Below are 288,358 nucleotides of genomic sequence, written 5' to 3'. Positions count from 1 at the left end.
ACTAGACTATGGATCTTTGGTATTGGTCCAATGACTTTGATAATAAACCAATTAATAGTAACAAAATGAACCCTTATAGATAGTGCTTATCTAGAGGCAAGTTTTTCAAGAAAAAAGATGTACGAAGAATCTGAACGTATTCCTAAAAAAAGGAACACATTCAAAAGTGATTAAAAAATGAATTGGATCAATGAATGAAGCCACCTGGGACGACGCAAGACGTCGAGGTAAGCGGAACCAGACGTAATGTAAGAGCGAGTGTATGAACGTGCACTTTTTGCAAAATGGTTTAAAAGGTGATGCTGGAAGAGACTGCTGGTGTGCGCCGTAGTCTGAGGCCTACAGAAAGCAGCGTAACCTTTAGGTTCAAACCAGGCCTTGAGAGGTCAGAAGACTCCGGACTGAAGCCTGGAACCAAAGAGGCTCCACCCTGAGAGGTAAACCTGAGACCGGCTGGACTGTTCTCAGTGAGCTCGTCGGTTTTTATGAAGGCAGTCACACGGAACGACGCATTAAAGGCTATTTTACGTAATTATCCGGCAGTATTCTGTACAACGTTCTGTTCAGGGCCTTGGTGTGAAGCTTCCCATCATGCATTCATATATTCACATACATTTTTTCCCCTTCAAAAACTTTGTCATTCTGTAGCAATATTATAATCAAATATGAATTGTGCAGTGATGTAACTAATACATATTTCACTTCTTTTTTCTGCAGATATCACAGTATTAGAAATAGAGCTATTTTGGTAATGCGTCAGAATGAGCATTAACATTAACATTACCAGTCATTTAAAAACATCATCAGGGCTTTGATGGTTGTTTCTAGCGTCCTCTTTCCCTTTCTAAATCTCGATTTAACCTCTTCCTAACAGTGCTCAGCAGGCTAAACTGTACGGACCAAAACCTTTACCCTAATCTGAACCATTAAAGGACTTTGTCCCCAAATGTAAAAACTTCAGGTTCAGAAACATCAGGAGTGAATTCTGATTACATTTTGTTGTGACATTTCTTGGGGGTTTTCTTGTAATGTTATCATCAATAAATACCTAAAAAATACGAGTTAAACATTTTTGAGCTGTCTGCTAATGTGGCGCTGTACAAGAGCTTATCTTAAATTACTCATTTATAAATTACTATGTACAACTGCTCTTTATAAAGCACGGCCACATCTTTTTTTTTACATTCTTATTATCCCAATGGAATAAATGTAAAGAACAGAACAGAGCAGAATAGAACAGAATAGAACGTCTTTATTCACCCCATGGGTAAATTCGTTCTCTGCATCCGGCCCATCCTAACTACCGCGTGGAGCAGTGGGCAGCTCCAGCCAACAGCCAACACGTGGTTATGTAAAATATATGAACATGACCATAGAGGCACGTGTGATTATAGAATAAAAAGATGCGTCCATGTTCATATAAGCCTGCATTTAAAGGGTTTCTAAGGGCTTTCTGCGGTGGGCCGTGATGGTGACGTCACGTCCAATTAGGTTGACAGGCCACCTGTTGGACGAATGGGGGATTTAAAGGAACAAGTGCCGCCGCACGGGAGGCTGGTTCGCTTCCATCCTCGGCAGTCTGGACGCGAGACGTTCCGCCTGTCTCTAAGGGGAGACAGACGTCTCTGACAGGTACGTTGGCTATTATTTGGTCTTGTCTTTTTATTGTTATTATTATTTTTGATCCCGTAAATTCTGGTTTTGGGGTTTGTTTGTTGTTGTTGTTGTTTTTTTGGGGGGGTTTTTGGTTTTTGTTTTTTTTTAGAATCGAATAGATCCGCAATGAGGAGTGAACGGAGAGGGAAAGGGATTATTACGCGCGATCCGGACGCGCTCTCCAAAACACCCCCCATAAGGGCTGCGAATGTCCTCTAAACCAAAGGCTCGTTTTTCTGCTTCCCATCGGGGAGATAAACAAAGAGAGATCACCGAAATACCTCTAGCAGCGCTAATACTATTCATACCTAGGGTCTTGAAATCTGCCAACACACTGGACTCCCGAGAAGACGCGTATGATTAAAAAAAAAACCCGTTAGTAGGTTAATCAACACTTCAATGAAAATGGCTCCGCTTTGAGTTTGTGTCCCAACTTTTTTTTTTTTCAATGTCCCTCTTAATGACTTTCCTTACATCTAGCCCCATGGTCAGACGTCCAGCCCGGTCACCGCGGACGGCGCCGCGGACGTGTCGGCGGGCTAACACCGTCCACGCCAACAGGTACGTGGAAAGCACAACCTGCCCCTACGGGCGAAAACATGAAGACCATAGTCGTGTCTGGTGCAGCACTTTCGTGGAAAACATGGCCCGATTTTTCGTCTCGATATTTACTTCCGAGGCGCTGTACACATTTAATCTGGTACGAATTCTTACGTTCTGGTACAAATTCTTACGTTAATACAGTAATTTTAAACAATTTAGAGGAAAAATTAAGAAAAAAAAATTTCAAAGAAAGAGTCGAGGCCCAGTTCTATTTGCCTCCTCGAATGGCGCGAATGTGCCGGTGTGAATGTCAGGACGATGATTTCCAAATCTACATAAAAAGCTGCATAATTGTTTTGTTTTTTGTTTTTTTTAAAAGAGGCATTTACCCGAGATCCCCTGCAGATATAACAGCCGCATCGTTACATCGTTACCCTCTGATAGATAATCAACACACCGTATGCCTCCTGTTTTGGCTACCTGGGGTAAAATTACAACAGCTCGATGTTGAAACTCTGCAATTTAATCAATAGCTGGCGTATCCCCTGTAGTTTACTGAATGTTTGTATAGGGTTCCATTCATCTGGAGCGAGAACAGACGGAGGAGAGAGGGGGAGCAGGAGAAAGAGATTAAAAACTGGGTAACTGAAAAAAAACCAAACAACTGAAACCTTGGTATCGGAGTTCTCAAGGTGAGAAAAAGTATTGTGACCAATCACTTAATTCACCAGAAAATCGATTTAAGTAGCACTCTACTTTATTTGGAGTCAATAGGCCAAGCTGTCCATTAAATTTGGGTATTTTGAGATGTTATGAATTCAGAAACATCAGTAAATGTGTAATTAGCTAAGAGATAGAAATGAATATAGTTTTCAGCACCACAGCGGCTGACAGCTCTGAGTTCTGTATATGGGGACACACACAGAACTCATGTCTATAGGCTGCTGGTAAATTGATCGTTGTTGAAACGACTAACTTCAAAATCACTCTGCTACCAGTTTAACAACTAAAGAAAATGCATGGACAAAAAAAAAAGGCCTCTGCACAAAATGGTTATGCTTTTACCCCACAATGTTGCATTATATCATTAGAGATCTTTTTTTTTTTGTTCTTGTAGGTAAATCTTTTCACATTTATCCTTTGTTTAATTCTTGCACAATGTGTCTTTTCAAGACTATTCTATTGTGTTCAGCATACCAAGGTGGTCATATTATCTGAAATAAGGTGATACAGGCTTCAAAAACAAGTCTTTGTGAGTAGATGGACATACACAAGGACACCAGTGGTGCAAGAGTAAGAGGAATTAAAGCGAAAATGCATCATGCATATTATTCATAATATTTGTCCCATATAAATCCTGAATTATTGAGGGTGGCTTGACACGGGATGTGTCACTGACAGGCAGTCTCCTTTTGGCAAAGTCTGAGGTAACAAAATAGAGACTGGAGTGTTGCCAGGATTTCCTATTTACAAAACCCCCTACACATGCTCTCTCTTTGACACACACACACACACACCAAATGGTGCGGTACAGCACATGCAATCTGTAGCTGTGAGAGAAATTCAGTGCTAACAGGTGTTCAAACAGGCCGCTCAGTACATTCTCCCAATTATTGCAATTAGATGCTGCCTGGTTACCACAGCATAATGTACAACTGCTGCAACTGCTGTTGAGGAGGTGTGTGTGTGTGTGTGTGAAGGGGGGGGTGCAGAGAGAGAGATAAAGAGACGGAGTAAGAGAAAAACAGGGCAGAGAAAGCAGTAGGAGAGAAGGAGAGAGCGAGGGAGAGAGAGACAGAGGCCACGATACATTTGTGTTGATTCGGTGGTATCTGTGGACAATGAAAAGAACAAGCTGTGAGAATAATACACTACAGAGTGAACGTGGTCTGAATATAAAACTAATCCCTTTTTGCCCCAAGTCATTATCAGCTTTAGCAGATTGTTTAGCAATGCCAGGCTTTTGCCTCCACTGCAGACAACTGTGTTTGATGTCAAATAAAGCAGGTACGGTACGGTGGGGACCGTGGCAGTCATTCAGTCCTATAGATAAAACTTAGGATCTCACACATTGTAGGTTGTGTTTGCGGGCCTGCGTCATACAGACTCTTAACAAGTCTTGGTATGGGGGTGGAGTTGGTTGCATGAACGTGTAAGCATTGCCTGGACTCGCTTTTATAAACTGTGAATCAATTCAATCACTTTTTCAAAAACAAAAAAAAAGACCGCGCTATACAGAAATGTCTGCTCCCTCAGTCAGCACTACTGCAGCCACTGTGGCTAAGAGAGGTAAAGACAGAAAAATATAGAGAGAGACACACACACACACACACACACACACACACACACACACACACACGCACACACAGGTCAGAAAGATAAGAGATAGATAGAGAGAGAGAGAGATAGACAAAAAGACAGAGAGCAAGAGAGAGAGATAGGTAGAGAGAAAGATAGACAGACAAAGATAGCGATAGACAGAATAGAGAGATAGACACAGAGAGATAGAGATAGACAGAGCTACACAGAGAGCGAGAGAGAGATAGATAGATAGATGGATAGATAGATAGATAGATAGATAGATAGATGATATCATAATCGTTGTTGTTGCTGTTATAATCATTGTTGTGTTGTTGTTTTACATGCTTTGGCAATATGTACACAAAAGTATGTCAGGCCAATAAAGCACATACTGAATTGAATTGAATAGAGATGGACAGAGAGAAAGATAGCGATAGAATAGAGATAGACACACAGAGAGAAAGAGATAGGATAGCGATACAGAGAGAGAGCTACACAGAGAGAGAGAGCAAGAGATAGACAGAGAGAGAAAGATAAGAGATAGAATAGAGAGATAGACACACAGTGAGAAAGCGATAGAATAGAGATACAGAGAGAGAGCTACACACAGAGAGAGAGAGCAAGAGATGCAGAGAGAGATAGACAGAGAGAGAAAGATAAGAGATAGACACACAGTGAGAAAGAGAATAGAGATACAGAGAGAGCTATACACAGAGAGAGCAAGAGATAGACACACATAGAGAGAGATAGGATAGAGATACAGAGAGAGACCTACACAGAGAGAGAGAGAGCAAGAGATAGACACACATAGAGATACAGAGAGAGAGCTACACAGAGAGAGAGAGAGAGCAAGAGATAGACACATAGAGAGAGAGATAGGCAGAGAGAGAGATCGATAGATAGATAGAGAGAGAGAGAGAGCGAGGGGTAATTATGTGCAGTTGTGGCGCTTGTTCGTTCACTCGCTCTACTTTAATAGAGGACATATGTACTCCATCGTAAGTAGGGAACATCTTGATTTGGTGAGTGATTGGACTGTCACACCAAAAAAACAGCAGAGGGCAATCATAGCAGGCTGAGCCTCATCAAAGGCAGGGCAAGCAAGAGAGAAAGATAACAGCTTGCCATGAATTGAGACAGCAAAGAGTGACATTTCCACAGCGTGTGCGTGTGTGTCTGTGCGCACATGTTGCCCATGCATGTTTGCTTGCCTATACATAAGCTTGCACTTGCATGCACAGTTTTGTGTGTGCATACTACTATGCAAGTTTCTGTGTGTGCGTGTGTGTGTGTGGTGTAAAGCCGGAGATGTTTGTGGCAGCTGCGGGGCTTGTTTGAACAGCAATCACAATCATTGGCGACATCACGGAGCGTGTGGTTGTGACAGCGCCGGAGCAAAGACTCTCCCCATCAGCGCCACACTCCCTGTCTCTCAGCACCTCCTCTCACTCCTCCCGTCGTAGGTGGAGGGGAGATTTTCGGGCCGTTGTCGCATTCTTACACACTCCCCCAACAGAAAAAAAAAGGAAACGGGACCATAATGACTCCCCCATTCGCCTTTACACTATAGGTGTCTTCACAATTTAATTCCAGAGCCGTTGTTGTTTGCCAGTGGAAGCAAGGTGTATACTCTCACATATGTTTTCTTCACATCTAGTTTTTTTTCCATTTTTTCTTCACGCATTCATTCCTCACAACCAAACATCCTGTTTCACCGCTAGACTACCTGTGATAATGAGCGTATACAGGTTCCTCCAGCTAACATGATTTATTAATTAACTTCTCCAACGCAATTGTTCCTCTAGAGAGCTCAAGAAACACCCCCCCCCCCCAAGGCTCATTAAGGGCGCTACAGGGCCTCATCCATCCATCCATTATCCAAACCGCTTATCCTGCTCCTAGGGTCACGGGGATGCTGGAGCCTATCCCAGCAGTCATTGGGCGGCAGGCGGGGAGACACCCTGGACAGGCCATCAGGCCATCACAGGGCCAGAACAGGGCCTCCAATTTAACATTTTCGTGCGGCACATCCACCAACTTGAGTCAAGGTGCACGTGACTCCTCTCGTCTCTGGACGGTTTTGTATAAACTTTTTTTTTGTTTGTTATTTGAACAATACAGAGAAATACCACCACGAATGAAAATAATCCAAGTTAAAGAACTGACTTGTATAAAAAGAACAACTGCTCTAATCCTAGTTTTCATTCATCGCTTGTTTTGTCCATCGCACGAGGGGCCGCACTCCTTGTATCATTCTTTCCGCACATCATATCCACCCGACATGTCTTCCTACACCTGGTCCTCATTTTCACATCCACCCTTCCTTTCCATTCTCACTCCTTTTTCCTCCTTTTCCATTGCAATAAACACTTTCAAGCCACTACTGCGCCACCTTGCCTCCATTTTTCTGAGACTGTCCTCCACCAAGAAACGACCCCGTAGGTCGTTTGTACAAGCAGCTTGTTACGACCTACAGTTACGTTTTAAGCTACTTCCTCGTGGTCCTCCGTAATTATAATACGTTACTTTCCCTCTAACAAGAAGCGCTCTCCTTCCATAAGCTATCGCGAGAACGAATATTAATAAAAGCAAAGATTAATGTCACATAGTGTTATAAAAGTTACAAGTTAGCTGACTTGCTAACTTTTGGCTAACGTTAAGTTAGCTCTTATAACGTTGTTCACAGGTAAACATACTGCCAATAGCAATCTTAGTTACTACACTAGACGGCGAGTGGTTCGGCCTGGATTCACCTTGTCACGAAAGTGGCGAGGCGTCTCCTTCAAGACTGCCGGCCGGAGGGCATATGGCTCGATTGGCCATTAAATTGGGAGAAAAAGGGAAAAATCAGAAATAAATTTAGAAAAAAAAATTAGGAAACACTCCTGTGGGTCGTATTAGAGGACAAACGACCTCTGTGGTCGTATGTGTTGGAGGACTGGTTGGTTTTCCTCCTCCCCTTTTCCTTCCGCCACACACTCATCCATCCATCCATCCGTCCCTCCCTCCGTCAGTCGCGGATGGGTGAGAGAGAGAGGAGGAAGATGAGAGCGGCGTGTTTGGGGAGAGGAAGAGCAGCGACAGGCTGACCAGTACACCCGCATTTACACTGATTTGACACTACATCACAAATGTGTACCTTTTTCCTTTTTTTTTTGGAGTCAAAACTACAACAGATTTATTTTCACAAGGGAAAAATGGCGATACCAATCTGCTATGATCGATCACCATTTTCAAGATTTTTTTTTCAGTTCTTTTTACCTCGGTAGATGTTTTCCTAATTTGAATATGTAGATTAGATTAGATAACTTTATTGATCGCCAAACGGGGAACTTTAGGTGCTACAGGAGCAGAAAGAATAGATGCAACATAATTAAAACAAACGTACAAGTAGTAAAGCCAACAGCACCATAACACGCAGCAGTCATATAATAATGGTATTGTGTATGTGATAATGCATGTGAACGGTGTAAATCGATGGTAGTCACACTTGATTTGTGGTTGCAGATGAATTGAAAAATCCAGTGGGTGCAAATGAGATTTCCTATTTGGAAAACATGGGAGGACCCAAGTAGAACCACTGGCAATGAGTGTTGGCATTGGCAAGGCTGAGATCAAATGATGTGTTTGATTGACATGTAGACCTCCAGTCATCCTCCAGACCGACAACACAGCGGGACAAAAACAGTTGTAAACCCGTGTATGAATCTAGCCGGGTTCTTCTCCGGTTTACAACTGTTTTTGTCTTGCTGTGTTGTCGGTCTCCATGATGACTGGAGATCTACATGTCAACCAAACACATCATTTGAGCTCAGCATTGCCAGTGCCAACACTCATTGCCAGTGGTTCTACTTCGGTACTCCCAAGTTTTCCAAATAGGAAATCTCATTTGCACCCATTAGATTTTGCCAGCAGTTGCACTCCAAATATGGTTAACCCCCGTCTGTGGTCCTTTGCTCGCTCAGAACAAAAACGTATATCAGGGTCGTACGGGTGGTGTGGCGGTCTATTCCGTTACCTACCAACACGGGGATCGCCAGTTCGAATCCCCGTGTTACCGCCGGCTTGGTTGGGCGTTCCTACAGACACAATTGGCTGTGTCTGCAGTTTGGAAGCCGGATGTGGGTATGTGTCCTGGTCGCTGCACTAACGCCTCCTCTGGTTGGTAGGTCAGGGGTGCCTGTTTGGGGGGGGGGGGCTGGGGGGATCCTCTCACACGGTACGCCCCCCTGGTGAAACTCCTCACTGCCAGGTGAAAAGAAGCGGCTGGCGGAGGAGGCATGTGGTAGTCTGCAGCCCTCCCCAGACGGGCAGAGGGGGTGGAGCAGGGACCGGGACAGCTCGGAAGAGTGGGGTAATTGGACGGGTACAATTGGGGAGAAAAAGAGGGGAAAATCCATCATCCAAACCACTTATCCTGCTCTCGGGGTCACAGGCATGCTGGAGCCTATCCCAGCAGTCATTGGGCAGCAGGCGGGGAGACACCCTGGACAGGCCGCCAGGCCATCACACAGGGCCAAGGGAAAAAATCCAAAGAAAATGTTGCATCTTCTCATTAATCTCTGAGACCAGGCCACCATGCCATGAGAAACGTGTCTAACCAATCTGAATGGAGGTTACGCTGAACTTCCCTCAAGCTGCTTTCCTCTTGGCATGCAGGTTGTGAGTCACGACCGACTTGTCAGGAAAGTGAAATATAAAAGCTTCGGAAATCTGTTTTCTGACAGCCTGTGACATCCGAGCTGTCAGACTCTCTCCCACTTGTATGTGCAATCATAAATTATTCTATTCAATAATAGATGATTAATCGATGTTTGTTTTTTCAATAGCTCTTTTGCAAGGCTGTCAAAGAAAAGGGTAATGAAATAAGCGTAACAAGCTAAAAAAAAATCATTTTTGAAGAGAATTATCGGAGATGAGATATGTCTTCATGCTTGGGTATGCTCATTCAAGACGTTGTCTGTCTTGGGAGAGAGGTCCCTCCTCTGTTGCTCACCCTGAGGTTCCTTCCTATTTTTCCTCCTTGTTAAATGGGGTTTTTTTTAGGGAGTTGTTCCTTATCTGATCCGAGGGTCTAAGGACAGGATGTTGTGTTGCTGTAAAGCCTCTTGAGGCAAATGTGTAATTTGTGATATTGGGCTATACTAATAAAATTGACATGACCTGACTAATGTTCATCTAAATGTTGTGTACTATTGCTCTGCTGCAAACAGAGCGTTTATCATATCTATAAAGTCTCTCCTGCATGATTTATTTCAAGGACCACGGCGTAACAACGGTACCCACGTACAGTTAAATGAATTCGAAAAATTCGTGAGCTTGTTTTTTTTTTCTTCCCCCTTTTGTAATTTCAGAAGGATGATTAAAGCGTGAGAACAAGAAATCATCCAGTCATCAATCATTCATTAATCTCGTGCTTACAGATGTGCCCTATCTGGTGTAAAATTCACTCTTGGACTTGAGTGAGGAATATCCACAAGAATACAGAGACACAGACACAGATACATTATGTGTTATTGATCTAAAAATGTACACGCATGTATCGCCAGCATGGTCGGGTATTGACCGGTTCAGGTGCGGCGTTTGGCAGGTACAGCACAGAGAAAACTGTACTGGTAACCTCTTTAAAAAATGTCATGAAAAAAACATAATGGGCTTTTCTTTTCTCTGCAACACACTCCTTTGTTCGGCCATTAACTGTATGTGGGGGGAAAATGACCGAAAACAAAAAAATTATACCATACTAAAATATCCTATAAAATGGTGCATTGCAGTTAATTGGTGCATTGCACACAGTTCATTTGCAAGAATATACAGTTGTGTTAGTATCTTTTAGTTAACGCCTAAAACTGCTCCTGCGTGCAAGACCAACCACCGAATGTGCAGAAAACGGCATTTAGAAGCTGTGTGTTGCGAGGTGAAGGCATATATATGTAGCTTTGTTCTTCTGAGGTGGTGTGTTATGATGGTCATGACTCATTTTTATCTTTCATTTAGATTAAATGATGAGAGGGAAAATTATGCCAACATACTATACTACATATACTGTATATTAAATGTGCATACACAGTGAGTTGTAAGTATTTTTTTTGTGTTTGTCGTGTTTTTCTCCAGTTAACCATTCATATCTCTCGCTCCAAGGTCGGAGTCGGCGTCGACAGTGAAAGGCACGGTGTTCCTCGTCTACCTGTCCACCGTGAGTAACATCATTAGCCAGTCAGCCTGCTGAGCCTTTTTCTAATTAAACCTGCAGTGTGTGTGTCTGTACGGATCCGTTCACCTGCGAGTGTCTGAGTCCACCTGTGTTTTTACGTGTGCATATTTGTGAATATGAGAAGCTTTCAGCACGATCCACACGTGACGTGAGCTGCAAGTCAATATGCAAGTGTGAAGCAGGTGGGGCTCTATGTGGTGCTGCACAGCTGTGTGCCTCGTTGTGAGTTCAACTCGTGCCTGTGATTTTTGTGTTGGGTCTGTCAGGTATGATTTTCTGTGTTTCAGTGCATCTTTATGACTTTTGTTTTCGATTGTGTAGGGCAGCGGGTGTTTTTCTGGCCCCTAATGTGTGAGAGTGTGTGTGTGTATATGTGTGTGTATGTGTGTGTGTGTGTATGTATGAGTGTGTGTGTTCGTATGTTTGTGTGTGTGTATAAACTAAGGCCATTCAATAATGCCTCATAGAGCCATCCCGTGTCCTGGTTGCCGTGGTTACCTAGGCCACTTATCACAGAGGGTCCCGGCAGATCAAACAGGTGTGCATCCTGACGATACCTCTCCTCGACGACCGTTGCTAGGAACCTTTGTTCCACACAACACACAGGAGCTTGTCACTGGCCGCAAAGCCAGCAGGAGCACAGAAAATTGAGTCCTCACTGATGCCCCAGACTGAAAAGTGGTGTGTGTGTGTGTGTGTGTGTGTGTGTGTGTGTGTGAGAGCTGATGTGCAAGAGTTTGAGGTGAGGAAATCAAGTCCCAGGCTTGTCAGCGACACAGAAAGGCAGAGACGGACAACAAGCTAGGTGCAGATACGAGAGGAAATGAAAGACAGAATAGGGAAAGGAAGACAGGAAAGTGAACGGTAACGGGGTGTAGTGGAGGGTAAACGCACCCAAACACAATTCACCCATCCTTTTATAGTCAACCCAGCTTTTCCAGCCGCTGACATAACTCCTCATTACATAAATTCTTAGTGTATTGTCCCTGGTGTCAGACTGATGCAAGTTATTGAGAATAGTGAATTTCCACATTAAAATACATTTTTAATGCCTTTCTGACAATATCGCCTGTATTTACAGTTGGCTGCTTAAAGATGGTGATCATGACCCTGGATCACAGTTAACCCATATTTGTGTTAATCGCTAGTATGGAAATAGGAAAAAGAAAAGGAGGGGACAGAAGAGGTTTAAACTAGAAAAAAAGAGAGAGGGGGGGTCACAGTGGACATGCCTTTTAAGTGTATATGATGTATATTTAGGGCTGATGCAATGCCCTGTCCTGTTTCTTCTATCACTTTCTACTTTTCTATCCAATTAAAAACAATTAAATAATGTAAATAAAAAAATAAAGGGAGGGAAGGGAGATGGGGAGAGGATGAGAAAAAAGGGGGCAGAGGGTTCGGTTCGGAGGTGGTGATGAAAGAAAAGTCAAGAAAACCCAACAAGGGAGAGGAAAGTAGGAGTGAGATGGGGGAGTGCAGGAGGGGGAAGATGAGGAGGAGATAAAGACGGAGGACAAGCGGTTAGGTCTGGAAAATGACAAAAAAGAAATGAAGGGATTGCATGTGAGACAGTGAACCCAGCCAGGGCTCTTTGACTCATAAAAGCCTGCCAAGCACACACCTCGGCTCCTTGCCAGGCCCCCCTCTGACTCCTCTCTATACATCTCTCATCTCTCTCTCTCTCTAGCACCCAGCCACCCCCACTTTAACCCCCGTACCCGCTGTTCTCCACAGCTTCTTCCCTTTCCCGCCCACCTCCTCCTCCTCAACCTCCGCACCCTCCCACACAGCACACCTGTTACTCCATCCATCTCTCCCCCACCTAGCCCAGTTTTAACGTCCCTTCATGTGGTGTCCTGGTGGCCCAGCGAGCCCAAGTGTGCGCTGTATGTGTGTGTGTGTGATCTCAGTCTTTGATACATCACACACACACACACATCTTCACTTTTCCCTGCACTCTCTGCCATCTTCCATCTACCGGAGCAGAGAGGCTATAAATATAAATATGAGCTGCAAAGTTTCGGGGAGAGGGGCAAACCATTTGTCTACAGCTGGACTCTTTCTGCGTTTCCATCATGTTTTTTTTTCCTCCCTTCGTTTTTAAAACGCATGCGTGTCTTTGTCTCTCGCCTGATCTTTCTCTATTCTTGACCTCCTATTCAATCTCTTAACGCCTCGTCTTTTTTGTTTTTTGTTTTTTTGCACTTCAAACATGCAAAACTTAAAATTGCGACAATATTTCGCACGTTCAAGTTAAGAAAATCCCCCTAAACATGCGATATAATCCGCCCGGTACGGTTAGACATTAAGGCGGGAAGGGGGGCAGGAGCTCCCCCTAGTGGTGGGTGCAGCCCCCATTAGTGGCAGGTGGCCCTAACGTACAAATGCAAAAAAAAAAAAAAAACAAATAAATAAAACATACCTTTATTTTAAACAGTGGGCTAGGGCTGCGTAGAAGGTACATTTCTAATAATAAAGCAATTAATAAAGTGAGTAAACACTCCACTCCAAATCTGCTACACACGCGCCTTACAAACAAAACAATGACGTCATACTGTAGCGACCAGGGAGGCGGGGCTCTCTGACTGTCGGCGGTTCTGAGTTCGGACAGCGCAATGGCTGATGGGACTGTTAATCACTGCTGCAACTAACGACTATGATGATAGTCAACCAGTCATCGATTATCGAAACGATTAATCGACTAGTCAGATAATGAATCGCACAAAACAGTAGCTCATGTCATTGACCATCATGTTTAGTACTGACTTGGTGAGGGCAGCCGCTTGCTGCAGCGTACACGGCTGCTTCTTTTGCATAAAGCCATCCATCCATGGTACCTTTACTCTTCTTCGGAGTCGGATTGCATAAATTTGATTAAAAAAAGACATTTGTCAGGCAAAGGGGTAACATTACTCTTAAACTATTAGAATCCTGCACGCAGGTACAGACGGTGTTGTCTTGGCTTTATGTTAATGTTAAAAGCCAAGACAACTCCGTCTATACATAGCTAGCTAGCTAGCTAACTATCTTACCGAGGTGCGTCCGCATCGTCCAGATGTCCAACGTGCCTCCTCTTCACATGTTCGTGCATTACTGAGGCGCTCCCATGATAAGCCAGATCCACCTTACAAATCTTGCAGGTAATCCTTTCTTTGCCAAGTTGCGGGTGAAATGCTCCCACACTTTAGTTGTTTTAGGACGCGATGGTGTTGCATCGGCCGCCGCCATTTCGCTGTTTTGTTTACCTGTCCTTTCGCATCCGCTTCCGTTCCCGGTCGATTTTGCCCATGTGCAACTCTCAGAGGTTTTTTTTTACCACCTTCTAAATCAGCTTTTTATTTTGGATTTTATCTGCCACAGGCTTGAAAAACCTGTTTTAATCTCGATTAAAGTTATTTTCAAATCAAAGAAACAAGTCATACAATGTACAATATGTACAATACCCCCCCCTTTATTGACTTTTAACAACAAGTTGTACACATGTCACAATTTTACAACACGAATGACTACAATACAAACAAACATGCCAGGGGGGTAGGCCAGATTTTAAAAAAGGAAAATAAAATAAAAACATTTAAGACACAACAGCTAAGATCACAATTTATTTAAATACATATTTTACAGCAAACGCATGCCATTAGTTTTTGGGCCTTTTCACTGGCACTAGAATTAATACTTTTTATGTACTGTTCAAAACCTTTATAAAAAACAATAAAAAGGGATCTTTGGTTTGTAAAATTACACTTATGTATATAGAATCAAGCTAGAATAATCAATAGATTTATGATATATGCTCTTTCTAGAGTCCTAGAATATTGACAATGCCAAAAAAGATGGGGCACAGTTTCTGGATGAGCTGAGCAAAAGAACAATGTATATTTATATTAGCCTTGAATTTCTTGAGAAAATGCTTTGCAGGGTAAAATTTATGTAAAATTTAAAGGAAACCTCTCTTATCTTATTAGTAATAAAGTATTTGTGAGTCAATGACCACACTTTTGACCAAGGAATATTCTTAGCAAAGTTGCTCCAATAAGTAGTGACATAAGGCTTTGTGACAACCTCACTCTGAAACAAAGAGTGAATAGCTTTGTTATTTTTCTTGCAGAATGGTGAGAAACACATTTTCCCACATGGAGAATCAGCAGGATTAACCAAAGAAACATCTTCTTGAACTAAACCCTTGCACAAAATTACAGAACCATTAGGAATACCCCCCATTATCAGAGCAAATTCCTTAATTGTGACAGAAAAACTGAAATGAGAGATGAATTCATTGTAGCTCATAAGATGGCCTTCTGGGGTAATCAGCTGACTCACCAAAAAGATGTTTCTGTCAAACCAATTCTTCAGAAATATTCTCCTATTTTTATATAAGATATCCCCATTATTCCAGATATAATAACGTTGTGGTGAGAAATTGTGCCTGTAAATTAATTTCCACGCCAATAAAGCCTGTTTGTGAAAATGTGACAGTTTAACTGATATTTTCTTTATTTTATAATTGCATACCAATAGGAAGGGGAGCCCTCCAATTTGGTTAAAAACAAATTTGGGAATTAAGTTCCACATGGAGGAGTAATTTTTCAAAAAATGCTTTAACCAGTTAATCTTAAACACGTTCGAGGTAGAGAAGTCCCAAAAGTCAACACCACCATTTTTGCAAGAATTGATAACTGCAGATTTTCTGAAGTAATGTATACAATTTTTCCACAAAAAAAATTAAATAGCAACTGGTCAATTTTTTTGGCAGTTTTGTTATCAAGGAAAAGAGAGGATGCAACATAAACAAGCCTAGAAATACCTTCAGTTTTTGATAGGAGGATACATCCCTTCAAGGACAGATCTCTCTGTAACCAGCGATTAAAATATTTTCTGCTTTTTTAATCATTGGACTAAAATTGCATCTGTCTTGTTGATCCTTGATTACAAGAATGTCTAAATAATTAACCTTTTCCCTGACCGGTATATCATCAATAGAGGTTACGTCACAGCTTTTTAAAGCAAATAACTCACATTTGTTTAAATTGAGACAAAGACCTGAAGCTCTTGAAAATACATCAATAGTTTTGATTGCAGGCTTTACCTGCAGAGCATTTTTCAAGAACAAAGCTGTATCATTTGCCAGTTGGCTTAATAAAATATTTCTACCTGCAATAGAGACACCTTCTAAGTTAACTTGATTTTATACAGTGACAAAAGGCTTGTGCAACAATAAGGAAGAGGTAAACAGAGACCAGACAGCCTTGGCGTATGCCTCTTTCTAGACAGAATCTTTGAGTAGTACCATCACTTAATTTTACAGAGCTGTTCCCATTTGCATAGAGGGTTTTCATTGCATTGCAAAGTATGTACCAAATCCACATTTTCCAAGACAATAAAAAATGAAGGGGTGCTCAACTGTGTCAAAGGCTTTGTAAAAGTCAAGAAAAAGTATAAAACTATCGTCAGTAATCAGTTCAGAATAATCAATAAGATCAAAAACCAGTCTTATGTTATTGGAAATGTGTCTGTTACTCATAAATCCAGATTGATTTTCATCTACAATTGAGTCCAGAACACTTTTAAATCTCTTGGCAAACACAATAGCAAACAGTTTATAATCATTATTGAATAAACTAATGGGCCTCCAGTTGTCAATTATAAGCCAATCTTTTTTTGGTTTAGGTATTAGACAAATCACACCCTGTGTCATGCTGGTAGGAAGTGTAGATTTTGCAATGCTCTCTAAAAATACATTCAAAAGGAATGGAGCTAGCAACTCAGAAAAAAAGCTTGAATCACAAATTAACTTATCCTCCTGGCTAATTGAATTTACACCATCCAAATATTTAGAAAATGTTGACATAACAACCCCATTGTACATAGATTTGTATAAAGAAGAGTAATATTCATAACAAAACTCTGGGATATTCTTATTACTATCAGTAATCGCTCCTGCAATATTCAACTGCAGGACAGAATTATACTTGGCTTGTGATTTTTCTAAATTAAAGAAATATGCAGACATCTGCTCACCTTGCCATTCCTGCCTAGATCTTACAAAAGCTCCCTCTGCTTTTATTTTGAACGTCATCTAATGTGCTTTGTAACTCAGCTAATTTTAATCTCTCCTCTTCAGATAAATTTTCTGGTGGGACATTTGACAGGGGTGTGATTTCTGAAATAACCTCTTCTTCTGAGATTCGCCTGGATTTAGCTAGCAGGCTGCCATAATTCCTCAATTATTTACAACTTTCAAATTTAAGGCGCTCCCAATTAGTTCCAAAAAAATCCTTCTCTTTGAGCTTTTTTCCAGTAGAGAGTAACTGTGACTGACTGGGACTGATTGGTACGGGGGGTCGTTACGTTGTTGTCAGTTCTGGTCCGTTTTGGCCAGTGTGAATAAAAGAGAGATCTCTGCCTCTCGACTCATTCTTCCACAATACTTTTCGTTTTAGTTGGCAGCCCCCTTACTTAAAACATCTTCCGGCGCGCCTGCAGTCAGATATTTCAACTAGGTAAGACTTCACAAGATTATGGTTGTGAAATCATAATCAATAACCTTACATAGCTGTTGATTAGTAAATGCTATTTGAAACAGGATAATAAAGGTATTCCTGTGGGATTTTAAGGCTCACACCTGTTCATATACACCCATTTTGCAGTGTACAAGTTTTTATTATCAATTCTGTTGATATTTTAGTTTTTTCCATCTTTTATCTTTTTTTTCCAAATCAAGTTTAGTCTAACTTCTTTTGAGAGTTTAATTGGTAACAGCACACCAGCTGTTTGCTTACAGACAATTTCAGGAAATATCTGTGAGTTTAGTCAGATAAAGATGGTGAGATTTGGGGTAAAAAAAGAAGAGGGATTTACCATCTGTAATAGCTGCATTAGACCAAATTACACTGTTCAGAAATGGGTGCTATGTAATGTCTGATTGATTGTCCAATCCTGTTTCGTTTTTTTCACCATTAAAAAGAACGGTACACTATGGAAACACCGACTCTCTCCTCCATCATCCTCCTGTGATCAACCCACTAAGCACTAACCCGTCTTACAATGGTACGTCTCAATTATATCCTCACCACTTCCATGTTACTCTTATTTCACCTTCCTCCTCTACCTTGCACCTCTCATTTATCACTCCCCTCGCCCGCCTTACCTACAATAGCACCCTTCCTCCCACATCCTCTACCTAACTCCTAATTCTGTCAGCCTTTTCCCTGCTTCCCAACCCGCTTCTCTCGAGATGTGATCTCACTCCTCCACTTCACCTCCCCTGCTGCTCCACCTCTACTGACCCCCCCATCCCCAACCCCCCCACACATCACCACCACCTCCTCTCCAGTCTGTCTCTCCCCCCTGCGGCGAGCCTTCGTCTTGGGCCGCTGTGTGCAGGATGCTCCCCTCTCGATGAGAGGTCCATGGCCAGGCTGTCTCCTCTGATCTCCTCCTGAGTGATCCTCTAACCCACAACTAGAGATCACAGATTATACTGCACACACTTGAACTGGCTGCGCACACACACACACACACACACACACACACACACACACACACACACACACACACACACACACACACACACACACACACACACAGTACCAGGAAGCTTTTCTGTGTTCTCTGCACTGTTCAATAATTTCTCCTCTTTGGTGTATTTCTTCTGTGGAGTGGCCAATATAGTTCAAAAGTATGCCGACATGGATTTTAAATTTTGTTTTGAAATATACCATATAGGCCAGGTCTGACTAAAAAAAAAAAAAAAAAACTGGATCCCATCTGCAGACCTTTTTTTCTAACGATTGAAATTTCTGCAATGGATCACAGTGGGAAAAACACAGCTACAATGCAAAGCTCGTCACACAGACTGCAGAATTTGCACTGTTGCTTCAAATTAATGGTCAAGCCATTAAGATGGTGGTGTGATTTGATTATGTCAGCTTGGGGAAAAACAGAGTGGAAGCCTTCAGCGTGGAAGATATTCCATACATGGCAATATATTTGCATAACGAACACGGCGATTACAAAGCGCTGCTTAGGTTTCAGTGGTAAATTAGAGCGAGTTAGAGAATTAAGACTTTCCAGAGATATGGTGGAATGAATCTAATGATATCACTGGTAGACAGAGCATTGGTTTGAAGATAAGATCTTTGGGTATAATTGTTCTGTAAACCAATTTCAGATTCACTTAGCGCTCAGTAGACTAGAAAATAATCATTGCTATGCATTTCTATTAAGTGTGATTAATACGGCGGCGAAAGAATGAACCAGTTGTAGAATTATTTCACATCTGTATAATAATTCAAAAATTATGTCATGCTAATTTGTAACATGTATTTTTACTTGGATTGTCACAGTATAAATTGGCTTGAACTTGTAAAATCATTGCATATGCTTCGTGGCCACTGCACAAACGAATTTGCTCTGCCTTAGATTGAATAATGAAAATGTGTCATCTTGGATGAAGAAGGCAGACACGTATTGCTCTTCAGAGAATTTCATTTCCATTTTCTGCTTCCCTGACAGACACAGACGGGGGGGGGGGGGTGACCAAACACATGTACCCCCCGTCCCCACCCCCCACACCAATTACTGCAATGAAGAAATGAAAGGCTTTGGCCCATCAGGGCCACCATAGGGGGTGGAGAGAGAGAGAGGCAGGTAGGGAGAGCAGAGAAAAGGAGATTTGTACATAATTGCCCCTTTCTCTCACCCCCCCATCTTTCTCCTTCCACCACTCTCAATCATTACTGACAGTTATCATCAACTGTGTGTCACCGTTGCTGATTATCGCAGTCGTGTGTTTAGTTTTTACACTCGTTTTCTCCCCTCACCCCACATCGGTATGTCATCGTATTCTCGTCTCCATTTCTCCATCACACCATTAACCCGGTCTACCGAATTTCTCCACTGCCCCTTCTCGCGTTCCTCAAGCCTTACTGCCGTCCGTTTTATTAGACACGTGTGGCGCTTTCCCACAGCAAAGCCCAACGTTTCTGGCCATGGAAGGAAACCACCCCCCTCTAGCGCGCGGTTTGGTGTGGAGTGGCTCGGAACGGTGGCAATTTCTGGGTTTTTGCCAGCTGTGCTAAACATGGCCAGCCCATGCTTAACAGTGGGAGGGCTAATGACGTCAGTATTCACTCACGTCAAACCCAGTGACGCCACATCTGGTAGGGTGTCGACATCCTACGGCGCCGTTATTCAGAATCAGGATCACTTTGTCGTTTCCCCCTGCCCACAGCAGCGCAACACAATGACAGAAACACATATCCAAAAACTACAAGAACACATATCCAAACTAACACATATATCTAAACTAAATAATAAAAAAAAAAAATCACTGTCCAGGAGAACGAACGCCAGCCAGGATTACTGTCGGAACCGCTGGTGTGCATGGGCTAGCAGTTAGCTTAGCCTGCCCCGCTTCTGCGTCCTGTCAGACTGCCCCCGGTGTTTCCTCTTTGGGCGCAGCTCCGGTCAGGACCGTGGTCCTTGGGCCCACCGGACGCAGCAGACCAGGCTCCCCTAGCCAATCCAATACTAGCGCTCCCAGCCTGACACCTTCGACACACCTCCCTGCACTCCACACGACGGCAATAAAAACATGGTCAAGGCTAGGCAAGGCCACCGCCAGACCGCCCTCGGTGTTGTCGGAACTGCCGGTTGCATGGGCTAGCAGTTAGCTTAGCCTGCACCCGCTTCTGCGTCCTGTCAGACTGCCCTCGGTGTTTCCTCTTCAGGCGCAGCTCCGGTCAGGACCGTGGTCCTTGGGCTCACCGGACACAGCAGACCAGGCTCTCCCAGCCAATCCCATGCTAGCGCTCCCAGCCAGACACCTTCGACACACCTCCTTGCACTCCACACAACGACAATTAAAAACACAGTCAAGGCTAGGCGAGGCCACCGCCAGACCGCACTTGGTGTTGTCGGAACTGCCGGTCTGCATGGGCTAGCAGTTAACTTATGCCTGCACTGGTCCTACAGCGCATATGGAAATTGCAACAAGCAGGTGTTTGTCTTGTTCGATCAGAAAAGGAAAACAAAAATGTCTGAATCCGTGTTGTGACCCTCGGGTTGATTGACACCAACATTGCATGTGCATTACATAGATGAATGCTATTGCATGGCGTCAATTCTTGCCATCCCTGTAGTTTTTCTATGGGATTTCTTGGTCATGATTTCAGCTCCAATGCTAATGGCAACACAAACGATGACGTAAAAACAATTCCTCACCGGCACATAATACGGCACGCAGTGGCCTCATTACGGCCTCCGTAAGTCAATAAAAAAAGAAGATATTACTTGTTTTGCTTCTGCAGTAATAAAGATGACTGTTCAATGCCATGTTGAAAAACAACACCTGACTAATTATAAAAAACATCACCGAATAAAAAGTGGTTTTATTGGTAGTTCGGATGGGGTTTTTTCATATCATAATTATTATTAGTGTGAACAGCACAACAACCTCATAGCAAGTCCATCTGAATTAAAAACACTGACACATTTAAAACTTTCTCATGTAAATTAACCCGGTGTGTTTGCCGCATGAAAAAAAACTATAAATTCAGCCATCAAAAAGTCAAAGTCAGTCGGGTAGCACAGCAGTCTATTCCATTGCCTACCAACACGGGGATCGCCGGTTCAAATCCCCGCGTTGCCTCCAGCTTGGTCAGACATCCCTACAGACACAATTGGCTGCGTCTGCGAGTGGGAAGCTGGATGTGGGTGTCCTGGTTGTTGCATTAGCTCCTCCTCTGGTCGGTCAGTGAGGGCGCCTGCTCAGGAGGAAAGGGGGAACCAGTGGGGAATAATGTGATCCTCCCACGTGCTACGCCCTCCTGGCGAAACTTCTCATTGTCAGGTGAAACAAAGCAGCTGGCGACTCCACATGTATTGGAGGAGGCATGCAATAGTCTGCAGCCCTCCCCGACATGGCAGAGGGGGTCGAGCAGTGACCAGGACTGCTCGAAAAACTAGGGTAATTGGCCAAGTACAATTGGGGAGAAAAAGGGGGAAAAATATTCCCCCCCCCCCCCAAAAAAAGTCAATTTGACTCCACGTTTTCACTGCGTGACTGAGTGAGCACGCTGTTCCCTAGCGCTGGCTCATGGCTAATTGAAGTCAACCACAGGGCATGGCTAATGATCAACCCTCTGACCCCCTCGAGGTCTGTTTGTCCAGAGAGGGAGAGGGAGAGCAGGAGACAGAGAGAGAGTGAGAGAGACATACTGAGTGGAGAAAGAGAGAGTTGGAATGAGGAGAGTGGGAGGGGAGGAGGAGGCGGCAGTCAAATCAAACCCAATGATGAAGTGATGAAATGACCACGCTGTGCAGGAAGTAGTCACATCCGGCTCTGCTCACTTCCACTCAGTGGCCATTCTCCCCTGGCTCCAATTCACTAACACAAAATCAATAAGGGGATAGAGGGAAGAGGGGGGAGGGTTGGACAGGAAGACAAAAGCAAGAGGGGAGGGCTATACGGACGAACAGGAGGAGAGACTAAAATGAAAAGAAAAGGAGAAGCAAAACCTTCAATAAGGACGGAGAAATTGAAGGGGGAGGACAAGGTGGGGGGGTGTAAAGGGAGCAGAAGAGGAGAGAACAAGAGAAAAGAGAGATGGGGGGGATTGTGGCATGGGTGGGTAAACGCCTGTGTGTAGAAAAGAGGAGAGGAGAGATTGTGTGGACGGCAATGAGATTGCAAGGATGTAATATAACTTGGCGATAGGATCACTGATATACTTAAAGATAGATAACAGCCAACGTTATGCATCACAGATAGTATCCCATAATTCATACAGTCTAATTAAGTCCAGTGGTGTTCAATCAGGTCCTCAGGCACCACCAGTGCCGCTGGTTTTCTACTCTACCAGGTGGTTTGTAACATTTGCCTGTTGTTCCAGTTATTCCAGGCTCCAATCAGAGAGGTGTTAGGCCTGAAGCAACAGGTGATTGTAATGAACTACCTGCTAGAATAGAAAACCAGCAGTACCAGTGGCACCTGAGGACCTGATTGAGAACCACTGCAAATGTAATGCAAATTTTCTGTGTCTACATCTGTGATGTCACAGTCCAGCCTGCTCTACAGTGTCCTGCATGTCTTCAGTTTCCATCAGTCAGAAATGGATCAGGTCCGGCATGTAGCACAGCACCATTTCAAACAACGTAGTGCATGCAGTGCTTATTATGTATGTCAGTGGTAATTTATGATAGTGTTTCCTAAAGTTGGGTGTAGGGATTCCGTGGGGCCCTTGAGTTTTTATTTTTTTCTCTTTTAGGGGGGCCACCAACAAAATAACAAACCCCCTGACCCCCCTGAACTTTGACCGCTACTCATTTTCCAAACAATGCATTTTTGACTGTAGCAATAGTCCGACAGAAGCCGGGGGAACATCACAGGGCTGTTAAAGTCCTATTCGACTTGGCGTCACATTTATTGATTGCCTTTTGCCAAATACAGTCATAGACAAGCATACTGGTCATGCCTGCAGAGGCGCACACTCTTGCTGACGAGCTCAGACTTGTCCAGAATCCAATCATAAAAACAAAACTTATCTGATATTGTGCGGGCTCCGACTTGTCAAAGGTTCAATCGGACAACAAGTAATTTCTGTGTTAAACCCACACAAACTACAAGATAACGTGTGCCGACTGTTCATGGTGACCTGACCCCATTTTTGTGCAGCCTGTGCAGACTTTCCCCGATCTTGAAAATCAGTCATCACGGCTATAACGGGGTTGTAATCTGCCTTTAGATCATGTGGTATGTTCCCTACTTAACTGGATGTTGGCCACTGGCATTCTGTAGGCACCATAAGATTTTTTTTTGAAGAATATTGTTATCGCTGTTTGGTTTAGTGCTGCCCTGTATGATTGATTTTTGATTTGTTTCAAGAAATACATACAGTCCATAGTGGGTTTTTTCTTCCATCTTTGCCAACAAGTGCTGTCTGTTTGACCCTTCTCTTGGTACAAGGGCTTTTTTTTTTCTCTATAAGAATTACATTTCACTAACCAGCCTTGACAACATAATTGAACTTTAGTCCAATATAGAATATTATAGAATATTGCTGGGGCAGAAATGAAAGCCCGCTGTCCTTGAATGCTCACTCAGCTTCATTCTGAGCACTACCGTCTCCTCTCAGTTTTTTCCTCTTTGGCCCTGAGTGAAAGGACCCCCATCCTAAAGTGAAGAGCATAATTTAGCCCGCTCTAATGACATAGAACTATTCAGCAGGCAGCCTATTATTGTTCATCCAGGTCTGGAAGAATAATAGAACTAAACTGTCATCTCTCAGAGCTTTTCTCCAGTACATGTCTGAGTACATACATGTCCTGTGGAGACAGGGGGAGTGCAAGGAAGGGGTTGGGGGAGGGTGTAGCTCGATGTGGTAGATTATGTGAGCTATGGGTGCCCATTATCTCTTAACATGATTTTTTTTATATGAAAATTAGAAGAGGACTTGATGTGGAGCTAATTTTCAGATTTGTTATTCCATTATGTGTGTGTGTGTGTGTGTGTGTGTGTGTGTGTGTGAGAGAGAGAGAGAGACAGACAGACAGACAGACAGACAGAGAGAGACAGAGAGAGAGTGTGAGAGAGAGGGGCTATATGTAACCAGGTAGCATGTCTTTGTGCCGCTTTGATGACCTCCAATGTACTTGGGCCAATACCTGTAACTCAATACTTCACACTGGACCGTAATGAGTACTGAGTAGGGCACACTTCAGCGGAGGGAGGGAGGGAGGAGGGGGAAGAGCACGGCAGAGAAAAAGAGAACAAAAGAGTGTGATATATAGAGAGAGCGAGAGGAAGGAGGGGTAAAATAAAGAAAAGCAACAAGAAGGGGCACTAGAAAAAAAAGAGGGCGTGGAGTAGAGAGGGGGAAAGCAGAGTTGCACCGGTCTAATGAACCCATGGCAAACTGTATGCTGTCACTCACCTGCTCGCTGCTGTGGCCCGGATAATGCAGCCACATTGTGGCTCCGGCATTGTGCGCGCTAACCCAGGCAACCAGCACCCCCATAGAGAATCAATGGCTCCTGTAACTTAGACTTGGTGGTGGCGCGGGCCAGCCACTGCAGCTGTCATTCCAAGTATTGTTGGGTCTGACAGCAGCCTCTGATGGGGGCATTGTAAGAGAAATTCAGCAGAACAGCAGAAAAATGTACAAGATGTGGTGTAATGTGGAGACTGCAGAACTTTGACAACGAGACTGAAAAAGCTGAGAGAAGTGTAATTTTATACACCAATCAGTCAAAACATTAAAACCACCTGCCTAATATTGTGTAGGTCCCCCTCGTGCCACCAAAACAACTCTGACCCATTGAGGCATGGACTCCACAAGACATCTGGAGGTGTCCTCTGGTATCTGGCACCAAGACGACGTTAGCAGCAGATCCTTCAAGTCCTGTAAGTTGCCAGGTGGGCCCTCCATGGATCAGACTTGTTTTTCCAGTACATCCCACAGATTGCGATCTGGCGAATTATGAGGCCAAGGCAGCATGTTGAACTCTTTGTCATGTTCCTCAAACCATTCCTGAACAAATTTTGCAGTGTGACAGGGTGCTTTATCCTGCTAAAAGAGGCCACTGCCACCAGGGAATAATGTCACCATGAAGGGGTGTACTTGGTCTGCAACAATACTTAGGTAGGCGGTACAAGTCAAAGTAACATCCACATGAATGCCAGGACACATGGTTTCCCAACAGAATATTGCCCTGAGCGTCACGCTGCCTCTGCCGGCTTGCCTTCTTCCCATAGTGCATCCTGGTGCCATCTCTTCCCCAGGTAAACAGCGCAAACTCACCCGGCTGCCCACAGTATGGAAAAGAAAACGTGATTCATCAGACCAGGCCACCTTCTCCCATTGCTGCATGGTCTAGTTCTGATGCTCACGTGCCCATTGTAGGCACTTCGGTGGTGGACAGGAGTCATCATGGGCACTCTGACTGGTCTGCAGCTACGCAGCCCCATACACAGCAAGCTGTGATGCACTGTGTATTCTTTTCTCCCAATTTAGTGGCCAATCGATCCCTGTTTTAGTTCAAACACCCACCCTCGTACTGCATGCGTTCGCCAACTGCATCTCTCCGGCCAGCAGTCCCATCAGTCTGAATCCAGGCCGACCCACTGCTTTTTCCCCACACACACAGAGACGCATTCATGTGACGAACACAAGCCGACTCCGCCCCCCTCCCGAAGACAGCGTAGCCAATAATTGCTGCATCATCGAGTCCGGCCATAGTCAGATCTGACAAGACCGGGGCGCGAACCCCGGTCCCCAGTGGGCAACTGTATTGACACAAAGCCGATGCTTAGACCACTACACCACCGCGGACATATGCACTGTGTATTCTGACACCTGTCTATCATAGCCGGCATGAACTTTTCCAGCAATTGAGCTACAGTAGCTCTTCTGTGGGCTCAGACCAGATGGGCTAGCCTTTGCTCCCAAGGCACATCGATGAGACTTGGGCACCCATGACCTTGTCACTGGTGGTCCTTCCTTGGACCCCTTTTGGTAGGGACTGACCACTGAATACCAGGAACACCCACCAAGACCTGTCATTTTGGAGATGCTCTGACCCAGTCATCTAGCCATCACAATTTGGCCCTTGTCAAAGTTGCTCAGATCCTTACGCTTGCCATTTTTCCTGCTTCTAACACATCATCTTCAAGAACTGACTGTTCACTTGCTGCCTAATATATCCCCCACCCCTTGACAGGTGCCATTGTAACGAGATTATGTTATTCACTTACTTGTCAGTGGTTTAAATGTTTTGGCTGATCGGTGCATGTGTAGGTATAGCAGGTATAACGTTAATTTGCCAGGTTATACAAGTAGCATAAAATCCTATTTAAGATTTGATCAAGTCAAAAGTTTTGTACTTGCCGTATCCATATGAGTTCCAGCCAAAGCGGTATATAATACTGTCATGATGCAAAAGCCATTATTTAAAACCAGCTTTGTTGAGTTCCTTTTACATTGTTAATTTTTCCATAAAACGCCACTGAAATGTGTCGAATGGTCACCATTGACCTTAGGATCTACCATATCCACATTCAAAACCATTCGGTTGTTTGAAATATCCACTGACGGCGTTCATAAAACAAACGTTCTCTTGTCTTGAATCCTAGAAAAGCTTTCTTTCCTGACGTACGAGGGTCTATATCATATGTTTAGCAGCAGGTAATCTCTCTAATGGCCCTTCAGGCTTGAGATTTAATTGAGATCTTAATGCCCAAACCTTGTGGCATACCTGAAGCAGAGCACATAAAGAGCAGGAGAATGAATAGAATAGAATTTGGGCGTATAGAATAGAGAGAGAGAGAGTGGTTAGCGCTGTCACCTCACAGCAAGAAGGTTTGAACCCGGAGTTGTCCAACCTTGGGGGGTAATCCCAGGTCCTTTCTGTGTGGAGTTTGCATGTTCTCCCCGTGTCTGCGTGGGTTTTCTCCGGGTGCTCCGGTTTCCCCACCATCAAAAAAACATGCATGCTAGGGTTAATACTCCTGTCTGTGCCCCTGACCGAGGCATGGTAAGATGAACTGGAGTTGGTCCCCAGGTGCTGCACGGCAGCTGCCCACTGCTCCTAGCTACACAGCTAGAATGAGATAAATGCAGAGGAAGAATTTCCCCTTGGGGATCAATAAAGTAATAAAATATATGAATAAATATCCTAAAAGATCTTAAGAGCTCTCATTCCTTGACCCCGTCACCCATTTCTTCCTACCTTCATGAATCATTTGTCTCGTGTCATTTGGTGAGTTTATCGAGCGTGATTCTAGTGAATGTGCCTTTAATTTTTGCATGCATGTACGTAGCCTCGTCTGTGCACTGTAACTGTGCATGTAAATGCATGAACTGACACTGGCGGAGAGAAAGAGAAGAGAGGGAGAGAGAAGAGAGGGAAAGGGAGAGTGACACTGCTCAAAACTGAATACTTTATTCAGATCCCTCTGCTACGGCAGCTAATGGTCTTTGGCAAGCTCTCAGTCACACTGCTTAACGCCTTGTCAAATTATGACCATTAGACTGGACAAGATGTCCATCATTAGAGAATAATTCACAGTGCAAGTCACACATCTCCAAGAATCTCATCTGTAATTAAGGAATGGAAATGCAGAGGCTCCAAGTCATTCGGAGCAAAACAAAATGACAGAGGAACATGACAGCACGTCAGCCGGTCTTGGATGTTTTCCCTTCCCCCAGTGTATTTTTGACAGAAAAATGCCTCTGTCGTGTCCCCTCCCAAGACACCAACGTAAACAGAGAACCGTACGTGAAGTCGCGGTGCAGTGCCATGTATGGTGTACGGTGTGAGGCCATTTGCTGACATTAAGGATTAATAAGAATAGGGGAACGGCAGCGAGGTCAGTGCGCTTTAAGCCAGTGATAGCAACAGGAAATGGGACGGAGCAGAAACGCAGCAGGCGGGCTACAGCTAAACAAGCCATTACCATCCATTTACTGGATATTTGTCATTCACAACACAGTCTGCGCTCAGAAAAATGGAGTGGGATGTTTGGCCTGAATAATATACAACTCATGAACACAAACACACACACACACACACACACACAAAGAGTCATTTCCCTGCTTTTACTCAGTCATTTTCCATCACCCTTTGTGTTTCCTTTCCTTTCCTTTGTCTCTTTCCTCTCCTTTGTTCACCTCTGGATTTCCAGATGGCGTAATTATCCATTAGCATGTTTCTTGTAATGCAGTACAACAGCCGTGGTTAAAGTTTTGGGCTTTTTTTGACAAGGAGTGATTGTTAGCAGGGTAAAAAGAAAAATTGACAGGCGTCCAGGTAGCGTAGCGGTCTATTCTGTTGCCTTCCAATATGGGGATCACTGGTTCGAATGCCCCTGTTGTCTCCGGCTTGATCAGGCATCCCTACAGTCACAACTGGCTGTGTCTGAGGGTGGGAAGCCGGATGTGGGTATGTATCCTGGTCACTGCACTTGCGCCTCCTCTGTTCGGTTGGGGTGCCAGTTCAGGGGGGAGGGGGAACTGGGGGGAATAGCGTGATCCTCCCATGTGCTACGTCCCCCTGGCGAAACTCCTCACTGTCAGGTGAAAAGAAGCGGCTGGCGATTCCACATGTATCGGAGGAGGCATGTGGTAGTCTGCAACCCTCCCCGAATTGGCAAAGGGGGTGGAGCAGCGACTGGGAAAGCTCGGAAGAGTGGGGTAATTGGACAAGTATAATTGGGGAGAAAAAGGGGGGGGGTTGGGCTTTTTTGAGGAGCGATTGTTAGCAGGGTAAAAAGAAAAATTGGGGGCGTCTGGGTAGCGTAGCGGTCTATTCCGTTGCCTACCAACATGGGGATCACCGGTTCGAATCCCCTTGTTACCTCCAGCTTGGTCGGGCATCCCTACAGACACAATTGGCCATGTCTGCGGGTGGGAAGCTGGATGTGGGCATGTGTCTTGGTCGCTGCACTAGCGCCTCCTCTGGTCGGTCGGAGCACCTGTTTGGAGGGGGGGGGACTGGGGGGAATAGCGTGATCCTCCCATGTGCTACGTCCCCCTGGCGAAACTCCTAACTATCAGGTGAAAAGAAGCGGCTGGTGACTCCACATGTATGAGAGGAGGCATGTGGTAGTCTGCAGCCCTCCCCGGATCGGCAGAGGGGGTGGAGCAGCGACCGCGACGGCTCGGAAGAGTGGGGTAATTGGCCGGATACAATTGGGGAGAAAAAAGGGGGGAAAGAACAAAGAAAAATTGACTGAATGTTTAAAACCGTTGTGAGGAGGCTTTTTTTGTGTGCTAATTTCACGCAGCCCTGTGGACAAAAGCGGCTGCGTTTCGCTGAGGAACGACTTCTCTTAGCATAGCTTGTTTCTCTCGTCACGAAGACCTCCATTCCCCCTCCAAGAGCCGGTGCAATTCGGAAGAGGCGAGTGAGAGATGTGGTGGTGTTCTGTAAAAACAGCTGTTGGGAAGCGCTACACCCGTGACTGTGTTTGTCCAGCTGTGGCTGTGGACCGCGTCTGCCTGCTGGAACTCGTTTCGCCAGATTTCGCGGGAAATCCCGACACGGAGGCGAGCATTTGAAATCATTATACAGCAGTGTCCAGTCTTCTCGCAGATGGTCTCCTTTGCTCATGTCGGTCATATGGAGGCATGAGAATAAAACTGAGACAGATAATTACTGGGAAGTGCCTTGTTCTGGCTTTTAACAGGAAAAGTTGGACGTTTTTTGCCTCTGGTGACGTGTTTGATATTTAAAAGGTGTCGAGTGAGGCTTCTGGATTTGGATTCCCGACCTTTCCCTGGATCCCATCCTCTTATCAGACAGAGATGACTCTCACTTGAAATATATTAATATATTAAAGATAGAAGGCTGCTAAAATCACTGTTTGGTGCGTTTTGCATTATTTTTGTCTCTTTTTCCTTTTCCCCCTCCTTTATTTCTCTCTTTTTATTTATCCGGCTGAGACCCACTGGGTTTTATTTCCAGGGATTTGTGAAAGGCTTAGGCTCTCTCTTTTTTTTTATCCCTCTCCCCAGTCTCTTCTTTTCCTGTTTCATTTTCTTCCACCCTCCATCATTTAGAGACACCTCTTTATAATTCACCGTAGGATTTATGATTTCCATATGACCAGATGGGCCGCTCTCCTCTGCTCGCTGCTTTATCTGCCGCACATCCCTCTTTATTGGCACAGCATTACAGAACCAATACCAGCAAGATCTGACTCGTGTCCTTTCACTCTTTTCCGTTATTGAAACAGACACTCCGTCACATCAGCTGAGAGTTCAGACTTGCAAGTGTGTGTGTGTGTGTGTGTGTGTGTGTGTGTTTTCTGCTCCAACTTGGCTTTCGTAACAATTTAAGGTAAGGACATGGAGAGATTTGGTATGTGTGTGTGTGTGTGTGTGTGTGTGTGTGTGTGTGTGTGTGTGTGTGTGTGTGTGTGTGTGTGCTTACGTAAGCACATGAGGGGGGGGCGTGAGAGAAAAGAGTGAGAGAGCGAGAGAGAGAGGGAATCGAGCGAGAGAGAGGGAGGGAGAAAGAGCGAGGGAACAGAGGGAATAGAGGGAGAGGGAGGAAGGGAGGGAATAGAGCGAGAGGGAAGGAGAGAAAGAGAGGGAGAGAGAGAGGGAATTGAGAGAGAATAGAAGGAGGGAGAAAGAGAGGAAACAGGGAGAGAGGGAGGGAGAAAGAGGAAACAGAGGGAGAGAGGGAGGGAATAGATCGAGAGGGAGAGAGGGGATAGAGTGAGAGTTCAGGAGAGGGAGAATAGAGTGAGTGAGAGAGAAGGGGGGGAGAGAGAAGGAGAAAGGGAGGGAATAGAGAGGGAATAGAGTGAGAGATGGAGGAGAGAGAATAGAGCGACAGAGAGAGAGAAGGGGAGAGAGAGAGAGAGAGAGAGAGAGAGAGAGAGAGAGAGAGAGAGAGAGCATCCTCAGCAAAGGCCAGCAATGCTTTCTGTCTCACTGCAATTCCCAGCCCACAGGCGGCTCCTTACAAGTCCCCACAGCGCCTCACAGATGTGATTTAGCTCCGTATTTCCATATTTTCGTTTTGCTTTTACACGTGTGCGTGCTGAAATGCCAACTGTTTTAACCCCCCTGGTCATCCTCATATCCAGTGTGTGTTTCGTTCACATGTGCGGTGCGTCACACGGATCATTTTGTTCTGTTCGGAAGGTGAGGTAGCGAGACGCAGTCGCATGTTGGACCGAAGTGACCCGCGATGTCGACGACAAGAGGAAAACCGATGGCGAAGACGTCCCCGTGTTTTTCTTCGCCGGTGAGCCGCTCTGGCGAGACGCGTCGTGGAAGACTAGTGATTTTGTTGTTGTAAATTCACTTTCTTGACAACAAGTCACAGTCTACCTCAGTGCGTCATCGCCCGTCTTCCTCCTTTTTAGCTTCATCCTTAACCAGCCAGCCGTTCACCTTTTAGCATCTCGTTCTCGAACCAGCTGTTTTCATTCATGTGGTGCGAGGCAGGAGCGCCTTTTACACTGTTGGACAAATGTTTCTCTTAAAATGTGACCTGTTCACTCGTGTCCTTTTCCTCAGAAAGGTTTTGTGCGTGGTCACAGTCCAGTAAAAGATGGCGGGAGGTTCATGAGGGCAGGCGGGAGTCCGTCAGCTAAGAGGCAACTAAAATGTCTTTGTGTGATCCCGCCTGACCCTCAACCCTTTATGAGCGGCATCCATTATGCACGTCTGACATCACATCATCTGAAGATGCGGGATGCGAAGGTAAGTTTAACATTTACAACACAACCCCAGCGTCCCACCCCGCGCTGTGCCTTCGGCAGGCCTACACGGGATGACCTGTGTGCATCGTGTGCCGAGAGAACAGTGTTACTGTAAATAAAAAGTTCCCCCTCTAATAAAGATGCACATTCAAACCAGACACCTTACAATAAAGACTGTACTTGCTGACACGCCAACAGTTGATTTCATTCGTTTATCTGGACACGGGAGAACCGCAGGACGGCGTGAGGGCCGGCCCAGCGTACCCATAAGAAGAAAACGAGCGACGCGGTCTGTTAAATTCAAGCACATTGACTTTTAATGCGCGATCATTGCCCCGTACGCCTTTCACGACAGTATGTGAAATAAAAAAATGTGAGCTTGCGGCCTGTTTATGTGAGCTGATTAATGTTCTGTGCTCTGCATATTCCACCCCGGCGTACGTCTCCGTCAGGCTCCGACTGTGGCAATCAATTCAATCAGCAGTGCTTATGAAGCCATTACAATCTGGCTGAGAGCAGGCGCGAGCTGCATCCCTCAACCGGTCTGAGAGTAATTATGATTTAGCCTTGCAAAAAAAAAAAATGCCTGGATGAACAGAACCGATGAAGGGATGAATGGATAGATGGAGGCAGGGAAGAACAGACGAGGAGATAGATATTGTCAACATGTGCGCTAGCTGGCTGGATGGATGAAGGGATGGAAAAGGGTGGATGACGGATGGATGGTTGGATGGAGGGGTAGACTAATAAAACACGTCTCTAATGGCTTGCGTGTGACTATGAATATGCATTACAGCGATTGGGCAATAAGAGTGGGTGTTGTGTTATTAACACCCCACCTCCCCCCCGGGAATGCTGTAGCCGGTTGCCATGGTGACTGACATCAGCCATGGCAACCGTGCGTAATGTTCCATCCCGATTCCGAAGGCCAGAGGTCTCACGGTTCTGCGAGGATCTCCCCGGACCTTGAGGGCTTCACATATAACACTGAAAACCATTGTCCACAATACTCCTGTGTGCAGACTTGCTCTCATCCCATGCATAATTACACGGTCAAGTCCGTCTGCAGGTAAGCAACTTAATAAACTGCCAGAGGAAACAAAACAGCACTCCAAGTCAAAAACATTTTTTTTTAACTGTTCAAACGGGATTCTTAGATTTACATTTCCAGGGTTTTTTATGTGCACCGACTGATGAGAAGCAGTTGACAGTAACAGGCAAGTTCCTTACAAACTCAACTGACACAAGGTCATAAACAATTCTTCTGCAACTTCACACTTTATAAAGCTTTTAACCTGATATATATATATACATATATATATACGTATATAACTTCAAGTTCCACAATGACAAGCAGGTGCTGGCTAGCCAACCAGACATTGTGGTGGTCAACAAGGAACAGAAGGCAGCAGCAGTGACGGACGTAGCGATCCCGAGTGACCGTAACATCAGGGAGAAAGAGCGTGAGAAGCTAGAGAAATACCAAGGGCTTAGGAAAGAACTAGGTCACACGTGGAAGGTGAAATCCACAGTATTCCCAGTGGTAACAGGAGCGCTAGGGCCTGTGTCACCCCCCCCCCCCCAAACTGGGAGAGTGGCTCCAGTAGATTCCAGAAACAACATCTGAGGTCTCTGTCCAGAAGAGTACGGTCCTAGGGACAGCTAAGATACTGTACAGAACCCTCAAACTCCCAGGCCTCTGGTAGAGGACCCGAGCTTGAGGAAGACACACACCACCCGAAAAAGGGTGACAGGGAAATTTTGTGTGTGTGTGTGTGTGTGTGTGTATATGTGTGTGTGTGTGAATATATATTATACACACACACACACACACACAAAATTTTCCTCAATTTCCCTGTCACCCTTTCAAAAAAGGGTGAAAGTGATCAAATACAGTGATCAAAAAACTATTTTATAATTTTATACATACTATATATACGTATATATACATATATAATATAAAATTATACACACATATACACTTTTATTTTTATATATATATATATATATATATATATATATATATAACATTATACACACACATACACCGATGAGCCAAAACATTATGACCACACACAGGTGAACAAAACAACACTGATTGTCTCCAAACAAGGGCACAGGTCAAGGTTGCATGTTGCATGCAGGAGTAATGGGCGGGAGTAAAGACCTGACTCAAGTTTGACGAGGGCCAAATTGTGATGGCCAGATGTCAGAGCATCTCTGAAACAGCAAGGATTGTGGGGTGCTCCTGCTTAGCAGTGGTGTGTACCTACTGACAGTGGTCCAAGGAGGGACAAACCACAAACCGGCAACAGGGTGTTGGGCGCCCAAGGCTTATCGATGCGCGAGGGCAACAAAGGGTATTCTGTCTGATCCGAACCGACAGGCCTACTGTGTCACAAGTCACAGAAAATTTTTATGATGGTTATGGGAGGAATGTGTCACAACACACAACATCGCACACTGCTGCTATGGGGCCGCATCCTGAGTGCCCATGATGACCCCTGTCCACCGCCGAAAGCGCCCACAACGGGCATGCGAGTGTCGGACCTGGACCTTGGAGCAATGGAAGAAAGTCGCCTGGTCCATTTAGATCACGTGGATGGCTGTGTACATGTGTGCCATTTATCTGGGGAAGTGATGGCACCAGGATGCACTGTGTGACAACGACAAGCCGGTGGAGGGAGTGTGATGCTCTGGGCAATGTTCTGCTGGGAAACCCTGGGTCCGGCAATTCATGTGGACGCCAAATTGACACGTGCCACCTACCTAAACATCGTTGTAGACCAGGTACACCCCTTCATGGTAATGGTTATCCCTGATGGCAGTGGCCTGTTTGGTTCAAAGCATCTGAAGAGAAGCACAGATCCTGTACAGTCCTCAGGCGCGTTCACAATGGTGACTTATTGTCTGCTACACACAAAGGGGACTGTGGGAGTTTGTGAGAGAAATAACCTAGCACTCAAGGTGTGACAATTTTTCAATAATACTGCTTTTACACACACACACACACACACACACACACACACACACACACACACACACACACACTGGAATGTGTACTGGAAGCTCGGTCACGTTGTTCTTGTACCGCTCCCACATGTGGGCAATAAAGTTTCTATTGGTAACTCTTTGTTTCTATTATATTCTACCCTGTTCTATGAACACAGTCTTCCACTTTTTGTATTTTACCTACCAGGGTGACCACTGACAGACATTTAGACAGCCTGTTCAAAACAATGAGAACCACATCTGTGTTTGGGATTTTCTGGTAGGTTTAGCAGCTCAGTGCTTTAGGATGGCTCAACAAGGTCCAAGCAAATATGGCTTCCGCCCCCTCCCTTTTCCTCCCCAATTGTACTTGGCCAATTAATTACCCCACTCTTCCGAGCCGTCCCGGTCGCTGCTTCACCCCCTCTGCCAATCTGGGGCGGGCTGCAGACTACCACATGCCTCCTCCGATACATGTGGAGTCGCCAGCCGCTTCTTTTCAACTGACAGTGAGGAGGTTCGCCAGGGGGATGTAGCGCGTGGGGGGGATCACATCACACTATTCCCCCCAGTTCCCCCTCACCCCCGAACAGGCACTGCGACTGACCAGAGGAGGTGCTAGTGCAGCGACCAGGACACATACCCATATCTGGCTTCCCACACGTAGACAAGGCCAATTGTGTCTGTAGGGACGCCCGACCAAGCCGGAGGTAACAAAGGGATTCGAACCGGCAATCCCCGTGTTGGTAGGCAATGGGATAGACCGCCATGCCACCCAGACGCCCACAAATATGGCGTTTTTAAAATGTTATCTTAAACCATTCGGTCTAGACAGGTACACTGTGAAAATATCTCCACACACCAGAAACAAGACAGCAAGATTTGTTGCGGTGGGCCGGTAAAAACGAAGAGGTGACAATAATGTGGACACCGAAGCCTTGAATAGCGGGTAATGAGTTACATCAACTACATTAAATTACACATTCAATACACAAGTACAGACAGCCTGTAGATATGCCATATAACTGATCCAGTATGGGTCGTAAAGGTTTTACTCATATGAGTCCACCTGGCAGGCTGACAACTCTTGTGTTAGGCCCACTGACTGGTTTCCTGCCTCCACTAATGTCTTCTGTTGCTGTACACTCCATGATAGCACCATACCACATCTGGAGAGCTGAGTACTCAGTCAGGTTGAGAAGTCTCTGACTGCTTATCTTGACTGACTCCGTATGCTAAGATTTATGCTAAGATTTTCATTGGGAGTGACGAAGAAGGACAGGATTAGGATCGAGTATATTAGAGGGACCGCTCAGGTTGGACGGTTTGGAGACAAAGCAAGAGAGGCAAGATTGAGATGGTTTGGACATGTGCGGAGGAGAGATGCTGGGTATATTGGGAGAAGGATGCTGAATATCGAGCTGCCAGGGAAGAGGAAAAGAGGAGGTTTATGGATGTGGTGAGGGAGGACATGCAGGTCGCCGGTGTGACAGAGGAAGATGCAGAGGACAGGAAGAGACGGAAACGGATGATCCGCTGTGGCGACTCCTAACGGGAGCAGCCGAAATTAGCAGTAGTAGTAGTAGTAGATAAAAGGAAAGCTTATGCACAAATTTAAATGACCATATCTTATCACGTAATTTAACAGAAAAACCTTTCTCAATGCGCATCAAGTGCCACTGCAGATCGGCTCCGCAGCTTTCACTGTACAGTCATGACGAATACGAAAATAAGACTTCACATTCGAATCAGTAAGAAACTTCAGTTTGAGTCTGTGAGCGTCTGCACACCCATGGTGCTAATGTACCAATACAGACTGGGGTTAAAGGTCAAACCAAGGCAGATGAGTTGTTGTTGGGGTTCCCCCCTATCTCTGAGATGCGATTATCTCTTTTATTGATTAGTAAAACAGTTGAATGTTTAATTATCTCTCCCAATTGACTGACAGGGGCATACGTGCACAAAATAGAGCCCTTTTTTGAAATTCTGAGAGGGGGGGGGACTCGCAACAATGTGGAATCGGTGGAGGACATTAACTGATTAGGACTACCGTTAACGTAGCTGGTATTTGTGAAGACGAACCTCGAGTTCTTCTACGGGGACTCAGGTGATCAGACAGATGATGCCGAAACCACTGTGGATTTCATTAGATGTATGCTGGCGTTCGACGCCGTTAGTTATTGACGTGCTACGACACTAAAATGATCCGACAGCTTTTGTGCATTAAACGACACCTGGCTCCACAAATAAAGAGTCCTGACCGACAGCAATTTGCAGGTTTCAATAAATCAACGGCAACAATGAAGTGAAATGAAATGACCCACAGGGCTCGAGTCCAAACTAACAACCTGCTGCTGCAGGATGACACCAGCTTACTCTTCCACCTTCTTATTATGTGCTCCTTAATAATGGTCGATTCAAATGATTCAAATGAAACAAATTAGCCCTTGATATAAAAACATCTACCCCCCCCCCCCGTTCTCCCTTCCCAGGCTCCGTAAACCACAAAACTGGTCGTGTTTTATTAATCTAACTCCTGGGAGTCATGACTGCCGAATCCCTGAGCTGGAAAATATCACTGTATTTTCAACGGAGTGACTGGAATCTCTTGTTATCCTCACCAAACCAAACCCAGCAGCGTGGCTTCTCGGAGATGTCTCGATATTGATCTTTTATAGCCGGCTTTATCTTTATCTCATACGATGCAATATTGCCTGGGCTTCCACATTTGCTTCCAATCTCCTCATGATCCAGGAGTTATAAGGGAGGATATAGAGGAGAGGAGTCGGAGGGGGATCTGTTATTAGCCGCTGGACTGACTATTATGCACCACTCAGCTGAACAATCTGCCCGCCCTCCATCTAGATGGATATTAGCTCTGCCTTCATTTAGGGGGAAAAAAACAAGACAAAAACAAAGAAAAAAACAAAAACCAATCCTTTCCCTTAGAGTACACATCAAAACCTACTCGAGTTGAATTGATCCATCCATCTATCCATCCATCTATATCCACCCATCCACCCGATGTAAAGAATGTAAAGATTAATCCATCCATCCATCCATCCATTATCCGAACTGCTTGTCCTGCTCTCAGGGTCGTGGGGATGCTGGAGCCTATCCCAGCAGTCATTGGGCGGCAGATGGGGAGACACCCTGGACAGGCCACCAGGCCATCACACAGCCCCCCCCCCCCCCACACACACACACACACATTCATACCTGTGGGCAATTTAGTGTGACCGATTCACCTGACCTACGTCTTTGGACTGTGGGAGGAAACCAGAGCACCCGGAGGAAACCCACGCAGATACAGGGAGAACATGCAAACTCCACACAGAGGACGACCCAGGACGACCCCCGAGGTTAGACTACCCCGGGGCTCGAACCCAGAACCTTTAAGATGAATACAGTTAGGGAAATTTACTGTCCATTACCTCTGGAGATTATCTGGAAAAACATGCAATAATAAGAGCAATTACAATAATTTGTAGAAAATATTTTTAAAAAAGTACTTGAATATACACATATAGAATTTCATAGGTATTGTTTCAGACTGGTTCAAATACTTGGCTCCTAGCAAAGGACCAAAGTACTTGATGCAGTACTTTGCTCTGTGCCTCTGTGAGTTTACTGGCACAACGAACCTAAAAGACTCTGTTCATAAAGTCACACATGCACCAGCATCACCCAGAGCATTTTCAATGCTGGTTAAAGACCCGTCCCGTACACAACACTTCAGTTACTACATGCCAATTTTTTACCTTCCCCCCTCATTTTTCCATGTACTCCACAACACCCCCCCCCCACACACACACACACACTCTCACTCATGCTCTCCGTCCCCTCTCCTATTTCTGTTCCTGCATCAGGACCATTATAATTTGAATTTTCCATTGTAATTTTATTGATGGTATTGCCTTACTATTTTCTCACTGTCTTCTTTCCGCTCTAGTTTTCCTTGTCCTTCTGTTTCTCACTTCTTTTTGAGATCATATTTGTTTTAGCTCTGCCACAAAGGTTATTGATTGCGTGTCACCTTTTAAGCATTGTTTTTTTTCTCCCCAATTGTACTTGGCCAATTACCCCCACTCTTCCAAGCCGTGCCGGTCGCTGCTCCACCCCCTCTCCCGATCCAGGGAAGGCTGCAGACTACCACATGCCTCCTCCGACACATGTGGAGTCACCAGACACTTCTTTTCACCTGACAGTGAGGAGTTTCACCAGGGGGGCGTAGCACGTGGGAGGATCACGCTATTCCCCCCCCCAGTTCCCCCTCCCCCCCGAACAGGCACCCCGACCAACCAGAGGAGGTGCTAGTGTAGCGACCAAGACACATACCCACACCCAGCTTCCCACCTGCAGACACGGCCAACTGTATCTGTACGGACGCCTGACCAAGCCGGAGGTAACACGGGAATTTGAACCAGTGATCCCCATGTTGGTAGGCAACAGAATAGACCACCACGCTACCTGGATGCCCCCTATTTAGCGTTGTTATTCTCTCATCTTTCTGTTTCTAGTGTTCAGTAAGCTACACTTATCAGAGATCCATCCATTATCTAAGCCGCTTATCCTGCTCTCAAGGTCGCAGGGATGCTGGAGCCTATCCCAGCAGTCATTGGGCAGCAGGCAGGGAGACACCCTGGACAGGCCGCCAGGCCATCACACAGGGCCAACACACACACATACACACACACACACAAACACCTAGGGACAATTTAGTACGGCCGATTCACCTGACCTACATGTTTTTGGACTGTGGAAGGAAACCGGAGCACCCGGAGGAAACCCACACAGACACAGGGAGAACATGCAAACTCCACACAGAGGATGACTTGGGACGACCCCCAAGGTCGGACGATCCCGGGGCTCGAACCCAGGACCTTCTTGCTGCGAGGCGGCCGCGCTAACCACTGCGCCATCGTGCCGCCTTCATCCATACTAGTAACATTAAATTATGAAGCAGAGATATGCTTATCAGAGATATTTATGAAAAACGGGAAAAGCTGAAAGAAGACGAAGAGGATCAGAGATATTAATGTCACAGAGGACAGACGACCTAAATTTCTCCTGTGAGATTTGGTGTCGTACAGCTGAGGTAGCGCCTAACGCAGACGTGCTCCACCGAGTTCAATTTCTCTTAGTGACTCCCAAGTTTAACTAGAGATTACATTATGCTGTAGTTTAACAGAAGATACTATTCTGTACCACCGAGCTCTAATCTTATTATCTGCATGTCTACACATCTTCTGTTTTGATTTTTTTTTTTAATAGTGTAAACTTCCCAGTATTAAAAAAAATTATTTACAAAAGACATGGTGTGCTGTGTGTATCGTCGCCTGGTGCTGTAATGAAATGATTCCCCTCTGCAGGGGCCAACCTGAACTCTCCAACTCACTACTGCCCTCAACTGTTACACAAAATCACACCGTGTGCAACTTCACATGGACAAGTGTCTTCCTCTCTGCGCTCATTGCTAGAAGTGCCTTTCACTGTATGACGGAAAGCTGACAGGTCCCTACGGTCACACTGCAGTCAGTTCTTTTTGTTATATGATAGAGCCAATAGCGCCTTTTGTTATACTGAAGTAGTTTGCATAAAGGTCTTCAGTTATACATGTCAATTGTGCTTTTTGTTATATTAATCCATCCATCCATCCATTATCCAAACCGCTTATCCTGCTCTCAGGGTCGCGGGGATGCTGGCGCCTATCCCAGCAGCCACTGGGCGGCAGGCGGGGAGACTTGTTATAATTATAACATAATAATCCAGCCATCCATTATCCAAATCGCTTATGGTTGTATGGTTACAATTATGGTTATGTTAATCTATTTTGCATACAAATCTGTCATAATTACCAACATTATCTTTTATAATATCAAGGGAGTTTGTCTGACGCATTTACTCCGCTGGCGGTGCGTTTCAGGGGGGGGGATGCCTCCGGACTTCCGTCTCCCACGGTAACGTTAGCCTGCTCGTTAGCTGCATAACAGTACTGTAACGTGCATGGATAAGGAGACACGCTGGCCGCTGGCTGGCGGGTCTGACCCTTTAGTCGAGCGGTTAGCGATGTCTCCTGCGGTGCGGGCGATACAGGTTCGCTTCCCGGCCGCGGCAGTTCCTGTGGTTGCGTTGTCCCCCGAATTCGCTACAGCACAGTCGCTTTCAACACACTCCTAACAGGGAACGTCGCGACTTCTGGGTGGCTATCTGAGAACATGAACTGCCAACAGAAAATGTAGTATCCTGGTGTTAGGAGCACTTACTCGTCACGGTTCTTCGTCTGGTGTCGCAGGTGTGTCCCTCCGGCGCCAGTTGATTTCGGGGACCAGAAAGTCGTCAGCACGTCCCTATAGATGGCTTGAACCACAGGGTGTGTGGTTAAGCAAACGTAACCCATCCTCGTCCATTTCTTTACCCGCTGATGAAAAGAAAGAACCGCGACCGGTCCCGTTAATTACAGCAAACACTTTCAATCTCGGTGGGTTCGGTTCACACACACACACACACACACACACACACACACACACACAACACGACCAGTCGCCGTTGGCCGGAAGCGGCGCCATGTTGGAGTCTTGTTCCCCGGCAGGAGCCAGAGCGGCCAACTCGGGGTGTGTTTGCCGCTCATCTCCTCCGCGGTGCACTCGGGCTCAGAACGGAAGTCTTTAGTGTCCCACTTAATTACAAAATCTGATGAAATGTGTCCACATCCGGTACGAGCCTCAAGATTGTTCGAAGCCATTACTTTGCATTTAGTGTACCTGCTAGTGGGAGCACACTGACGAGCAGGTATAGTAGCTGGAACATCAAGATAGATAGATAGATGGATGGATGGATGGATGGATGGATAGATAGATAGATAGATAGATAGATAGATAGATAGATAGATAGATAGATAGATAGATAGATAGATAGATAGATAGATAGATAGATAGATAGATAGATAGATAGATTTATTAGCCACACGACCAAGGCCGGTGAATTTATTTTTGGTACACTTTACACTCTGCGGCACAGTACATACATGGACAACAACAGACTCCACATATTATCACGAACAGTACAGTTACACAATAACAGAAATAAACACATCAGGCATAACAGCTGAATGGTGGTGTTTATGACAATGGTGTGTGAGGGGGGGACTATAGGGAGGAATTCAGTCCTTATGGCTGGGGGGGGGGGGGGGGACTGTTTGCGATGCATTTAGTCTTAGTGGACAGTGACCTGTAGCGCCTCCCTGAGGGAAGGAGCTGGAAGAGGTGATGAGCAGGATGGGAGGGTTTGCAGGTGATCTTCTTTGCTCGCTTTACAGTCCGGTTAATATGTAGGGATTCAACTGAGGGGAGTGGGTTGCCTGTGATTTTGGATGCCTTGTTGACAATCCGCTGCAGTTTTTTCTGTGTTTGATGTACCATACTGTAATAGAAGCTGTTATGATGGACTCGATAATGGCTGAGTAAAACAGAACGAGCAGTTGATGTTTTATCCGGTATTTTTTAAGCTGCCTAAGAAAGTAAAGTCGTTGTTGAGCTTTTGCAATGATGTGTTCAGTGTTAATTTTCCATTTCAAGTAATGTATGTTGCAAGGAATTTGAAAGAGTCGGTGCTGGTGATGGGGTCTCCGTTCATTTGTATGGGTGTTTCAGGATTCGGCATGCATCGGAAGTCAATAATGAGTTCCTGGGTTTTGGCTGTATTAAGCAGAAGGTCACTGTTCGCGCACCAGGCGACAGCATGGTCTACTTCAGTGTGGTACCGGGTTTCATCATTGTTGGAGATGAGGCCTGCAGTGGTTGTGTCGTCTGTATATTTCATTTTCACAGAACTGTCCGTGGAAATAAAGTGGGTGGTGTAAAGTGAGAAGAGCCAGGGGAGAGAACACAGCCTCAGGGCTGTGTTCTCTCCCCTGGCATCAACTCCCCTTCACCCTCTGTGGCCTGTTCCACAGGAAGCTCCGAATCCCGTGGCATATGGCTGGGTCAATGTTCATATCCAAAAGTATGGTAAAGACTTTGAGTGGGTTGATGGGAGCTGAAGGCAGAACTAAAGTCTATGAACAGGATGCGTGCGTAGGTGTTTGGTGATTCCAGGTGTTGCAGGGCATGGTGCAGAGCTATGCTAACTGCATCCTCAACAGCCCAGTTGGCTTGATAGGCAAATTGATATGGGTCCCATCATTGGGGAGGTGCAAGATTCCAAGTGTGACAAAATGATGCGCTCAAATGCTCTCATGGCCACAGGTGTGAGGGCAACTGGTCTGAAGTCATTGAGGCAGGTGATCTTTGAGGTCTTTGGCACAGGAATGATGGTAGAGAGTTTGAAGCACTGTGGGACTGTACATTGACTTAGAGAGGTATTAAATATGGTGGAAAATATTGGGGCCAATTGTGCTGCACGGTGGCTCAACAAAGCAGGACTGATGCTGTCTGGCCCTGCTGTCACTCATTGTAGCCCCCCCCCTTTTTTTGTTGTTGTTGTTGTAATTTTCACCCTTTTTCATCCCCAATTGAATCTGGCCAACTACCCCGCTATTTTTGAGCCAGCCCGGTCGCTGCTCCACCCCTTCTGCTGATCCGGGGGGGGGGCACCCGACCGACCAGAGGAGGCGCTAGTGCAGCAACCAGGACACATACCTACATCCGGCTCCCCACCCATGTCTGTAGGGACGCCCGACCAAGCCGGAGGTCTCATTGTAGTTCTTTAGCCAAGAGAAAAGGTGGATGTACACATCATAATGACGTATGATATGAAGTTAATCCCCCCCCCACAATTAATTTCAGCGATTACTTAAAGGAGCCACAAAGAGAAATTTAACACAGTTTGACACATCATACTAAATCAGTTTAATGTGGTTTTGCGTTGGGGATTCCCTTTAACCCAAAAGATCAGCTGGTTGTAAAACCAGTTTGGTTTAAATTAGTGCAAGATAGTTTGCAGAAAACAGACTTGCACAGTGGTCAGTGTCCTAACGGGTACTGTATGCTGTATGTGATACTCAACGGTTGGATTTACTTTAAGTGCCTGTGTAGTTTGTGCTTAATATTTTGAATTTCTTTAGTTTTTCTCAATTGTTTTATTAATTCTTAATTTCTCAGTTGACCACTGTTGTTGTATTTCACATCATACTTAATTTTATACACGTCAAGCTATGTTTTATCATGTGTTTTATCCTGTTTGCTCATTTTATTTAATTTTTCCTTATGTGAAACACTTTGTAGTTTGGTTTTGGATGAGTGCTATGCAAATTAAAATTATTACCTGTACTGTTTCCCCACAGATGGGAAACACGCGTGGAGCTACTGCAACGGTTTAGAATAGGACCTGAAGGAACACCAGGATCTATCCTCCATCTTCACGGGGGCCAATGACACCATGTGTTTGACAGCGTTCCTCCAAGGATTCAAAAAGTGTGTGAATTTTAATGTTAAAATTAGTACAGGGGCCACATTTTTTCCATGGCACAGTGCCCAACTAAATAGTTTTAATGATTTGGGATCAGGTCCAATCCTTTGGTTGTATCTTGAGGTATGACTATCGCCAGACAACAGCCTCCACTTCCTGCCTTACCTGGAGCAGGACCAGTTGAACATGGACACCTTGCAGAAATAGGACCACTGTGGCACCTTCAGCCTACTTTGGTTGCGTGCAAACTGCAGTAATGTTTTGCCCTGCTCTAACAGGAAATTTGACCTCCTCCTTTTGTTGGATTACAGCTGCTGATTTTTAACATCAAGTAGAACTCTTCAAATAGTAATACATAATATACTAGTAATAATATTGTCACAAAATATTACTGCACCTCGCCAATGCAAACATTGTCATTTGAAGTCATGGACACAGATACAAGTCTTGTCTAAATGATAACTTGTCCATTTGTTTAGTTTTGTATGTGTATGTAACTTGGCTTGGATGTGTGTGTTTAGGAACTCTAGGAAGGAAGTGGTGGTCGTTCGCCACCCAAAGTTCTCTAACAAGTCACCGTTTGTTTGGAGGGAGAACTCGGGAGTAGGAGCTCCAACGGCCCGTTTTTTTCTTTGATAACATCGTGAGAAAAAGAGAAGTGGAAAATTGGAGCGACTTGGATGAAGAGAGATGGCAGGCAAAATCCCGGTGCCAGCAGTTCAATGGACACACATGGACGTGATTTGTTCAGTTTTGGGTGTAATACGTGTTGTTTCAGAGGACACAAGCCAGCTACTAGCTACTTCTCATCATGGACACCAAGTTGCATCTTGAGTAAGGGGTCCATCACATTTTTCCTCCTCCCGCTACTGTCATTCATAAAGTTGGTGATAGTTATGTTTTGACCCATGGCCTTGGTTGTTTCTAATGTCCTATCTACTTCTCTCCATCTAGACTTCCCGGGGAAGAAAGAAGGAAGAGCTCTCTACCAGTACGTTAACTGGAGTCCGCAGGATTCAGAAACGGAGTCCCAGCACCAGAGCCTGAAGGCAGCAGAGCTTTATTTCTATTGGAACGCTGTTGGTAATTTCAGGCCCTTTATTGAATTTGGACTCACAAAAGTCCTCAGGATTAGACGTCTTACTTTTCACGTTCAGATTTTCAGGTTCCTGTTTAAAGCCAGCATAATCCTAGTTCAGAATTTTCCTTGCCTGTGTGCCCTGACTTCGCTTGAGTTTTTATGATGTGATTGCGGTCATTTCATCACTACCTCGTGTTTAGTCCATCGCAAGTTTGCTTGTTTTTTCCTCTATGTGTCGCAGCCTTTTTCTGTAAAGGCCTCGGTGGTGATTCCGTCTGGCAGAAGAACTCAAATCTGTATTGGCTGGTTTCTGCAAGAAGACTAAAAGTGGGCACCAATAATTTACTATTAATGTCACTCACTTTTGGTATCGGCAGCGTTCTCGTTTCCGTTTCCGTCCGAGTAGTATTGACCAATCACGTTTGAGTATGCAGCAATTTCTACAGGAACACGCTTTGGTTGCGGCGGCACAGTGGTGCAGTGGTTAGCGCAGTTGCCTCACAGCAAGAAGGTCCTGGGTTCGAGGCTCGGGGTAGTCCAACCTTGGGGGTCACCCCAGGTCATCCTCTGTGTGGAGTTTGCATGTTCTCCCCGTGTCTGCGTGGGTTTCCACCGGGGGCTCCGGTTTCCTCCCACAGCCCAAAGACATGTAGGTCAGGTGAATCGGCCGTACTAAATTGTCCCTAGGTGTGAATGTGTGTGGGTCTTGTGATGGCCTGGTGGCCTGTCCAGGGTATCTCCCCGCCTGCTGCCCAATGACTGCTGGGATAGGCTCCACCATCGCCGTGACCCTGAGAGCAGGATAAGTCGTTCGGATAATGGATGGATGGATGGACGCTTTGGCTGCATGTTGGCAACAGTCCGTGTGGGGAGTGAAAGAGGCGGAACGCATTGGCCGAAATGTCGTCTGGGCCTAAACACCCACAAAAAGTATCGATGTTTGTGTATTGTGTGGAGAAACGTTCGACTCGTGTCGACTACTTGTGAAACAGTTCAGCTCTGTTCTCGTGTCTAATCTAATCCGACTATAAACAATGATGGGCGCACAGAAGAGGAAGTCTTCACAGGAAACGGAAGCCAGCAGCCAGCAGCTACACCGGAAGCCCTGAAATATTGGCCATTGTCCCCAGAGCTAAATGGTAGCCTCTGGGTACCAAGATCGTCTCAGGGTGAACTAAGAAGATTTGTATGTTGAACCGCAGTTTCAGACAGAGAAACAGCTGCCAGGTCAAGTCAGTCTAGAACAAGGATGGGAAACATGATCCACAAAGGGCCGGTGTGGGTGCGGGTCTCTGTACCAACCAAGTAGTTACACACCTGATTCTATTAGTCAACCAATAGTCTTTGCTAAGGACCTTGATTTGTACACTCGGAATGTGTAACTGCTTGGTTGGAAAAAAGACCTGCACCCACATTGGCCCTTTCTGGATCATGTTGCCCATCCCTGGTCTAGAATAACACCTTGAAAAGGGTCCTGGCCCTTCGGACCTTCCACCTGCTCATGCTGTTGGAAAAGTAAGGCTACCAACCCCGCTGTCATCCTCAGCATTTTAATTATTTGGTGGAGATGATCATCTTACAACTGGCCTGACCAATTTTGAGGCTGTTGACACAGCGTGCCAAGAATCAAGTCTGCTTGTGTTGTACATAATGCCCCGCACACTGCTCAACTGTTACGAGCCTAAGAGCAGAGGACAACGGGCTTTGTCCAGACCGCAGGCAAATCTGATTTTCTCAAATTCGATAATTCGGACTGACTGTCCATATTGTTATTTGCAAGTGATCTGGTTGGATTAGTGTGTTCAGGTACCACTGAACAAGCTGCATTGATTGCTGTGGTAATAAAATAGGTGTTTGTGCGTACGCTAACCGGAACCAAAGCAGCGCCTTCCATGATGTGACGCCATAGTAATGCCTAGTCACTGAACAGAAGTCCCCCGTCTTACCAGACACCATTATTGACATGCAGCCATGTTTTTTGCCGTGTCGCTGCCGGTGTTACACCAATATGTGACCCTTCCACTAAAACTCTTTCAGCCAAGAAACAGCAGTTTAGATAAGGTTAAGTTTAGTCATAAAGTCCAAGATGGTTAAATTTAGGTATTGGGCGGGAGACAGCTGATATTAGATTAAGATTAGGATTAGCATCTGGGAGGATGGGAGGGGGGTGTAGAGCGTTTTAAGGGCAGGGTCACATAATCTGACGGGTCACAGATTTTGGTGTCACACCGGCATCACTGTGGAGGGAGAGGTGTGGTGACATCACTGCGAAAAGACAGTTCGAAATCCGATGTGAGCAGCCAGACTTGAGAAACATCTAGAAAGTTGATCTGAATGGCATTCTGAATGACCTATGAAAGGAAGTTTAAATCGGATTTGCAGAGATTGGTTTCCGTCCCATTCTTCACCGCTCTTTTGTAGACCTGGTGTACCGCTGTGGCAGACTGTCGTGTTACTCGCTTGTCTGTACTGTATGAAACAGTGTTCTCCATGTGTATTTAAAGCCGTTGTGGTTGGGGTCATTTTGGTTCTAGTCAGTTACGGCTTAAAATGCAGGGTTAAACACAACAGCTTCATTAGCCAGGCACACATTTACAACGATAACGCAACACAACGCCACGTTTGGCTCAACTTTGAGCGACACTTTTCTCATCTCAAGCAGCTGAAAATAACCAAGCGGTGAACGCCACGCATTCAGACACCGGTGTTTCACTACAACGAAAACCACCGCAAGCAAAATAAAGGACACGAGATCAAAAGTGCGCTTATGGATGTGTATTTTAATAAAAATAATTCTGTCAAAATTAAACAGAATACAATATATCTTTTTTTATCATGTTTCCAGTACATAGGTATGTTTTTTTAATCTGTTTTTCCTTTTTATATCATTTTAAAGGTTTTAAAAGTCTCATGCTAAGTAGAGGGTAACTCATTTCACAATTTTTTTTTACTTTTTACTTTTTTTTTCTTGCTAAAACTCAAAACTCAAAACATGAAATTAAAATCATAATAGAAATCAATTGTGCACAGCTTGTTGTTGTTTGTTATGCCCAATTCCATTCATACGGCCCCTTCAGATGAAGTCCACTTGGCTTCAGAAGCCCCGGGCCCTGTTCCAACACTGTCTCCACACATCCTTTCCTTGGAGTTAATCGCTGATCTGTGTCACCGGGCTCGGCGCAACAGAGATTTCCGCCACCTCAGTGGCTATGTCTACGTACGTAGGGGTAAAGGAAGGGTGCATGTTAACAGTACTGAGACACAGCCCTAGTTCAAACACAAAGGAGAGCATGGGAGACTCGTTCCCTACAGGTACGCAACAGAGGTTGTTCTTACATTTTATAAGTGCGTGTGTGTACGTGTGTCCATGTGTGTAACAGAAGTCCTTGTAAAAAGGTGTACGAGCAGCTGTGTGTGTAGCCATAAGAATAGTTCCTATAGTAGCAGAAGGTGTGTTTCTAGAAAAGTCATCCTGGGAAAAAAGCTTGACCACATACCCTGTAATACAACCCACACCGCATACACAAATTCCTAATATAATATAACTCCGTAAAACGCTACCATAGAGTGAAATGCTCTTACGAGTGGAAATGTACACTTCCGGGATTGGGTGAAGCTACGGTGAGCCTGCGCGCCATCTCATCGGCTTCAAGGCAGTGGGAGTAACGGCCTTTACAGACACGAGGAGAGACGCCCGGTTTGTTAGCGTTTGTGCGACTACTCGGTCCCATAAGACGAAGTGCTGCACCTAAATCGGACAGCACTTTAGCCATACCTGTTTGGAGCGAAACACTATGGCGAATCTACGTGACGGTAGGGAATGAAACATGAAAAGTTGTGAACAAAGGTTGCATCATATTCCAGTGGGGAACAGGTGAACCGGGTTATGGGATGTGTTTGAGGACTGAGCTTTAATGCTTGCTTAAAGAAAACGACAGAAAGACAAAACAGAAGACGATGCTGACAATATCGACTGCCCCACTGACTGTCTCACGGTACTTAGCTTGTCCAACTATATAAAAACTATCTACGATTGTCATTAGAGTCAGTCAATCAAAACAAACATGGTGACCACAAACAGGATAGTTAAATTACGAGTCTAGAAGGGATGACAAAAGAGTATTTCTTTTAAAAAACAAGTTACCTGGGTGTCCGGGTGGCATAGCAACCATTGCCTACCAACACGGGGATCGCAGTTCGAATCCCCGTGTTACCCCCGGATTGGTCGGGCGTCCCTACAGACACAGTTGGCTGTGTCTGCGGGTGGGAGGCCAGATGTGGGTATGTGTCCTGGTCGTTGCACTAGCGCCTCCTCTGGTCAGCCCGTGTGCTTGTTCGGGGGGGGGGAGGGGGAACTGCGGGGAATAGCGTGATCCCCCCACGCGCTACATCCCCCTGGCGAAACTCCTCACTGTCAGGTGAAAAGAAGCGGCCGGCGACTCCACATGTATCGGAGGAGGCATGTGGTAGTCTGTAGCCCTCCCCGGATCGGCAGAGGGGGTAGAGCAGCGACCAGAATTGCTCAAAAGAGTGGGGTAATTGGCCAAGTACAACTGGGGAGAAAAAGGGGGAAAATATCCCCCCCGCCAAAAAAAACAAAACAAAACCAACAAGCTATCTGAATTGTGCAGTTTGTGTTCCTGTAGTTGGTTTTTGGGGTTTTTTTAGGGAGTTGTTCCTTATCCGATGTGAGGGTCTATGGACAGGATGTTGTGTTGCTGTAAAGCCGCTTGAGGCAAATTTGTGATATTGGTCTATACAAATAAAACTGACTTGACTTGACTTGGCATCTGGGTAGTTTTGTTCCTGTGGATCCGGCTTACAGAGAGTAATGAGTTTCTCTAAGACTCGTCATAACCTCCACTGAAAGCTCCCTGTGAGTGAAGCTAGTGTATAAATCTCACGCTGATCAGTAGTGAACATAATAAAATCCAAAGAATCTAAAACTGTACTCAATACACCACCCATTATGTCTAATAAAATGCAGTTAGGGCATCCGGGTGGCATGGCGGTCTATTCCGTTGCCTACCAACACAGGGATCATCGGTTCGAATCCCTGTGTTACCTCCGGGTTGGTAGGGCGTCCCTACAGACACAACTGGCCACGTCTGCGGGTGGAAAGCCAGATGTGTCCTGGTCGCTGCACTAGCGCCTCCTCTGGTCGGCCCGTGAGCCTGTTTGTGGGGGGGGGGCACTGGGGGGAACAGCATGATCCTCCCGTAAGCTACATCCCCCTGGCGAAACTCCTCACTGTCAGGTGAAAAGAAGCGGCCAGCGACTCCACATGTATCAGAGGAGACACGTGGTAGTCTGCAGCCCTCCCCGGATCAGCAGAGGGGGTGGAGCAGCGACAGGGACGGCTCGGCAGAAGAAAGGAGACGAGACAATTTGGATCACTTGTGCTGTTGAAATAAAACAGGCTTGCCAAGTGTAGTTTTGGCTTGATTATACAGCTGATAAATATGTAGCATGATCAAACTGAAATGTGCCGCAGCATACTGTGCGGGCGGCTTAACGAAAAGAAATACTGGCAAGGTTTTTGTTGTCGTTTTAAATAACGAAAGGTGTCGTTTCATTTTGCCTACGGGAGGCTCAGGTTTACCTCTGGTCTGGTGGTTATTTCCAATCTCATTACAATATGGTTGTCTACAATGGCAGGACACGACCAATCCAAATACCTCCGGGGGGGTGGGGGGGCAGGAGAGAGAGAGAGAGAGAGAGAGAGAGAGAGAGAGAGAGAGAGAGAGAGAGAGAGAGAGAGAGAGAGAGAGAGAGAGAGAGAGAGACGTTTTACGGCTGATGGATGCTAACGATTAAAATGGGTCGTTTTCCCTCTCCTGCTCTCTGGGTTCCCAAACTGAGCGACGGGTCTGATGACGGGAAAAGACGGAGACACCAGCAGGGAGAAAAATGAGAGGCGGCAACTGATTACTACCCCTTTAGTCACCAAATACCCCCTAATTTGTGTCTAAATTGGCCTTGTACTTCCAGGTGCTGATGATCATTCATAACCGCCGAAGGAGCGTGTGCGTTATTCAAGAAAGCTGGTTTCAATTCAGGGATTTTCAATTTCTGAAGGGGGAAAAAAACAACCCCCCCCCCAGGTGTGACCAAAACCAAGTTTACTCGACTATTACATCCGCTTTTAACACAACATCTCTAGTGCGTCTAACCCTAACTAAACTGCAGAGCATCGGGCAGGCTTAGAAACAAAACGGCACGCGTTTGATTTTGTTCCCATGCTTCGAGACGTTTAGCGGTGGGGCCGCTCGATAAAACGAGGGATGTGACCGGGATGTCTCGCTAACCACTCATTCACGATCACGCTGAGGTATTCCCTTTTCCCCTCGCCGTCCTTCATCTATTCAAAAAGCACTAAAACCGGGGTGCCGCCATAGCCGAACGGTTACAGCGGATACCGCATGACCACGCGGTCGCAACTTCGCCAGTTCAATTCCCAGCCAGCAACATTTGTTGCATGTCATACCCCTCTCTCTCTCTCTCTCTCCCTCATTTACTGTCTACCTGTCCACTGCCAATGGCTAATAAAGGTAAAAATAATCTTAGAAGAAAAAAAAAACACTAAAACTTCAGCTACATCCACCGCGAGAGGTTTAAGGAGGGTCAGACGCATTTGGGGCACGGTCTTGATCTGAGCTGGGAGTTTTAACAGGCCTTCATAGAAATCTTCCACCATTGCAGGTGTTTTTGCAGCAACGCTGGTGTAGCTTCTGATGCCTGAACTGTTCAAACATAGTTGGAAGCCTCCATTTGTGCACAGTTTTAGTCACTGCTTGCTTGACATCCCAGCAATGGAAATAGTGCACATCCAAATGCACGCCAAATGCATCCTTCAGGTTAAGACTCTGGGTCTACCATGTCTGCTCGGTGAGCCAATAACTGAAATGAAACTATCGTCCAAGATGACGCTCTGAGTGGGACGAGCCAGAGTAACTGTGGTAACCACACTGATTATTTTGGTCTGTGATATGGTGAAAAATGCAAGTGTGTAAAATACTGAGTTGTAGGGAAACAAAATCCACCCATTAAAAATGAGGAGGGGGAAAAAAAGGGGGGGCTAGATTTTGTCCAAGATGAGCACAACAAACTGACAAAAAAAAAGAACTAAAAATGGCTAGATAAACGGAATAATAATTAATCATCTTTAAATAGTATCACACATTTCTGTATTTGATAATACTAAATTAAAAAGAAACTTTCTTCTCTGCTCCTCTGTCTGTCCTGCTGGCTCAGTCTGATGGACAGCCAAACACACCAATCACACGCATGCTCTCTCCTTCGCTGCCGGGACAAATACCTGACGGACAGGCCCTCCCTCAGCACAGCTTAATATCAACCTGTGAGAAGACGATGAAGATCACAGCCTTTTAATCACTTGTACATGAATTTCTATATGTATATAATGCAGACGACCAATTATTTCTTTTATCTGTAAGCCGCTGTGTGTCATCTACATGCATCTTTCTTTAATATACTTTTGTGTATGGATGTGCGCGTGGGATTCACATGATCTAAACTTACCCGGACTTTGGCTAGTGCAAAAAGTTGTCTATTCTGGCAAAGGAGCAGGACCCGGAGCGGACGCGGGCCATAAGCTGAACACACTCTGTGGCCTGGCCCAGGGCTAACATCAGAGGAGGCTGCTTAGGCAGGTTCTGTGACTCTGGGATGAGAAAACACACTCCAGGATCAAGATGGGGGCATGACAGCACAACACACACATCCAAGAGTACACGTGTGCCAAGTGTACATCCAAGGGTTAGCCTCGGAGGACACGTGGAAGTCAGTGTATCTGTGCATTTTTCATGTGTATACCTAAAAGTTACCCTGAGGGAGCCACACTACATCCACAGCATGTTTCTGAGGATAAATCTGTGTGTGTGTGTGTGTGTGTGTGTGTGTGTGTGTGTGTGTGTGTTTGCCCATAAGTCTGTATCTCTTACCCAGGATGGCGCTGTTGAGTGCAGAGCAAAGGGATTCCCTCTGCATGGGGTCTAACTGCTGGCCCACGGGGCAGTTCCACGGGTCTGAGTAGGCTAGGAGGCTAAAAGCATCCTATAGAGCCAGAGGAATAAGACAGACAGCGATAGATAGGTAGACAGATAGATAAAGATACAGAAGGCAGCCAGACAGATAGGTAGTAAGTTTATTTTTATAGCACCTTTCACAGACACAAGACAGTGTTTCACAGTCAAATAAAACAAGGACAAACAACAGATAAAACTGATTCGCAGTCAATAAAAAATACACAACAGATAAAACACACCAGACTAAACAGGGATAAACAAGTTACAACATAAAATACCACATGCTATCTAAATGTGTCTGAACAGACGGGTTTTAAAAGCTTTTAAAAGTCTAGAGTCCAGACCTCAGACTTCTTGGGAGACTATTTCAAAGCTTGGGTGCTGCCGACTGGGGAGCACAATCTCCCCGAGTCTTAAAACGTATCCGAGGGACACAAGGAAGATTTATTAAGGCAGGTAAAAAGAGAATTACAGTAGTCTAAATGTGATGAGATAAAAGCCTGTATTAACATCTCCATTTCAACCCTTGACACAACAGACGAGTTTCTTAAGTGAAAGAAACATGATCGAGCAAGTGTCCTAATATGAGCATCAAAACTCATGGATTGGTCAAAAATCACACCAAGATTATGCAGGCTAGACCAAGAAGACAAGGAAAAGGCACCAAGGTTCTGCCTGATCAATGAGTGAACGTTATCAGGAGCAATATTCAACACTTAAGTTTTATCTGCATTTAACCGCAGAAAATAATTTGCCATCAAGTTCCTAATTGCACTTAAACAGATGTTCAGCACAGAAAGTCTATCAAGCTCATCCAATTTGAAGGAGAAATATAACTGGATGTCATCAGCAAACAAATGATAGATGTCTCTGAATCTGTCCTAGAGGAAGCATGTATATGGAGAGTAAAATAGGCCCCAAGACCGATCCCTGGGGGACACCACATGATAAAACAGCAGTATCTGACAGAAATTCACCTACAGGGAGAGTCCTATCTGTGAGATAGGAGGAAAAGTACTCCAATGCAGTCCTAGAAATGCCCACCAGGTGCTTTAGTCTATGGATTAGTATCTGGTGGTCAACAGTATCGAATGCTGCACTAAGGTCCAATAAAACCAAAACCTAACATTCTCCAGTATCTGCAACCATTAAGATATCATTTGAAAACTTAAGGAGGACCGTTTCAGTAGAATGCAGTTTACAAAAACCAGACTGAAATTTGCCAAACACCCTGTGTAAATCCAGTGCTCGAACAAGTTGCTTTTCAACAACTTTTTCTAAAATTTTAGAAATGAGAGGAAGTTTAGAAATAGCCCTATAATTGTCTGGCAGGAAGGGGTCAAGGTTTGGTTTCTTCAACAAAGGTTGAACAATAGCCTGCTTAAAATAGCTAGGGCACACCCCAATAAAAGACAGCAGTTTAAGATTTAACTAAACAGGGACTGATGAGATTAAAAACCTTTAAGAACAGATAGATAGACAAAGAGAGAGTGTGTGAGAGAGAAAAACACAAATGGGGGGGTGGGGGGTCAGTTGACTGCTCTTTGCACAGGAGGGTCAGGAGACATGAGGTGGCCTGGTTATTTGACTTGGACATATGTTGTTCCTCTAATTTCTGGACTTGTCTGCATATTGACAGCTTTATCCCTTCCAAGTTGTTTGATAGGGAGAGGAGCAGAGAGCACCATGAAATAATCAACAATTTGAAACAGAAGGGGAAAAAAAAGAAGAGTCAATTTGTAAATGTCTTCACTGCAGACAAAGGCAAATATGTTCCGTATTACCATGAAAATACCAAATATTTGAGATACCATGCCCTTTTTCAGAGCTGAATATAATCAGGTTTCCAGAGAAAACACTAAAGCACCTTGAAAGATAGGAAGATATCAAGAATACCTCTGTCACTAATATCTCAATGTATAAGTCACTCTTTTTCTTCAAGATGAGGGACATGTTGCTGAAATGAAAGTCAAAGAGCTCAAATGGTAATCTGCTGGTAGAATGTTCATCATTCCATTACAGGATCTGCTCCAATTTTCCTTCTTCCAATAGGTATTTACACTGCAGGTCTTGATACCTGGAGGGTACCAAGGGTGATTTTTTTCTTTGAAATCAAATCTTTCATCTCTAATGCATCATGCAATCTGTATATGACCTGTGTGTTTACACAATCATGCCACTTTTACTGCATGATGTCGTGCAGCTTATCATTCATTCAATTCAGCATCAGCCGCTTCTCTAGGGTTGGGTCGCGGTGGCAGCAAGCTAAGTAGGGCACTCCAGACATCCCTCTCCCCAGCAACGCCCTCCAGCTTCTCCTGGGGGATCCCAAGGCGTTCCCAGGCCAGACTGGACATGTAGTCCCTCCAGCAAGTTCTGGGTCTACCCCAGGGTCTCCTCCCTGTTGGATGTGACCAGAAAACTTCCAAGTGAAGGCGCCCTGGAGGCATCCTAATCAGATGCCTGAACCACCTCAGCTGGCTCCTTTCGACATAAAGGAGCAGCGGCTCTACTCCGAGCTCCCTCCGGATATCTGAGCTCCTCACCCTATCTCTAAGGCTGAGCCCAGACCCTTTCGGTCACTGCTCAAAGCTCATGACCATAGGTAAGGGTTGGAACAAAGACTGACTGGTAAATTGAGCTTTGCCTTCCAGCTCAGCTCCCTCTTCACCACAACGGTCCGGTACAACGTCCACATTACTGCAGATGCTGCACCAATCCGCCATTAAATTTCTCCTTCTGTGCCAAAATACTAAAGACCAGTCTTAAACATATAGTATGCAGATCAGGTCATTAACATTGACTCAAACAAAATATGTAGCCCCGACTATCATGACAGTCTAGAGATTACTATAACTTATCGTATATTTGTAATAATTGTACGAATGTTGCATGCTCTTATCTAACTGCTGTACATACGCATCATAACCCAAGAGCCCACTGATGAGATGCCTTTTCAGACACCATTTCACATCCTCAGGGGCCGTAAGTAGAGCCATATTCACAATTAATACTCAGTGGCAACATTCAAATAATATACACTACCGTTCAAAAGTTTGGGATCACCCAAACAATTTCGTGTTTTCCATGAAAAGTCACACTTATTCACCACCATATGTTGTGAAATGAATAGAAAATAGAGTCAAGACATTGACAAGGTTAGAAATAATGATTTGTATTTGAAATAAGATTTTTTTTACATCAAACTTTGCTTTCGTCAAAGAATCCTCCATTTGCAGCAATTACAGCATTGCAGACCTTTGGCATTCTAGCTGTTAATTTGTTGAGGTAATCTTGAGAAATTGCACCCCACGCTTCCAGAAGCAGCTCCCACAAGTTGGATTGGTTGGATGGGCACTTCTTTGAGCAGATTGAGTTTCTGGAGCATCACATTTGTGGGGTCAATTAAACGCTCAAAATGGCCAGAAAAAGAGAACTTTCATCTGAAACTCGACAGTCTATTCTTGTTCTTAGAAATGAAGGCTATTCCATGCGAGAAATTGCTAAGAAATTGAAGATTTCCTACACCGGTGTGTACTACTCCCTTCAGAGGACAGCACAAACAGGCTCTAACCAGAGTAGAAAAAGAAGTGGGAGGCCGCGTTGCACAACTGAGCAAGAAGATAAGTACATTAGAGTCTCTAGTTTGAGAAACAGACGCCTCACAGGTCCCCAACTGGCATCTTCATTAAATAGTACCTGTTAGAGCCTGTTTGTGCTGTCCTCTGAAGGGAGTAGTACACACCGGTGTAGGAAATCTTCAATTTCTTAGCAATTTCTCGCATGGAATAGCCTTCATTTCTAAGAACAAGAATAGACTGTCGAGTTTCAGATGAAAGTTCTCTTTTTCTGGCCATTTTGAGCGTTTAATTGACCCCACAAATGTGATGCTCCAGAAACTCAATCTGCTCAAAGAAGTGCCCATCCAACCAATCCAACTTGTGGGAGCTGCTTCTGGAAGCGTGGGGTGCAATTTCTCAAGATTACCTCAACAAATTAACAGCTAGAATGCCAAAGGTCTGCAATGCTGTAATTGCTGCAAATGGAGGATTCTTTGACGAAAGCAAAGTTTGATGTAAAAAAAATCTTATTTCAAATACAAATCATTATTTCTAACCTTGTCAATGTCTTGACTCTATTTTCTATTCATTTCACAACATATGGTGGTGAATAAGTGTGACTTTTCATGGAAAACACGAAATTGTTTGGGTGATCCCAAACTTTTGAACGGTAGTGTATGTATAGCACTAATACTAAAAAAGCCCACGTATTCTATTTATTTATTTATTTGATGGATTTTGATTTGTATTTGATGTATTTAATGAAGCCACTTATTTGTGTGACAGAGGAAAATGCAGAGGCCAGGAAGAAATGGAAATGGATGATCGGCTGTGGCGACCCCTAACGGGAGCAGCCAAAAGTAGTACTAGTAGTAGTATTTAATGAAGCCATTTAGTCAAAAACTAATAATAATTAATAAATCACTAGTTAAGTTTTTCACTTGTTGTGTCTTTCACCTCATATGGTGTGTGTGTGTGTGTATTTACCTGTAACATCTTCTTGTGCATGGCATTCTTGCCGTATTCGCGGCACAGCTGTTCATTGAGTGCCTGCAGCTCCCTCCCGAACTGGATCATCCTCTCTGTTGCTGCCTGGTTCCCTCCGCAAAGCTGTCTACTACTGCTGCAGCCCTCCTCTGATGGCGGCACATCCACACACACCAAGAGAAAGGCCAACTGTTATTGCCCGTTAAACAGTAAGTGTCTTTCACACTACATCATTTGGTCCTGATGTAATGAAATTTGTGTTACGTTGGGATGTTGTTGACATGTGTGAACATTCGGTGTGAACTCTGGTGCACATAAAACTGGTCAAAAAGAGTTTGCTGTGTTGAATAGTGACTGGTGTGGTTTCTCATGTAAGACCAATTTCAGTAAGGGCCTGTACAAATTGAGGGAATGTTGACATAATGCAATAAACTTCAGGTTCAAGTCAGGAGTTTTTTTAATTAAGTTCCAAACCTCAACTGACTAAATGAGAAGGCAAGACGAAGCGTCAGTTCTAGCCACTTTATCCAAGTGAGTTCACAACTCATTACTTTCAATTTCCCCTTCTGTGCCAAAATACTATAAAGACCAGTCTTGAACATCCAGCCATCCATCCATTATCCGAACCGCTTATCCTGCTCTCAGGGTCGCGGGGATGCTGGAGCCTATCCCAGCAGTCATTGGGTAGCAGGCGGGGAGACACCCTGGACAAGCCACCAGACCATCACACAGGGCCCGCCCGCCCACACACACACACACACACACACACACACACACACACACACACACACATTCATACCTAGGGACAATTTAGTATGGCGGATTCACCTGACCTACATGTCTTTGGACAGTGGGAGGAAACCAGAGCCCCTGGAGGAAACCCACGCAGACAAGGGGAGAACATGCAAACTCCACACCGAGGACCAACTGGGACGGCCCCCAAGGTTGGACTACCCCGGGGCCGAACCCAGGACCTTCTTTCTGTGAGGCGACTGCGCTAACCACTGCACCACCGTGCTGCCAGTCTTGAACATATAGATGCAAATCATTAACACTGACTCAAACAAAATCTGTGGCTCCACGTATCATGACAGTCTAGAGAGACTATAAAGATGTATGTTGTGTATGTGTATTTGACCCTGAGAGCAGGATAAGCAGTTCAGATAATGAATGGATGTGTATGTGTAGTACACTATTTACTACAGAGCAACTGGTATCTTGTAAGAGATGGGGCACATACGCACGTAAATGTGAAAAGGAAAAGGTCACACTGGGAACCAAACCATCTGTTCTTGGTGTGTACCTGTGACTCCGTTGTCCAGGTTGTTGTCGTCTGGCTGGAGGATCTCTTGATGTTTGTATGTGCCGTTCATTATCCGCGCTGAGGAGCCCTCGACCACGCCGTTGGTATAGTGTTCTGGCTCAATCTCCATCTCACTGTCGCTAAGCACATACATGTACATGGCCAAACACATGCATCAAGCCAACACACACACACACACACACCACAAAGAAATAGATGTGACTAGGAAAAATGCTTTACACACATGAAAAAGTGGTCAGCAGGACATGATCAAGCATTTCAGATGTATTTCAAACAAGTCATGTGCTCCATTAAAAACACTGTCATGGACATCCGGGTGATGTGGTGGTCTATTCCGTTGCCTGCCAGCATGGGGATCATCAGTTGGAATCCCCGTGTTGCCTCCGGCTTGGTTGGGTGTCCCTCCAGAAATTGGCCGTGTCTGCAGGTGGGAAACCGGATGTGGGTATGTGTCCTGGTCGCTGCACTAGCACCTCCTCTGGTCAGTCGGGGCGCCTGTTTGGGGGGAGGGGGAACTGGTGGGAATAGCATGATCCTCCCACTTGCTACTTCCCACTGGCGAAACTCCTAACTGCCAGGGGAAAAGAAGCGGCCGACAACTCTACATGTATCGGAGGAGGCATGTGGTAGTCTGCAGCTCTCCCCGGATCGGCAGAGTGGGTGGAGCAGCGCCCAGGACGGCTCGGAAGAGTGGAGTAATTGACCGGATACAATATGGGAGAAAAAGGGAGAGGGGAGAACACTGTCACTCCACATGACAATATTAGCAAATGTTGCCTCAGCAAACAGCTTGGGGAAAGATAAAAATTAACGGAGATAATACACAAAAACTATAGTTTAATACTAAGTTACAGACCTGTAACTTAAAAATGTGTTCGTTTGATGTAGGTGTAGAAGGACACCTATCAGCACTGACAGACTGACATGGCCAGAACTAACAGTTGTCAACAGTGCTGTCGATGATAGTTCATCTTATTATTATCATTATCATTATTATTATTTCTTTCACGTTTCCTGTTTTACATCTTGTAGAGCCGGGTCCAAACTGTGGACCTGAGGCACTATAGGGTAGATGTCACTTGATTGACAGTGCTCGTCATAATATGTGGGCTATTCCGAGTAGGGCAATCTTCTGGACTGCACAGATGTTGCTGTTTGCTGGGATATGGTTGGTGAACTTTTCCATTCCCTTCTTCATGAGTCTTAGAGCTCCGATGACCACTGGTGTTGTTTCGGTCTTCATTCCCCACATCCTGTTGATTTCAATCTCTAGGTCTTTGTACTTGGTCAGCTCCTCTGTGACTTTCACGGAGGTGGTTTTTTTTCGGATGGCATTGCCATGTCGATGAGCATACACCTCTTTTCCTTCCTGTCCTTGATAACGATGTCGGGCTTGTTGGCTTTTATCTCTCTGTCAGTGTGGATTGGCATGTCCCAGAGGATTGTGACATCATTGTTCTCAGTGACCATTTTTGGCTGATGTTCGTACCACTTCTCAGTCGTCTTGATCTTGTAACTCCTGCAGATCTTGTAACTCCTGCAGATGTGTAATGAATGCCTGCAGAGATGGCTGTGCTGTGTTGTGCTCCTGAAGTTTTCATCAATACAAAAGTAAACAAATCCTGTGTGTGCTTGTTTCATGTAGTCAAGATACCACATATTTTATATAATAATAATAATAATATAATAATAATAATAATCATATTATTATTATTGTTGTTGTCATCATTATTATTATTATCATCTTATTATTATTATTAGGTTATCAGCTGCAGCTGTGTTTATCCTGCCATGCTAACATCACAGAGTACCAAGACCAGCTTGCCATGTTTTTAACCTGTAGATGTCAGCAGACTCACTAAAATAGTTAAACCGATATAGATTAACTCTACATAAAAAGAGGTTGTAAGAATGAAATACATTCCTGTCCTGTCATGGGACCTTTTAAGCTAGATGGAACTCATTCTGTGGATATTGACGGACGTCGTGCTGTCAGATATGATACAAGGGCCGGGTTCCATTCAGTGAATGAGAACATCACAAATTCATGGAAATTACAGGTAAAATTCACGGGGCGTTGACTCAAGGTTATGGTGGGCCATTTGATAAGGCGAATGTTGGAAAATGTGCGTAAAAGCAAAAAAGTGGCACCCTCCTGTCTCTCGAATGCTGTGAAGGCATCCTTCCATCAGTCAGGACATTGAAGATAATGTGACTGTATCTAACTGTGCGACTATTAGGCCAAGCGTTGCTGCTCATGGGCACATGGGACCAATTCACTTTCCCTGAAAAAATAAATTTTCGAAAACAAACAAAAAACAAACAAACATATTCAACACACTCACTGCAACAAAAGTTGAAAATATTCTATTTCTGCAGGGAAAAAGATGAGACTGAGTTTTGATGGCTTTCCACTTGTGACTCCTAAGCAGTTGAAGGTGTAGAAATGAACCAGCAAGGACGGTCAGGCTGCGACAAGCCTCCCTACCTGGTTTCTTGGGTACTGTTGGCGCTGTGCGGTTGGCTCTTGGTGGAGTCGGAGGAGTTGGACTCAGAGTAGTTGACGGAGGAGGGGGAGGAGGAGGAGGAGGAGGAGGCTGAGGAGGAGACCCCTGGGTACTTGCTGCTGCTGCTCTTTGACTTGCTGGAGGGAGTCACCCCATTACTGCAAGTAGGGCTGTCTGCTCCTAGAGAGCAGAGGAGACAGACAGACAGACAGACAGACAGACAGACAGACACAGACACACACAGACACACACACACACACACACACACACACACACACACACACACACACACACACACACACACACACACACACACACACACACACACACACACACACACACACACACACACACACAGTTTGGACAAGGTACGCTTTTAGATATGGGTTTGTCTAGTGTGGTGTGTGCATGTCCATCTCAAGTATTCACTGTGTTACATGGCACCTTAAGCCTGATTACTACAAGACAGAGACTTTTACTTTTCTTTTATTAATGATGAGTACATCAACACTGATAGGAAAAAAGGGTAAAAAAAAAACCCACAAAGCCAAAAATGGGAAAAAATAAGACCGTTTTTTTTTTAGGAAAAAAAACAGATTTCATAAAATCCTTCAAACAATGACTCTGCAATGAATATCGAGAGACAGACAGACAGACAGAGAAAGACAGAGAGAGAGAGAGAGAGAGAGAGAGAGAGAGAGAGAGAGAGAGAGAGAGAGAGAGAGAAACAGACACAGACAGAAAGACAGAAAGACAGAGAGGAGAGAGAGACAGAGAGAAGAGAGACAGACAGACAGAGAGACAGAGGAGTGAGAGAGTGAGAGACAGAGAGAGAGGAGAGACAGAGAGACAGAGAGAGAGGTGAGAGAGAGAGAGAATGCATATATTCACATGTGTGTGTGTGTGTGTGTCTGTGGGTACCTCCGCCATGCAAGTGTGTGTTGGCGGCTCCGTGGTGGGGGCTGAGACTGGGTGAGCCAGGGTAACTGTCCTGGGACTTGGGGGAGCGGATGCTAAAACAGCGAACTTCGCTGTCGGTACCATTTACCATCTCCACAAACTGACGACACCTGGGAGGCAGGAAATACTGGAGTCAACACACTGGACTTCGCCATCCATCCATCTATCCATCCATCCATTATCCAAGCCGCTTATCCCGATCAGGGTGGCAGGATGCTGGAGCCTATCCCAGCAATCAGTGGACTGCAGGCTGGGAGACAACCTGGACATGCTGCCAGTCCATCACAGGGCTAACACCCACACACACAAACATTCACACCTAGGGACAATTCAGTATGACCCTGACGCCTAAAACGTTGGGGTACACTGTATACCTCAGTCTACAAGTCGGCAAGACGTGGGAATGGTGCAATCACGCAATGCAATATTTGGGAGGAATAGCTGTAATTTCATAAAAAGATGGAGCATTCCTCCATGAAAGGGTTGCTCAAACGTCAGTGCAAGGTCACTTGTAGAAAACAAACGCATTCACCAAGAGAAAAGCAAACAAGTCAGAAAATGCTTCCTCCACTGAAAACTGCAAGATACAGTCAGTGTTTCAAAGACAGCCACTTCTTCAGGGAAACTAACTCTCTCCGAGGTCTGAACCAATGTTTTGTGTTTTGGTTGCTATATTAAATTACAACTGGTTTTCACTCTGTTCTGTATTTGCTGCTGTAATTGTTAACATGTGTTCAGTAATATTAGCGGTTCCCCAGAATTGAACAAAAGGAAAAAACAAAGAACACCACTGTCAATAACTGAGTGATTGAGAGCAGCATATTAACTCTGGAGCGGCACGACGGCGCAGTGGTTAGTGCGGTCGCCTCACTGCAAGAAGGTCCTGGGTTCGAGCCCTGGGGTAGTCAAACCTTGGGGGGTCATCCCGGGTCATCCTCTGTGTGGAGTCTGCTTGTTCTCCCCGTGTCTGCGTGGGTTTCCTCTGGGGGCTCCGGTTTCCTCTCACAGTCCAAAGACATGTAGGTCAGGTGAATCGGCCGTACTAAATTATCCCTAGGTGTGAATGTGTGTGGATGTGTGCCGGCCCTGTGTGATGGTCTGGCGGCCTGTCCAGAGTGTCTCCCCGCCTGCCACCCAACGACTGCTAGGATAGGCTCCAGCATCCCCACGACCCTGAGATCAGGATAAGCGGTTCGGATAATGGATGGATGGATATTGACTCTTCAGATGAAGACTAAAGGGTAAAATTCAAGTAGGAATGACCGATACTGTGGAGATTTTAAGCACTCACAGTTTTCATTATAATATTTTGCAGGAGTGCAACCCTGAAACATGACACTGAGATGAAACGTTTCGTAGCATCCATCGCCTTTAGTAAAGTTTGCCTTAATTTCTAGGCAGACGGCTCCTCTCAGATGACTTGGCAGGAAGTGTCCATGTCGGTCCCTTTGGCTGTTTGGCTGTTCTCAATAAAGCATCCATGCAAATTGTTGAGCCACAAAGTTTTAATTTTCAGCATGCTCTTCTGGGTAATTCCTTTAAAGATGAACAAACCGGTTGACTGCACCCCCGCCCACCCCCCTCGGAACTGAAGTTTCCAAATGATACTGCTGAGTCGTATCGAATTAAGCATACCCCTACCCTGTTTTAAATGATGGAGATGGAATCAATCATGTGACACCCTTTCGCTCTGCTCTCACAAACTCTGTGCTACACCCACTTCTTGGCTTACAGGGTCCGGGCTCACGAAGGGTTGTGTATGGCCGTGCACGTTAAAGTTGCGGTGACGTTGCATCTATTAATTTTTTTTTGATTTTGAGATACTTGATTGAGCCCCGCAGGGAAATTACACTCTGCATTTAACCCTTCCTAGCCGTGTACCTAGGAGCGGTGGGCAGCTGCCGTGCAGCGCCCGGGGACCAACTCCAGTTCTTCTCTCCATTGCCTTGCTCAGGGGCACAGACAGGAGTATTAACCCTAACGTGTGTGTCTTTTTGATGGTGGGGGAAAATGGGAGCACCCGCAGAAAACCCACCGCAGACACGGGGAGAACATGCAAATGCCACACAGAGGACGACCTGGGATGACCCCCAAGGTTGGACAACCCCGGGGTTTGAACCCAGGACCTCCCTAATAATTCTAATATAACTATAATTTTAATAAAATTTCCTTTGGAAACTGACAATTTTGATCTTTTTTTTTTTCTTCTTCAAATCCCTTCAATTCTGAATCCAACAAGTGAAAAGAATAATACTCCTGGATTTGTATTCCATTTTGTGACGATGCAGGCCTACAAAAGCAATGGCGGGCCTTTGTTTAAGTGTGAACGATACGTTTAAGTCATGATTTGGTAATGCTGTGACTGAATTCTAACTTACTTCAACATGAATAGGAGGTTGGGGTTGTGTTCTAGCAGGCCAGGATAGAGCTGCTGAGTGGCCTCTATGGCCTCACCCACCCGTCCTGCCAACACCAGCTTTTGTATTCCTATTAAACAAACCAAAGAGAACTGTATAAGAAAATAATTAGAAAACATTTGGGTTTGAAGCTTCTTTGGAATTGATGGAGGATGATTCATGCATAGCAAGGACAATTTGTTTTAAATCAGTGCCTACAGTTGAAATACTGTATGTTTCTTACTTTGTCTGTTCTTTATAGACGTCTGATCCTCTTGTATCATGGTCTCAGTGGCTCTGGCAAAGGCTGTTGCTGTGGCACAGTACCCATGATGCACCAGGTAGCTGGACACCATACTGAATAAAAATAAATAAATACAGGTTCAGGGATTTGACATGTGCAGTCTCAAGTCTGTGTGTGTGTGTTCCCCCCCCCCTTTTTTTTCCAGTTGTACTTGGCCAATTACCCCACTCTTCCAAGCCATCCCAGTTGCTGCTCTACCCCCTCTGCCAATCTGGGGAGGGCTGCAGACTACCACATACTTCCTCCAATACATGTGGCGTCGCCAGCCGCTTCTTTTCACCTGACAGTGAGGAGTTTCACCAGAGGGACGTAGCACGTGGGAGGATCACACTATTCCCCCCAGCTCCCCCTCCCCCTGAACAGACACCCCGACCGACCAGAGGAGGCGCTAGTGCAACGACCAGGACACATACCCACATCCAGCTTCTGACCAGCAGACACGGCCAATTGTGTCTGTAGGGACGCCCAACCAAGGCGGAGGTAACACAGGGATTCGAACCGGCGATCCATGTGTTGGTAGGCAACAGAATAGACTGCCACGCCACCTGGATGCCCAAGTCTGTGTGTTTTATAGTGTGTATGTGTATCTGGAATCTATGGAAATCCAGGTATGGTAATAGAACAAGTTTTAAGAATGAGTTTTACGACCTCATCTTTAATGTGGTGGCTAACTACATGTCCATAGTATGTTTGAATGTTTGCGTTGAATCGTCTTACTTCTGCAGAACTGCCTGCCACTCCCCAAGTCTCTCCCCAATGGGAAAGCGTGCGATCATGCCATGGATCTTGGCTCGCCATTCACTCATGTAGTCCTCAATGTCAAAGACGAAAGGCTGCTGGCCAAAGTTAGCGTCTACAATTTCCCCCGGGGTCTGAAGCCCTACTGTAGGGTACAGATTGGGCTGTAGGACAAAAAAAGGTCAATTAAAATCCCTCGCAGCATAGCTGAGATTTTTTTTTCTAGGTCATCAATTCAGAATTGTATTAGGATAGTGAAAGATACAGAATATGGTATCTACATTTGGGATAAAATCATGATCAAGTAGAATCCCAACAAGACAAAAAAGTGGAGCACTGACTTGTTGGTTGATACTCGATGGTTGGAGCGGTGTTGATTACAGAAGCTGGCATATTTCATAAAACTGATATGCTAGCTAGTCTTACTTAAACCGTCTTGATGCGATACCTTTCAAAGGATGGACATGTGTTTTTTTGTTGGATGCTGATGACCTTAACACGATAAGAAAATCAACACCGGCTCCACACACAGGCACTGTAACCTTATTATGGACGTCCTCATGTAGAAGTCAACATTAAATTCTGAGCCATACCAACCCCTGTGGCCCCTGACCACAAAGTTAAGTTACCCTGGACAAACACCTTGTCCACACAGTTTTTTTATGGGAATCTGTATTACGTTACTCGGGAATATTTGGAATCAAAAGCGTCGGATGGGTTAAATATTACAATGACACCTGAACACCAAACTATGCCATAGCACGTGCTAAGAGATGTAGAACAACATGTGAAAGTTGGAAATACCAGCAAAACACACCGAGTCACCTTTAATATGTGTTACTTGGTTAGCAATGAAATATATACACACTAGTGTACTTCTATAAACTATCAATAGGGTTACTGCATCCCACAAATGAAATGAACCTGTAGACAAAATGCGCGAGAGAAAAATTATCCCCCTTACAAAAAAAAAATCCTAATCCGCCAATTAAAATTAGCTATGGTCTACACTGGTACTGCCACATAAATACGGTCTCCAAGCTGAAGCATTTTTAGCTCTGTAAGTTACAGCAGAAGCAACACCTGACCCAAACACTGTTGTTCAAATGTGCTCAGAGCACCAAAGCTACTGAACACACAGCACAGTTAGTAAACTACTCAGTACATCCAACGCATCATGTAGTAATAATGTGAGCTGATACTTACAGGGAGGTCTGTGAAGGCTACACCTGGAATAAGGGGAGAAAAAAAACAGTTTAAGTTTAGTGAAACAGATTGCTCACTATGACCGTATCTGGTCCGTAAATATTAATATCATGATTACAAGCAGCCACTATTCTAGTATTTTGAGTCCTAAGAGTTTATCTAATTTTACAATATAAAACCTCCTTAGTAACCTAGGCTGATGCCATTTTTGGTGTAAAAGCAAGTGTTGTTGATGAGGTTAACGCAGCAGCCAATCACGTCGCCCGTGGTGAAGGTGGGGCCATACGGTTGGCCGGTCCCCGAGGAGCAGAAGGAGTGGCCATCATCTCCATGGTAACCATACGAGTGCTTGTCCCACCCTGAAATGGGACAAGGATTAGGATTAGGATATTACTGTGACACTCGTGAAAAAATTTGAGCGCTTGTCTCTGGATCCAGATCTTAAGTGGAGATCAAGCAGAGCGCAGATCTAGCCCACTAAACCAGACTGACAAGAGTGCCGACTAAACCAGACTGACAGACACAGCAGAAGACACACACAATGTTTTCTCGCAAGGAGGTTTGTTCAGACGTCTTATTCACGGACATTCTGGCTTGTTTCAAAAGTATTTCAGTGACGGTCACACAGTGGCTGACGAAAGAGTCGCTAAAGGTTTTTTAACAAGCACACTCTCTTTTTCAGAGCCGCCCTGCTTCACATTCATATGGCTACAAAGATTAGCAACTGGGAGCTGCCCAGTGTAACCACAGCCCTCTCTGTCTGCCCACTGGGGCGGGGAGAGGTTAAGCCCCCTTGCAGAGAGAACTTTAAACAGTAGATTTCAAGGGCGAAAGTAGTGTTTCACATTCAGTTCCTCTGCTCGATTTACTGTCCCCTAAACCACTAAAATTTCACACACACACAGCCTCTGAAATATACGATGTAATTCTCTGCATGACCAGCAGGGGACTCTAGTCTGAGCAGAACCTGGTCAGTGTTTGCTCATCAGTACAGCGGTACATGGAGCGCAACAAGGAGACCAATGGAAAGGGGAGATGACGTCATGTGCTGGTCAGTATACGAGCAGACATACTGGTCGTCTTAGTATTGACTGGCTAATGTGTCACGTGCCAGTTACCCAGTCAATCAGCAAACAGCTCTCTATAAAGAAAAAAAAAAGATGATTTGCTTGATTTTTGAATTTTTATTTGAAATGACAATGGACCTAACCCCTCATGGGTCCAAAAGTTGTTCTACTTTCTTTGCCAACTGTAATGCCAGCTGTCAAAATGCGAGCTGAAAACAAGTTTGCCTAGCTGATAAACTGACTGGAGACCGCAGGGTTTAATCTGAGGGCAGTAAATCAACTACATGCACAGCCATTGTCACTCATTCAAGTCTAATAGTGACGTGTTATAGGTCATACATTTTTTGTCTACACAAGAGAAGTGCGACAACAACACTGTCAGGCCGCAAACGGACTACTATAAGCAGGTGTTGCACAAAATAGTTTCCCCACAGCTAAACTCTTACACCACAAACCAAATGAAAGGGTGCACAACTCTGGACTACGTGACCCTGATTTTCTCCCTTTTTTTTCATCCATAAAGTAAACACCGCATTTTCCAATGCAAGAAAAACATTTAGCAGGTGTTTCTGGCTGCAAATGACTTGCAGCGAGCGGTCTACTGTTTAGTTCATCTCGAGTTTTTGCTAAACAAATAAAAGCCGCTGCACACATTTCCATACTGATAATGGCTGGCGGTGGTACAGAAGAGGCATTGTTGCATTGCTAAAAGACAAACAAAGTAAAAAAAAATTAAAAAAGGGAAGATTTACAAGGGGAAGGGAGACAAAGACGTCGCCACGACCACTTCACTTCTTCCTCAAACTTACAGCTACCTGCCTTTTTTCTCCTGCATCTGGCGACCATGGCGAAGATGTCGACCATGGCGAAGATGTAATAAAACACTGTTGCGTCATTTCGTCTGGGGCAAATGAGCAAATTCAAAAGCGTTCCAGATTTGAATATTCGTGGATATTCACAAAGTTTTTCTCACATACAGCAGGAACAGAAAGCGCCACAAAGGACATTTGCTTGCATGTAAATCTTTAGGGTTGAAGCTTTAACCACAGCACAAGTAGTTGGGATGTTGTAAACGCTTTAGATGATAAGCTACACTTCAGCTGTTTTAAACTGCCGCACTGTGAGAAGGAGAAATCTCAGTGTTTGCCGGGTGGGGGTGGGATGCCATTATAAAAGCGAGAGTTGAGATTATGTACGGTAAAGTATAAAATGTTCTAGACATATGGAGTATAACAAGAGGCAACAGGGCTCTCGGTTCAGCAAGCCCGAGATGTACGCGGAAACCTTATTTGTAAATCAGTCCACCCATTATCCAAACCGCTTATCCTGCTCTCTGGGTCACGGGGATGCTGGAGCCTATCCCAACAGTCATTGGATGGCAGGCAGGGAGACACCCTGGACAGGCCGCCAGTCCATCACAGGGCCGACACATTCACACCTAGAGACAATTTAGTATGGCGGATTCACCTGACCTACATGTCTTTGGACTGTAGGAGGAAAGTGGAGCACCCGGAGGAAACCCACACAGACACAGGGAGAACATACAAACCGCACACAGAGGACAACCCAGGACGACCCCTAAGGTTGGACTATCCCGGGGCTCAAACCCAGGACGTTGTTGCTGTGAGGCGACCGCGCTAACCACTGCACCACCTTGCCACCCTTGTGAGGCGAGGTTTATTTACAATGAGCTCATCGTAAATCTAGCTACATGGATACAACAATCTTCTCATCATGCCTCCATTTGTTGTTGTTTTTTTTTTAATAAGATTTGAATTTGGAAGAATTGCTTCTTGCTGAACTGACTTCATTGAATCGAGCTGATCCGGAGCCTTGCACTGCACAATGCACACAAGCGTCCCAGCTTCTGTTTGCTTCTGAGCCAATCTGTCAGGTCCTCTGCTCAATCAGAGCCGGCCTGGCACTGCCAAAAACACAAGCGGGGTTACTGAAAGTAGGCCGGTGTGTGAACTGCGATACTAGATGTGTACTTGCAGATGTGTGTGTGTGTGTGTGTGTGTGTATGAACATGTGTGTGTTTACAAGAGGGACAAATTATTAGCCTTGATGTGTGGACTTGTGTTTGCATCGGTTTACTCGTGCAGGAGCCCTCCCTCATCTGTGTGAGTACTCAATACAATATACCGTGTGTGTGTGTGTGTGTGTGTGTGTGTGTGTACATGAGTGCATACACATGTGTCTGTGCATGCCTCTGGGCATGCTTATGTGCATTCTGGTGTACTCAGTTGCATGTATGCATGTGTGCGTGTGCGTGTGCATGTGTGTGCGTGTGTGTGGTAAGGTATTAGATTAATCTGCTGACAGGGATATTGCCTCTAAAGCCAGGCTCACTGCTCCAACATGCTAATGAAATGGGCACGCCTCCATGGCAGGATCAGACACAGAGGTCAGCAATGGGGAACATTGTACTATTAAGGAACACACACACACACACACACACACACACACACACACACCCTGGCATGCATGCACGTGCACACACACATACACTGCTATTAACACACGGATGTGCACAGACAGACACAAACGCCGACCTGCACAAACACATGTATGGCTACATAAACACGCACACAGACACACAAAGATACACAAACAAAAACACAAATAAACATGGAAAACAGTAAGACAGACCCAATACAAGTGCACATAGTTCAGGACACAATGCGCTGGCATACAAACACAGTCAGCGTTAACTCAATCAGCAGTAATCGGTCAAGCAGGGCTACGCACCATCTGTGGTGGAATCCTAGCAACCAAAAATATTTCCATAACCAACGTGCGAGCGGGCCTTAAAAGAGTAAATCCATCCACACAGCCCCACTTCAATCTGTTCCAGCCACGCTGTGACATTCGACACAACCGAATCAAGAGGGAACCAAGTGAATGACCTGTGTAAAGTGTGTGTGTGTATCAGAGATAAAGACTGAGTGTGCAAGTACAGTACGGGATCGGGAGTCTGCCGAATTGGCTGGATGAGTCCGTGGCATTCCACAAACCTCAGCCACCGGGCAAACCTTGACTAGCCAATGGACAGGTCAGACAGACCGGGTGCACGTGATTGGTCGGAACAGGGCAGTGGTCTGACTGGCCAGGAGAGACATGGGACTTTAGTCGGCCTCTCGGCTGCAACATGGCTGCCATGCTTCCTCCTATGTCATCAGAGCCCACTGAACCATTCACTGACCTCAGTGTGTGTGTGGGTGTGTGTTCTTGTATTTCTGACTTTGTGAGGACCAATATAAGATTTTAACCATCAGACTTGAGACTTTTTTCTTTTTTTGCTAAGTGAGGACATTGTGGCTGGTTCTCACTTCTTTAAGGGTCTATTTTAGGGTTAGGGTTTGGGTTTAGGGTTAAGGTTAGAATTAGGATTAGGTTAAGTTTAGGGCAAGAGTTAAGGTCAGGCATGTAGTTATGACGGTTAAGGTTAAGGTAAGGTTTAAGGTCAGGAATGTAGTTATGATGGTTAAGGTTAGGGTTAAGGTCAGGAATGTAGTTATGATGGTTAAGGTTAGGGTTAAGGTCAGGCATGTAGTTATGATGGTTAAGGTTAGAGTTAAGTGCCAGGGAATGAATGTAGTTAATGAAGGGACCTCACAAAGATAGAAGTACAAGAATGTGTGTGTGCGTGTGTGTGTGTGTGTGTGTGTGTGTACTGGGAGAGGGAGGATTGGGAGGACAAGAAAAGCGATAAAGTGAAACTTGGGAGGAGGATAAGGGAGATTGGGGGGGGGGGGTTGATTAGGAAGGATTGCTTATTTTACTTTTTCACCGTTACCTGTGAATCCATTTCCTAATGTCTATTCATTAGTATGTTAACTAGTAGCATTAGATACTTATTAGATTATTACACATTATTATTAGTAGTATTATTATATTATTGGCGGCACAGTGGCACAGTGGTTAGCGTGGTTGCCTCACAGCAAGAAGGTCCTGGGTTCGAGCCCCGAGATAGTCTATTCTCGGGGGTCGTCCCGGGTCGTCCTCTGTGCGGAGTTTGCATGTTCTCCCCATGTCTGCGTGGGTTTCCTGCGGGTTCTCCGGTTTCCTCCCACAGTCCAAAGACATGTAGGTCAGGTGAATCCACCATACTAAAATTGTCCCTAGGTGTGAATGTGTGTGTGAGTGTGTGTGTGTGTGTCGGCCCTGTGTGATGGCCTGGTGGCCTGTCCAGGGTGTCCCCCCACCTGCCACCCAATGACTGCTGGGATAGGCTCCAGCATTCCCGCGACCCTGAGAGCAGGATAAGCGGTTTAGATAATGGATGGATGGATATTATATTATTATATGAGATACCTATTAGATACTAGACACCCGTGTCTTAAGTCATTTAACTAGCAGCTGTATGCTTCTCTTACAAGTATACTTTTCTTCTCTTAAGCTTCTCTTCTCTTACTGTGCACATGTATATCTATCTATCTATCTATCTATCTCTACACACGCACGCACGCACGCACGCGCACACACACACACACACACACACACACACACACACACACACACACACACACACACACACACACACACACACACACACACACACACACACACACACGTGTAACTGAGACCAATATGCCAAGTCAAGTTCCCTGTATGTGATTGCACTTTGCCAAAATAAAACCCGGGACTCTAAAAACTCTGCCACTAAATAGGAACATCATTACATTACTGACAACCCACATTTTGAGCCATGTCTCCGGTCGGCGATCTGATGGCAGTTATATTGTAGACACAGTTCACCACATGCACCAGACGTTTATAATCAGGTAGACAGGGACGCAGATAAGCATTCAGAGTCTTCCTCTGCCTGCTTCGTAAATGTTTTGGAATCTCTGGAGTCTTTGTTTAGTGGACTCGCCGAGTCCACACAGTTTCAGGGTCACCTGGATGAGATCATCTAGAACAGTGGTTCTCAACCTTTTTGGGGTCCTGGACCCCCTGTGTATTTTTGATCTACCCTGAGGACCCCTCCACCTGATCTTGGGGGAGGGGGGTTGCAATTTGATAGAAACAGTAGAAACTGCATTTTAAATTGCATTATAGCATTTATTCACTCTTTGGGGCAAAAATAAGAGCTTTCAGTTGTAACTTAGATATAGTTAACAAAATAGAATTCTTATGCAGTAACTTTCAGATATAGTTAACAAAACAGAATATGTATTCATAAACTTTCAGATATATGTAACAACGGAATTTTTATGCAGTAACTTTCAGATATATGTAACAACAGAATTTTTATGCAGTAACTTCCAGAAATATGAAACAAAACAGAATTTTTATGCACTCTGCAAGAACAAAAACAAACATAAGTATGAAATCTCAATGGATATTGTATAGTTAAGTCTTAGTTTTGTCTGTAGAGGCAGATGGTGTGTGTGTTTTCAAAGCAAAGCATCCTCACTGTTTGTGTGCCACTTGGGTGTGGTGTGGTGTGGTGAAAAGTTCATGTGTGGTGAGGTATGCTGTGTAACCGTTAGTGAGACACTTGTACTTGTCTGCCACTCATGAGTTTCTCTAACCTGGGTTGAATAGTGGCAACAGCTGTAATGATACCTCTCTCTTGAAGTCTGTTTCTCTGTTTGGTCTTTATGTGTGTCAGAGCTGAGAAAGTGACCTCACACAAGTATGTAGACCCGAATGGCTCCAACTGGTAGAGAGCCTCTTTTGCAAGCTCTGGGTACTCCTTCTCCACACAGCACCAAAACTGTGTTAGTGATGTCTCTGAAAACTTCAGTCTGAAGCCACTGTCTGAAGACAGGTCAATGAGGCTCTCATGGAGTTGCTCTGGTGCTGTATCCATGCTGCTGGGCATGAATGGCCTGCGTATCCAGTCATGTCTAGTACACATGTCCTCAATGTCTGGGAAGTAGGATTGAAACTCAGCTGACAGTTTGGCCAAGTGCATTTTTACAGTTTTCAAAATGTTCTGCTTCATGTTCTGTTTCATGTCAGCTATCCAAGAGTTAAGCTGAGGGAAATTACTGACATCCCCCTTTTCACACTGTCTCAACCAGAGGTCAGTTTTCCTCATGAATGCTGAAACTTTATCAAACATCTGAAGAACAGTTTTATCATCACCTTGCAAGCTCGTGTTCAACTCATTCAGACGGCCAAAAACATCAGCAACGTAAGCCAGGTGAGCCAACCAGGTCTGGTCTTCAAGTTTAGCAGCCAGAGGATGTCAATGCTAGGAGAGGAAATCGCGCACCTGCTCTCTCAGTTCCCATAGTCTCTGTAGTGTTTTCCCCCTTGATAGCCAACGTACGTCTGTATGTAGCGGCAGCTGATGATGGTCACCGCCTGTTTCGTCGAACAGCTTGTGGAACAGTCTTGCGTTGAGAGGTCGTGATTTAATGAAGTTAATCACTTTCACAGCGTCAGTCAAAACACTGTCCAGTTCTGGGCTCATGCGTTTTGAAGCCAACGCTTCTCTGTGAATTATGCAGTGCATGCTTTGGATGTTGGGGTTTACCTGCCTGATGCGAGAGATAACTCCGCGGTGCCGACCAGTCATAGACGCTGCCCCGTCTGTGCATACATGCGAGCAGCGCTTCCAGTCCAACGTGTGCTCCGTGAAAAAACAGTCAATCAAATTAAAAATGTCCTCACCCGTAGTTTTTTCAGGTAGTGGCTTGCAGAAGACGATGTGTTCAACTATATCGTTGACTGTGTCATCTTTGAAACGAGCAAACATGACCAACTGGGCTTCTCCATTCACATCAGTAGACCCGTCTAGCTGTACTGAAAAAGAGCCCGCTCTTTTCAGTTTATTGGTCACCTGCTGAACAATGTCACCAGCCATCTCATCCACTCTGCGGCGGCATGTTGTGTCGTTAGACAGCGGTACTGACCGGATTGCATCTGCTGCTTTTTTATCCACCATAGTTTCAGCTAGGGTAGCTGCTGCTGGTGCAATTAGCTCCACTGCTATTGTATACGGCTTTTTAGCTTTAGCGATTAGCAAAGCTACCTGGTAAGATGCTTGAAGGGAAGTTGCTGAAGTCTGACTTGCGGCACGCATGTGATTTTGCGCTCCCCTGAACTCCGACAATTTTCGTTTGAAGAAGTCAGCAGTCTTGCCCACTGATGACTGGTGCCTGGTGCTTAGGTGCCGCTGCAGGTGTGCCGGTTTCATGGCGTGGTTTGACGGTACCTCTCCGCATAAAAAACACAGAGGCTGCTGAGGTTCCGAATCAGTTGCCGTAAATCCAAATAATATGTAATCTTCTTTGTAAAGTCTCTTTTTGCTGTCTTGTTTTGGTTTTCTTTTCGGGTGGCCCCGAGTCTCCTTCGTCCGTTTTTTTTTAATTTGAACCATCTCTCCATGTTGTCACGACTTCTTCTTCTTCTTCTTTTTCTTCTTCTTCTTCGTGTAACTGTGCTTATCATCTTCTTCTTTGTTTGTTTATAACATTAGCTTAATTTCAAATGCTAACCTGAATCTTGCAAGTTACTGAGTTTTCCCACAACACCTTCCTGCAGATGTTTCACAATAAAATCATTATTAAGAAATGAATGGTGTACGCCCACTGAAACAGTAGGGGGCTCATAATTTGGAAACGGATGCAGATCGTGTTAAGTTTGTATTAACAGCGTCATGCAGTAACTTTTAACAATGCAAACGGGAGCGAGATCTCTTATTAAAATACAATAAATTACACTTGTGAAACAGATGTAATTAGAGAAAAAAGTCCTGTTACCCTTTATAGTTTAGGTAGATAAAGGTCTCAGTCACATTTGAGTAAAATAATCCTATTTCTATAAATGTCATAGGATCTTTTTTTTTAAAGATATTTTATTTTCACGGACCCCTTGCAATTATACCACGGACCACTAGGGGTCCGCGGACCCCCGGTTGAGAAACACTGATCTAGAAGACACATCTTTGCAACTGCAAACTAGACGACGCCTTGCAGTCTGAGGCTTTTTGTGTGAGGTCGTAATATATCCTCTTTATTTTAGATTCCCCAACCCCCCCCCAACTTTTCTCCCCAATTGTACTTGGCCAATTACCCCAATCTTTCGAGTCGTCCCGGTCGCTGCTCCACCCCCTCTGCCGATCCGGGGAGGGCTGCAGACTACACACATGCCTCCTCCGACACATGTGGAGTCGCCAGCCGCTTCTTTTCACCTGACAGTGAGGAGTTTCGCCGGGGGGACGTAGCGCGTGGGAGGATCACACTAATGTCCCTAGTCCCCCCCCCTTGCCCCCGAACAGGCGCCCTGACCGACCAGAGAAGGCGCTAGCGCAGCAACCAGGACACATACCCACATCCAGCTTCCCACCTGCAGACACGGCCAATTGTGTCTGTAGGGATGCCCGACCAAGCCGCAGGTAACACGGGGATTCGAACCAGCGATACCCGTGTTGGTAGGCAATGGAATAGACTGCTACGCTACCCGGACACCCTATATCCTTCGTTTTAAGGTGAGGGACTCGGGCAGGAATTATATAAAGTTACTGTAAAAAAGAAAAATCAACGACAACAAAAAAATGGTTAATTGATCTATTTTTATCTTACAGTCAACTCAGTTTGTATCTCTCGTTCTATGGACTGGATTTTGGTTCCTCGTCAGGCTCAAAGATACTTTTGTTGGAAAAATATTGTCAAATTACCAAAGTTTATAATTTGAACATTACCTCACAATTTGTGGGTCTTTATGTAGATTTGGCACACAATAAAGGTAATACCGCCTAGGCTCGATCTAAATTTAAACAGAGATATTTTGGGGTCAGACTGGGTTCAGGTTTTCAAGCTACCACACTCGTGTGCCATTCATCCATATGACTGCTCACTGACATGTCCTGGCTGCTGGGCGGGCTACTGCTGTGCATCCGAAACCCACATCCAGTTACAGCGACGCCCCATGTCCTCGTCTCCCCTGCCACCACGTCTCACTTAAACCCCATACATGCTGGCGCTGCTCCAGCTTCTTGCATATTTGCCGTTCTCCACAGAATCCATCTCTTGTTATGCTCCACATTTCCGGCTTCCCGAGCTACTTTTGTTGAGATGCTTAAGCTGCCTCCGTTCATTCATTAACTACCCCCCCCCCACAAATCCAGCTCATCGACGTCTCTTACAAACTTGACCCGGGTTGACAACACCTATATATCCACTATTGTACCCCTCCTCTGATGCCGCGCTTGAGGTTTCTCCCATTTTACCCCCTGAAAATTTTTTTTTCCCCTCCCTGTGGATTATTTTCTCATCAGAACCGAGCGTCTAAAGACAGACGGCATTGTCCATTGTCCCTTCCTCTGCCTACCTGTCTCTCTCCTATTTTACGTAAAGTCTTCTGAGACCGTAACAACGGTTTACGGTTACACATTCTTGACTTTTCTTTTTAAAAAAACCATGCGCCAAACTCGCTTTTCATTGCAATTAAATGAGAAACGTTTCCTGTGTAGTGTAAAGCCTCGCAGTTCACACCAGAGCTCCCGACACTGTCCCTGCGGCGGCTTGATTATGTTCGGAGACAATGCGGTCCAAGGGCCGAAGCCATACGACACAATAATTACACAGTGCAGGTCAAAGTGCAGCCCAGCCCCTACAGAGCCTCTGAGCTGTATGATCCATGGCCGTCAAGAATATCATATGTGCAGCCAAAACTGAACAGAAGGAAATAACATTGCAGGATGTTTTTCATCTCAGCTTGCCAAAGCGCTGGTCCAATCTAGTTGGTAACTGGCTGAGATTCTGGCGTCGGGCCAGACCTTGTGAATACCTACTTTGGCCCATCTCCCCCCCCCCCGCTACAATAATGGCCTCGGCTACACTTGTCACTTCAATGCAGCCTCTGTCATCAGAACGCACAAATCACAACACAACTGGGTGCGTCTACACTTGACCATAAATGCAATCTCTTTGGTTGGATTGTGTGCACGTGCAGTCGGTTCTCCTCCCAGGTCTCCGTGGTGATGGTGGTCACTACTTGGACGCTGCCTGCCATTCCTCTCATCACATTTTCTTTTTATAAATCGATATAATTTTTTTTTTTTAATTTTTTTTACATGATGATGCTGGTTGCGTGGCTTGGTCCTGGACTGTTCCGATGGCGTCTGGACACTGCTTGGCATCCTGTGCATGATATTCTTCATAAATCTTAGAAGTCCCTTATAATTGTGTTATCCTCTTTCAATGTTGTATTGTGTAAACTACGTAAACACAGCATCCGTTGCACGTTGTCCGTCTTGGGAGAGAGATCCCTCCTCTGTTGCTCTCCCTGAGGTTTCTTCCTATTTTTTCTCCCTGTTAAAGGGTCTTTTTAGGGAGTTGTTCCTTATCAGATGACAGGGTCTAAGGACAGGATGTTTGTGTTGCTGTTAAGCCCACTGAGGCAAATTTGTAATTTGTGATATTGGGCTATACCAATAAAATTGATTTGATTTGATTTTGATCTATTTGGATTTCCTACTCCCGTGCAATATCAAAATACGTAACCTGCATAGCGGTGCTGGGTATGTGAGAGACTATGCTCCTTTTCCTTTTTTTTTTGGACCCCCCCCCCCCCTTTTCTCCCCAATTGTATCTGGCCAATTAACCCACTCTTCCAAGCCGCCCTGGTTGCTGCTCCACCCCCTCTGCCGATCCGGGGGAGGGCTGCAGACTACCACGTGCCTCCTCCGATGCATGTGGAGTCGCCAGCCGCTTCTTTTCACCTGACAGTGAGGAGTTTCACCAGGGGGACGTATTGCGTGGGAGGATCATGCTATTCCACCCAGCTGCCCGCCCCCCAAACAGGCACCCCAACCGACCAGAGGAGGTGCTAGTGCAGTGACCAGCACACATACCCACATCCGACTTCCTACCCAAAGATACAGCCAATTGTGTCTGTAGGGACGCCCGACCAAGCCGGAGGTAACGCGGGGAGGGGATTTCGAACCGGGAACCCCCGTGGTGCTGACAGGCAATGGAACACACCACTATGCTACCCGGACGCCCCTCCTTTTCCTTTTTATATGTAATCATGGTAGGGTCCACACAAGGCTCACATTAAGCCAACTGAGACAACGACCACAGCATGCACTGTACCTAACATACTGTCCTCCTCCACATAGTAGCTGCAGTGTGTGTGGAGAGGAGGATGTGGGTCTGACAACACCAGCCAGCACTGGTGGGAGTAAGAGGTCCTGCAAACCTTCACCACTGCAGACAGCAGGGTTTGCACTCTTAAGCAGGGACCATTGTTCCAGGACTGTTCAAGGCCATTTCACATGACTTTTGCTTGGATGTACATAACAGCTGTTGGTAACAGAAGGTCGTATTATTCAGTACTAACTTGTCAGTGAAAGTCTAAACAGTCTCTAAATGGAATGTGTAACTTTTAGCTGGTCACTGAACACCCTGCCCAAACTTCAAGCACTGATGCACAATCTCAGCGCCTAAAAATATAAGTTATAACCTAACCTGGCAATTTTCCATGACCTCAATAATATTTCCAGGACACCTGATCAATTTGATCATTTTCCAGGTGTTTTTCCATGACTGGAATGGTTTCGGAAATTTCCGTGTTTTCCAAGATGTGTGGGAACCCGGACGACAGGATGCTTGACTTTAATATGCAAAATCGAAGCCTTGATAACATTTTCTGTCTGTGCCTAAGCAAGTGGCAGTTGTGCTCCAGTGGTTTATATGTGGACCCTGCGAGCTTGCCTGGGTGAACATGGGTGCGGTTTGGTGATGTGTTTCCAGTGTATTTTCCAAGTGCCTGACAGTGTCTATAGACTAACCGGTGTTCTTCTTCTACATGTACAGGTTTGTGAGTTGATGCAGCGTGTTTTGACTGGATGGCTGAGGTTTGCTTGGAGTGACAAGTGTAGAGCCCGTCCTTCCTCTTTACTGTACACATTACAGCACATTCAGATGAAGACCGCCCCCATCAATCCAATAGGTAGGTCATGGTCTTCAATTTGGCCCCCTTTTTTTTTTTTAACTCACCAGGCAGTCTGTTCATGTTGACTCCCTGGGCAGAGAGACCGATTCCCATGTACCTACAAACAAACACAACATGTCACACCAGTACTGTAAAATGAGAAAGCACACATCTTTTAACACATGAATAACATGTGGTCCAACAGTGGCTATGTCTACATCCGAATGTCAAGTGGAATTTAATTGAACCTTATTCTAAAGTTGCAAAAAATAAAATGCAAACTAGTTGCGTTTCCATCAGATCCGTTTAGGTGAATAAAACCCTGAACGTAGTTTGACGTCTACGCGTGTCTACACTTCAACACCCACGACCAAAATGGACCAGTCAAAATGAAGAAACAGCTGATCATGTGATTAAATCTTGTTCACATTTCATCCCCAACCGCCGTTTTTCTCCCCAATTGCACTTGGCCAATTACCCCCCTCTTCCGAGCCATCCTGGTCACTGCTCCATCCCCTCTGCCGGTCCGGGGAGGGCTGCAGACTACCACATGCCTCCTCCCATACATGTGGAGTTGCCAGTTGCTTCTTTTCACCTGACAGTGAGGAGTTTCTCCCTGGGGGACAAGGCGTGTGGGAGGATTATGCTATTCCCCCCAGTTCCCCCTCCCTCCAAACTGGCGCCCCGACCGACCAGAGGAGGCGCTAGTGCAGCGACCAAGACACATCCCCACATCCAGCTTCCCACCCGCAGACACGGCCAATTGTGTCTGTAGGGACGCCCGACCAATCCCTGAGGTAAAACAGGGATTCGAACCGGCGATCCCCATGTTGGTAGGCAACGGAATATACCGTCACGCCAACCGGACACCCTGCATATTTCATTTTTAATTTGGCAAATAGGTTTCCATCGGCCATAGCACATAAACTCTATCGGAAAAAGTAAAAGCCACCTCAAGCGAGTGTATAAGCTTTTTTTTAACTTAGTTTTTATTTCAATTTCAACAACTCATACAAGCAAATTCAGTGTATAAGCTTTTATGCATTACCAGAAAAAAAAAAGTTTCTTTTGAAATTTGGTGTTTCCATTCAGCCTTTTCCCATCTGAAGCATCAAATTCCGCACAAACTGGTTTGGTGAAAACCACATGAGACTTCCTGTTCGAGGGGTACACAGCATGATCTCAAAGCAAACAAAAAAAACGGAAAAATACAAAAAAAAATATGCCACTTTATGAATTATGTTCTTGTATCCTTATCCGGCAAAGGTAACTTTGAACACAGAGGCTGTCCGCTGACGTGATGTCCTCTCTGTGACTTCAGGTTATTACAGCGTACCTCCTTAAATAGATATTCCACATTAAATTGCCCACAAGGGTAATAAAATCATCGCCACAAGCAGCAAAAGTAAAGGTTCAAGGTTCAACGGTCTCATAATCAGGTTGTCAAATGAGGACAAGTGGTTTGCCTGAGAAAAGGGGGTTTAAATTAGCGCTGGGGGATATGGCCAAAAATGTTACCATGGTCAGAATCCACACAGCAGCAACTTTCACTGCAATTTACATAAAGTATTTTTCCCTAGTTTAAAGGATTAATTTTTTTTATTATCCCCCCCCTTTTTTTTATTTCTCCGAATTGTAAATGGCCAATTACCCTATTTTTCTGAGTGGTCCTGGTCGCTGCTCCACCCCCTCTGCCGATCTGGGGAGGGCTACAGACTACCACATGCCTCCTCCGATACATGCGGAGTCGCCAGCCGCTTCTTTTCACCTGCCAGTAAGGAGTTTCACCAGGGGGATGTAGCACATGGGAGGATCACGCTATTCCCCCCAGTTCCTCCCTCCCCACTGAACAGGCGCCCTGACTGATCAGAGGAGGCGCTAGTGCGGCAACCAGGACACATACCCACATCTGGCTTCCCACCCGCAGACACAGCCAATTGTATCCGTAGGGACGCCTGACCAAGCCGGAGGCAACACGGGGATTTGAACCGGCGATCCCCATGTTGGTAGGCAACAGAATAAACTGCTACACCACGTGGACACTCTAAAGGATTAATTCTGACCCCAAATGAATAATAAATAGTCCGGTAGGTGAACTGTAGCTATACCATTTTTTGTCACCAGATGTTTGCATTTTCCAAATCCTGGCGCGATTACTGGAATTAGTTGCGCAACTATGAAGAACAAATTGTAAAACACACAACAAGCAGGAATCAAACTCTTGGTCCTATTTTCTCACCATAAAAAAAAAAATCTAAATAAGACGACAGCAACCCAGAAATTAACTCTTATTTTGAATACAAATTTGGTGGCATCCTCTCTCAGGAAACACAATACCTATCACAGAACAGTTCACAAGAACAACTGCGAAAATCACATCTTTCCTTCCAACACGTGAAGGTGTTAAATCCTCATGCAGTTGTCCTGACAAGATAGCAGGTACAATAGCTTTTGAAAATAAAGGGCTGCTGCCATTTAGAAAACAAACACATCAGACCTCCAAATATAATACAAGTCAAAACAGACACGGGCCCCTCAACTCTGCAAGTTCCAAGCAAGAAAGACGAGTCTGTCTGCAGTCTGTCGTTTTACAGATGCCCTCTGGCAGGTTACAGAAGTTGTGCAAATAATGAAGTTGCAGGTAAGAGAAGGTGAATGGAAAGGCTAATGAAATGGCAAACGTTTCATCCTGTGCTGACAAGGCTCTGGGGATGCTCTGGGGATGAACTGGTGTTAGAGATGCAGGAGTGCATGGGTGTCCGGGTGGCGTGGCGTGGTGGTCCATTCCGTTGCCTACCAACGTAGGGATCGCTGGATCGAATCCCCATGTTACCTCCGGCTTGGTCAGGTGTCCCTACAGACACAACTGGCTGTGTCTGTGGGTTGGAAGCCGGATGTGGGTATGTGTCCTGGTCGCTGCACTAGCACCTCCTCTGGTCGGTCACGGCACCTGTTCAGGGTGGAGGGGGAACTGGGGAGATAGCGTGATCCTCCCATGCGCTACATCTCCCTGGTGAAACTCCTCACTGTCAACTCCACATGTATCAGAGGAGGTGTGTGGTAGTCTGCAGTCCTCCCCCGATCGGCAGAGGGAGTGGAGCAGCAACCGGGATGGTTCGAAAGAGTGGGGTAATTGGCTGGGTATAATTATGAGGAAAAACGGGGTGACCTCACAAAATTATTATAATTGTTCTATATTTTAGCACAAACTTGTTCAATTTTTGCGTCCGGGTAGCGTGGTGGTCTATTCTGTTGCCTACCAACACGGGGATAGCCGCATCGAATCCCCGTGTTACCTCCGGCTTGGTCGGGCGTCCCTACAGACACAATTGGTTGTGTCTGCAGGTGGGAAGCCAGATGTGGGTATGTGTCCTGGTCGCTGCATCGGCGCCTCCTCTGGTTGGTCTGTCGGGGCGCCTGTTCAGGGGGGAGGGGGAACTGGGGGGAATAACGTGATCCTCCCACGCGCTACGTCCTCCTGGTGAAACTCCTCACTGTCAGGTGAAAAGAAGCGGCTGGCACCTCCACATGTATCGGAGGAGGCATGTGGTAGTCTGTAGCCCTCCCCGGACCGGCAGAGGGGGTGGAGCAGAGACCAGGACAGCTGAGAAGAGTGGGGTAACTGGCCGGATACAATTGGGGAGAAAAAGGGGAGGAAAAAAAAGATGCAGGAGTAACGCTTTGCCTCTCGGCTCCCTCTTGGAAGGTTTTGTCTGGTTCAACAGATCAAATGCAGCAAAGACACCTCATGACCGCCTGTCCTGTTGTTTTTCTGAACACTTTCGAAGAGGAGAGGAAGTTCAGTCACAACTGAAAAGAATCAAGTTGTGCTTATTTACAAATTAAAAGACGTTTTATTCAGAGAGACCATCATCCACCTGCACCGTAACAAACTGGTAACTTTCTGAGATAGGAAAGCTTCTAACTGCCAAAGTGGAACTAGTGATGGTGAGTGACGCGTTTTGCTGGACTGGAAGACTGTCTTTAAATTTTGTTTTTTGAACATTTCTCTTTTTATTTTATTCTATAATGGTCCCATAAAATGAAAAATTTATTTCCATTCATTACCTCTTTTATGTGCAATTAGTTCACATCAATTCAACGCAACAGTTCAACACAAATATAATTTTGCATTTGAAGCGATTTTTTTCTCTTCCGGACAAATACAAAAAATTTTTTTAGTAACATCATCCTGTGCTTGCAGAACAGGATTAGGAACAAGTATATAAGAGGGACAGCTCAGGTTGGACAGTTTGGAGACAAGGCAAGAGAGGCAAGATTGAGACAGTTTGGACATGTGTGGAGGAGAGATGCTGGGTATATTGGGAGAAGGATACTGAAAATGGAGCTGCTAGGGCAGAGGAAAAGAGGAAGGCCAAAGAGGAGGTTTATGGATGTGGTGAGGGAGGACATGCAGGTGGCTGGTGTGACAAAGGAAGATGCAGAGGACAGGAAGAGATGGAAACGGATGAGCTGCTGTGGCGACCCCTAACGGGAGCAGCCAAAAGTAGTAGTAGTAGATCCTGCGGTTGCAGGTTCACACTCACAAAAATATTCTATGAATTGAGAGTGACACCGGGAGAAGACAAGGGATCTTCTACCACTAAACTGAAACTAGCCAATAACGTATCGCTGTCCACATTCTGCTAAAAATGCCTGGCTGCAATTGGCTGTCAATCAAATCAAACTGCGACAGTTCCGTTTCATTCAAATATCCATCAAGTCTGGGAAGTATGCAGGGCTTTAAATGCCATTTCAGGGTACCTTTAAGGCCAGTGGTCATTTCTTTAGGGCTAGATCATGTCTGACTTTCTGTCCCTCCTGGGCTCGAGAGAATACATTAACACTGCATCCTGAAACGAGGCTCATATCTGACACCCAGTAGTCCAGTAAGCACTTACCCGTCTCGCCCTTTGCTGACAATTTTGACCTCAAAGTAGTAGATCCCACAGGCTGCAGGGATGGGATGTGTGGCACGCACAGACGCCGCATCTTTGTGGTTCTTGCCATGGCCTATAAGAAGAAGAATACAAAGCATATAAGAATGTGGTATTAATAACACGATGACATGAAGGAAAGTACTGACCATCACCAAGAAAGCCTCTTTCACACAGCTGGAAAATGACGTAGTGGAAAACACCTTTTTTTTCTTTTCTTTTTTTTTTGGGTGTCTGTGCTTTGCTTGATAGAATCTTGCATTAAAAAAAAGTCCTAGATTCAAGAGTCAAGAACTTTATTGTCATTGTGCCAAGAACAATGTAATTACAGCTGTGTCAATTAAATATTAGCCTTTCAGAATACAGTACGACCTGATGGCTGGCTACCTGCCAAGATGATTAAGAGAGTAGAAAACCTTAACATGTACAGCCAAAAAATGAGCAGAATGGTGGCTGGTACTACTTCCTCACACTTTAAGTGGAAATCTCAAAGATCTGCCATCTTTGTTTCGCTAGATGACGATCTTTGATGCTGCTCTCTGATTCGTCCGCCAGACAGGAAGTTCCACCTTATCATCTCTGGCAGGCCAATCACTGCTCGATAGATAAACAAGTGTCCATTATGATCTCGTAGGAACGTCTCTCTGGTTGGACGAACCACTGCTGACTGAACTAAGACACATCAGTTCCTGTCAGGGTTCATACGAGCAGTGAGATTTTTTTTTTTTGCAGGAAGTGTCGTACTGAAACCGTTTTTTAAAATACAAATGCTTTCAGAAGCAAAAGCTTTAATGGTTTTAGTAAGCGGAATCATTATTGTCTCACCATGCTCAGTGATCCATAGTAATGAAACAGACATTAATTTTCATGAAAAATTTGTGAGATTACCAGTTTAATCTAAACACCCATGGTGAAATCACAATTTTTGTGCAGTGTGAGATTAATTTTTTTTTGCAAAGAATTTCACACGGTTGCGCTCCACTTTCAAAGTACAGTCATGGCGCTTGAAAAAAAAGGCCACAACTTTCAGTGAAAGTGTGACTAGGTCAGACATACACAATTTTTCTAAATTCAGCTATTCAAATTGGCTGCTCTCCTTGAAATGGTCTGGAAAAGATAGCATGGGCACTCCGCCAATTCACCCTCAGTTGAAGCCATGGAAAATGAGGAAGCTGCTGTAACACTACTACTGCATTCCCAGAGAATTCATTCAACTATATCATTGAAAAAGACAGAGAGAAACACAGACACTTCAGTGTCGGAATTTTCATGTGCCCATGTTCAGAATACGAAAGGGAAACAACCATCCATCCATTATCCAAACCGCTTATCCTGCTCTCAGGGTCGCGAGGATGTTGGAGCCTGTCCCAGCAGTCATTGGGCAGCAGGCGGGGAGACACCCTGGACAGGCCGCCAGGCCATCACAGGGCCGACACATACACACCTAGGGACAATTTAGCATGGCCGATTCACCTGACCTACGTGTCTTTGGACTGTGGGAGGAAACCGGAGCACCCGGAGGAAACCCACGCAGACACGGGGAGAACATGCAAACTCCACACAGAGGACGACCCGGGACGGCCCCCAAGGTTGAACTACCCCAGGGCTCGAACCCAGGACCTTTTTTGCTGTGAGGCAACCGCACTAACCACTGCGTCACCATGCCGCCCCTTCTTGTCCAAATCAATGTACACCAACCTGGAGATTCAGCAGCAGTTACTGTGACCGTTGGCTCCAAGTTTGAGTCAAGTGACCCGTCACCACAGGCTGTGATATCAGAACACAACTGACCGGCCCTGAGACGGACTCACCGTCATTACAATGACCTCAAACTAATCAATAAAGCAAACAAATAATCATAAAAAAAAAGAAAGTCAGGACTGTCACAGTATTCAGATGGAAGCCATGGATGATGGACCTAATGGATTCTGACCAATTTTTTAAAACTACGATTTTAATCAAGGAGTTCGAATCAAAAACAAGTTCTTAATTTGCAGTGCTGTCTCGTTTGCGACGTCGGCTATAAAGAGCTGCATCCACTGCAAGTCAAACACACTCCGTCTACATGTACCAGAGATTTGAACTGACGCACTGCTGCTTTAAATAAAATCCATTGATTTTTAAAGGGACATGACAGACAGTCAAAATAACTCATCTTGCACTTTGCACTTAACAGGCAGAAAGATACTTCCATTTCACAACCCAAAAGGCCGACTCAGTCAGTGCGAGTGGAAATGTCATTGTGTTCGTTGAGCCGGTAGCCACCAAATATACAAAAGAAAAACAAGGCTGATCAACTTGAGCAGATAAAACAACCTCAGCGTGTGTCTTTGTTTTGGTTCCCCCCCCCCCCCCTCCATTTTGATCTATTTCGGGGTGTGTTTACGTGTAAAGATGCTAACGCCTGGGTCGCTGGGCTTATGCACTGTGTCTGGACCAATCGCACTGAACAGGGAGGTCAGGCCCGTCCATCACTCTATATTCATACGGCCGGTTATGCAACCTCTCAGGGCAACGTGTGTGTGGGTGTGCCTGTGACTGACAGAGAGAGGGAGGGAGGGAGGGAGGGTGAGCGTGACAGGTTGCAGGGAGAGAGGAAAACAGGATGCAGAATGGAAAGTAAGGGAAAACAGAATAATTAAGAAACCTTATGAGAGACTCGGTGAGAGAAAAGACAACTTGTGTGTATGTGGTATGAATGTGGTCTGGCTTCTACTCCATCTATGCATGTGCATCTTTTCTTGTGTAGTCCGCAGTCATACCACTGCACGAGTTAGTCTGCCTTTAGCATGTAGACCGTGCAAGTTGGGTGTGTGAGCATGCTATGTAGGTAGGCTCTACATGGCGGCAGGTGGTTGTCAATAGAAACCTTGAAGCAGTTGCTACGTGTGAGAGAAGAGGGTGAAAGAACGGAGAGACAGCGAGAGAGGGAAACAGCGAGAGGAACATAATGAAAAAGAGACGGCATAGACATACTCGCCAATCATGTCATCTGGGAATACAATAAACTGTTGGGTGTACCGAGTGGTGACGTGATCCCAGTGACTTTGACAAATGAATACGTGCTTCAGTGTATTGTGCACATTTGGCATTTTGGATAAATCTGTCCTCCATATGTAGTTGAGGCTTAGGCAAACGACACAGTACACTCCCCTGTACATCACAGTGTATCTATTACTGTTGTACGTTTCACCACAGTACTGCATTTCCAAAGCAGAGACCCACAATTCTTAAAAAAAAAAATTGGGGGGGGGGGTTCCCCCTTTTTCTCCCCTATTGTATCCGGCCAATTACTCACTTCTTTTCACCTGACAGTGAGGAGTTTCACCAGGGGATGTAGTGCGTGGAAGGATCACGCCATTCCCCCCAGCCCCCCCCCCAAACAGGCGCTCTGACTGACCAGAGGAGGTGCTAGTGTAGCGACCAGGACACACACCCACATCCGGTTTTCCACCCGCAGACACGGCCAATTGTGTCTGTAGAGACGCCTGACCAAGCCGGAGGCAACACGGGGATTCAAACCCGTGTTGGTAGGCAACGGAATAGACCACTACGCTACCGGACGCCCCACAACTGTGATACTTTGATCATGGAATTATTATTATGGTGCTGTGGTCATTGAGAAGTGAATGGAGGTTGGTCACTGAGGGCTTTGAGACACTCGTCCTCTATATATGTGCTCAGTCTCAATCATATAGTCCATCCTTTATAGATCATCCATCCATCATCCAAACCACTTATCCTGCTCTCTGGGTCGCAGGGATGCTGGAGCCTATCCCAGCAGTCATTGGGCAGCAGGCGGGGAGACACCTTGGACAGGCTGCCAAGCCATCACAGAGGGCCCACACACACACACACACACACACACACACACACACACACACACATTCATACCAGACACGGGAAGTACACGCAAACTCCACACAGAGGACGACCCGAGACGACCCCTAAGGTTGGACTAACCCGGGGCTTGAACCCAGAACCTTCTTGCTGCGAGGCAACCGCGCTAACCACTGCACCACCGTGCCGCCCCCTTTATAGACCAGTATATGATTATCAAGAGGAAGTAAAAGAAGTATTATTGAAATATCTTCCCACCTTGAGTGCTAGGCTATTTCTCTCACAAACTCCCACAGTCCCCTTTGTGTGGAGCGGACAATAAGTCACCGCTGTGAACGTACCTTAGGACCGTACAGGATCTGTGCTTCCCTTCACATGCTTTGAACAAAAGCGCTTTTAAAGATGTTTTATCGAGTGATGGGCTAAGGAAGAAAAAAAAAAGGTCAGTGCGATGCAGCCTGAAAGTCTGCAAGGCCTAAATTTTCGAGTGATTTATTCATGACTTTTTACTCCTCGGTCTGTTCAGCTCAGACATCATACTGTCCTAAAGGGCCATATTTTGTTTTTGCTGCCTAAACCCAAGGAAATTCAAACTGTCGTTTTAAATGGCCTATGATGCGTGTTTTAGATCTAACAAAAGATTAAAAACTGAGGTGACGCTACTCAGGGATCCAAATTAATAATGTTGATATTGGTTTGACATTAACTGTGAATCTATATATGTAAAGTCTTAATGTGTTTCCTAACTGTCTGTTACAGGTCTTACATTATTTGCATGTACTTGAGGTGCTTAGTCCTGACTCCATGTTCGGTAACATGTTCAACATAGCTAGCTTCCACACTCTTCACAAGTACTATACAATAAGTGCAAAAATTAAACAAGTTTGTGCAAAAATAAAAAAACAATTATAATAATTTGGTGAGGTCAGTTAAGGGCTTCTTTTTTTTTTTTTGGATTTCCCCCCATTTTTCTCCCTAATTGTACCCGGCCATTACCCCACTCTTCCGAGCCATCCCAGTCACTGCTCCACCCTCTCTGCCGATCCGGGGAGGGCTGCAGACTACCACACTTCTCCTCCGATACATGTGGAGTCGCCAGCCGCTTCTTTTCATCTGAGAGTAAGGAGTTTTACCAGGGGGACGTAGCGCATGGGAGGATCACGCTATTCCCCCGTTGCCTGAACAGGCACCCTGACCAACCAGAGGAGGCGCTAGTGCAGCGACCAGGACACATACCCACATCTGGCTTCACACCCACAGACACGGCCAATTCTGTCTCGAGGGACGGTCGACCAAGTCGGAGGTAACACAGGATTTCGAACCGGAGATCCCCATGTTGGTAGGCAACAGAATAGACTGCTACGCTACCGGGACGCCCTAATTAAGGGTTCCCCCCCCTGTTTTTCTCCCTAATTGTTCCTGACCAATAACCCCACTCTCTGAGCCCCCCCGGTTGCTGCTCCACCCCCTATGCCGATCCCAGGAGGGCTGCAGACTACCATATGCCTCCTCCGATACATGTGGAGTCGCCAGCCGCTTCTTTTCACCTGACAGTGAGGAGTTTCACTGGGGGGACGTAGCACGTGGGAAGATCACGCTATTCCCCCCAGTTCCCCCTCCCCCCTGAACAGGCGCCTCGACCGACCAGAGGAGGCACTAGTGCAGCGACCAGGACACATAGCCACATCCGGCTTCCCACCTGCAGACACAGCCAATTGTGTCTGTAGGGATACCCGACCAAGCCGGAAGCAACATGGGGATTCAAACCGGGATCCCCGTGTTGGTAGGCAACAGAATAGACTGCTACGCTATCCGGACGCCCCCCCCCCCTCCATTCAGGGTTTCTGATTCTAATATGTTGGCCTTCCAAGTTGAAGAAGTGGCCATGAATCAAACCAGCACACAACCATTGGAACTGGAGGTGGTTATGATGCCTAAATAGTACACACAGCTTTGCCTATTGTAGGACTTAAAGACTTGGCTTGGATGCCTCAGTTGTCTATGACATGATCATTTATTATTACCATAAAAGTTTTCTCTATTTTGTGTATGGTATGTGTGTGTGTGTGTGTGTGTGTGTGTGTGTGTAACATCAGCCACTGTGATAGTTGCAGTAGCATTCATGCAAGCTATTCTTAGCTTCTCCTCATGGCACCACTCTTCAGAGCTCCAACAGGTTCCTGCAACACACACACTAACACATGCACAACCATCCAAACAAAAGAAGATGCAAACATGCAGACAGGCGTCCTCCTACACACAAATTTACACCAACAACCAAAGTCCCACCACAACGTCCATGGGGTCCCATATGTACAGTCCGGTTCCACAACTGCATACAAAAACAACACACAGAATCCATCTGACTTTGTTACCACACACATACACAACCCAAAAAAACAGACCCTTGTGAACAAACTAAGACTGTTAGTCTTACTGACACATATATGCACAAATATACTCTCTCACACATACAAACTCATACACTGAATGAGCCAAAACATTATGATCACCTGCCTAATATGCTGCTGGTCCATCGTGTGCTGCCAAAACAGCACCAACCCACCAGGGTATGGACTCTATAAGACCCCTGAAGGTGTTCTGTGGTATCTGGCACCAAAACATTAGCAGCAGATCCTTCAAGTCCTGTAAGTTGCGAGGTGGCGCCATCGTGGATCGGACTTGTCGGTCCAATACATCCCACAGTTGCTCAATCGGATTGAGAGCTGGAGAATTTGGAGACCAGGGCATCACTTTGAACACTTTATCATGTTCCTCAAACCATTCCTCAACAATGTGTGCAGTGTGACAGGGCGCAAACAGGCCACTGCCATCAGGGAATACCATTGACGTGAAGGGGTGTACCTGGTCTGCAATAATGTTTAGGTAGGTGTCAAATTGATGTCCACATGAACGGCAGGACTCAGGGTTTCGCCGCACAACATTGCCTAGAGCATCACACTCCCTCCACCAGCTTGTCATCTTCCCACAGTGCATCCTGGTGCCATCACTTCCCCAGATAAACAGCGCACACGTACATCCACATGATCTAAAGAAAACAGGAGTCATCGGACCAGGCCAGGCGACCTTCTTCCACTGCTACAAGGTCCAGTTTGGACACTTGCATGTCCATTGTAGGTGCTCTGGACGGTGGAGAGGGGTCATCATGGGCAATCGGTCCGCAGCTACACAACCCCATACACAGCAGGGTGTGATGCACTGTGTTTTGTGACGCATTCCTCCCATAACATCATTAAAATTTCCTGTGACTTGTGCCACAGCAGACCTTCTGTCAGTTTGGACCAGATGGAATACCCTTTGTTGCCCTTGTGCATCGATGAGCCTTGGGTGCCCAACACCCTGTCACCGGTTTGTGGTTTCCCCCTCCTTGGACCACTGTCGGTAGGTACTCACCACTGCTGAGCAGGAGCACCCCACAAGTCTTGCTGTTTCAGAGATGCTCTGACCCAGTCGTCTGGCCATAACAATTTGGCCCTTGTTAAAGTCTCTCAGGTCTTTACTCCTGCCCATTTCTCCTGCATCCAACACGTTGACTACAAGAACTGATTGCTCGCTTACCATCTAATCTACCCAGACCTTGACATGTGCCCTTGTTTGGAGAGGATCAGTGTTATTCTGTTCACCTGTGAGTGGTCATAATGTTTTGGCTCATCACTGTATGTGCACACCATCATATATTTACATAGACGCAGATCCGATCGATCTATCGTAACAACTGCTATCATGAAAACATCGGCATGACTTTTCAGTGGAACAAAGGTCACATCACCCTCGTACAGCAAACAGGAGTAAAGCAGCATTGAGTTTCCTTGGGTTTCATCAGGTTCCTAGCGGGATTTTAGCACTAGTGGGCGGCTACATTGAAGTTTCTTCAAGATATATCAACAAGCCTCTTACAACATACACTTCTTCAAAAGTCACATCATGTATTACCGATATTATGATTGTGATTGAGAGATTATTAACAAAGCTTGTAGAGAGCCTTCATGGAGGAAGAATATTTAACATCTTAATGTCATTTCTCATTTTTAAGTGTGCGCTTTAAGTGGTAAGAAAACAGGTACAGATTCTGTACAGCGCCACAGTAGATTCAGCTGTCCTTCTAGTCTGTCTCTTCTTTGGATAATACAAGACCATGAGGCTACTTGGCATTGCTACTTTAATCAACTGCATACTCCTTAAACACTGCTGGGGAAAATATTCTGTGTACACATAGAAGCACCGTTTACATAATCATCGTTTATTTCTGCACTTTATCAGAACATGCCAGAGAATGTTTCACCTTGTGGTACATTACGGCATGGCAGAAATCAATGCAAATTCATGACAATAAAGACCAAGTCTTTTATATCATGTGATATTGTGAATTTTATTCAAATACAGGGAAAATACTGAGTGTTGAGTCAAAAATCCCAGCTAAGGTGGGTAGATTTCGTTTGTGCAACCCTTCAACTTCTCCATATTTTTTGTTTTTCCAGTGACACCCCGCTGTATGAAGAATAGACATGATTTGAAGAAAATTGTTTTCTGAAACACAAAGACGGAGTGTGAAGCGTACAGGTAGAGAGGCGATGTCTGAAACTAATCCTGACAGATTGACCTGAATTTGCCTGATGATGACCACAGCACAATGGTGGTAATGGTGACCATGCAATTAAATCAGGAACAGATACTGCAAAAAAAGATACCATCTCGAAAGAATAATGTCATTTTGTAATTTACTCAGAAGAGGGGGAAAGCATTACCGTCAACTCGGGAATAGTACTTGAACTGTGAAGTGACATATTTCAACCAGCAGAGAGTTCTTTCCACCAACCCCTTGTCAGGGTCAAGGGTCAAAGGTCAACATCTTGTGCTTATGCCACACTATGACAACAATCCGGGGTGAAGCTGTACTACCTGGCTTCACAGTCAGCTGTCACTCCCTGTTTACTATTCTTGGTCACCACTCACCAGCGGGGAAAGAGCAAAAAATTACTGACTGATCATCAACAGCGAGATCTTCAGGCCTATTTCACACTCATCGCCCTGTCACCACAATAGCAGCCGCACAATGGAGACCGGCTCTTGGCACCAGCTAAAGGGCAAGAGACAGAGAACACCAGCGTGACTCCAAACAAGAGGGGCTCTCAGAAGGAATTTCAAGACAAAACAGTGGAACCGACAAAGAAGATGCCACGGGAAGTAAACAATACACCTGCCGCAGAAGCAAAGAGGAGTTTCTGAAAGAAAAAAAAAAGCAGAGCGGCATCGTGACAACCTGCACAGGTGATTCTGGAAAAGATCAAAAACAAAAACAACAACAACAAAAAAAACAACAAAAAAAACCAACTATGGCTTGAAAAAGCCATGCCGGAGCAGGTGGAGATCAATTGTGGAAATGGGGGGAGGTGAACTGGCAAACACAGTGGCGTCATTGATTCAACAGGAAACACTGAATCATATCTGCAACCCCCCCCCCCCCACACACACACACACCACAGGTGATGAATGGACGTAAAACACCATACACGAGCACGTGAGCATATGTCATCAGTTCACTCACACTCTAAAAAATTCATGGTTTACCACCAGGTCTGACTCGACAATTTTCTTGTTGTCCGCTAGAGATTTCAGAGAGAGAGAAAAAAATCCCTCTCTTGCTCCCACAGCTTATTGAGTTGCACACTGATTTTGACTAATCATCGTCTGTGTCCCAAGTGGCTACCAAAGCGAACAAACTCAAGTGAACTTACACAACAGAAAACAGTCCCGTGTTTTCAACCACAGACAGTCTGGATGGTTGAATACAAACCACATATGTTATGTCGGTAATTGTTTTTGGGTTTTTTTTTCTCCATTTATTGCTCCCACTGGACGATAAGACTCAGGGCTTTCTCCTAGCCTGACTCATCTCAAAACAAAATGAAACGAGATAAGATTATTGCCTATCTGTGTGTGTGTGTGTGTGTGTGTGTGTGTGTGTGTGTGTGTGTGTGTGTGTGTGTGTGTGTGTGTGTGTATGTGTGTGTGTGTGTGTGTGTGTGTGTGTGTGTGTGTGTGTGTGCGTATGTGTATGTAGAAATACAAGTCAACACTAACAATGAAGACGGCAGTCTTTCAAGAATATTTTCCCTCACATAGCCAACGACACCGTTATCCAAATCTGTGAAGACATGGGGTGTCAACCACAAAAAAAAAAGAAAAAAAAAACAACACAAAAACAAGTAAACGGGCCTGTATATGGTAACATCCATCCATTGTCCGATCCGCGTATCCTGCTCTCAGGGTCGCGGGGATGCTGGGGCCTATCCCAGCAATCAACGGTAACATTCATTCACATTTAACAACAGAAATGTCTGGGTGCGTTGAGGAATGTGTGATAGATTGCAGTACCTACGTAGTGCACCCCCTCACTCCTACGTGGCTGGCCTTGCACAGTCTCAGTTAGCTCTTGGAACCTCATCAGCCATGTAGCTCAACCTCACTGTACTAAATTACAGAATCACTTAAAAAAAAAACCAGCCACCTATTCAAATACGAATACTACAAGCTATAATATCGAGTCTTGGCATAGACTTGACAAGCCGACATGTAAGCATCTCTGATATATTCTCTGCACCATTGCACCTTATCACCTCTTATTTCACCTGTACAAGTCAATCCTTGTGTATATATCTGAAGATTGTTGCGTTGTAGCGTTGTTACGCTTATGTTGAGTACATTAAGAGAGCCACGAAACTGGAGTCAAATTCCACGTATGTGCAAACCTACATGGCCAATAAACATGACTCTGAGTCTGATTCTGACAAATAATGTCTCGGTGGGCGTAGCTTTAAATTAGGAGCTGTGTTGTTATGTGACGCTACATAGCACTTTATTTATTCTGAAAACTAACTTGTTTTGTTAGATTTGTATATGTCAGTATAGGCAATGCTAAGCTTATAAGCATCTAGTCTCAAAAGACTGTGGCCCTTTTTAGTCATCCTGAATAGACCTATGTTTTTATCCATACGTGTTATGCTCTTCTTTTGTTGAGTATATTTTCATCTATGCTTCCATTTATAATTCCTGAGGCGTTTTCAGAAACTAGAAGATCAATATTTGCAACAGTGTGCAGCAAGAAAAAAAAAGTTATTAGGTCAAATTACAAATATTTAGCCTGGGCCTGTGATATATCTCAATTGATCTATTAAGGCTTATTGGCACAAAGTCTAAATGAGCTTTTCAATGTCAACGTCCCCCATATGTCTCTCTCAATTTTTAGCGAGAGACATAAATTATTAGCGCAGAGCAGGACTAGCTAGGCTCTATGGCCTTGAACAGAGAAAACTGGCACACTGGTCAAAATAGCTTCCAACCCACTAGGGTGAGGGAATAGAAAAGCTCCAACAACCAAAAAAAAAAAAAGATGAATTATTCTACACACATGTAAACAGACTATATATCTATCTTATCTGTATGAAACTATGTGATTTAATTTCACCTATGCAAATTTCATGGGAGTAAATCTATAGCCTACATACATCAGAATGGGCATAAGGAATGTCCCTCAGTAGAAATGTGTGTTATATTTTACCATAGGACACTGCTCTAAGTTGAACTATGTCTCAGGGATTCCAAACAGTGGCAGGCACTTAATATATCCAAAAATAATGCACGAGTCTATTGAACACCTATAAAATAAACGGTGAAACAAACTCAATCACAACTGTGTTTCTGGATGCCCCATGATTCACAGGAAAGCACATGGGGCTCATAACCACAAATAGTGAAGCATTCTAACTGCATCACTAACAATGGTATATATAGCTATATAAAGTTGTTAAATCTGCATCCTTTTGTCTATTGTCCTCTGTTCTGGGATAATCAACAGCAAATAGGGCCAAAAAAAAAAAAACCTGACCTTACAGGGATTTTATAAGAATTTAAACTGTTGTTGCTTGACAGAGGCTCCAATATGACTCAGTATCACACATGTGTTAACTGGCTTGTCTGCGATGGGGGGGGGGGTGATCTTGGCTGCCCCAATAAGTTTCCTCATGAAAGAGCACCACACAAAACACGAAAAACACTGCAATTACGATGTTACTCAAATGTTAAACTTTGGTTTTTAAGATAGCTGAAGAAAACAATCCACAGCCAAACACTACTGACAATTTGCCATTTGCCAGAAAAACAAAATAAAAATTAATAATAATGTTGTCACCGCCTATTGAACAAGTCGCTGTTTGTAATTGATAAGTCACTATCTGTTTGTCAAGACGTCCAATTTCTGGGCAGATCAATATGGGCGGACTGGGAAGCATAGAGGCCCGCGCCCTGGTACCGGTGATCCATGCCAAGCTGACCTGCTACTGGAGGTTAGATATGGCAGCCACTGAACTGTTCTGTTCTGTAGGGACTGCTCTGCTCTGTTCTGTAGGGACTGTTCCATTCTGTAGGGACTGTTCTACTCTGTAGGGACTGTTCTGCTCTGTTCTGTAGGGACTGTTCTGTCCTGTCGGGACTGTTCCATTCTGTAGGGACTGTTCTGTCCTGTAGGGACTGTTCTGTTCTGTAGGGACCGTTCCATTCTGTAGGGACTGTTCTGCTCTGTTCTGTAGAGACTGTTCCGTTCTGCGGGGACTGTTCCGTTCTGCACACAGCACGTCAAAAAGATCCAGATGGAGTCAGAACGTCTGTTTCCGGGCCGGAGGAACAAACATTCCGGATATTCTGGAACAGGGTTCTAGAACGCCGTTGCAATACTCACGCGAGAAGCAGAGCACAATGCGATGTTTATTCTGTTTGTGGTGCTTCACTTTATAACCCGCGATTAACATTCGCAACGCTACTTACATTCACGGGTCGTTTCGTTTGACATGTTCATTAAAAGTCGAGTTCGTGTCAGATCTCGATGTGTCGTTTAAGTTTAAACGTTTTCAAAACAATAACAAAGACACAAAGCGAGCTAGGTCCGCTAGCTAGTTAGCTTACCGACCTACTGTATGTGGCTTGGGAGATAGCTTGTTGTGAGCTAGCTCATATTTTTTAGAGGCAGCTAGCTGGTTGGCAGACCAGCATTATTATCATAATATTACTGAGTTGGTGACGTTTCCGTGTATCAAGCGCAACACTCGAATGACGAATTAATCCAAACAAATAACGTCAGCAATAATCAAACAAAGGAAGGCCATGTTACTGAAGGTTAATTTAAGACTCTGTGTGGAACATAAACTGTGTCAGGGTTTAGCGAGTTCAGTGTCATCCCTATGGGCATTCCTTTTTTGTCTCATTTGAACAACAAAGCCAGATTTGGGCAGGAGAGGCAGTTCAGACTAGATTTTACCAGGACTGGAGATTGCACACGCACACACTCACATACATACACACACACAGACATAATCGGTTCTGTGTGTGACCCCTCTCCGCAGTACAGTGACAGATCTGAGCCCAGAGACCCTCTTTGGGCCCCGATGCTGTTGCACAACTTGTAAGACATGTCAAGGTTTTAGTCAGCTCGCTTGCTAACCTTTGTAATGGACCCGCAGATTGTTCTGTGACAACCCAATATAGCTGTATTTATCCTTGGGGCTCCAGGATCGGGGTAAAGGGGTCTCTTCCTCGTTCACGGCCGGGTAGAGCCGCTTCAGCCGCTCGTTCAGTTCGTGGTCCTGGTAATTAAAGGCAGGATCTCCCAACAGCAGGCTTCCCGCTCCGAGCTCTGCCATTTTCCGCACGGCGATATCGTCTTTTTCGTTGTTGTCTGTCTCGATGTCCAAAGCTCCGTGTCAATCTGTTGAAGCTTTGAGGAGAGAGGGAGAGAGACTGGGAGAAAATAGCAGTGGTATGACATCCCCGGATAACCAGCAGCGCTCTGGACTGTAGGCTTCAACAGTGGCGTGTTGGGTACTGTAGTCAAGCTGCCAAGCTGTCCGACTGCAATGTGGGGCCACGTGACTACAAATATGGAAGCTTAGAAGGGACAAAATTCAAATGAACACGCAATCTCGTTATTGCTTCGTCTCAATCGCGTTTTTGACACCACTCGTACTCGTGGTTCTCTATTTAAGCCAATCTCATAGGTCCCTCTGTTTAGCCATAACTGCGTCCGAAATCATTCCCTATTTGCTATATATTGCACTATAGTCATCTTCGCCCATTTTGTTTGAGTTTCTGAACTCTTACTGTACAATTTATTCACGTTTTACTGCCCTGAATTTCCCACAATGCCACTGAGGTGTACCGTCCAAATGCATGTACATTACTTAATGTTTTTTTAAATGTACCTCTTTAATGTTCTTCACGTTAAAATCACCACAACGCAATACTTCGCGTCGTCTCTGCTCGAGAACTCTTTTCAACTGTCAATATCGCGTGAGGGAACGAGAAGAAGCTGCAAAATTATGATTCAGTAGTGTATTGTGTCGTGTATTATTCCCTGTAGTGTTGTATATTTTAGGAATGGTGAATTATTCTGGACCTCTCTAATTGAAGACTGGATTACTGGCACAACAGGTGAGAGTAATTAACTGCGTGGTAGAATAGAAAGCATATGCAATATATTGCAATAGAAAAAACATGTTGCCAGTATTAATGCTACTGGGTTGAGAACCACTGCAGTATCGCAGTTTCACCATTGGGGCTTTCATTTTCAAGATATTTATGCATTAATTGTGACAAAAACAACACAAAAAAAGTTAATTCAATTTTGAACAGGTTTACATAACCATATCACCAGGGGACTATAATCCCATACAAGCACTTAGTAAGTGCATTAAACAAGTCAACGATTGGTTGGCTCAGAATTTTCTTCGATCAAACAAAGATAAAACTGAAGCAACTGTCTTTGGAGCCAAGGGAAAAAAATTAAAAGTCAGCGCTCAGTTTCAATCATTAATGTTTTAAACCACAAACCAAGCCAGAAATCTTGGTGTAGTCATGGACTCAGACCCCTATTTCAATAGCTACATTAAGATAAGTACAAAGTCAGCCTACTATCACCTAACGAATGTATCAAAAATGAAAGGATTATGTCTCAGCAGGATTTGGAAAAACTTGTCCAAGCATTTGTCTTCAGTCGACTCGACTAATGTAATAGTGTCTTTGCATGTCTTTCTAAAAAAATTTTATTTTTAAAAAATCGATCAAACAGCTGCAGCTGATTCAGAACGCTGTTGCTGGAGTCTTTACTAAGACCAAAGAAGTGGCTCACATCACTCCAGTCCTGAGGTCTTTACACCGGCTTCCTGTCCATCAAAGAATTGGTTTTAAAACTCTGCTCTTGGTTTATAAAGCATTGAATGGTTCACAGCCAAAATGCATTTCTGGCCTTCTGCTACCTTATGAACCATCCAGACCTCTCAGATGGTCTGGGGCAGGTCAGCTTTCTGTCCCCAGAGTCAAAACTAACCATGGAGAGGCAGCTTTCAGTTATGCACCATATATCTGGAACAAACTCCCAGAAAACAGCAAGTCTGCTGCAACTCTCAGTTCTTTTAAATTGAATCTAAAGACTTTCCTCTTTGCTGCTGCCCATTATCAAATCAGATTTGAAGCTTTTGATTGTCATCTTACACTGTAACTTTTACTCTCTTTATTCATTTTTAAATGTCTTTTTATTGTCTTATGTTGCTTTTAGGTTTTGTCTTAATGGGTTTTATGTTTTATGTAAAGCACTTTGAATTGCCTTGTTGCTGAGATGTGCTATACAAATAAAGTTGCCTTGCCTCACCAATAATCCAATTTGTGCAGGAATTTTCATGGTTACAACACGTTTGTTGTTGTTATCATTAAGGTCACGAATAAAATGTTATTCAGTGGTGCCATCACAGTTGGACATTTTCAAATTAATTCAGCGTGGAAAGAGTGAGCTCTTTGAAGCTGCTTTTTCAAGAGCACCTTTCATGTGCCTTCTCTGATTTAATTCAAATGAAAATGCAATTCCAAAAATATTCTCTCTAAACTAACTCAAGATGGTCTACAGATGACCTTACACTGCAGTTGAATGAGAAAACAGATCCCAGTTGTTTCGTTGCATTTTAACTTTCAAATTTGAAACTGATTATAAATGTTGTCAACCTTAATGCATGATGTGTGTTTGGTTGACAAGTTGATTGACCGTTTTAATACGAGGGCTAACACCAAACATCCGGGTTTTTAATGATTTCTGACGCTGCAAAAGGGCTGTTTACATCTGTAATGTTTGTAACCATTACAGTAAAACAGGCCATAATTTCAATTAGGACCAGTTGAGGAAAAAATTGGTTATGTTCAATCTATAACCCAATCTGTTGAACTTGTAGGCCTAAATACACCACCAGTTTATATAATCACATAAATCACAGTTTGGGCCGTTAAACATATAGTCAGGTTCGTGCATTATAAAAATGACAGTTCAAATGAACGTTGGATTATTGCCACTGAATTAACATTTTGTCAGCAATGACGCATACATGGATTGAAGCTAATTTTCCATTTCGCAGTTTCAAACAGATTTTGTCCTCTACAAGCTTCCATACTTATGCCTCTTCTACCCTGAGGGTAGCTAGGAAATGTAGTTCTTACGGAGAAGGCGATTCGGTCGCATCATTCCGTTTAAAACATGCTCCTTTGTTCCTGCTCGTCTGGACTCCACTGAACAAGGGGATTTAAGCCGTTAAAGTACATCGAGAATCAACCTGGCATGAAATATTTCAATTTCAAAAGTTAACCTTAAACCAAAGTCTACCGCGTAAATGAAACTTCCGACAAATCAATTCCGACAAATCAATACTTGAAAAAAATTGTCGCCTCACTTGTCAACGCTAAGCCGCAACGACCTCCTGTATCTTAAATAGTCTACTTTAGGATGGCATTTGTCATTTAGGATAATATTGTTAATATTGTTATGTTTTAAATATGAAAACGGTTTGCTTCGTATGCAAATTGCAACTTTAGACGCACTGTGTTTGTTACCTTGGAAACCGCAACAACCAGCCGAGAGTCGGAAGAGACGCGAACTTGGAGGTCGAAGTAAGACGACTGAACAAATCTGAGAGTGAAACGGAAATAATGTTCTCGATGTCGCGGAACGAGGACACGACGCTATCGTTGCCGGAAGATCCAAGGCAAGTGACGGGGCGGCTTTGATGAAAACCGCCTATTAAGACCGACTGTAGTCTTAACCGGCCGTCAACACTAACTAAAGTGTCCGTTATTCAACTGTCAACGGGGGTCATTTGTTCCTTTTCATTCCAGGCCGAGTTACACGGAAGCCGCCCAGGTGTCCGCAGCCGGGGGTAGAGAGGAGCAGCGTGCTGCTGCTGTTACTGCCAGACTGTTTGCAAAAGACAAGGTAGGCCTATGCGGCGGATAAAGGCTGTCCACTGCAGGAGTCTCAGTCAGCTGGGACGAGGTTGAACAACCACGACTATGAGGCCTAAAGGCATTTGTCACTCGTACCTGGTTTAACCTGAATGCAAGCGTCTCTTCTACCTTCCCATGCACATATCCTATGTTAGCTTCTATGTATTCATGTAACTTGACGGCTCGTTTGCCCTACTGTATTTCCAATTTATTATATATCGTACTTCAAGTGTGCACACAGACTGCCATTGTTTGGCATGTTAGGTTCTTTTAAGATTTTTATTATCTATCTATCTATCTATCTATCTATCTATCTATCTATCTATCTATCTATCTATCTATTGATCGATCGTGTATGGCAATCATGCAAAACACAATTTAATTCCCAAATTCCAACATCAGACTGCATTAAAAACAACTTGAGTAATATCCACATGAATCAGAACAAGTCTCCTCAATGTTTTCCAGTTAAAGACAAAGCCTGGTGGATTTTAGGCTTGCAATTGCAACAAGAAGGTTTGTGTTTATCGCTTTCGTTACATGTCATTCTCTCCATCTTCTATTTTTTTTCTTCTGGTAAATCAATTAACATAACTGTCAAAGCATTGGTCCACTTAATTGATTAATTCTCCCTTGTCAGGTATGCCGGAGAGAAAGCAATTACCTGTATGCAGGCCCAGGCAAGAAGCCAAACTTTCTGAAACAGCTGGAGAGTTATATGAAGAGAAAGCTGCAAGCCATCGACAACACTGAACCAAGATTTCAAGAGCTCAAACTACAGGTGTTGTGATCCACTTGCTAAAAGCATACACATAATAGCACAAACACACATCAGTGCAATAAATACACATGCACACATAAGATTCATATTGTAAACCAATCATTTTCTTAGTTTGATGACCCTAGCTACTTTCAACACAGGTCTACCAGGATGTCTTTGGCCGTTTCATTGAAGAATTCAAAACTTATCAACTCTTTCTTTATGGCATCAAAAAGGAATATGAAGACACTATAGGTCTGTACATTTTCCACTATCATGCCTGAACCTTTTATTAGAAATAGCAGACAATGTAACGGAAAAGGAGGTGTAGCCTATTGCCTCAAAAGAGATGCGTAAATTGTTTACCATTGTGCCTTTTGCACACGGTTCATGTAATCCGCCATTTTATAGACCCAGAGATTCTGATGAGGGAATCGCAGTGGGAGCAAGTGGGAGGCAGGGACAACGTTAATTGGCAGTAAGATAAAGAAGAGTTTTAATGTAAATGTTTATGAATTAATGCCTCCAGTCTAAAGGGAATTATCATGGTTAATTTTTAAAGGCAAACTATTGTGCAAAATTGGGGGGGGGGGCTGATTTAACAATCCATTCTCTACCCCCCTCATATGCACCTTCTCACTGAGCTGGTGCATTATCCATCTGTGTAATATAACAAATACACTGATACCAATGGAAAAAAAAGTTATCCTATTGTAATTCATAGTTGATGATGGGAGGTCAGTTGAGGAGGTAGTGCAGAGCAGGAAGTGGCTATTGTGGCCACTCCTCAGTTTACAGCAGACACTGGAAAAATGTTTAAGTCCATCTATGTAGCCTGGTGGTAGCCAGTGTCCATTTAGCTGTTTTTACATTGCCTCAAACTGGCAGCAACTCCGTGTCATGTCGCAATTGTCAATTGAAGGTTTATTTGTTTAGTGTTAACTTGATCTGTAATTGAACAACAAGGTTAAAGGCCTTTAAAATTTATAATTAATTACATAGTGTTTGCTTTCTTACCTTCCAATACCATTCTTGTAAACTGTTGTTACCCTAGGTAGCTATTTTTTAATCTGTGCTAGATCTTAATGATTCTCCTCTGTATTTTGCAAAATGCAGCAGTACTTTGTGGGTGTGTGGTTGAGCTTGTACATTTAAAATGGCTGAAAGGGTTTTACCTGTGTGTTAGGAGTTATTTTGAGGACCCAGAAGAAATACTAGAACTTTGAGGTGCCTCATAGCCATACTTACCATACTATAAATTGCATTGCACAAGACACACAGATATGGCTTAGAAGGCAGCATCATAATGTACTAACAAATGACATGCAAACTATCAGAATAGATACAACAATCTATTATCAAAATGGCAATTTATGTCTGTTAAGCGTATCTACGGAATCAGATCTGTGAACTGGAGCCTCTGCAGACCCACCTGAGGTTGGTTACAGAGGAATGTGACCAGAAGATGCATGCACGTTGGCAAGAGGAACAGGCTGAGATTGCAACCCTGAAAAGAGAGAAGAAGCAACTGCAGAAGGACATGAAAAGCATGAGGGAGAAAGACGAGGCCATGCAGGCAATGGTATATGTCTATGTTACAATAGTTTTTTTTTAAGGTTAGTCAGAATAGTAGGTTTGTAGAATAGTTTTTTAAGGTCCCCATGTCTCTTTTAGATCTCTCCCATTAATTTCTGAAAGAGTCTGTGCTTTTTCCTCCTATTTCTTTGTTCTTTGTTCATAATCACATCTTTGTGTATGGACTAGCGATCCACATGGTATTGGAGAGAAAAAACACACTTCCCACCCTTCTGTCTTTCAAGAGATACGTGAAAGGTGGCTAAGGCATGTCATCTAGTCTAGTTCTGCCTAAGTAACCCTTCCTAGTGCCTTCTTAATCAAAATGTTGGATGTTTTACAGTATAAACGAGGCAGGACATCATTGAAAAGGCCTCTCTTTATTATTACTAATCTCTCCGCCTCTCACTTTTACTCACCCATCATTGTTTTTGGTCTCTGTGTGCGTAGGTGTTTGTTTCTCTAACTAACCCCTCTCGCCTTGACTCTGCCCCAGGTGGCCCATCTGAAGTCTGAAGTATCCAACCTGTATCTGCAGTACCGAGAGGAGCATGATGCTCGCAAGCTGCTGATCTTCAAGCTCAATCACCTAACAAGTTGCCTTGGAACAGAAGAGGAGCCCACAAATGAAAATTCAGGTGACGCCGAGCAGAAAAAAAATCTATATCTGCCTTCATATTGATACTATGTAAAGGTCATTGCAGACTATATCAGCTGGCTACCAATTTCTGGTGAATGCTCTACTGAGGATAATGATATAATTTGGAAAAATGGCACATCACATCAATGTATGTCACTCTATAAGGGAGTCATAAAATGCCTACAGCCTCCAAAAATCGAAACCAACAAGTTCTCTGTGATATATTTGTCCATTGTAGACAAGGAGAAAGAGGATCCTGTGATGCTGAGGCAAGCTCTGATTGTGTGTCGAGATGACCTAAGCAAAGCCCAGGAGTTGCTCAACAGGATGCAGGCAGAGTACTGGGATGTGGTTTCTCGACGTGACTGGGAGTCCCTGGAGAACACACAAAAACAGACTCTGCTGCAGGTATCACACATGCATGCTGCACATATAGATATACAACAACACATCTACACACTTTACCATTTATTATCTTTGATGTCACCACTATATTTGTTTGCGTTGTGTTTGCTTTTGCTGTGTTGTCTAGTTGGGGAGGCTGCAGCATGACTTTGACCAGCTGAAGGCTGAACATGACACCCTCCTTGCGCTCCATAACAAAGATAGTTTACAGGCTGAACCAGACTGCTCCACTACTGGGCAGGTAGAAAATATACCCAAGGGCTTTCATTCTTTACCTTTGGAAAGCCACTTGTGGCAAGTAGAGCAGTGGGGAGTATTGGTCAGGATGCAGGCAGGACGGGTGATTTGTCATACCTTTTTTACAAAAAAAATTGCATGTCCAACTTATTTTGTAGACTATAGTATCTCAAAATTGATCAACTTTTTCCCCGTTCTGGGGTTACCATATCTCAAACCTACAATGGCTTGAGAACACTATAGCCAGCATTCCTACAACATTAGAGTTTCCCCACAAAAAAAGTCATCAACCAGAACCTCTTCATTAGTTTCTGACCCCTTCTGTTTAAACCAGTGCTGTACACCTGATACAGCAACACTTTTTCTACACAATCTCTACTCTGCTGTACAACTGGAGTGAACAACTGCAACTGTGCTTAACTGCATGAAGATAAGAGAGGACTGATTTTGAAGGAAAGGTCGACGATAATAGACGGATTTCTTTGAATTTGTATACTGTTAATATGATAGTCGCAATTTGTAATGGTGTTTAAGACTGTATATGGATATGTATGCATGTCTTTGCCCCTGTAGGTATACTTTTTATTTTTATATTTTGGTTGTGCATGATGCCAGCAGTATTAAAGGACAATGACTTTCTAAATAACCAAAACAGTAAGCTTCCCCTTAGTGTGAAAAGTGATCAAAAATGAAAAGAAAAAAAAAGTAAAAAAAAAAAAAAACAGCAGCAGGCATTCGGGTAGCGTGGCGGTCTATTCCATTGCCTACCAACGCGGGGATCCGGGTTCGAATCCCCGTGTTACCTCCGTCTTGGTTGGGTGTTCCTACAGACACAATTGGCCGTTTCTGCGTGTGGGAAACTGGCTGTGTGTATATGTCCTGGTCGCTGCACTAGCGCCTCCTCTTGGCCGGTCGGGGTGCCTGTTGGGGGGGGGGGATAGTGTGATCCTCTCACGCGCTATGTCCCCCTGGCGAAACTCCTCACTGTCAGATGAAAAGAAGAGGCTGGCAACTCCACTTGTATAGAAGGAGGCATGTGGTAGTCTGCAGCCCTCCCCGGATTGGCAGAGGGGGTGGAGCAGTGACCGGGACGGCTTGGAAGAGTGGAGTAATTGGTCGAATACAATTGGAGAGAAAAGGGGGGGGGGAATCCCAAAAAACAAAAACAAAAACAGCAGCATAAAAATGGAAGTGAATTCCTTTACACCTGCATATGTATCATCATCATCATCACTAGGTGGATGAGGGTGTGCTCCATAAGCAAAGCAACCTGCAGCCCAACCTGCTGGAGGTGCTGATCAACACTGATGTCTCCGAGACAGACACACTCACAGTTCAGGAATTTAGGTGACATGCACTAATACAGAGATAAACACAAACAGAGACAGACATGCACATGTGCTTGCGCACAAGTGTACACACATACTTACACAGAAAATCCCTCTGTCATATACCATGCCAATCTCTAGCTGGGCTTTTCTCTCCTTCTACCATGTGTCGACACATGCATACTGATAACCCAGATATACCAATGTCTGAGTGTGTATTGCTGTGTGTTCAGGGCTGACCTGAAGACCGAGGAGCTGGTGGCCTCAGCTCAGAATGATCTGGACACCAGCAGCGAAACCATTGCCTATCAGAGACTCTACAGCCAGAGCCAGGTAGATAACACGGGAGCCTTTGTCAGTACCTGTTCCCCTCTATACTTTGCTTTTACTTGCTGTAATTCACACGATCTGATTCACAATTATCAATTTACAGCCACTTTGCTGTGCCCATTTTATCCCCTCGTAGTAAGTATTCTATTTCATCCAAATGAAACAGAACGGCTAGGTAGGAGTTTTGGAGGGGAGGGAGTTTGATTTGTCCAACAGCCAGTAATTGCTGGCAATTTTTAAGAGAATGTGGACATCGAAAAGCTTTTGGCAAGTTCCAGTTTGGTGGCAGACAATCGCTCATCTTTCCTCGATCTCGCTCCTATTTATTGGACATTCTAGGTAGTGTGCAACCACGAGTGCAGAGTGATGTAACTGAAAATGATTGTTTTTCAGGAAAAGAAAAACATGATTCATATAAGCACCAAAATAAAACACTTGTTTTTTTGTGAAGCTCTAGAACATAGTGTTAAAAAGCTCTAAATCAAGTGCATACAAAAGAGGTAAACAGGAATGAAAATACATTTGTCCTTTCCTACGACCTTCACTGTTTTCATCAAAATACATCACTATGATCTAGCAAAGGTTCACTTTAAAGCCCCAAAACTTAACTCGGCTTACAATGTTTATAGAAAATGGATTACACCGAAGCATTTGAGTTACACATCTATTTGGTTACTGAGAACTCGGTAGGAATTTTAAGTAAACTGGTTGGTGGCTGTGTTTTTTGTGAGCCACCACAGCTAATCCTTATAAATGCAAGATGAGACGTTTCATAGAAAGCTGCAACACCGAGCTTTTATTCCTCATTAAACGTATCAACATGACATCTGTTTGTCTTGCTGACATTTAACTTTATTATATAGGAGGCAGAGGGTAAAGACGGGGAGCTCCCAAGTTGGCTGAGCAGACTTACTTTAGGGGAAAGGCAGCTGTACACAAGCCAGCTCAGAGAGCAGTTGGCAGGCAAAGAGTAGGTACTATAGACACACAACCCCCCACCCCCAACACACACACACACACACATGCATGCACAAAATACAAATAAAAAAGATAAGAGTGGGTGCATACGTGGTCTTTTATATGAACTGCCCCGTGCACATACAAGTGGTAGGTAGCATGAATAGGAGACCAAAGGGGGACGAATAGTAAGAAATGCACAAAAAAAACAACCTCTGTCTTCAAACCTCCCGCTCAGCCACTTGTCTGGCCGCAGTCTGGGCTACATCATGAGGTCAATTTTCCATCAGTCATTAAACTCACATCTGTCAGCTGGGGTCACTCAGGTTCCCATTACGTCCAGTCCTCAAACTGAGCGAGGGCTTCTGGTCTGGAGCTAACTGTAGTCTCCAAGCTGCCACTGGATGTCGCTAAATCATCCATTACACACACTCAACATTTCTGTACGTAGAAATTAGGTGCCTGAGACGCACATATTTAGGCACATGCTACATTATGAACCGGTATTATATAAACATTTTTGTGAAACGTGTGCTTTATATATTAACAGGGAGGTGTCAATGGCAGATCTGCGTGCTGCCTTGACATGCATCAACCCAGAGCTAGATGCAGACGCTCTCAACTGGAGCTTGTGCCTCGCCTTTCAGGTGAATCACTGGACAAGATATGGCAAAGAAGCCCTTATGTTTACATCTACATGTTGATTGCTTTTGTGGGTATTGTGAAATGTGTAGTGGCATTGTATTTTTTTTTGATAGCACAAAAGACTTGCTTTTGTCTGTGACCTGCTTGATACTTTATTTGGTCAATTTTGGGAGTAACCTTGCTCAACATCATTCAGATATTTTGCGGTGACCCACTAACTTTTATATCAACAGTAATGGTGCTGGAATATGACGAAATATTTTGTCTGAAAGCACTTAAGAATCGGATGCTCCTACTTGAAATTACAGTTTATTACAATTACAGTTTATTACAATGATATATTTAGAGAATATATTACTCGGAATATATTTCTGTACATTTGTCGATAAATGAAGGACAAATGTCAGAACAACTTTTTAATTTTCTTGCTCCTTCTATTACTACTCCACACTTGTGCGGCCATGTAATTCAAATACACTAAAAGCTCTTCAGATATTTGGTTTCATCCACGATGTTTTCACTTCATTTCATTTTTTTCCCAGGTGAACATTGAAGAGCTGGAACAGTGTGACACACTGCTGGACACAGAAGCCATTCTGCAAAACCTCTGTATGGCTGACGTCAGCAGGCCTGATCCTCTGCCCCCGCAAGCGTAAAGCCCTCTCCCAAATGGACATTTCCAACAAACCCTGGCACCACTGAACAGTTCATTTTAGAAATGCTATAACTTTGAGTATTCTTAGACAACTCATTTGTGCTCATTAACAATGATAATTCATAAGAACTAAAAATTTGCATGTTAACATTTTGATGTTTATTAAAGTTGGCATCAGTGTTATTGGATCGGAGGAAACACCAGCATATTTGATTATCATTTGTCTTTATTCTTGAGTGAATGAATGATGATGATTTATTTCGAACATGTAAATAGGATATAACCCAGATAAGCCATTGCCAATACTCTGAAGTGATCAACAAATCCACACATCTCACTCAGCGAACAAAGCTCCATATGCATCAGATCATTTGCTACATGTTGGGAAAGCAGTAGGAGGAAGTATACACTTATTTTTTTCCTACCCCCTCTCACCTACTCGTAAGTTAATTCACCTACTATACATTTCAAACTCAACTCCCACTGTACTGTATAGTTCAAATTCAATGCAAGTTGTGCTGCACAATACAAACTCAACTACTGTGAACAATAAGAGAAAAAAGAAAAGAAAAACATCAAAAACACGTGAGCGAAAGAAAAAGAAAAGAAAACACAGCCTAATGTCATGTACCAAGAATAAACAGAGCTCAATGCTACATACAACCCACATATCCACTCAGTGTAATTCTTGTCCTTCCTTACACATGTATGCTAATATAAATGTTAAAATTATCACTGTGTGATGATAAGTATCACATCTGCTTCTGAAATATCACTTTCCAGATTATATCTATTTCTAAGTTATTAAATAAAAGCAGATGCAAGAAAAATATGAATTATGTTTTCAAAGGCATTTCCAGAGACAAGGAAATTCAGAGAGCTTAACTGAAAAATTCCAGTATACTTTTTCTTAGCAGCGTGAATAATAAATCCCAAACAAATGCATGTGGCTGATGTGAGAGTCCTGGAAGAAAGTGAGAAAGATGTACTATAAGAAGTTACCTACTGAAAGTGCAGTGGGCCTTTAAAACCTTAAGCATTGTTTACTAAAACAAAAGACATGGCTTGAGATGCTGTTAGATCGCCTCATGAGGCGGGGTGTGCGCATCATTTACTGGGATATGGTGTAAAGTATCCCAACTTTGCTCTAAGCAAAGTGAGGCAAAAACAAAAACATTCTCCCCATTCTGCTGATTTGTCGTCTGCACAGAAGTATTTCATGGTGAACGTCTTGTTCTTAATCGGTATTTAGCAAATGCACTGCTACTGCTTCTTAAAGCACATTAATGTTATGATTACTATTCAGCAATTACACTACTTTTTTGTCTTTATTGTACAAAACACATGTACATTACATTATGAACAAGACAAACTGTTTATGCCAGGGGTGCGTACACCAAACAAAAGGAGAAAATTAAAAATATATATGTATATAGTATATGAGAAAATAATACTCTTTTCTTCAAAATAAAGTGTTGTCAGTCTATAAGAAATTTATCCAAAACACAATTAGTTCTCATTGCCTTCTTGCTTTTAAGTTCTCTTATTGTGGTGCCATAAAGGTGCAGTTCTTGGATGAAAATGTCCAAAATTTGGTTTGGGGTCCGTCTATCTCTTCTTATGAACGTGGAATTTCCCCAATAATAAAATTAACTGCGTCAAGAAAACAATATCTCTTCCCAGCTCATTATCTTCAAGACAAATAAAAACATCTTTATCCTGAAAGTGGATCGTTTGTCCAGTTTTCCTTATATAATGCCGAACATCCACCCAAAAATATTCTGGTACGCCTACAGTGATAAAACAAATGACAGATTGTTCCTTCTCCTAGTTCACAAAACTGACGAGAATATTCACTATCAGTTTTACATCTGTCTAGTGTCTTCTTGGCTGGATATGTGCCACGCATAATTTCGAGGCCATTGCGCTGCTAATACTACCAGCGTAGTGTATCGGTGACATCAGGCGACGCAGTCGGCAAGAAAACTACAATCCCCGAGCACCACCGGGCTCATTGCGTCTCGGCGTATTTCCGTAAGCGGACCAGACACTGGACTGTCTAATTGCTATAACGGGCAGCCGAGCTGTGTTGGTCCGCGGTAAGTATCTCAGAATTATCGGAACCATTAGCGGAAGGGTGAATGAGTACACGCTCCTGCGGCAACGGCCAAAGTTTCCTCTTGTGTTTGAAGGAGTGCGAGACCGGCGTAAAGCCGCTCGGCAGATTTGCCCGGTAGGAGCGTGGGGGGCACGCCTATGCACGGAACCCTGCGACGGGGTGCCCGGGCGACGGGCACGGCCCGGAGGAGAGAGAGGGAACCTGGGGCAGAAAAGGGGGGGCAGACACTAACGCTCGGAGCGGGTGGGGTATTTTTAGAGCCGGGGTGAAAAACCCACAAGCGAGGCAAGCAGTTAGACAGCCGCTGGAAACGTGCTTATCTGGCGTGTGCACGCCGTAGCTTAGCGGAATGGCAGGTTGTCTGAAGTGCCATTGATAGCCAGCTCGAGCTAAATCAGCGGCGGCACGCCGGCTAACACGCTACGAGCAGCTAGTTGGCTAACGAGCTAGTAACAGCCAGCCGCTCTGCATACCGCCTCTCACACAGTCACAAAGGGATTTCGGGCCACTTTCTGGAGTTAATGGGCGTTTCGGGAGTCAGCCGTGTCATTATTAAATGGCTACGGAGTGGAGTTTTTTCCCCCTCGAGATAAAGTCGTGTCGGAGCGGGAACAGTCACACCGGGTTAACGCGCAAACCCCGGACGGCTCTCGCACAATGCGACGTTTATCGGGAAGCGCCTGACTTGTCCTGGGCGTGCGGCACGTTGGGTTCAGTGGCCAGCGCCGTACGCCCTCAGCAGGTGGGTCGTAGGCTCCATCTCCGTCTGCATGGAGTTTGCGTGTTCTCCCGGTGGCTCCGTGGGTTTCGTCGGGCTACTCAAACCTCTCCCCGCGGTTCAAAGGTTGGCGTATTAGGGGAACTGGATTCTATGAATTTCGGTTGTGACCGTGTGTACGAACTCGAGGGCTGGTGAGGGCAAGAAGGCAAGGTTGCTTCCCTTGCCCTCTGACCCGAATGCCTGTTGGGATCGACTCCAGCCCCCCACCCAACCCTAAATTAGATTGAAGGGGCATGGATAGCAGTTGATTTGATATAGATTAGTTGTTTACTAAATGTACTACCCAGCACATTTTATGCATTAACTATATATTCTACATTACCTTGCTCTGTGTAATCTATGACGTTGCATTGTAATTCTGTTATTTTTGTGTATTTTGTGCATTTGACACCTATTGCATGTCTGCCCACCCTGGACGACGGATCCCTCCTCTGTTGCTCTTCCCGAGGTTTCGCCCATATTTCTTTCCAAGGTTTTTCTTGTGGAGTTTTTCCTTATTCAGGTTTAGGGTCCAAGGATAGAGGGTGTCATATGTCATATACTGTCGTCTATTGTACTGATTTGTAAAGCCCTTCAGGACTACCTTGTGAATCTGGACTATACAAATAAACTTGACTTGACTTGGCTAATAGATGAATGAACGATTTGCACTGTTACTGCCGCCAAAACCGGCCAAGATGACCCATAACAACAGAACACCTCAGCACCACATGCAATGCATCAGAAACCCCCCTAACTAACATACTATGATTTTCTCTGGTGTGAAGTTGTCTTTGCACACCTGTTGCGGACATGCCAGACTAATTTTGTTTTACGGGCGTAATTCTAATAATGTTCTTGCTGAAAAACATTTTCCAGCGGCCCCAGTCATGTTTTCTGGTGACTTGTACATATAGAAATAAATAGTGCAGTGTATTTGCATAGGCTACTTAAGTCCACTGTTGGGTATTACCTCTTACATATGAGACTATTGTCTTCAGTGGTTCTCAGTCCAGTCATGAGTACCACCGTCAGTACTGCTGGTTTCTATTCTGCCAGGTAGTTACAGTCCCCTGTTGTTACAGGTCTAAAACCTCCCAGATTGAAGGCAGAATAACTGGAACAACAGGTGAATGTAATTAATTACCTGACAAAATAGAAAACCAGCAGTACTGGAGGTACCCGAGGACCTGATTGAGAACCGTTGCCCTAGTCTAAAAGAAACCAAATTTTATAACCAACATTCACGATCCTGTTTTCCCAACATCTGAATTTATTATTATTATTAACACCAGTCATGGACAGAGCCTTTTCCCTTTATGTCAACTTCTAGCTTTCATTTTCTGATCCATTACATCTCTTTCTAACATCGCTGCGCACCTTTCCTTTTTTCCTCTCCCTTTTCAGTGCGTGTTGCAGGGTGATTCAGAATGGGGGACAAGCCTCTGTGGGAGCAGATAGGATCCAGCTTTGTGCAACACTATTACCAGTTGTTTGACACTGACAGAACACAGCTCGGATCAATATATGTGAGTACGACAGAACTAAATGTTCACAAAATGTTGAACTCTAATTTTAGTGTTAAATGTTTTTGTATCTGCTATGTAAAATTTGTGCCCTGTGATGGCCTTGTGGCCTGTCCAGGGTGTCTCCCCGCCTGCCGCCCAATGACTGCTGGGATAGGCTCCAGCATCCCCGCGACCCTGAGAGCAGGATAAGCGGTTTGGATAATGGATGGATGTAAAATTTGTATCTGTTGAGGACTTCAGATATCTTTTTCAATGTTTTGACCAGTGCTCACCTGTGTAATGGTTTGAGAATAATTTGTAGAGGAAGCATGAATTGTCTGAGGATTTTTGGCTCGTGTATAAACTTGCTCTGTGCTCAAAAGGGCTAAATCAAGGCGCTTCAAGATTGAGATGCTTACCATGCTTTTTTAAGTGACACTTGAGGAATTAACTTTGCACCCTCTAGATGATAATGACAGATAATAATACAGTGTCCACTGAGCTAACAAATTCTCCCAAACTTTTACAATTGCAAATTGTGTTAGAATTAGAAGCGACGCCTCAAAAGTTCCTGCATTTGAACTTAACTCAGCCTGAGCAAAAAAAAAAAAAAACTGCATGTGGGGATTTTGTTTTTAACACCAAATTAATAATTATGGTAACACCTTATTCTAAAATAAAATAAAATACTAAGGTAAGCTAATATGGTGTTAATGAGAAAGGTGTGATGGTGAACCACAGACTAGACTAGATTTCAGACTAGACCGAATTCTCCACTAGGTTGCAGCAGCATCCTGATTTGGCATTTCTAAAATCAAATCAGAAAAAACAATTTAAAAAAAAAATCTTATTAACTTAATGTTCTGCATCACATTTTTAAAAATATTATTTTTATTGATTTTGATTTTCAAAAAGAAAATAACATCAATAACAACTAAGTAGCGTATACAAAATGTTGTATAATAGGTCCAGGAAACCTCGTACTGCATTCATCTAGTCACCAGAGCACAGAAGTGTTAAACCATGGGATTGTACATAAACAGGACCATCCCTCAGCTAAGTCAATTATCTTCATGCCAAACTGTGCTTAATTACTTGAAGATTCAGCGGTTTCTCCCATTTTTTTTTTTTTTTTACGAAAAGAGGAGTTCTCCCACCAATAAGGTATCACAACTTCAGATATCAGGGACAACATCAGATATCAGAGATTTTCACAGTTGAACAGAAGGAGAATTGTCCCCAACCCACTTCGTCATTATAGCCTTTCTAACCAACTTTAAGCGAAATTGAAGGGTTTTTTTTCGTGTAAATTCAGAGAATCTGGTAATGCTTCCTACTAAGCATAAAAGTGGGCTGACTTATTTCTTTACATATTGCCTTCCAGAAGAATTTAATTTGTTTGCACTCCCAAAGACAATGTAGTCTGGTTCCACGAAATGTTTTGGATTTAGGACAATTTGGAGAAGCTCTTGTTGTACACTTGTTGCATACTTGTATGTCTACATATCTCCATAAATATATGGAGATATATATACATTATATAAAATATCATATTGCATCTCCCTATATCTATTGCATGTTGATATTCTGGAAGGCAATAGCAGAATTTCTTCCCATGTTTCTTTATCTATTCCCACATTAAGCAGTGTACAACAAGATGTTCTCAATCGTACAAGTCAATCCAAGTTCAATTTCTGTAACTCAATAGAATTTTTGATACAGAACGTTCATGCTTTTGATGGTCCAGAAAAAAATCTTTCTAACAAATGAGAATCATCTGAGAAATTGAGAGTATTTGTTTTCTTGTACATATAGTGGCTAGTGTTTGTAAAAATCCTTGGTAGGTATATTGTACCAAGCGCTTAAAAATTTAGACATTTCAAAGTTCCCATTCTTGCCATGTCTTGAAATTTAGTCCTGCACCCTCCACTGATAAATTTGGGTTATCTACCAATGTTGTCAGGGCATTTAACTGGTGAGTTTCCTTAAAGAAATTTCTTTAAGCTATTTCCTGTCCATTATATTAGTTATTTGATTTTCCTTAGCTATAATTGGCAATTCGCTCACTCACTTGTCTAATAATAAATTTACAGGGGAAAAGGTTTACAGATCATTTCCTCTACAGATCAAGCCAAGGCAATCCAGTTTGTTCAACCACCCATAGAGAAATGATCTCTGTATCGCATTTTCAATACAAAGGTTCTCATCTAACATAAACAAATATCTCATTATCAAACCCAATGCCATGTGAAGCAGGCCATCTCATCTCTTATATATTGGCCTACAACTGATGATCTGTAAGTCTGTTGTATGAATAAGCAATGCATCCTATCTTTTTTTTTTCTAAATTTATTTCTGATTTTTCCCTTCTTTTTTTTTCTCCCAATTTAGTGGCCAATCGCTCCCTATTCTAGTTCAAACATCCACCCTCATACTGTATGCGTTTGCCAACTGCATCTCTCCGGCCGGCAGTCTCGAAGGAGACGCCTCGCCACTTTCGTGACAAGGCGAGTCCAGGCCGAACCACTGCTTTTTCCCACACACACAGAGACGCATTCATGTGATGAACACAAGCCGACTCCGCCCCCCTCCCGAAGACAGCGTTGCCAATTATTACTGCTTCATCGAATCCGGCCATTGTCGGATCTGACGAGACCGAGGCGCGAACCCCGGTCCCCAGTGGGCAACTGCATCGACACAAAGCCGATGCTTAGACCGCTACACCACCGCGGACCCAATGCATCCTATCTTGCCGTTGTATTCCACTGTCCAAATCAGGCTGAAAAAGAACAATGCACGGGTAGGTTTATTCAAATTAATAGACTATTAAAATAGGGGCGGCACGGTGGCACAGTGGTTAGCGCGGTCGCCTCACAGCAAGAAGGTCCTGGGTCCGAGCCCCGGGGTAGTCAAACCTTGGGGTCATCCCAGGTCGTCCTCTGTGTGGAGTTTGCATGTTCTCCCTGTGTCTGTGTGGTTTTCTTCCGGGTGCTCCGGTTTCCTCCCACCGTCCAAAGACATGTAGGTCAGGTGAACCGACCGTACTAAATTGTCCCTAGGTGTAGGTGTGTGTGTGTGTGTGTGTGTGTGTGTGTGTGTGTGTGTGTGTGTGTGTGTGTGTGTGTGTGTGTGTGTGTGTGTGTGTGTGTGGGCAGGGGGTGTGGCTGTGGGCCCTGTGATGGCCTGGTGGCCTGTCCAGGGTGTCTCCCCGCCTGCTGCCCAGTGACTGCTGGGATAGGCTCCAGCGACCCTGAGAGCAGGATAAACGGTTTGAATAATCGATGGATGGATGGATTACAATAAATGAATATAGGTGCTTCCAAGTCTTATAAGCTTGACGATTCAGAAAAACATAAAGGGCAACTTGTCATGACAGAGTTTCAGTCTAGAGATTTTTTTTTTGCATTTTAATCCCTGAGGATATATTGCTCTGTTTTTTCGAAGAGCAGGTTTTGATGTCTGGGTATTGTGGGGTCGTATACGTAGTTGATTTACATAATAGCTGCATTAGAAAAACAGTTTAAAATGACCAAAAATGTCACTCTACTCCTCTAAAGCCACAAAAGATTATGTGCTGTTTTTCATTAGCCTAGTTTGTTTTGTGGTGTCAAAGTTTTGCATGTTTTCCCTTCCTCTCAATTCATAAGTTCTGTCTCACAGAGAAGTTCACATGTCTATCTCTTGCCAGTGGCATCTGCAGTCATACTCCATTGTGCTAATCTGCATGTTAATTCCATTTTCAGCCACTCATGCCTTATATAAAAATGACGACAACAGTGACGTTTTCAGACCATTCTGCACCTTACAACGGAAGTGTGAAATTCCTATAGTGGCAATACACATTGTAAAGCTCTCTTTCACTGCGTGTGTGACCATCTTTGTATGTGTTTGTAGCCTGTGCGTGTGAGGCATGACGGGGTGTTGGGTGGTTGTTTGCACTGCATCATTCTGCTTCCGGTGTGGGAAGATGGCGGTGCGAATTCATGTTTGCGGCGGCCTCACCCAGTACCGTCCATGCAGTGCCTTTGTCCATGTCTGCGTCTAAGTGTGTATTTGTTTGATGACTGGGAGAGCTGGCGCTGGATCGGCTGGGAGAGCTTGGTCTGCTGCGTCCCGTGGGCCCGGGGACCATGGCCCTGCCTGGAGCTGTGCCCGAAAAGGTAACACCAAGGGTGGTCTGACAGGACACGGAAGCAGGGCAGGCTAAGCTAACTGCTAGCCCACGCAGACTGGCAGTTCCGATAACACCGAGGGCGGTCTGGCGGTGGCCTCGCCTATCCTTGACTGTGTTTTTAGTGTCGTCATGTGGAGTGCATGGAGGTGTGTCGAAGGTGTCTGGCTGGGAGAGCTGGCATTGGATCGGCTTGGAGAGCCTGGTCTGCTGTGTCTAGTGGGCCCAAGGACCACGGCCCTGACCGGAGCTGCACTCAAAGAGGAAACACCGAGGATGGCCTGACAGGACGTGGAAGCGGGGCGGGCTAAGCTAACTGCTAGCCCATGCAGACCGGAAGTTCCGACAGTCACCCTGGCTGGCGTTCGTTCTCCTGAACAGTGATTTTTTTTTTTTAGACATATGTGTTACTTTGGATACACGGTGTTCTTGTAGTTTTTGGATATGTGTTTTTGTCTTTGTGTTGCACTGCTGTGGGCTGGGGGAAGCGATGTTTCGTTTCATTTCACGTGCGCAAGTGCATGAAATGAAATGACAAAGTGATTCTGATTCTGATCATTCTTGAGCGCGAGTTAGAACGAGATAGAATCCTGCAGGTGCTGCCATCTCGCGGGGCGTAATCAATCAAATTAAGGAATGCGGAGCCGGATAACATAGAAACTAGTGTTTGCTTGAAATAAAATCGCCGTAAATTGAATCAAAAATGCTTTCACATACGTAGACTTGACAGCCTCAGAAGATCTTTAAAGGAGAAAAAAACAGAACTGGCAGGCTCATGTCGAACACAGACGTACTGTGGAAACACTGTGCAGATATGTGCACATTTTTCCATAGTGTCACACGTGTGACGCTATGGAAAAATCTGCACATATCTTTAAAACGTCATGCCGACAAATCCCAATATAAATCGATTCCATGTGCATAATTAACCATTCTCTATACTATCAGGGATCAGGAACACTTTGTCATTTCACTTCATGCACATGAAATGAAACGAAATGCTGTTTCCCCAGCCCACAGCAGTACAACACAAAGACAAAATCACATCCAAAAACTCCAAGAACACACATATCCAAGCTAACACATCCAAACTAAACAAAAAAAAAATCACTGTCCAAGGGAACGAACGCCAGCCAGGATGACTGTCGGAACCGCCGGTCTGCATGGGCTAGCAGTTAGCTTAGTCCGCCCCGCTTCTGTGTCCTGTCAGGACGCTCTCGATGTTTCCTCTTCAGGCGCAGCTCCAGGCAAGGGCCGTGGTCCCCGGGCCCACTGGACGAAGCAGACCAAGCTCTCCTAGCTGATCCAGCACCAGCTCCCCCAGCCAGACACCCTCGACACACCTCTCCTCACGACGACATCAGAAATACCACGGCCAACGCCAGGTGAGGCCGCTGCCAGACCGCCCTCGGTGTTATTGGAACTGGCGGTCTGCATGGGCAACCAGTTAGCTTAGCCTGCCCCGCTCTCCCAGCTGATCCAGCGCCAGCTCTCCCAGCCATCAAACGAAGACAAAACTTAGACGTGGACAAAGACACTGCATGGACGGTACTGGGTGAGGCTGCGGCAAAATGTGAACTATGCAATTGTTATTATAGACGAATTTTTAAAAAAAAACCATCACTGACGTGAATTTAATAATTTCATCTGAAAATTATTTTTTTGCCTGGTTTTTGAACATGGGGAAAAAGGTGCTTGAGAAAGTCCTTAAAATCCTTTAACTTTTTTATTTTTATATCTGTATTAATCCTGTGCATAAGTATTATGTGAATACCCCGTCGTAGGTGTCATGGATGTGTTGGTGTCATCTCTGGTGCTTATTATGCCGCCGTCCCAGGTCCATCCTGTGTGGAGTTTGCATGTTCTCCCCGTGTCTGCGTGGGTTTCCACTGGGTGCTCCGGTTTCCTCCCACCATCAAAAAGACATGCATGTTAGGGTTAATACTCCTGTCTGTGCCCCTGAGCAAGGCAATGGAAAGAAGAACTGGAGTTGGTCCTTGGGCGCTGCAGCTGCTCACTGCAGCTATACAATAGGATGGGTTAAATGCAGAGAACACATTTCATTGTTACCAAACAACTGCACAATGACAAGAATAACATGGCTTTCTTATTAGATAATCACATACAATCGCTATTGCTTTGTTGTGACTGGTAAATCTTTGTCCTATTACCAGTTTGTCATTCACATTGTTGTTAATGTTATTATGCAAGGCATATTGGTGCCTTTTTAGTTATATGGCTCTGGACCGTTCTTACAAACTGTTTGATATACACACAACCTATCTACTCCCAACATACAGGGCCTTTCAAACCAGTGCTAAGTGTTCATTTCAATGGGTAGTTACAAGATAAATATGATAAAACTCATCTCACACTATGTACCAGTCCTCTTCTGTGCCCTTCAGATTTTACTGTTCAGTTACAATTTATTAACTTGTGTGTAATTTCTACAAATATTACTCAATCTATTTTTATAAAAAAGCAGATTGTTTTGCAAAGAGGATGCAGAAACCCTGTTAATTTTCATCATAGATAGCAAATAAATGGATCTGTATGTAATCTGAGAGCCCTGAAATGATAACACTTTGGAGATTGAAAAATTGAAGAAGAGGAAAAAGTCAAATTAAATATAGGGCTTGTGTGGTTAAAAAGTTGATGTGTCTCAACATTCATCCTTTTGCAGCTTACTTTCTCTTCCCCCTGTCTATCTCCTTCCTTTGCACAATCCAGATTGATGCATCATGCCTTACATGGGAGGGACAGCAGTTCCAGGGAAAAAGAGCAATTGTTGAAAAACTCTCTGTAAGTTTGTTTGATGACTTACTGTTTCATTAACATATAACATGGCTTAAAACGTGTCTAGATTTTTAGTTTGAATGGCTCAAGTAGGGACCAAATTCCTGATGCAGGCTGCTAGTGCCTTGCTTTTACCCACTGAACTACAAAAATACAGTGGGTTACAGAAAGCAGATGATGGCTTGTATTTGTAAGCAGAAGTGATATATCAGCGCATCAAATATCAAGTGGATACCTTCTATGAGATACAAATTTGATGGGTCTCCTTGAAAACTGAATTGCTGACAATACGATGCGTGACAACATCCCTGACAATTTACCCTATCTAGCAGTAACTTACGCTTCTGTAGATGGTGATGCACACAATGTAATGCCTCAAGCACTACTGCATTATGTTTAGAAGTCTGAGTGCAAATGTTTTTCCAGTTGAACTTGGTTTCAGGATTCTGATCTCGTATTTTTTCTGCCTCTTCCTTTTTAAAAATTTTTTTTTAATGTCATGTCCACCATCCGGTCATACCAATCTTCAGTATTTGTTATGTACGTTTCTCCATCTCTGTTCCAGAGCCTCCCCTTCACAAAAATAGCCCATAGTATAACAGCGCAGGACCACCAGCCCACCCCAGACTGCTGCATCTTGAGTATGGTTGTAGGACAGCTAAGGGTAAGTCGCACAGTAGATACAAAATTAACACTTCTGTCTTCCATTTTCAACGCTTATTCTGTTGCTTGTTCTTTCACTGCATAGACAATTTTAGTTTGACTACGCAATAGCTAAGTAACTGTTGACTCACAAATGTCCTATGTTTGCATGGAAATACATGGTCTCGTCAAGGGATGTATGCTATTTTTGTTCAGGAATATTAGGAATCGGTGGCCCATGAGAGCAGTGTGTTAATTTTCCATCAGGCGAGTTAAAAGTAAACCATTGTTCTGCTGAGTTTGATACAAACCATTCCTGTTTTTGTGTGTTTGTATGTGTTTGCAGGCAGATGAAGACCCAATTATGGGATTCCACCAGAGTTTCATCCTGAAGAACATTAATGATGCGTGGGTGTGCACCAATGACATGTTCAGGCTGGCGCTCCACAACTTCGGCTAAAGCCTCTCCTTTCTCTGGTGGGCAGGGGCAGCCATGTTGGAGAGTGCAGTGTGAAAAAGGAAGGAGGAGTGGAAGATGAGGAGAAGAAAGGACACTCGTCCCTCCCTCCTCCTGTCTCATTCACACCTGTTTGACAAACACCGGATTCTAGATGTCAATCACAGAACCTCATGTGGGTGGGTTTTCAAACCACCCCAACCAGTAGAAATGCAAAGTGTTTCTTTGCTGAGAGTCAACTGACCAATCAGATGCCCCTGTCTGCCCCACCACTGATCTGCATGACGCTGGGCGCCCCATTACAGTATCTACACTCAAGCCAGACCAGGAAGGCACTTACCAGCTTACTGATGCCATTAACTCCCACCCATTCTACTCTACGCTAATGCTAATCCATTCTTCTTGACTGCTCTACTCTACTGTTGATGGCGCCACTGCTCTCGACTCAGTTCTGATAGCACTACTGTTGACTGGTGTAGATCCATGTTCAGATTCAGAATCGGCTCTTTACTTTCTGCTTCTTGTGTTTTACTTTATTTTAGATGCCCCCTTTGTGTTGGTTTTAGCTTGCGTTTGTGTGTTCTACGAATAATTTCTTTTAAAAGATGGTTAAATATTCCATGATTCATGCTTTCATGTCAGGTTTTGCACTAGCAAACCAAAGAATCATGAAATTTGCCCATGCTGTGTGATTGGAGCTTATCCGGTTCTCTCTCTTTCGTCTCTCTGACTGTCCCTCTCTCTAATTTCTTTCTGGCAGTAAACATGGATACTGCAGCCACAATACACAATAAAACCTGGACTTTTTCTTAATGACGTTAGCTTGGTCCTCTTCAATGTATGATTCCTTGTCTGGTTATCTGCTCTCCCTGTCCCTCGTTCTCTGTCATCTAAGTTTTTGCATCCAAACGTGTTGTACCAAGCTATGCATTATAATCATTAGCAGCTGGTTTGTAGGAAGAATGAGTATTGAGGTGGCTATGGCAGTACTATTGCATTATCAGGGCTGGGCAACATGATCCAGAAAGGGTCGTTGTGGGTGCAGGTCTTTGTTCCAACCAAGCAGTTACACACCTGATTCTATTAGTCAACCAATAGTCTTGTTCCAACCAAGCAGTTACACAGCTGGTTGTATCAGTCAAACGTTTTGATGAACCGTTTTTGCTTGGATCAGTGCTTTGGTTCTCATAAGTACCAAGTCAGAATTTATTGTTAGTGTTAGAGATAGAATCTTACAGCTACAGTAACCTGCCAATTTAGGATAGGAGTGATATTTGAACATCTCTTAGAGGGAACTATTAGTTATTATGAAGACATTAACCGCTTCAGAAATAGAAATAAATCATTAACGAGATACGGTTGTACTTGAGTGGTTCATCATTGGAATGGTGAATCATGTCGCGGGTTAATCAGGTTGACGGTAGGGCCCCGTGATGAATCCGTAATTATATGGGAATATGTGGGAATCTTGATTGTATTATATATATGGCATGAATGCTGTGATTTAGTTCAGCAAAAAAAAAAAAAACTGCAGGTAAGAAGGACGGCCTAGGAACGAAAGACTGACTGAGGATCCGGAAGACATTGCGCGGGACGCAGCGGAAGTTTGGACGGGTTGCTCAGGGTGAACGCGAAGTGAGCGCTGGCGGCATCGCGTCAAAACATTTTCTGAAGGAGCCCAGTTTCCCCCTTCCCCGAACCCATGGCTTCCAACGCCAACATGGATATTGAAGGTGCCACCCAGCATCTTAGGGATATTCTCAAGCTTGACCGCCCGGGACACAGCACCGGTAAGAAGCAGCAGTGGCGAAAAGCGGCTGCGCCTGCAAGGCCGCAGTTAGCCAACGACATACTAGCTAGTTAGCCGGCTAGCGGTCTACGTTCAGATTTGCAATGAACGGCGCGCTTGGCTAGCGTAAATGCTAACGTGACAGTTATTAGCGGCTGCGCTAGCTTGCTAGCACAACGTTAGGGAACTTCACGAGAGCACATCCGGCTGATGGGCAAAGAATTAAATAATCTAGCGACGCAACAAACTAGTTAGGCACTAAACAGGTGAATTGATGGGCTGTGCGAGACAGATGTTACCATTGATTGCATCACAGGTTAGTTTTAGGTTGAATCGTCTAACAGGATTAAAAACAGCAGAAAAACGTGTATCAAACATTTACAAAAGCTTTCACAAAGAGAAAAGTTTTAAGAAGAGATTTAAAAGAAGCTAGAGACGTATTGCGTCTTGAGTTGAGTAAGCCGAGTTCCATATTGTGGGGGCAGCAACAGCCTGATCACCCTTTGACACAAACCGTGACCTGGGAGTAACCACCAGGGCTCCATATGCGGATCCTAATGGTCGAGAGGGCACATACCAGGTCAATAAATCACAGATGTAGCAAGACCGTTTGAGGCCTAAGCAAGCAATAACATTTTAAAATCAGTTCGAAATCTAACAGGGAGCCAGTGTAGGGAGGCAAGCACAGGGGTGACGTGATCATGCCTCTTTGTCCCAGTAAGGAGCCAAGCAGCAGTGTTTTGTACCAAGTGGCGATGGTGGAGGGAGCCCCGGCTGATACTCGAATTAAGTGCGTTGCAGTAATCAAGATTAAACCGTGAACAACTTTTTGTAGATCAGCAGTTGATGAAAATGTCATAATTTGAGATGATCTTGGTGGAAGAAACAAGACTGAATTGATAATCAAAACAGAGGTTAGCATCAAATATTACCCTTAGATTCCTAGCAGCCTGCTTAATACTATTAGATAGACCACCAAGGGCTGATGGAATTTGGGGGACCGAACAGAATGACCTCAGACTTCCATACATCCATTCCATCCATTATCTGAACCGCTTATCCTGTTCTCAGGGTCGCAGGGATGCTGGAGCCTATCCCAGAAGTCAGACCTCAGACTTATCATCATTAAATTTAATAAAGTTTTGGGACATCCAGTATTTAATATTAGAGAGGCAAGTTGTGAGATTTACTAAATTGCTAGAATCAATGGGTTTTAACGGCATGTATAACTGAGTGTCGCTAGCATAAAAATGGCAAAACACATGGTTTTGAATAACCTGGCCAAGAGGCAGCATGTATCTAAAAAACAAAAAGGGGCCAAAAATAGAGCCTTAAAGAGACACCACAACTCAATTGAGCCGTCAAGGAACATGGGGAATAGAAAGAATGCAGGCTGGATTTGGGACCTGATATTCTCTACCTTATTTAAAAAATGAGCGAGAAATTTTTACTCAACCATCAGGTTCAGAAAAAGAAGTGGAGGGACCATTAATAAAAGAATCGGTTACCCTAAAGAGGACTTTAGGATTGTGGTTATTTCTAGATATCAATTCAAAGACGTAAGCCAATCTTGTATCCTTAACTGCATTCTGATAAATTAACATTTGTTTTTTTGTTTTGTGCTATTTTGGACTTGGTGAACTTCCATTGTCGTTAAGATTTTCTACAGTCTTTAAGGGCTCAAGTGTGATCATTCACCCAGGGAGGTTATTTGATTTTTGTTTCCTAGTTTTTTTCTCCTCAATTAGACTTGGCCAATTACCCCACTTTTCTGAGGCGTTCCGGTCGCTGCTCCACCCCCTCTGCCGATCTGGGGAGGGCTCTAGACTACCACATGCTTCCTCTGATACATGTGGAGTCGCCAGCCGCTTCTTTTCAACTGACAGTGAGGAGTTTCGCCAGGGGGACGTAGCGTGTGGGAGGATCGCACTATTCCCCCTAGTTCCCCCTCCCCCCTGAACAAACGCCCCAAAAAACCAGAGGAGGTGCTAGTGCAGCGACCAGGACACATCCTCACATCCGGCTTCCCACCTGCAGACACGGGTAATCGTGTGTAAGGACACCCGACCAAGCTGGAGGTAACACGGGGATTTGAACCGGCAATCCCCGTGTTGGTAGGCAATGGAATAGACTGCTACGTTACCTGGCCGGATGCCCCCGTTTCCTATTTTTAAACGGTGCAACTTGTTTGAGGATGGCTAGGCATTGATCATTGACTGAATTTAACAGTGCGTCTGGATTGAAAGGAGATATAGTGGAATTAAAGGACGATGAATTAAAAAGATCACAGAATTTAATTGCAGGACCAGTGTTGAGAATGTGAGAGGGATAGAGTCCAGAATAGAGAGCTGTAGTGGAACTTAAAAAACAACAGCTTTATGGTCAGTTACAAGCATATCTGCCAGATCAAGACATTCAGGAGAGAAACCAGATGAGAGTACCAGGTCTCAGGTGTGACCTTTAGAATGTGAGGCCCCTTTAATAGATTGAATGAGGTTAAAAGGATCTGTAAGATCTGAAAAATGAAAGGTGAGGGAATGAGAAGTGCAACATGCATGAATATTAAAATCACTAAGAATAAGCACCCTGTCATATTAGATATGACAATGGATAAAAGCTCAGAAAACTCAGAAATAAATCTGATTTCAATAATCAGTTAATGAAACTAATTGATTTATTGCACAGCTGTTCACAACATTTTAGTAATGGTGCACATGGCTCAATTGCAAAGGATCTATACAAGCCACATCATTAAATTAATTATTATTATCATCAAAGAGGAGGTTTATGGATGTGGTGAGAGAGGACATGCAGGTGGTTGGTGTGACAGAGGAAGATGCAGAGGACAGTCGGAAGAAATGGAAACGGAAATGGAAAGTGCCATCATTGGGCTTGTATAAGCAATTGCTGCAGGCTAATCTCTTGTGATCAAGAAATAAGCTTTAGCCTCCATAGCTGCGCAGAAAGTCTCTAAATGTTCTCCAACTTAAATCGGGTAAATATTGGCTCCGATCTAAAACGTGAACTTATCAAGCTCGCATTAATGAACAACACGCTGGCTAGCATAAAGGATGATGTTGATTGATTGATTGATTTTTTTTAACAACTCAACAACTTCATTAGCCAAGCTTAAGGGTCTGCTTTTTTGAAATGCACATTAAAGTCACATTCTTGTGCCACTGATTTGAAACGTACATTCACATGTCAACTAGAGACGTTCCGATACAATTTTTTTCCATACCAATTCCAATACCTGAACTTGTGTATCTGCCGATACCAAGTACCAATACGTTTATATATATATATAGCTGATGATTGCTTATGGCATGAAACAGGCTTGTACTATCTCATAAAGAATTTACTTGACTCACTGGATTATATATATATATATATATATATATATATATATATATATATATAGTATAGTATATATACACACACACATACACACAGTGGCTTTCAAAAGTATACCCCTGGAACTTTTCCACATTTTGTCACGTTACGACCACAAAATAAATATATTTTATTGGCATTTTATGTGAAAGACCAACACAAAGTGGCACACAATTGTGAAGTACAAAGAAAATGATACATGATTTTAATTTTTTTTACAAATAATAAACTGAGAAGTACGGTGTGCAAAAGTATTCAGCCCCCTTTTCTCTGAGTGCAACCAATTGCCTTCAGAAGTTGCCTGATGATTGCTGAATGATCGAATGTTGACCTAATGACTAAATAGAGTCAACCTGTGTGTAATCTAATCTCAGTACAAATACAGCTGTTCAGAGGTTTGTTAAGAGAATATTGGGGAGCAAACAGCATCATGAAGTCCAAGGAACACACCAGACAGGTCAGGGATAAAGTTGTGGAGAAGTTTAAAGCAAGGTTAGGCTATAAAAAGATTTCCCAAGCTTTGAACATCTCACGGTGCACTGTTCAATCCATCATCCAGAAATGGAAAGAGTATGGCACAACTGCAAACCTACCAAGACACGGCCGTCCACCTAAACTTACAGGCCGAACAAGCAGAGCACTGATCAGAGATGCAGCCAAGAGGCCCATGGTGACTCTGGACGAACTGCAGAGATCCACAGCTCAGGTGGGGAAATCTGTCCACAGGACAACTAGTGGTCGTGCACTGCACAAATCTGGCCTTTATGGAAGAGTGGCAAGAAGAAAGCCATTGTTAAAAGAAAACCATAAGAAGTCCCTTTTGCAGTTTGCCAGAAGCCATGTGGGGGACACAGCAAACGTGGAAGAAGGTGCTCTGGTCAGATGAGACCAAAATTGAACTTTTTGGCCTAAATGCAAAATGCTATGTGTGGCGGAAAACTAACACTGCACATCATTCTGAACACACCATCCCCACTGTCAAACATGGTGGTGGCAGCATCATGCTCTGGGGGTGCTTCTCTTCAGCAGGGACAGGGAAGATGGTCAGAGTTGATGGGAAGATGGATGGAGCCAAATAAAGGGCAATCTTGGGAGAAAACCTGTTGCGAGTCTGCAAAAGACTTGAGACTGGGGCGGAGGTTCACCTTCCAGCAGGACAACGACCCTAAACATAAAGCCAGGGCTACAATGGACTGGTTCAAAACAAAACATGTTCATGTGTTAGAATGGCCCAGTCAAAGTCCAGACCTAAATCCAATTGAGAATCTGGCAAGATCTGAAAACTGCCGTTCACAAACACTCTCCATCTAATCTAACTGAGCTTGAGCTGTTTTGCAAAGAAGAATGGGCAAAAATTTCAGACTCTAGATGTGCAAAGCTGGTAGAGACATACCCCAAAAGACTTGCAGCAAAAGGCGGTTCCACAAAGTATTGACTCAGGGGGGCTGAATACTTTCGCACACCGCACTTTTCAGTTTTTTATTTGTAAAAAAAAATTAAAATCATGTATAATTTTCTTTGTACTTCACAATTGTGTGCCACTTTGTGTTGGTCTTTCACATGAAATTCCAATAAAATACATTTATGTTTGTGGTCGAAATGTGACAAAATGTGAAAAAGTTCAAGGGGTATGAATACTTTTGCAAGCCACTGTATGTCTACGTGTAGGTATATAAAACCAGTTGTATACTACTAACCCTGTATGAATGTGATGATTGCTATCGTTGTATGGCCTGGCTCAGGTTAAACCCTTTGTAAAACATGAACAAATACATACATGCATACAGAGAATGAATGCCATAGAACTTTTTGTTATCTAGTTTGACAGTCATAACTGAAAAAGAGCACAAATAAATAAATCTAGGAATAAATAACAATTCCTTTAAAAAAACAAAGTGCAGCCACAATTTAGTGAAATATATGAAATAATCTGAAATAACAATAAAACATAAAAATAAATATATGTCTAAAAAATAAACATCCTCCATAGTAGCGCTTGATGGTGACAGACATAAGTTAATGCAATATAGTAAGGCATACCATGCATGTGCATAAAATAATAATGCAATGTCTAGATATCTAGAACACCATTTCTAAGTTTTGATTATAATATGGACTATTACATTTAATACGCATACTATTAGCCATACCTGTCTTTGAAACGTGGGTCCAAGAGAGGGGCAACTGCATGCAATGGCTCGTCCTCGATGGTTCTGAATCTTTTCTTGACAGCCTCTAGAAGGGTAGTTTTTATACCCGTGTCCTCCTGGTTCTCCCAAGAAGCAGCCGTTTTAGCACCTGAGTGTGTTTAATTTCTGCTCGGGTACAATGTCGACTCGGGGTCCTTCGACTGCATATGACGTCACGGATTATGTTGCTAGCTAGCTTTATAATCATTTAGCTGTGTATCCAAAGGAGTTGAATCAAGTGCAACTGGACTTGGTATATATCCGTGAAGACGTTTTGCCTCTCATCCACATCCAAGAGGCTTAGGATCCAAGAGGTTTCCTAAGCCTCTTGGATGAGAGGATATATATGCCAAGTGCAGTTGCACTTGATTCAACTCCTTTGGATAACCATGACCTGGATGAATGAGAACATTCACAGATATTTAGCTGTGTGTTTTTTTTACAATCCACGTTGACATAGAGTTGGTTAGTAAAGGTGCGAGGCCGCAGCTTCTGGGGGGGAGGGGGGTGTCCTGGACGAGCGAACTTTTCCCCGCTGGTCCTAAACTGAACTAGCCCCTACCCAATCGTAATGCGTGAAGTAGTGATGTCATCCGTAGTCGCAGGACCCCGAGCACATCCGGTAGGGCGAGTAGATCAAGTACCGACACCGTGACCGAGGGGTAACTTCAGTCGCAGAGGAGGTGGAGGAGCTAATTTGTCTGGTCAGTTCTTCAAATGGTGCCAGAACATCGATGGGTTTCTCCAGCAAATCCCACTGGTTGGCTGTCAGGGTCGCTGGCAGGTCGTGGTCAGCTCCATATGATGAAACCAATCGCTTCTGCTCCAGTAGCCTCTCAAATCAAATCAATTTTATTTCTATAGCCCAATATCACAAGTTACAAATGTGCCTCAGTGGGCTTTACAGCAACACAACATCCTGTCCATAGACCCTCTCATCGGATAAGGAACAACTCCCTAAAAAAAAAAAACCTTTAACAGGGAGAAAAAAATAGGAGGAAACCTCAGGGAGAGCAACAGGAGGGATCGCTCTCCCAAGACAACGTTCAATGGATGTTGTGTTGACGCAATTTACACAACACAACAATGAAAGAGGATAACACAATTATAATGGACTTATAAAATTTATGAAGAATGTGATGCGCAGGATGCAAAAAAGTGTCCAAGTGTTCCACCTCGTCGCCACGTCTTGGCGCAGACGTTTGCTGAGCATTTGGAAAACTTGCTGAGTATCCTCCAGGCCTGTAGTAGCCAATGGCGAGTGTTTTAAGTGCCCAATTATCTTTCTAGCATTTGCCAGCGCATCGCTCACACTTCGCTGTGATGGTAGCCCTTCGTGCACTACCAGCCGGATCGTGTGGGTGAAGCATCCCCAAACTCGACACGTCCATCTAGTCCTTGGCTTTCCTCGTGTTGCTTGTGTTGGTGTGCAAAACGACATGAACATTGGGCAGGGGGATGCTCCGTTTTACCAGCGTCCCTTCAACCGTTGCGGCTAATTGCCATGCCAGTATATGAGCCGGGGAATTCGTTTGCTTGCAGCGCCGCGCTTTGAAGAGCAAACGTGGAAGCCACGTCCACGCAGCGTGCAGTTAAACTGCGCAAAGACATTGGGCAAACGTTGGCACTCCGAATGTCAGCTATAAAGCTACTGACCTGCGCGTCTTTTAGCCTACACGACACGTGTCCCCTCACTGTCTCGTCTAGCTTGGGGAGGGCAGTTTTGGAGATGTATTTGCGACTCGTAAGTGGCGAAATCCAGTGTTTTCGACGACCGACGGGTTGGTCGCCCAGAACAATGAATTCGACAAGTTTGTCAGTTATCTTTGTTTTGGGCTGTCTGTGGAATTTATGGCGTCGTTGGGATGCGGTTTCCAACGTGCCGCCGCTGCTGCAGTTCGTGCTTTAGTTTCCCCTTTGCCCCGTTGAACGCATCGTGCTCTTTCGCGTGATGCGTCTTCAAATGCTTTATAAGAGTTCTGGTGTTGAAACTGGCAACGCTGGTGCCGCCCCTCGAAACTAAAGCCTTGCATACTGTACACGTTGCCGCCTTACTGGTGGGATTTTGCAGTGTAAAATGTTCCCAAAATGTTGACATTTCGCAAGCGTTACACTAAATGACGCGTCACCAATTCTTCTTCGCCGCTCTAAAACAGTAGCTGCCCGTTGCGACGCAGCGCAAATTGCTTTGTAGGCTGTTTTGGAGCGGCGAAGAAGAATTGATTCCCGGGCAAACGGCCGTTTTATCTAGGAGAAACGTATCTTAAAGTTGATGCCGTTTCGGGGCTAATAAGTTAGGCGATATCGGATCGCTGCATAGACTCGCGTACGCACCGATACCCGATCCAGCAATCTAGGCAGCGTTGGAGGCATTTCCGAACTCGGATTGATTGGTAAAAATTACCTTTTTTTTGGTATAGCTTTACAGTCATATTTCATTGTGTAATGTGCCCGACCGTCCCATATACGTTCTGTGTGGTTGGAGGATGACAAATATTTGTGAGTGACTTGCTTTGATATGTCTTTTAACCCAATCTTGATTTTTCAAGTTTTGTCATAAAATGTGAAATAGCCACTACAACAAGTAGTTTTGGCATTGTTCTGAAAGCCTTCTAAGACTACAAATTATCTTTTTTGGCAATTTGGTTTTATAGTTTCTGAAAGAATAATTACATATTAAAAATAGGTGTATGCCAGTATCAGCTTTGTCATAGTTGAATGAAATGGGTGCATCTGCAAACTCCCTGATTTGAGCAGTGCTGTGGAATTTATCACTCAATTCGAAATATATATATATATATATATATATATATACACCAATTATTTTACTCAATTATGCTCAATAAATACTTTTTTTTTGAAGAAACATTAAACGGTTGATGTATGTTTTTTGAAAGCTAATTTGCAAATCTCTTGCATTGCACCAATCTGCTTGGTTGAAATCATTCCCACTTGTTCAAGTTTGTCAATCGTTGTGATATTGGGCTACACTGCAGGCGTTGTGTGGCTTCTCCCTCTCGTAGCCCTTCTCATCCACCCCTCTACGTCTGTTATGTTTATCTGTCTAATTGTTTCACCCCGTTTATCGTAAAGCAACTTTGAGTATTAGAAAAGCGCTATATAAGTTTAATTTATTATTATTATACAAATAGAATTGACTTAACTTTACTCTTTATCTTCTTAAATTGTATATAGTGTTAATGTCTGTGGTATGTTTTTATAAAAAGTAAAACATATGAACTACATTAAAAAGTACATGAAAGGACAAGAATTCAAAGTAATTAATTTCAGAGAACCTGTTTGCACCATTGTAAATAAGATTATTTGCAACAGGGTAACTCCACATGAACCTTCACTTACGGGGTATTTTTCTCTCTTCAGATACCCAGTCAGATGACAGCCAAAGAAAGTCATCTTTCAATGGAGAGCTAAATGGACTGTTGGGGGCAGCAGGCCTTCTGGGAGCTGGTGACAGGTCAACCATGGCTGAATCCACTGACCCTAGTGCAGCAGACATGAACAATACTCAAGAGAGTCAGATAATGTGAGTCTGAATGGGGAAAAGGTAGCTTCAGACTCAAGTCACAATGAATCCCCTTCCATATATGAGCACAGAGTGAGATGGCCTCATGCAAGGCTGCTGCATTGCATTTAACAACCTTTTTTGTCCCCGTGGTAATTCCGATCATATCACTATTGTGTGTTGATAATGCGCATTGCTGTTTGAAAAGCCCACCTGTTTGAGGTCCAAGTCTGTTCCCCCGGATAGGTTCTGATTGAATACTGAGTATGTTAACACCCGGACGCTTGTGCTTTAACTTCAGCTGCCTTTCTGGTGACGATGGGTCCACCTGTATCTCCATTGTCTCTAACAACGTGGAGATTGTAGCCAGTCGAGACTCGAGCATCGACAGCAAGGCTCGGGGGAGTAATAAGGTGAGACACTTAAATAAATGGTTATGTGCCAGTTCCCCTCTACTGTAGGTTACAAGCAGAATTGATCATGTTTCCCCAGTTATAAACTTGGTTGTGCTGTCTTTGTAGTTCATCTACACCTGTGTAACTCTACCAGGCCCGCTCACAGAAATGGCTGGGTCCCTGAAAAGGTCCAGTGAATGGCCCCCTCATCTGCTATGCTCATCGACGCATGCATGTGCTCTCTCTACTACTAAACACATACATGCAAACTCAGAGAGACTTACTCAGTAACGGGCTACATAGGCACACATACACACTCACACCATAATAGAACTCTTGGACACACTTAAAACACACCAAGGTCAACAAAGATCTGCTACACTTACACTACACATTTCATAGTAGAAAATGCAATTTCTTACCTTATGGCTTCATCTTTGCTTCTTACACAGTCATCTTCCTTGTCTTACTGGATTCATTTATAATGTCTTTAAAGCCATCTGTTTAGCCAGTTCACACTCAGTAGCAAGTATTGCCATTATCATTGCTTATATTTAGGATGAACATGGTTATTGCTGGCCTTCATGGGCCCCCCTAGCAGCTGGGCCCCAGAAAGCGTTCTCCTTTTCCCCCCCTTATGGACAGCCCTGATTTGTTCTGTGCAGAGGCATGGTATCAAAGCTGTATATAAACTAATTCGGTCTCTGTCTAATATTAGAAACTAGTGTTGGGAAGATATCACTACTTGTGAAAAATGAGTTTATTCTGATTATGGCATTTACATAACCAAACAACTCAATCCTGTAATGCCACTTGCATTGCTATACTTCATATGCCTTGAAGGCATGCTATATCATTTTCAACTTCATCTAACCAACCATCTTACTATTCCAAAGATATTGTTGATGAATGTTTTAATTGACATATTCCTTATTTGGTTAGTTATTGTCCCGTATTTTCAGCTCAAAACATTTCTTTATGGGTCACCAAATGGCTTCTCCATAGCGTCCACCCATCCTTCTCCTTAAAAGAAGTTTTGGCTCTGCCGCTCATCCATGAAGGATGTGTGTGTGATGGAGAATATGGTGGAGAACTAGTCAGTCTAGTATAGATACATAGCATACTACAAGTGTCGTGATAAATGCTCAATAGTCCAGGTAAGGAAATCTCAGAAAGTTGAATCAGTTCATCTGGACACGTTTATTGGGAGGCGTTTATCTCCGGGCAGAAATTGGAAAAAGGGCATTTGTGTATTCTGCACCCTTGGCATGGAATGCATAACAGAATGATTTGAAACTCAATGAATTAATCTCCTTAAATGCTTTTAGATTTCTTGGGATGTCAATGTTTTTAATTTACCTGGGTACACCACCGACTCCTAGAAATTACTCTTTTGAAATGTGAGTTTCCCTTTTTTTTTTTTTTGGGTCTCCTTTTGTATTTTCTGTTTGCAAATATGTGTTTTTATTTATGCTGCTGCCAGTCTTGGCCAAGTCTCCAATGAAGAAGAGATTGTTAATCTCACCGGGACTCTTTTGGTTAAATAAAGATTAAATAAATAAAAAAAAGTGTTTCTGGAAGAGAAAAAAAATAACGGCTGATATATCATTATCAGACTTTTAGATGCTGAAATATCGAAATCAGTATCGGTCTTAAAAATCCTGTTTCGGTCTTCTAGAAAGAAGAGCCAAGAATGTTACTGAAGGCTTTTCTCAATAAAAATTTTTTTCCGCTCTTCTCCTGACTGGCTTCGGCAAGAGTTGGATTTGATCTGATTGGTTGAAGTTAGCCTGTGATAGACAGATGGTTCATCAATTCACTTGTCAAGTATTTTTTGAAAGTGTCTGTCCTTTTCCAAACAGCCCCCAAGGATGCACCACCACAGATCATCCATTTCCATCTCTTCCTGTCCTCTGCTTCTTCCTCTGTAATGCCAGCCACTTGCATGTCCTCCCTCACCACATCCATAAACCTCCTCTTTTCCTCTTGCCTGGCAGCTCCATCTTCTGAATCCTTCTCCCAATATATCCAGCAGCTCTTGTCTGCACATGTCCAAACCATCTCAATCTTGCCTCTTGCTTTGGCTCCAAACCATCCAACCTGAGCTGTCCCTCTAATATACTCATTCCTAATCCTGTCCTCCTTCGTCACTCCCAACGCAAATCTCAGTATCTTCAACTCTGCCACCTCCAGCTCTGCCTCCTGTCTTTTCATCAGTGCCACCATCTCCAAACTATACAACATAGCTGGTCTTACTACCATCTTGTAATAAACGTTCCCTTAAACGCTTGCTGGTATTCTTCTGTTGTGAATCACTCGAGACACTCTTCTCCACCCACTCCACCCTGACTGCACTCTCTTCTTTACCTCTCTTCCGCACTCCCCATTACGTTGAACAGTTGACCCCAAGTGTTTAAACTCTTCTACCATTGTCACCTCTGCTCCTTGTATCCTAACCATTCCGCTGTCCTCCCTCTTGTTCATGCATACGTATTCCGTCTTGCTCCTACTGACTTTCATTCCTCTTCTCTCCAGTACATACCTCCACCTCTCCAGGCTCTCTTCAACCTGCTCACTGCAGATAGCAGTCATCCGTGAACATCATAGTCCACAGAGACTCCTGCCTGATCTTGTCCGTCAACCTGTCATCACCATTGCGAACAAGAAAGGGCTCAGAGCTGTTCCTTGATATCATGCCACCTCCAACGTGAACCCATCGTTCATTCCTACTGCACACCTCACCACTGTCACACTGCCCTCATGCATATCCTGCAACAATCTTACATACTTCTTTGCCACTCTTGACTTCCTCATACAATACCACACCTCTCTCAGCACCCATCTTATGCTTTCTCTAAATCCACAGACACAGTGTAACTCCTTCTGACCTTTTCTGTACTTCTCCATCTACATTCCCAAAGCAAATATCACATCTGTAGTGCTCTTTCGTGACAGGAAACCATACTGCTGCTCACTAATCATCACCTCTCCTTTTAACCTAGTTACCACTATTATTTCCCATAGCTTCATGCTGTGACTGATCAACTTTATACCTCTGTAGCTACTAAAGTTCTGCTCATCACCCTTATTCTTGAAAATCGGTACCAGAATACTTCTTTTCCACTCTCAGGCTTTCTCTCACTTTCCAAGAGTGTGGTAAAACAATCTAGTTAAAAACTCCACTGCCATCTCTACTAAACATATTCATGCCTCCATAGGTATGTCATCTGGACCAACTGCGTTTCCACTCTTCATCCTCTTCATAGCTGCCCTCTCGTCCTCCTTGCTAATCCACGACACTCCCTGATTCACTATCCCCACGTCATCCAACCTTCTCTCTCTCATTTTCTTCATTCATCAGCTCCTCAGAGTACTCCTTCCACTTTCTCCACACACTCTCCTTGCTTGTCAGCACATTTCCATCTCTATCGTTCAGCACCCTAAGCTGTTGCACATCATCTCTCATATTCTTGATTCATCAGCCCCTCAAAGTACTCCTTCTACCTCAACACACTCCTCTCTTGTCAGCACATTTCAATCTCTGTCTTTCATCACCCTAATCTGCTGCACATCCTTCCCAGCTCGGTCCCTCTGTATAGCCAATCGGTACAAGTCCTTTTCTCCTTCTTTAGTGTCCAACCTCTCATTCAACTCTCCGTATGCCTTTTCCTTTGCCTACACCACCTTTCTTCACTTTATACCGCATCTTCTTGTACTCCTGTCTACTTCATCTCTCTGACTATCCCACTTTATCTTTGCCAACCTCTTCTGTATATTTTCTAATACTTCCTCATTCCACCACAGTCACCTTGTCTGCCTTTCTCTGTCCAGATGACACACCAAGTACCTTCCCAGCTGTCTCCCTCGCTATATCTGCAGTAGTTGCCCAGCCATCCAGGAACTGTTCACTAACACCCCAGTGCCTATCTTAACACCTCCCTGAACTCCACACAACAATCTTCCTTCTTCAACTTCCATCATTTGATTCTTGGATCTGCCTTCGCTCTCTTCCTCTTCTTGATCTCCAAAGTCATCCTACAGGTCACCATCCAATGCTGCCTAGCTATGTTCTGTCCTGTCACCTCCTGGCAGTTTCCAGTCCCTTTCAGATTGTGCCCCCTACATAAGATATAGTCCACCTGTGTGTACCTTCGTCCACTCTTATACACTACCCTGTATTCTTCCCGCTCAGTGAAATATTTATTCACCACTGCCATTTCCATCCTTTGTGAAAAATCCATTACTATCTATCCTTCCACATTCCTCTCCTCAACACCATACCTACCCATCACCTTCTGAAGTCTGCTCCAATTACCACGCTCCTCCTTGGGTACACTCTCCACTACTTCATCCAACTCACTCCAGAATTCTTCTTTCTTTTCCATGTCACACCTAACTTGCAGGGCATATGTGCTGATAACATTCATCATCGCACCTTTCATTTCCAGCTTCATACTTATCACTCTGTCCGACACTCTCTTCACCTCCAACACGCTCTTGACATACTCTTCCTTAAGAATTACCCCTACCCCATTTCTCCTCCCATCCGCACCATGGTAGAAGAGTTTGAACCCACCTCCGACGGTCCTGGCCTTACTCCCTTTCCACCTGGTGTTTTGCACACAGTGTATCTACCTTCCTTCTCTCTGTCATATCAGCCACCTCTCTCACTTTACCAGTCATAGTGCCAACATTCAAAGTTCCGACTCACACCTCCACATTCCTACCCTTCCTCCTCTCCTGCTGCCTCTGGACATGCCCTCCCCCTCTTCTCTTTCGCCCAACAGTAGCATAGTTTCCAGCGGCACCCTGCTGGCCTATCGTACAGGTGGCGGTCGTTGGTAACTGGGGCCTCGACCGATTTGGTATTGAAATCTGATTTATGATCTGCATAATTGATTTGGAAAAGGTTTCACGCTGGATGCCCTTCCTGACGCAACCCTCCCCATTTATCTGGGCTTGGGACCGGCAATAAGAATGTACGGACTTTTGCATCCTCAGTGGGTGGCTTCCATCTCTGCGCCAAATTTTTGTTCCATTTTTGATCATACAAAATAAGGATTTCCTTTCAAATATCTACATGTCAAGTAAAGGGGTTTTTGGTGCTCTGAGTGCATTGGATTTTTATTAATGGATTTCTGTTTTCTTCAGGTCAAGATCCAGCCTGTAGCCAAGTACGACTGGGAACACAAGTACTACTATGGTAACCTCATAGCTGTGTCCAACTCCTTCCTGGCCTATGCCATCAGAGGTGAGACTTCTTAGATTGCCTGCCAACAAAGGAAAAACTCAATACTTATGTTTACTTTTTAGTAGACAGTGTCTGAGTGCTAATGATTTGGCTTTTTTGTGGGCCACTGGATGTGAGGTATTTCTATTATTAATTTTACTATTAAGGTTTAGGTTTGATTTCCAACTTAGAGAGGGGAGCTAAAGTTACCACAAGACTCTAGTTGTTTTTTTTTGTTTGTTTTTTTTAATTGACAGGCAATACTAATGGTCATGCCTGGCTTTGGCAGCTATGAACCACTCTCTCGAGCACAGTTTCCTTAGTGTTATTGAAAGCCCAGTCCTGTGGACTCGCTCGCCTCCTGTGGTACAGCCATGGATGTGCCCTTCTTTTTCTTTGCTTTTGTTTTCGTTGCAGAGATTCTAGCAAGTTCAAAAATCTAGTAGCACTCAAAATAATGATAGAAGATATGGGGGTGAGGTTTTTTTGTGATATCAGTCAAAGTTATAGATTTTCCTAATTATTCAGAAGAGTTTAAAAACCATGGTGGTCATTTTGACCACCCATGGTCGTTCTAGTAGTTTTTAAGTTCTGGTCGCTGTTTGGGACTGTTTCAATAGTCATTTTCAGTTTTTTTTTACATTTCGCCTTTTATAGGCCTTGTTATGTTTGTTAGATAAGCAATATGTGTTTTCCGTTTCGTTTTTCAGGTAATATACTTGAATTTTTCAATTTTGCTATTCAAGTTTGACCATGTGTCTCTGAAGTTTAAATTGTTTAAAAATAGTATTCTAGTTGTTAAAATGTCAATTTTGATGTCAGTTGTTTCCTAACAGACATACTAACGTATGCAATGCATTAATATCTCAATTGGGTATTTATCTTGACAGACGAGAGTTTAAAAACTGTCCGTCATTGTGATGGGCCATGGTCGTTTCAAGTAGGAGTGAAATCCCGGTTGTTCTAGTGCTAAGAGTACCCGACAGACCACCAAGATTAGTAACAAAATGGCTGGAGTTTTCGGGACCGAACAGAGTGACCTGACTTGTCATTAAATTTGAGAAAAGTTTCGGACATCCAGGATTTAATGTCTGAGAGTCAAGTTGGGAGATTTGCTAGGGCACTAGGATCTGTGGGTTTTAGTGGCATGTGTAACTGAGTGTCGTCAGCATAAAAATGGTAGCGCACATCGTGATTTTGAATGATCTGGCCAAGGGGCAGCATGTATATAGAAAAGAGAAGGGGGCCAAGAACTGAGTCTTGAGAGACACCACAACTCAACTGAGCCACCGAGGAGGTAGAGTTACCCAGAACAACAGAAAGAGGTCTGTTGGTGAGGTAAGAGTGTAATAAGCCAAGAGCTGAGCCCTTGATGCCAACCCAAGTCTCTAAGCGATGTAAGAGGGTGTTGTGATCGACCGTGTCAAAGGCAGCACTTAAGTCTGAAAGAACTAAAATCAAGCAGTCACCTCTGTCTGCAGTCAGCAGCAGGTCATTAGTGACCTTAACTAGAGCTGTCTTGGAACTATGAAGTGCTCTAAAACCAGACTGGAATCTATTAAAAGCAGTATTGATGTTCATAAAAGAAGTCAACTGAGAAGAAATTACTCTCTGTAGAACCTTAGATAGTAAAGACAATTTGGAGATTGGTCTGTTGTTACTTGGGGACAGGGGATCTAAATTAGGTTTCTTCAGCAATGGGTGAACAATGTCATGCTTAAAACTGTCTTGAAAAGAACCAGAGGCCAGAGTATTACTAAGAATTTGCAGAATAATGGGGCTGATGGTTGAAAATACCTCCTTGAGCAGTTTAGTGGGAATGATATCTTGGATGCAGGAGGAGGAAGGAGTTCATATTGGAGACTGTGCTGTCTATCGCTGAAGTTGTAATTGGTTGAAACTGGGTGAAAGCGGCAGAATTAACATGGGGAATGGAATGAATGCAAGAGCCTGGCTGGATTTGGGACCTAATATTCTCCACCTTATTTACAAAATGAGTGAGAAATTTTTCAGTCAACTCAACATCAGGTTCAAAAAGAGAAGTGGAGGGACCATTAATAACAGAATCAATTACCCTGAAGAGAATTTTAGGATTGTGGTTATTTCTTGATATTAGTTCAGAGAAGTACGCTGATCTCTCATCCTTAACTGCCTTCTGGTAAATTAACATTTGGTTTTTAAGTGTGTTAAGTGCTAATTTCAAATCAAATCAATTTTATTTGTATAGCCCAATATCACAAATTACAAATTTGCGTCAGTGGGCTTAACAGCAACACAACATCCTGTCCTTAGACCCTCTCATTGGATAAGGAAAAACTCCCTAAAAAACCCCTTTAACAGGGAGAAAAAAATAGGAAGAAACCTCAGGGAGAGCAGCAGAGGAGGGATCTCTCTCCCAAGACGGACAACGTGCAATGGATGTTGTGTTCACGCAATTTACATAATACAACATTGAAAGAGGATAACAGAATTATAATGGACATAAAATTTATGAAGAACATGATGCACAGGGGCTTGTTTGGGCTTGTTGACCTTCCATTGTCGTTCTGGTTTTCTACAGAGTCTTCTAATGGCATGAGTGTAATCATTCAGCCAGGGGAAGTTATTTGATTTTTGTTTCCTAGTTTTAATTTGGTTGAGGATGGCTAGACACTGATCATTGAATGAATTCAATAGTGCATCTGGATTGAGGGGGAATAAAGAGGCATTAAAGGATGATAAATTAAAAGCATCACAGAATTTAACTGCAGAGCCAGCGTTGAGAATGCGAGAGCGTGACTAGGAGTAGCGAGCTGTAGTGGGACTTGGAAAATGACAGGTTTTTGGTCCAATACAGGCATATCCACCAGATTAAGACATTTGAGAGAGAAACCAGATGAAACAAGGTCTTAAGATGTGGCCTTTGGAATGTGTGGCCCCTTTAACAGATTGAATGAGGTTAAAAAGAGTCTATAAGATCCAAAAAATGTGAGGTGAGGTAATGGGAAGGACAACACACATGAATATTAAAATTGCCAAGAATAAGCACCCTGTCATATTTTGGCATGACGATAGATAAAAGGTCAGAAAACTCAAGAGATAAAACTAACTGAATTAGAAGGCCTATAAATTAAGATACAGAGTAAAGGGGGAGGGCTGAATATGGAGCTGCCAGGGAAGCGGAAAGCCAAAGAGGAGGTTTATGGATGTGGCGAGGGAGGACATGCAGGTGGCTGGTGTGACAGAGGAAGATGCAGAGTACAGGAAGGGATGGAAACGGATGATCCACTGTGGTGACCCCTAACGGGAGCAGCCAAAGGTACTAGTAGTAGTAAAGGGGGAGGGCCAGTAGATAAAATTACCAAAAGTATTGAACACAAAGATAGCCAGTCTATTCTGTGCCTTCTAACGGTTTCATAATATGCTGGACTCAAATGCACTGACTTATTCATGTTCAAATTATCATCAGATGACACTTGTGTTTTTGATATCTGTTAGTTAATTATTCTCAAGGCTCAGCATTTTCGGGTTTTTATTTTTCAAAGCCATCTAGCATGCCAAATTTCGCCACAAGAGGACACTGTTACACAACCTCACATGAACAGGAACAACTTTTGGATCTGTGAAAACATAAAGTCCAGGTGAAAATCAGTTTAAAAATCTGGGTATTTTTCGGTGAAAATAGGTAAAAACCGAAAACGTTGAGCCTTGATTATCCTGCAGTTCATGTAATCCTTTTGTAAATGAGACTGTGATGACAGAATTTAGCACATGTCTTCCACAGCTCAAATTCTTAACTGGATTTGACTTTGGTATGTGTTTTTGGTTGGACCTGAGCGACCACATTAGCATGACTGACCGAGCGATCATGTTAGACACGATTGGACCACTGAATCAGGTGACCACCACCGTCACTGAACTTACACGACTGGTCGGCCGAGCACTGAGAGACATAAGGGAGAGTGCACAGTTAATGACCCCAAATAACAATCACTCGGACAAAACATTCACTGGCGAATTCACAAAAGGATTGCGCAGCTTTTGCGGCTGCTAAACCTGCACAAATAAGACTAAAAGAAGCCGTGTAATTCTCAAAGCACCTGCAAATAGTGTCTCGGTGCTCCAATGCTATTTGCACGTATTTGAATTTAAATGAGGTAATATGTATACATTTGGCCCAAAATTGGCCTCTTCCTATGCAAATGAGCCTCATTGCAAAAAGTTAAATTCACAAATACCAGCGCTAATAGCCACACGCAGTTAGAGGGAAAATTATTAGACGATGGCCAATTAATAATTTTCCCTCCAGCTGCGTGTGGCTATAAGCGCTGGTATTTGTGGCGCTGGGTGGTGTGGCGGTCTATTCCGTTGCCTACCAACACGGGGATCTCCGGATCGAATCCCCGTGTTACCTCCAGCTTGGTCGGGCGTCCCTACAGAGACAATTGGCCGTGTCTGCAGGTGGGAAGCCAGATGTGGGTATATGTCCTGGTCGCTGCACTAGCGCCTCCTCTAGTCATTTGGGGCGCCTGTTTGGGGGTGGGGGGGGGGGCTGGAGGGAATAGCGTGATCCTCCCACGTGCTATGTCCCCCTGGTGAAACTCCTCTGTCAGGTGAAAAGAAGCAGCTGCATGTATCGGAAGCAGCATGTGGTAGTCTGCAGCCCTCCCCGGATCGGCAGAGGGGGTGGTGCAGTGACTGGGACGGCTCGGAAGAGTGGGGTAATTGGCCAAGTGCAATTGGGGAAAAAAGGGGGGGAGCCACAAAAGAACAACAACAAATATTACTGGAACCACCACAGAAAATTGCAGATGAACATTTAATATCCAGGAATTCACATTATAGCCACTACTATTGACCATCCCTGTAACAAATTGGTCACAATTTCAAACATTGATCATACACAGTCCAGCCATATACTAGGTTTTAACCTAGTCTTGTTTATTAAAGTGAGGTTGTCCTCTATGTGGGAAGGGATTAGCATTGGTTTTTGATCATGTATGGTCCTTGACAGAACCCCTCGTCAAAAGTTGCCATAATTTCTCACATCACTTATTGACTTCAAAGTTGCAATATATCAAACCCAGACTGGCTAATGATCCAGGTTCCCCGTAAGAGTCTCTCCTTTGAAACGTTGCTTTTTGGATTTGGCACTCGACGTTGCTGGAACTAATTGTGGTGTACATGAAAGCTTGATGATTTGATGGCGATTGGGGCCTGGCAGTTCAGGAATCTGGAGCTTCGTTAATTCTTGACTTTCAGGGTTTTAATAAAATTCAGTGTAATTTAACTCTTGGTTCTTTTTTACCTTGTTGTTTCAGGTCTCTGTGGTGGTACTGCTTTTAAAGACTCTTGTCACCATCTTGAATTACTCTGAAGTTGGACCAGTATTTACTGAAACAACATTTCTTAGAAAAGCCCCATAGCCTGTAACCATTCCTCACATTTAAAACTTAACAGTAACAAATGAAGAAATGTGTGTCGACACTTCACTATCAGATTCCAGATAATCCAGAGGGATAAATATGTGAATTGACAGCAAAGGATCACAGAGGCAAGAGTGTTAAAATGGTGTTGTTAGATGGAGCCTTGTTTGGTGTGAAAAGGATGATGACCAGGTCAGATGAGTGCAGACATACATTAACGTTAGGGGTGGGATGATACTGGATCAAATTCCGAATCGTTGGATACGGCCTTCACGGTTCGAGACGCTCCCCATTTCGTTAGATCGTGTGTTAACACTAGAACAACCAGGATTTCACTCCTACCTAATGGCTGCCGGTTTTTAAACTCTATATTCTGTCAAGATAAATACCCACCGGACATACTAATGCATTGCATATGTTAGTATGACTGTTAGGAAATGACTGACACCAAAATTAACATTTTAACAACTTTAATATTGTAGCGAATTCAGGGGGCAGCTGGGAACCGCCGCAGCCGGGACACGAACCCGGGTCTCCCGCGCCACAGGCGACTGACTACTTTAAGCAGTCGACTAAAGTGTCTGACCCGTTAGCCAAGAAGCTTGCGAGTCTACACGTCCATGATCATTACAGTACTATTTTTCAGACAATTTAAAATACTGCAACGCCTCGGTGGTAGTCATGGTGCGTCTGAAATGATGGATGTAGTACCCAGACATGTTTGAAATAATACCTGAAAAACAAAGTGGAAAACACATATTGCTAATATAACAAACGTAACAAGGCCTATAAAATGTGAAATGTAAAAAAAAAAGAACTGAATGTTACGAAGGAAATGACATGAACAACACACGTCATAAATAGTGACATGACATGCAAATTATGCACGGTCATTTTGACCGCTCATGGTCATTTTAGGTCGATCTTATAACTTTTTTTGTGCAATTGATCTAAAACTCATTTTTATGCCAATGAATGCAATTTTAGGAGCATTCAGGGAGTGGCAGGTCTATATTTCTCACAAAGTTATTTAACTTTGAAAATCCAAAACGGTCCAAATGACCGCCTTGGTCTCTTCAGTGAACCTACTGAACCTAAATAATCTACCAAGTTCTTACATGCGTTGACCCAATAATTGTATCGCTTTGGCTCTATGACACTGTGAGTTTGTTATTTTATAAGTCAACCTCTACATTTTCGTATTTTCTCGATAATGACTTAGTAATTTTCTGATAGCTGCTTTGTGATGGACGGGGTATTTTCCCAGAGGCACTGGTTCATTACTACTGGCGCAAGTATCGTTGAAGTGATACGTAAAAGAAACCAAGTAACACAATTTTCCACATGTGCCAATGAATTCTCATTTGTTGTTACACTGTGCAGCATAGATACCGCCACACTTCATTGTTTCCTCCATTTATCTGTTCTTTGTACAATCTCGGCTTGTCTTTTTGCGTTGTTCCTTATATCACATTTTGAAATGTTTTGCTCAGTGAATTTCATTTAACTCACTTTCCAACTTCTGAAAAAGGTGCAAAATCATCCAGTTAAATTACTCAGGCTTCAGCTGTGCACAGATATTGTTTAGACTAAGGGTTTAAAAGAGACTTCATTGCAGGCAGCTGACAGGTTATAGTAAAGTTGAAATTTATTCTCAATATAATGTTCATGCTTAATGGCATGCAGGAGAAATTGAATAAGAGTTTGACTCAAAGTTGTTGGCTTGCATGTCTCACATCAAATTATAATGTCGACTGCAGATCAACTCTTAAACACCATTGTGTGGGCGTCCCGGTGGCGTGGTGGTCTATTCTGTTGCCTACCAACACGGGGATCGGTTGTTCGAATCCCCGTGTTACCTCCAGCTTGGTCAGCTCCTTACAGACGCAATTGGCCATGTCTGCGGGTGGGAAGACGGATGTGGGTATGTGTCCTGGTCGCTGCACTAGCGCCTCCTCTGGTTGGTCGGGGCGCCCGTCTGGGTGGAGGGGGAATTGGGGGAATAGCGTGATCCTCCCATGCGCTACGTTCTTCTGGCGAAACTCCTCACTGTCAGGTGAAAAGAAGTGGTTGGCGACTCCACATGTATCGGAGGAGGCATATGGTAGTCTGCAGCCCTCCCCAGATCGGCAGAGGGGGTGGAGCAGCAACCGGGACAGCTCGGAAGAGTAGGGTTATTGGCCGGATACAATCGGGGAGAAAAAGGAGGGGGGAAATACGAGGAGAAAAAAAAAGCATTGTGTTACAAGCTCATTCAAGTGATTTGGATGAATCGTACTACCTAACCTGTAATATGATGATAATGTGCTAGTTGTGTGCATTTGTTACTTACCATTGGTCTGCAGTGTGTTTGAGGAAAGAGAAAGCTGCCCATATTATTGCCAGTAACCCAATAATTGGGCATGTCCTCCACAATCCACTGCTTTCTAATTATGCTAACAAATTTTTTTTGACTTTTATTTATTGTGTTACACTTCAAAATGTTATTCATACTAAATCACAAGAGCAACTGGTCCCCTTGGAGTAAAATCTGTCTCTGTTTTTGTAATACCATCAGTATTTTGTGATTGTTTATTGTAGTACCCCAAGTCCAGACTTTTTCTTTATTGCTTTTTTTCTGAAAAATAAACATCTCTTCCTTTAGGGGCCAATAACCATGCTATGATTCGTGTACTGAGCCTGGTATTGGCTGAGCGCTCCCTGCTCAAGGGCTTCACCGGGGCCGTCACAGACCTGGGTTTTGCCCACCTTGACTCCTCCCTCCTCGGCTGTGTCGACGAAGCTGGCAACCTGGTTGTCTGGCAGCTCACCTGCTCTAGCAACAAGATACTGTATCCTGTTCAGGTTGAGGGTGCTGGGAAGGATGTTGGTGCTTTGTAGCATGGATTGATGGGAGGAATGGCTGATTGGTGAGATGGATGACTAATTGATGATGAAGATGGTAGGAACTACGGTTTTGTGTGTGTACACTTACAAGAAGGTACTGTGTCTGGTGATGCTTGTGTGTGCATCATTCATTGAACCTGTGTTCCCCATATAAATTATATGGTTTCAGGGTTTTTTGTTTTGTTTTTTGTTTTGTCTTGTAATTTAAAATTCCCACAACATTTTTGCAAATGTTTGTATAATATGCAACTATTTCCACCATCTACTATAATAGCTTGAAAAAATTATAGGGACTCATGTCTCAATTTATCATTCTGATGTTATGAAAAGCCTAATCAAACAACCTGCCAAAACGCAAAAGAAAAAAAAATGTTTACCTTACCTTGCGCTCACGCTGGCAGTGACTTTAGCTGTATGTTGCCAAGTTGCTGTGTCGCTGTCGCTTGCAGCCAGCTTGTGGGCGTCGCTAACGTAGTTTTGAGGAAGTGGGCTTCAAATGTATTGCATAAAAAAAAGTACACACTAATAAATATTGTAACTATATATTACTCACTGCAGCACTCACCAGTGCAGCAAAGGTACTGAAGCATTGACAGTTGTGTTCGGGTGTGTTATACTGTGGGCTGCCTGAGTTATGTTTTTGCCCTATCAGGTCCAAGTGAACGATGGTGCCGATTGGAATGAGGGGTCAATAGTGAGAAATAGACACACGCAACAATTATTATGGTCACATCTCACACCATCTTGGCAAATATGTTGTCCCGTGGAAATCCATTACTAGGTGATAAGTCTGACAAGTTTTTCCTCCCGATGGAAATTATCTAACTTTTAAAAAAAAAAAGAAGAAAAAAACCAACCACACACGCATGCATGTTCATGCAATGTTGATTGGTAGCCCATTTGCATTTTTTTAATATATCATTCATCTAACATCAAGTCACACCTTGTTGCATGTATTTCCAATTAAAATATTTCAGGCGATCCAGTTTATGGTTGAAAAGGTTAATGGTCAACATATCGTGACAGGGAAGCCAGCAGCAGCTGCAATCATTTTCTCTTCCATGTCAGCTATGGGAACTACAATGCGAACATAGGAACTAAAGTGCAAGAAAATGTGTCACGGCAAAACAATATGAGAGGAACACATCTGCCCCTTGATTGGCCGTTGCTCAACTCTCTTGCTGCTTATTTGCATAAATTTGAACATCTCATCTCATCTTCAGCCGCTTTTCCGAGGTCAGGTTGCGGTGGCAGCAAGCTAAGTAGGGCACTCCAGACGTCCCTCTCCCCAGCAACGCCCTCCAGCTCCTCCTGGGGGATCCCAAGGCGTGCCCGGGCCAGATTGGACATGTGGTCCCTCCAGCGAGTTCTGGGTCCACCCTGGGGTCTCCTCCCAGTTGGCCCTGCCCAGTAAACCTCCAAAGGAAGGCACCCAGGAGGCATCCTAATCGGATGCCCGAACCATCTCAACTGGCTCCTTTCGATGCGAAGGAGCAGCGGCTCTACTCCAAGCTCCCTCCAGATGTCCGAGCTCCTCGCCCTATCTCTAAGGCTGAGCCCAGACACCCTACGGAGGAAACTCCTTTCAGCCGCTTGTATCCGCGATCTCACCCTTTCGGTCACTACCCAAAGCTCATGACCACAGGTGAGGATTGGAACGAAGATTGACTGGTAAATTGAGAGCTTTGCCTTCCGGCTCAGCTCCTTCTTCGCCACGACGGTCTGGTACAATATCTGCATTACTGCTGATGCTACACCAATCCGTCTGTCAATGTCCCGCTCCATCCTACCCTCACTCGTAAACAAGACCCCGAGATACTTGAACTCCTTCACTTGGGGCAGCAACTCATCCCAAAACCGAAGGGAGCCATCCACCATTTTCCGGTAGAGAACCATGGCGTAAGACTTGGAGGTGCTGACTCTCAGCCCGGCCATTTCACACTCAGCTGCAAACCACCCCAGTGCGCGCCGGAGGTCGCATTCTGATGAAGCCAACAAAACCACATCATCTACGAAGAGCAGAGATGCAATTCTGAGGTTCCCAAAACGGACACACTCCTCACCTTGGCTGCACCTTGAGATCCTGTCCATGAATATCACAAACAGAAACGGACACAAAGGACAACCTTGGCGGAGTCTTACACCCACCGAAAATGTGTTTGACTTTGTGTCAAGAATGCCGACACAGCTCTCATTGTGGTTATACAAGGACCAGACGGCTTGTAGCAACTCCTCCGGGGTACACGGTCGTAAGCCTTCTCCAAGTCCACAAAACACATGTAGACTGGCTGGTCAAACTCAAACTCATGCCCCCCTCAGCACTTCTGCAAGGGTAAAGAGTTGGTCCGTTGTTCCACAGCCAGGACGGAATCCACATTGTTCCTCCTGGATCTGAGGTTCGACAATCGGTCTGAGCCTCCTTTCGAGCACCCTAGAGTAGACTTTCCCAGGGAGGCTGAGCAATTTGATGCCCTGATAATTGGAGCACACCCTCCGGTCCCCTTTTTTGAATATGGGAACCACCACCCCAGTCTTCCACTCCACAGGTACTGTCCCTGACCTCCACGCGACACTGAAGAGGCGTGTCAACTAAGATAGCCCAACAATGTCCAAAGCCTTCAGCATCTCAGGGCGAATCTCATCCACAGCCGGTGCCTTGCCACTGAGGAGCTTTTCAACTAACTCAGAGACCTCTGCCATGGATATGGGTGGGGCTTCCCCTGAGTCTTCAGACTCTACCTCCTCCACTGAGGACGTGTTAGTCGGGTCCAGGACCTCCTCAAAGTGTTCTTTCCACCGCTCGACAACATCCCCAGTCCGGGTCAACAGTTCCCCTCCCCTGCTGAACACAACCTGAGTCAAGCCCTGCTTCCCCTTCCTAAATTTGAACATTTCTCAAAAAAAAAAATTTTGTTGCCAAGTCATGGAGATTTTGTCATCAGGCTGTCTGCGCCATGTCGCTCAGTTTAGCCTAGAGACCATTGGAAATGAATGACTTTCAGCCACTTTGCCTCTTGTTGTCGCTGCCGGTGTGAGCGCAGGATTAGCCATTTCTGGATTAGCACCAAAAACCTGCAAATATGTTGTAATAAAGGGAAAAAAATCCTATGCCATCTCAAACTTGCCACAGTAATCGCAGGAAAAACTCTTTAATGTTCTTCAAGACTTCCCCTTCTTTTACCATGATTCTCCTTGACCCATGTTCCCCACAGTGACCAAGTAGTTGTCCATATCCGACAGCCAAGCGACATGCCTCTGAACTCCCACCACCGTCTCATCTGGTGCCCCTTCATCCTGGACGACAGTGACGAGAACCAGGATGACACGAGCCAAACCCTGGCCCTTCTACATGAAGACAGGGTATCGACATCTCACGTAGAAATGCTTGTCACGACAGGCCTTTTAGACAGTCTGTAGTCTCTGAGACACTTGCTTGTTTTACTGCGAGGTACTTTTTGGGCAGATTGGCAGCTTTACTTAATGAGCTGACCCATGAAATCCTCTCAGGTTTTACTCCTAGCCAGTAACAATGGTCGGTTGTCAAAATCTCCAACCACTTTCATCGTTCTATCAATCAGCAGGATTTTCAAAGGACAATAATGCCTTGGAATAAAGCTTAGTCACCCGCCGTAATGCCTGGTAGTGTAAAAAATTACAGCCAAAGTCAAATACACCAGAATTTGACTGGTTAGCAGTGGTAAAAATGTTTTAATTTGGTAGAAGGAAATAAGATCAACTTTTAAAGCTGTATATCAAATGTAGCACATTTGTGTGAAGTGGCTCCCTATATCAATTGCCTTCTTCCACTGTACTATCCAACTTGAATTTTTCCATACTCTCCACTAATTATGTCTTTCTCTCCCTCTAGGCTGAGGTGTGGGATCTGGAGGTCCTGCGTGCCAACAATAGCAGCTGGCCTGTCGATGCTTCAGAGCTAAAGGACGGCCTCATCACAGTGAGGGGACACACCGGGGTAGGAGACAAGAAATTGAATCGTCTGAAACCGAGACACTTTTTACCCCTCTGATACTCCCTTGGCCTTGAAAGCTTTTTATCCACAGCATTCAGAGAAAGTGGAAGAGAATAGGATTGAAGGATTTTGCCACCTCTTGGTAAAGCTACAACAAATGTGACCGTTCTCACAAGATTTCCTGGTGTGGCTTTAACAAATTGAAGCTCTGCATTTCAGTGCAGTTCTAATGATTATATTGTGTGCCTATCCCATTGGATTAGGTGTGGTTTGGATTTGATCAGTTCGGATTCCTCTTATTGAATCCCATTCTCATTGTATCTCAGTCCAGTTGGGACTGGGACAGACATCGAAAACCATAAATTTCAGATTTAAATCATGCTGCTGTAAATAGTTAGCGGTTTGCTTTATCAAAATTTTGTTTAGTGAAGCTGAGCCACACTTTAAAATGTTTGCCGTGTCAGTTGTAGACTGTTTACAAGAGGTCCTGGCAGTAGAAAAACTATTTTATGGACATTTTAAAGCTCGGCGCATTTCACATGTTTTGTGAGTGCGCCTGAAGCTAGATTTCTAGGAATGGATAATTTGCTTTGGAACTTGCCTTTCTTAAGTGATGCCTAGATTTTGAAAATGAGGAACAGGTTCCAAGTTGAAACTGGTTCCTGATACCTAATCCTACCGCCCAACCAAGGCTTACTTACAGAGGTAATTAGGGTAAACACTGGTTTTTGAGTATTTACTCTGTAGTCCAGTAATAAGACATTACTCATTTCCATGGTTTATTTCACTTGGCATGTCTTCAGAAAGGAAAATCTTTTGACTCTCACTTTACAGATTGTAACCTTAGTGATATACATGTTTACTTGTAGTTGAGAAAACCTTTGAGTTAGTGTAGCGCTGTGTCTAAATATCTTTGCAACAACTGTTTCATGTGTCTGTCTCTCCAGCGAGTCAGTGAGGGCGCTCTCTCTCCAGATGGGACAGTCCTGGCTACAGCCAGCCATGATGGATATGTCAAGTTCTGGCAGATTTACATAGAGGGTGGACAGGACCAGCCCAGGTAAACATAGAAGCAAGCGGTCAGACAGTGGTTGCATTTAATGGAGTTCTAGTAAATATTTATGTACTTTGCACTTAAAAATGCAGATTTTAAGTTTTCCCTACCAAGAGATACCTAAGCAAAATTAAGAAAAACTCCATCATACACATTTTAATGAAGTAGCTATTATTTTTCTGTCATTCTCTTCCACTCTCGCTGTTTTCTCTCTCCTTCTTGTATTCCCTTTTTTCTAACTTTTTACCTATAGGTGTCTGCATGAATGGCTCCCTCATGGAGGACATCCTCTTTCCTGCTTACTCTTTTGCGACAACCACAAGAAACAAGACCCAGAGTGAGTGCACACACCCAGACCAACAGTTTTTGCTGTTGGAAGGGAAATGGTGACTCATTTGCATTCCTTTTGAGGCCAATGCTCAGATTTCTCCCTACCAACCCCTCTCCCCCACCCCTTGTCTCATTTCTCTGTCTGTAGTGTTCCATTCTGGCGGTTCCTAATAACCGGAGCCGATCAGAACCAGGAGTTGAAGATGTGGTGCACCGTTTCGTGGACCTGCTTACAGACCATCAGGTTATTGCTCTGCTCTATCAATGTCAAATGATATCTTGTGAAATTTGTGTTCTGTTCAAAAGGGCCCAACCAGTTCAAATGTCTTGGACTGCTGATGACAAGTGAACCAAAAAGTTTTGTACATGATTAGATTTCTTGTGGAGGTTTTGTGAAAAAGTGGTTCTGAAGTATTGCTTGACAGAAATAAAAGGGAAAAAAAGGTTGCAGTGTACATCACCGCATGCATGTCCAGAATATTATATGGTATAATGGTACTCTACACATAGATTGTTATGAAGCTTAATTTGCAGAGCAGTTTGGACTTTGGAAAATCAAATTTGTTACCTTGTTGGATAGTGTGTTGACTTGGGGACAATTGAACTTTTTACTAAATCTTAAATGAATGTTGCTTAACGATTTTATTATTATCAAAATGATGGTTGCAAAGTTTTAAGTGAAGAAGCAAAAAAAAAAAAAAGTACACACCAATCAGCCAAAACATTAAAAGCATTGACAGGTAAGTGGATAACATTGATTACCTCATTATAACGGCACCTGTCAAGGGGTGGGATATATTGGGCAGCAAGTAAGAACAGTCAGTTCTTGAAGTTGATGCGTTAGAAGCAGGAAAAATGGGCACGTGTAAGGATCTGAGCGACTTTGACAAGGGCCAAATTGTGATGGCTAGATGACTGGGTCAGAGCATCTCCCAAACGGGAGGTCTTGTTGGGTGTTCCAAGTATGCATTGGTCAGCACCTACCAAAAGTGGTCCAAGGAAGGACAACTGGTGAATACCGTTGCCCTGCAAGGGTGTACTTGGTCTGCAACAAAGCTTAGGTAGGTGGTACATGTCAGAGTAACATCCACATGGAATGCCAGGACCCAAGGTTTCCCAGCAGAACATTGCCCAGAGCATCACATTGCCTTTGCCAGCTTGCCTTCCTCCCATAGTGCATGCTGGTGCCATCTTTTTCCCAGGTAAACGATGGACATGCCCACAGCTGTCCACATGATGTAAAAGAAAAGGTGATTGATCAGACCTGGCCACCTTCTTCCACTGCTCCATGGTCCAGTTCTGACACACATGTCCATTGTAGGCGCTTTCGGCAGTGGACAGGGGTCATCATGGGCACTCTGACCGATGTGCGTCTACGCAGCAAGATGCGATGCACTGTGTGCTCTGACACCTGTTTGTCATAGCCAGCATTAACCTTTTCAGCAATTTGAGCTACAGTAGCTCTTCTGTGGGATCGGACCAGACGGGCTAGTCTTCGCTCCCCACATGTATCAATGAGCCTTGGGCGCCCACGACCCTGTTGCCGGTTCACCAGTTTTCCTTCCTTGGACCACTTTTGGTAGGTACTGACCAATGCATACCGGAAACACCCCACACCTCCCGTTTTGGAGATGCTCTGACCCAGTCATCTAGCCATCACAGTTTGGCCCTTGTCAAAATCACTCAGATCCTCATGCGTGCCCATTTTTCCTGCTTCCAACACATCAACTTCAAGAACTGACTCTTCGCTTGCTGCCTAATATATCCCACCCCTTTACAGGTGCCATTTTAATGAGATAATCAGTGTCATTCACTTACCTAGTCAGTGGTTTTAATGTTTTGGCTGGTCAGTGTATATGGAGTTTTTTGTGTTGTTATTTAGAGCTGTGAACGAATGCCAAAAATAGGCCTCGAACGAATAACGAATATTACACACTGAGGTTCGAATGGCATTCGAATACCTTGAATTTGCATATCACCCCCAAAAATCAATACAGAGAGAGTAAGTCTATTGTAGCCCGTGTTTTTATTAACAGCATATTTATGACAACATACAACTCCAGCACATTGTCCGCACATATTAGTCCAAAAACTGTTGTTGAGCACCCCTAAACATAAAATAAATCTGACTAGGAAAAGGCCAGATGATGTTAACTAGGGCCTACTCTAAGTAACATACAAGTAAAATAAATCTGACTAGGAAAAGGCCAGATGGTGTTAACGAATTTACCGTAAGTAACATAGGCATAGTAAATTATCCATGACCCACGGGGCTTAAAAAAATAAAATCAAGAGTCCTACTCACTGTAGTAGTATAAGAAGTTGTGCTAATAGTGGTTTGCGAGAAAAACCAAAGCGTCCACGTGTTCAGACTCGAGAGCGCTCCTTTTTTTGGTGACTATGTTTCCCGCATCAGAAAAGACACGCTCAGAGCGCACGGATGTCCCTGGCACGGCGAGGTATCTCTGAGCCATCTTCCCGAGGTGTGGATATATTCTCTCTTCGATTTTCCCATTAACAGCCCAAAACCCAAAGAATTTCCATACGTAACTTCTCAGATGTTGTGGAGTATGAATGACTCTCGCAGGAGATGTGCTAGTGCTAGTGCTAGCGCTTGGGTCACAGCCAACGTTCTTCTCGGATTCCGCCATTTCCTGTGTTCTATGAGCCCGCCCGCTCGGCGTGGGAACTGACAAGAGCTTTTTAATTTCCGGTTTTACTACGGATGTAGGCTATGCTTATTTTCATAAAATACGTTTCACGAAACCATCATTTATTCCCATTTAAACGTGTGTGCATTAATAATAATAATATTAATAAGGGGGAAAAAATATATTAAAAAGATATATTACAAAAAATCGAATTTCATATTTTCATATTCAAATTCGAATATTATTACCATAATTCGAATGTACATTCGAATTTCAAATGCTATCTGACAGGCCTATTGTTATTACAGATAAAATATTTAGTACTTTATATACATTGGCAGTACACCAAAAAATAAAATTGAATGTCATATTGTACTTACCACTTGGGCACCCTCAGAAAAGTTCTATTGCATTATATCAAGAATGTGTGTGTGTGTGTGTGTGTACACACACGAACACACACGAGTGTCATTTTTTTTTATGGGATTGCTGGAAAGCTATAAATAATCACCTTTAATTTTGTTATCCCATTTGTGATGCTTCAGTTAAGAGACTATTCTTCTGTCTGTTTCTAGGTTCTCTCCAGATCCATTTAACTCATCTGTTCTGCCCAGTCTGAAGGCCAGTCTGGATCTGTCTGCAGAGTGTCTCATCCTCACTGATGTACAGAGGAAGGTCTCAGCAACATTTTTCAAGCGTTAACTTTTTAGGAATGTTCTTGAGTAATTGATGTTTGTTGTGGTAACTCATCAATCAAGCTGATGAAATGAACTAAACTGTCAGCAAAGGAACCAAGTATGCACATATCCAGAAAATATTAAGGTGCAAGACAAAAATAGCAAAACTAGAGTGTAGTAGTCTGCACTCTAAATTGCTCCCAAAAACTATTTTATTCAACGTTTCGATCAATTTCAGGGATGGGCAGCATGATCCAGAAAGGGCTGGTGTGGGTGCAGGTCTTTGTTTCAACCAAGCAGTTACACATCTGAGTCTACAAATCAAGGTCCTTAGCAAAGACTATTGAATCAATACAAATCCTGCAGAGACCTGAATTCACATACCACACACGCACGAAAAGAATGCCAACAAAACATTAAATAAGCTTAATATTTTGAATTCTTAAAAATGCAATAATTTTAATTCAGTCAGCTAAGTTTTGTCATGGAATGTTAATGTTGGGAGCATTATTTGTTTCAACTTCATAAGTATCTTGATTTGTTATAAATGTTTTAGTGCATGGACAGGGGTGGCACAGTGGTGCAGTGGTTAGTGCGGTTGCCTTAAAGCAAAGAAGGTCCTGGGTTCGAGCCCAGGAGTAGTCCAACCTTGGGGGTCATCCCGGGTCGTCCGCTGTGTGGAGTTTATATGTTCTCCCCGTATCTGTGTGGGTTTCCTCCGGGTGCTCTAGTTTCCTCCCACAGTCCAAAGACATTTAGGTCAGGTGAATTGGCCGTACTAAATTGTCCCTAGGTGTGTGTGTGTGTGTGTGAGTGTGAGAGAGAGAGAGAGAGAGAGAGAGATGGCCTGGAGGCCTGTCCAGGGTGTCTCCCCGCCTGCCGCCCAATGACTACTGGGATAGGCTGCAGCATCCCCGTGACCCTGAGAGCAGGGATAAGCGGTTTGGATAATGGATGGATGTTTGAGTGCATCCTCTTGCTAGCTATCTCACTAACCCATGTGATGTTGCTGAGCAGCTGTTTGAAAAAATACAACTGACAAACTGATGACAGTTCAGTAGATCCTCCTCAGGCAAATATGAGTGGGTAAAACAGGCATTACTTATAGGGGTAATAAGGCTAAATCATTATCACCTGCTGGTCAGCATGAAGCACAATCAATACAAGACGGCAGTCATAAGAATGCACACAGTCATTCCGAAGAAGGAAAGGCGATAAGAAGGAACAGGCTAATAGCCAGAACAGTACCTATATAGAAAAATATAAACATGTATATACACCTATCAGCCAAAATGTCAAAGCCACTGACAGGTAAGTGAATAACATTAATCTCATTACAATAGCACCTGTCAAGGAGTGAGATGCATTAGGCAGCAAGTGAACAGTCAGTTCATGAAGTAGATGTTTTGGAAGCAGGAAAAATGGGCAAGCGTGAGGACCTGAGTGACTTTGACAAGGGCCAAATTGTAATGGCTAGATGACTGGGTTCGAGCAGGTCCAAAACGGCAGGTGTTTTGGGATGTTCCTGGTATGCAGTGGTCAGTACCTACTAAAAGTGTTCCAAGGAAGGACAACCAGTGACAGGGTAATGGGCACCCAAGGCTGATTGATGCACGTAGGGAGCGAAGGCTAGCTCGTCTGGTCCGATCCCACAGAAGAGCTACTGTAGCACAAATTGCTGAAAAAGTTAATGCTGGCTATATGATAGACGGGTGTCAGAACACACAGTGCATCACAGCTTGCTGTGTATGGGGCTACGTAGCTGCACACTGGTCAGAATGCGCATGATGACCCCTGTCCACTGCCAAAAAGCACCTACAATGGGCATGTGAGAAACAGAACTGGACCATAGAGCAGTGGAACAAGGTAGCCTGGTCTGATGAATCATGTTTTCTTATACATCATGTGGACGACAGGGTGCGTGTGCGTTGTTTACCTTGGGAAGTAATGACACCAGGATGCACTATGGGAAGAAGGCAAGCCAGCAGAGGCAGTTTAATTCTCTGGGAAATGTTCTGCTGGGAAACTTTGGGTTCTGGCATTCATGTGGATGTTACTTTGACATGTGCCGCCTACCTAAACATCGTTTCAGACCAAGTACACCCCTTCATGGCGATGCTATTTCCTGACGGCAGTGGCTTCTTTCAGCAGGATAATGAGCCCTGCCACATCGAAACAATTGTTCCGGAATGGTGTGAGGAATATGACAAATAGTTCAAGGTTTTGCCTTGGCCTCCAAATTCTCCAGATCTCAATCTGATCGAGCGTCTGTGGGATGTGCTGGAAAAACGAGTCCAATCCATAGAGGCCCTACCTTGCGACTTAAAGGATCTCCTGCTAATATCTTGTTCTTGGTGACAGATACCACATGACACTTTCAGGGGTTTTGTAGAGTCTGTCTTGATGGGTCAGAGCTTTTTTGGTGGCATGAGGGGGACCTATACAATATAAGGCTGGTGGTTTTAATGTTTCGGCTGATTGGTGTAACTATACAAGATACTGTGAAAATTATAATAAAATTATATAAAGTTATAAATAATTAACCCCATCTGAGTTATATTTTGCTTTTGGGCCCTTTGCCTATTATTGGAGGGTTTTTTTTTTAAGATTTTGTATATTTGCTGCATGTTTTCGCGGTACGTTGTATGTTTATATTATTATGTGTCTAAAACTGAGCCTGCCTTTTGGAAATTGCTCTTAATGAGAGGGAGGTCAGACTCGGTCTCCAGCAAATATCACTTTGATCAACTCAACAGTTTTCGTCTTGAAGCAAATCAAAACTGGTGTCAATAATAACACAACACATGCATTTTGAAGAACCCCGAGCTCTCAATTGCCACTGAATTGTGGTCCTAACCACATACCATATTTATGTTGTGTTTTGCCACAAGGTTCTGTATGTGATGGAACTTCACCAAGACCAGGAGAAAGGCCACGCCGCTTTCACAGCTGTGTCGGAGTTCCTGCTGACCCACCCCGTGCTCAGCTTTGGGGTCCAGGATGTCTCTCATAGCCGACTGCGACACACTGAGGTCCTTCCTGCCGAGGAGGAGAGTGAGAGTATGACTACAGGTGCTGGAACATGCGTTCACACACACACATACACACAAATGATATAAGCATATAGACAAATGGGTGCAGATTGTATAATTTTTTCGTCAACATAAAACACTTGAAATTGTTCACAATGACTAACTTTGCTGCCAAACAAATTGTACCTTTTAAAACGACAACTCCAACCATGTGCCTTCAACTTAAAGTCTGTCCATTTTGAGAGCTCTTGAAGTACATTTGTCTTATAATATTTTCGAGATTTAATGTGCTGTATCCTTTGTCATTACCTTGACTCAGTTGCTTAGAATGAATCAGAGAAAAGTCAGCTCAGGTTACCCAAATGTGTTTTCTTTCAGAGGGCAACCAAGGACCCATGGAGTCCAAGTCTGGGATTCAGATCAAACTCTACTGTGTGCACACCAAGTGAGTTCCCACCCAATATTTGCTGTCTGCTCTATAAATAATAAAAAGTGTTTGACTGTATTAAAAAAAGCTTGCTTTTTACGTAACAGAATAATGCTCTTACAGTCTCCCTTCCCATGATGACTTTCTTAGTTATTCAATTGAAGATTCAGTCCAATGAAAATCAAGTTTTCCAGTCTTGTATTTTTTTAACATAAGTTTTCATATACTAAAGTTGGCCAAAATATTTGAACTGCTGTTGTTGTGAAATTATCACTTAAGGGGCGCCCCGGTGGCTCACCTGGTAGAGCGCATACCATATGAGGCTGAGTCCTTACCGCAGTGGCCTGGGTTTGAATCCGGCCCAGGCCCTTTGCAGCATGTTATCCCCTCTTTCCCCTGGCTTTCCTGTCTCTCTGTCTCTCTTCACTATCCAGTGAAAGTGGAAAATAATCTATAAAAAAAAAAAGAGGGGAAAATATCACTTAAGCCCTTTGAAAAACTATCCTTCTGGTTGTCAATGTAATTAAGCCAATCAATCAGCTTTTGGTGATAAAATCAGATCTTCTAATAATCTTGATTGGAAAATCTATTGAAATGTCATCAGTTTGTCAGTTGTATTTTTTCAAATAGTTGCTTAGCAACATCATGTGGGTTAGTGAGCTAGCTAACTAGAGGATGTGCTGAAACAGTTATAACAAATCAAAAGATACTAATGATACTAATCAAAACGATACTAATCAAAAGATACAACTAGCAGTTGAAAAAAAAATAATGCTCCCAACATTAACATTCCACGATAAAACCTAACTGACTGAATCAAAATTATTGCATTTTTAAAAATTCTAAAATATTACGCTTATTTCTTAATGTTTTGTTGGCATTCTTTTCGTGTGTGCTATGTGAATTCAGGTCTCTGCAGGATGTCCAGATCTGGTTCCAGCCCAATCTTGGTTCGAACTCTGCCCTCTTCCTGCCACATTCTGACTCCCAGGATGGTTTCGGTAGGTCTCTTATCTACTGCTCATGTAGGCTCATGTTTATACAAACTCTGTTGGAAGTAACCCAAAAATTTAGTACAAGAAAAGGAAAAATTCAAATGCAAGAAATGTTTGAATGTATGCTAATGTTTGTGTTCATTTGCAAATGTGTGACAGCATTAGATTATTTGGTAAATCACATTTCGGTGGACTTACGCATACGAAATAGGTAGCGATTGTACAGAAAACGGCTTTTGTTCTACTATAACCGGTGTCTGAAATTCAGATTTGACCAGAAATGTAAAGCACTTTGAGTGGCTGTTGCAGCTAGAAAAGTGCTATATAAAATGCAACTTGATTGATTGATTGATCGATTGATTGAATATTGAGTGCGGTGTGTTTTTCTCTAACCATGGTCTCCACAGCTTGTCTGTCCTTATGTAACAGTAGGGATGCACGATGATATGCCGATATGACAGGCCAGTAAGATGACGCTTTTATTATGCGCACACAACACAAACCATTGATCAGGCACGGGCACAGCGTGTCACGTAGGTGCTGATTTATGTTTTTGCCCGTGGTTGCCCAAGTTAAGTGAATACCACTAAGGTGATGATTGTCACAAAATCACTTTTATTGCGCTTGCTTTAGTAATTACCATGAATTTAGGCTTACTAGTCTGCTGTCATCTGTAAGCCATAGACCTAAACCTCAAAAAAATGCGACACTGCTCTGCTACAAATTATAACAGGCTGCACTAAACCAGCATACAGTCTTATTTGTTTATTTATTTCTTGATTCCTTCATTCATTTTTTTTTTTTTATGATTGACCTTACCCATGGTTGCTCAACATTCTGGGATCGGCGCCTATAGCAGGGCAGAGCACGTTTTTTTTTTTTAATCTGCTGCACCAGCTTTTTCTTGAATATTATTATTAACAATGTTGTTGTTGTTTTGTTATGCCCTGCAAGTTGGGTGTGAGATGGAAGAGAAAGAAGAACTCTGGAGTGAGTTGGATGAAGTGGTGGAGAGTGTACCCAAGGAGGAGAGAGTGGTGATTGGAGCCGACTTCAATGGGCATGTTGGTGAAGGGAACAGAGGTGATGAGGAGGTGATGGGTAGGTATGGTGTCAAGGAGAGAAATGTGGAAGGACAGATGGTGGTGGATGTTGCGAAAAGGATGGAAATGGCTGTGGTGAATACATATTTCAAGAAGAGAGAGGAACACAGGGTGACGTACAAGAGTTGAGGAAAGTGTACACAGGTGGACTATATCTTGCGTATAATTGTTGGAGACTGCAAGGTGGTGACGGGAGAACATAGCTAGGCAGCATCGGATGGTGGTCTGTAGGATGACTTTGGAGACCAAGAAGAGGAAGCGAGTGAAGGCAGAGCCAAAGATCAAATGGTGGAAGTTGAAGAAGGAAGACTGTTGTGTGGAGTTCCGGGAGGAGTTAAGACAAACACTGGGTGGTAGTGAAGAGTTGCTGGATGGCTGGGCAAGCACTGCAAAAATAGTGAGGGAGACCGCTAGGAAGGTGCTTGTTGTGTCATCAGGACAGAGGAAGGAAGACAAGGAGATTTGGTGGTGGGATGAGGAAGTACAGTAAAGTATACAGAGGAAGAGATTGGCAAAAAAGAAGTGGGATAGTCAGGGAGATGAAGAAAATAGACACGAGTACAAGGAGATGCAGTGTAAAGCGAAGAGAGAGGTGGCAAAGGAAAAGGCATATGGTGAGTTTTTATGAGAGGTTAGACACTAAGGAAGGAGAAAAGGACTTTTACTGATTGGCTAGACAGATGGACCTAGCTGCAAAGGATGTGCAGCAAGTTAGGGCGATCAAGGATAGAGATGGAAATGTGCTGACAAGCTAGGAGAGTGTGCTAAGAAGGTGGAAGGAATACTTTGAGGGGCTGATGAATGAAGAAAATGAGAGAGAGAAGGTTGGATGATGTAGGGATAGTGAATCAGGAAGTTCAGTGGATTAACAAGGAGGAAGTGAGGGCAGCTATGAAGAGGATGAAAAGTGGAAAGGCAGTTGGTCCTGATGACATACCTGTGGAGGCATGGAGATGTTTAGGAGAGATGGCAGTGGAGTTTTTAACTAGATTGTTTAACACAATCCTGGAAAGTGAGAGGATGCCTGAGGAGTGGAGAAGAAGCATACTGGTACCGATTTTCAAGAACAAGGGCGATGTGCAGAACTGTAACAACTACAGAGGTGTAAAGTTGATCAGCCACAGCATGAAGATTTGGGAAAGAGTAATAGAAGCTAGGTTAAGAGGAGAGGTGATGATCAGCCAGCAGCAGTATGGTTTCATGCCACGAAAGAGCACCACAGATGCGATGTTTGCTTTGAGAATGTTGAGAAGTATAGAGAAGGCCAGAAAGAGTTGCATTGTGTCTTTGTAGATTTAGAGAAAGCTTATGACAGAGTGCCGAGAGAGGAGGTGTGGTATTGTATGAGGAAGTCAGGAGTTGCAGAGAAGTATGTAGGAGTGGTGCAGGATACGTATGAGGGAAGTGTGACAATGGTGAGGTGTGCGGTTGGAATGACAGATGGGTTCAAGGTGGAGGTCGGATTACATAAAGGATCGGCTCTGAGCCCTTTCTTGTTTGCAATGGTGATGGACAGGTTGACGGACAAGATCAGGCAGGAGTCTCCATGGACGATGATGTTCGCGGATGACATTGTGATCTGTAGCGAGAGTAGGGTGCAGGTTGAGGAGAGCCTGTAGAGGTGGAGGTATGCACTGGAGAGAAGAGGAATGAAAGTCAGTAGGAGCAAGACAGAATACCTATGCGTGAATGAGAGAGAGGACAGTGGAATGGTCAGGATGCAAGGAGTGGAGGTGACAAAGGCATTTGAGTTTAAATACTTGGGGTCAACTGTCCAAAGTAACGGGGAGTGCAGTAGAGAGGTGAAAAAGAGAGTGCAGGCAGGGTGGAGTGGGTGGAGAAATGTGTCAGGAGTGATTTGCGACAGAAGGGTATCAGCAAGAGTTAAAGGGAAAGTTTACAAGATGGTTGTGAGACCAGCTATGTTATATGGTTTGGAGACAGTGGCACTGATGAAAAGACAGGAGGCGGAGCTGGAGGTGGCAGAGTTGAAGATGCTAATATTTTCACTGGGAGTAACGAAGAAGGACAGGATTAGGAATGATTATATTAGAGGGACCGCTCAGGTTGGACGGTTTGGAGACAAAGTAAGAGAGGCAAGATTGAGATGGCTTGGACATGTGTGGAGGAGAGATGCTGAGTATATTGGGAGAAGGATGCTGAATATGGAGCTGCCAGGGAAGAGGAGAAGAGGAAGGCCAAAGAGGAGGTTTATGGATGTGGTGAGGGAAGACATGCAGGTGGCTGGTGTGACAGAGGAAGACGCAGAAGACAGGAAGAAATGGAAACGGATGATCCGCTGTGGCGACCCCTAACGGGAGCAGCCGAAAGTAGTAGTAGATAGAGAAGGCCGGAAGGAGTTATATTGTGTCTTTGTGGATTTAGAGAAAGCATTTGACAGGGTGCTGAGAGAGGAGGTGTGGTTTTCTATGAGGAAATCGGGAGTTGCAGAGAAGTATGTAGGAGTGGTGCAGGATATGTATGAGGGAAGTGTGACAATGGTGAGGTGTGCGGTTGGAATGACAGATGGGTTCAAGGTGGAGGTGGGATTACATCAAGGATCGGCTCTGAGCCATTTCTTGTTTGCAATGGTGATGGACAGGTTGACGGACAAGATCAGGCAGGAGTCTCTGTGGACTATGATGTTTGCGGATGACTGATCTGTAGTGAGAGTTGGGTGCAGGTTGAGGAGAGCCTGGAGAGATGGAGGTATGCACTGGAGAGAAGAGGAATGGAAGTCAGTCGGAGCAAGACGGAATACCTATGCATGAATGAGAGGGAGGACAGTGGAATGGTGAGGATGCAAGGAGTGGAGGTGACGAAATGTGTATGAGTTTAAGTACTTGGGGTCAACTGTCCAAAGTAATGGGGAGTGCAGAAGAGAAGTGAAGAAGAGAGTGCAGTCAGGGTGGAGTGCGTGGAGAAGAGTGTCAGGAGTGATTTGCGCCAGAAAGGTACCAGCAAGAGTTAAAGGGAAGGTTTACAAGATGGTTGTGAGACCAGCTATGTTATATGGTTTGGAGACAGTGGCACTGACGAAAAGACAGGAGGTGGAGCTGGAGGTGACAGAGTTGAAGATGCTAAGATTTTCATTGGGAGTGACGAAGAAGGACAGGATTAGGAACGAGTATATTAGAGGGACAGCTCAGGTTGGATGGTCTGGAGACAAAGCAAGAGGCAAGATTGAGATGGCTTGGACATGTGTGGTGGAGAGATGCTGGGTATATTTGGAGAAGGATGCTGAATATGGAGCTGCCAGGGAAGAGGAAAAGAGGAAGACCCAAGAGGAGGTTTATGGATGTGGTGAGGGAAGACGTGCAGGTGGCTGGTGTGACAGAGGAAGATACAGAGGACAGGAAGAAATGGAAACGGATGATCTGCTGTGGCAACCCCTAACGGGAGCAGCCAAAAGTAGTAGTAGTGTAACTGGGTTTTTGTGTAAGGTTATATGAGGCTTTAGTAAACCACACAACACATCTTAAAAGAGCAAATAATATACAAAAATGCATTAATTGCATTTAGCGCAGGGCGTCATTGCATTCCTTGTGAGAACCACGTTGACTCAACCCTCAGCTGAAAGAGTTAACGGAGCTAACCTTCGCTTCTGTTGAACACCGATCAACCAGTTTAATATTACTATGCCTTGCGAGCACTGCTTAAAAGCAACAAATGACATTATTAACCTCAAGGATGATATCCGATGGCTGTCAGATGAACTCTGATACAAGGACTGTTTTATCTGATTTTATTGACACCACACACAGCCTCACAGTCCAATATCTTTTCGGGTTGTCTGTTGTGTTCAATGACTCCTACTTTTGTTCGTTATGAGTCCTTTGGTAGTTCTCCAATGTGGGATACACACTGTCTTCCACAGGCTGTGCACACAAACGCACTGGCAGAGGGGTGTGTGGTATTAACCGCAGCTGTGGATTTGTGTCTCCTGCGCTTTGACAGGTGCTTTTCCTGCATTTTGTTTCTTCAGCAAGCTTCACGCCTTCATGACATAGACGGAGCTAGTTGGGTTGATCAGCAGCTGCTGTCTCTAGTGTGCCAAGGTGGGGCCCACGCCTCTTAAGGGAGACCTTCAGCTGGTCTTTTAACTTTTTTGGTCCACCAGCTGAGTGGTGTCCTAACCTCAACTGGCCAGACAGGACCTTCTGAGGGATGCAGTCATCTGGCATGCTGTTGAGGTGGCCAAGCCATTGGAGTTGTCGGTGAAAGATGGTAGCCTCTATGCTCCTGCTACTGGTGCATTTTAGAATCTCCCGATGTGAGGTACAATCTTGCCAGATCACTTTCAAGATCCACTGGAAGCATTTTATGTGAAAGGCTTCAAGTTGTTTCAGGTGGTGGCTGTAAAGCATCCATGTCTCACATCCATAGAGAAGTGTGGATAGGCACACTGCCTGATAGACTGCAATCTTTGTATTGAGGTGAAGGTTGTTGCTGGTGAGGAAGTTCTGGTGGGGGATCACATGACCATTGGCAGAGGATTTCTGTTTTTGGGATGTTAAAAGATAACCCCATTCAACAATATACCCTCACAGCTGCCTTGCAGTGCTACTGGCGTGTGCAACAAATGCGCAGTCGTCAGCATACTGTAGCTCGAGTATGCGCAGTGACCTGAGCTTTTTGGTGGCTTGGAACCTTCTGATGTCAAAAAGGTTCCTATCCAGATGGAAATCAGTAGTCACCCCACTCTCTGCCTCTATGTGTTTGTGCAGGAGAATTGTCACGCAGAGGAGGAATATGTTAAAAAGCACTGGTGCAAGCAGACAGCCTTGTCTCACGCCCTGTGCCTACACCAAATGCCTCAGACTCGGTTCCACTCACTATAACCTTAACGCGCTCATCCTTTTGTGAAATTGACGCAAGATGTTGAAAAATTTTGTGGGGCAGCCGTAATGCAGGACAGCCTCCAAAAGGAGGTTACGGTCTACTGTGTCAAAGGCCTTTGAGAGGTCCACGAAGGTGATGAACAGGTTTTTCTTCTGTTTTTGACACTTTTCTGCAGCTGTTGTGCAGTGAAGATCATGTTCACAGTGCTTCCGTTTTTGCTGAAGCCACACTGGGATTCAGGAAGGAGCCCCTCAGTGATGTTGTCAACCAGCCTGCTGAGCGTGACTTTTGCCAGTACTATGCCAGCCACTGCAAGGAGTAATATCCCCCTCCTGTTCCCTCACACAAATGTATCACCCTTGTTCTTGTAGATGGTAATGATGTTCACGTCCCTTCACTGATGAGGGACACATTCTTGTTTCTACACCTCGGCAATGAACAGGTAAACTGCTCGTGTAGAGGTAGCTTCCTTGCTTTAGAATTTCAGCAGGGATACAATCAGGACCTGGGCTTTTGTTCTTCAGTGATCTGATGGCTGAGAAGACTTACCCAAAGGATGGTGGAGCATTGAGGGTCATGATGGTGGGCAGCAATGGGAGCTCGTTAAGAATGGAGGTGGCCACTTTGTTGAAGTGATTGAGAAGTGCTTCAGGAGTGTTTTCTCCATCACTGAGTGATGTTGACCTGGTCCTTTGAGGGTGGATCCATCAGTGCTTCTAATAGGACAGACAGAACAGCTTCTTGGACCATAGATGGTTTTTATGGCATTATAAATGTTGTGCATGTCGTGCTTGTCTGTGCAGTTTTGAATTTCTTGAGCTTTAGAAGCCCACCACTCGTTCTGCAGGCATCGCAGTTCTTGCTGGAATGTCATGCTTGTCTGTGCAGTTTTGAATTTCTTGAGCTTTAGAAGCCCACCTCTTGTTCTGCAGGCATCGCAGTTCTTGCTGGACTATTCCTTTGCTGTTGCCATTCCCGCTTTAGTGTCTGTGAGGCAGGGTGGTCAAGGCTAGTTTTGTGTGTTCTGTGTATACTGTCCAGAAGCATGACACAACATGTGTGGCATTTGCATCAAACCAGTCCTGGTGCTTTTTTTTTTAAACTTTATTGATAGGTTTTTTTTCCCCTTAAAAATATACACACAAAAATTAATACGCACAACCCCCTCCCCCTTGCCTGGACACCCGGGGGGGGGGGGGGTCCCAGCCAGGCAGGAAAAAAAAAACAACGAACAAAATCATCAATTAAACACCTTTTTTGTTACAATTGGAACCAGTCAATTGTCAGACACCTAGTGCTAAGTACATACATGCACACTTAATATGCAGATAGAGATATGTACAGTATATGCACACACTTGTACACAAATAAAGAGATATACATACCCTTACATCTCAATACACATATTTAAGTACAGGCGGACATATGTGGACAGGCACATCGACAGTCACACAATAAGGCACTTATTCCAGCTAAATTATCCTGAATTATTAAATTATCACCCATTCTTAGTCCTAATACTTAGAATAAAGGGGTAGTTGCTGTAATTTGGGGGGGGGTCTATTCTGGTATTTCTAAAAAGATAGAGCAATAGTGAATTCTATAAAGGGAGACAAGACATCCATAAATTTCTGATGGGACTTAGATCTGTTATAGCTCTAGTGGAATTTAAGATAGCACTTCTTTGATCCAACTTGTGAATGATGGGGGCTTATCAGACTTCCAGTTGCGAAAAATAAGTCTCCGGGCTTGAAGTGAGGCAAATGCTATAGAGTTAGCTTGGGATGTTGTAATGTCTACGCCCTCACCAGGAACTCCAAAAATGGCAGTGATTGGGCTGGGTTCAATTGTTTTACAACAAATAAATGAGAAAACTTCAAAGATAGGACCCCAAAATGTATTAAAAGATGGGCATTCCCAAAACATGTGACCAACTGTGGCTGGGTTCAGGTGGCACCTAATACAAGCAGGATCGATATTGGGATATAATTTGCACAGTTTCTCTCTCGTGTAATGTAAACGATGTAACACTTTGAATTGAATAAGGCAATGCCTAAGGCAGGGAGAGGTGGTGTGAATGTGCTGTAATGAATATTTCCAAATCTCTTCAGTGAGCTCAATGTTTAAATCCTGTTCCCAGGCTGATTTTGTTTTGTCCAAGGAAGGTAAGCCAATAGCTTGGATAATCTTATATATTTTAGAAACATTTTTCTTGGTATCCAGGTCCCAGTCCAATATGATGTCTAATATGTTCTTTTCCTGCAGGACAGGAAATGAGTGGTGTTCTTTGACAAAGCTGCGGGCCTGGAGGTATCTAGAAAAAAAAGGGGGGGGAAAAGTGTGTCTTCGGTATATTATGGTCCTGTTGGAGAATTTCAAATGAAGCAGAAGTGCCATCTACAAATAGGTTGCTAAAAAAGATCAAACCGTTATTATGCCACATTTGAAATGCTGCATCAGTCTGGGAAGGAGGAAAAAAGGTTATGTGTCAAGGGCATATTGCCGCATGCACTGTTGAAATTAAAGTGTTTTCTGAATTGATGCTAAATTCTAAGAGAGCTTTTTAATCACAGGATTATTGACATGTTTAATAGTTCCCCCGGGTAGTGGAGAACTCAGTATGGATATTGGAGAGACTGGGATAACAACGGGTCTCCATAAGGGCCCAGGTGGGGCCACTTTTATTTTGAAACACTGCAATCCAGTAAGTTAATATAACTGTTGGCTGACCAGTAATAAAACATAAAATTAGGCAGTCCCAGTCCTCCCATTAACAGGCATCTCCAAAATGGTTCTTTGTGATCATGGCCTGGATCTATTCCAAACAAGTGAAGAGATGTGACTGTCAAGGTCACGAAACATAGATTTAGGTAAGAAGAAAGGAATCATTTGGAACAGATACAGGAAATGAGGCAGCACTGTCATTTTAATTGTATTAATCCTGCCTGCCAAGGAGACCGGTAGTGATGCCCATTTCGCAAGATCAAGTATGTATGGTCTTGTAAGTTTTTAAAGTTATGGCCATAAAGATCGTTGTAAGCTCGCGTAACAGTGATTCCTAGATAGGTATATGAATGGTGTTCCAGCTTAAATGGAAATTTATTGTAGTTAAGATCTGACGCTATTTGGTTAATAGGAAAAAGCAGACTTTTGGAAAAGTTAAATTTATAGCCTGAGAGTCTTCTGAAGTGGTGAAACATATATCTGTAAGCCGAGGTAGGGATTCTACTGGATCAAATATGTAGAGAAGGAGGTTGTCCGCATAAAGTGAAACTTTATGGGTAGAGCCCCCTCTCACGATGCCAGCTATATTTTCTTCTGCTCTAAAGGCTATAGCCAAGGGCTCAATAGCAGTATTAAATAAATATGGAGATAGGCCGCAGCCTTGTCTAACGCCACGATGGAGGAGAAAATAGTCTGAGCATAAGGAATTGGTTCGCACTGACGCCTTTGGGGTTGCATAAAGTAGTCTGATCCATGTAATGAATATTGGGCCAAATCCAAATCTTCCCAGAACAGCCAGAAGGTACTTCCATTGGCTCTGATCGAAGGCTTTCTCAGCATCTAGGGAGAGTACAACTTCTGCTCGCTGGGTTGAATGAGAAGAATAGAGCACATTAAACAGTCTAGACATGTTGAAGAAGCATGCCTTTTTTTGATAGAACCAAAATGATTGCCTGTGTCATCGTTTCAGGTAGTTCTTGTCCCAGTGGTGTTTCGTGGTATACAGAGCATAAGATGGGAGATAATTTTGAAGAAAAAAATTATGAAATTCTATGTGAGCCCTATCTGGCCCTGCTGCTTTGCCGCTTCGCATCGAGTTAATGGCTTGAGTGATTTCTTGACATGTTACAGTGGCTTCAAGGCTGCTTTTGGGCTTCTGAGTCAATCATTGGAATGTTTATTTTGTCAAGGAAAGCATTAACCTCAGAAGTATCGACATTGGCCTCTGTTGCATAGAAATTACGATAAAATTATTTGAAACTCAGTAATAGTTTTGGGATGTATGGAAATCACACCAGGTGCCACACGTATCTCTGGAATAGCTATGTTAGCCTCCGTTTAAGTTGATGGGATAGCAGTATACCTGTTTTGTCGCCATGTTCATAAAATGTTTGTCTTGATTTAAATAAAAGCTGTTCAGTATGTCTGATTGACAAGTTGTCAAATTCAGTCTGTAGCAGTAGCCGTTCCTTATATAATTCAGATTTTGGGTCAGTAGAAAAACTCATGTCTATATCTGTTATCTGAGTAGACGGTTCCAAAAGATGTTTTATGCTTTTTTGCTTCTCAAAAGTCGAATATGAGATAATTTGTCCTCCAATGTAGGCTTTGAGAGATTCCCAGATTATAGTGTATGACATACCTGGGGTCGAGTAAATGTCTAGATAGGTATCAATTTGCTCATTTATAAACTTGATGAATTTATCACAGGACAGCAACAATGGATCTAGTCGCCAAGTGTGCTGTGGTGCTACACTATTGGGGAAACGCATATCTAACTGAACCGGGCTGTGGTCAGAGATAACAATGCTGTGGTACTGGCAATTTGTGACTAATGGGAGAGAACTGCTATTGAGCAAGAAAAAATTGATTCGTGAATATGAATGGTGAACTGGCGAGAAAAATTGGCATTGTTGTAGGATTTGTGTTTCTCCACAGGTCTGTAAGTTTGTATAAGTCCATAAATGACAGACGAACCTTACCGGATTTGGAAATCGCACTATCGGGTTGAGGTCTGGACTTGTCCAGGCCTGGGTGCAGCACGCAACGCAATTTGAAGTCTCCTCCCAAAGCTAGGTGGTGTGTGTGGAGATCTGGTATTTTAGCTATAAAGCGGGAGAAAAACTGTGGGTTGCCCCAGTTCGGACCATAGACATTAGCTAAAACAATCTGTGAACCAAAAAGTTTACCAGCAGCAATTATGTATCTGCCATTGTTATCAGCAATTACTGAAGTTGGAACAAAAGGGATTCCCTTTTTGGTCAGTATGGCTATGCCGCTGGACCTATCCTCATATTTGGAACAAAATATCTGCCCAATCCAGCCTCTCTCAAGTTTGGTGCATTCATTGGTGCGAAGGTGAGTCTCTTGAAGAAAAATAATTTCCGAGCCCAGGAATTTTAGGTGTGTAAACACATGGCTGCGTTTAATCAGATGGTGGATTCCTGTAATATTCCAGCTGGTGAATTGAATAGAGCCTAAAGTACTGGAACTAGGTGATGCCATAATTGATTACAAGCTGTGCAATGGGATCAAGTGGTACAAGTCTGAATAGCTTATAGTCCCCATGTTTAGTCTTTAAACAAACAAATTCAAACAAATTCAAAAGAAACGGAAAAGAAAAAAGGAGTCCTAAATCCCTATGCAGATCTCCCCCCAAATGGAAGATCTTACCAACCTCCTTTAAACTAAGGAAGTAAAAGCACATGAAAAGTGCTTGTTGTCCCGGAAACTGCTAAGCTAACTAGGGCTTGCAGAACATGTCTTGTCAGACTTTTAAGGCACAAAAGGTAATGATAGAATAGTAAAAACCTTATAACGGCAAACAAAAACAATATCATCAGTAACATACATAACAGCAACGGCAACAACAGTAATTATGAAATCAGGCAAAAATAGCCCAAACTTGAGGTAGAAACATTCGTATCAAAATATAGCCCTTAAAAAGAGCACCAAACCTCTAAAATATTGAAACAAAACAGTCCAGAGTAAATACTCACGTAACTGTTGTGCCCACTGGTAGCATCAGAGAGCACAGTTATATTTCCAAGTGTCAAAAGATATGGAATCAAGGTGTCATTATCAGTTTATGCTCCTTCATTTTGGTCTGGACCTCATCAAGTAACTTGGATGGTGTCTCTGTCCGCTCGAGCAGCATGAGGAATAATGGCCTGCGTGACATAGGATTAGGCCTCTTCTGGGTCCAGGGAAATCTTCTCCATGCCATTATATGTGATGCGAAGTCGGGCCGGATGAGAGATGCCAAACCGGACTCCCTCTAGTCCTCTGAGCTGCTGCCTGACGCCATTGAAGGCTGCGTGGGGGCCTTGGCCACTCGTGCGGTGTAGTCAGGGAAGACTGATATGGTCATGTCCTTTACCTTAATCCTCTGCTTCTCCCTGGCAAGATGCAATATATCCGCACAGTCATTGTAGTAATGCAGGCGTGCTAAATGGTCCTGGGTTGCTGTGCTGGCTTTGGCACCGGCTGTAGTGATCTGTGAGACCTGTCTATCAATGGAGTGTCACCAATGTCAAATGCTTCCTGCAACCGAACTTGTGGAACAATATTAGGGCCCTCTGGTACCCACATGATCCTAATATTGTTCCTCCTGGAGCTAGACTATAGATCTTCACATTTATCTTGTAGTGACTCAGTCAGGGTTCCCAGCCGCTTTACCTCTCATTTCAGAGCCTCAACGTCATCAGAGCAGGCAGTCAGGCTCCGTTCTGTGTGTCCCGTGGTGTTGCGCAGTGTGGTTAATTCTGTGTTCATGGCTATTTTAAAGTCCTCGAACCCCTTTGTAAGTAAGTGCGTGAACATCTGCTCTAATTATTGTCATTTCACTCTCTAAGACCGCTTTTACCTCCATTTTCATCATGGCAACAAAGTCCGCACGCAAGGAGGAAATGCAGCTCCTTTGAAGTCTTCCGCGTGAGCCCCTGCGGGGTCTTCAGCATCGCGGTCTCCTTTCTCACTCGAGGTTGAGGATGCCGCGGTTGAAATAGGCCTCGGCGTAGATGCGGCGGTCTGACGTCCTTTAGCGGTCCTGTGTGCCACGATACAACGTGGATCTAATACCTTAATAATGCTGTGTCACCGGGTAAAATGCGAATAAAGTGCCTTTGAATCTGTTATTTGATTGTTTGTTTTGCAGAGCTAAACGATACACGTCCTACTCCATAGCTTGCTCTACAGCGCCCCCCCCATCCTGTACAGTACAAAATGTACTTTCATGAGAGTTTACAGGCAAAAAAGTACACAAACATGAAGCTAAAATAAAAGCAAACACAGCAAAACATGAAAGATCATAGCATCTCCCCTCCCTACAACACATAACACCCTACATGACATACATTAAGGCTTTCTATTACATATTGTTATCTAATGAGCCCCACCATTATAAATCGGAGGAAGCTATCCACCATTTCAGTCAATTTAGACACAGAATCTTTCAGTTTGGCTAACATTAGCTCTATAAGGCTGTAACCATCATGAGAGCTCTATAAGGCTGTAACCATCATGAGTTCGATCCAGTCCTTATAACAGGGTCTGCTTGTATTTTTCCAGTTCCATAGTATAATCTTGGCTGCATTAAGAAAGTCTGCAAGGGGTAACCCAAACTGTGCCTTTTTAAGTCCACCCACCACTAAAACTGAACTCACAGTTGTGTGGGGGTTGAGGAAGGGGAGGGTCGGGCAGCAGCGCTAACCCACGTCACTGCTTGCTGCTAACGGTTGTGTGGACAGCTCCATTTGAATAACCCGGAAAAAGAACACAGTTGGCATCACCCTTTAAATGTCATCTTCGGTGACGGTTAACCAGTAGTTATTGAGGAGACGAGAGTGCTCTTCATTGAATTTGTTAACAGAGTTTAAACTGTTTCTCTGCTACCAGTCTCCAAGTCACAATCCTTTCACATCTAATTACAGGACTTCTTGTGTCTTACTCTAGCAGGTTTCTCAGACCACTTGACGGACCAAAGCTCCGACAAGGAGTCAGGCAGCGGCTCTCAGAGTGACCTCAGGAAGATTCCATCTCTTCCTGCTCCCACTGACTTCCTCTCTGTCTCGGGCACAGGCAGTGGCGTGTTGCCCCAGCTTATGACCCCAGATGCCTTCATGACCCCTAATACTTCGGTACGAACCCTTAAAAGCTATATTCATTTCTAGCCCCTGTCTAATCAAGAAACAGATGGTGAGTATGTCTCAGGGATACTTTTTACTAAATGTCAGAAATACTTTGGCAATAAAATCCTCTGCCTTAAACAGATTTATATTAGTTGTTAATAGCACTTGCTCCCCAGCATCTGGAGAGTGCTGTTGGAGGTCCCAGAAAGGTATAAGCTCTCACCCTTGTAGAAGTTATTCCTACTTGTATCTCAAAAGAAATATCAAATGGATGAGACTAAAGTATTTAAGTAGGGGCTATTTGTAATTTGTGATATTGGGCTATACAAATAAAATTGACTTGACTAAAGTTTACTGTGTTTAAAGAGATGCTTTCATGCTGTTTCTGAGCACATTTTTGACACGGGTGGTTTGAATTACAACTGAAAGGTAGGTGTGATTTTATGATTTCATAGCTATTGGCTATTGAAATTCAGGGCGGTCGTGTGGGTGTGACTGGGTGGGCTAAACCCTGGGGCTAAACCGCTTGCCGCAGAAAAACGAGAAATTCACTGGTGACAGCCCCCTTCCTGCTCTGTCGTCACTTTACAAAGCAAAAAAAAAAAAAAGAAAAAAAAAAAGGCCAGCAACTAGACCACCGACAGCAGCTTTGAGGTTGAGGATGTGGAAGTGGAAGACGATTCCTCTTTCTCAGTGGAAGTTGACTACTCGCCTCACGAATATGATTCTCAGCCTATACAGCCGTATTCCTTCGAGCCAAAAGGGTGAGTCTCTGTTTTTATAATGTCCCGCTGCGGACACGCCCCTCTATGCTAATGGTAATTCGTGATGCGGCGAGTTACCACATTTTTGCTAACCGGAAATCAGTTACTCGACTGCTGATATCTCGTCTGGCCATAAATGTGATTTTAGGGCTACCATTTGTCTCATCGATAACATCCACACTCCTTACATCGATTAACAACAGGAAAAGTTGGATTTTGATGCAAGTATCTCTTTAACAAGAGGGGGGTCGAAGGCAAGAAATAAGAAATTGGCGATGTTGGCAGCATCAATGATCTAATAACACTCTCTGATGTTGTGTATAATTTTCTAATAACTTCGAGTAAATAATTTGTGAAGAAATTAATTGCGGGGTGTCCGGGTAGCGTGGTGGTCTATTCCGTTGCCTACCAACACGGGGATTGCCGGATCGAATCCCCGTGTTACCTCCGGCTTGGTTGGGTGTCCCTACAGACACAATTGGCCGTGTCTGCAGGTGGGAAGCCGGATTTGGGCATGTGTCCTGGTCGCTGCACTAGCGCCTCCTCTGGTCAGTCAGGGCGCCTGTTCTCACTCGCTGTCACACACTATGTCCCCTTGGTGAAACTCTTCGCTGTCAGGTGAAAAGAGGCGGCTGGCGACTCCACATCTGAAGCCGTCCCTGGATCGGCAGAGAGGGTGGAGCAGAGACCTTTTGGGGGGGGGGGTGTTAATTGTGATGTGACGTAAGAGACAGAAAACACAAACGAATGAAGAAGTCACTTGGACCATAACATTCAATAATTAAATCAGGTTGTTTGTTTTTTTTTAAACGCTCATTCCTCCCGATTACTGTTTTCTAATGGAGAGTTCTCAGATAGTATTTCCTGCTTTTTATGCGATATCTTAATGCACAAGAACTCTTGCGTTACATTTAATTGGTCATTTTTTATTTATCTCCAGGTACCAGCCTCCCCTGGCAGCAGTGCCAGCAGTCTGACTATTGTAACAGCGATGAGCAGCAACTCTGACTCGACTAACAGGTGTGTATTTCAGAGTCATAGCTTGGATAAGACATAGAAATGTTGGTAAAGATTTATGTTTATTTTATTGGTGTGTTAAATCTTGATTCAGTTGACTCAACAGGATTTTATATATGTGGTGTGAAAAGCATTTTTATTGACTAGCTATATGCAATTTTTTAAATTTCCCCCTCCATGTTAAAATTGACAGCAGTTAAGCTGTAATGTGCAATGCTCAGGGCGCTTTAGAATTTGTATTGTAAGTATGGATATAATATTTTTATCTCAATTGCTTTTGTTTGCTTTTTGATTTTCTAAATATTTTGACTAGTTCAGGTAACATCCAGTCCAAGGGGTTTGCAATTACGGGGACTTTAATGTGAAAAGCACCAGAAGTTTGCATTTAAGTTATGTGGCCAGAAATGATTCTCTGTATGCTTGTTGATACTTTTCTAGGATGTTAGTCAGCATTGGTGTTTGTGGTTGTCTTTATGTACATCAGTGAGTAATAAGTAAATAATGTACATTTTCTAAATACAGATCCCTGTTCATTTCTGATGGTGATTTCCCTCCCCCTGCTTAACTTGCTCCATCAGTTCCTGCCATCTTGTGTTGTCGCCGATCGTTTCTCTCAACATACATTTCAGTATGTCTGTCTTTGTGTGCAGGGCTGTAGAAGATGTAAGTCAAAGCCCCAATAGAGCAGAGAACAGCAGCAACAGCAGCCTGACACTCTCTACCTCTTCCAGCATTCCCAGAGCTGCTACAATACTGCTGTCTGGACTGGAAAACCTGCAGGTATTTCAGTCGGTCTCACACACACACTGACATTTAATATCATACGTAATCATTCCTCCTCTCTTAATACCTACTGCTGTCTTCTCTTCTCCCCTTTTTCAACTCCTCACTACCAGTCTTTGGCCTCTTCTGGTGGCCCTCTTTCACTTGAGAGCCCTCAGGTGCTGGACCCCCCTCTCCTTCCAACACAGGCTTCTCCGACCCGGGCCCGTTCCCCCGACGTCATCTCCTCAGCCTCCACAGCTATGTCTCAAGACATGCCAGAGATCGCATCCCAGACCCTGCAGCTTCAGCGCAGCCTGATCTCCAACTCGGAGCCCTTGGCCCTGCCGGCCCTCCAGACGAACAGCATGGCCTCTGCTGCCTCGGCTTTGCACCTTCTCTCGTCACCAAGGGGAGTTAACAACAGCAGGTAGGAAGTAGAAGAAAAAAGTAATTTTCATGTATTCGAAAGGTATAGGTTTCATCCGGAGCAATATGTCTTGGTCCTGCGAAGACAGATTCAAATTGAAATCATACTGGTGATTGACGGAATTGCAATAAGCCAATCATTACTGTAGAGTGCCTTATGTTATGAGAATCGAATGAGAATTTAACTTATTGGGCTTGATTACACTATTTCATGTACTTCAGTGGTAATATACAGCTAATATAATACAGATCATTAAGTGTAATGCATGAAGAAATCTAAACTATTTCACTCTACTCAGCCTATTGCCTCTGGAACTTGGGGGTGGAGCTGGATCTGTAGGCGGGCCAGTGGAGGCGGAGCCAAGACTAAGCCACACCCCATCTCTTCTGGAGAATGCCCTGTCGCAGGACAACACTGGTGCAGGTGGAGGGGCTTCAGATGTTAGCATTAACCACACACCTTGGCCAGCAGCACCTGACATCACCAGGGAGACCAGAAACAGTTTGAGGGACAACGGACTGGCAGACTGGTGAGGACTATAGCATAATTTCATCTTGACCACATACAGACATACAAGAAGTGTCGTTCCGAAGTAAAACATCCACAATCTGCAAAATCCAATGCAAACTCCTAACAAGACAACTGTGGAAGTAAGAATTATTTTAGTATTTGAATGTTCATAATGTACCGTGACTGTGTACACACACACAGTGCTTTGGAAAACTTCACATTTTAAACCACATATACAGTGGATATAAAATGTCTATGCACCCCTGTTAAAATGGCAGGTTTTTGTGATGTAAAAAACCAAGATAAATCATGTCAGAACTTTTCCCACCTTAAATGTGAAATTGCAACCTATAAAAATAAAGTGGGAAAAACAAACAAACCTTTTAGAGAAAATAAAAACTTAAAATATCCCAGTTGCATAAGTGGGCACACCCCAAAACTAATACTTTGTTTGAAGCATCTTTTAATTTTATTACAGCACTCGTTCTTTTTGGGTAAGTGTCTATCAGCTTGGCACATCTGGACTTGACAATGTTTTCCCACTCTTCCTTGAAAAAACATTTTAGATCCTTCAAATTGCCAGGGCATTTCCTGTGCACAGACCTCTTCAGGTCACCCCACAGATTTTCAGTTGGATTCATGTCTGTGCTGTGGCTGGAGTATTCCAAAACAATGATCTTTTGGTGAAGCCATTCCTTGGTGGATTTGGATGCCTGCCTTGGTGCTGAAAAGATTAAATTCCTCTTCAGCTTTCTTGCAGGAGCCTGAAGGTTTTGCGCTAAAATCGACTAGTATTTGGAGCTGTTCATGATTCCCTCCACCTTGACTAAAGCCCCAGTTCCGGCTGAAGAAAATTAGCCCCAAAGCATGATGCTTCCACCATCATGCTTCACCATGGGTGTGGTGTTCTTTTGGTGATGTGCTGTGTTGTTTTTGCACCAAACATACATTTTGGATTTATGGCCAAAAAGTTAAACCTCTCATCAGACCACAACACATTTTCCCACATGGTTTTGTGTGACTGGATGTATCTTTTTGCCAAATTTAGCCAGGCTTGGATGGGTTTGGTCCCCCCCCCCCTCATGTGAAAAGGCTTCCATCTTGCCACCCTATCCCATAGCCCAAAAAATATGAAGAATATGGGAGGTTTTTGTCACATTTAGGGAGCAACCAGTGCTTGCCAGAAATTCCAGCAGCTTCTTTAATGTTGCCATAAGCCTCTTGGCAGCTTCCCTGACCAGTTTTCTCCTTCTCTTCTCATCAATTTTGGAGGGATGTCTTGTTCTTGGTAATGCCACTGTTGTTTCATATTCTCTCATTAATGACTGTCTTCATTGCGTTCCATGGCACATCTAATTAATGCCTTGGAAATTTTTTGCGCCCCTCCGCTAATAAGATCCCGTTCATGCTTTGTAAGTTCTTTGTGGACCACAGCTTTTGCAGTTGGGTGCAACCAAGAAGATGTTGGAAAAATCCTATAGGAACAGTTGAACTTTATTTGGGGTTAATCAGAGTCCCTTTAATTGATGGCAGGTGTATTCTAATTGATATTTAACATGAGTTGGAATGTGACTGGTTAATTCTGAACACAGCTGCATCTGCAACTATAAAAGGATGTGCAATGCAACCAGGTTATTTTAAGTTTTGTATTTTTCGTTTTTTTCTCCTTAAAGGTTTGTGTTTTTCCACTTCATTCTTATAGGTAATTTCACATTAAGGGTGGAAAACGTTCTGACATGATTTATCTTGGTTTCATTTTTCTACATAACAAAAACCTGCCATTTTAACGGGGGTGTGTAGACTTTTTGTATCCATAATTCACATATATACAGAAATGTACATTATTAGAGGGAAAAGCAGTGGCCTTGGGGTCAGGTCTTCAAATCCAGGAGAGTCTTGATGCATACTCAATAATCCAGGTAACAAAATCCCAGAAAGTTGAATCATTTCATCTGGACATAACGTTTAGTGGGAGAAACGTGGGAGAAACATTACATCACTCATCTAAGTGACTTTGTCAGTCTCAGCTGACTGCAGGTATCCCCAACTTTATAAACGGTACAGGTGCATAATGACCAAAACCGGCACAGTTGCGTCACAACGGAAACCAGCAATCAGTTTGATATGCAAATTGCTGTGACTCTTAGAGTTACAATGGCCATGTGTACTATTCACAGAGGATTGGGGAATAGTTGCAATCACAGCATTGTAAAATGGCAACAGATGTACTGTACTTATGAATTTTGCTGTCACGCCGAGGCAAGTCCCGCTAGTCGAACGGATCACAGCCACAGAATCGGTGATCCGTAACAACATCACAGACCCGTAAGCGGAGCAACTACCGACAAAAGTTTCAGCCTGCCTCAACAATGGGAAGCCACCAACATCAGCGGAGACGAGGAATGCACTCATGACTCTCAGTAAGGACAATAACATCATCCTTCCGGTGGACAAAGGTAGACGCACTTGTCTATCATGAGAAAACTATCATGAGAAAGTTATGTTAAGTTACTCAGCGACATAATTGCTTATGTGCCCCTGAAACAAGATCCAGGCAGTGGTTACAAGAAAAAGGTGATAGATTGTCTAAAGCTATTAGAACAGGACAATGCTACTGACAGACTTTTGTACTGTAGATTATACCCAGGGGAAGCTACACCTAGTCTGTATGGTTTATCTAAGATACATAAACAGGATGTGCCGTTGCGGCCCATTGTACATCTGTCACCATCTTTTAATGCTGTGATTGTAACTGTTCCCCAATCCTCTGTGAATAGTACACATGGCCGTTATAACTCTAATTAATGGTCACGGCAATTTGCATATCAAAACCGATAGCTGGCTTCAGTTGTGACGCAACACTGCCGGTTTTGGTCATTATGCAACTGTGCTGTTTGTAAGGGTGGGGATATCTGCGGTCAGCTGAGACTGACGAAGTCACTGAGATGAGTGATGAAACGTTTCTCCCACTAAACGTTGTGTCCAGATGAACTGATTCAACTTTCTGGGAAATCCAGGACAGCATGATGTAATTATAAATGTTCTCACCTTACAAAACATTTGTCAAAAAAATGTTTTGATGAGTGTACTTATGTGCCAGTCAGAAATGCCATTTCTGTGTTGTAATACATTTCTGTTGTGTGGCAAATATGTGACTGTTGCACCTGTCATAGCTCAAGAGAAGAGCTGAAGGACAGGCAGAAGAGCTCGCCTTACCACAGACGCTCCTATCACCTCGCACAGAATGACAGTCAGGATGCCAGCGCAGAACAGAGGTAATGCACATGTCAGGGTACACGCATACCATCCCCAATCCTCCTCCCATATTCAGAATGAACTATGTGTAATTGTCTTGAATGTGTTGACATTGCACGATTATACAGTTTTCTTTAAGGTTTTTTTTTTTTTAGCAAGTGACAGGTTAAAGTGTTTGTCACCTGGGGTTCAAGTGAGTGGTGAGCCAATAGTCATGTGGGATAGACTTGGGTGACTGGACAAATATATCGGCGATTGGCTGAATCCAATCGGCGGATTTTTTTTTTTTTGCAGCGATTTTTGTCCTTTTATTTTGCCAATTTAATGGCTTGCCTCCTCGAGAGTTCAACTCAGTAAATGATGAACCTGTAAAGCGCAGTTCAAAGTGTGTGTGAATAGGAACTGGCAGTTGGAGTTGGGCCATATGCACATTCTTGTTGCACTGATTTCAGACAAGTCTTTCACAAAACAGGGCAGTGATTGTAATGACCAAATGACAATTAAGCCGTCTTTAGTGGTTGCTGTCCAGTCGATTGGTGCCGAAAAGCAGCGTCAATTCATAAATCATATTTGAGAACTACACCAAAAACTGTGCAGTTGTGCACGCTGATCATCTGTTTTTTCATTAGGAAGTTGCAAGCGGAGGCGTCCTCTGACGCCATCAGGGACCCCCCCCCAAAAAAAACCCCCCAAAAAACAAAACAAAAAAAAAGCTGTTGTGTCAGACAGCTTTTTAGCCTCTTTACAGGTTGTTGCTTAGCAAATCTCAGGGTGATTTATTTTGTTTATTTGAAGAAGAGTAGCCTATAGGCTGTAATGTTTCAGTAAATAGTGTAAATTGGTAGTGTTAGACTCTTTTGCTGGCACTACTCGTTTGCAAAGACGGCAAATTGCTTCATTTAGCTCCTTCGGCTTGCCGGTTACATCTGGTTCAAAACCAAAATAATCCCAAAAAGGAGATTTTTTTTTCATTCTTTTTTGCAACAAGCTCTTCCATGATTGCAATCACTGAAAAAGTGGTTATGGGGGGGTCGGTAATCGCCGATTGTTGGGCTGACAGAGGCCAGTAGGAAATTTTTGATATATCGCTCAACCCTAATGTGGGAACACATTACAAATAGATCCAATGCGCCCATATGTAGCCTGTGTCGTGTGAAGAAGTGCTGTTCCTCATACAGAAGAAGAAAATGGTCCTCCTTATCCCATGACTACTATTGCAGTTGTTTGTTTTTTTCTTCCATCTCTTGCCAAAAGAAGTTTATTCTTCCTTTTTGCTTCCTGTAATGTAATGCTGTTCTTTCCCCTTTTCTCTATATAGTCAAGGCCTTTTCCAACTTCTTGTCATCCTCTCTCAAACATGCATGCACAGACACAAATTAAATTGGCCCAAACCAAAAACAGTTCTCTCGGAGGGTTTTAATGGGTCTTTGCAGTTTTCAGATGGTAGTGGCATTGCCTCCTGTAACACAGGAAGTGTCTGGATGTCAGTCTTTAATCAAAGTATCGTGTAGTCTTCCCTCACTGTGTCTGTATGTGCGATTCAGTGACCATGATGATGAGGTGGCCAGCTTAGCGCCATCTTCAGGAAACTGTGGCGGTCGCTCCTCTCACAGACTCCCTGCTAAGGACTGGAAGACTTCGCCACGAGGCTCGCCCAAACTTAAACGGAAGAGCAAAAAAGATGACAGGTTGGTTAATCTCTTACAGAAGAAGCGACCATTAAAGAGCCTGATTGATTATACTAGAAAGAAATTCATACAAACGCTAGATGAGATATGAGATTTGGTTTTCATGAGTCATAAGATGCTGTTAAAGCCAAACATTCTTTTCAGCTGTATACACATTCTGTGATTGCTTACAAACCATGATCTTCCTCTATTCACTGGTTTGAGTAACAAGATGCCAATTAAACAGATTGTTGTTTGTCTTCTCTCTGCTCAGTGAAACCTCCCTGTCCAGACAAACAGACTCTGGCCAGGTAAGTAGTACACAATACCCAAACACAAATCTATACGGATTTCATTCAACAACAACAACAACAAAGTTAGGGGGGGATTGTTTGAAATGATTTGTCGTTAGTTTGGTAGTATGTTTTGGCATCTTTCTTGGTATTTAACTGGCCCTCATGGAATTCCTGTAAGGACCCCATTTGAAAGGAGGCAAAAGAATAAATACAGTTTAGTGTTTTTCTTTTTGTTTTTGTTTTTTATTGGGCTTACCTTTGTTTTGTTTTTCATTGCATTCATGAGCTAAAGTAGTATTGATAACATATACCTCGTTCTTTATGTTCTCGTATGTTTTCCTTAGAGGAACTGGCCGTTGTCCATAGAGTAATGTTGTCTGTTAGAATAGACCACTTATTTAACGAATGTACTTTTTTTCTTCCCCCATCTCATCCTTGTTATAGATGAGTTCTGAGGTTCAGGAGGAGTTACTGATGTTGCTGCGTGGCCAGCAGAGGGAGATAGCGGAACTGCGTGGACAGATGGATGCCATGCGGAGCTCCATTATGAGCCAAGTAGAGCATGTGATGGCCAGTAACCAGGAGCAGGAGCGTATCCTTCATAATATTTATATGCTTTTGAATGTGTTAAAATATTTCAAGCCAAATACTATAGTTAAATTTATCTAGCTTTTCTGCCATGCATCAGATGTTGTGAGTGAAACTTGAATCCAAGGCACGTCCCAATTCACTTTAACAACAAGCAAGGCAGCCTTAATGTAAAATAACATCTTAAGAGCAACAAAAATTCAGAAATGTAGAAACCCAAAGCTGTGCTTGAGCCCCACAGCCTTTACTCACAGTGCTTTAACACTACAGAATACACTGGTAGCACTCAACGTATTCCGAACAAGGGTGTGTCCATGCGAAAAGCCAGCAAAGGCAGCATCAGAGTAAAACTTTAATGTTTCATCTCTTGTGTGCACTACCTTTGTCAGAAAGCCCCGCCCCAAGCAGTGCCCAGAGCATGTGTTAACTAAGTTTAACTGAAGGTTGTTATGCAGTGGAGCTAGCTTCTATAAAATGGGCTTTTTTTTCCCCCTCTGTTTTCAAATTATCTTGAATTAGTTGGCATATTATTAACACTAATTCCATATAGTAACATTTCATGCAGAGAGAGACACTTGTGGTAGTACTGCAGGAGCAGACACCCTGCGGTTCATCTTAAATCACTCCTCCTAAACAAAACATTCATCATTAACACATCTACAAGACATGATTTGATAATGTTATTTGTATATATGCTATCAAGCCCTCGCAACACATCGGAGTCCATCATCAGGTCAACCAAAGAGATCTAGTAAATCAATATGTCCCCACCATATGTCCTCTTTTTCTGATAAGTGTAACGGCTGTTTGGACATTCTAGTGAAAAAATATCTTTTTAATGATGTGCTGCAGTAACCTTGAACATCTTAGTCGACTTTTTTGTAGCTGAAATAGACAGATGCTGTGTAGAATTTTTTTCTGTGACCCTGGGACCAAGTCCAACCAACCATCAATAATGCATTGAACAATGTCAAAAATAAATCTGCATTGGTATGGAAAATGAAATGGTTCTTCATTCCTTTCAAGTTTGAAATTTTGCAGGTAATTTTACTTTGCGCTGATAACCTTCCACATAAACGCTCAACTTAAACATGACAAAAAGCATTATGTGGCTAATCTGTTTATGGCTTTCATGGCGTTTACCTGTAGCCATTTTATATATTTTACTGAGAATCCCAGATATACTGATGGGAATAGAGTTGCCATGGCTATGCAGAAGCTTGCACTCGAATGTGAGCCTTTCAGTGCACATTCTCATGATCCTTGACCTTTGGTGAACCGCAGAGCGTAGACTGGAACGCATGCTGGTGGAGAGTCAGAGCTGTCAACAGCAGCTGCATGAGCAGCTCGGACAGCAGCTCAGCCATGCCCTCAGCTCGGCATTAACCAACAGAATGGACAAAGTGCTAAGAGATGAGATGAAGAAGACTGTCCCACAGAGTAAGGACTTACGCACACAGACGCCGTTCATTATACTTAAGACTTTTACTGCTTTTATTTGTCATTGCCTTATATGCATGTCTCATGCATACAAGGGAACGAAATTACGTTTCACAAGGACCTCAGTGCCACATAAAAACAAATAACACACTATAAATATTAAAACAAAATCTGCATTAATAACAAGAATTACTTCACAGACCTAAACATCACAAGCACACTTGACACAGACAGTGAGTAAGGTGGTCAAAAAGTCATTTTATGCAGGTCTAAGTGTTCAGGCTGTTGAGGAACCTCATAGCCTGAGGAATGAAACTGTTGAATAGTCTGGTGGAGTCAGTGTGGATGCTCCGGTACCTCCTACCAGAGGGTAGGAGGGTGAAGTGGATGTGGGAAGGGTCCTTCGCGATGCTGAGAGCCTTACGGTGCACCGTGCGTCAAAGATTGCCTGGGGTGGATGGGAGAGCAGTTCTTATGATCTTTTCAGCTGTCTTCACTGTCCACTGTAGGGATTTGCGGTCGAAGGCCTTGCAGTTCCCATGCCAGACAGTGATACAGCTGGTCAGAATGCTGTCAATGGTGCCTCTGTAGTTAGTTCCTGTTTAACACTTAAGTGAAACCCTGATAACGTGAGATATGAAGACATGCATAGCACAGACTGACGCACACTGATATACATTTTTATGGACGGATTCACAGGGGTTATAAATGCAAAGCCCAACGAAATAAATGGAGGGTTGAAGGCCACATTTGCTACAACATTCTAAGGTCATAATGGTAGTTTTCGGAGTTAAGCAGTAACCATCCTCATATCCTTGGTGTGAAATGTTTGTAAGATTGTAGTGGAAGTGGGATGCGATCCGAGGTTATGCCCAGGGGATACTTCTTTTGGGTTGCTCTTGTATTGACAATATATTTTGACGGACAAATAAGATGGACTCCGCAGCATAGCAGGTGCATTACATCTTAGTGCCCTGTAGCGCAAAAACTCCACTTCCACAAGTCGGATTACCTCTCTGAAAATTACATTTCACAATGTAAAGAACCCACTTCCCCCTCAGAAAGCCAGGTGAAGGAAAGTTGTATGAATAAGGTTTTGGTAAATTTGGCAGCGCTTAGTCTGCGGCATATACCAAATTACTCACAGATGAATATTTTTTCTTCTTTAATCTATTGAAACTCAAGTTACATGCTGTTAAATGACAGCCCATATCTCATTGAGAATTTGCCAAACTGCTATTAAAAGAATATTTATCTCCCGCTGAAAAAGGATCCACCTCCCTTTGAAATCTCAGGCACCCCGCCCCATTGTAAAGCTGCACCACTTCTCTTGAAAGACAATTTGGCTTGTGTTGAAATTCAGTTTACCGGCTATTCTGTTCCAGATAATCTCCAACTGGAAATGAAAGAGAACAGAGTGCTTTCAGTTTCAGTCCTAAACGTTATACGTGACGTGGAAGGCTCTTAAGGTCTGCGTTGACGCACCAATCTTTTCTTCCTCTCTTGTCCTTGGATTCTGACTACTTGAGGTTCCGTATGCTCCTCCACCGGTAACAACCCGCCTTGTTCAAAACATTGCAGAATAACGATTTTTTTTTTTTTTGCCACTTTCCTTTTTTTATTGGCCATCTCAAAGGGTGTTTTCATATATACCTATCTAATAGACAATAAACCAGACTTCACAGTGACATTAGATTGTATAAGATCTTGTTCACATCACATTGCCGAGCATCAAATGGGCCTTTCGGTTAAAGTCCCAAGCAAAAAGAAGAAATTAGGACAATGCATTGCAATGCATTGCATGTTCAGAAGCTGGATGTTTTAATTCTTTAGCTTGTTAAACTGCTGTGGAGGAGAACAAATTGGGCAAAAAAATAAAGGACAGGATTTAAGGTCATGAGCTCAAATGGACAAAGTGTTTTTTTAAGTGCAAGCAGTGCTCCATATTGCCTTGCTATTCTGTTGCTTGGGTTTTTGAGTCTCCAAAGCAAACACAATGTCAAGTCAATTTTATTTGTATAGCCCAATATCACAGATTACAAATTCGCCTCAAGGGGCTTTATAGCAACACAACATCCTGTCCTTAGACCCTCACATCAGATAAGGAACAACTCCCTAAAAAATAAAAAAATAAAAACCCAAAAATGTCCCGATGTTAACCCACAGTGCACCGCATCGCACAATTTTCTGATTTATTTCAGACTTTAGTAGAACCACTTTCACACCCTGAAATGATACCACTGATCTTTGACAAACTCTTTGGACTAATTTTTATCTGTATCGGAGTCAACACAGAATACTGACACTTGTCAAAAAACATCCCAAGTAAGGAAAATTTTCAGTCTGGACCAAACGATGTGTGGTAGGCATGAAAGCAACTTTGGCGATAGCTGGATTTCCAAATTCCCTTTGAATTTTTTTCTAAGCTAGTTTCACTGCCTTCAGTCTTCTCAGTTGTTCCTTTATGGACAGCAGAGCCTATTGAAATAGTTCCAGCTGTCTGTCATCAGTGTATAGGAAAGATAAATCTCCATCAGTCCGTCTGCTCTTTTCTCCCCCACTTTTAGACATATTTAGACTTAGACGGCTTTTATTTGTCATTGCCTCCATATGCATGTCTCATACATACAAGGGAATGAAATTACTTTTCACGAGGACCTCAGTGCCACATAAAAACAAATAACACACAATAAATATTAAAAACAAAAAGTGCATTAAAAACAAAAATTACTTGACAGACCTAAACATCACAAGCACACCTGACACAGACAGTGAGTAAGATGGTCAAAACGTCCTTTTATGGAAGGTCTAAGTGTTCAGGCTGTTGAGGAGCCTCACAGCCTGAGGAATGAAACTGTTGCATAGTCTGGTGGAGGCTCCGGTACCTCCTGCCAGAGGGTAGGAGGGGGAAGTGGATGTGGGAAGGGTGGGTGGGGTCCTTTACAATGCTAAGAGCCTTCCGGGTGCACCGTGCGTCAAAGATGGCCTGGATGGGTGGGAGAGCAGTTCCTATGATCTTTCCAGCTGTCTTCACTATCCGCTGTAGGGATTTGCGGTCGGAGGCCTTGCCGTTCCCATGCCAGACAGTTATACAGCTGGTCAGAATGCTCTCTATGGTGCCTCTGTAGAATGTGATGAGGATGGGTGGGGGGAGACTCGCCTTCTTCAGACGCTTCAGGAAGGAATTTGGGGTGGGGGGGTATTTCAAGGTGATGTGGATGGCCATATCACATCAAAAAGAAGAAATGTATCCTGGAAGAAGTACCCTACAGAGAACTACCTCTATGGCAATATACCCGCCATCTCAAACACTATCCGAGAACAAAGGGTTCGAGTTGCTGGAGGAACAAGGAAGAACTTGGAAGCGATACTCTGCTTTGGTCACCCAAACGTGGAAAGACGTGTGGGAAGGCCTGCAAGAAATTACATCAATCAACTTGTCGACGACACAGGATGTCCATCTGAGGATCTTCCAGCTGCTGTGCAGGATAGAGATGGGTGGCATGAGAGGGTCAGAGCCATCTGAACATACGTGACCTGATGATGATGATTATGTGGATGGCCAATTTCGTCAACAGAATTGCTGATTCACACTGTTGTTGTTTACACTTTGTCTGGTTCATCAACATAGTATTGCCCATTTTTCTAAAAATTACCCCAAAATTTTATCTTTATCCCTAATGTAGTTTAGTGAGTGTGGATCTGTTGTCCCTATTAATTTTGTTATGCAGCCAGGAAGAGAAATGGACAACACATCTAATGGGCTATACATCAATAGATATGTGTCAAAACACTTGATATCCCCCAATTCCCAGGATGACTAACATATAATGAAACCTTCAATACATAACTTTTTATAGACGGATTTAAAACATTTCATCCAACTTGCTCTCCATTTTTGGCCAATATCGTCAGTTGTTTGCATAGTTTTTTTTTCCATTCTTGATCTTGTGTAAGCTATATTGTCTCTCCTGAGCTTTTAATATGTTGTCTGTTTGTCGCCAGCCATTTTAGATTTCTTGAGTACATGTCAGTAGCAGACATATTGATATGCTTATGTTTGTTTGGTCTCTTCAACCCTCTGGTTTGATGGTTATATAGAATTAATTCTTTGTCAGAGCACCTTCACATGTTGCTGTTGGAGATATCCTAGTTTCTGTGATTTTTACTGATTCATTCACACCCTTCTCTTCCATAGCCATCTCCAAGAGTCTAGATCCGGTGACAAGCCAGTTGAGCAACACAGTTGCTGCTAAGCTAACAGCCGTGGAAGTCACTCTGAAGGACAATGTTAGCAAGGTTGTTAAGTCTAAGGTGAGATGACCCCCCCCCCACACCCATCCATGTCTTTCTTCCCCCTATATTTCTGACCCATTTTCTACTCCTATTCAAAGTAAGCCCTTTGTTTCCTCCTATGATTCTAAACTAAAAACTCGTCGATGTCTGAGAAAAACACCAACATATCAAATAACTTCACCCTCTCGCCTGTACCCGCTTCTTCCTTTCCAGAATACGACAGACGCCATTGGGCGAGCCGCGGCCGAAGCATTGCAGGGTCCCATCCAGGCAGCTTATAAGGACGCATTCCAGAGCCTCGTGCTGCCTGTGTTCGAGAGAGGCTGCCAGTCTATGTTCCAACAGATCAACGACAGCTTCAAACAGGGCACACAAGAATGTAAGATACGCTTTAACTAATTTGACGTCCATCAGACTAGCATGGTGTTAACAACAAACAAAACACAACTAAAGATGAAAGCACAGATAAAATAATCGATCATTATATCTTACATGGCATTTCACAAGACCATGCAGAACTGGGGTGTTTGAAAATGTGAGGACTATATAAACCTCTAAAATATTAAACATCAACCTGTTACAAGCAGCAGGTTTGATAAAGCATCAGCATTAGTTAAATACATCACCTGAGTAAATGGGGGGCCTCGCAGTGTTTTGGCAGGTGTCTGACCGTTTATGAGTACCCTGCTCCCCAGAATCTAAAGTACATGCAAATCAGTACAAAGCTGTTTTGAATCCTGACATTGTGCCCGGGGCGAAGCATTTCTATGCTGATGGGAGCGGAAACCTCCAGAACAGGAGTGCCCCCAATCCACAGGGTGTGAATGGTCACCGAATGGTTAAATGAGCCTGAAAACGGCACCAAACACATCCCATGCAGTCGTGGTCCCTGTCTATTTGAATGCTTGAGATCTTACTTTAATAATTACTCGGCACATGAAGGACTTGATCACAGAAGAACAGTTTCACAGTTCTTCACTTGATAAAAGCTCCATGAAAACTTTTGGAAAAGGACTTTGAACACTGGGTTCACAATGGTCAGTCTTCTCATCGGGATGCTTCATGATTTCATTTGCTTACTTTCAGTGATTTGTTGTATCGAGAGGGGGTAGTTCAGGGTCTGTTTTTCTGAGAGTTGGGTTTACCTATTTCTGAAATCCTAGCCTTTGTAATAATAGCTTTTCAGATTGAGTCTGGGCATCATTGCGCTGAAAAGCAGCGTATTTGTTCCGACGAGATGGTGGCAGCTGCCAACTAGATGTTGTTTTTTTTTTTTTTTTTTCTACTTTGACAAGGATGTCTTCATGTTCACTCCAGGGTAGTCAAGTAAATTTTATTTGTATAACCCAATATCACACATTACAAACTTGCCTCATGGGGCTTTACATCAATACACCATCCCTTTAGACCCTTGCATCGGATAAGGAACAACTCCCTAAAAAAAAAAAAACTTTAACAGAAAAAAAAGGAAGAAATCTCAGGGAGAGCAACAGAGGAGGGATCTCTCTCCTAAGATGGACAGATGTGCAATGGACGTTGTTTACAGAATAAAACACAATTTACGGAATACAACATTGAAACAGGATAACAGAATTATAATGGAGTTATAAGATATATGAAGAATATGATGAGGAGGATGCCAAGCAGTGTCCAGATGCCCCCAGAACAGCCTCAGACTTGAGCCACACGACCACCATCACCATGTAGACCTGGCAGGAGGGCAGACTACACATGCACACAGGGGAGACTCACATCACACCATTCACATACACGTGAGAAGAGACAAGAAAGGACATTAGTCACACCTCGGAGAGAGAAGGATACAACATTGACATCATATAGGGGCGGCATGGATTAGGAGGTAGAGCGGGTCGTCAAGTAATCGGAAGGTTCCTGGTTCGATCCTCGGCTCCTCCAGAGAGCATGTTGGAGTGTCTTTGAGCAAGACCCTGAACCCCCTCACTGCTCCTAATGAGCAGGTTGGCACCTTGCATGGCAGCCTTTGCCATCAGTGTATGAATGTGTGTGTGAATGTGAGCCATACATTGTAAAGTGCTTTGAATGGTCGGTTGACTTGAAAAACACTGTATAAATGCAGTCCATTTACCATTTGAAACAGGATAGCAAAATTATAATGGATTTATAAGCTATATAAAGAATGTGATGAGGAGGATGCCAGACAGCATCCAGGTGGTGACCGCCATCACCATGGAGACCTGCCAGAAGGACAGACTACACATGCACACAAGGGTTAGACGCATTCATTTTCTCTTGAGTGCCTGGAGACTGCACACGGTTTCACTGCATGAACCAATATCGGCAAAATTTATGGTGAGTTCCAAGGTTGAGGGATTTTACGTAGATTTTTTTTTTTTTTTTTTTTACTTTGCACACGCTTCCACTTAGCCGAAAGCTTCTTTTTTAAACCCCCCCCCCCTTTTTTTTTTCTCCTGCCCAATTGTACTTGGCCAGTTACCCCATTCCTCTGAGCCGTCCCGGTCGCTGCTCCACCCCCCTCTGCCAATCCGGGGAGGGCTGCAGACTACCACATGCCTCCTCCGATACATGTGGAGTCGCCAGTCGCTTCTTTTCACCTGATGGTGAGGAGTCCCCCTCCCCCCCACCCCCGAACAGGTGCCCCGACCGACCAGAGGAGGCACTAGTGCAGCGACCAGGACACATACACACATCCGGCTTCCCACCCACAGACATGGCCAATTGTATCTGTAGGAATGCCCGACCAAGCTAGAGGTAACACAGGGATTCGAACCGGCGATCCCCGTGTTGGTAGGCAACGGAATAGACCGCTATGCTACCTGGACGCCCAGCCACAAACTTGAAAGCTGTCTGTGTTCTGTATGTTAAGTCTGTTCAACTTTTTTGTTGTGTTTACTTGTGTGTTTTTGTATTATTTAATCCTCAATCTAGGCTATATTTTACCCTGTGGGTGTAGGTATGTAAGTGAACCTCTGTTCATTTCTCTCTCCCATTGGGTTTGTTGTGGTTATGTTTGACTCTCTGTTTTGCAACAGTCAGACATAAAGAAAGAAAGCCAGCCACTTTATGTTGTCATTGTACAGTTGTTCAGTTACAAAGAAATGTGTTCTCTGCATCTAACCCATCCTATTGTATAGGAGCAGTGGGCAGCTGCAGCGCCCAGGGACCAACTTCAGTTCTTCTTTCCATTGCCTTGCTCAGGGGTAGACAGGAGTATTAACCCTAACATGCATGTCTTTTTATTTTTTAATTATGAATTTGAAATTGGCTCCTCTGCATTTTTGCATGTTCACTTCACACCCCAACACCCCTTTCATAAGCATTCAGGTTAACCCAGTTCACAGAGGAAAAACGCAAGTTGCAAGAATGGCTGCAGAGAGTCCGATGGTCAGACTGAAAAAGCTATGGTGTGCCTCACAAATAGCCACTCAGTGCGTTTACATGCACAGTTAAGTCGAGCTATGGTTATAGCTCAAGTAGGCCATGTAATTGGGCTACTGTCATTGTCCCAGTGTACAAGAACCGGGGGAGAATCTAGTTGTTGACCAATGTCCAACCCCGGTATGGTCGGTGGCGATATGCTTCCACCGAACACGGATTTGCTTGGGGGTTCTTTTAAATCCCGCTTTGTCCAACTTTTCTGCCCCTTTCTTACATAGTTCACCATTCCGCATTCTCCTTCCATCCATGTACTTTAGGATATTCAACTCCTTTAGCTGACACAACATAACGTTTGTCTCCCCGTCTGTCCAGAAATGCGTGGTTCTCGCTCTAGCACTCGCCATGTTGGTACTGTTGATACTGCGCTGTTCGACTTCCGGGTGAAAGACAGCCGCGGGAACTACAGCTGATGCGCAGAACGCCTAGGCCAGTTTGGGGCCGATTGAAGCGTATACACGCCAGAGTAAATCGATCCCCAACCGCATTATCTAGGTTTGTTAGTCTGACTTCGAGAAATTCGATTTGGTACGATTTCAGTCGAACTAACACGTTTACATGTATTTGAAAAGTCCAGTTTTAGTCGGACTAACGCAATGAATCGACTTTTCTAACATCATGTAAATGTACTGACTGACAAAGAAAGGAAACTTAGATCAACTTGTCGGCTTTACTGATGCCCACATTTCACTACCTGCTAACTTTTTTAAATTTTTATTTTACCTTTATTAAACCAGGGAAGAAACTCATTGAGGTTAAAAATGTCTTTTACGAAAGTGCCCTTGCCCGGGCAAGGTAGGCAACAACAGACAAATGCAAAGTTACAACAAAGAGCAAAAACAGTCAGCAACAACAAATAAAAAAACAGGGTATCAATATATGCAGTTCCGTTGTTCAAAACAAAGGCAGGACAGAGTCTGTCTCTTTTTCAAGATCAGTGTGAAGTCATGTAGGGCACAAGGTTGACCAGCTTCAGCTCCCTTTGGAGACAGTCCCAAGAAAAGGGGGCAAAATAGCTGAAAGCCTTCTTTCCCATTTCGGTGCGCATATTAGGAACAGACAGTAGGACAATGGGAGAACAGCAAGCGACTGCTCCTACACAGTGCTGGAGGGTATCCCCATGGTAACTGCTGTGTAGCACTAGTCACACTGACAGCTGTACACATGACTTATGTGACCAAGAGCTTTCTAACTGTATTGCCACTCGCTTGCTAATGTACAGTCACAGTAGTCAGTATTGCTGCAATCTACCCCCTCAAAAGTCAAAATACTTTTTTTTCTTACATTGTTTTTAATCTTATATTGTATACCTTTGATGTCACGAGTTGTTTTTTTTTTTTTTTTGTGGATTCCCCGCCTTTTTCTCCCCAATTGTACTTGGCCAATTATCCCACTCTTCTGAGCCGTCCCGGTCTCTGCTCCGCCCCCTCTGCCGATCTGAGGGGGCTGCAGACTACCACATGTCTCCTCCGATACATGTGGAGTTGCCAGCCGCTTCTTTTCACCTGACAGTGAGGACTTTTGCCAGGGGGACGTAGCGCATGGGAGGATCACACTATTCTCCCCAGTTCCCCCTCCTCCCTCCCCCGAACAGGCGCACCGACCGACCAGAGGAGGCGCTAGTGCAGCGACCAGGACACATACCCACATCCGGCTTCCCACTTGCAGACACGGCCAGTTGTGTCTGTAGGGATGCCCGACCAAGCCGGTGGTAATACGGGGATTCAAACCGGTGAGCCCCATGTTGGTAGGAAACAAAATAGACCGCCACGCCACCCGGACGCCTGTCACGAGTTGTTTTCAACTGAATGGAAAAAAATTAGCTTCCTGTATATTCCAACTCATGATTCAGTTTCACTGATACAGCTGAGGGTGTCATTTGTAAGCCTTTATGCATTTGCATGGACAACAATGTAACATTCTGTCGTCGCCCCCCCCCCCATGCTGTTAGACATCCAACAGCTTGAAGCCCATGGTAAGAACAGGAAGCAGAGAGAGCAGGAGTTGAGAGACCCGGTGGTTGGCCAACTGCAGCAAATGATAGACAGCTTCCAGAACTCCACTGACCAGCTGGCCAATACAATCACAGCAAGTGTCCGTACGGAGGTCCAGCACCAGGTCCAGGTGATTGTGGGAGGGTAAGTATCAAGTCTACTGAAATAGATTCCATTATCTGTATCATTGCTGTTGTTATCAACAATGAATAAATCCTTTAGATATCATTTATAGGGAACTATACATTTCATTCACATTTATCCAGGTAGTGAAACAAAACAGCAGTCTTAAATTGTCCAAAATCAAAGCCTTAGAAGTTGTTAAATATATTTAATTATCCCTCTATAACTTGCCATAACCTTTCCCGTCACGTCTCTTGATGCAGTCAGTGTGCAAGTAACCATCAGTCAAGTCATTACATGTTCTACATTGGTACAGCCACACTAAACCGGTTAAACTTGAAAATGCCATTTTCATAGCGAAAACAAAGTTTTCTGTCCTCACTAGCATTTTCTGATCTTTTTCCAAAAGTTTGTCATCCAAATCGAAATGCAGAAACAATAGAAAAACGCATAAGCTCAACTTGAGGCAGCAGCTTTACTTGAGATTACATGACGATCATACGTCGGTGTTTTCGAAAAGCTCTGCTTTTGGCATCCACACTACAATGCAAGACAAGCAGTTTCAAATTTGCAAATACTTTGGACAGCGCTTTTGAAAAGCTCCATTTTCGATGGTCAGAAATGCTGGCTTAGTGCTGATGGAAGAGCAAAACGGAGAAAAAAGTTGGCGTTTTCGAATTTATTTGTGTTAGTGTGGACACACACTATGTATGTGCTAGCAGCCATACCAACATGTATCCTGGCACTGCCGAGTGACTGAGACTAAGCAGGTATGAGCTTGGCTAGTACTTGGATGGGAGACCTCCCGGGAAAAGGGAGTTGCTGCTGGAAGTGGTGTTGGTGGGCTAGTAGGAGGCAGTCTTTCCTCTGGTCCTAATAAAAAAAAAATTTTTTTTTAATTCCCAATGCCCCAGTGCAGTGACGGGGGACACAGTGCTGCAGGAGATGCCGTCCCTAGGATGAGATGTTAAACCGAGGTCCTGACTCACTGTGGTCGTTAAAGATCCCATGGCTCTTATCGCAAAGAGTAGGGGGTTCCCAGGTGTCCTGGCAGAATTCCCAACCTCGCCATCTGGCTGCCTAATCATCTCCCCGTGTAATTGGCTAAATGATCCCACCACCACCACCACTACAAGCTGATGTGTAGTGAGTGTTCTGGTGCAAAATGGCTGCCCTGCATCACCCAGGTGGGTGCTACACATTGGTGGTGGTTGAGATGAGTTTCCCCAATTCAGTGTGCGCTTTGAGTATCTCGATAAAGTGCTATATAAATGTAATCCATTATATTCATAGTATTTACAGAAATGGCATTTTACTGTTTACCAGTATGGTGCACTGCCATAAAGCTAACTTCTGTTGGATGAGGCTGATGTTGCATTACCGCGACATTTTTTGATTACAAACATGCCTAAAAAGAAGGCCTGCTAAGGTGATTGATACCCTGTGTGGTAATTAATCTGATGAAATGGACTGCCAATCGTAGCAGACATTTTGAAGTATCAGATATGCATAGCAGCAGGCCCCTTTGCCAGCAGTCTGGTCCAAGTCACTGCTTATTGAGCAGGTGTGTAATGGATTGGAGAGCAGAAACAAGCAGAGCTTAATCCTGTGGCTAATGTAAGAACATAAATTCGATCAAGCCTCTTGTTCCCTTTGCAATTAATTTCATGGCCTTGAGGGTTTATAGATTTGTAGGGGGTGGAGCAGTTAGAAAGTAGATGGCAAAATTGCTCTCCGTAAAACATTTATAATCTTGAATGGGGAGTGACAACACTAGGTTGTGACTAAAGGACTTAACATTCAACTTGGCAGTTGATAAAGGGATGTAGCTGTGCGTGTTATAGGGAGTGTGCAGGTATCCACACCTGGACAAAAATGCAATACTTGTTGACGGACAGGAGAGTGTAGAATTAAGAAAAAAAGGACAGGTCTTGGAGTTAGGTTAAAAACATACTTAGCAATTCTCCAATTATCTCTGACATGTCAAAATGCACCGTCTTTAAAAGGACTTTTTTTTAGATGCAACCGAAGTCATGGGCCTGGAAAAGAAGCAGTTCAGCTAGTCCATCTCTGGTGGTGGGGGGGTTCTGAAATATATGTAATACTGAATATAGTTTTTGTACATATTTAGTCAGTTTAAAATTGTGGTGTATAAATGTATAGGCTATTTTGTCATTCACATTTTCTCTCTCTGCCACTAGTGCTTTCTGTCCCACGGGACATCACATGCAGATTAGTGTGCAGACAAGTTGGTGACATCATCTTGCAAGTTCGAGCAACTTTTGTGCAAATGAATAACCAGTTTCCTCTCAGAAGAGTTGGCAACACAGCTTGAAACTGTAGTAAAATGTGCTATTATAAGCCTCATGCGTACTGAACACACAAAATGAGGCCGCTTGTCTACCGGAGGCCTCTTTTATAGAAACTTTGCTAGCACTCAAGGTGAGCACTTAGCGCTGTATGAGAAGCAGGTGCTAACTGCTAAGCGGAAATTCTTGGTAGTTGATGCCATGCAATGAGAGATTTTATGACAGAAGAAATATTCCTTGTACGGAAAGCCTTTTTTTTAATATAATATACAGGTGTTGGGTAGACACATGGCCTTATGTTGAAGGCACACCGGAGGCGGTGAAATCACTTGGCATTGCCACCTGCTACACGCCATCGTCTGTGGGCGTGTCGTCTTGCCAGTTTTCCAATAGCATTTCTTTTGTCTGTGTCTCTGTACATCAGCAGAACAGTTTGAAAAACATGATGTGGTTATTAGTCAGGTTTGTCCTCATGTTGCTGGGAAATGACAAAATTTATAGTTACAAGGAAAAGATTTTCACAGCAGGACTTTCTTTGAAATCCAGTTGGTTACTTCAAAGCGAATTTCTCGTTCGGCAGGGTCAAAAGTTGGATGATTTCACCAGCTTGCCCAGCACTGCAGGGTATCTGATAATACTGTGTAGTGTTAGCTGCCTCTAATTCAAAGTGAACGGAGGAGGTTGTTCATTGTTTCTAGTGTGACTTCTCTAAGTCTAACAAATGCAGGATGCAGGGCCTTATTTGCTTGGACTCGGTAATGGTGTGGATTAGTAACGCTTAGCATCGATGAAATTTTGCAGCGTTATTGTGAGTATATACTGGTATTTTCTATACAAGCTAGCCCCTAACCCACCAATTATAGCACTGCACTGTTAACTGGAAATGCATCCTTTACAGACAAAACCTATCATCTTTAGTTTGCAGGAGTCAATCCTCAGTCACGTGCAGCGAATTGTCAAAGGGGAAGTCAGCTTGGCGATGAAGGAGCAGCAGGCAGTGGTCACCTCCAGCATCATGCAGGCCATGAGGTCTGCCGCTGGTACACCTGTCCCTACTGCACACCTAGACTACCAGACCCAGCAAGCAAACATTCTGCAACTTCTGCAGCAGGGCCAGCTCAACCAGGCTTTCCAGCAGGTAATCTACCTGGGCGAAACACACACATATTTGCAAGCAGACAAATTGAGAAAACACACACGCACTAATAGTGCGAGACCCATGAAGCCAACATATTGTGACTTCAGCAGTCCAGTCAGCTCAACCAGGTTACCCAGGAGGCTGCCTGTATCTATCCCCCTGCAGTGGCAATTTTCATACAGTATCAAATGATTCGCTTATATTAAAGTGTTTGTGTGTACCCCAGGTGCTGTAATCTGCACACCTGATCCTGGTCTGAGCAACCACTATACCACTGTCTCCTTTTTCCTCCTGTTGGTCTTTGTTTTTCCTCTCAACCACCTCCATCGGGAATCAGGACTGCTTTATTTGTCATTTCATGAAACAAAATATTGTTTTCCCCAGCCCACAGCAATGCAACACAAAGACAAAAACACATATCCAAAAACTACAAGAACTTCAAGAACACACTTATCCAAACTAACACATACATCCAAACTAAAAAAAAAAAAATCACTGTCCAAGGGAACGAACGCCAGCCAGGATGACTGTCGGAACTGCCGGTCTGCATGGGCTAGCAGTTAGCTTAACCTGCCCCGCTTCCGCATCCTGTCAGACCGCACTTGATGCTTCCTCCTCCTCGCAGCTCCAAGCAGAGGCCATGGTCCTAGGGCCCACCGGGCTCAGCAGACCAGGCTCCCCCAGCCGATCCAAGCCAGCTCTCCCAGCCAGACACCCTCAACACACCTCCTCACACTCCACACAACAACACCAAAAACACCACAGTCAACACCAGGCGAGACTGCCGCCAGACCGCCCTCGGTGTTATCGGAAGTGCCGGTCTGCATGGGCTAGCAGTTAGCTTAGCCTGCCCCACTTCCACGTTCTGTCAGACCACCCTTGGTGTTACCTCCTCGGGCACAGCTCCAGGCAGGGCCGTGGTCCCTGGGCCCACAGGACGCAGCAGACCAAGCTCTCCCAGCCGATCCAGCGCCAAGTCTCCCAGCCATCAAACGAAGACACATATTAAACACAGACATGGACAAAGACACTGCATGGACGGTACTGGGTGAGGTCACCGCAAACGTGCATTCGTGCTGCCATCCTCCCACACCGGTAATGGATGAGGTTGCTGCAAACGTGAATTCGTGCCACCATCTTCCCACACCGGTACTGGATGAGGCCGCTGCAAACATGAATTTGCGCCGCCATCTGTTCTTCCTCCCTCTGCTGTATTTTGCTGTCTCACTCATCTTTTCCACCCCCTTACTCCCAGTTTCTTTATCCCCCAACTTCTGTTCCCTTCTCTCTCTCTCGCCATTAGGTTCTTATAAGCGACAGATCTGCATGTATGTGAAACTTTAGACCCAGATTAGGTTTTGTCGGCATCATTGCTTTTCTAACATTCTCTCCCTCCCCTCCCCAGGCTCTATCAGCGACAGATCTGAACCTGGTGCTGTATGTCTGTGAGACCGTAGACTCCCAGCAGGTGTTTGGTCAGCACCCGTGTCCCCTCAGCCAGCCTGTGCTGCTGTCGCTCATCCAGCAGCTCTCCTCCAATCTAACAACTCGTTCCGAGCTCAAAATCAGGTAGGCAAACAAACGGTAATTTGGTGGCCTTCCTTCCTTGTATGATCCTGTTCTGAACTCCTTGTTTAACAGGATGTCTTTTCCCCTGCAGCTAGAGCACACTAAAGGATATTTTATATGTTACATGCTACAGGTAGGAAAAGTTAGGCACCACACAGTTTGGTTCAATTCAGGGTGCCACAATTATGAATTGATTCTTACTGCATATTGATTATTATTTAAATGATTTTTTTTCTTACTATGACTTTTGTATAATCAGAATCATGTTAATTGGCCATGTAGGTTTGCGCATACATGGAATTTTACTCCGGTTTTATGGCTCTCTGTGTACTTAACATAGAATAACAACACTAAAACACAACAATCTTCAGATATATACACAAGGATTGGCTATATACAGGCAAAATAAGAGGTGATAAAGTGCAATGGTGCAGAGACTATATCAGAGATGCTGAAATAGATGTTAGCAGGTTACTTGCATACATGCCTGAGGTAGATGGACATGACACAGCATACCTGTATATGTACAGTGTACAGTACAGTGTATACAAAGTGGTTGGATGTATTTGACAGTGTTAAGTGTCCATTTGAATGACTGCCCATGGAAAGAAATTGCTTTTATAGCTGGTTGTTTTGGGGTACAGTGCTCTGTAGTGCCTGCCGGAGGGGAGGAGTTGGAGCAGGTTGTGACCAGGGTGTAATAATCCTCATTTAGACCATGTTTGACCTAGGCCATGCCATTATCCCGATAAAAATCATAAAGGATACGTAAGACATCAATGCATCATCTGTTACCAAAATACTTGCTGCTAACGTATTTCTTGTCCAACCGTGGGGCTGTTTACTTGCCAAACTGTTATTTTTGAGCATTCAGTTTTTGAGGTGGGCCAAAGATTGACCCCAGAAGAGGCAGCAGGAACAGTTTCAATCAGTGATGTTTTTTTCCCCCCGCTATATTTCAGTCAGTGATATATTTTGGCAGAGCTTTTTGTAGACCAAGCTGGAGAACCAGCGGAGGCAGTGTGAAGTCATCACCTCCACGTCAGTAGTAAGAAACAAATACAATACGTCAAGCCTGTTGTAACATACTTTGTTGACATTTGCTTGTTAGGTTGTTGTTGTTTTTTTTGGAGGGATCTCTCCCCCGCCCCCCCTTTTCTCCCCAGTTGTATCCAGCCAATTACCCCACTCTTCCAAGCCATCCCGGTCGCTGCTCCACCCCGTCCGCCGATCTGGGGAGGGCTGCAGACTAACACATGCCTCCTCCGATACATGTGGAGTAGCCAGCCGCTTCTTTTCACCTGACAGTGAAGCGTTTCTCCAGGGGGACATAGCACGTGGGGGGATCACGCTATTGCCCCCAGTTTCCCCTCTCCCCCAAACAGGTGCCCCGACCGACCACGGGAGGCGCTAATGCAGCGACCAGGATCTGGTTTCCCACCCGCAGACACGGCCAATTGTGTCTGTAGGGACGCCTGACCGAGCCGGATTCGAACAGAGACCCCCGTGTTGGTAGGCAACGGAATAGACCACTACGCAACCCGGATGCCCCAGCTTGTTAGTTTTAAAAAGAAAATTAACATATGGACAATTGCACAAACATTACCCAACAACACCAAATGAAAATAAAAAGAAATTATCTTAGCGGCAGTACCCAAATTGGTATGCCTGCAACACGCACAGCTGAACAGCAATGAAAATAGAGACATCTATCTGTCCACCAACGACATTAACCATAAGGTAAATTGGCTAATGTATCCTAATTTAACAATTTTGAAGCTTGTTTGTTTCAGCTTTTTCAATTTTAATCTTTTATCCTTAAACACGATTGCTGGAAAGTTGTAGGTCAACTCACCTAAGTAACTGTGGCGGTTGTTGGTAATGCAGCTTCCATGCAGTAAAAATGGGGCTGCTTTTTAAAATCCAGAATGTGCCTATGTAAAGGATCCTGGTAGCAGTTTGTTAATCTTCATTAACTGGAAGCTGAATTCGACTGTACGTATGGCACAGTTTTATTGTCGATGCCATCCTGTTGGTTTAGTATTTCATCTCATTTCATCTTCAGCCGCTTCTCCGGGGTCGGGTCGCAGTGGCAGTAAGCTAAGTAGGGCACTCCAGACGTCCCTCTCCCCAGCAACGCCCTCCAGCTCCTCCTGGGGCATCCCAAGGCGTTCCCATGCCAGATTGGACATGTATGAGTCCTTGGTCTACCCTGGGGTCTCCTCTTAGTTGGATGTGCCCGAAAAACCTCCAAAGGAAGGCGCCCAGGAGGCATCCTAATCAGATGCCCGAACCACCTCGACTGGCTCCTTTCAAAGCAAAGGAGCAGCAGCTCTACTCCGAGCTCCCTCCGGATGGCCAAGCTCCTCACCCTATCTCTGAGGCTGGCCCAGACACCCTATGGAGGAAACTCATTTCAGCTACTATATATATTTATATTTAGCCATAAACTAATTTCAATCCATATTGGTTTAGTATTGAACCTGAAAACTAAACCATCTTAATATGTTGACAAAGAGTGTTTATCTAAAATGTTTGTTGCAGTTCTTCTTCACATACACAGATTTATTCATGAGCCAATAATGACTTTCAGAAAAACTTAGAGGTAATCAAGATGTTGGAAACAGAATTATAGTATTCTGATTGAGTTTTGTGCATCAATGCAGAAGCATTCTAGAGAGAATCATGATGTTTCACAGAATCAGTTTCCCCCACAACCCCATCCCCCACCCCCGTTACATGCAGAGGTTGGTTATATATTGACGCTATACCAAAATAGTTGGTTCTCTCACTATTTTAGTTTGATTTTGGACCTGGTTTATATTGAGGCAGGCACAGTACTGCATACCAGCAGTACTTGTTATTTAGCCACTTAATGAGAGCTTCAGTAAGTCATTTTTGAACTGCAGGAGGTTTATGGTCTTGAATTGGTGGTTTAAATTCTTCTGTGTGTGTGTGTGTGTCAGTGAACACAAGCTTTCCATTCCAGTACATACATACATGCATGCACGGATGCTAACACAGTTTATTGTCAGGGTTCATATCGTCATGAAAAATCTGGAAAAGGAAAATTTAAAAATAGAATTCCCCAGCCCTGGAAAAGTTATGAAAAACTATTGATTTGGAAGAGTCATGGAAATCTGACTAAAGCATCTATTCTTTTAGACTGACCCTTTTATTGACATATTAACTATTCTGTTTTTTGGACCCCCCCCCCCTTTTCTCCCCAATTGTATCCGGCCAATTACCCCACTCTTCCGAGCCGTTGCTGCTCCATCCCCTCTGCCGATCCAGGGAGGGCTGCAGACTACCACATGCCTCCTTCGATACATGTGGAGTCGCCAGCTGCTTCTTCACCTGACAGTAAGGAGATTTCACCAGGGGGACGTAGCGCGTGGGAGGATCACGCTATTCCCCCCAGTTCCCCCTTCCCCCCTGAAGAGGTGCCCCGACCGACCAGATGGGGGCGCTAGTGCAGCGACTAGGACACATACCAGCATCCCTGTCTGCGGCCTCCAAACCCGCAGACAGGGCCAATTGTGTCTGGAGGGACGCCCGACCAAGCCGGCGGTAACACAGGGATTCGAACCGCCGATCCCCGTGTTGGTAGGCAACGGAATAGACCGCCACGCTACCCGGACGCCCTGACATATTGACTCTTATACCGTATTTGAAATATAGCCGGACTTTCACATCATAGACGGTGTTGTAAAACCATACACCTTTTCAGTGGCGTGTCTATAAAATAGTTTCTTTCGGTCATGGACATCAAGCTAAAAGTGATGGAGAAGTCATAGGAAAAGCCACTGAAACCCACTAATGAAAAAGCCTATGATCTCCGATTGTTCTGGGGGGTTTTTTGTACTCCTTATCAGTAGCAAAGCCCAATCTTTTGCTCTACCTCTCCTCCCATCTCCTCTCTATATTGGATCTTCATTATTCCCTCTCTCCGCAGTGCTAAACAGTGCTAAACTGCTGACCTTATTGCCCCGCTCCGTCTGTAGCTCCTACTAGATGGCTGTTAGGGGAGCGCGGATGGCCTGTGAATAGCAGTGGAACAGCCTAATTGCTCTCTATCTCTCGCCGTGTCTCAATGTATTTTCTCTCTTTTCCCATTTATTTCTCCTCTTCTCTACTTAGTGTTTTGCGCTCATCTTTTCCTCTGTTATAATTCGGTCTTTAACCTGTCTGTCTTTCTCTCTCTTGCCCGCTCTCGCTCTCTTGCTCTCATCACCAATACTCCTCTCTGATGAAGCCTGGTCCCATAACAGTGCTGCCCAGGGCCCTGATCATCTGTCTGGTTTGGAGTTTATTCTGCAGCTGCATACTGGTACTGACCCTCTGGTTCCTCTGCACCATCTGGAGAGAGGAGAGAGTGATGTTGGTGTTGGGGGTGGGGGTGGGGGGGTTCAGTCTGGACAGTAAAAGGTAGGGAACAATGATAGGTGCCAATAAGAAGTGTGTGGACGTTTTTAAGGGACTCGGTAGTATTGCTTATGACGTAGCCTTGATCCTTCATTTCAGAATGTCCTGCACAGACAGGAGGGAAACCTGCAGTCGCAGTCAGTTTTTCCCCTCCATGGCTTATTATGGTTTAAACATTTTGGGAAAACAAAAACAAATTATCTTCCACCTGAACTCCATAACTTGTCATTTCGCTCCAGTGTTTGGTAATAAAGTTAAAGCCTGTGCCGGTGAGAAATAGTGCACTCATGAGGGATTTGTGGCGAAGGCATAGCACTGTGATATAAAGAGGGGTTGGATTGCAGCTAAAGTTGGAGGAATAAGTAAAATATGGAGTAGCAAATTAAAAAAGAAGTTGTTGAGTTTATGTGGGCGGCACAGTGGTGCAGTGGTTAGCACGGTCGCCTCACAGCAAGAAGGTCCAGGGTTTGAGCCCCAGGGTAGTCCAACCTTGTGGGTTATCCCAGGTCGTCCTCTGTGGAGTTTGCATGTTCTCCCCGTGTCTGCGTAGGTTTCCTCCAAGGGCCCCAGTTTCCTCCCACAGTCCAAAGACATGTAGGTCGGGTGAATCGGCCGTACTAAATTGCCCCTAGGTGTCTGTGTGTGTGTGTGTGTGAGAGAGAGAGAGAGAGAGAGAGAGAGGGATGGACTGGCGGCCTGTCCAGGGTGTCTCCCTGCCTGCCGCCCAATGACTGCTGGGATAGGCTCCAGTATCCCCGCGACCCCGGTTGGGATAAGCAGCTCTGATAATGGATGGATGAGTTCGTGTGTTTTGTTTAGTCATCTTCATTCTGTGCATGGGCCATCTGAGGAGGTACCTGCATACGCCTACGCTTTTTTCTGTAAAGCACAAGGTAAACCAAGAACTGCGGAGTTTTGCGTGAGATTATGGTACACCAAAAAAAATTGTGCCTGGAAAAATCCATGATTCAAACAATAGTAAGACATTGCCCTTTTCAGACAGGACGAGTCTCATTATCTTTCAGTGTTGCTGTTGCAGGGACATGAGCCATCTCTCAGAAGCCATGGTGTTTTTATTAACAGATGCAAGAGTGTTGTGGTCCACGGCAGGACTTTGGGCATCTTAGTGGGGTGTTTTCCAAAGGACGCTGAGAGAGTTGGGAGACATATCTGATGCAGCCAGATCATCTTTTGGATGACATTAACTTCTAAAAGGTCTAGGTGTCTATAAGTATCTCTTGAATCTGTGGCCTAGTGAGAAAGGCATTAAATGTCTCTTAAAAGGGCACGTTGGCAGTGTTATTGGGATGTGATGTGTGTGTGTGTGTGTGAGAGAGAGAGAGAGAGAGAGCGAGAGAGAACACTCAGAAGGATGGCTGGTGGCCAACTGTAGATATGGTAATTCTCTCCAGTGATATTATATGAGAATCTGATGCACTGTACAGCAAGTAACAAATGGTAATTGTGACTGTAATGACAGAGAATGTGTGTGAGAGAGAAATAGGTGCATATAAAGCTTTTTCCAGACACTGATAAGCACATGCCTAACTACATAAAAAGTAAGGGGTATCTGGGTGACGTGGCGGTCTATTCCGTTGCCTACCAACGAGGGGATTGCTGTTTTGAATACCCGTGTTACCTCCAGCTTGGTCAGGCATCTATACAGAGACACAGTTGCCCATGTCTGCGGGTGGGAAGCCGGATGTGGGTATCAAGAAGGTAAACGACATCAGGTCCTCCTTTTCTCACCACCCGGTTAGTGCTGCTTGCACTATCCCACTCTCTGCACCCTCCCTCACCTCTCCATGTCCCCACCCTATCCCACCTCCCTCCCTCTCCCCCGACGAGGTCCTCAACCTCATCACATCCAGTCACCCCACTACATGCTCCTTGACCTTGCCCCCCTCCCCCTCTTCTTCAGTCTATAGCACCTGAGCTCCTTCCCTTTCTAACCCACCTCATCAACACCTTCCTCCAGGCAGGATGCTTTCCATCTGCCTTCAAGACTGCTAGAGCCACCTCCCTTCTCAAGAAACCCTCACTTAACCCCTCTGACGTCAAAAACTACAGATCGGTTTCCCTTCTACCCTTTCTATTCAAAACTTTTGAACGTGCTGTCTTTAACCAACTTTCTTTGTACTTCCACCAGAACAACCCCCTGGACCCCAACCAGTCTGGGTTCAGGGTGGGTCACTCGACAGAACCACTGCACTCTGCGAGAGCAAACTCTCTCTCCTCTGTCCTGATACTCCTGGACCTGTCAGCTGCGTTCAACACAGTGAACCACCAGATCCTCCTCTCTATCCTCATGGGGCTGGGTGTCACAGGCTCTGCACTCTCAATGTTTGCATCCTACTTGACGGGTCGCTCCTACCAGGTGACATGGAGGGGATCTGTGTCGGAGCCTCGCAGACTGACTACAGGTGTTCCACAGGGTTCAGTTCTGGGTCCCTCTCCTTTTCTCCCTGTACATGACATCCCTGGGTTCTGTTATTCGCTTGCATGACTTCTGTTACCATTGTTATGCTGATGACACTCGGCTGATCTGGTCCTTTCCTCCCTCGGACACACAAGTAGAGACACGCATTGCTGTGTGCTTGACTGACATCTCAGAGTGGATGGCGACACACCACCTGAAACTCAGTCTGGACAAGAGAGAGCTGATGTTCCTCCTGGGGAAAGGTTGCCTGCACCGAGACCTGGCCATCACCATTGACAACACCGTGGTGACGCCAGCTCAAACTGCGAGGAATCTGGGTGTGATCCTGGACAACCAACTGTCGTTTGCTGTAAATGTTGCATCGGTTGCTCGCTCCTGCAGATTTCTGCTCTATCACATCAGGAGGATTCGCCCATTCCTCACCGATGAGACGGCACAAGTGCTCATCCAGGCTCTGGTCATCTCCCAGCTGGACTACGGCAACTCCCTCCTTGCTGGCGCCCCGGCGTCGGCCATCAGACCTCTGGAGCTTGTTCAGAAAGCTGCAGCTCGTCTGATGTTCAACTGCCCGAAGTTCTCCCACACAACTCCTCTTCTCATGTCCTCGCTCTGCTGCCTCGGGACACCTGGTTGCCCCGTTGCTCAGAGGCCCCTGCTGCCAGTTGACCCGGTCACGGCTCTTTTCTGTCCTGGCCCCACAGTGGTGGAATGAACTCCCCACTGATGTCAGTACAGCGGAGTCACTGCCCATCTTTCGGCGCAGGTTAAAAACTCACCTCTTCAAGAACTACTACCCTGTTGCTTGTTCTTGGCAGTTATTGTATTCACTCATTGAAAAACAAAAAAAAATCTCTTTCTTGCGCTTTTACTTTAGCACTGGTTTTGCTCTTAGATGCTTGTTTAGATGCACTTATGACCTCTGATGACTAGTAGTTCTCCTGATTTCCTACGTTAAATGCACTTATTGTAAGTCACTTTGGATAAAAGCGTCGGCTAAATGACTGTAATGTAATGTGTCTTGGTCACTGCACTAGCGCCTCTGGTTAGTCAGGGAGCCTGTTTCGGGGGGCGGAATAGCGTGATCCTCCCACATGCTGTGTCCCCATGGCGAAACTCCTCACTGTCGGGTGAAAAGAAGTGGCTGGTGACTCCATGTGTATTGGAGGAGGCACGTGGTAGTCTGCAGAGTGGGGTAATTGGCCGGATACAATTGGAGAGAAAGGGGGGGGGGGTCCGAAAAAGAAGTTTAACGTTTGCCTGTTGGAGAGAGAGAGAGGCGCAGGTCACATTTCAAGTAGGAAAGTTACTTCATGACTGCAGTGAAGTTGCAGTTATTTCAGTGCTTTTATGCAGACAGACAGGTGCTAGCTGTCCACACAGACCAAAACAGTTAAGATATTCTGACAGATACTTTTCTTAGTTTGATATTCACTTAAGCAGACCTAAACGCTGTGCAGTGCCTTCAGAAAGCATTCATTCCCCTTAAACCTTTAACATTTTGTTCCTGTTACACATTTTAACGCTTTGTAATAACCCCCCCCCTTTACTAAGACAATAAATTCAACACATTTTACAAGTCAAGAATGTGTTTTCTTATTTAACATTTGTCTTTTAAAAAAAATGAAACACCATATTAAACATGATTTGTTTGCTCTACTTTGAAACCCTTTATATCAGGATCCTGTCTAATTGCTTCGGTGAGGGGCTCAATAGTCAAGACAAAGAGTCCTGAGACAAAGGGCAACCCTGTCAAGATCTGTCCGTTAATGATAATTTTGGCCTGGGGTTCAAGATAAAGGGTTGTTTTTTGTTTTTGTTTTTTTTGCAGTACTTTTGGCCTATTTTCCAACATCGTATTGCAGATTTACAGGTATTTACATGGTCCTACAGATGCCAGTAGTAAAAACGGGGTGGTAAAATTATATTCCACTGTGAAAAAAACTTGTAAATCTGGTATTTCGACTGCCTGAAATGAAATGAATGTCCTGGCAGATGACGTAATTTTGTACATAACGGCTCCCGGTAACTCCCTCACCAGACCACTGACTCTATTACATTACATTACAGTCATTTAGCTGACGCTTTTATCCAAAGCGACTTCCAATAAATGCATTTAACGTAGGAAATCAGGAGAACTACTAGTCATCAGCGGTCATAAGTGCATCTAAACAAGCATCTAAGAGCAAAATCAGTGCTAAAGTAAAAGTGCAAGACAGAGATTTCTTTTTCTTTTTTTTTTTTTTAATGAGTGAATACAATAAGTGCTAACAACAAGTAACAGGGTAGTAGTTCTTAAAGAGGTTAGTTTTCAACCTGCGCCGAAAGATGGGCAGCGACTCCACTGTCCTGACATCAGTGGGGAGTTCATTCCACCACTGTGGGGCCAGGACAGAAAAGAGCCGTGACCGGGTCGATCGGCAGCAAGGGCCTCTGAGCGACGGGGCAACCAGGCGTCCCAAGGCGGCAGAGCGAAATGGTCGGGCGGGGGTGCAGGGCTTGACCATGGCCTGGAGATAGGAAGGCGCTGTTCCTTTCACTGCCCTGTAGGCTAGCACCAGAGTCTTAAACTGGATGCGAGCAGCTACTGGGAGCCAGTGTAGGGACATGAGAAGGGAAGTTGTGTGGGAGAACTTAGGGCGGTTGAACACCAGACGAGCTGCAGCTTTCTGAACAAGCTCCAGAGGTCTATTAAACGCTTATGGTGTTATTTCAGGATATCGAGTGAGCTGGGGAAAAGGTGAAATTAGGCCCTGTGTGAGCCAGGGTGTCTCCCCGCCTGCCGCTCAATGAGTGCTGGGATAAGCTCCAGCATCCCCGCGACCCTGAGAGCAGGATAAGCGATTTGGATAATAGATGGATGGATGGATATTAAATATGTTACTGTCATACAAATGTGTAACCCCCACCCCCGCCCCCCAATCAGGGTATGACAGCAACTACAGCTGTGAGTCTTCATGTTGGTGGTCTCTCTGTCATTTCTCTGACATTTGCCCTTTTTGTCTGGTTGCTCAGTTTGATAGGACATGGTAATCTTTGTCGTGTTCATCATGCCATATTTTTTTCCATTTCGTTTCAATGGACTCTCAACTACTTAAGACAGTTCAAAGCTTCTTTTTTTTTTTTTTTCCTCCCCCCTTTTCCGCAATTGTACCTGGCCAATCACTCCACTCTCCGAGCAGTCCCGGTTGCTGCTCTACCCCCTCTGCTAATCAGGGGAGGACTGCAGACTACCACATGCCTCCTCCAACACATGTGGAGTAGCCAGCCGCTTCTTTTCACCTGACAGTGAGGGGTTTTGCCAGGGGGACGTAGCGCATGGGAGGATCATGCTATTCCCCCCAGTTCCCCCTCCCCCCTGAACAGGCGCCCAGACCGACCAGAGGAGGCCCTGACCAACCAGAGGAGTGCAGCGACCAGGACACATACCCACATCAATCAGTCAATCAAGTTGCATTTCCAGCTTCCTACCTGCAGACACGGCCAATTGTTTCTGTAGGGACGCCTGACCAAGCCGGAGGTAACACAGGGATTCAAACAGGCGAGCCCCGTGTTGGTAGGCAACGGAATAGACCGCTATGCTACCCGGATGCCCGACAGTTCAAAGCTTGGCCAGTCCCCCCCCCCCCCCCATTTTTTGATTCCAAAGACATCTAAATACTTTATTTCATTTTGAGATTTTAGAGAATTATTTCTATGAAACAAATCCCTGTTAAATGTATTTCAGTTTCCTCTTGTAACAGAAATAGAAATAATTGATTTGGGGGATGTTGCATGGTTGTCCTGGCAGAGAGGAGGGATGATTTACAGTTCCTGACCTCGTTCTAAGGCGTGAATATAAAATGCTTAGCATCCATAATTTGATCCCTTCTCATCTCAACATCTTCACTCTGTTCTTTCTGTTTTTGCCTTTTATTCTTTCCATCTTTATTGTTATCAGTCTCATACATCTAGTCACTAGTTCAGTGAGAGACCATGACACTTTCTATCTCTCTCCTACCGGGAAAAGCTCCGTCTGCCTAAACGTTTCTGGGGTTGTTTTTCCCTCTCGGGTAATACTAAAAAGCTCCTTCTCTCTCCCCCTTTCTCTCTTTTATTCTGTCTTCCTGTTAAGCTACCTGGAGGACGCGGTGATGAACCTGGACCACAGCGACCCTCTGACGAGAGACCACATGGCTGCTGTCTTATCCCAGGTCAGACCGAAGCTCTTTGCCTTCCTGCAGCAGGACCCCCACAGCCAGCTCAGCAAGAGGGCGCGGCGCCTAATGATGATGCTGCAGGGCCTGGTCAAGCACTAACCCTCTGCTTATGATTGGGTGCAGAAAGGGGGGGAGTCTTCCTCCTAGATGCTGACCAAAGGGGTCTGTGTCATAATTTTATGTTAATGGTTCTGTAAAAATGGGATTCCTGGCTAGCACCAAGAGCAACTCACCACCCAACCCCGCCTCAGCTTTCTGCTTGTTTTCCCAAAGCAGATGTATGTTGATTATGTGTCAATGCAGCTGAACAACGAGGACGGGGATAAGGAAAAACTATTGGGTCCGGGATCGTCTGCAAGAGGAGAAAATGTTGGTTTCGGTATGAAAGACAAGTGTTTCAGACTGACCGTCAGTTTCAGATTGTCCTGATCCGCTGCCCTCCTGGCCTCCTTCCACACCCTAAAGCCTTCTTCCTCTCCCTCCTCCTTCCATTCCTTAATAGTCCTCTCTGATGGTCCTCCCTGCTCTACTGAACAGCCCAGTTTTTGTCTATAGGGTACACCCCCCCCCCTTCATTTGTTTTTCAACCAAACATCTGCTGTGCAAGGCAGAAGTTATCTGGACTGATGGATGTTTCCTAGTTAGTGTTAGAGAGACTGTTTTCTGTAGTTCCAGGACCCCACCCCGCCATTTTTGTTCATCCTTGTTATCGCCATCTTCGAAAGAAACGACAATACTGATTGGTAGCGTCTGCTGCTCAATGAAGACAGCCAATACGTGACACTCCTTTGTCGTCTGTTCACACAACATCCACAAGGTATTTAAAAGGTGTACCTGCCTACATACTGGCTCTTCTGCCCATGTGTACAGCCCTTAGTCTAATACATGAGGTTCTACTCCATTATATTCAGTATTATCCTTCCAAAATTTGTCTATACATCGGCCCCATTTTATTTATCGTCTGTATTTGTAAGACTTGTATACTCGGTAAAATAATTATCAGAGTTCTTATAATCCATTGAATACTTAATACTTGCAAATGTTTATTGTCACTATTTTCATTTTGTTTAATAAGGATAAAGTAATGTTGGTAACCGTGATGTACAGTTACTTCTGGTTGGCTCTAGCAGGCAGGACACTGAACTTCAGACGTGTCCATTTTGCTTGTGATGGTTTTGTTGGCACTTGCCTCCCCTGGTCTTGGACTTCGAGTCATCTACAACGACAATAAAATCAACTTCCATGCCTTGGCTTCCAAATTCATAGTGTATGTTTGAACAGTGTTGCAATTGTATTGCAATGTTGTGTATCTAGCCCATTCACAGATGTCATTGATAAGTGGCGGCTAGGCATTGAACTTGATTGACAGGCCTGTTCATTTTTATTCCCCACAAAGTTGAATTTGTCGAAGTAAGTGCCTTACTGTACTTAAGAAAATGTAATCCTGTTTGGAACTTAAGACATTTTCATTTGAGACGAACATCCCTCCTTTTTTGGATTCTCATTTGGCTGATGTTAGGGTTGATCATGGATCCTTCAGTTTAGGTTACACAAAGTGTCCGATTTGTTGGTTTTTGAGGTGAGCTTCATTAAAAAAAAGAACATGTGACAAAGGAGTTCAGCTTTGGTTTGTGGGCCTCAGTTAAAATTGGACATCTTGCATCTTGGTGAACCCGTACGCACCCAGCCACTGAGGATGCACATTCTTAGTGCCGGTCCCAAGCCCGGACAAATGGGGAGGGTTGCGGTCAGGAAGGGCATCCGGTGTAAAATCTTTGCCAAATTAAGTGTACGGATCATAAATAAGATATCCGTAGTGAATCCTCACGCCTCAGTTTTAGAGCCTTCCACAACTTGAGGACCATTTTCACTGGGAATTGAGTGAGGAAGAGGAGAGAATGGCCACACCGTGTCGTTGGAGTTTCTCCCCATGCCAAACGTTAGAGGTGACCAACATTTAGCCATTGGGCCGATCCCATTGCCTCCCCAATTCCACTTGTCTGGGTTCAGTTTGTTTATTGAGAGGAGATCTCTTGGGTGTCGTGAATCTGTTCATCTATAAGCAGCAGCTATAGGAACCTCGGGGCGGGGGGGGGATATTAAGGTTGACCTTTGAGAATTCGGCAAGCCTGCATGTAGGAGCGGTGTTTTTGTTGTGTCCAGTATCTTATGGCAAATTTTTCATCCAAGGTTGCTCTATTCTGACCAACCCAGTGAAAGTGTTGTCCAGAGCTTGCCGCGGTGTTTTTTTTTCTTTTTTCGTTCAAGGTAAAGAATCGGAAGAATATAAAGTACCCGTAGTCAAGTGGTCCTGTTAGTTATTAGTCTTTGATTTCATTTATTGCTCCAAATAAGCAAAAAAATGTTCGATCTGTTCTGCCCTTGGATATGGCTCTTAGGTATCCTCTGCATTTCCCTCAGCTGAAGTGGGGATTTGATCACATGGTCAAGTTCAAACCGTGTTGTTAAGACTGCACCAGACCCCTCAGAGTACTGAAGGTTGTTTGATGTTTTGTTTTGTTTTGGTTTTTTTCCAATCAGTGCTTATTCACACAAACAAGTTCAGAATGTCAGTTAGGAAGCTTGCACATAAAAGGATACACTATATTTTTTTTTTCTCCTTTTGCTAGTTTGTTACAAAAAAAGATTGTGTGTCTGTGAATAACAGATTTCCTTTGTGTTCATGTCCTTGTACTTGGATGATTATGTTGTATATTTCAGTCTCTTTTACCCTCAGCATTTTGGAATAAAAAGAGCTTGGATCATTTCACCCTGTCTGTACTTCATTGGGGTTTCTACATGTCTGTGAGTATTACCGGGTGATCCAGAAAGTCCAGAGAGCAGTCTAAGACGGTCTTGACCTACTGCGTGGGAATTCAGAGTGATCATTTTGTTTAACGCAAAAGGCACGGGTAAAAAAGACACGGTACTTTTGGTTTTCATGAATGCCCAGATAGCATCCGGATGTGGGCCACTTCAGGCAGTAACGCGGCACTGATGGTCTTCTGCTGGCCCTGACAAAATGGATGTGAGCCTGAAGTGGCCCACATGTATAAGTTAAATATGGCCCAAATATGCCAGATCACATGTGGGCCTTTTCTGGCAAAGATGCGGTGCTCTGGGCAACATGTAATCTGGATGTGACCCTGAAGTGGCCCGTGTGGTAAATGGTGACTATGGCCCAAATATCTCAAAACAAACATGGGCCACCTTTGGCAAATATGTGACACATGCAGCATTGTTATGGCTTGGTTCTGGCCCAGATCTGGCAAACAGGAGCGGACCGCCCAGGCGTCATCATTCCACGCGGTATGTGGGCCGGATGAAAGTGTCGGGTGTGGGACGGGTCCGGGCCACAGCACTTCTGCTATCTGGGTAACTTTCCTACTGTACCATCTGTCTGGAGTCATGCTGTTTTATGGTCGGTCACAGCAGCGACTTCCCCTCGTCTAGTTGGTGTTGGCAAATTTTGCATCCCCAAAATATGTATTCCGTAGTAGCGTCGCGGGAACGCGCATGCGTTCACTTCAAGCGGACCTGCATTAAATAGGCTGCCTTTCCATTTGACGTGAAGGAGGGAAAAATATCACCTGCCTGTGGTTTTGCCATGTTTAGATTATCGATACGGTTTCACGAAGTAGCATAGCGAAAGCAGTCGAGCTGCAACTAGACAAACTTGTTTTCCTTATGCTACGTTGTTAATACAAATGTCATAAAAACGTATAAATTAAAAAATTGTTAACGTAAAGGAAATAATCTTAGTAGTGAAAAAAAGACTTTCCCCATTTATCCGATATCTTCATGTGACATGCATCATCTTCACCTTCTAACGCCCCAAATTATCTTCCCCCGTATCCGTGTCTCGCGGACACGCGCATGCATTGACTTAAGCGGTGTCATTTCCATTTGCACACAGGGATGTGGAAAACACCGATATCTAGAGACAGACTGGGTTTTTAAGTTTTTTTTTTGTTTTAGGTTATCAGTGCGGTTTTACGAACGATGTAACATACTTAAAAAAAAAGTTCCCCATATATCCGCATATACACGTTTATCGTATCTTTTGCATCTCCAAAACGATGTTGCCCACACGTGCTGTCCCGGCGTCGCGGGGAACGCGCGTGCACGGACCTTGACCGTTTACGTTTCCGTTTCCCGTGTAGACGTACCGGAGGCAGGTGAATGTAACGGGAAACAAACTTGCTCCTCTGTCGGTAAAACCGCGACGAATAAACAAAAAGTAAAAGTAAAACTTGTGGGGAAAAAAGATCGTTTCTCGTGTATGGGAAACTATTTTGACATCTTTTTGTTTTCATCAAGTCTTCTGTCGTATCTCTCTGGAATCATGCGCACTATTATAGTTGGTCACAGCAACACAAGTTAATTGGGAAGCTGTGGTGTCATATTTTGTACCCCTACGATGAGTAGTATCCTGTTGATCCGTGGCGTCATGGGAACGGAGTGGACGCTTGGTCGTTACATTTCAGTTTTCAGATAAAAGGGTGGACATTATCCCATCTCGGCAATTACGGGGGGGGCATATTGTTTTGGGGATACAGTATGTGGCATACCGTGGGCCGTCCTATCCATCCACGCGCCCTCCCCCTTCCTTAGCAGAGCGCACGAGCGCACCGGATCCAGTCACAGTGGAGCGTGAGGCCGCGCGTAACGCCCCGTCTCGCCGGCGGAGGAGTAAACGACGTGTTTTAAAACAACAAAAACCGTCTTCCGGTCGCTTTTGAAGTAAGGGGAGAAAGCGGGGCCGCCTGTCCGAACTCCGGGCTGTAAACTGTCGCCGAGGGAACTCCGGTCAGGATGACGTCTCTGATGAATTCCGCTCGTCTTCTCTTCTTGCCTGTTGCTCTTCATCTGAGTAAGTACAGAGAGAGTTCAGATATACCGGCCGGCTCCTGGTACTTCACATACTACTTGTACAACAGACGCATGCACGTTGCCCTGCAGCTGACTCGGATGTGAGGAAAGTGGGTTAGAGACCGTTGTCGCTCGAAAGTCACCGCGCGTAGTTGGTGGTGGTGGGGGGGCAGCGGAGTATCGCGGAACACAGACGCTAAACTCACTAACATAAGACGCCATGTGTTGTGACTTCACTCGCCATACTAGTCACATACTAGTCACACTAGCCACAGGACCGCCTGCTTTGGACCGGCGGGATCAGTAAGTTGGAAGGACGTCTCCCCGCGTCTCTGCAGGTCGCTGCCGCATCGCCGTGCAGAGGGAGAGCCGGGGTGGGGGTGGGGACGGGGGGTCGGTGCTAATAGGACGGTCAAAGCTTTCACCGTGACTGCAGTGGCTTTACATTGCACTTATTGGGGAGTTTCATAATGGAAAGGATGGGAGAGAGAGGAGAGGGGGGGTTCTCATGCAAACTACCACCGCAGTTTCCGTGCGCCCTGCTGTTGTAATCCACCTGCCCCTCTATGCGTAAAACTGATAAGTCTCCAAACAACCGGCGCACGTCAACGGTGATTCATGCCGGTCCGACGTATCGGGGTGTGCCAAACCCGCTCTCACCGGTCTGCGTACAGATGACGCGATATTGCACTTCGAGTACAATGCACACGCCGAAATCCAATTCTGCGTGCAGATGATACGCCGATCCTTCCCATTAACTTCTGCGGAGTAGGACACGAGTCTAGTCCCTTATAGTGCAGCGTTTACAGCTTTGTTTGAGGGGCACGGTTTGTATTTCTTTCTCGCACATGCAGGAGTGCAGCATCTTACAGACAGACACAGCTTTGCCCTATAGATAGAAGAGTGGGGGGGGGGGTCGGGGGGGGTCACGATTTCTGTCGAAACTTGGCGTATTTCCCCGTCATCTCATTTCAAACGATCCTGGGCTATTACGCTGCCTTATCCAAGCTGCCAAGTCGATACGGATGGATGGAAATAAATACCGATCGCATCTGTAACCCCCCTCCCCCCCCAGTTATTCAGCTGTTGATGTCAGAGAGCCCTGAGGGGGGGAACACGCCGATGGGAATAAATCATGAATGAAGTGCATCTGTCCTCGTCGGCGGAGTCCCGAGAGACTGTGAGCCCGGTATCTGAACCTGCGGACGTAAGGGGGAACACTCAGATGCTGTGGCTGCAACGCGTGTCCCCCCCCTCACTACGACCACCTTCCTCTCTCTGTCTCCGCTTCTACTCCCCAATCTGATTTATTTAGTCCTATTCTTTGTCTGCCCTACATTTTACAGACCATGACCTTTGTTTTGCTCATATTTTTTCTTTATTTTTGCAAGTTTGCAAAGAAGCTATCAGAGAAGTGTGTTGAGTCATGCCAGCAGTGGTCTTGCGAGATTCGTTTTAGGTGTTGTACAGCTGCACTGAGATTTTGAAAAGCATGCAACAAAGAAGAACCCTCATTGAAATTGCTTTTGCGTCTCTCTCTCTCTCTCTCTCTCTCTCTCTCTCGCTCTCTCGCTCTCAATTCAGTTCAATTCAATTCAACAAGGCTTTATTGGCATGACCATATTCTGTTACACAGTATTGCCAAAGCACAACGTGGTACAAAACAGTACAGTACAGTTTATAACATACAAAATATAATAGAAAAAAAGGAAGAAAAAAAAGTTTCTTATTGTTAAAAAAAAACAAAACAATGAACAGACCAATTTAACAATAAATTTAGTAGTGCAAACGTTAATTGAACTTGAAGGACAAAGAGAAGAATGAAAAATAGAAAAGGAAGAAACCTGTGTGTGTGTGTGTGGGGGGGTGTAGGTGGGCGTGTGTGTGTCGGTGTGTGGATGGGGTGCTCACTCACTGTCCCTCAGATTGTGACACGCAACAATATATTTAGCTGCTGTGTTGCAGCTTGTCCTCTCCTCTCCCAGTAGGGTGGCTAGTTTGTATTCTCCTCTCCCAGTAGGATGACTAGTTTGTATTCTCCTCTCCCAGTAGGATGACTAGTTTGTATTCTCCTCTCCCAGTAGGATGGCTAGTTTGTCTCTCCCCTCCCAGTAGGATGACTAGTTTGTCTTCTCCTCTCCCAGTAGGATGACTAGTTTGTATTCTCCTCTCCCAGTAGGATGGCTAGTTTGTCTTCTCCTCTCCCAGTAGGATGACTAGTTTGTCTCTCCCCTCCCAGTAGGATGACTAGTTTGTCTTCTCCTCTCCCAGTAGGATGGCTAGTTTGTCTCTCCCCTCCCTGTAGGATGGCTATGTTGGCTTCTCCTCTCCCAGTAGGATGGCTAGTTTGTATTCTCCTCTCCCAGTAGGATGGCTAGTTTGTCTCTCCTCTCCCTGTAGGATGGCTAGTTTGTCTTTTCCTCTCCCAGTAGGATGGCTAGTTTGTCTCTCCTCTCCCAGTAGGATGGCTAGTTTGTCTCTCCCCTCCCAGTAGGATGGCTAGTTTGTATTCTCCTCTCCCAGTAGGATGGCTAGTTTGTCTCTCCTCTCCCTGTAGGATGGCTAGTTTGTCTTTTCCTCTCCCAGTAGGGTGGCTAGTTTGTCTCTCCTCTCCCAGTAGGATGGCTAGTTTGTCTCTCCCCTCCCAGTAGGATGACTAGTTTGTCTTCTCCTCTCCCAGTAGGATGGCTAGTTTGTCTTCTCCGCTCCCAGTAGGATGGCTAGTTTGTCTTCTCCGCTCCCAGTAGGATGGCTAGTTTGTATTCTCCTCTCCCAGTAGGATGGCTAGTTTGTCTCTCCTCTCCCTGTAGGATGGCTAGTTTGTCTTTTCCTCTCCCAGTAGGGTGGCTAGTTTGTCTCTCCTCTCCCAGTAGGATGGCTAGTTTGTCTCTCCCCTCCCAGTAGGATGACTAGTTTGTCTTCTCCTCTCCCAGTAGGATGGCTAGTTTGTCTTCTCCGCTCCCAGTAGGATGGCTAGTTTGTCTTCTCCGCTCCCAGTAGGATGGCTAGTTTGTCTTCTCCGCTCCCAGTAGGATGGCTAGTTTGTCTTCTCTCTCCCAGTAGGATGGCTAGTTTGTCTTCTCCGCTCCCAGTAGGATGGCTAGTTTGTTGATGTCAGGGAGGCATCTGAAGTTTGGGTGGATCTGTTCAGTGTTTGGGTAGTAATGATTTCTAATGTGGTTATACTTAGGACAGGTGATGATGAAGTGCAGCTCTGTCTCCACCTCTCCCATGTCGCAGTGTGAGCACAGCCTCTCTTCTGCCGGCAGCCATGTTTGTCTGTCAGCCTTTTCCTACGGCCAGGCCGTGCTCACCGAATCTGTACGGTGGTTGTCAGTTTGGTATCAGTCACTGTGTGCAGATATTCTGCCACAGTGTACTGTCTTTTTAGGGCCAGGCTGCATTTCCTTTTATGTTGGTTTTTAAGTTTGTGTGTCCCAATAAGTAATACAATTAAGTTTTTGTTGGGTTATAATTTGATGGTTTCTGATGTTCTGGTCCTGAGGCTGTGAAGTGTTAGTCTCTCTCTCTCTCTCTTTCTCTCCCTCTCTTTGTTTTGTGGAATGTGAAAGACTTCAGGTGCTCTTTGAAGCTCTACAAATCATATTGTCGCACTGTGATGAAAGATGGAATGAAACTGTTTTTATCTTTGGCGCTGGGTACAAGAGGAAGGATGCGGAAAAGTGGCAATCGTTAAATTTTGTAGTGGGGCAATTTAAGTTTTCGATGTATAGAAGCGGGAAAATTCTAATTAATGATGGCTCAGAGGAAGATTTACTTCCTTTGTTCGTTGCAAGGGTGAAGGCGAGAGTCCGAGTGGACTTCGGCCTCTTTACCTTAATGAACAACTTGGATGAATTTATTTCGCGGTGGTGTTTCAGTAAAGCTATTTGTTCAGTCAATGAGAGGCAACTGGTATTTAATTCTGGCTTTGCATAGTATTTCTTTTCACCCTTTGGGAGGATGGGACTTGAACCGCTGTTCTAAAAAAAAAAAAGAAAGACTTTTTTAGACGGCTTAATGTGAAGGAGTTGCTCGTGTTGATGTTGTGAAATGGATGTGTCTGTTGATTTTTTTTTGTTTTATGTAAAATAGTTTTTTAAAAATGCAAAAAAAATTCTCTCATCATCATCATCTTCATCTGTTCCTCATTGGCCCCTTCACCGATGTCTCGCAGATTAAACCCTCTGTTTAATATCGGCTGTGCGGTATGACGATATCGCCACGCGATGGAAAAACGTCTACGTTTCATATTATGCTCTATCGTTTTTCGTCGTGTCGCAAATCACACACGTGACGGCAACAGTTTTCGTCATTTGGACGATGTCCGTCTTTTGCGCGAAGCTTTTATTGCACTTACGGTAAGGAAACTAGTGTAGCGAATTCGGGGGAGAAATAACCACAGGAACTGCCGCGGCCGGGAAGCAAACCCGTATCGCCCGCACCGCAGGAGACATCGCTAACCGCTCGACTAAAGGCTCAGACCCGCGAGCCAGCGTGTCTTCTTATCCATGCACGTTACACTAGTGTAGTTGTCGTCAACTCTCCCAACTGCGGAGGGCTGAGCCCCGCCCGCGGAGAAACGGAGCGGAGCAGAGGAGAGGAGATGAGAAACTAAACGCGACCATAAATGACTGCAAAACGCAGTAGAGACTGTGTTTATTTATGTTGTTTGCCTAATTTATGTGCGCTCGTTTCATTTCAGCTCAGCGCCAGAGTTTCTACTGCGCTTTGCAGTCATTTATGGTCGCGCTGCTCCCCTCTGCGAGGGCGGGGCTGCCCCTGCACACATACGCGCGCGCACGCACGCACGCATGCAGCATGTGCACACACGCTGGGGGGCACGGACCCCAATTTACGTTGAATTTACAGAAAATGTGCTATATCGTGATATGTATAATCATCTGGATATGAAATGACCAGCGTACCGTGGAGTTTCAGTCAGGGCCTTCAGTGACGAACTGCAACCCCCCCCCCCTCAACACACACACACACACACACACAAAGTTCTCATATGGGTGCTGACAGCCAACAGTCACATATGTCTGCCACCTACCCACCCATGTCTGTGGTGGGTTTTCTCCGGGTGCTCCGGTTTCCCCCACCATAAAAAAGACATGCGTGTTAGGGTTAGTACTCCTGTCTGTGGCCTTGATCGAGGCATGATCCCCGGGCGCTGCACGGCGGCTGCCCACTGCTCCTAGCTACACAGCTAGGATGGGTTAAATGCAGAGAGGAATTTTAATACAGTATACCAACCATATAAAATACACTATAACGCACTATATGCACTACTGGATCAACACCAACAAGACAGCTGATCTTCAACAACCACAACGCACACCACTCTGCACTGTAGCCGCTACTGCAGCATCCCCACCAGGTCTTCCTGTATGTCACTCAGCTTCCAGCTTGCACACGCACACCGCATGGCACAGAAACAAAAACCAGGAGAGTGCCCTCGGTAGAGTACAGGTCTCCGCCGGGCGTATCTCCCCTTCTCCGGTGCTCCGACTTGGCAGCAAACCGCCCCTTCTTTTCGTCTACCGGGAGAAGGGGCCCTTATTAAAAGAATTCAGATGTTTAACCATCTTGATTTAAAATGAATGTAGGTAAATGACTTCACATCATTCTAAAGCAACAGAACAACGGTAAGTAAGCACAGCTCAGCCATGGGAGACGCTTTCTGGTATCAGCTGAGATGATTTCTACTGACTGTGATTAATCCTACTCTTGAAATTGTAGCGGAGTTTCAACATTGGGGTCTATGGCACCTCCGCGTCTTAACCGCCTCATGAAGTCAGGTCATCCAACGTGGCGGGACGGTGAATACAGCAGATTATCGGTGCATCCAGTGTTCCTCCAGCTCTCCTGCGTCAAGATCAGCAGTGAATGATTTGCTGATTTGTAAAATACGATCAACGTCTCGTTTACTTTCAACATCCATACCCGGATATGTTAAGTCTTCGGTGCCGATGAAAACTTGGACAGGTAAGTATATTTCACTGGTCTTTATTTAACATTGTCAAAGCTTGCAGACGTCTACGTGAACACGGCCACAACTTCCGCTCGACAGAACGGCGCCCTGCTTCGAGGCGAATACATATGGGATATGGGATATATAGAGCGCCCCCTGACGGATGGGCTGGCTCCAACACTGGTCAAAGCTACAATACTGCGCTCCCTTTTAAGCTAAGAATACAATCAACAACAGCGTCAACAATCATACAACTTCCACAAGCTTAGTAGCCTAACAAACTCCTTCAGCCAAACTTGTAAGGGCTGTTACGGCGATCCCGATAAACTAAACTAAACTAAATAAAAGAGAAGAGCCATGTGGCTGGCGCGTGTTCCACTTGTCTGTTTGGTCCAAGAGGGGTTCTTCCTTTGCGTTTAAGTATTTATTTAAACTTGCTTGAAGACGTACGGTGAAATAATGAACTGCATTCATGAAATAATAACTTTTATCCTGACCTAATACACGTATGCACAAAGCACAAATACACGTAGGCTATGCACGAATACACGTAGGCTATGCACGGTCAGAAAAACCGTGTGGCTCCACTCACAGACATATAAAGAGTAGACGCCGCATTGGCTGTTGGGGCGCGAGAAATACGGCCGCCATCTTGGACCGGTCATCCTACGAGTTGCCTAGCAGCAGAATACACGACTGAGAAAGATGCCAGAACACTGTTCAGCATATTCCTGCTCCAATCGACGGACCGTCGAAAACAGGGCTCGGGGGATTACTTTTCACAAGTAAGATTGAACATCACTATTGGTTGTATTTTGTGAATATAATATTACTGTACTGTATTTATGTCCAACTGCGAAATCGTAGCCAGCTAGCTAGGCTATGCTCAGTGCCGGTGTTCACCCGGCTATGAACTGAGACGTTATAAGTCATATTCCATAACACTGACTTTACAACTGACAACAGAATGCTATTGTACAAATAAAACAATATTAACGTTACTGGTATTATATTGACCAGCGAATTTTACACAGGTGGCCCAGACTGTATTATTCACATGTAATCCACCCTAACAACAGTAAGATAGGGGAGAACCGGGCCGGAAGTAACACGCCGCGAAATTAGCGCAGAGCTTTTTTCCCAAGGAAACAAAACAGGACGTGACGCAATGAAGTCAGTGTGTGTGTGTGTGTGTGTGTTTATAAGACTTCTCCCAAAACACTGGCGCGATACGCAGTTATTTAAAAAAGTTATAGAGCGAAAGCTGTTTTTTCATGCGGTAAGTGAAATTACGTGATCTGAGGTTTTTCTCGAATTGCGTTTCATTCTTAGAAGTTCCGGTAAATGACTTCATGTTGCTTTGTTAGCACATTTACTGTCTCGATGACAGAATAGTTTTAAGTCGACAGGCTAGCACAGTTAATATGCTAGCCAGGCTAAATGGAGAGGTGACCTGAGAGGGTCGAACGTACCAGCGAGGGGAGGGACGAAAGTAACGTAAATGATTTCCCTAGCAAGCTGCAAGTTAATGTATTTTATTGTATTATACTTACAGAATAGTACAGTTAAGGTCATTCTTTTCAGCCTACATAGCCAATTGTTTTTAATTATTTGAGGACTTACCTTGCTTACACCTTCACACAAACTGCAATTCTCCAAATGACGACAAAGACCAATTAGTTCCACGTGATGGCGGTGTGCGCGTGAAGGTTAGCGCAAAAGCAATTGGTGAATTAAAAGAAATGAACAAAAGCGCGAATGGCTGATTCAAATATAATAACCAACCTCTATCACTGACGTTTTTGTGAAAATGTTGAAAAATACGAGGCTTGTATCAAAATTGCGTTACACAACATTGATAAATTGACGCTAAGAATATTTATTAGTCTATGAAACTCAAAATATTGCCTTGATGAATTGGCACAGATGTTAAATTGGGTCTGCAAGATTGGTTGATAAAGGTAAACGTGATCAGAATACAAAACCATAATTATACGATGCATCTTACGCTTTATGACAGCCGCTACTTTCGCACCGCAGCAGTGCTACTTTGGTCCCGCAAGGGAGGTGCGAAAGTACCCTCGCGCAAGTTGTGTTCTCCGTCTGTTTATGTCCAGATCATTTAACTGAGAAACATATGGAAAGTTGCTTCTGAAAGGGGACACATGTATGTTGTTTCTGATAAAATATGGCATCTATTACTGTCACCATACCGGAGTAAACTCGGAAAAAGTAAAAAGTGGTACTTTCGGCCCGGTTCTCCTACCTCTCATGTCTCATACCCAACTCACTTACTTAAAAATACAGAACATCTGACTGTAGAATAGTTTGCAAACAAACCTACCGTATTCACAATTTCACCAGCTTTGGTTCATTGTCAGCAAATATGCATCAAAATAGGAGTTTTGTTGAAGAAAGGTTCTATGAAATTTGAAGGAAAAAAATAAGCGTGACCTCCTTTGTAAAATGTTTTTGTGTAGACTCTCTCAAATCTCCCATTTTCATTTTGAAGGTTTCCCAAAGACAATGTTTTGAGGAAGAAGTGGGTAGTGTCTTTGAGGAGGGAAGGATTCACTGCAAGTGATTCCTCCGTGCTCTGCTGTGAGCATTTTAAGCAGAGCGATTTTGATAGGACAGGTCAGATTGTCTGACTCAGACATGTAGTTATTCCATCCATCTTCAGCTTCCCGGTTCACCTCCAAAGAGTAGGTGTATCATCATAAGACTATTAGCATTAATAAATGTAAATATTCTATTATCAATTACAGGGCTGGGTGAGATATTCATCCCTGTATATATATATATATATATATATATATATATATATATATATATATATATTCTTTTCAAGTATTATACTTCTTCATTTTAGCCGGAAAGGGAAAGGACTACGTCTACCTCCAGAAGAGCTGAAGAGAGCCTGTCCGTGGCCTCTCAGGATGCCCCAGAACCTGCAGCCTCACACCCACAACCTCAGCCTAATGATGTGAGTTTCTACTTTAAACATCATATCATAATGGTCCTGGACATATTCAAATCTCACTTGTTTGCTGCCACTCATATTAAACACACTCACAAATTAACCCATACACACAATTAAAGACATGTTGAACATGCATTCCTGACGCACACACACACACACACACACACACACACACACACACACACACACGGTGCTGGCATTGGCTTTGACAGGAGATGACTATAAGAAAGAATGTGGGCCATACACTAGTGGTGTCAAAGTGATGTGTGTGAAGTGAAACATCACTCAAACTATGTTCATCCCTCTTTCTACTAGGATCATGCCTATGCCTTTCCTGCTTCTTCTACTGCTCTGAAGACCAGACTTAATGAAGCCTTGGCAAGAGTGGAAAGTCTGGAGCGAGAGAAGAAGAATGCCATGGCCAGAGAAAGGAGGGCAAAGACCACAGTGAAAAGTCTTTTGGGGGATTTGAGAGAAAAGAACCTCATTAATGAAGAGCTCAACAAGAGGCTTGAATTCTACTCAGGTAAGACGAAGTTAGCGCTTTGAAATTCATGTACATGTTATTCTTACACTCTTTCTTAAACTCCTTAGTTATTATCTGAAGGGGACTTATTAATTTTTGCTCATAAAATTTCAGATCTTCAAGTAGACTTCATGGCAAAACAGTTCTCTTTCAAGGGTTTTAGGGGTTTCATGTCAAACTTTAATTAGCAGCTTTTATTTTTTCCCCTACATTGTTATGCTACATTGTTTATATATTTATCTCTCTTTAAAATATATGTATATCTGTATTTATTTTTTATTATTACATTATACTCTTGGATATAATTACGATACTATTACAGTATTATACCACTTTATTACACACACACACACACACACACACACACACACACACACACACTGTATACTTCCTACCCTCACATGTAAATATTTTGTGTTGTTGTCAGTGTTTACGTTTGTCCATTGTGTGTAATGTACTGGTCACCTATGTAAGCAACTTTGTACATGTGTAAATATGGTTTGGGGCGGGGATTTATATATATTTTCATTTTCTCTGATATATAACATATATTGTTGTTATATATACTGTAGATATATAATGTGTTCATATATTGTTTATATATTTATATAGCCTAATCATATATTGTTTCTTCAACTTATTAAAATAGCTGACTTTACTGCCACTATCTGCTTCTGCCTCTCTATCATATTTTAGCGTGTGTGTGTGTATGTATGTGTGTGTATATATATATATATATATACACTACCGTTCAAAAGTTTGGGATCACCCAAACAATTTTGTGTTTTCCATGAAAAGTCACACTTATTCACCACCATATGTTGTGAAATGAATAGAAAATAGAGTCAAGACATTGACAAGGTTAGAAATAATGATTTGTATTTGAAATAAGATTTTTTTTACATCAAACTTTGCTTTCGTCAAAGAATCCTCCATTTGCAGCAATTACAGCATTGCAGACCTTTGGCATTCTAGCTGTTAATTTGTTGAGGTAATCTGGAGAAATTGCACCCCACACTTCCAGAAGCAGCTCCCACAAGTTGGATTGGTTGGATGGGCACTTCTTTGAGCAGATTGAGTTTCTGGAGCATCACATTTGTGGGGTCAATTAAACGCTCAAAATGGCCAGAAAAAGAGAACTTTCATCTGAAACTCGACAGTCTATTCTTGTTCTTAGAAATGAAGGCTATTCCATGCGAGAAATTGCTAAGAAATTGAAGATTTCCTACACCGGTGTGTACTACTCCCTTCAGAGGACAGCACAAACAGGCTCTAACAGGTACTATTTAATGAAGATGCCAGTTGGGGACCTGTGAGGCGTCTGTTTCTCAAACTAGAGACTCTAATGTACTTATCTTCTTGCTCAGTTGTGCAACGCGGCCTCCCACTTCTTTTTCTACTCTGGTTAGAGCCTGTTTGTGCTGTCCTCTGAAGGGAGTAGTACACACCGGTGTAGGAAATCTTCAATTTCTTAGCAATTTCTCGCATGGAATAGCCTTCATTTCTAAGAACAAGAATAGACTGTCGAGTTTCAGATGAAAGTTCTCTTTTTCTGGCCATTTTGAGCGTTTAATTGACCCCACAAATGTGATGCTCCAGAAACTCAATCTGCTCAAAGAAGTGCCCATCCAACCAATCCAACTTGTGGGAGCTGCTTCTGGAAGCATGGGGTGCAATTTCTCCAGATTACCTCAACAAATTAACAGCTAGAATGCCAAAGGTCTGCAATGCTGTAATTGCTGCAAATGGAGGATTCTTTGACGAAAGCAAAGTTTGATGTAAAAAAAATCTTATTTCAAATACAAATCATTATTTCTAACCTTGTCAATGTCTTGACTCTATTTTCTATTCATTTCACAACATATGGTGGTGAATAAGTGTGACTTTTCATGGAAAACACAAAATTGTTTGGGTGATCCCAAACTTTTGAACGGTAGTGTATATATATATATATATATATATATATATATATATATATATATATATATATATATATATATATTTATAGTGAGTGGTTTGCTAAATACCGTATTGTTCCGAATACAAGACGACCCTGATTTTAAGACGACCCCCCCTTTTTCAAGACTCATTTTTGGAAAAATACTTTTTGAAGAGCAAATATTTATATTTGAAAATAATGATAATAAAAACACATTGAATAAAACAAGGTAGTCTGTTTAACAGCTTTTAAATAAAATTATGTTTTCAATATATTTTAGATGAAATTGTCACATTTAAATTAAAAAATTTAAATACATTTGTAAAGGAATGACTTATGGTATTTAAATAGCATACAAATGAAAATAAACCGTAGTCTACTGAGACTATCCATCTCAGGGTTAAAAAAATAACCATTTCAACATTTCAATAACTGCATTAACCATCGAAGTGGTCTAATTTTAGAACAGTCTTGAAACAAATCTGACTGAGTGAGAATGTATATTGACATTCAAAAGTCTAGACCTCGAATGTAAGACGACCCCCACTTTTTCATACGTATTTCCAGGGTAAAAACCCCGTCTTATATTCAGAACAATACGGTAGCTGCCTATCATACATCACATATATCATATATCAGAATATTCTATTACCGTTAAGCCAACTATGAATATTAAAATACGTCAAACCATGTGTCCTGTATCATAGCTACATGTATGACGTTTTCAGCAACTAAAAAGGCGTGGAAATCAGTTTGGTATTCAGCAAGTTATGATTGATTAACTGCGCTGACAGTTCATTGCGCCTGCCAAACACATTACACTGAGTGGAGCGGGTGACCGGTCCAAGATGGCGGCCCCACGGCTCGTCAGCGCCAATAGGCAGTAGCGGTCGATGCGGCGTCTACTCTTTATATGTCTATGGCTCCACTCTTCCGTTCTAGGCAACTCGTAACTTCCTCTTCCGGGGCGCGTTAACCCTGGAGCACGCTTCTCCAGTTCTTAAAGTGACATGCACCTATTTAAGACTACACTGCAAACTTAATACATACATAAAGAAAGCAGTTACTTAAAGCATACAATGTGTAAACAAAAACAAGTATTTAAACTAGTTATTCAAATTACTAATTAAAACGTTAATTATTAACCATCAGGAGACATTTGGCTCCTACAAAACTGGAGGTGCTCTTTTGCGTGTGGAGTTTCGCACGGGAAGTGCGACAGGTAAGTTTCTAGGCAAGTCTGACCTGTGTGCGTCTGGCGAAGTAGCTTCAGGAGGGTGCCGCGGCCTTTGGTCGGAATGATGATTCGGGAGCCCCGCAGCACGAAGCCATCATTCACACTCATCTCCATTCTCCATGAATGATAAGGACTAAGGTCTGGATCAACATGTGCTGGCCACCCTTTTGGCAGGTATTCGTGCACTCGGGACAAGGTCATATCTTTCGCTGTCCATTTACAGATCTGCTCTGTGTGCACTGGGGCAGCCTCCATCTGGTCCAATATCAGAACATGATCTGCCACCTCGGTGTCTTCAAGGACCTCTGAAACTGGCAGCTTGATCGTCGCGTCGACACTGGCATGATCCTTCCCTGGCTCGTACACAATTTTGTACTCGTACAGCCTCCGGAGCAGCAACCACCTCTGGACCCACGGTGACCCCGTCTGTGGTACTGTTGTTTGTTTGTTTTGTTCGCTTGTTTTTTTTTAACAGGGCGATTAGTGGCTTGTGATCAGTGTAGATTGTGAAGACTACCATAGAGATACTTGTAAAATCTCTGAATCGCAAAAATCACAGCTAAACACCTTTTTATCCAGATGTGAGTAGCATGCTTCTGTTGGTGTAAGGGTGCGTGACATGAAGCCTAGCGGTTTTTCACTTCAGTCCTTCATTTTGTGTGACAACACAGCGCCAACGCCGTATGGTGAAGCGTCACATGGGAGAATGAGTTCTTTGTCTGATGAGTAGTGCACTAAAACTTCAGCTGACTGCAACAGCATCTTGGACTTAACGCCTCCTTTTGCTCCTTTTTCCATTCGCAGGTGGCCTCTTTTTTTCAACAACTTGTGGAGTGGGGCTAGCAGTGTGGACAGGTTGGGTAGGAACTTATAGTAATTCAGAATGCCAAAATATGCTTTCAATTCAGTCACGTTGGTGGGCGCAGGAGCTTCCACAAAGGCTTTGACTTTTGATTTTACCGGGTGTAGCCCGCGTGCATCTACTTTGTGCCCCAAGTACTGCACCTGCTCTTCTAGGAATGCACACTTGCTTCATTTCAGACGCAAGCGGGCATCGTGTAGGGGTCTGAGGACCTACCCCAGGTTCCTCAAACGTTCGTCCTTGTCCACTCCTGTAATGAGGATGTCATCCAAGTACATTGCTACTCTCCGACCCCCCTGCAACAGCCCCTCCATTGTCCTCTGGAAAATGGCCGGTGCCGATGAGATGCCGAAAGGTAGCCGGTTGTATGTAAACATGTGTGTGATTCCAGTCAGGTATTTCTTTGATTCTCCATCCATGACTGTTTGTTGATAAGCGTGAATCATGTCTAGCTTTGAGAATCACTTCCCCCCCGATAGTGTTGCAAAGAGATCTTCAACTCGTGGTGTGGGATACTGTTGTAGTGAGGAGACTATGTTCACAGTCAATTTATAATCCCCATATAAGCGCACTGAACCATCTGGTTTTACAACGGGCACTACTTTTGCTGCCCACTCAGTGTACTTCACCGGAGTGATGATGTCATCTTCCAAAAGTCTGTCCATTTCTGCTTCCACTTTTGTGTGCATTGCGTATGGAACAGTTCAAGGTTGGAAGAAGTAAGTACGCTTTTATTTATACTGCACTTTTAAAAACACAGTTACAAAGTGCTTTACACTCAATACAGAAATTATGAGTAAATACACAAACTGAATGACTATAAAACATGGTATAGGGAGTAACAGACCAAGCTGAAAACGAACCAAAACAGAAGGCAGGGTTGGGGATCTATAAAGAGGCTTGCCTGAAAAGATGGGTGTTTAGAAGCCGCTTAAAACAGTCCAAAGGTTCAGCAAACCTAATGGATTGGGGAAGGTTATTCCAGAGGCTTGGGGCTAAAACTGCAAAAGCGCAGTCACCTTTTGTTTTGCAGTTGGAGTGGGGGACGGATAAGAGACCAAGGTTTGAGGATCGGAGTAGTCGGGAAGTGAAATGAGGAGTGAGAAGATCAGAAATGTAACTGGGGGCAAGACCATGCAGTGCTTTAAAAGTAATCAATGAGATCTTATAGATTATTCTGAATTTTATGGGAAGTCAATGGAGGGATGAAAGAATAGGGATGATATGGGACCTTCGGCTAGTTCTAGTTAGTAGTCTAGCAGTGGCATTCTGAATCAACTGTAGACGATTTAAAGTAGCTTGGTTGAGGCAAGAGTAGAGGGAGTTACAGTAATCTAGACGGGAGAAAATGTGAATTAATTTTTCAATATCCTTAAAAGACCAAATATTTCTGATTTTTGCAATATTTCTTAGCTGAAGAAAACAGAATTGGGCAAGCTTAGTAACATGGTGATCAAAAGACATATTCTGGTCAAAGATGATACCAATATTTTTAGCGGTATGTTTGATGTCTGAATGAAGTAGACCAATAAACTGATCAATTGTAGTGGCAAAGTTCTCAGGACCAATTAAGAGAGCTTCAGTTTGTCGAGGTTTAGATGGAGAAAATTAAGGGAATCCAGTCTTTGGTGGCAGCTAAGCAATCATGGAGGGAGCACAGTTGATTCAGGTTACTGGGTTTGGCAGAGAAATACTGAGTATAATCGGCATAACAGTGGTATATCATGCCTTGAAAGTGACTAAACAAATGACCCAGGGGAAGCATGTATAAAGAGAAGAGGACTGGCCCAGGGACAGACCCCTGAGGGACTCAACACAGTAGGGGGCCTGATGAGAAAACAAGATTAATGCAAACATTAAATCATCTATTAGTCATGTAAGAGCGACACCAATTTAATGCTGTACCATAAATGCCAACCCAGTTCTCCAACCTATCAAGTAAGATGGTATGGGGTCCGCGTGGTGTAGCGGTCTAAGCATCGGCTTTGTGTGGATGCAGTTGCCCACTGGGGACCGGGGTTCGCGCCCCGGTCTTGTCATATCCTACTACGGCCGGACTCGAAGAAGCAGCAATAATTGGCAACGCTGTCTCCGGGAGGGGGGCGGAGTCGGCCTGTGTTCGTCACATGAATGCGTCTCTGGGTGTGTCGGAAAAAGCAGTGGTTGGTCCTGGATTTTGCCTTGTCACGAAAGTGGCGAGGCGTCTCCTTCGAGACTGCCGGCCGGAGAGATGCAGTTGGCGAACGCATGCAGTACGAGGGTGGGTGTTTGAACTAAAATAGGGATCGACTGGCCACTAAATTGGGAGAAAAAGGGAAAAATCAGAAATAAATTTATAAAAAAGTAAAATGTGTGATCGATGGTATCAAAGGCAGCGGTTAAATCCATAAGAATAAGAAAAGAGTATTCACCTTTATCTGCTTGCATAAGAATGTCATTGCAGTCTCAGTACTATGCTTATGACGAAAGCCGGATTGAATTTTACCAAAAAATGTTATGACCTCAGTTAGCTGAAGGATTTGGTCCGCAACAAATTTTTTTTCAAGGATTTTGCATAAAAAAAGTAAGTTTGAAAACCGGTCTATAATGCTCTACCCCTGCCGGATCGAGATAGGGTTTTTTTTTTTGGGAGGAGGGGCTGAATACAGGCAATTTTAAAACAGTTCGGTACGGACCCGGATGTGAGTGAGCAGTTGATGATAGAGAGCAGGCCGGGACCTAAGCCAGGGAGGATGGATTTTTTAAAATTTTGTCGGAACTATATCACAGGGACTGGAGAAGGGATGCGGCTACAGTATTTACAAGGAACTGCAGAGAAACGGGAGCAAATTCCGGCATTAGAATCGGATGGCTGAAAGGGTTGGAGGGGGGCAATGGGGGTAAAATTGGACCTAAGACCATTGATCTTGTCAGCAAAGAAAGACAAGACATTTTCACAGTCATTAGTAGAACATGGACATGGTACGAAGAGAGGGATTCACAAGCTGATTGATAGTACCAAACAGAAACCTACACAGTAAAAAAACTGAGGGTTAATTTAACTCTGAGAGTGTAGAAATTGATCCTTTTGGGTCCATTTGTACACTCTGAGTTAAATTAACACTCTCATAGTTAAATGAACACTCAGGAGGTTAAATTAACACTCAGGATTTTACTGTGTAGGGTTATGTTTATTACTATCAATCAAGTCAGAGAAGTAAGCAGCTCACCAAGCTTTAATAGTTTGATTCAAATTCGATAATAACTCCTTCATATGGAGTTGATGAACTTCAAGAATAGATTTTTTTCCCTTCTGCATTCGGCCTTCCTATATATGCCCTTCTTTTTTGATGGATGTTTTCATTGATCCAAGGGGTTGTGTTAATGATTGGGACAGCCCTGGAAGTATATGGAACTGAAAAATCAAGGGCAGATGTAAACAAATCATTAAACCAACGAACTTGGTCATTAATGTTGGCCAAGTGAGGAGGGCAGTTGGCCAGACTGGAAAAGTAACTAGAAAACATGGCTGCTGACTGCTTATTAAAGATGTGAGAGTTCATTATATGTTTCTGAGGTATTGTATGGTAAAGAAGCATCAAAGGTAATACATTTATGGTCAGAGACAAAATCAATCTTATTCAGGGAATTGAGAGACATGTTCAGGGTGAAAACTAAATCAAGGGTGTGCCCACAGTTATGTGTGGGGCCAGTGACATGCTGCACAAGATTAAGATTGAGAAATTTTAAAAAAAAGTCTATGACAAATGAATTAAAAGGATTATCAATATGAATATTAAAATCACCAACTATGATGGCCCTGTCAAATGTAAGAACAAGAGAGGATAATACCTCAGAGAATTCACTGAGAAACACTGCAGATGAATTGGAGAGGCGATAAATGATTATACAGCAAATTGGGTTGTCATGCACAATTTTAAAAATTAAGATTTCGAAAAAGAACCAAAAGTAGGGGTGTCCTGCTAGCGTAGTGGTCTATTCCATTGCCTACCAACACGGGGATCGCCGGTTCAAATTCCCGTGTGACCTTCGGCTCGGTCGTGCGTCACAATTGGCCGTATCTGCAGGTGGGAAGCCGGATGTGGGTACACTGTAAATTCTAACAAGTTTACTTAGAACTTTTTTTGGGAAACCGATTACCTTGGGACAAGTAAGTAAATGAACTTGATTATATCAAGTTGAGTGAAAAGATTTTATGTGAAGTGATTTCACATAACTTAACACAATTAAGTTAATGTACTTACTTTTCCCAAGGTAATCTGTTTCCTAATTTTTTAAACTAACTTGTTAGAATTTACAGTGTATGTGTCCTGGTCGCTGCCCTGGCGCCTCCTCTGGTCGATCGGGGCGCCTGTTCAGGGGAGAGGGGGAACTGGGGGGAATAGCCTGATCCTTCCACGCACTACGTCCCCCTGGCGAAACTCCTCACTGCCAGGTGAAAAGAAGCGGCTGGTGACTCCACGTGTACTGGAGGAGGCATGTGGTAGTCTGCAGCCCCCCCCCCCCCCCGGATCGGCAGAGGGGGTGGAGCAGCGACCAGGAAGGATCGGAAGAATGGGGTAATTGGCCGGGTGCAATTGGGGAGAAAGGGGGGGGGGGCAAAAGTAAAAGGAATACAAGTGTAATTGTTCTTAAAAGCAGCTACTATACCCCCACCACGACCTGTTCACCTGGGTGCATTCAGAAAATTATAGCTGGGTGGGCAGAGCTCCACTAGAGGGGAGCACTCCCCAGGTTTAAGCCAGGTGTCAGTAAGAAATAGAAAGTTAAGGTTGAGGGAATTAATTAAATCATTGAGAGTGAAATATTTATTTGACACAGACTGGGCGTTTAAAAAAAGCAAAAACAATTTGAATAAGGGGCTTAGTTGGCCTGGAATCCCTACAGCAGACTATAATCAAATGATCTGTCCTGACAGTTGAAGACACGTATTGCAAAAGGTAATGGGTATTAAATCGTGGCATACTCCTAACAGGAATACAGGTAGTCCCTGGGTTACGGACGAGTTCCGCTTTTGAGCGTGTTACGTTGAATTTGTATGCAAGTGGGAACATTTACATAGTTCACATCTAGCGTCAATTAGTCAAATGGTGAAATGTTTGTCTTAGTATATAGTATATACATTCCATCCATTATCTGAACCGCTTATCCTGCTCTCAGGGTCGCGGGGACGCTGGAGCCTATCCCAGCAGTCATTGGGCGGCAGGCGGGGAGATACCCTGGACAGGCCGCCAGGCTATCACACACACACACACACACACACACACACACACACACACATTTTACCTAAAACATCATAAACATAATAATGAAGTAATAATAATGATAACTCTAACTACAGTATGCCGTTATGCATGCTCAATAATCTAGGTAAGATTCAACTTTATTTGATTAAAGAAACATTTATCACATTTCAAACTCCCCAACTGCCACTGTCCTCGGAGCGGGTCACAACTGGTGGACGCCAGCCGACTGACGCCAGAAACAAGAGCCCGCTCGGGGCTTGCTTCCCCGCCTCATCAGGTAAACAATAACAGCATCTCTGAACGCTTTATTATTTCCACTGTCGTTTCAATCGTGATCGTTTTCCTTTTCACTTGCATCCGATTGATGCTTTGAAGCCATGATTACGAGGGTAAACACACGAAAAAATTAAGTGAAAACACAACGCACACAACAATGTTTATGCGAGCCGACTTAAAATGGTAATGACGGCGTGGCATTATTCTCCCTCGGGCCGACGAACCACCTAAAAGGCGCAGCCACGATACGTGAAACCAGAGCTACATAGCTGAACAGGCAAGTCAGCCTGCTAAAGTTGTAACGCGGCTGGATTTATCGGGAAACATTCATTCTTCTGAAGATTGAATTTGTAGCCAGAGAACAAGCCAAAATTCTCTAAAACTGACATAATAGAGGGTAAAGATACGACTGCGTATAGAGATAGTCTCTGTCCCACACCCTATGTTATGTTCCAGCACAAACAGCAGGGGGGATAGAGGACATCCCTGACGTGTACCGTGTTTGAGGGCAAAATAGTTTGAGCGAATGTCATAAGTGCAGACGCTAGCTTGGGGGGATGCATATAGAAGGCGAATTCAAACACAAACTGTATTCCCAAAGCCAACTTTTTTAAAGGACGGAAAATACGTAGGTACTCCCATTCGACGCGATTGAACGCCTTCTCGGCAACGAGGGAGATAACTACTTCTGGGGGGGGGGGTGAAGGATTTCTTAGAATAGATTATGTTAAAAAGTGTACGTATGTTAAAGAATGAGTATAGATGCCTGTGTCAAAGTGGGTGGGAGTGAACTACTCTCAAGAGATTTGTTGTACATAGATAAAAGCAGAGGGGCCAGCTGGGCATGGAATTTCTTTTTTTAAATTCAGAAGGAAAGCCGTCTGGGCCTGGGGCCTTACTGCTCTGCATTGATCTGATAGATTGGATAACCTCATCAACGGTGAGAGGAAAATCTGCAAGCTCAGGCGCAACTGAAGGAATCACCAGTTCATCCAAAAATGGGGTCATGTTAGAAGTATCTGATGGGAACTCCAATTTATACAAATTCATCCATTCATTCATTCATTCATTCATTCATTCATTCATCTTCAGCCGCTCGCAGTGGCAGCAAGCTAAGTAGGGCACTCCAGACGTCCCTCTCCCCAGCAACGCCCTCCTGCTCCTCCTGGGGGATCCCAAGGCGTTCCCAAGAGTTCAAGTATCTCGGGGTCTTGTTCATGAGTGAGGGCGCGATTTATACAAAGTAGCGTAACAAATTTGAAGGTATCATTAATCCCTACTGATCGGAAACCAAACTATCGGAGGAATCTACAATTTGTGGAATTAATTGTGAGGCCGCATTACGTTTTAATTGGTGCACCAGCATGCAGCTTGCCTTATCGCCGTATCGCAAGAGTAAGCACTCTGCATCTTGAGTAGACAAAAGATTTAATTCAGATTGGAGATTTCATGGTCTAAGTCAAAATAGCCTTAAACAGCTCAGCCAACCTAGCCTTGCGGGTCTTATTAAGACATGAAGTATAACAAATAATTTGCCCTCTGAGATGGGCCTTAAGCGACCCCCATAGGAGTGAGTGTGGAATGGAACCTGTCCAATTAAAAATAAGAAACTCATCAATGGAAGCGGAGATCATGTCACAAGACTGTATCAGTCTGAACACCTCCGGGTTGTTTGCAAGTGGATCTGTTGTAAAAAAAACAAAACATCTGCTTTTAGCTTTTTCAGATGGGAGAAGTCTCTCGATCTCTTGACAGGGCTATTCATGTCTTTCGTGTTCCATGATAAAAACTGGGCCTATCTGAACTCACATCTCCACCCGCCATCTAAACTGTACAATTTTAGTGTGTAGCGACTCAAGCTATTGCCTGAGGACATGAGAGAGGAGAGAGAAAAAAACCACAAAACAAGACAAAACATTAAAAAAAACAGAAAGGAAAAAAAACATACCCACCCAGCAGACAAGTTGCAACAACAACCAACCACCTACCCAGGTCCCCATCCCCCAAACGATGGCGACAGCAGGTAAACCACTCTTGTAGCTTCAGTGCACAGAGGTGCACACCTCCTAACGACAGTACTCTACCATAGCACCAATAACTCCGCAGCTCAACTGTATGAGTACAGAGAACAAGTAAACAATATAAGGACGGTTGACCTTTCAGAAAGTTGGTATTAAAAACATTATATAATATATATACACACACAGAAAATAAAAAAATATTTCCAAGTGCAACAAAACCCATTCGAACCCTGGAAATGAATTTAGGGAACTAAAGAATAGGCAGTGCACAGGACGCTGGTGTCATGTCCGACGTGCTACACATTTAAAATAAACAAAACAATAAGAAAACAGCACACGCGCCAACCTTAAACAACAGTGGCGAATAAATCAGCCAATGAAGTCGTCAGACGTGCGCTGAACGTGCCGCGGGAGCCTCATAAAGTTTATGGCAAGTTTATGGCAAGTTTATGGCATAATCCGGTGAGATTTGGTAAGAAAAGCCCTTACAGTTTCAAATGCAACGTGCAACACACCTGAATCCTGGATATACGTATAGACTGTCAACAAATTAGGCAGTGTGTAAAAAAAGCTGGTATCACTTCTTACAAAACCGAGAACAAACAAGAAAAAAGGAGAGGGGAAAAATAATGAATATAGTATAAATAAACAGCGTCCACACCAACCTAGAACAGGAGAGGCGAATTATAATTGCGGGTCAGTGAAATCGTCAGTCATTTTACGTCGTTTGCTGGTCCTGACTAGGAAGCCCCGAAGTGACGCTTTGCATAATCCAGCGCTGCCTTGGGGTCGGTGATGGGGTGTTGCTGGCCGCCATGGGCGACGACGAGCCCAGCTGGGTAGACAGAGCACGCCGTACCGAACGCCCGGTTTGTTGCACAGGATCTTCCCGACCTGAGTTAAACTCCCTCCTGCGTTTCACCACGGTCGGCGGATAGTCGGGAAAGAGTTGGATTTGCTGACCCTGGTATTTTAAATTCTTTATTTCGGCAGTTTTTCGTAGGATGCCCTCCACGGCATGATAGTAGTGGAGCCTCAGGATAAATGGGCGAGGCGGCTCCCCGTCGGCGGGACCGGTGACAGCGGTCGGTCAGCGGCTTCTCCTCGACGCACGTGGTGAGCAGCTGAGCAACAAAGTCTCTGGGTCGCGGGCCCTCCTTTCCCTCCGGAACTCCTGTCGTGCGGATATTGTTCCTACGTAGCCGTCCCACCATTGCTGTCTTTGTGTCCTTCCGCGTCGTGGAGATTTCATTTTTTAGATCAGCCACAACTTTCGTAATTCGATCGTCAATCGTGGCACAAATATCTTTCTAGTTCTGGGCCATTTCCCCGCGAAGTGTCTGGAGGGCAGCAAGCACTCTGTCGGCTGGAACGCTATTTTCTTCTCGGGAGTGCTTGCTAGGCGAGCTCCAGGCTTCCCGCGGGCCTTTTCCCACCGTCAGTTTTTATTTTAGTAGTCTTCATCATTGTTGAAAACTGACCCCTTAAGTCACAAATTGTGTTATGACTATGAGATGTGAGATTAATTTGCAAGTTGGTCGGATTTAAACTTGTTTAAACGTGATTTTAGAGGTAAAACTGCGGAACCACTCGGATCCCTCGTTGCGTCAAGGCGCAGTGTTTTGAGCGTCGTGCGTCGCGTAAAGTAGTCCGTCCTTTCGTTAGTCACCTCCGAAATGCCCGACGCCATATTTGTGGCCGAGTGACTTGACAGTTTTCTACTGTGATCGTCATTGCCGTCATGACCGCCAACATGGCGCATTTGAATGAGCGAAAGAGAGCGATATTTGGAAAAAAACACTTGGTAGCAGTCCCTATTTATTACCTTCAGCTTTATTTTGTCTCTTAACTTCCGCGAAGCGTCTGCCCCAACTTACTTTTCCTGACATTTATATATATTGTAGCGAATTCGGGAGACAACCACAGGAACTGCAGCATGCACGTACAATATATATAAAATAGTGCGCTGGAAGGAGCTCTGCTAGACAGCCATGTTTGATTGAAGATCACTGGTGAATACAAACAGTTACTGTACCAGTGTAGGCTATGCCACAAGATTCTGATGATAAATCGCAGGAATACTGCATTGTTACTGCCTCCATCTCCATAGCTTTTTAACCTCTGTCGGTATCAGAGATGAAAATGGTTGGTTCCACACACTCAACCCTCTGCTGGCTCTGGCTCCTGCACCTTTTAAGTTGGACGCTGTAATTGGAATTAATGTTATGAGGCCCCTGATCTACTGTTGCTGTTTTTTCTTTTGTCTTTATGGTCTGTACGCATTCATCTGACAAAACTGAACACATGCAAATACCGTAGATTGTGCAGAAAGTAATATAGCATATATGCTAGATGGCAGACAACTTGTGATTTCTAACCCCTACATAGTTACTCTTTTAAATGGTAGGAGACATTATGAAATGAATGATGTACTACTGGAGACGTAAAGGTTGCTTTTGTATTAAAAGTAAACTCTTACTGTTGGTTTATTTAAAGCCAAATACAATAAGTCCACAGGTTACAGTAAAGGTCACATTTATTACATTGATGTATCAGTTTTACATTTTACATGCAACTACCGCCTGTCTATTCTGTGGGGACCACAGATGGGCAAATATTACAAAGAGCACAGCAAACTGTAACCATCTTGTCAAGGGAGGTAGGTTGTCCTTGAGTGGCTGCTTGGCAGAGAGATAGTGGGACGGTGGTCTGAAGGATGGTATACTTGTTCCTGACCAGGCCGATGACTTTTTCCACATGGATCCTGATGGCAGCCAGTCCCCTTGTTGCTTCTAGTTCCAGTGGATGCAGTTGCTGCTTGCCTTTGGTGAATGCTGGTATTTTCAGCTGTGCACAATACAGGCCAACCGTATCTTTGACACTGAAGCCTCTATCTGGAGTTAAAGACTGGGAGTTATGCTACTTTCTGTATATAATTAGTATGTTGAAAACCATATCGCTTAAAACTCAGAAACAGTCTTAAGGTCTTTGCACAACTAGTTCAGTTCGTTCACTCATCTCGGTAACGTACTGGTGGTTTAGTCGTCCTCACAGGATAGCATCTAACAGTCTCTGTTACCTGAGTATCTCCAGCATGGGGTGATTTCGTGAAATGGTGTGTTTTGGATGGCTCAGTAGTCAAAGGAACTCGATTATCATTCTTTCACGGTGAGGTGTACTGGGGTGAAGGGTGGTACTACCAGCACTATGTGGCGGTAACACAGGGGGGCTGATGGGAAGGTTCACTGCAGAGCCTGCAGTCTGCTGAAGTGCTGGCTCTGAGCATGTCAGCATCTGGTCCACATGGCGTTTCCAAACTCCTTGTGGTCCTACATTTACCTTGTACGACACTGGTCCCGTTTGCTCCATTACAACACCTTGTGTCCATTTTTCGTCCCCCTTCCGATAGTCATAAACAAGGACAGGCTTTCCAACATCGAACTGCCTGGCCTTGGAGTGTTGTTGGTGGCGTTGCTGCTGGGAATCCTGGGATTGGTGCACTGCTCCAGCCACACTGGGCTTAAGGAAATCCAGCCAGAGGAACAGCATGGCTGGCAGTTCTTTTGTTCTGCCGTGGGGGTGTTGCGGTAAGTCAACAGGAATGTATCAAGCCGCTGTTGCACAGGTGCTGTGCCTCTGGAAGGTTTTAAGGCATGTTTGAAGGTCTGCACAAAGCACTTGACCAGGCCGTTGGTGGGCGGGTGGTACAGCCCTAAGTGGATGTGCTTAACTCTATTGGACCTCAGGAATCCAGTGAATTCTTCAGAACAGAACTCAAGTCTGTTGTCGATCACGAGAATGTGAGGGATGCCATAACGACTGAAGAGGCCCCTCAGTATTTGGATGGTCTTGCTTGCTGTGGTGTTGTCCATGATATGCACCTTGGGCCACTTGGAATGTGCATTGATAGCCACCAGGTACATATGTCCTTCAAATGGACCCGCAAAGTCCACGTGAATCCTTTAACAAGGATTGGAGGGCCACGTCCAGGGGTGTAGAGGAGCTCTTTTTGTACTCGCTGGCAGGATTTGGCCTGGAGCTCTATCTGGGAGTCAATGCCGGACCACCAAACATAACTGCGAGCCAAGCTCTTCATCCTCACTACACCTGGGTGTGCTGTGTGGAGCTCTTTCAGAACTCGGGGGTGTAGTTTGGGTGGCACAATTACTTGCACACCCCACATGAGGTATCCTTGTTGTATCATGAGGTCATGCCGACGCAGCAGATAGGGTGACAGTTCATCACCTGCATCTTTGTAGTTGGAAAATGATCAGTTGTGACTATCTCCAGGACATGAGACAGCGTGGGGTCAGACATGGTGTCACATCTGATCTCCGTGCTACTGATTGGTAGTGTGTCCAACTGGGATGTGTAGAACACATCTACGGTGTCTACCTTCTCTTGATGAGTGTGGGGATGTAGTAACTGTGGAAGTCCATCTGCATTTGCATGTAATGCTCCCTTCCGGTACTCGATGGTGTAGTCATGTGCTGACAGGAGGAGTGCCCAACGCTGCATTCGGGCTGCGGCCATCGACTGCATACTTTTCAGTGGACTCAGGATGGAGGTCAGCGGGCGATGGTCAGTGAGCAAGGTGAACTTAGGTACTCCAAAGACTATTGCCAGTTCCTCCCTCTAAATCTGGATGTAATTTTGTTCTGCCTTGCTGAGTGTTTGCGAGGCATAGGCGATAGGTTTTTCCTCGCTGTCAGGTATGACATGTGAGAGCACAGCCCCACCCCCATAGGGTGAAGCATCAAAGGCAAGACGGATGGGCAGCTCAGCATTGTAGGGGGTCAGCACCTCCTGGGATGAGTGTTTTAGCTTTTTGGAATGCTGACGCACAGGCTGCCGTCCACCTCCATTTCCTCCCCTTGTGCAGCAGTGCATTCAGCAGTTTCAGGATAGTGGCTAGGTTGGGAATGAAACGTCCTTAATAGTTTATCATCCCGAGGAAGGAACACAGTTGGCTGACGTCATGGGGTGCTGATGCATCCACAATGGCACGTTCCTTCTCTGGTGATTTCTGGCGCCCTGCCGTGTCGATGATATGGCCCAGGTACTCCACTGACTCCTGGAAGAACAGGCACTTTTCCTGTTTGACGTGCAGGCCATACTCCTCCAGCCGTCCAAGGACTGCATCCAGGGTTTTCAGGTGGGTCTCCTCATCTGGCCCACTTAACGAGGATGTCGTCTACATAACAGTGAGTGAAGGGTAGTCTGAGGAGCACTTGGTTCATGGCCGTCTGGAATAACGCCGGCGCTGACGCTATGCCAAAGGGTAAGCAGTTGTGGCAGAACAGACCTTTCTGTGTAGAGATAGTCAGTACCTTCCTTGACTTCTCTACTTCCATCTGCAGGTAAGCGTTTGACAAGTCTAGCTTGGGAAGCAAAAAGGTCCTCAATCCGTGTCCCCACAGAGAGCTTGGTTGATGGTGACCTTGAAATCGCCACAGAGTCTCACTGTGCCATCCTTCTTGCTGACAGGCACCACGGGTGTGGCCCAGTCATTGTGCTGCACGGATGAGATCACACCGAGCTCAGTAAGGCGTGTCAGTTCGGCCTCCACTTTAGGTTGAAGGGCATAAGGCACATTACATGGCGGGCAGAACTTGGGTACACTTTCAGGTTTAAGAGTCACTCTGGCTTTAATCCTTTTCATTGTGCCTAGCTTCTTGGTGAAAACAGCAGATGCCTCTTTAACACACTCCCTAAACTGTCTTTATCTCTCTGCTCTACTGCATACACGGTCTTTAGGGCCCTCCAGTTCAGCCTAATGGCTCTCAGCCACTCTCTACCAAACAGTGGGGGTGCGTCTACTTTCACTACATACAGGGGTAAATCAGCAGTCTGATTATTTAACCTTACTTGCACTTTAATGACCCCTTCTGGTGCGAGAGGCTCTCCAGTGTATGTTTTCAGCACGATATCCGTGGGCTGCAGGGGCACATGTCTCAAGAGTGCTTTCGTACTGGCCCCATGAAATCAAAGACACAGCAGCCCCTGTGTCCAGTTCCATCTCCATTTTCTTTCCATTTACTGTAGGCAGCACAGAGATGCGTGTATATTTCCCTTTATGAGACAGCGAGTTCAGTCCCAGTTCATCATCAGCGTCAGATTTTATATCCTCACATCCACTTCAATTCTCACTTGCCTCTACACGATGAACTCTCCTCTTTTTATCTCTCACACTGCGCTTAGTTGAGTTACCTTTAAGCTCTGGTTTTCCTTCTCTCCGTTCTCTCGCTCTCTCTCTCTCTCTCTCTGGGTTGTTTTTAGTCTTATTCTTAGACATGCGCCCCATATGGCCTTTCCTCCCACACTGGTGGCAGTCCCGATCCTTGTACCAGCAGTCATCATCAGTATGATTCGTTTTTCCACACCGGCGGCACTTGTCGCTAGATTTCTGAGAGAGAACCGCGTTCACTTTGAGCGAGCCGCTTAGCTGCTGCGCATCGCGCACCACTGTCTCTGCAGACACAGCGTAGTTGACTGCTTTCTGGAAGGTAAGATCTTCCTCTGTCGAAAGGCGCTTTTGAACAGCTTCACGTTTTAGTCCACAAACGAATCTGTCCCGTAGTGCGTCCTCCAAATGCGCACCGAACTCACAATGCTCAGAAAGTCTTTTCAGTACTGCGACATACTGCGCTACTGACTCTCCTTCCTCCTGATTCTGTTTGTGGAAACGGAACCTCTCCGCTATCACGAGCGGTTTCAGAACGAAATGGACATGCAAAACATCCATAATATGTTGATAGTCCATATCCCTAGGCTTTGCAGGGGAAATATAACTGCGCAGTAATCCATATGTTTTCAGTCCCATCACACTAAACCAGTGTTTCCCAACCCAGTCCTCAAGGAACATCTATCCTTCAGATTTTCTTTGCAACCCTGAATAGGTATCTGGTTGTAGTTATTCAACCAATCAGCAATGAATTATGTCAGATGTTGCATACCTTGTATAATTAAGTCCTGTGAAATGATTGGTTGAGTAAGTACAAGCAGAGCTACCTATGCAAGGTTACAATGAAAATCTGCAGGATAGGTGTTCCTTGAGGACTGGGTTTGGGAAACGCTGCACTAAACAACACTGGCACTTTTTTGGCATCCCTGATCTCATTAGCGCGGATATAATGTTCAAAACATTCAATATACATTGCCCATTGCTCACCGGACTCATCAAAGGGATCCATATGTCCGATTATTCCAGCCATGATGCGTCCGTCTTCAGTGACTGTACTCTAGAGTCGTTGGAGGAAGAGCGGCTCATTACTCACTGCTAACAGAGCTAACACACTAGCTCACTAGCTAGCTTCCTTGCAACGTGGTTGTTCTTTTCCATCCAGACTTAACCAACACTGGCAATTCACGCACAGCAGATGAAGAAAAGTTTCAGGACTTCACACCTCGTCGCCAAACTATATTATGTTGCCCACTAAATGTCTACGTACAAACAATTTCACACACACTCACGGAGCTACACAGACACATGTGGCTTGTTCATTCACTTCTTTCTTTACTAAGGAACTCAACATGGTACAACCAGTCAATCAGTTGCTGGGCGCCACCTAGTGGTCGCCATCTACACAACATAACATTAACCTCAATACATAACAATAACTTTATTTAATCTATTTATATAGCACTTAAGAGAGAACTCGCCTTTGAAAGAGCTGGTTTACACGGGGCAACAGGTGATAACGAACTGGAGACATTTTTTCTTTTATGTAACAAAGTTTTTATTTATCTTCACATATGGAACTAACCGGGGGGACTGTGTGGAGTGTAAATAGTCATTCATAAACACGAGACCGCACGGCGTAATGAAAATTGGCGACTAACATGCGGCTACCCAGCTTGTTGGGGTGGATACCGTCTCTTTTACTACTACTACTACTACAACTACTTTCAGCTGCTCCCGTTAGGGGTCGCCACAGTGGATCATCTGTTTCCATTTCTTCCTGTCCTCTGCATCTTCCTCTTTCATGCCAGCCACCTGCATGTCATCCCTCATCACATCCATAAACCTCCTCTTTGGTCTTCCTCTTTTCCTCTGTCCTGGCAGCTCCATTCAGCATCCTTCTCCAAATATACCCAGCATCTCTCTCCGCACATGTCCAAGCCATCTCAATCTCACCTCTCTTGCTTTGTCTCCAAACCGTCCAACCTGAGCTGTCCCTCTAATTTTCTCGTTCCTAATCCTGTCCTTCTTTGTCATTCCCAATGAAAATCTTAACATCTTCAACTTTGCCACCTCCAGTTTCACCTCCTGTCTTTTCATCAGTGCCACTGTCTCCAAACCATCTGTCTCCAAACCATATAACGTAGCTGGTCTCATTACCATTTTGTAAACTTTCCCTTTAATTCTTGCTGGTACCCTTCTGTCACAAATCACTCCTGACACTCTTCTCCACCCACTCCACCCTGCCTGCGCTCTCTTCTTCACCTCTCTTCCACACTCCCCATTACTTTGAACAGCTGACCCCAAGTACTTAAACTCATACACCTTCGTCACCTCTCCTCCTTGCATCCTCACCATTCCGCTGTCCTCCCTCTCATTCACGTATATGTATTCCCTCTTGTGCCTACTGACTTTCGTTCCTCTTCTTGTCAGTGCATACCTACACTTCTCCAGGCTCTCCACAACCTGCACCCTACTCTTGCTACAGATCATGTCATCTGTGAACATCATAGTCCACAGAGACTCCTGCCTGATCTCTTCTGTTAACCTGTCCATCACCACTGCAAACAAGAAAGGGCTCAGAGCTGATCCTTGACGTAATCCCACCTTCAACTTGAACCCATCTGTCATTCCAACCGCACACATCACCACTGTCACACTGCCCTCATGCATATCCTGCACCAATCCTACATACTTCTCTGCCACTCCCGACTTCCTCATACAATACCACACCTCCTCTCTTGGCACCCTGTCATATGCTTTCTCGAAATCCACAAAGACACAATGTAATGCCTTCTGGCCTTCTCTATGCTTCTCCATCAACATTCTCAAAGCAAACATCGCAGTGCTCTTTTGTGGCATGAAACCATACAGCTGCTCGCTAATCATCACCTCAGGGCGTCATCACAGGGCCTTTGGGGTGTTCTGTCACTACATATCAAAATTCGATTGGCTGGTGAATAGGTCACAAATGTTGTAATCAGTTTGCAGTTATGGGTTTCAAGGAAAGGCTAGCAATATCACTGGTGCTGGTCCAAGGAGCTGTGATGCTTTTAGATGACAGAAAATCCGTGCTCAGCCACAGGAGAAAACAAGTTATTGAATTCAGACACATTTCAGGCACACTTCAATTTAACCATGAGAAACAAATTATGATTTTGATTTTGACAGGGCCAGCAGAGACTGTCCTGATGGCTCTGACCTGCCCACCATTGGAAGTGACCTATATCGGGATATGAGATTTTGGTTATATCGCACAGCCCTACTCACTTATGCCGCGCGCACACGCACGCGCGTGCACGCACACACACTACTGTGTTTAGGCTGCAACTTTCCTCCATTCCTTCCTTCCTGTGTTGCACTCCTTAAAGGGTGATTCCAGTGTTTTTAAACCTGGGCCCTATATTCCCATCATTTGGGGTCTAAATGACTAAAGGGGACAAACATTTTTGGAATTGGTCCAGTATTGAGCGAAAACGCTTCAGTCGGCAGCTGCGAAACAGGCTGCAATGTAATCCTTGAGGGCAATTTCGCCCATCAAAGTACATCCTCTAAAAGTGCTTGTTTTTGCCACTGACAGGCTCAGATTGTTCTTATAAGTGTCAGACAGCATTATGGAAAGGATCCCTAAAAAAAAAGGAACAGACCTTTTCTTTATGTTTTGCTTCTTCCAGTCTCTGTTGTAACATCCCATTTACTGCTGCTACTGTTTGCGTGCAGGGGCCTGGTTTGTTTACAAAAGATGAAGTCACAAATTGTCGTGTAAAATCCTGCGTTCATTTTTATCACGACTCATCGTGCATCACTTCCTGTATGTGAATAAAGGATCACGTCTCGTTCGCTAGTGTTGCAACAATATTGTAACGAAGTCGGCGGCACGGTGGACCAGTGATCAGTGCTGTCACATCACAGCAAGAAGGTCCTGGGTTCGAGCCCCAGGGTTGTCCAACCTTGGGGGGGTCATCCCAGGTCATTCTCTGTGTGGAGTTTGCATGTTCTCCCCGTGTCTGCGGTGGGTTTTCTCCAGGTGCTCCGGTTTCCCTACCATAAAAAAGACGTGCATGTTACCCAGATAGCATCCGGATGTGGGCCACTTCAGGCAGTGATGCGGCACTGACGGCCTTCTTCTGGCCCTGACAAAATGGATGTGAGCCTGAAGTGGCCCACATGTATAATAGCAAATATGGCCCCAAATATGCCAAATCAAATGTGGGCCTTTTTTGGCAAAGATGCGGTGCTCTCGGTAACATGTAATCTGGATGTGACCCTGAAGTGGCCCATGTGGTAAATGGTGAATATGGCCTAAATATCACAAAACAAGTATGGACCACCTTTGGCAAATATACAGCATTGCTATGGCTTGGTTCTGGCCCGGATCTGGCAAACAGGAGCGGACCGCCCAAGTGCCATCATTCCACATGGTATGTGGGCCGGAAGAAGTGTCGGGTGTGGGACAGGTCCGGGCCACAACAATTTTGCTATCCGGGTAGGGTTAATACTCCTGTCTGTCCCTGACCGAGGCAGTGGGAAAAGAAGTGGAGTTGGTCCCCGGGCGCTGCACGGCGGCTGCCCACTGCTCCTAGCTACACAGCTAGGATGGGTTAAATGCAGAGTATGAATGTCCCCACGGGGATTAATAAAGTATATCAAAATCAAAAAATCAAAAATACTGCCCGCACTTGTCTCACCAGACCATTTTAGCCCAAAGCGGTGGAATTAAGTGGTGTCTTGAAGTGCCAGAGGTCTCAATTTGTTGTGTGCACACTCCAGATATTAATAAATTAATTTAAAAAAATTTGCACAGACATCGATTTAAGTTTACTGAACAGATTCAGCAAGTCTGTACCTGTCTGGACTCATTAACAGCAGTGCTTCATGACTATGTACCTGTCTGTCCTTTTTGTTTAATTTATATTTCTGAAGTTTTGCTTCTTTTAAGTTTTTAGTCACAGGAAATAAATGGATACTTGTGTTTATATGTGACCGTTCGTCTTGCATCTGCCATCCGCCGTCCTCTTCCACCGTTTACCAGCATTCTCCCACGCCATCCCTCATCCCTCCTCTCACCCTTACATCTGTCCATCTCCGCTCCTCCACCCCTCCGTATCCCTTGGCTCTCCTCCTTCATCTCCCCTGTGCTCTTCCCGAGCCAGTTCACCTCCCTTGTCTCTTCTGTGTTCTGATCCCCCCCATCCCTTTATCCCTCCTCACACTTAAATTTACACCTCATCCATAGCTCCCTCTATCCCCCCATCCACGCTTACGATCTGTACTCCTCTGCTCTGTGCTCTCTCTCTCTCTCTCACCTGCCATCCTTCTCTTCTTGCTTCACAGTCAGCCGCTATTCCTCACTCCTCCTCCCACACCTCTCATCCTCTCTCCCTCCTGCTCTTCTTTTCCATGCACACCTTCTAATCCTGAGGTGTGGCTTTGTCATCTTGTGTCTTTTGGCGAGGAATGTAATGATGGCCACATGCATGCACGCTGACTGGGGGCATATGTCATGTGACCAGACCTGCAAGTATACACGGGAGAGATGAGTGCAGAGACTCCAAATGTGCACATGCTAAAATGTTCTCTGGAGAGCCAAAACAGAGAGTGAGTGCACAAATGTGTACATGAACTTGCTCCCATTCCCAGCAATTCATGCACACACACACACACTTCCGTTTTTTTTTTTATTATTAGCGTCCTCACCACCTCCTTCAGCTCCTCTTCTCCTTCCAGAGGGACTTTCGGTGTGTTTGTGTGCCAACGATTCCATTTATTGAAATAGTTAGTTGATATGTGTGTGTGCGTGTGCGTGCGTGCGTGCGTGCGTGCGTGTGACAACTCATAAATGTATCTCCACCAAAATGTACACAACAGGGTGTGTATGTGGCTGGCAGTTCGTGTAAGGTCCACACGTACAGTGCATCCGGAAAGTATTCACAGTTCAGTTTCAGTTTTTTATTTCTAATCAAATTTATTTTGAATAAATTTGCAAAAATTTTCTACAAAACCTTTTTCGCTTTGCCATTATGGGGTATTGTGTGTAGATTGATGAGAAAAAAAAGGAATTTAATCCATTTCGGAATAAGGCTGTAACATAACAAAATGTGGGGAAAGTGAAGGGGTGTGAATACTTTCCGGATGCACTGTACATGTGTAGGCACTGTAGCTTTATGTGTTGATTTGGAATATGCACATAGTGTATGTGTATGTGTGTGTGTGTGTGTGTGTGTGTGAGAGTGAGAGAGAGAGAGAGACAGAGAGAGAGACAGAGAGAGAGAGAGAGAGAGAGAGAGAGAGAGAGAGAGAGAGAGAGAGAGAGAGAGAGAGAGAGAGAGAGAGAGAGAGAGAGCGAGCGAGAGTCTTTAGTCCTCAAGCAAGTGCCAAGTAATGAAGTTCCAGTGGAGCATGACACTCCTCTGGACTCCATATTTCCCAAACTACACTGACCATTAATATTCATATGCACATACACACACACATACAGTACTCTCAGATGAATTCCGTGTAGGGTGCTTTCAGAAACGTGTTTGGTACACACGGCCAGTATGTAAATGCAGACAAAGTCAACTCATGGCAGAGGCTTAGAGGAAGCACCGTCCTCTGTTCTAATAACTCTAATTGAATTCATCTCTCACTCTGACCGTGTGTGTGGGTGTTCTTGTACGGCTATGTTTGTGAGGACTAATTTGAGTTTTTAACCATCAGAGTAGGACATGTTTACACAGTGAGGACATGATGCGCTGTCCTCACCTCCTTAAGAAAACCACCGTTGTCCCTGTACCAAGGAAAACACCTCTCTCTTGCCATAATGATTATTGAACTGTTACTCTGACCTCTGCTATTATTGAGTGTCTGGACAGATTGGCTGTATCATATATAAAATATAACATCCCTGTTAATGTTTGACCCATTACAGTTTTCCTACTGTTCTAACAGACCAGTAGAGGACGCTATCTCACTTGCTCGGTATACTGCTTTATTACAACTTGAAAAGAAAAATAGCTGTGTCAGAAAGTTGTTTATTGATTGCAGCTCTGCTGTTACTACAACTGTACCATCCAAATTAGTGTTGAAACTCAGAGTTCTTGGTTGGGGCAACTCTATCTGTAATTGGCTATTTGATTTCCTGACAGGTGGGCCCCAGACTGTGAGAATAGGTAAAACATACTCACCTCCATTAGGACAGGCGTGCCTCAGGGCAGCTGTCTCAGTCCCCTATTTGTATAGTCTGTTTACACACGACTGTGTTGCCAAGTATAACAACATCATCATTAAATTCGCAGATGACACCACAGTGATTGGACTAATAAGCGACAGTGGTGAGAGGGCCTGTAGTAGGGAAGTGGAAGAGTTAACCACATGGTGCCTTGATAACAACCTCCCTAAATGTCGAGAAGACAAAAGAAATCATTGTTGACACTGGAAAGATCAGAGTAAATCACTTTCCTATTTCCATTAACAGTACATCTGTTGGAATGGAGCAGTGTCCATGAGCTATTTTTAGCCCTTCCCGAGCGGAAGCGGAAGCTTCACAGCAAACGGAAGTCAGACATCGGATGCACTAGACTACATTAGAAGTAAGCAGTTTGTCGCTATTTTCTTCATTTTTTGTGTAATTTTTTTTTGCCGTTTTCACCTATTTTTTCTAGTGTGCCATGGTGTACATAAAACATTGCTGCTACGGAGAATGCAATAGTGACTCCAGATACGCGGATAGTCCGCCTATGGTGGGTGTATGGTTCCTTAATTTTCTGAAACCCAAGCAGCAGCTGGAGAAGTGTTTACGTTGGATCAGAGCTTGTGGCCGTCCACACGAGCAGTTCAACGTTAACAAAGTTCATAAAATTACGTTCATCTGTACCAAACATGTTGTTGGAGGAGAAGGACCGACGGAGGATCACCCTGATCCAATTCCAGCATGTTATTTTCAAGAGCAGGTGAGTTGATGTTGATCGCACGCACTGATGTTTTTTTCAAGGTAAAGGCCCGGGCACACGCTGCACATAGAGTGAAACTTATTTTTGACCGTACTAACGTGCATTACTTGCATGACCTTCTTACCTGAGTATGATCCATTACACATGTGATTGGCCAGTTGTGTAACTTAATATGACATAATACTTGGTGTGTCTTGTAGGCACAATACAAGTGAAATCAGTAGATAAATGCCAAATACTACAAAATTCAGTTTATTATTAATCATAATGTTAATATAATTACCTATCATGTATTCATGTAATGGAATGTGCTCAAAAGTATGATTCACGCATGGTAAAATAATAATGACATTAAAATAAATCAAAACATTTTTGAACACCAATTACACACACACACACACACACACACACGCACACTGTGTTACTGCCTTTTGAATTACTGGGGTGGTGTGGCAGGAATGAGGAAAAACACGGGAGACTAAGGCGAGTTTGATGTTTATTCCTCAACTCCAAAAACCAACTGCAGCAGGAACAACCATGCCCCCAGCTCACTGTCCTGCTGGGTGAGAGGCATAGCCCCTAGTGTCCGCCACAGTAGTATTGTTATAGTGCTTGTGGCCATGTCTGGTTAGTGCAATACTCTCCAACTTGCTTATGTACTTTTTTCCAGGTGCGCAAATTTTCAAGGAAGAGAAAATCCTAAGCATGGCATGACGATCTTTTCTCGCAGTCCAAAAGATCTGCAGACAATGATGCTCTTTCGTCAATGAATAGAAAATCTAGGTGGCAACTCCTCAGTTAAAGCTGGAGAACCTGGAGACATGAACGATGGAGTTTGCTATGATGGTGACGATGGAGAGACTGTTAATGAAAACATCAGTGTACGAGGGGAGGCAGTTTGGGCTGAACACTCCTATTCCCATCAGCCTCGTTTTGTTGACAAGGGCACACAAACCGACAATGAAGTTAAGGACAATGGCACTCAGACTGTGTATACACACTGTGAATTGAGTGCCAAAATTGGCCTCATTATTGGGAGGAACCAACTCGCAAAAGCCAAACTGGACTCCTCTAATGGTCCAGGAAAAGATTCCCCTCTCTTGAGCCTGAGTGCTGTCAAAGACAACGACACACTGATGAGACATTTCACAGGTCTCACATACCTACACTTCTTGGCTCTGTTCAATTTTCTTGGGCCTGCTGTCACATGTGTTATGGAAGTCACACATAACATAAACCAATATACAGTGTCTTCCTTAATGTCTGGTACAAAGGAGAATTTTCTCTTCATTTGGCTGTACACTACAAAAGTTCAAATTTTAAATCAAAAATTTCATATGTGGTTAAAGTACAGATTTTCAGCTTTTATAAGAGGGTGTTTGTATAAATATCAGATTCACATCCATGGATGAATTACATGGAATCTATTTAATTTTTTAATTTACTAATTATTTTACATATTTTCATTTTTATCTTAACATCACTATCTCTGTATCCATATTTCGGGGTGTGGGAGTCATGCTAAAAATCCTATCTCTATTTGGGAGGGTGTAGTGGTGTGTGTGTACAGTGAATGATACTGTATATGTTATTGTGGCCACTGGGTGTGGGTTGTTATGTTTGACTCTCTTGTTATACTGTAAACATGGAAAATGAATTAACAGAATTGTCAAAAATAAATAAATAAATAAAATTAATATCGGATTCACCATTTAGAAACTAACATTTTTTTTAATATAGTCCCAGTATTTCAGACCACTTAAATTATTGGGACAAGTTAACATTATGAAATAGAATAAAATATTAAAAAGTTAATAAAAGCTAATAAAACAAGTCCACTACTTTAACTGGAATCAAGTGTTCATAAAACCGTGAGCGAGGGGAGGGGGGCAATCGGTACTTTGTCCCGGTGCTCCCTGGCCAGTCCGCTACCGACAGGGTCAGTAATAGAAGCTAAACGCTGAAAAGCTATACTTTAACCTCATATGAAATTGTTTGATTTCAAATCTGAATATACTATGTAGTAGCCTACATAGCCAAATGAAGAGAAAATGGGGAACCATATGCTGTGTGACAGCTGGCACACCCCCTCATTTAACCGGTCAATCAACTGCTGTTTTTTTCCCCCTGTCCTTGGCAGTCCACAACACTGCAACCATCTTTTTAGTTGCAAGTTACTGTGCACATCAATCTCCGGTGTAAACTTTGCACCGGGAACATCATTCGGGGAACCGGGGTTCATATTATCGGATTTATGGCAGCATATACGTGAGTTGGTGTTGTAAACACAGCCATGCTGTGCCATGTCTGACTTCCTGTGACGCGTCCATAGCTACAGCGATGCTGTGACATCACTCAGACGCAGTTGGGGAACGCATGCAGTACGAGGGTGTTTGAACTAGGATAGGGATCGATTGGCCACTAAATTGGGAGAAAAGGGGAAAAATCAGAAGAAAAAGAGAAAAAAGAAAAAAAGGGGGAGGGGGAAACATCACTTGGACACTGCCCCATTGTGGACAGTTTTAGATTTGGTTGATGCTAGATGGTTGATGCTGGGTCCAACGGGGTGTAGGCACGGAAGTAGACATGATCGGTTGTTGGTTAGGGTTAGGGTTTAAACTCTTTTTAGATTTCCATTGTTAGCAAGCGTTAACGTTAGCTATCGTTACAGTACGATCTGGCAATGTTAAGGTCAGTTGTAAGCTAGCTAGCTAAATGTTTCAGTGCGCATCGTTTGTTTCAAGTCAGTGCGCTTCGAGGTTACGCTCTGTCTATTGGCCGACGCAACAGCCAATCACGGCTACTTCCGTGCCTACACCCCGTTGGTTTAGATGGTTGATGCTAGATCCAACAGGGAGTAGGAATGGAAGTAGCCGTGATTGGCTACTTCATCGAGGACACCAGCCACCCCGCTCATGTTCACTTCTCATTCCTTCCATCTAAAAAACACTACTGGGGCATCAAATCACACACCACCCATCTCAGTAATAGTTTCTTTCCACAGGCAGTCAGGTTGCTGAACAGCTCATGCATCCATATGCACCTCAGATTGTTGTGTTATCAGTTGTATATTGTGTATGTAATGTATGAATTCACTGTGTACATAGTCTGTTATTGTTTTTTTTGGGGGGGGGGTGACGTGTCCTGGTGTCTTTTGTCGCTGTGTCCCTTGTGTTAAGGCAGAGAGAGCCAGAGCACAAGCATTTCTCTGTATTGTAAGTATATATGACAATAAAGCTGAACTTGAATTAGAGCTTGGGTTAGAACTGTAGAATTGGGTTAAGATTAGGGTAGGGGTTAAAGTTAGGCATGTAGTTTTGATGGTTAAGGTTAGTGTTGGGGAATGAATGTAGTGTGTGTGTGTGTGTGTGTGTGTGTGTGTGTGTGTGTTTATTCTACTGAGGAACATGATCGGTGAACCTGATTGTGTATCCAAGGTCAGAAGAGCTCTTCTCTCTGATCTCTACCTGTGCGTGCCAGCTAACTCGCTGAGCTGCTGCATGCGTGTGGTGTCCACACAGACAGCGTTGCTGCTGCGGCGCTGCAACCGTCAGCCCTATTGTTCTACACTGAGTTTGCCTTTGATAATGGCCATCAATAACCGAATATTTCATTTCATTTCATTATACATTTCATTTATATTTGGTTTAGACAGAAAAGGGTGCATGGGGTTTCTAGGGGTGGGGGGAAAATCGATAGAGCATAGTATTGCAATATTTTGCACAGCAATATTGTTGTCGATACACAGATTGTCTGCTTGACATCCCATTTTGCTGCAATAACATGACTGAAGCGAGATGAGCAGACTGAAAACTTTATCTCATTAGATATAACAGATGTTGACAAAGTTTTCCTTTGGGGACATACTAATTTGCAGTTCAAAACAACAAGTCCTCCAACCCATACAACCACATAGGTCGTTTGTTCCAAACCTGCAACGCTGCTAATTATGAAGTACTCGTTTGGGGACTTTGGGACTAATATTGTTCATGCAAAGTGAAGGTGTAAAACTAAGCAAACATAGCTTGAGAAGATTTGTGACAAAACCAACAGTTTACAAGAGTATTGATAGTTTTTGCACCCCCACCCCCATCTCTTGGCTCGTCGCATTTTGATTGGTAATGAAGGTCGAAGGTCATATGATGACGAGGCGCCCGAGGCACCAGATTGTCCTTATTTACACAACCGCTAGAGGTCGCTTAACTTTAAAACGTAACTGTAGGTCGTATTAAGCTGCTTGTACAACGACCTATGGGGTCGTTTTTTGGTGGAGGACAGTCTCGTTCAAAAAGTAAAACTTTTTTTTTTCTTTTGGATTTTTCCCCCTTTTCCTCTCCAATTGTATCCAGCCAATTACCCCACTTTTCCAAGCTGTCCCGGTCGCTGCTCCACCCCCTCTGCCGATCCGGGGAGGGCTGCAGACTACCACATGCCTCCTCTGATACATATGGAGTCACCAGCCGCTTCTTTTCACCTGACAGTGAGGAGTTTCACCAGGGGGATGTAGCACGTGGGAGGATCACGCTATCCCCCCCCCCCGAACAGGTGTCCCGACCGACCAGATGAGGTGCTAGTGCAGCGACCGGGACACATACCCATATCCGTCTCCCCACCCGCAGACTCGGCCAGTTGTGTCTGTGGGGACACTCAACCAAGCTGGAGGTAACACGGGAATTCGAACTGGCGATCCCCGTGTTGGTGGGCAACGAAATAGACCGCCATGCCACCCGGACTCCCCCCAAAAAAGGCAATAAATGCTTAAAATTGCAATACTATTGTATCGTGACTTAAATATCGTGACAATATCGTATCAAGGGGCCTCTGGTGATTCCCACCCCCAAGGGTTTCTGTTATGACAATATAGTACACATGTAGCCTCCTCTTTCCCCTCACATGCCATTGCTCACGCGGGCTGTGTGGCTGCCTGTCAACATGGGCGCCGAACTGACAAGCAAGATGGTCCGCGGGGCGCACGTGCTGCTCAGGTAGGCGGTGTGGCCCGGGCTTTCCTCCTCTCTTTTCTAGACACACGCATGCACGCATGCATCCACACACATGCTAATGCACTGATTTCTAAAGGATAGGTGCTGGAGAGGACACTGGTGTTCAGAAAGATTGGTTGAGAGAGGAAGAGAGAGAAAAAGATGGGTAGTCGGTAATATACAGCATCCGGATGTGGGCCACTTCAGGCAGTAATGCAGCACTGATGGCCTTCTTCTGGCCCTGACAAAATGGATGTGAGCCTGACGTGGCCCACATGTATAATAGCAAATATGGCCCAGATATGACAAATCAAATGTGGGCCTTTTTTGGCAAAGATGCGGTGCTGTCGGCAACATGTAATCTGGATGTGACCCTGAAGTGGCCCGTGTGGTAAATGGTGAATATGGCCCAAATATCATATAACAAATATGGGCCACCTTCGGCAAATATGTAGCACATGCGGCATTGCTATGGCTTGGTTCTGGCTCAGATCTGGCAAACAGGAGCGGACCGCCCAAGTCAAGTGCCGTCATTCCATGCGGTATCTGGGCCGGATGAAAGTGTCGGGTGTGGGACGGGTCCGGGCCACAGCAATTGCTATCTGGGATAGATTACTAGGCAAAAGGGAGAAAACAGAAGAAGAATAAAACAACAGTGAAAGCAAGCTCAAGGAAGAGAAAGGGGGACAGACTGAGATAGGTGAGGTAAAAAAAAAAAGAGAGAAAGGCAGTCAGGCAGAAGTAGTACGGGGGAAGGAGGCTGAGAGAGGGATAGAAAGGCAGGCAGACAGACAGGTGGATAGATAGATAGAAAGACTAAGAGGGAGACATGAAGGGGATGTGGGTGGCAGATGGAGATCAGGGCTTGTATTTATCATGCCTGTCAGAGCAAGGCAGTCCATCATGGATCACCGACCAGGTCCTCCAGACAATTCAATATAATACGGACTGAACTCAACCAAAGAATATTACCAAAGATACCCTACCTTGGGAATCTTGATAAATATGCAAAAGAGAGGCAAAAACACACAGACTGACAGACAGACTGAAAGATGAATATGAATAGGTAGATTGTTAGGTAGATTGTTAGGTAGATTGTTAGGTAGATTGTTAGGTAGATTGTTAGCGATCGCTTATTTGCGCTCAAACGTGCACCCGCATAAAAGTACAGTTAGTATGTACGTTTGCAAGCCGGTGCTAAATGTGTGCCTGAACGGATGTCTGTTGAGGAGGTACAAGGTGATCATCCCAAGTCCCCCCCCCCTCTTTTTTCTCCCCAATTGTACCTGTCCAATTACCCCAAGGGGTTATTAAGGGGTTAAGTATAGGAGTAGTACCTTTCCTACATGGCCTTTTGTGGCGTCCTAGACTGGTCTCCATACTCCCAAGCATCCGTGCGTGGTGAAGAGCCGCGCCCTCCTGGCGGTAATCCTGTTAACGTTGTCAGGAGACAACAGAGCAGGACACGGCGGATCTGGAGGAGTAAACCTCGGTAATACGCCCTGCTATTCCTATGGGTAGCAGTAGTCCGAGCTGCATTCATCGACAAACTGATGTTATGGACCGGGGGACATCGTGTCTTTGCAGATGATCAGTGCATCTTGACAATGGAAAGGCACAAAATCTCCAGTTAGCGGAGAACCATAGAACTGCATGGGGAGTAGCGCCCCATGCTTTAAACAATCATGCGCAACCGAAACCCTGATGGGGCGTCCTGACGGACGACCTAGGTGAGGTGAGGAGGAATTACCTCCCTCTTCCGAGCTGTCCCAGTAGCTGCTCCACCCCCTCTGCCGATACGGGGAGGGCTGCAGACTACCACATGGCTCCCCTGATACACGTGGAGTCGCCAGCTGCTGCTTTTCACCTGACAGTGAGGATCACACTATTCCCCCCAGTTCCCCCTCCCCCCGAACAGGTGCCTCGACCGACCAGAGGAGGCGGTAGTGCAGCGACCAGGACACATACCCACATCCGGCTTCCCACCCACAGACACTACCAATAGTGTCTGTAGGGACCTCCGACCAAGCCGGAGGTAACGCAGGGATTCGAACCGGCATTCCCCATGTTGGTAGGCGTGGAATAGATCGCCACGCCACCCGCACGCCCTCATCCCAGGGTTTTAGACGGTGCACCGAGGGGTTTGACGTTTAGTGTTTTTTAGGTTTATGGGGCGGTATGGTTCAGGAGGTAGAGCAGGTCATCTACCACTCAAAAGGTTCCTGGTTCGAACCCCGGCTCCTCCGGAGAGCGTGTCAAGGTGTCCTCGAGCAAGACACCAAACCCCTAACTGCTCCCGACGAGCAGGTCGGAGTGGTTGGTAGACTAGAAAAGCGCTACATAAAATGCAGTCCATTTACCACTTAGCGAGGAAGAAAGAGTTCAAAAGGCCGACAACCCTTTTCGGAGAAGCAGACGACCATGAGAAAACCAGACAAAGCGCGGAAGAAGCGACATAATCAATCGCTGGGAACACTAAACTCCGCTTTGTCGAAGCTACAAAGATGTGATGTTGTGGTGGAACACGAATCTTTCCGTCAGGCCATAGGAACTCACAGACAGGCTCGTACGCAAACCCTTCACCACACACACACACACACACACACACACACACACACACACACACATCCATCTTCCTATCTATCCGTCTCTAGGATAACCTGATTAGAGATTTTGCAGATTTTCAATCAGGGTTTGACCAAAACCAATACACCTTTGCTGGGCTCGGTGCACAAAACGAGATCGTTTCTCTTCCCCGTGGTGCCAAAGAAAAAGGAAGCGGCACCATCTGTCTTGTAAGCGGTTTGGAGATGTTGTTGTGCGACATAGTTATACGCTTCCCCGGGTTGGCCAAATAATATTTATCTGGGAGGTCTGCCATCTTTATGTCGCTTTGTCCAGAGCAGCTCTGTCAAGGAAACCCATGATGCAGTTTGGTTGATTCATCACACCCGGCTGCTGCAGGTGCCCTCAACCGAGGCTTGTTTTAGCTGCCCGAACGTTACCCCCCCCCCCAACCTCAACACCACCCCCCACCTCCCACCCACCCACCTCAACCAAAGTTGTTTTACTTTCCAAAATTGTGTTTGTTCATATGTCCCTGTAGTGCTGCGGCTGTGTGTGTGTGTGTGTGTGTGTGTGTGTGTGTGTGTGTGTTTTGAAGCGGGGTAGTGATTGGCTAACAGTGATAAGTTACAGCAGCAGCCTCAGGTGCTGGAGTCAATAAAAGCTCATTAACTCAACGAGAGGGTCAGTGGCTACGTCCACCGCAATACACCTCCCACTTTGTCTTCTTCACAGGGAAAACCAGGCTGTGTGTGTGTGTGTGTGTGTGGGTGGGTGTGTGTGTACGTTCCTAATTGTGTGTGGTTGTATGTACTGGATGTATTGGACTACAAGGCTCATTTACTCCGACTTTAGATAGAGAGGGGAAGGAGGAACGGGCAGGGAAAAGGGGGATAGTGATTATGATTATTATACAACAACAGCAGAATACATCTTACCTCGCTCCAGCTCCTTGTCTCCAATTCTTTTCTCTTTTTTTTTTTAAATCCCTTTTTCTCCCCAATTGTACTCGGCCAATTACCCCACTCTTTCCGAGCCGTCCCGGTCGCTGCTCCACCCCCTCTGTCAATCCGGGGAGGGCTGCAGACTACCACGTCTCCTCCAATACACGTGGAGTCGCCAGCCGCTTCTTTTCACCTGACAGTGAGGAGTTTCACCAGGGGGACGTAACACGTGGGAGGATCACGCTATTCCCCCATTCCCCCTCCCCCCTGAACAGGCATTCCGACCGACCAGAGGAGGCGCTAGTGCCACGACCAGGACACATACTCACATCTGGCTCCCTACCCGCACATGGCCAATTGTGTCTGTAGATACTCCCATCCAAGCCGGAGGTGACACAGGGATTCGAACCAGCGATCCTCATGTTGGTAGGCAACAGAATAGACCGCTACACTACCCGGACCCCCGCCATCTCCATTTCTGACAGGTTGTTGTTTTAGACGCACGGTGGTGCGGTGGTTAGCGCGGTCGCCTCACAGCAAGAAGGTTCTGGGTTCGAGCCCCGGGGCAGTCCAACCTTGCGGGTCGTCCCGGGTCTGTGTGGGTTTCCTCCAGGTGCTCTGGTTTCCTCCACAGTCCAGAGACGTGTAGGTCAGGTGAATCGGCTGTACTAAATTGACTCTAGGTATGAATGTGTGCGTGCATGTGTGTGTGATGGCCTGGCGGCCTGTCCAGGGTGTCTCCCCGCCTGCTGCCCAATGACTGCTGGGATAGGCTCCAGCATCCCACAGCGGTTCTGATAATGGATGGATGGATTCTTTTGATTCATTGGCCCAGCAGGCTGAAGCTGTATGGAATATTTGGAGATGTCGGTGGACTCGCTGCGCCGGGTGATGCTAAACTGTGACGTGGTGTGTTACATCCTGTCAGCTGCTAGGCAGTGCTGATTAAGCATTTGGTCTGCGAAGGTCGTTTCATGCCACTGCATGTCATCTAGAGATGTTAGCCAAAGCCCCTGGCAAAGTTCTTTAGTGATCTCTCTGCCTGCATCTCATACGCTCTCTCTCATACTCTCTCTCTCTCTCTCACTCATACTCTCTCTCATACTCTCTCTCTCTCTCTCACTCATACTCTCTCTCATACACTCTCATACTCTCTCATACTCTCTCTCTCTCTCTCTCACTCATACTCTCTCTCATACACTCTCATACTCTCTCATACTCTCTCTCTCTCTCTCATACTCTCTCTCTGTCTCTCACTCATACTTTCTCTCATACACTCTCATACTCTCTCATACTCTCTCTCTCTCTCTCTCATACTCTCTCATACTCTCTCTCTCTCATACTCTCTCATACTCTCTCTCTCCTACTCTCTCTCATATGCTCTCATACTCTCTCTCATACTCTCTCTCTCTCTCATACGCTCTCTCTCATACTCTTACGCTCTCATACTCTCTCTCTCTCTGATACTCTGTCTCTCATACTCTCTCTCTCTCATACTGTGTGTCTCTCTCTCATACTGTGTCTCTCTCTTTCTCATACTCTGTCTCTCTCTCAGGGCCAAATTTGTGTGTGTGCATGTGTTATGTGCCCCGCGTGTCTTCTTATCGCAACACATCTATTTCTCCCTCATTCTCTTGAGTTACTCTTCATCTCCAAGTCCCCCTACCTTCCCGTCTCTCTTCCCTTGCCTGCCCTCAACCCCACCCCCCTGCACACACACACACACACACACCCCTAATTGCCATCTGGTTTCCCAACCCTCATCATACCCCTTCCACCGCCTTTATTGCTTTACATAACGGAGGATAACCAGACTGTTTTTTCCACATCAATCTTTTATTACGGCTCCATTGTGCGCTCTCTTTAACAAGCTTTTAGGTTAAATAATGTACCAACTGGTGGCCAGAGGCTGCTACCGTGGGACTGTGATTGTCAGTCTTGTGTGTGCATGCAGGTGTGTGTACCCACACGCTCTTTTAATAGATCGACAATATCCCGGGTTACATTACTTTCTACAGCGGATCCGCCTCATTGTCCCATCTGCTGCTGGCGTTAACGGCGAACAGCACCATACCCGGGAGGGAGGCTGCAGGGTTAAGTGCTTTTCTCAAGGACGCAACAGCAGGACATGTGTACAAAGGTGGCAGCCATGTAGACTCATACACAATATATAGACTCATACACAAACACACACATATACACACACACATATACACACAAACATATTTCAATAGAAGCACTCGATCGGACATGCTTGGGTGTTCTCGAGATAAGTATTCTCTCCATTGCTCCCAGTTTCCTTTTAAATGCTGCTGCTGTCCATCATGTTCGGCGGTCTTGATGCCTCGCCTACACTGACTCAGTCGACACACAACCCAGATAGCATCCGGATGTGGGCCACTTCAGGCAATGACGTGGCACTGATGGCCTTTGGCTGGCCCTGACAAAATGGATGTGAGCCTGAAGTGGCCCACATGTATAATAGCAAATATGGCCCAAATATGACAAATCAAATGTGGGCCTTTTTTGGCAAAGGTGCGGCGCTCTCGGCAACATGTAATCTGGATGTGACCCTGAAGTGGCCCGTGTGGTAAATGGTGAATATGGCACAAATATCACAAAACAAATATGGGCCACCCCCGGCAAATATGTGGCACATGCGGCGTTGCTATGGCTTGGTTCTGGCCCAGATCTGGCAAACAGGAGCGGACCGCCCAAGTGCCATCATTCCACGCAGTATGTGGGATGGATGGAAGTGTCGGGTGTGGGACGGGTCCGGGCCACAGCAGTTTTGCTATCTGGGAAGCTCCAGTTTATCTGGACTGTGTTGTGTGTGTGTGTGTGTGTGTGTGTGTGTGTGTGTGTGTGTTGGGGGTTTCACAAAACTTGATGTTCTCCTCTGTTTGGACAGGCCTTGCACGGCCAAGTCTCTCTCCAATTAGCCTTCAAATACTTCGTATTTGTGTCGTGAAGATGACTCCAGCACCTCGAAAATCATCTTTTGATGCGAGGCCTCGCTTTAATTGAAACCCCGGTTCTCAGCTATGTCCGTTGTCTGTTACGACGGACAGCGCTGTGCACTATCCATTCTCCACTAATATTTCTCTTGTCTCTCATTGGCAATTAGTTCATGTTTCGTTTTCTTGAGCACATTACCTCGTAGAGCTGCTGCATGGGCGCTTGTGCATAAAAATACACTTTTGTAGCCATGCATAATTTTGACAGTAACTGTGATAATTACAATTCGAGCATGTCCAAATTTGCATACTTCTTTAGCAGAATCGCAGATCGCCCACCTTCTTAACGTACAGTGGTTTATTAACCAAGGCAATTGTTTCTGGATTTAGCATGACTATGAATAACAAAGTAAATCCCGCTAAATTAAAAACCCTCCGTCAAACCCGTGCTGGATATTAGCCTCTCCTCTTAGGGGGGATTCAGCCAGAGCACTATTTTAAAGCTAAAACCCGGATTTTTTCCTCCTTCATTCATAAATAGTCATCTGGACCGTGAAGTCAGTTTGCGTAATACTTACCTGTATCTTTACTATAGTTGGAGACCATAGTTGGAGATATACTACTTTAAAATCCCCGTGTACAGCTGTTGTATGGACTAAGCACACTCTCTCCCGCATTCCGACTCGACCAGCTCGATCATTTCCGGGCAGCGCCGGAAGTGTTACGGACAACCGACAACAACAGCGAAGCGATGGCGTTTTTCACTCGGTCTCTTCAAACTCTACCCAAACTCACAGTTAACGACGTTAGTTGCATTAACCAAGAAGCATGCCATACGTCAGTTGCCAAAAAGGAGAAGGCCTTCAAACTTTATGTTTCAAGTGACATCCACAATTTCGAAGGTAATGTTATTGGGTAGGACCAGAGCCCTAGAAAGAGAGAGTTACGTCAACTCCGTAGACGTCAATGGACCAATTATTCAACCGCAATGGCGGATCATGGGAGCCCCGGACAGTTCCAAACAGTGCGACCCGGGGCAATAGGATTTCTATGGCGAAGGTCTGTTTCTCGCATTAATCAAAGGTTAATTTACAGGTAAGAAGCTACAGTTGACATTTTAAAGATGACTATTTTACAAGCACGTTTGAATGATGTAATTTAAAGTGTGACAGCTCGTCAATTCCTACACATGCGCATAGGATATGTGTCACGTTGGAATATATCTATATATACATGTAAAAATCAGAAAATATTGGTTAGTAGTCACCCGAAATCGCGGCTAAGCAGTTCATTTAAATGACCCGCCAAGCTTCGTTTGGAACTATTGGGCGGCTACGTGAACCACGTGACCCTCTCGCGTTCTGACCCCTCATTGGCGCAACTCTCTCTTTCTAGGGCTCTGGTGTATAGTCCATGGGCCAGAGCCCAAAATTTCCTATTTCGGTACACTCAAGGTGGCAAAACTTACTTATAATTTTTGAAAGGATCCATGTCTGTAGATGATATTTTGGTATGATAACCATTCCTGAGTGGCAGCTGTATCACAGTTATCAGCTCATGAAGTTAACCCCCCCCTAAAGTAAATTGCATTTTAGACGCTGCTGCATATCCTGGTTTAGCCTCATGGTCAGGACATTTTTCAATGTTCTATAATATTGTCTTTGGTATCATTTTAAAGGGGACCTTCTTAGCTTTCATTCAAGCCCTGTTGTGGATATTTCTCACAAATATAGAGGTCACTTGAGCTCTTCAACCCGTCAATAACACACATCTTTCTGCAATGTTCGCCTAAACTATATACTTTCTTTTAGCCCTGTGGCATCTAGGAATATCAGGGACACAAAACACAAAAACTGGAATACTCACAGGACTGTAAAGATTCAGGAAATGTATAATATACCCATACTATTTCATTGTGTGAGGTGATTGTGAACCTTAAATTAGAAGGGCATTATTACTAAGAAACTAACTAGACCAAAGCCAGTTAGTCCATGGGTCAGACCAGATATCGATATCACCCAAGGTGACACAACTTCACTGGTGCCATTTTATTTGGTACACTAACAGAAGTAAAATAATACATGATAACCTTTCCAAATGAGCAGCTATTTCATTTTTCTTTCAGGAAACCTGTTTCTGTGCCTCTCACGATTGTGTATTTGCCCAGATTTTTACAAATATAGCATTTCAACACCTCTGGTACTGATTAGCCTAGCTTAAACTCTGGGACAGTTCTTAGTTGGCCAACAACCAAGGATAACCAGTACTGTGTACTTCCATTCATTGTGCTAAGCTAGGCTAACGTGCAGCCAGATAGCTTTCTACTAAACACATATAGAGGAAACTGGTATCTATCTTCTTGTCTCACTCTGGAGAAGATTGTAAGCTAATTTCCCATAATGTTAGCATGTTTTTTTAATGTATATGTTAATATGATTAGTTAAAGTGGCTACGAAGAACTTTCATCTTGTGTTGATTTTAGCGGCCTCATGTGGACAAAATACAGCTGTTGCATAGCAACTAGGTAATGTATCTATTTGTGGCTATGTAAGATAAACAATGGTAATATGACGCTGGTGAAGCAAAGTAAACTTTGTTTTAGTAGTGTTCATACACCTAAGTTGCATGTATTTGTTTGTATGTGGCAGGTGAAAACTGACTGAATATGGCCACTGGTGAACAAGCAAGTTTTTACCCAATACCAAAGCGCCCACGGGTGGAGTGCATTATCCACTGTTCTGATGATACAGATAAGCTGGTTTCACTACAAAGTGTCGACTCATGGAGAACTCTGCTCAGGGCAGCTCAGATACGAAATCATGCACCAGTTTTGAAACTGGCAAAAGACATTCCTGAGGGACAGATTCCAGCAATCTACTACCACAGAAAGTGTCGCAGTATCTTCACTATGAAGCAAATTCTTGATGGCCTCCTTGCAAAAGAAAAGAAAAGTTGTGTCTCTGCTGAAGAGAAACAATCTAAGAGAGTAGCTCGACATGCTCCAAGTACATCTAGGACTTATGATGCAGAGTGCATATTTTGTCAGAAAAACAGCAAATATTCCAAGAGACAGAATACGAGAGAAGTACTGGTGCAGTGCCGAGAACTGCGAGCTGATGTAAAGATCAGGAGTGCAGCCACAAAGAAAAGGGACAGCAGAATCCTTGCCATTGTGAGTAGAGACCTTGTAGCAGCTGAAGGGCACTACCACAGGTCATGCTATAGACTTTACACCAAAGAAGAGGTTTCCAAAGGTTAGGTTGCCAGCAATGAAGATGATGATGCTGCAGCCCAGTATGAAGCTGCTGTGAATAAGGCATACAATGAGCTGTTCCTCTTCATCAGGATGGAGCTTTTTGGCAATCCTCAAGTGATGACAATGACTGATCTCTCTTCTAGACTGGTAGCTTCAATGAACTCCCAAGGCATTGCCCAAGTCAAGGAATCAACCAAGAAACACATAAGGCGAAACCTGGAGAGTGAGTTTGCTGGAGCCTTGCAGATATTCCCTGATGAGAAAGGAAAATTCCTCCTCTATCCCTTTAACTTGTCCATGAGGGAACTTGCCAAAGAAAATCAGTCTCTCAAAAGGGAGCTGCAGACCCTGAAAAGTGTCAGTGCACAAGATGTTATAGCCAAAGCAGCCATCAAATTGAGAGCAGACATTAAAAGTCAAGATGTTCCTCAAACCTGGCCGCCTGAAGTCAAACCAGAAGCAGAATGTCCTACCATTCCAGAGTCGCTCATTATCTTCCTGTACTCTCTACTCACAGGCTCAAATGATCCTGATCATGCATCCCAGAGAGTGCAGTGCCTTCTGCAGTCATTTGGCCATGACATAGTATATGCAGTGACATGTGGAAATACCAAGCCTTCCAAGCACATTGTTCTGCCATTCAGTGTCAAATCGTTGACAGGAAATGTAGAGTTGATAAACATCCTCAACCGACTTGGTCACAGTGTGTCCTATTCACAGATGGAAGAGATCAACACTGCCCTGTGTCTCCAGAAACTCTCATCATCAGGGAGTGGCATTGCCCTTCCAGCTAACATCCATCCTGGCATATTCACAACTTTAGCCTGGGACAATATCGACCGTCTTGAAGAAACTGTCAGTGGTGAGGGAACATCTCACAGAGTCAATGGGATTGCTGTGCAAGCAAAGCCAGTCAACCCACTTCCTGTCCAACCCATGCCCACTGTTCCCAAAACAAAGAAGAGAAGCATTGATGGACCCCCACCAATGTTACCAACTTACAATGCTGGACAACGGGTAGGGCCACCACAAAGCAAAAAGTCAGATGCCGGTACTGCAGCCAATACTAAGCTTGCCAGAGAGGAAAAACCTTCTTTGGGTCCTAGCACGCATGTCACAACAAGAAGAACAGTCAGTCAGCAGCTGGACAGGCTTCAACATCCTGACTCGAGGAGAGATGACGGTCATCCCCGACAATAATAGGCTATCTGCCTACCATCAATGCTCCAGCGACACAAATGTCTACTGTCAACGAGGTGCTTAACCAGTCACTGAGCATCATGCAGTGCTTAGGCCTGAGGAAGATTGTCTGTGTCTTTGACCAAGCCCTGTATGCGAAGGCTGTCGAGATCACATGGAAACACCATGACAAGTTCCATGATATCATCGTTAGGCTTGGGGTATTCCACACCATCTGCACACTGCTGGCAATAATAGGAAAGCGTTTCCAAGATGCTGGACTCAAAGACCTCTGCATTGAGTCTGGCATGATTGCAGAAGGCTCAATTACTGGTGTTATGGATGGCCGCAAGTACAACAGGGCAGTGCGACTACACAAGCTCCTGTATGAGGCTCTCATGCGACTGACCTTGAATGGTTTCCTGTCCTGGTTGGAAGAAACTCACAGGAATGACATGGTTCACCTGAATGAGACACTGAAGACCATTGACAGCCTTGGGAAAGAAGTCTCACAACATGCTTTGAAGGAGGTCCTCGAGAACAGCTCTTGTACACGCATCATGGATCTATTTGAAGTCTACCGTGAGTTCCTTAGAGGTGGAAACGGCAGCCTCTCGAACTTCTGGATGTCCTATTTGGACATGGCTGAAATCTTGTTGGGGCTCATCCGAGCATCCAGAGAGGGAGACTGGATGCTACACTTGGCTAGCATTCGAGCAATGATCCCATGGTGCTTTGCTTATGACACGTTGAATTATGCACGCTACCTCCCCTACTACTACGCCCAGATGTCTGAGCTGCCCATCACACACCCAGATGTGTACACAGAATTCATGGAAGGAGGCTTCTCGGTCCAATTGGGCTCCACCAATCCCTTTGGCCGAATCCCTGTTGACCAAGCTATAGAAGAAACGGTGAACAAAGACACCCAAACAGCTGGAGGGACAAAGGGATTCAGCTTGAAGCCAGGAGCTGTGACCAAATATTATCTCACAGCTGAGTATAGAAGCATGTACCTCAGACAGCTGAGAGACCTGACAGGTCAAGGCAGGTGCAAATGGTCTCATCCAGATCTACAGAGTCCAAGGATCAAGAGAGATGAAGCAGATGTCCAGTCTCTCATGGACCTTATGGAGAATAACTGGCTCAATCCTATGTGCCCTGATGAGATTGATTTGGTTAGCCTCTCCACTGGCAACATGGCTCCACCTGATGTGACCATAGATCTCTTGAGAGCTCTTGAGAAAGGAGAAGAGGCCTACCAAGCATTCCAGCAAACAAGGTTAGATGCAGACCCACCACCTGTGAAATTCCACGACAAGATGACCAAGCAAAGTCTGAAAACATTCTCCAATGTCAGCACAAAACAAGCTCATGGAAAGAAAGCACAGGATGTGGTTCTGAAGGCAGATAGAAACCTTTTCAGTCACATGATCCTGGTGGCTGAAAGCAGGAAGGTGAATCTGAAGGATGTCCTTGCCTACCCATTGGGCCCACTACCATGGGCACTGGCAAATGCTGATGGGTCCTTACGAAAAACAAACAAGGCTGCACTTGCCAGAGAGCTTGAAAAGAATGTATCTCCTGCAGAAGACATCCCAATCCCATCTACTTCCATCATTGATGGGATGAGCCTGGTCCAAAAAATGAATGGCAACAACAAAACCTTTGCACAGGTGGCAGAGTCAGCCTTGACCCAGGTCCTCCATGAGGGAGCACAGAGTGGGAGGATTGATGTTGTTTTTGATGTCTATCACCAGACTTCGATCAAAGATGCTGAGCGACTGAACCGGGGTGGAGACATCACTCTCCAGTACAAGAATCTTGCAGGGGGACACCACGTCCAGCAGTGGAGAAAATTTCTGTGCAGTTCCTCCAACAAGACCAGTCTCATCAAGTTTCTGGTGGAAGAGTGGAAACTCCCACGATACAGAGCTATGCTGCAGGGCAAGGTGTTGTACATGACCTGTGAGGAAACCTGCTACAAGTTGACAGAAGATGGGTGTGAGGAAGCAGCAGAACTGCACTCCACACATGAAGAAGCTGACACCCGTCTGCTCCTGCATGCATTGCATGCAGCAAATGCGGGCTCAAAGTCAGTTATCATCACAGCTGAGGACACTGATGTCATGGTGCTTTGTCTTGGCTTCCAGAAGGACATCACCTGTCCCATCTACCAGAAGTGTGGGACTCAGAACCGCACACGGTTTGTCGACGTCACCAAACTGGCAAGTTCACTTGGAGACAGCATCTGTGACAGCCTAATTGGCTTACATGCCTTCACAGGCTGCGACACTGTCAGTGCATTCGCTGGTCGAGGGAAGCTGAATGCCCTGAAGATAGTGAGAAAGCACACTTCCTGCCAAGAGACTTTTAGTCAACTGGGACAGACATGGAATGTGAGTGATGAGCTGTTCCAGAAAATTGAGCAGTTCACCTGTCGGATGTATGTTGCTAATAGCAGCACTGCTGAGGTGAACAAACTGCGTTACCAGCTCTTCTGCACCAAAAGGGAGAGGTTGAGTCCAGCCAGCTGCCACCATGTAGAGACTGTCTCTTTATGCATGTTCAACGAGCCAACTATCAGGCAGCAATATGGAAGTGCTGTCTGCAGGCTAACCCTGTGGTGCCAAGCCCTACTGAGTATGGATGGACAGACGATGAAGGCAAGCTGGCCATTTACTGGATGCGCTCCCCACCTGCACCAGATGTGGTCTTGGAAATGCTAACATGCAAGTGTGTGCATTCATGCAAAATGCCAAGCTGCATGTGCCTGTCAAATGGACTTCCATGCACAGACATGTGCAGGTTACAGACCTGCAGTAACCAAAAACAGCAGGATGGTCCAGAACTGGACTTTGAACTTGGGGAGTCAGATGATGAGAGAAACGAGCAGTTTGATGAATGACAGTGTGATGATTCTGATGGTATTACTGTGGTAGTAGTCTATTGATGCACAGGATGTTGATTCTGGACTTGGTTACCCAGAGCTTGATAACAATAATGTAACCATATTCACATATACCCATTACCCTACCCATTACCATTACATATACCCACTAATGATATGGGATTACATGTATCATTGACTAAGTATATGTAAATGTCAATGTTGTTTAAAATATTAAAATAGTTCATTACCTCACTATGGTATTCCTTTTTATCATGTATTTTGATTGTGTATTTAAACAAATGTATAGAGACCAGTTTGTGACCTAACTGGCTTTGGTCTAGTTCTCATTTAAGGCTCACAATCACCTCACACAATGAAATAGTATGGGTATATTATACATTTCCTGAATCTTTACAGTCCTGTGAGTATTCCAGTTTTTGTGTTTTGTGTCCCTGATATTCCTAGATGCCACAGGGCTAAAAGAAAGTATATAGTTTAGGCGAAAATTGCAGAAAGATGTGTGTTATTGACGGGTTGAAGAGCTCAAGTGACCTCTGTATTTGTGAGAAATATCCACAACAGGGCTTGAATGAAAGCTAAGAAGGTCCCCTTTAAAATGATACCAAAGACAATATTATAGAACATTGAAAAATGTCCTGACCATGAGGCTAAACCAGGATATGCACCAGCGTCTAAAATGCAATTTAGTTTAGCGGGTGGTTAACTTCATGAGCTGATAACTGTGATACAGCTGCCACTCAGGAATGGTTATCATACCAAAATATCATCTACAGACATGGATCCTTTCAAAATTATAAGTAAGTTTTGCCACCTTGAGTGTACCGAATATCGTCTGGCCCATGGACTAGTAGGACGAACACCGGTGCAGCGGCAGAAACCTTCCCCCTGAAACAGGAACTAGGGTTAAAACGTGACGACAGCGTGGAGTTGTTTCTGTTGCACAGCTAATGCACCAGTAGTTCAATCAGTGTCACAGTACAACAGTGCTCCCGTGTTGTCTGGTGTATTTTGTAATACATTAGACTCGCTTTGGTCCGGGGAGGCCATTATTGTAAGTGTGGGAACTGTTGATCGCTGAGCTGACGGCACTCAAACGACAACGGCAGCAGCGTGTTGTTTGTAGTTCCCGGGACACACCGGCGAGATCGCAGACTTCAGCTTTAAAGTTTGAATCCTAATGCGATTTTTTTTGTTGGAAGTGTTTACCCTACTGCTGCTTTCGTTACCCGCAAGAGTTGTGTTTGATATTCAGCATGTTGCGTCTGATGCCCACAGAGCTGACCAAGACATCAGACATGAATACTGAGGGCTTGTGGGCTGAGCTGGAGAGAAGGTTTAGCTAAATTACTTGTAATTACCTGTTGGCTAAGGAGAGGTCAAGTGACTTCAAGGGAAGGAGTCAAGAAGAAGAACAAGCAAAAAAAAAAAGTTTTTTTAAAAAAAAGTGGTTTTATGTAACTTTCCAGCCAGCAGTGTTTCAATAATACACTTGGGGGGGGGGGGTAATGCATGCAGCACTCTTTTTTTTAATTCATTTGGATTTTTTAAATAATTTTAAATGACATTTTATTTTATTCTATATATATAAATACATATGATAAATGCATATACATATTTATATACATATTTCAAAATGTTTGCCTTCTCAAGAAAAGTCTTACAACACCGGTAATATTTCATCCCACGAAGTTTTTTTGAAAGAGTTGGTGACACTTTTCAGGTGGCATCCCAGATAGCGTCCGGATGTGGGCCACTTCAGGCAATGATGCGGCACTGATGGTCTTCTTCTGGTCCTGACAAAATGGATGTGAGTCTGAAATGGCCCACAAGTATCATACCAAATATGGCCCAAATATGCTAAATCACATGTGGGCCTTTTTTGGCAAAGATGCGGTGCCCTCAGCAACATGTAATCTGGGTGTGACCCTGAAGTGGCCCATGTGGTAAATGGTGAATATGGCCCAAATATCACAAAACAAATATGAGACACCTTTGGCAAATATGTGGCACATGCGGCATTGCTATGCCGGTTCTGGCCCAGATCTGGCAAACAGGAGCGGACCGCCCACGCAGTATGTGGGCCGGATGAAAGTGTCGGGTGTGGGACGGGTCCGGGCCACAGCGATTTTGCTATCTGGGCTTGGTCTCATTTGGTATCAGCATCAGTTGAAAACAACCCTTTCTTGAGATCCGCTCTTCCTCAGCCACCGGATGTGTTGGCTTGAAAGTCACGCACCGTCCAGAGGGACTGACAGGAGCGAGTGTGTTGAATAAAACACTGGTACTGGCATTAAAAGCTCCCTGCCAAAATGATTAGATGCTCTGCCTCCTGTAAAACATGGTGTGTGTGTGTGTGTGCATGTGCGTGTGTGTGTGTGTGTGTGTGTGTGTGTGTGTGCATGTGTGTGTGCGTGTGTGTGTGTGTGTGTGTGTGTGTGTGTGTGTGTGTGTGTGTGTGACCTGCAGGTTAATTACCAGAGACTATCGTAACCACACATCACTGTGCTCAGTTTAACAAAACAGTTGCCTAGTAGACACTCACAGCAGTATAACCACTCTGTCGCTCTCTTTCACGCCATCTGCCTGTCTCTCTCCTTTTCTGTCTATAGCTATGCCCATCTATCTCATACCTACCTTCTCTCTCTCTCTCTCTCTCTCTCTCTCTCTCTCTCTCTCTCTCTCTCTCTGTCTCACCGTCTGTCTGTCTGTGTGTGTCCCGTCTCACTCTTGTCTTCCCTTTTGGCCTTTTTACCTTGTCTGCCTTTTACTCTATCCCCGCAACCCCCTCTTACCAGCCGCCTTCTCTAATCTCCGTCGCTCCATCTTTCTCATCATTTTCCATCGCTCTAGTTATTTGTCAAACCGTCTGCTTCACCACTTTCTCCCCCCCCCCCCCCGCTCTGAAGTTACAACTTTTGACACATACAGCTAACTTGCGGAAAGAAAAATTAAAGACAGACAGATCAGATGGAGGGTGGCTCCACCGCTCTGTCTTGTTCCTTTGTTACTTTCCCCTCCGTCCCTGTTTTTTTTTTCCTATATTCCCTCAGTCATTTTCTTCCCCTTGCCTCCCCCTCAAGGTGTCCTTTTCTTCCCAATTCCTCACCCCCCACTGCCACCATCCTTTTTTGCTCCCCCGCCAACCTTTCTATCTTCCTCTACCTTCTCAACTTCCCCTAGAGGATCCTCCAAATGATTCATCCTTCTTCTTTTTTGGTCTTTCCCTTAAATTCTGCCTGACTTTATTGCTGCCTCTCTCTCTCTCTCTCTCTCTCTCTCTCTCTCTCTCTCTCTCTCTCTCTCTCTCTCTCTCTCTCTCTCTCTCTCTCTCTCTCTCTCTCTCTCTCTCTCTCTCTCTCTCTCTCTCTCTCTCTCTCTCTCTCTCTCTCTCTCTCTCTCTCTCTCTCTCTCTCTCTCTCTCTCTCTCTCTCTCTCTTCTTTTTTCTTTCTTGGATAAGAGCACCAGTACCCACCCCCCATGTTAAAGCATCTTGTGTAGAGCTCGGGTGTATCCATCAGAGTAAGTCTCCCGAGGAATTCACTTTACATGTGTGCCGCTGCAGTTTGACAAAACCTTATACATATTCATCTTCGTAGCTCTCAGTATTCAGAAATGAGGAAAAAGTCTGCCATGTTCCTGTCCAACTTTATTACCGCACGTTTCAGTTGGCTGGTGTGATAACGGATAACGTGATGCCCCAAACAAAGGACAGTATGGTAAAGTAAGACTTAATGTAAAAAAAAACAGTTTTAATCAGTAACTGTGGCATCATAACATGCCCATGGTTTCGTCAGCATCATTGGGCTTGTGCATTTTCAAAAGTAGTTTTTCTCTCGACGAAACTATCTACTACTATACTACTACTACTTTCGGCTGCTCCTGTCAGGGGTCGCCACAGCAGATCATCCATTTCCATTTCTTCTTGTCCTCTGCATCTTCCTCTGTCACACCAGCCACCTGCATGTCCTCCCTCATCACATCCATAAACCTCCTCTTTGGCCTTCCTCTTTTCCCTCTTCCCTGGCAGCTCCATATTCAGCATCCTTCTCCCAATATACCTAGCATCTATCCTCCACACATGTCCAAACCATTTCAATCTTGCCTCTCTTGCTTTGTCTCCAAACCGTCCAACATGAGCTGTCCCTCTAATATACTCGTTCCTAATCCTGTCCTTCATCACTCCCAGTGAAAATCTTAACATCTTCAACTCTGCCACCTCCAGCTCCACCTCCTGTCTTTTTGTCAGTGCCACTGTCTCCAAACCATATAACATAGCTGGTCTCACAACCATCCTGTAAACCTTCCCTTTAACTCTTGCTAGTACCCTTCTGTCGCAAATCACTCCTGACATTCTTCTCCACCCTGCCTGCACTCTCTTCCTCACCTCTCTCCTGCACTCCCCATTACTTTGGGCAGTTGACCCCAAGTATTTAAACTCATATGCCTTTGTCACCTCCACTCCTTGCATCCTGACCATTACACTGTCCTCCCTCTCATTCACACATATGCATTCCGTCTTGCTCCTACTGACTTTCATTCCTCTTCTCTCCAGTGCATACCTCCACCTCTCCAGGCTCTCCTCAACCTGCACCCTACTCTCGCTACAGGTCACAATGTCATCCACGAACATCATCGTCCATTGAGACTCCTGCCTGATCTTGTCCGTCAACCTGACCATCACCATTGCAAACAAGAAAGGGCTCAGAGCTGATCCTTGATGTAATCCCACCTCCACCTTGAACCCATCTGTCATTCCAACCACACACCTCACCATTGTCACACTTCCTCATACATATCCTGCACCACTCCTACATACTTCTCTGCAACTCTCGACTTCCTCATACAATACCACACCTCCTCTCTTGGCACCCTGTCATATGCTTTCTCTAAATCCACAAAGACACCATGTAGTAACTCCTTCTGGCCTTCTCTATACTTCTCAATCAACATTCTCAAAGCAAACATCGCATCTGTGGTGCTCTTTCGTGGCATGATACCATGCTTTTGCTCGCTAATCTTCACCTCTCCTCTTACACTTAGCTTTCTATTACTCTATGTCATATCTTCATGCTGTGGCTGATCAACTTTATACCTCTAGAGTTGCTACAGTTCTGCACATCACCCTTATTCTTGAAATCGGTACCAGTATGTTTTCTTCTTCACTCCTCAGGCATCCTCTCACTTCCCAAGATTGTGTTAAACAATCTAGTTAAAAACTCCACTGCCATCGCTCCTAAACATTCCATGCCTCCACAGGTATGTCATCAGGACCAACTGCCTTTCCACTCTTCATTCTCTTCATAGCTGCCCTCACTTCCTCCTTGCTAATCCACTGCACTTCCTGATTCACTATCCCCACATCATCCAACCTTCGCTCTCTCTAATTTTCTTCATTCATCGGCCCCCTCAAAGTACTCCTTCCACCTTCTCAGCACACTCTCCTCGCTTGTCAGCACATTTCCATCTCTATCCTTGATCACCCTAACTTGCTGCACATCCTTCCCAGCTTGGTCCTCTGTCTAGCCAATCGGCTTAGCAGCTAACTTGCATCAGAACCTTTTAATTCTGAGTCCAAAACGTTTAACAAAAAATAAATCAATGCTTTTATTTTAATTCTTTGGTAAGTGACCAAGATGGTTGTGAGACCAGCTATGTTGTATGGTTTGGAGACTGTAGCACTGACGAAAAGACAGGAGGTGGAGCTGGAGGTGGCAGAGTTGAAGATGATAAGATTCTCGTTGGGAGTGACGAAGAAGGACAGGATTAGGAACGAGTATATCAGAGGGACAGCTCAGGTTGGGTTGGGTCGGGTTCAGTTGGGTTGGGTTGGGCTGTTTGGAGACAAAGCAGGAGAGACGAGATTGAGAAGGTTTGGACATGTGTGGAGGAGAGATGCTGGGTATATTGGGAGAAGGATGGTGAATATGGAGCTGCCAGGGAAGAGGAAAAGAGGAAGGCAAAAGAGGAGGTTTATGGTTGTGGTGAGGGAGGACATGCAGGTGGCTAGTGTGACAGAGGAAGGTGCAGAGGACAGGAAGAGATGGAAACAGATGATCCGTTGTGGCGACCCCTAACGGGAGCAGCCAAAAGTAGTAGTAGTAGTATAAGCGGGATTATCCACGTCAAGGAGTGTGTCATGTGAAGGCAAAGAACCACTCGACATGAGGCGGACGTTGGTTGCCTCTGTTGTGTTGAAATCCTTTAACACACTGCTTGTCGTGGCTTATCCTTTAGTCATGTGTTCTAGGGGTAGCACTCCATTAGTAGCTATAATACTGAGCAGTTGTCTACCAGTGATATCATTTGTGAACAATCCATGAATCACTGACTCTGAATGGCATTTGGTGGCATCCTACATACAGTTACCACAGCTGTATGTAACATTGCTATTAATTAGCATTTTCTTATTTTGATGTAGCCCATTGAAACTATCAAACCAGGAAGTAAGGGTTGTGGTTTTCACATTCATGGATTATCCGCCAGTGAACTTCACAGACAGACACTTTCGGCAGCGAATCAGAGACACGCAGAAGACTGGTCAGTATTATGGCTGCTAATGGAGTGTAATCCCTACAACATATACACAGAGATAATGTTGAAAATGGGGATATATCCCTTTAATCTGACTGGTGTTATCGTTATTTACTGGTGGCTGGTGGTAATTTCAAACCCTGCCCCAACAGTATCTGGCCGGCTTTGTTATCCATGCTGCTCGTGTCTGTTGGCTGCTTATTCATCAGTTGGCAGTACAGGCTTGGCAAGTAAGATGATGTAATTGGCTATGCACCTTGCAATTTGATATGAGCTTAAACCAGTTATTCTATTTTGAACTGTCCATCAGTAATTCTGGGAGTAAACTGAGATTCAAGCGCTGTGGTGAAAGAAACATGCCGTGACACTGAATGAATAATCAGAATCAGAATCAGAATACTTTATTCATCCCCAAGGGGAAATTGGGAAATAAATGGATGATTGAACAAGTGAACAAATTAACCAATTGATGAAAAAAAAAACTGAACAAACACAAAGAACCGAACATCTAAATGACTGAACAAAGGAATGACTCTGTCTTCCCGGCTGTGTACTGAATGGACCGAAGGGAGGACTAGAGATTAGGACCCATTTTAGTTCTGGGTTTTTACGGTACTATGTGGAGCTTACCATAGCACCATAAACATCCTTTATGGAACAATAGAGGAAGCAGAGTGACCGCTTCCCTAAAGCAACCGCTTACTGCGCTGCAGCGATTTAAAATCAGTATGGTGGATAGCATCCAAGGTGTTTTTGGAAACGCGGTGGGTGGGAGGCGTGAAAGAGAGGATGGATGTGACCTCGCTGCAGTAAAGCTTACGACGCGTGAGAACAAAACTGCGATGTGATGTCACATTCAAAAGTTGTACTAACTTTGTCCATCAGTGGTCAACTGCAGACATCTTGTGAGGACTAATGTTTCCATGCCTGCCTCACATCCACACACACACACACACACACACACACACACACACACACACTTCCATCAATAGGAAAGCTTCAGATATCTTGCTGCACTAATGCGGGGTAGATAAATTTGACGTTTGCTGCACTTTGTAAACACTGCTGCTTAAAATCCATGCGGCTGAAAGGGAAAAGGGACTCCGGGCTGTGATGTCAGAGACACTCCTGAAAATAGTGGACAGATGGAGTCAGTGGACCCATAGCGCGAGGATTTTTTTTTTTATTTTTTTTTTTTTTTACCTTTTGTACTGGTGAGCTTCATTTACAGCGGAGTTACCGCTGCTACACAACAGTTGCCCCTCTGGGGACAAATAAAACCTACCTGACTTGACTCGAGTTAAGAGTTGTGCGGTTGCCTTGATGACGGGTTAAAAACAGCCCCCTCGCTCAAATACCTTGCCCCGTCGGAGCTCAGTAGAACAGCATATTGAATGTGGAGGAAAAAAATCCCTCCACAAAACAAGTGCGGAGAAACAAATAAAACACTGATCAGAGAGGGACGGAAAAGAGAGAGATGCAGCAGAACAGAAGGTTTTTGTAACTGGAGGTGGAGTCTGCATACCCTTGTTCTTAGCCTAAACTCCACCTGTGACCTCTGACCTCGGCACTGTGGTCTATTGATGAATATTCATTCAGTTACCCTCGCCTGTCATCCACCAGTGGGGGTCCGTCAGAGTTCAGACAATTTCCACTGCCTTTCCTCCTTTTTACCCACAGTACAGTCCACATTTTAGAGGAGGAATGGATGAGAGAGAGAGAGAGATGAGGACAAAATAAGAGAGAGAGAGAGATGAGGACAAAAGAAGAGTGAGAGGGGGAGAGCGAGATGAGGACAAAATAAGACAGAGGGAGAGATGAGGACAAAAGAAGGACAGAGACATGAGGACAAATAAGAGTGAGAGAGGGAGAGAAATGAGGACAAAATAAGAGTGCGAGAGAGAGTTAGAGATGAGGACAAAAGAGGGAGAGCGAGAGATGAGGACAAATAGACCGAGAGGGAGTGAGCTGAGGACAAAAGAAGAGAGTGAGGGAGAGACGAGGAAAAGGAGAGGGAGATGAGGACAAAATAAGAGTGAGAGAGGAAGGGAGATGAGGACGAAATAAGAGTGAGAGAGACATGAGGACAAAAGAGGGACAGAGAGATGAGGACAAAGCAAGAGTGAGAGAGAGATAGAGATGAGGACAAAAGGGAGAGAGAGAGAGATGAGGACAAAATAAGAGGGAGAGAGAAATGAGGACAAAAGGGGGAGAGAGATGAGGACAAAATAAGAGTGAGAGAGAAATGAGGACAAAAGAGGGACAGAGAGATGAGGACAAAGCAAGAGTGAGAGAGAGAGAGAGATGAGGACAAAAGGGAGAGAGAGAGATGAGGACAAAATAAGAGGGAGAGTGATAAGAACAAAATAAGTGAGAGGGAGAGAGATGACAACAAAATAAGAGTGAGCAAGAGAGAAATGAGGATAAAAGAGGGAGAGAGAGATGAGGACAAAGCAAGAGTGAGAGAGAGAGAGATGAAGACAAAAGGGAGAGAGATGAGGACAAAATAAGAGTGAGCGAGAGAGAGATGAGGACAAAAGAGGGGGAGAGGGAGAGAGATGAGGACAAAATAAGAGTAAGAGGGGGAGTTGTCTGTCAACTAATGTGGTGAGAAGCAAGAGGATCAGGGGGGGAAAAATAGTTTCAAGTTTTCTTTCAAATGTTTTCCTGCCTGAGCACCTGCTCTGGTGTAAACCTATGCAAAGGAGTGAGAGAGCGATGCAAAATTCGGCAATCGCTACGAGACCTAATTTGACCAATTTACATCAAGCTAGAGGACGCGTACACATGTGGACACACACATACACACACAAGGATGAACACGTGCGCATGTGCGCGCACACACACACACACCCTCCTTGCTATTAAAGCCAATCTAATCTCTGATCACAGGCTGAATCAGAGATAAAAGCCCTGTATAAACTCTGAGACTCATTTCAGTTCATCTGTGCAGGAGAGGAAAGTTCTCCTAGTCTGCCGTGTTGGTATTAAACATCCTGACTCTGTTGCCAGCTCTCTAATGAACCGAGCGTATTAAGATCTGTCCCGAAGTCTGTTCACTTTCATAGAGCCGTGTGCACTCTGAACAAGTTGTGAGAAAGTTTGTTTGTTTTTTCTGTATGATAAAAATCTTTGAAATTCTGTTGAAAAGACAAATATTTGGCTAGATAAAACACTATTGTCCGCATTCTCGGCACAAAGTCAAACATGTTTTTGGTGGGTGTCAGACTCCGCCAAGGTTGTCCCTTGTCTCCGATTCTGTTTGTGGTATTCATGGACAGAATCTCAATTCACAGCCAAGGTGAGGAGCGTGTCCGTTTTGGGAACCTCAGAATTGCATCTCTGCTCTTCGCAGATGATGTGGTTTTGTTGGCTTCATCAGAACGCGACCTCCAGCGCGCACTGGGGCGGTTTGCAGCTGAGTGTGAAATGGCTGGGATGAGAGTGAGCACCTCCAATTCTGAGGCCATGGTTCTCTACTGGAAAATGGTGGATTGCTCCCTTTGGGTTAGGGAGGAGTTGCTGCCTCAGGTGAATGAGTTCAAGTATCTTGGGGTCTTGTTCACGAATGAGGGTAGGATGGAGCGGGAGATTGGCAGGCAGATTGGCGCAGCATCAGCAGTAATGCGGATGTGGACGTTGTACCGGACCGTTGTGGTGAAGAGGGAGCTGAGCCGGAAGGCAGAGCTCTCAATTTACCAGTCAATCTTCGTTCCAACCCTCACCTATGATCATGAGCTCTGGGTAGTGACCGAAAGGGTGAGATCGTGGAAAGAAGTGGCTGAAATGAGTTTCCTCCGTAGGGTGTCTGGGCTCAGCCTTAGAGATAGGGTGAGGAGCTTGGATATCCGGAGGGAGCTCGGAGTAGAGCCGCTGCTCCTTCGCATCGAAAGGAGCCAGTTGAGGTGGTTTGGGCATCTGATTAGGATGCCTCCTGGGCACCTTCCTTTGGAGGTTTTCTGGGCACGTCCAACTAGGAGGAGACCGCGGGGTAGACCCAGAACTCGCTGGAGGGACTACATGTCCAATCTTGCCTGGGAACGCCTTGGGATCCCCCAGGAGGAGCTGGAGGGTGTTGTTTGGGAGAGGGACGTCTGGAGTGCCCTAATTAGCTTGCTGCCACCGCGACCCGACCCCGGAGAAGTGGCTGAAGATGAATGAATGAATGAAGGAATGTATGACAACACTATTGGGCATTGATTCACATGATATACTCTTTAACTGTATAGATGTCAGAGAAATCATTGTTTTGTTGTTGTTGTTGTGCACTCAGATTCATTTGAGTCATCAAAGGTTTTTTTTAAACTTAAAGGAACTGGGTGCCCGGGTGGCATAGCGGTCTATTCCGTTGCCTACCAACACGGGGATCGCCAGTTCGAATCCCTCTGTTACCTCCGGCTTGGTTGGGCATCCCTACAAAAACTATTGGCCGTGTCTGCAGGCAGGAAGCCGGATGTGGGTATGTGTCCTGGTCGCTGCACTAGCGTCTCCTCTGGTCGGTCGGGGTGCCTGTTCGGTGGGGAGGGGGAACTGGGGGGAATAGCGTGATCCTCCCACACGCTACATCCCCCTGGTGAAACTCCTCACTGTCAGGTGAAAAGAAGCGGCTGGCGACTCCACATGTATCGGAGGAGGCATGTGGTGGTCTGCAGCCCTCCCCGGATTGACAGAGGCGATGGTGCAGCAACCGGGACGGCTCGGAAGAGTGGGGTAATTGGCCGTATACAATTGGGGAGAAAAACGGGGGGAAAAACTTAAAGGAACCATAGGAAAGACTAGTACTAAAATGCAATATGTAATATTAATCGTCTTCGCCCGTCACTTACACCTAACAGCACCGCCATAATCATTCACACCCTGGTTACGTCCCGTATTGACTACTGTAATTCTATCCTCTTTGGTCTTCCCCTCAAGTGTCTTCATAAACTTCAATCGGTTCAGAATTCACCTGCCTGTATCATTACCAGAACTCCTTCCATAGATCATATCGCTCCTGTTCTTCAGCAACTCCATTGGCTCCCTGTTAAATACCGTATTGACTTCCAGGATCCTGCTCCTCACCTTTAAGGCCCTTAATAATCTAGCTCCTTCAAATCTTTCTGAACTCCTTCATATCCACATGCCCTCCCGCACTCTCAGATCCTCTTCTGCTCTCCAACTCACTACACCATTGGCGCGCTTGACTACCATGTGGTCTAGAGCCTTCAGTCATTCTGCCCCCCGCCTATCGAACTCTCTCCCACAAGACATTCACAACATTGACTCTCTTTCAACCTTCAAATCCCATCTCAAAATGTACCTTTTCAAACTGGCTTATTTAGTCTGATCCACGCTTCATTGAGTTTTGTGTAGACGATGATTTTATACTTATCCGTTGTATTAACTTTTTATTGTCCACCTTGCTTTCTTTTGATTTTATGCTGTCTGATACAGTGCTGCTTGTATTTTTTTAACTATGTTATGTAAGGTGTCCTTGAGTGCTCTGAAAGGCGCCCACAAATAAGATGTATTATTATTATTATTATTATTATTATTATTGAAATTAATAATTATTTAGAGATGAGTTGACTGGCCAGATTCAAAATAATCAGAATCAGAATCAGAATACTTTATTCATAAGAGCATTGCTTTTCCTCAAAAAATTCTATTGATGTAAAATTTGTTATTTTCGCATTTAAATATGGACCATGACACTTTGCTGTGTTTATGAAAAGAGGCTGTTGTTGCATTTCCAATGCGAAAATGTGAAGATTGAGTTTCTATGGATCTAGTTGAGGTGGATAGACTAAACAGCATTCACCTTGATAAATACTTCATCTTTAAGTTCAAAGGTAGGAGGAAGCTGAGTTGGGGGGGGTGTCAGATTTTTTTGAGGAGGTGTTGTGTCAAAATTGCTTACCTCTCCAAAGTTACCAACAGCGGCTTGCACCTTTAAACATTATACTGTCACATGCATACTGAAATAGTCAGTGATAACATAAAATCTAGAAAATGTGTTTACTTTGAGAAACTCGGTCTCAGAGTCACCTTCCAGTTAGGGGGTGGAGTAAGATGGCAAGTTCGTCCAGAGTGAACAGATTTAGTGGTTTGTTGGAAACATTTCTCTGCCCTCCCTAGCCAACATTGTGATTGACTAAAGAATGTTCTTGTAAATGTGGCTACAAAAAGCAATGGTTTGACCTTAAAGGTGCTAATATATGAGATTTCGAACATTAATATGGCCATGCATCCATCCATTATCCAAACTGCTTATCCTGCTCTCAGGGTCACGGGGATGCTGGAGCCTATCCCAGCAGTCATTGGGCGGCAGGCGGGGAGACACCCTGGACAGGCCGCCCGGCAGCAAACAAATGTGACAGACATGGGCGCAAATCCATGAATCCTGGGATGGCATTCAGCGCTTCACCTGTGCTCCCATCCATAGGGTTAGTGGTTGTGCCAAGAAGGGCATCTGATGTAAAATTTTGCGAAATCAGTATACGGATTGACAAGACCATACTGGATCGGTTGAGGCCTGGGATAACAAAGGCCGCCATTGGTGCTGTGCCCACATGGTACCAATGGAAACTGGAAATGGCGACCCCTGAAAAACGGGGAACAAGGCGGAAGAATAATATAGCGGCAAACTACTTGCTAGGTGAAGAGATAGTGGAGTAATGGCATCCTGAGCATAAGAATCGAAGTCACACGCCCTCTGTGTTGTAAGCTGAGCTTCTCTGTTTGTTTTGGAAAGCCGGTCCAGCCTTGCATGTATGTGAGTAGCTAGCGTTAGCAGGATTGCTAGCAATCTAATAATTATGTTACATGGATTTAGGTCAGCCCTTCTGATGGCCTGCCGGCCTGTCCAGGGTGTCTCCCCGCCTGCCGCCCAATGACTGCTGGGATAGGCTCCAGCATCCCTGTGACCCTGAGCAGGATAAGCGGTTTGAATAACGGATGGATGGATGGATATCATAAACAAATTGCAATTCTAAGACGTTAACCAATATTCAAATATAAGTTTTCCTCGTCAGACCTCAAAAACATAAAAAGTAGACGTGACAGTTTTTACTCAGGCACTCTGTCAAACCCCTACAGTCTCTCCCTCGGAGTGGTGTTAGGAATCAGTTTTGCTTCCAGAGGTAAGTTATTCCATTGCTACAGTATGATCCGGGAAGAAAACTTGGCATCAGCCAGTTTTCAGTTTAAATCACTTTTTTAACACTTGCAAAGTTAGCTGTGCAGACACTACAGTTGTTTTTCAAAATAAGAACAATGTTTGTTGGTCTATGGGAATGATTCATGCTCAGGGTGAGATAAGTCCCAGGTTCAAATCACAGATGAGCCCCACACGGCAGCTCGCTGTGGGATTTGCTGCAGGAGGAAGTCAGTGCAGCTGCAGCTTGTCTTCCACCAGTCCTGAACCAGCAGCGCATATGACATGATATGTTGCGTTTTCCATCAATTTTCCATTCTCCTTCCATGATCTAAGGTGCACTCACACCAAATACACTCAGCGTGACATGCATTCCTGGCTATGGTATGATTTCTGTTTAGTGATCTATGTTGGTAACACTCAAATTTATCTGCTAACTGCTGACTCTCTCGCTTTGGATGTATGCATCTGCTAAATGAGCAAATGTAAATGTAGCCCTAGTGTTGACAGCTCGGCGGACCATGTTAAGCTTGATTTGGACTTTTCTGACCTTTAGCAGGAAACTAACAGAGTTAATTTGCTTAGATATTCTCCTGTACATGCAATCTCAGAGGCCGACTCCTCCCAGCACACACAACGTGGCTGGAATGATATAAGATACACATGAATAATATATGAGTTATTTTGTTGTGGTCTGTTAAACAACAAGGGCTTACCTTTGGAGTCAATGGTGCAGTGCTTGCACAGCAGCCTCACAGCAAGAAGGTCCTAGGTTCGATTCCTGCCTGGGGCGGGGTTGGCACTGAGGTAGTTTGCATGTTTTCTTTAGGCCCATCAGTGTGCAGTGACTGTCTGTGTGTACTCTGCATGTTCTCCCCATGCTCAGGGTGGTTTCCTCCAGTATCAAAAAGAACCTAAATAAAAATATGCACAATGGGGCGTCCGGGTAGTGTAGTGATCTATTCCGTTGCATACCAACACAGGGATCGCCAGTTCAAATCCCCGTGTTACTGCGGGTGGGAACCCGTGTTACTGCGGGCTGCGGGTGGGAAGCTGGATGTGGTTATGTGTCGTGGTCACTGCACTAGCGCCTCCTCTGGTCAGTCGGGGTTCCTGTTTGGGGGGGAGGGGGAACCGAGGGGGAATAGCGTGATCCTCCCACGCGCCATGTCCTCTTGGCGAAACTCTTGACTGTCAGGTGAAAAGAAGCGGCTGCAACACCACATGTATCGGGGGAGGCATGTGGTAGTCTGCAGCCCTCCCCGGATCGGCAGACGGGGTGGAGCAGAGACTGGGACGGCTCAGAAGAGTGGGCTAATGGGGAGAAAAAGGGGCAAAATTTAAAAAAAAAGAAAAGCAGAACACTCTCCTGTCCTGTACCTGACGGTGACATGGACATCTGTCTGGTGTTGGTCTGCGGGTGCTGAAGTAAAGAGCTTCCTCTGGAGAAAGAACAGCGAGGGTGGGAAAATGCAGGGAAAACATTTCGTCAGCCACCACTCATGCATGTGTGTGTTCAAAAGGCTCTAAGACAAATAAACTCTCTTCTTCTTCTTCTTCTTCTTCTTCTTCTTCTTCTTCTTCTTCTTCTTCTTCTTCTTCTTCTAAATTGTAGAAGCTGATTTTGTATTTTCAGACGTGAGGTTGTCATCTGACAGCAACGTGTGGTTGCCTCTGTGCAGTTGGCCGCCATGAAACCTCAGCTGTAATGTGGTTTGCTGTAATGACCTGTTGGGAGACACGAGACCGGCGCGCAGAACCTGCTGATGAGCGGCAGTATAACATGTCGGCGGGTCTTTTAACGTGCTGCGATCAAACCGCAGCACAAGGCGTTTAATCTACTGCCTGCAAAGCCAACCATTCCACTTATAGAAACTGTGTATGTGTGTGTGTGTGTGTGTGTGTGTGTGTGTGTGTGTGTGTGTGTGTGTGTGTGTGTGTGTGTGTGTGTGAGTGAGTGAGTGTGTGTGAGTGGTGCAAGGCAGCTGAAGCCAAGTCTCATCTTGCTGCAGTCAAACATAAAGTTCAGTGGCTCAGCTTAGTGTATGTGTGTGTGTGTGTGTGTGTGTGTGTGTGTGTGTGTGTGTGTGTGTGTGTTTGTGTTTGTGCATGCATGCTTATGTGCAGAGACCTTGTGTTGTGTGTGTGTGTGTGTGTGTGTGTGTGTGTGTGTGTGTGTGTGCATGCATGCATGTGTGTGTGTGCATGCATGCATGTGTGCGGAGACCTTGTGTTGTGTGTGTGTGTGTGTGTGTGTGTGTGTGTGTGTGGGTGGGGAGACTTTGTTTTATAAACGAGCGGGTTTTTAGAAATGAGCATATTTGGTTATGTGACCTGTGTGCGCTTGTGTGTACATGAGTGTACTACGGTCTGCTCGTGCCTCAGATGAAGGGTACGAGAGAGGACGAGTGTGAAATTGAGTTGTTTGTATCCACGTTGGGATGGGGCTCTATTGTGAGTTGACACGCATTCTGCACAATAGATTTATATTCCACATTTATACATCGGCGGCCCTTGAGTACGTCACATTTTTATGTTGTGTGTCTCTGTGAGTCAATGGAAAGGCTGTCCGCAGGACACGAAAGCCCACAACAGAATAATCAGAGGAGCACTTCGGTAGGGTGGAAGAGAGGATCAGAGTGTGAAGCTGAAATTGGCTAACTAGCCCTCGCTCTCTCTCCGTATGTGTATGTGTGTTAGGAAACGGTGAATTTGATATTTATGCAGCATTTCCTTTTCGGTCCTGGGTGCGACGTTAAACCGCAACCGCCGGGTCGGCGGCGGCTAAACCGGCACCCCCACTTCAACCCTTGGGGTGTTGTGAGGAGGGTGTGTGGACACCCAGCAGGACTTAAAACAAAACCTGTCAAAGGGCGGGTGAGTTCCTCTGCGAACCAGAGGCCATCCATACCTGGAGAGGAGCCAGGGGCCACCAGGTGCTCCCCCTACTGGAACACAATGATGGCTCAACCAGACTCAATCACCGTACCGGATCGGTCGAGGCCCGGATAGCTGCGATGGATGGGGAAAGGTGGAAGAGACTTATTGAGGCATCAGCCGTGCTCCTACGACCTCCATAGGTTATGGAACCGATGATGATGATGATGATGATGAAGATTCCTTTAAACACAAATTATACATTTCTGATGTATTTTACCTTCTCTTTGTTTGTTTGTTTGGTAACACTATAATAACTACACAAATGAGGCAGTAGTTAAGTATCAGTTACTACTGAATTCATCATTGTAAAGCAAGATATGCACCAATGGTTAGTGTGTGTTAATAAGACAGAAGTCTGTAAGTACAAGTGATTAACGAACTATTTGGATGTAGATTTGTGCATGAATTAATCATGAATTGCAGTATTAATAAGTATTTATAACACACTCACTAACCATTGGTGCATGTCTTGCTTTGCAAATGATGAATTCCGTAGTTATTAAAACTTAACTAATGCTTCATTTGTGTCGTTATTATAAAGTGTTACCCTTTCTTTCTTTCTTTCTTTCTTTCTTTCTTTCTTTCTTTCTTTGTTTCTTTCAAGAGAACCAGTCCATGTACTCATTCCCTCCCTCGCCGCTGTTTTCCGTCCTGTCTCGTGATCTCAGCCTCGGGAAGCGCCAGTGGGAAGGTACAGCAGGTTATCCACTCATAGCAGGGTGTTGTTCTTCACTATTGGTTTTATAAATACACACTCACTCACAAAACCCAAGACACACACACACACACACACACACACACACACACACACGCAAACAAACTCAAAAACACCATCTTAGGTCTCAGTGGGATCTAGTTTCCTCACGCGATGAGCCCCCCCCCATGTCCCATTATTACCTGTGGGTGTAATAATGATGCTGACACTGTGGTTACCATGATACAAGTTACCATAGTGCTGTGTGAACGGTTCAGTCTCATCCAGCTTGTTAAGAATTGGAAAAACAACACGGTCAATGTGTGTGTGTGTGTGTGTGTGTGTGTGTGTGTGTGTGTGTGTGTGTGTGTGTTGGGTAGGGTGGAATGGTCACAAGGAGCATTGAGCATCATTCAGGGATGGATTGACACCTGAAGAATAATAGCCCACGGCCTAATCAATCTAGATGTGTCTGAAAGTGTTCCCTCGAGATGCTGTGTGTGTGTGTGTGTGTGTGTGTGTGTGTGTGTGTGTGTGTGTGTGTGTGTGTGTGTATGTGTGATAGGTGAGCAGCAGGCATCAGCAGCATTTCTGTCTAGTCAGCAGGGATCTTGCCAGCTTCTGCTAGACCAGCCTCATGAATAGATCAGTATGTGTGTGTGTGTGTGTGTGTGTGTGTGTGTGTGTGTGTGTGTGTGTGTGTGTGTGTGTGTGTGTGTGTGTGATCTTTATCGAAAGGATGTCTGGCTCCTATCCCCCCCCCCCTCCTCCCCAGAACTAGTAGGACACATTGTTTAAAAAGGAAAAAACAATCCAAGCAGTAAAGGTCGTCATCTTTCACAAGATGGAGACGTATGAGAATAAAGTCCACCGAAACCAAGTGCTGATTTTAATTACATTGTAAGTCACTTTGAGTTATTATTATTAGTTGTCTTGGTTGCCGCTGCACTGAGCTCTCCTCTTCCCTTTTAGAAATCATAAAAATCCCAGACAAGAACAAGAAACGAGTCTGAATGCCCTCGTCAGGGCCGTCACGTTAACTAAAACAACGCTGGTCCGTATGGGGGAAGACATGCATTGCATAGTCTAACTTAGAGACGGGCACAGCCTGGACCAGGAGCTCTGCAACATGTTCCGGTTAGGTACAGTCATCATATTTTCTAGATGACTTACAAAGCAGAAGCGGCAGGAGATGGTCGCAGTGTGGTTAGAAATAAAAGCCAGTTACTGGTTATCGCCCTGCGGTTTATCTCGCTAGCGCACCGAGCCTGATTGGTTTGCTTGACTTTGTCTCCAGCCTGGCTGTTGACA

At 44.5% G+C, this 288,358-nt stretch overlaps 4 protein-coding genes and 1 pseudogene across 9 annotated transcripts; 4 read left to right on the top strand and 1 right to left on the bottom strand.

Moving 5' to 3' along the window:
• Positions 1-51,140: 51,140 nt before the first annotated feature.
• Positions 51,141-102,180, bottom strand: ranbp10 (RAN binding protein 10). The gene is made up of 16 exons (XM_056281435.1): positions 102,126-102,180; positions 98,701-98,973; positions 85,311-85,422; positions 80,475-80,527; positions 67,636-67,803; positions 67,445-67,467; positions 66,218-66,402; positions 65,441-65,553; positions 65,179-65,287; positions 62,762-62,910; positions 61,822-62,020; positions 59,313-59,452; positions 58,010-58,158; positions 53,379-53,490; positions 52,957-53,098; positions 51,141-52,772 (listed from the first exon to the last, which is right to left on the bottom strand). Exons 2-15 carry the CDS (start codon positions 98,897-98,899, stop codon positions 52,968-52,970), a joined length of 1,842 nt encoding a protein of 613 aa, XP_056137410.1. The 5' UTR covers positions 98,900-98,973; positions 102,126-102,180; the 3' UTR covers positions 51,141-52,772; positions 52,957-52,967.
• Positions 102,134-110,667, top strand: tsnaxip1 (translin-associated factor X interacting protein 1). 4 transcript variants are annotated; one of them, XM_056281436.1, is made up of 13 exons: positions 102,134-102,277; positions 102,408-102,504; positions 103,156-103,296; positions 103,437-103,530; positions 104,661-104,857; positions 105,347-105,488; positions 105,729-105,898; positions 106,023-106,136; positions 107,370-107,479; positions 107,694-107,793; positions 108,654-108,760; positions 109,298-109,394; positions 109,935-110,667. In XM_056281436.1, exons 1-13 carry the CDS (start codon positions 102,222-102,224, stop codon positions 110,046-110,048), a joined length of 1,539 nt encoding a protein of 512 aa, XP_056137411.1. In that variant the 5' UTR covers positions 102,134-102,221; the 3' UTR covers positions 110,049-110,667. The 4 variants fall into 4 exon arrangements, with proteins under 4 accessions (XP_056137411.1, XP_056137412.1, XP_056137413.1 ...); XM_056281439.1 differs by lacking the exon at positions 102,134-102,277 and adding an exon at positions 102,984-103,031 and having other exon boundaries at positions 102,453-102,504; XM_056281437.1 differs by lacking the exon at positions 106,023-106,136.
• Positions 110,668-112,037: 1,370 nt separating this feature from the next.
• Positions 112,038-123,312, top strand: nutf2 (nuclear transport factor 2). The gene is made up of 5 exons (XM_056282036.1): positions 112,038-112,146; positions 114,334-114,455; positions 121,336-121,407; positions 121,967-122,065; positions 122,390-123,312. The coding sequence occupies exons 2-5, from the start codon at positions 114,357-114,359 to the stop codon at positions 122,501-122,503; spliced, it is 384 nt and encodes a 127-aa protein (XP_056138011.1). The 5' UTR covers positions 112,038-112,146; positions 114,334-114,356; the 3' UTR covers positions 122,504-123,312.
• An 806-nt stretch (positions 123,313-124,118) lies between these two features.
• edc4 (enhancer of mRNA decapping 4) lies at positions 124,119-213,653 on the top strand. 3 transcript variants are annotated; one of them, XM_056281481.1, is made up of 31 exons: positions 124,119-124,290; positions 133,253-133,415; positions 133,696-133,807; positions 138,941-139,040; positions 147,069-147,255; positions 150,523-150,670; positions 151,179-151,283; positions 152,228-152,340; positions 152,588-152,671; positions 152,813-152,908; positions 155,891-155,990; positions 158,884-159,064; positions 159,403-159,469; positions 160,361-160,452; positions 161,401-161,547; positions 174,069-174,253; positions 175,949-176,028; positions 176,676-176,805; positions 176,922-177,217; positions 177,516-177,746; positions 180,901-181,002; positions 182,527-182,670; positions 182,924-182,960; positions 183,390-183,537; positions 184,818-184,973; positions 189,172-189,287; positions 189,483-189,648; positions 194,656-194,842; positions 198,049-198,268; positions 199,674-199,837; positions 210,814-213,653. In XM_056281481.1, the coding sequence occupies exons 1-31, from the start codon at positions 124,203-124,205 to the stop codon at positions 210,995-210,997; spliced, it is 4,329 nt and encodes a 1,442-aa protein (XP_056137456.1). In that variant the 5' UTR covers positions 124,119-124,202; the 3' UTR covers positions 210,998-213,653. The 3 variants fall into 3 exon arrangements, with proteins under 3 accessions (XP_056137456.1, XP_056137458.1, XP_056137457.1); XM_056281483.1 differs by lacking the exon at positions 161,401-161,547 and having other exon boundaries at positions 174,072-174,253; XM_056281482.1 differs by lacking the exon at positions 161,401-161,547.
• An 8,799-nt stretch (positions 213,654-222,452) lies between these two features.
• LOC130114593 (THAP domain-containing protein 6-like) lies at positions 222,453-228,741 on the top strand (annotated as a pseudogene).
• Positions 228,742-288,358: the final 59,617 nt, after the last annotated feature.

The sequence above is a fragment of the Lampris incognitus genome, chromosome 6 (assembly GCF_029633865.1).
Source record: "Lampris incognitus isolate fLamInc1 chromosome 6, fLamInc1.hap2, whole genome shotgun sequence".
Lineage (NCBI taxonomy): Eukaryota > Metazoa > Chordata > Actinopteri > Lampriformes > Lampridae > Lampris > Lampris incognitus.
The sequence above is the reverse complement of the archived record's forward strand: the minus strand, read 5'-3'. Positions and strand labels throughout refer to the sequence as shown.

Coding starts and splice junctions, on each gene's coding strand:
- edc4 (XM_056281481.1), top strand. CDS start 124,203: ATGGCTTCCAACGCCAACATGGATATTGAAGGTGCCACCCAGCATCTT. Junction 155,991..158,883: donor TCACTGATGTACAGAGGAAG/GTCTCAGCAACA, acceptor TTTTGCCACAAG/GTTCTGTATGTGATGGAACT. Junction 161,548..174,068: donor AGGTGATGAGGAGGTGATGG/GTAGGTATGGTG, acceptor GTCTTACTCTAG/CAGGTTTCTCAGACCACTTG.
- tsnaxip1 (XM_056281436.1), top strand. CDS start 102,222: ATGTTCTCGATGTCGCGGAACGAGGACACGACGCTATCGTTGCCGGAA. Junction 102,278..102,407: donor TCGTTGCCGGAAGATCCAAG/GCAAGTGACGGG, acceptor TTTTCATTCCAG/GCCGAGTTACACGGAAGCCG. Junction 103,297..103,436: donor TTCAAGAGCTCAAACTACAG/GTGTTGTGATCC, acceptor CTTTCAACACAG/GTCTACCAGGATGTCTTTGG.
- nutf2 (XM_056282036.1), top strand. CDS start 114,357: ATGGGGGACAAGCCTCTGTGGGAGCAGATAGGATCCAGCTTTGTGCAA. Junction 114,456..121,335: donor CACAGCTCGGATCAATATAT/GTGAGTACGACA, acceptor TGCACAATCCAG/ATTGATGCATCATGCCTTAC. Junction 121,408..121,966: donor CAATTGTTGAAAAACTCTCT/GTAAGTTTGTTT, acceptor TCTCTGTTCCAG/AGCCTCCCCTTCACAAAAAT.
- ranbp10 (XM_056281435.1), bottom strand. CDS start 98,899: ATGGCAGAGCTCGGAGCGGGAAGCCTGCTGTTGGGAGATCCTGCCTTT. Junction 85,423..98,700: donor TCTGCGGGTCCATTACAAAG/GTTAGCAAGCGA, acceptor TTCTTCTTATAG/GCCATGGCAAGAACCACAAA. Junction 80,528..85,310: donor GTCAGCAAAGGGCGAGACGG/GTAAGTGCTTAC, acceptor GTTTGTTTGTAG/GTACATGGGAATCGGTCTCT.